The sequence below is a fragment of the Pseudophryne corroboree genome, chromosome 2 (genome assembly GCF_028390025.1).
Source record: "Pseudophryne corroboree isolate aPseCor3 chromosome 2, aPseCor3.hap2, whole genome shotgun sequence".
Lineage (NCBI taxonomy): Eukaryota > Metazoa > Chordata > Amphibia > Anura > Myobatrachidae > Pseudophryne > Pseudophryne corroboree.
The window spans coordinates 462591674-462880031 of record NC_086445.1 but is presented as its reverse complement, the minus strand read 5'-3'; the positions used below and the strand labels follow the sequence as shown (position 1 = coordinate 462880031).

Here is a 288358-nt window from a genome sequence, read left to right as displayed (position 1 = left end):
TATCTACAAACTTCAGTTCTCCATCATTCTGATGAAACCTGCTTTGACAGTTTTGGGAACGTAAGGAATATGAAGTTGTTAGAATAAAAACGTCTGCATTTAAAGAAATTAGTGGTTGGGATGGACTTTTACAATAGTCATAACTAGCCACAAGTAAGGGCCGTGGGGCAGCGATGACACCACCCACAGAGCCCCACCCTTTGTGCGGTAGCACAGCTTCACACCTCTAGTTACAGCTGTGTGTGTGTGTATATATCTAGTATGCTTGGTGTATACCTGACCTCTGCTGACATGGCGTTATATTTGCCTTGAAAAAGATTCTTAAATAGAATCAAAACATTGGCAATTAATTGAACTTACTATCCAGCATGCAACGTGAATAAAATGAAATACATTTGATAATTCAACGGCGGAGAGTGCCTTTTGTCCTACCTTGTAGGAATACACCCATATGTAAGAGACGCCATTGGCTACATCTCTAAAAGGATCACCCCAACATTATAACCAGTGGATGTGAGTGCCGGAGTATACCACTATAATATATATATATATATATATATATATATATATATATATATATATATTATACACACACACACATACAGATTTCTGATTTGAGTACGGCCACCAATGTGAATGATGAAGCGTCTGTGTACACAGGCACATTAGCGACACTGCCATAACAGGTCCATGAATCAGACCATTAATGCATGAATTAATAGCCACCTCCCAATTAACGCCCAGGAATGTCCAGCACTTTCCCAAAACCTTTCTGATACCGCGCCTCTCACATACCTCCCAACATGACCCTCTCCAGGAGGAACAGAATGCCCTGCTCCTGGACTTCCCTCTTACTGCTTATTGCTGGCACCTGTGCTAAAACACCGTTCTTATCAATTAACCTGTTCAACAGAGGTGCTGGCAATCATAAATTAAGAGAAAAGTCCAGAAGCAGAGCATTGTGTCTCTCCTGGAGAGGGTCATGTTGGGAAGTATGCTCTCAGTCACAAGTGTGTCTTTGTGTGTACACACATTGTGACAGATGCACTGTGAGTTCTTAGTGACTTTTGCACACACGCAGTAGCATAAATCCGCTAAACTCCGTGAATATGCAGTATGTATTGTGTGTGACAAAAAATCAGGATCACATTGTGCTGATGATGAACCTATTGAATGATTCAGACATTGAGGAAAGGCAAAACAATCCAATACTCCCTCACCTACATTTCCCAATGACTTGCTTTAGTTCAACTGTATTTTCCGCTCTTCCTGACCTTATCTTATATTTGATCTCTATTTCTTTACCTGTCACAATGTGGTTATAGCTTCTTTTGCTGTTTTCCCATTGTGCATTTTGTGACAAATGCATTAAAAAATAATAACACTATAAATAGTTCAGTGTAAGGCTAAAAGTACCTATTGTAAAACAACAAGCGAGGGGGACTATCAGACAGGTTAGCTACACATCTTAAGGGCTTGTTCCCATATGTGTTTCACCATAGACAAACACTAAGGGCCTAATTCAGACCTGACCGCTGCCGATCAGGTCTGAACTGCGCATGCGACCCTCAAAGCGACGAGTAGCTCCTGCCAGGGAGCTACTCCTAAAGTACAAAAGCATCGCCGCTGTGTGACGATTTTGTACTTGTGCGGGGGTGGGGGGGGTGGGTTTAGGGCCTGACATGCAGGCCGGACTAGCCCTGTGCTGGGCATTCCCCCGCATGTCTGTGTGACTGATCGTAGATGTGCTAAATTTAGCACATCTACAATGGGGTGGTCTTCAGTATGCCAAATGTCGGGATTCCGGCGCACAGTATACCGCCGCCGGGAGCCCGACACCCGGCATACAGACAGCTATTCTCCCTCGTGGGGGTCCACGACCCCCCTGGAGGGAGAATAAAATAGTGTGGCGTGCGTAGCGCGCCACCGTGCCCGCAGCGTGGCGAGCGCAGCGAGCCCGCAAGGGGCTCCTTTGCGCTCGCCACGCTGTTGGCATGCCGGCGCCGGTATGCTGGTCGCCGGGAGCCTGAGCGCCGGCATACCGTACTACACCCCTACAATCAGGTGTGAATTAGGCCCAATGTAACTTATCCAGCTGTTCTAGTCAGTGCTGGATCATCCACGAGACTCCCACCCAGGGAACAGTGGGCACCGATCTTTGTAACGTTTCTGTAACAGCAAGGGAGAAATGGGCCCAAACCAGTGTATTCCTTAGGGCCCGATGGGTTCTTGACCAGGCTTTGGTTCTTGGTGCCATTGTATATACGAACAAACCATATAAGAACACACACACACACACACACACACACACACACACACACACACACACATATGATACTATATAACAGTATATACTATAATATTACATTCTCAAATATATATATGTAGAAGTTTCAAAGAATGATAGGACTGAACAGAGTTGGTGTAAATCTAGAATAATCAATTCTGATAAGTGCCTGAAACGTCTTCATATTTATTTCTGAATATAAATTTATAGTTTTCTTTACATATGGCAACTTACCTGTTAGGGTTAGGACTGATTTAATAGGTATACACAGGAATGACCCTAAGAGACAGGTGTGCTTTTATTACATATTGCCCAATAATGGTGCATCATTACCTCACACCCAAACATTCATCACAAGATAACCATTTTAACTGATGCAACAGCACATTAGTACAATTCATCTGGAAATACACCATTGTGTATAGAATAAATACCAAAATACATTCACCAATTATACATTTCCCAACTTAGAACATAAAATAAAGCATTTGATACAAATATATTACCAGCCGATTAATGGACTACCCTATGTCACAGTGACAGGTGTCCAATGAACTAACTGGTGTTAAAGGTATGCTAAGTAACATTAACTAAATCATAAAGTCATTGCAACTAGAAAGAACTATGGGGGTTATTCAGGCTTGTTAGCAAACCAAAAAAGCACACTAATGGACAAAATAAACCATGTTGCACTGCAGGTGGGGCAGATGTAACATGTGCAGAGAGATTTAGATTTGGGTTGGTTATATTGTTTCTGTGCAGGGTAAATACTGGCTGCTTTATTTTTACACTGCATTTTCATACCTCCCAACATGACCCTCTCCAGGAGGGACACAATGCTCTGCTTCTGCACTTTCCTCTTAATGTATGACTGCCGGCACCTGTGTTGAACAGGTTAATGGATAAGAAAGGTGTTTCACCACAGGTGATGGCAATCATACATTAAGAGGGAAGTCCAGCAGCAGAGCATTCTGTCCCTCCTGGAGAGGGTCTTGTTGGGGGGTATGCATTTTAGATTTCAGTTTGAACACACCTTACCCAAATCTAACTCTCTCTGCACATGTTACATCTGCCCCACCTGCAGTGCACATGGTTTTGCCCATTAGTGTACTTTTTTGGTTTGCTAACAAATGTGAATAAAGCCCTAAATCAGTACAAGAGTCAGATGAGTATTTTAGTATGCCAGACCTGCATGCAGCATTTTGAATATGGAAGTATTTAGTGATGGCAACAGCACTCCCCATTCACTTTAATGTTATGCTGACTATGTATGACCTGACTTTAGAATGCAGCATACTTACCTACCTGACCCTCTCCATGAGGGAGAAAATGCTCTGTTCCTGGACTTTCCTGGTAATGTATGATTGCCATCACCTGTGGTGAGCTAGTTAATTGATAAGAAAGGTGTTTCACCACAGGTGATGGCAATCATACATTACCAGGAAAGTCCAGGAACAGAGCATTTTCTCCCTCATGGAGAGGGTTAGGTAGGCAAGTATGGAATGCAGTGCTTTCCTTATAAGAAGATGCAGGCATTCTAAAAATCTCACACTGCACTATAATAAAACCGTGAAGCTGCCAGGTGGGTAGGTATGAATCAGTCATTAGTGACTAGTGTATTAAGAAAACAAAAAACGTCAACTACACTATTGATAGCTCCCTGCAATTATCATGTACAAGGCCATCTGTGGGATCACACACTATGGAAAGAATTCAATTAGCCGCAGTAATTGATCCCTCAGGGCGATTCAATTAACCCCAACTGCAGTTAACAGGGATTTCTGTTCGGGTCTGAGCAGACCCGAAAGAAATCCCTGATAGTCTGTTATTGGGTATTGCACACCTGTTAGCACATAGGTCTGGAAACTTATCCCGGATTCTATGTGTTAATGCCCGATAACAGGGTCATTTACATACCCTCCAACATGACCCGCCCCACTAGGTACAAAATGCTCTGGTTCTGGACTTCCCTCTTAATATATTATTGCCATCACCTGTGAAGAAACAGCTTTCTTATCATTTAACTAGTTCAACACAGGTGATGGAAATCATAAATTAAGAGGGAAGTTCAGAAACTGAGCAATTTGTACCTAGTGGGGCGGGTCCATACTTGCCTACCTGACCCTCTCCATGAGGGAGAAAATGCTCTGTTCCTGGACTTTCCTGGTAATGTATGATTGCCATTACCTGTGGTGAAACACCTTTCTTATCAATTAACTAGCTCACCACAGGTGATGGCAATCATACATTACCAGGAAAGTCCAGGAACAGAGCATTTTCTCCCTCATGGAGAGGGTCAGGTAGGCAAGTATGGGCGGGTCATGTTGGAGGGTCTGCATTTATCGGGCAAGAAAAAAGGGAGTTAAAGCCCAAGGCTTCCACTTTTATCACGCCCAGTAAATTACCGGATCTAATTGAATTCGTCACATATTAAGAAATCCCCTGAATTATTACCCACATTGTATATTTTTTCAACTGTATGTTGAGCTTTTACTATTTAGTGCTTAGTAAAGATTCAATGGATAAACAATAACCTGCAGAGTTTGTAATAAATCTGTGCACAAATACCACAGGTGTGCACACGTGCTTTCTACAGTGATGTGCTAAAGTGTTTTTCATCACCCCCCAATTACCTAATCTTGAGGATTGAAGTTGTATGTACCTACTTTAACATATCGCATACCTCCCAACATGACCCTCTCCAGGAGGGACACAATGCTCTGCTTCTGGCTTTCCTCTTAATCTATGATTGCCATCACCTGTGTTGAACAGGTTAGTGTAGGGGTGGGCAACAGGCGGCCCGCGGGCCGGATGCGGCCCGCGGATCGATCCTGCCTGGCCCGCTGTGCCCCACCAGAGTGCAATGACAAGTGGCCCGACATGCCGCTTGTCATTGCACTGCTCTCAGATGCGGCGCCGCTGAGGAAATCCCGGTCACGTCACAGGGTCAGCTGACCGGGTTTTCCTCTGTTATCATGCGCTAGGCGGCACTGGGGGCGGGCACTGCAGTGAGCAGGAGCGCGGCTGAGAAGCGGCGGCCAGTGAGGAGAGGAAGCGGCGGGCAGCGAGCGGGAGCAGGAGAGGCCACATCAGCAGTGACTCCAGCCGGCGGCAGCGCAGATCATCGGTCAGCGGGGATCGTCTGCCACTGTGACAAACAGGTAAACCCCCTGTCCAGCCAGCCCCTGGATCACTGCTTAAGCTGCCATATAGGTTTTGGGGTGGGGAGGGAGGGGAGTTAAAAACTGCAATATGGGTTTAGGGGAGGGGGGGAAAGGGGGGTAGGGACTGTCTGCCATAATGTGTAAAAACGGGGGCGCTGTCTGCCGTAATGTGTAAAAACGGGGGGCGCTGTCTGCCGTTATGTGTAAAAACGGGGGCGCTGTCTGCCGTAATGTGTAAAAACGGGGGCGCTGTCTGCCGTAATGTACAAAAATGGGGGCGCTGTCTGCCGTAATGTGTAAAAAGGGGACGCTGTCTGCCGTAATGTGTAAAAAGGGGACGCTGTCTGCCGTAATGTGTAATAACGGGGGCGTTGTCTGCCATAATGTACAAAAACGGGGGCGCTGTCTGCCGTAATGTGTAAAAAGGGAACGCTGTCTGCCGTAATGTGTAAAAACGGGGGCGCTGTCTGCCGTAATGTGTAAAACTGGGGGCGCTGTCTGCCGTAATGTGTAAAAACGGGGGCTCTGTCTGCCGTAATGTGTAAAAACGGGGGCGCTGTCTGCCGTAATGTGTAAAAACGGGGGCGCTGTCTGCCGTAATGTGTAAAAACGGGGGCGCTGTCTGTCGTAATGTGTAAAAATGGGGGCGCTGTCTGCTGTAATGTGTAAAAAGGTGACGCTGTCTGTCGTAATGCGTAGAAAGGGCACGCTGTCTGCCATAATGTGTAAAAAGGGGGACGCTGTCTGCCGTAATGTGTAAAAAGGGCACGCTGTCTGCCGTAATGTGTAAAAAGGATCTCTTTTTGAGTATTTTGTGTGTGGCCCTCGAATATTCGCTGGAAGTGTTAAGCGGCCCCCCAGCTGAAATAATTGCCCACCCCTGGGTTAGTGGATAAGAAAGATGTTTCAGCACAGGTGATGGCAATCATAAATTAAGAGGGAAGTCCAGGAGCAGAGCATTCTGTCCCTCCTGGAGAGGGTCATGTTGGGAGGTATGATATTGGGTTTCAGTCATCTCTACAATGTGAAATGCTGTTCACAGGATATGTAAAGTACAGTGAGCTGTGAAGACTATTTTCCTACTTGCCTGTTCATTAAAACACATGTATATTTTAATGAAACCTATTTCTAATACAATTAATCTTAAAGGCACGTTGTATGCCTTAAGATAGGTATACACCATTGATGTAGTGATGCAATGTAACAATACATTGTATCCATCGTACACACTGCACAATCTGCTGTGTTGCTACATGCTGCACGTAACTCCACCGTGGCAGTGAAATTGTCCCATTGAAAGTGAAGTTCAATGGGACGGCTCAATGAACGACTGCAATCCAATGTGACCATTCAATGAATGATGGCTGGGTACGTCAGATGTACACGCTATACAATGTGTACAATATTAATTTCTGATCCGCTTCGGAATGATATATCGGACGATACATCTTAAATTGTGTACCCAACTTTAGTTAAGTTTAAGAAATAATGCAGAAACACGTAACAAATATTGTGCAATACTGATGTAGATAATCATGTACCTTAAAAAAAACACTCGTTTCGTACCTTATAGACGCTTATAATAAGACGCTATAATCTTTTGGTTTCAATACATATTAAATACTCATATGATAACAATGTCCATTACCTAGAACACAACTCTTCTAATAGACCTGATATGAACTACTAGTGAGAAAAGTGCTGCCTGTCCCTAGTGCTTACTAGGGACTTCTTCAGATGATAACATAGCTATAATCATACCAAATCATTATCTGTCTTTGTTGGAGGTGGAATTGGTATAAAGTCTTAAGGCTTTTTTGCAAATGAGCCAAAACCAATATATCTGTGGGGCTATAAGGGAGGCGTTTGCAATGTTGCAGTGCAGAGGAATGTGGAAAGGCACTTTGTATAGTGGGATCCCGTACTGCTTCCCGTAGGCGCTGTACATAAAAGGAAAAAGCAGGATGCGGCAGACAAAAAATGTTACGATCACAAATGCACCGTTCACTTTGTGCAAGATAGAGTTTTGCAAATTCATCTGTAGGAAAAAAAGAAAATGGAAAAGAAAATCACCATTTTTATTGCTTTCACTTGAAATAAATTATGACTACCAATCAAACGGATGTCATATGCAGTCTTATAGTGACATTTTCAGATATTTCAGTAGTAAACAAAGGCAGACTTTCTGTAGGACTTTGTCAGTGTCTCACATTATATGTAATATTTTTTGGCCATGCCAACAACACTGTTTAATTGAACTGATATTTGAAGGAAGGTGTTGCGCATACTCTCTCTACAGCAGCTCAGTGATGAGTCCGGACTACAATTTGGTCATTTCAAAACCTTGATTAATATCTTTTTCAGCCATTAAGTTATATATTTGCTAGTAGTGCTTAGGATCATAGTCCTGTCACATGATACAATTTCAGTTGGACATCATCTCTAAAATACTCTAGTATAAAGAATTCATGATGGACCTCTACTATCTAGAATTAAACTACTACTAAAAAAATAGAATTTACACAGAAGTTGATAGAAATATCCCTCTATATTGTACAAAGTAGGCACAGGAGCCACTGATAAAAGATTTGTACATGTACGTTACTGAGACTTTTGCCCTGCATCAGCTGTTGGCGCCTTGTCACTATTTGTGTCTCCACTGTCAGAGTGTCCTCTTTGTCAACCTCTTCAGTCTGTTTTCTTTTAGAGATCATCCATCCCTTTGCTAAAACTTTCTTCTAATCAGATATTTCCATTAATACAGGCATCTAGCTCATTTGGTCAAAAACATGAACTCTTTTGTGTTTTTCTGTCCAGAGAACATTGTTCTAGAACACAGGTTCTCAAACTCGGTCCTCAGGACCCCACACAGTGCAGTTGCAGGTCTCCTGACAGAACCACAAGTGAAATAATTACCTCCACCTGTGGACCTTTTAAAATGTGTCAGTGAGTAATGAATTCACCTGTGCACCTGCTGGGTTACCTGCAAAACATGCACTGTGTGGGGTCCTGAGGACCGAGTTTGAGAACCTACCGGTATGTTCTAGAAGACTATCGGGACGATGTATTAAACCTTGCAAAGAGATCAAGAGGGGACCAACCAATCAGCTTCTACCTATCATTTGTCTATTCGTGTATAAAATGATAGGCAGAATTTGAATGGTTGCTATGGCAACTGCTTTGCTTGTCCTCTTTGGAAGACGATAGATCTCCCTCTATGTTTTACTTAGATACAAGGGGACAGATGTATTAACCTGGAGAAGGCATGAGGAAGTGGTAAACCAGTGATATGTATATGGCTGGAAATGTACTACGTATGCTTTGGAACAATGATTTTAGGCACATTAGTTTAAACATAAACATTCCTGCTTTAATGGTAAATCAATATAAGAAAATTTTAAATGTAAATAACTGAAAACGGACAAATACCTGCATTAAAACTTTGCCAAGTGATACAAACGGGGTGCTCATTTCTGCCACAAAGAGACAGCCGACAAAGAAATCTCCAATCTCTCCTCTAACATACTGCAAAATAGAAACAATCCCTTTAGAGCAGCATACTTACTCTAGAAGAATCCGAAGAGAGAAATGGTTGGTATGTTATGGCACATCAGGTTGGTACAGGTACTAGAATTAAATACAGGGGCAGATACAATTTGCCACTGGCTGTACGTCAGGTGCGAGCATAAATTATCACTAAGTGCTTTCTCAGTACTGCTCACAGGTTCCTAACTGCATAGCTCTGGGCACTTGAGCAGGGAGAAGTAATCGCCTGACTCAACCCATGAATAATTAAATCTTCCCACAGAGTAACTTTAACATGGGGACTACAATTCCAGCGTGCGTTCAGGTCGGAATGACCCCCATTGTCTCATCTGGATAAACGACAGTCTGCTCAGGAATTCATTTTCATATTAATCAAGAGATCATTACACGTCATGTACTTATGTTGTAAGTTTTCTTAATTCAATGTTACTCTTGGTGAAAATATTAATATTTTTTTTTATTGTTAATGCTTAATTGACTATTTAACACCATGATTGTGCTTCTATTCTTGATAAAAAATGTATTAACTGTTCTTTTATGTATAATCAAAGCAAACTAAAAATTGCATATTATTTGTTCTGATTTAGTCATTTACATTATGTTGTTAAATATATGATAAAAACAGTCAATCAAAAAATCTGTTGTAGTATGTTATTGCAAACAAACAATTGTATTTACTTAAGCAAGTCAGGGATATAGAACGGACTAAATTACAGAAGTGCTAAACATATGGGCCTCCAGATGTTGTGGAACTAACATCCCAGCATGCCGTGTCACAGTTTTAGCATTCCCTAATTGCTGGGATGTGTGGTTCCACAACAACTGAAGCTCCTCATATTGAGCAAATGATGTATTATTTTTAGAGTGAATTCCTGTCTTCGTATTTTGGAAAATGTAAAGCGCCATAGTTCATTATGTACACAGGAAAACATTTTTAGGTGTAATCCACTCTAATCGGGTTAGAAGACTCTCTTACCAGTGAAATCGGCACGAGGATGGTCAGGATGACTATGTGGTGAACTAGCATAAGAAAGTCTTTTTGCAGCAAGCGGTTCATTGCAGCAGAAAAATGATCTTTCCCATTAACGATTCTTTTTTCTTGACACTTGTACCAGTGACGAATATACATAGCATACGTGTCATACACCATATACGGGATTAAGAACCAAACATATGACGTAGCCAACCAATGCCTGGGGAGAGATATACAGTATTACTATCTCCTCATTCTAAGATGTACAATACAATGAGATATGAAGTCCAATTATTAATATATAATGAAATTCTGACCAACCTTTAGGTAAACCAATAATATGCAAGCTAACAGAGATCCATAACCGCTACATGAAGATAGGAGCATTGCTGTCTCTGAAAGTAATGTTTAATTTAGCTGGCCATACACTAGGACGATATTGTGTACAAATGTACGATTTTGACACATCGTTCGATGCATCATGTGCACATCGTACATGTTTAGGGTACGATCCCGATGCAATGTGCGTTCCAGTGGGTCGAATGTCCATCCTCTGATACGTGCAGCCCAAATTATCTGTCGTAATCATATGCATATAGGGCCTAATTCAGATCTGATCGGAAATGTGCTAAATTTAGCACATCTATGATCATTTTCTCCCAGCACAGGGCTAGTCCGCCCCGCATGTTACCCTGCCGCACTGGTGCAAAAGCATTGCACGGCGCTGATGCTTTTGCACCCTGCGAGTAGCTCCCTGTCTGCGCAGCTCCTGCGGGACGTCACGCAGCCGCCGCAGCCTGCCTCCCCAGTGGTCCAGACACGCCTGCGTTGTCTGGACCGCGCCCTTGGCATGCCCCTTCCCACCCCGCAACTGCCTCTGCCTGTCATTCAGCATCTCACTGGGTTCCCGGGGTGCGTGTGCACTCCACAAAAAAATTCAGACCGAGATCGCTACCACTGCAGCGATGCAGTCTGAATTACCCCCATTGTACCATGTTTAATGCGGGTGGTATTCATGTGACCGACGGTCACATGACCTCCTCCAGCATCCCGAACCCCACTATCCCGATGGTCGGCATGCCGACCAACAGGGACTATTTCCACTCGTCAACAGGGACTATTTCCACTCGTGGGTGTCCACGACACCCATAGAGTGGGAATAGAACCCGTGGCGACCGTAGGTCGCCACCGAGCCCGCAGCGTGGCGAGCCCGCAAGGGGCTTGCTGCACTCGCCCCTCCCCGCCGGGATCCTGGCGTCGGTATGCTGCCGGGATCCCGGCGTCGGTAAGCTGACCGGCGGTCAGGAGACCGCCGGTCAGCCATACTACACCCGTTTAATGCACATACGATGCATCGTTCAATGGAACATTCGATCAGCGTCATTTTGAGTGGCATTTTTTTCAAGGTGATCACGTGCTTTTTGAGAGGCATACGATCGCTCGCTAGATCGTATGCACATAGTGTGTCCAAAAACCCCAAATCGTGTGTCCATAGCTTCCAGGGGGATTGAAGGGAAATCGTGACAGGAATTGTAGGATGCTAGTGCATGGCCAGCATTAGAGTTGGACGTACACTAATTTTGTGTACCAAAAATGCATCAATATGTATTTTTCTGTGCAGATTTAGTGCACAAGGTGATGCAAGTAGTGTGAGGACATGATTACAAGTGGCTTACGAGTTGAGGGTATCATGGGGCACTCATGACATATGTGTATGTGTGTGTGTGTGTGTGTGTGTGTGTGTGTGTGTGTGTGTGTGTGTGTGTGTAGAGATTGCAGGGTGGGGGTGCATGCAAGAGGGGTGAATTCCATAGAGGTTTCGAGAAGGGGGCTCCCGTGAGGGTGACAGCATTCAGCACCAGGGACGTGCGGTGAGCTAAATGGGTCAGGAGGCACTGACTAACCCCAGAGCCAGATTTACATGCAATATATGAGCCAAAGGGTACATCTGGGCATTATACACAGGTGCAGCAGTATAAACTCCTGGAAATCTGGTGAGTTTTGATTAGAGATGTGTGGAAAGAATACACAGGGGAGGCACTGCCTCACCTGCCATAGACTTTTTACTCCAGAGTTTGGGCTATAAAAATTATTAGAATAATGCAAAGAAGATATTTCAAACAAATTATCATTATTTTTCATATATTTTATTCAGTCAAAACTCTGGTTTAAACGTAAGTATGACAGGAAAGGCTCTGCCTCACCCCACCGCACGTCACTGTTCAGCACTGGCTAATGGTAAAATGAGGCTTTGTCTAGAAATCAGCCAGTGAGAGCTGTGAGGGTAAGTAGGGGATAGGGCCTCTCTGCAGCTTTTTACTAAGCCTGCACTAGATGGAGAAGCGTTATTTAACAGATGTTTTGTTGGCTTAGCAAAGGGGATTTGATAGGGAATAAGTTGGTGTAAGAAGGCTTTTAGGGTATGAAAGTGCACTGAAGGGTTAAGGAAAAAGTGTTATGGTATGGAGTGGAGCCAGGGGGAGTTGAGTGTAGTATTGGCATTTGTAATTTATTTTTACTTTTATATTAACAAGGTACCTGGTATCAGTGTGAACTGGGATATCTATCCGGCAATCAAGGGAGATTTCTCTTATTAAATTGTTATCTATATCCATCCAGAACTTGATGTTTTTCAGGAATGCCAGCACACAATTGATGTAAACAGGTAAGGGGGGTACACACCTAGAGACGTGTGCTGAGCGATCTATCACAGACCGCTCAACACACATCTCTCCGCTCGCTCAGCACACAGCGCGATGTGTGCTAAGCAAGGGGGGGGCGCTCACTTTACACAGCGCTGAAGTGGGCGACCTGCTAGATTGAACCTGCATGCACGCTCAGTCTAGCACCGGCGATAGACCCGCGCATCACTATCACTGGGGGGCATACGCAGATTGCTTAGATTTTAAGCACAGATCTCTCTGTGTGTACCCCCCTGTAGTTTCATATTATCTGTGGAGCAGTGGGAGTCCTTATCCCCTTGTCACGTATCCTGATCAGGATATTTTTTTTATGTTCTTTTTGTATTTTATTGCAGACTTTCATTTTTAAGGCGTGAATAATGTTACTTGGTACTCTAATTGGCAGGACCTGGAATATAAATAGAACTCTTGGTAAAGTATCAGTTTATATTACATTGATTTTATTTTAAATTTTGGTTGACTTGGGATTTTTTGTGTATTGGATTTTGCAATTTGGATATTTAATTAAGGCAAAATCAAATGTAAGATTGAAACCTGTTCAAAATCGAATATCGCTAAAACATCAATACTTTTACATAAAACGAATATAGAATCCCCTGTTCAATAGAACAGGAAATGAGGTGAGGGGTTTGATTACACTAAGGGGGAATTCAATTAGCAATAACAACACGGCTTATAGCAGATTTGCGCGCTCCCACGATTTGATCATTCTTGCCATCAAACAAAAAAGAAGTATAGGAGAAAATGGGGAAATCTACCTGTACCCCCCAAAAACGCCAAACTAAGATAGGAGAACAGTACAGAAGTCTATTAGTGGTTATAAGAGAAAAAGGTTTGTGGTACTTAAATTGGGTCAAATGGCTGTTATATGCATTTTTTTTTAAAGTAAACAAAAATGATAGAAAGCAAGCATTTCCAGCAAAATAAGTGCTCAAATTAAATTGTTGTTATATAAAAATGGGTATAAGTAAATATTTGGTGCCTTTTAAGCCACTTTCAAAAATCTTCCAAAAAAACCCATATTACTTGCAAGCCTGAAAACACTTGTCCCACTGATAAAGCACCCCAATATACTGGTCCTATACCTTGTACCCCAATTTTCAGAATTTTGCATTTTTTGACCCCAAAAATGACATGTAATTATTAGACAATTAAAAATAATTCTAAGTCCCTTATTAGTCATTCAGGGGGGTATCCCAGGGGTTCTGAACAAATCCTGATATTTTTACCTTAAAATAAGGATTTTCCCCAAGCTTATCTCCTACTCAGAGGTTGTGACTTGAAATTCATGGTAAATCCTATGAAGAATTATCACCTTTAATTTACTGAGGACAACTGAATAGGGGTTTTATCGCGGGTCACGATAAAATCTCAGTTTTTACGGCGAAAACTGCATTTCGTGGCTAACTGAATTCCCCCTTGATAGCTAGAGCTATTTTATATTGTGCACTTATAGTTATTACCGCTGGTCCTGATCATGTTAGCCAACAAAGTATAGTTTCTATTGACATGTAGGTATTGGTTGAAAGCCGTTTAAAACGATCTACAGTACCAAACAATGGATTCCTCTTTCCTTTGATGAAACTGCGGTTTTGCACAGCGGAGAAATGAAAAGGGGATTTAGCATGACAATGGATTTTTTTCACTGCCACCATCACAAACAAAAAACACAGCACATGAAGGGCCGCTGACAGGGTCGGCTCCAGGCACGTACCTTAGGAGCGGCCACACTGGGCGCAGACTCCTATGGGCGGCCGGTAGCCGGCCGCAATTTTAAATCAGGCGCTGGCCCGTCAGCCAATCAGAGCTCGCGGTCCACGGCAGCTGCTGCCGGACTGCGAACTTTGACTGGCTGAAGGACCGGCGGCTGATTTCAGACAGGGGGCTTCCAGAGACGGGACTGAGGGGCAGGAGAGGCACACGCTGCGCTCTCTTCCCCTCAAACAGAAGCAGTGGCGAAGGAAAGCAGTGTGAGCAGCAGGAGAGGCCCGTGGCGGTGAGCAGCACTACAGGGGACATGTGTATCTGGCACTGGGGGGGGGGCACGTGTATCTGGCACTGTAGGGTCACATGTAGCTGGCACTGTGGGGGGCACGTGTAGCTGGCACTGTGGGGGTCACGTGTAGCTGGCACTGTAGGGGGTACGTGTAGCTGGCACTGTGGGGGGGGGGCACGTGTAGCTGGCACTGTGAGGGGCACGTGTAGCTGGCACTGTGAGGGGCACGTGTAGCTGGCACTGTGAGGGGCACGTGTAGCTGGCACTGTGGGGGTCACGTGTAGCTGGCACTGTGGGGGTCACGTGTAGCTGGCACTGTAGGGGGTACGTGTAGCTGGCACTGTGGGGGGCACGTGTAGCTGGCACTGTGGGGGGGCACGTGTAGCTGGCACTGTGAGGGGCACGTGTAGCTGGCACTGTGGGGGCATACTATGTGTATCTGACAATGTGGGGGCATATTATGTGTATCTGACACTGCTGGGGGCATATCATGTGTATCTGGCACTGTGGGGGCATATCATGGGTATCTGGCACTGTGGGGGCATATCATGGGTATCTGGCACTGTGGGGGCATATCATGGGTATCTGGCACTGTTGGGGCATATCATGTTTATCTGGCACTGGCTCTGCTGAGGCATATGTGTATCTGGCACTGCTGGGGGCATATGTGTTTCTAGCACCGCACTACTGGGGGTGTATGTGTATTTGGCACTGCACTACTGGGGTCATTATGTATATCTCACACTATACTGGAGACATTGGTGGTCATTCAGAGTTGATCGCTTGCTAGTAGTTTTTAGCAGCCGTGCAAACGCTATGCCGCCGCCCACTAGGAGTGTATTTTACCTTAGCAGAAGTGTGAACAAAAGGATCGCAGAGCGGCTACAAAGTTTTTTTGTGCAGTTTCTGAGTAGCTGTAAACCTACTCAGCACTTGCGATCACTTCATACTAATCAGATTTGACGTCACAAACACGCCCTGTGTTCGCCCAGCCACGCCTGCGTTTTTCTTGGCACGCCTGCGTTTTTCCGAACACTCCCTGAAAGCGGTCAGTTGACACCTAGAAACTCCCACTTCCTGTCAATCACTCTGCGCTCAGCAGTGTGACTGAAAAGCTTCGCTAGACCCTGTGTGAAACTACATAGTTTGTTGTAATAGAACGCAGTGCGTGCGCATTGCGCCGCATGCGCAGAAGTGCCATTTTTTTTGCCTCATCGCTGCACATCGAACGAATGGAGCTAGCGATCAACTTGGAATGACCACCCTTATGTGTAAGGAACACTACTGTGGGCGTTATGTAAAAGGCTGCTAATTGTGTGTGTAGAGGGGGTGTGAAAATATATTTATTTATAGTTTGACAATATAAAGTTGCGAGACCACGCCCACTTTTCCAGGAGCGGGGAAGGGGGGCTTCAAAATGTTCTTGCTCAAGGTGCTAGAAGGCTTGGACCCAGCCCTGGCTGCTGAGATTCAATACTATTAAATGATCACTGTTAGCAATTACCAGAGCAAACATCAGAGGGGAGATTAGGTGATGAACAAATTTTTTTAAAACAAATTTTCTACATAATGAAATTCACAACGACATGTGTAGTGAAAGTAGGGTGCCAGGCTTCAACAAATTGGCATGCCGTCTAGCTAATACTTATTTTGGTTGTATATATGCAGACTTTGGCTTCATATAATAGCCTACGTAATACAGGCACGGGCGCAGTTCTAGTGAGTAAGGCCGGGTTTGTAAAGCAACAATAATTTATAAAGTGAAACCAGGTTGGATATTTGCGGCTTTGCCTTTTAAATTATTGCCGCTTTAAACATATTGACTAACTCAAAGGAATTGCGCCCGTGCCTGTATCTTGAAGGATTACATAAGGCCCTTTGTCTCTCGTATGCATGCAAATGCAGGTGACATGGAGCTTAGTCCCTGCCTTACCGGCAGGAGAGTGGAAGCATCAAGACTTAGCAGCAGGATCAGTGCTCTTAGGAGAGGGCAATTACAGCTGCCCTGGTTTGGCGGGATAAACCCCCCAGTACTTGTTCCTTGAGAGTCTAATTACTTACAGTGTGGTGCATTTCAAAATAAAAAATAAGAATTTACTCACCGGTAATTCTATTTCTCGTAGTCCGTAGTGGATGCTGGGTACTCCGTAAGGACCATGGGGAATAGACGGGCTCCGCAGGAGACTGGGCACTCTTAAAAGAAAGATTAGGTACTATATCTGGTGTGCACTGGCTCCTCCCTCTATGCCCCTCCTCCAGACCTCAGTTAGGGAAACTGTGCCCGGAAGAGCTGACATTACTAGGAAAGGATTTGGAATCCAGGGTAAGACTCATACCAGCCACACCAATCACACCGTACAACTTGTGATAACTATACCCAGTTAACAGTATGAACAACAACTGAGCCTCATTCAACAGATGGCTCATAACAACAACCCTATAGTTAAGCAATAACTATATACATGTATTGCAGAAAGTCCGCACTTGGGACGGGCTCCCAGCATCCACTACGGACTATGAGAAATAGAATTACCGGTGAGTAAATTCTTATTTTCTCTGACGTCCTAGTGGATGCTGGGTACTCCGTAAGGACCATGGGGATTATACCAAAGCTCCCAAACGGGCGGGAGAGTGCGGATGACTCTGCAGCACCGAATGAGCAAACTCAAGGTCCTCCTCAGCCAGGGTATCAAACTTGTAGAATTTTGCAAACGTGTTTGATCCCGACCAAGTAGCAGCTCGGCAAAGTTGTAAAGCCGAGACCCCTCGGGCAGCCGCCCAAGAAGAGCCCACCTTCCTCGTGAAATGGGCTTTTACAGATTTAGGATGCGGCAGTCCAGCAGCAGAATGTGCAAGTTGAATCGTGCTACAGATCCAGCGAGCAATAGTCTGCTTTGAAGCAGGAGCACCCAGCTTGTTGGGTGCATGCAGGATAAACAGCGAGTCAGTTTTCCTAACTCTAGCCGTCCTGGAAACATAGATTTTCAGGGCCCGGACTACGTCCAGCAACTTGGAATCCTCCAAGTCCCGAGTAGCCGCAGGCACCACAATAGGTTGGTTCAAATGAAACGCTGATACCACCTTAGGGAGAAATTGGGGACGAGTCCTCAATTCTGCCCTGTCCATATGGAAAATCAGATATGGGCTTTTACAGGACAAAGCCGCCAATTCTGACACACGCCTAGCTGAGGCCAAGGCCAACAGCATGACTACCTTCCACGTGAGATACTTCAACTCCACGGTCTGAAGTGGCTCAAACCAATGTGATTTTAGGAAATCCAACACAACGTTGAGATCCCAAGGTGCCACTGGAGGCACAAAAGGGGGCTGAATACGCAGCACTCCCTTAACAAACCTCTGAACTTCAGGCAGTGACGCCAGTTCTTTTTGAAAGAAAATAGACAGGGCCGAAATCTGGACTTTAATGGATCCCAATTTTAGGCCCATAGTTACTCCGGACTGTAGGAAGTGCAGAAATCGACCCAGCTGAAATTCCTCTGTTGAGCCCTTCCTGGCCTCACACCAAGCAACATATTTTCGCCATATGCGGTGATAATGTTTTGCTGTCACATCTTTCCTAGCTTTAATCAGCGTAGGAATGACTTCATCCGGAATGCCCTTTTCCATTAGGATCCGGCGTTCAACCGCCATGCCGTCAAACGCAGCCGCGGTAAGTCTTGGAACAGACAGTGCCCCTGCTGTAGCAGGTCCTGTCGGAGTGGCAGAGGCCAAGGGTCCTCTGAGATCATTTCTTGTAGTTCCGGGTACCAAGTTCTTCTTGGCCAATCCGGAACGATGAGTATAGTTCTTACTCCTCTCTTTCTTATTATCCTCAGTACCTTTGGTATGAGAGGAAGAGGAGGGAACACATAAACCGACTGGTACACCCGCGGTGTCACTAGAGCGTCCACAGCTATCGCCTGAGGGTCCTTTGACCTGGCGCAATATCTTTTTAGATTTTTGTTGAGGCGGGACGCCATCATGTCCACCTGTGGCCTTTCCCAATGATTTACAATCCCCTTGAAGACTTCTGGATGAAGTCCCCACTCTCCCGGGTGTAGGTCGTGCCTGCTGAGGAAGTCTGCTTCCCAGTTGTCCACTCCCGGAATGAACACTGCTGACAGTGCTAGCACGTGATTCTCCGCCCATCGAAGAATACTTGTGGCTTCTGCCATCGCCATCCTGCTTCTTGTGCCGCACTGTCGGTTTACATGGGCGACCGCCGTGATGTTGTCTGACTGAATCAGCACCGGCTGGTTTTGAAGCAGGGTTACTGCTTGACTCGGGGCATTGTAAATGGCCCTTAGTTCCAGAATATTTATGTGTAGGGAAGTCTCCTGACTCGACCACTGTCCTTGGAAGTTTCTTCCCTGAGTGACTGCCCCCCAACCTCGGAGGCTTGCATCCGTGGTCACCAGGACCCAGTCCTGAATGCCGAATCTGCGGCCCTCGAGAAGATGAGCACTCTGCAGCCACCACAGCAGAGACACCCTGGCCCTCGGGGACAGGGTGATCAACCGATGCATCTGAAGATGCGATCCGGACCACTTGTCTAACAGATCCCACTGAAAGATCCTTGCATGGAACCTGCCGAAGGGAATTGCTTCGTAAGAAGCTACCATCTTTCCCAGGACTCGCGTGCAGTGATGCACCGACACCTGTTTTGGTTTCAGGAGGTCCCTGACCAGAGATGACAATTCCTGGGCCTTCTCCTCGGGGAGAAACACCTTCTTCTGTTCTGTGTCCAGAATCATGCCCAAGAACAGCAGACGCGTCGTAGGAATCAGCTGCGACTTTGGGATATTCAGAATCCAGCCGTGCTGTTGTAGCACTTCCCGAGAAAGTGCTACTCCGACTAACAACTGCTCCTTGGACCTCGCCTTTATAAGGAGATCGTCCAAGTATGGGATAATTATAACTCCCTTCTTTCGAAGGAGTATCATAATTTCGGCCATTACCTTGGTAAATACCCTCGGTGCCGTGGATAGACCAAACGGCAACGTCTGGAATTGGTAATGACAGTCCTGTACCACAAACCTGAGGTACTCCTGGTGAGGGGGGTAAATGGGGACATGTAGGTAAGCATCCTTGATGTCCAGTGACACCATAAAATCCCCCTCTTCCAGGCTTGCAATAACCGCCCTGAGCGATTCCATTTTGAACTTTAACTTCCTTATATAAGTGTTCAAGGATTTCAAATTTAGAATGGGTCTCACCGAACCGTCTGGTTTCGGTACCACAAACATTGTGGAATAGTAACCCCGTCCCTGTTGAAGGAGGGGAACTTTGATTATCACCTGCTGAAGGTACAGCTTGTGAATTGCCGCCAGTACTACCTCCCTTTCCTTGGGAGCAGCTGGCAAGGCTGATTTGAGGTAACGGCGAGGGGGAGACGCCTCGAACTCCAGCTTGTATCCCTGAGATACCACTTGTAGAACCCAGAGATCCACCTGTGAGCGAACCCACTGGTCGCTGAAGTTCCGGAGACGCGCCCCCACCGCACCTGGCTCCACCTGTGGAGCCCCAGCGTCATGCGGTGGACTTAGTGGAAGCAGGGGAGGATTTTTGTTCCTGGGAACTGGCTGTCTGGTGCAGCTTTTTCCCTCTACCCTTGCCTCTGGGCAGAAAGGACGCGCCTCTGACCCGCTTGCCTTTCTGAGGCCGAAAGGACTGTACTTGATAATACGGTGCTTTCTTAGGCTGTGAGGGAACCTGAGGTAAAAAAGTCGACTTCCCAGCTGTTGCTGTGGATACGAGGTCCGAGAGACCGTCCCCAAACAATTCCTCACCCTTATAAGGCAAAACCTCCATGTGCCTTTTAGAATCAGCATCACCTGTCCATTGCCGAGTCCATAATACTCTCCTGGCAGAAATGGACATTGCATTAATTCTAGATGCCAGCCGGCAAATGTCCCTCTGTGCATCCCTCATATATAAGACGACGTCTTTAATTTGCTCTATGGTTAGCAAAATAGTATCCCTGTCAAGGGAATCAATGTTATCTGACAGGGAATCAGACCAAGCAGCTGCAGCACTACACATCCATGCCGAAGCAATTGCAGGTCTCAGTATAGTACCTGAGTGTGTATATACAGATTTCAGGATAGCCTCCTGCTTTCTATCTGCAGGCTCCTTTAAGGCGGCCGTATCCTGAGACGGCAGTGCCACCTTTTTTGATAAGCGTGTGAGCGTCTTGTCCACCCTAGGGGATGTTTCCCAACATAGCCTGTCCGTTGGCGGGAAAGGGTACGCCATCAGTAACCTCTTAGAAATCACTAATTTCTTATCTGGGGAACACCACGCTTCTTCACACAATTCATTTAACGTATCAGATGGGGGAAAAGTCACAGGCTGCTTTTTCTCCCCAAACATAATACCCTTTTTAGTGGTAACCGGGTTAATGTCAGAAATGTGCAACACATTTTTCATTGCCGTAATCATGCATCGGATGGCCCTTGTGGACTGTACATTTGTCTCATCCTCGTCTACACTGGAGTCAGACTCCGTGTCGACATCTGTGTCTGCCATCTGAGGTAGCGGGCGTTTTTGAGCCCCTGATGGCCTCTGAGATGCCTGGGCAGGCACGGGCTGAGATGCCGGCTGTCCCAAAGCTGCGTCATCGAACCTTTTATGCAAGGAGTTGACACTGTCGGTTAATACCTTCCACATATCCATCCACTCTGGTGTCGGCCCCGCAGGGGGCGACATCACACTTATCGGCACCTGCTCCGCCTCCACGTAAGCGTCCTCCTCAAACATGTCGACACAGCCGTACCGACACACCGCACACACACACAGGGAATGCTCTGACTGAGGACAGGACCCCACAAAGTCCTTTGGGGAGACAGAGAGGGAGTATGCCAGCACACACCAGAGCGCTATATAACAGAGGGATTTACACTAACAGAAAGTGAATTTTCCCCCAATAGCTGCTTATATCACCTTTTGCGCCTAAATTTATGTGCCCCCCCTCTCTTTTTTACCCTTCTCATAGTGTATACTGCAGGGGAGAGCCTGGGGAGCGTCCTTCCAGCGGAGCTGTGAAGAGAAAATGGCGCTGGCTGTGCTGAGGAAGATAGCCCCGCCCCTTCAGCGGCGGGCTTCTCCCGCTTTTTTAATAATATTTATGGCGGGGGATTAGGCACATATACAGTTTACAACTGTATTATGTGCATTTTGCCAAAAAGGTATACATATTGCAGTCTTCAATAAGGTATACACAGCTGCAGTGCTGTGCGCTACCTTATTGAAGACCGGAGTCTTCAGCCGCCGATTTTCTCCTGGTTCTTCCGTCTTCTGGCTCTGCAAGGGGGACGGCGGCGCGGCTCCGGGAACGGACGATCGAGGTCGGGCCCTGTGTTCGATCCCTCTGGAGCTAATGGTGTCCAGTAGCCTTAGAAGCACAAGCTAGCTGCAAGCAGGTAGGTTTGCTTCTCTCCCCTCAGTCCCTCGTAGCAGTGAGTCTGTTGCCAGCAGATCTCACTGAAAATAAAAAACTTAACAAATACTTTCTTTTCTAGTAAGCTCAGGAGAGCCCACTAGGTGCATTCAGCTCTGGCCGGGCACAGATTCTAAAGGAGGTCTGGAGGAGGGGCATAGAGGGAGGAGCCAGTGCACACCAGATATTGTACCTAATCTTTCTTTTAAGAGTGGCCAGTCTCCTGCGGAGCCCGTCTATTCCCCATGGTCCTTACAGAGTACCCAGCATCCACTAGGACGTCAGAGAAAAGCATTTTGGTTCATCTAGTCTAGGTGACTGTGCTCACCAAGGGTAATGGGTGTAACTGATTGGTGGAGGCTATAAACTTCTTACCAAATGGCATGGTAAGAGAGAGAGACATAACTCTGGTGGACTACCATAGTGACAGAGATGTAAGGGAGGCTTATTATATGTGGAATAACACAAACTCAGCTACCTACACTTATCCAGTTCAGTTTTCTTTATTTTTTTAACTTAAATATGTCAAAATGACGTATAGGTAAAGTATTTTTACCATTATTCAGACAAAAACATGGTTTTAATTATTTATTTTAATTGCACAGTGAGCTGTGTGAGGGAAACGTTTTGTCTCAATAAAATATACAGTAAAATGTAGCAGGATCTTCTCCATTCCTGAGTGAGAGCAGAAATCTCCCTCCAGAAGCGGAGTGGTCATGTGTCTGGATATCCTTCCTGTCCGTCCATTTATTTTATTATAGAATCTTGACCTGCAAAATGACGTCTCCCTTCTGCACCGCTCTACTGAACAAGATGTATTTGTGGTACGTAGCAGCTCTAGATAAATAATGTCCCTTGTTGGCTCCTACCCTTGAATCCTTCCCCTACATCACAAAACTGAATAAACACACGATTCAATTTCATATTTTTACAATATTTTAATAAAATGTCTCTGGAATTGCTGGATCACACAATATGACCAAGCATGAACTTGAACCTGCCCCTGCACGCTGGAACCTGTACTTTTTGAGGTAAGAACGTGTTAGCAAGCAGGATGATGTGGATAATCACGTCACCACACCCTTTAGGGACGCAGTTTGACTGCTTGGATATGTAACAGGAGAGAGTTGTTAATGAGCATCATATAATATAAAGGCAGAGGAAGTATTGAGTAGGGAATTGAAACACACACTAGCTAATTATTTCCATTGTACATACTGCTATGTATATCTTACTACCATAATCCCTCTAAACCTAGAAAGTCATTATGTAATCATAATCATTTCTAAGACAATTTATATTCCATTTTACACATCCTACATTATTAGGCTTGGTGCAGGAAATCATTTGGAGCAGGAGTTGAAATGCATTGCCTATATATGGCAGTATGTGGGTAATTCAGATCTGATCGCTGGGTCGTCGCCTGCAGGGGGAGTGTATTTTTGCTGTGCAAGTGTCCGATCACATGTGTAGCAGAGCTGTACAAACAAATCTTGTGCAGTCTCTGCGCAGCCCAGGACTTACTCTTCCTGTGCGATGGAAACCTGCTGATCGGGGCCGGAGCCGATGTCAGACACCCTCCCTGAAAACGCTTGAGCCCGCCTGCGTTTTTTCGTACACTCCCTGAAAACGGTCAGTTGCCACCCACAAACGGCCTCTTCCTGTCAATTTCTTTGTGAACGTCCTTGCGAATGGATAATTTGCACCATCCTGTCGTTGAGCGGCGAAGCCCGTTGTAGCTGTCTGACGCGTCTGCACATAGCGGTGCATACGCATGTGCAGTTTGGACCTGATCGCCCGCTGTGCGAAAACGCACAGCAGCGATCAGATCTGAATCAGGCCCCATAACACAGCACATGAAGCATGATGGAGTTTGCCTCAGATGTTGATTTGTGGTTGGGTATGAGTATGAATTCCCCCCAAAATAATTTCTGGCGAAGGAAGTAAATTGCTGTTGCTACAGCGTTTAAGCACCGGCAACGCCAGCCCGGCCAGCTGAATGCGGATTCACGCAAAAGTACTCACTGTCCTAAGCAATGCGACTGCCATGCTAATTCGACAGGGCGAATGCTTTTTCCACAACTGATTTTCCTCATAATCTCCTGAAGTGAATATCCTTATTACTGCACATACTGAAGGGATGAATGGTGGTTTTTCGAGAATGCTAATCAGAAAAAGCCTAGACATAAGCATTATATGACTGAGGATGGAATCTCTTTGGACAGGTGCCATATAGTAAGGTGCGGTCTTTTAATAACAATGCTGCATCATAATGTCTTTATCTCTCTGCTGCACTGAGTTTTCAGTAAGCCATATGAAGGTAGCAGTCCACTGTGGATGGAGTGACCATACTAGAGTATTAAAAATACTATTTTTTGCTAATGCAATGTATCATGTACGGTATGGGATCCTGGCTGTCGGGATGCTAGCGGTCACATGACAGACACTGGCATCCCGACACTGAGAATGCTAAAAGGGGTCAGGGTAATTTTTTTGCTCCTCCCCGGTCCCCTACCTGAACCCATCTGGGGTGGCGGCTATGGCTAAGACTCTGGGGGTGGCGGCTAGGGCTTAGACTCCGGGGTTGGTAGCTACAGCTAACAGCCCTCCCCCTCCCTTCAGTGCCTAACTTTAACACCCCCCCCCCTCCCCCCCGTGTCCCTAAACTCTAACAGCGACCCTGATACTTACCTTTGGTATGTAGGCAGTTAGTGTTCCGGCGCTGGGATTCTGAGTGGTGCCGGGATGCTAAACTCATCCCATGTTCAGTTATATTTCATCTTTGCATATGTTTATATTTTAATGTTTCATTATTTTTCCTTTAGCCATTGTTGGCAATCTATGATGCATTTTTCCTATAAGGACAAGGCAGTAAGACCTCACCAATAATAAACGCCTATCCGCAAGTCTCAAAAGCTATATGCTATGCATGAAAGGGTCTTTCTGGACATTTTGTCATAATTACGCATGAGTCTATATGTTGGGAAGTTTACAGACGAGAGTAGTCCCATTTACTTTTATTTTTACTTTTATTTTGATCTTATAGGGGTTGATACCTTTTATATCAATAAGCGAAAAGTGTGGAACCCACGGGAACCAGGGAGCTTCTGTCATTTTATAGAATGTACTTGATAAATGCTATCTCAAACCTGATTGGTTGCTATAGACAACTTCACCACTGGTACACTTTTCCATTCTTTTTACTGATTGATATATCAACCCCATAATTTCATACAAGATAATATGATGTGAATTCATTAAGAGTATGATTTCCAACTATTGTATATCCGGTATACAGGATGCAATGAATTAATATGCAAGTTTCAGGTCTACATTTTTTACAACAAGGCAAGGAATGTAGATTGCCAGATGACCACTGATCCCTATAACTTTTCATTATCCATTTAAGTGTCATTATCCTTTGATTATCCAAGTGTCAGTCATTATCATTTCATTATCCATTTAAGTGTCAGTCAAAGGTTTAGTGGGGAGGTGTGAGAGATGATGGATTGGTAAAAATAAACTACGTATCTTGGATGACTACCAAAATCGCCTACAAATTGACAGGGCCAAATTAGATTAGACTGTGATTTACTTGCACACAGGAAACATAAACACACACTCCATTATTGTATTTTATCCTATGACGTGCAGGCACACCTACACCTCTCTTGGGGAGTGAACAATTATATTTTCTTGTGCTATTTTTAGTTAGTCATGGCAATACGGGTTAAAGAGATAGACCAGAAATGCCTCATGATACTTTTTGGTACATTATTTTTTCAGAAATTAACGTATTAAATGTACATTAATGTACAGGTTTCCAAAGCCTCAATTTTATCTTGAATATATTTATCATTTCCATATAGTACTTTTTATTTTATTATTTCTGTGCTTTGTTTCTGGTTGAATTCTACAATAAATACAATTTTACTGTAGCCTTTACCTTCTTCTAAAAAGAAGGTAAAAATTACAGAAAGTACAACTTTTATACGGGTTCACTACGGCTGGCCGGCGGTCGGGCTCCCGGCGACCAGCATACCGGCGCCCGACCGCCGGCTTACCGACAGTGTGGCGAGCGCAAATGAGCCCCTTGCGGGCTCGCTGCGCTCGCCACGCTACGGGCACGGTGGCGCGCTACGCGCGCCACACTATTTTATTCTCCCTCTATGGGGGTCGTGGACCCCCACGAGGGAAAATAAGTGTCAGTATGCCGGCTGTCGGGCTCCCGGGGACGGTATACTGAGCGCCGGGAGCCCGACCGCCGGCATACAGAAGACCACCCCTTTTATACACATAGTAGGCTGATTGTACACCAAAGGCCTAATTCAACCCTGATCGTAGATGTGCTAAATGTAGCACATCTACGATCAGCTTCCCTGACATGCGGGGTTACGCCCAGCACAGGGCTAGTCCGCCCTGCATATCAGGCCCTACCCCGCTGCACAAGTACAAAAGCAAAAAGCATCGCACAGCGGCGATGCTTTTGTACTTGAAGAGTAGCTCCCAGCCAGCGCAGCTCCTGCGCGCTGTCAGGGAGCTACTCGTCGCTGTCCGACATCACCCAGCTGCCGCAGCCCACCCCCCACACGGTCCGGTCAGACGTGTTGGCCAGATCGTGCCCCTAAAACGGTGGCCAAACGCCGCCGGCCCTTCCCCTCCCGCATAGTGACCGCTTCTGTTTGTCAATCAGGCAGAGGCGATCGCAGGGCTGAGGCGGCCGTCGGCTGTCTGGCATGCGCTGACGCATTGCGGCGCCGGCGCAGTTCAGACCTGATCGGCTGCTGTGCGAAAACGCACAGCAGTGATCAGTTCTGAATTAGGCCCATAGTTATCCAGTAGAATTCTTTGTGATTTTTACCCCTTTTCCACTGCTGCAATAACCCAGGTTATTGCCAGGTTAACCCGGGTCACAGCACATTGGAAAAGGGTCCAGTGACCCTGGAACCCAACTCAGGTAGTGTACGAGGTTGAAATCTGAATAACAATGCAGGGTAAACAATTGACCTGAGTCATCTGAACCAGATCCCGTTACAAGCATAGGGCGAGTCAAGAGCTGGCTCACCGGCGCCAGGATATGATACCATCTCCAAGCACTGTCAGAATAGAAACACAATGCACGCGGAAGCAGATCGAAAAGAGGCGAACCCAAAAATTACCCGGGTTGAGGCGATGGTGTAAATGGGGTCTGTCCAGCGCCTGACCTTAGGATTTCAGCGGAAAAGGGGTATTACTCTAAATGAAAGTGACCCCAGCAATGGTGGAACATACGGGTTTGGAACAGAAGATAGACATTATAAAGGTAGTCAGTCATTAGGTCGACACAATAGGGTTGACAATCAAAAAGTCGGCAGGGTCAAAAAGGATGTCAAGGTAAACATTGACTTTTTTGTTTTATATTGTGTTTTTAAACATACTTTACCCAAATTTGCTGAAATGCATCCCCTCGCAGGCTCACTTCTCTCGACACACTTCAGGTGTGGTGGCTCGCCCCAACCTGCTTGCCACAAGGTTACTAAGGTAATACTGTGACATGGATAGTAAATGCAGCAAAAGTTGTAAAAACATGAAAAAACAAAACATGTTTCGACCGTTGGACCCTGTCGACCCTACTGTGTCAACCTATTAACTATCAAACACCTCCCGCACACACAAGCACCGGCCTTAATTAATGAAATTGGTGAACATAAGTTTGGCATAACCACGTTCTCACGACAGGAGAAGGGACCAGTGGCTAATGCCATACAAACCCAAAGAAGCTAGGTGCGTCAGGGTGGACGCCCTGTGGAACCCAGTGTACCTCGCAGAAAGAGAGTTAACATTGGGTTGTCTACCATAACTCGCCTTTTCTGCAGCGGGGTACACTGTGTTCAAAAGGAAAACATTGGGGATGTCCTAAAGCAGTTCCTCAAGGGAGGGGACGCGCCTTAGTGGGTATGAGAACTCAGCGTCCAAAGGAAGCATCCTGGGAGGCGGAAGTATCAAAGGCATAGAACCTAATGAACGTGTTCACTGAGGACCACGTAGCCACCTTGCCCAATTATTCTGTGGATGCGCCACTGCGGGCCGCTTAAGAAGGTCCAACAGACCAGAGTAGAATGGGCTTTAATAGCAGCAGGGGCTGGGAGTCCAGCCTGCACATAAGCTTGTGCAATCACCATTCTAATCCATCTGGCCAAAGTTTGTTTATTCGCAGGCCAGCCACGTTTGTGGAAACCAAACAGTCCAAAAAGGGTATCTGACCTCCTGATAGAGGCAGTCCTCTCCACATATATACAGAGAGCCCTTACAACATCCAAAGACCGCTCTTTGGGGGACAAATCTGAAGAAATAAAGGGGGCCATTCCAAGTTGATCGTAGCTGTGCGGCTGAACGGGAGTTACTCATTGCTGCCCCGGGTCGCAGCGACTGCGTGTGACGTCACGGAAACCGCTGCCCCTACACGGTTTGGCCACGCCTGCGCTGGCCGGACCGCGCCCTAAAAGCGGCGTCCCCCTTCCGTCCAGCGAACACCTTTTGCCTGTCAATCAGGCAGAGGCGATCGCTAGGTAACATGCACAGTTTTGATCGCTGCCCTGAAACCACTGCAGCGTGCGATCGGGTCGGAATGACCCCCAAAGGCCGGGACCACAATCTCTTGGTTAAGGTGAAAAGATGACACCACCTTAGGTAAATAACCTGAGCAAGTTCTAAGAACTGCCCGGTCATAATGTAATATTAGAAGGGGTGGACGATAGGACAAAGCGCCTAGGTCCGACACACTTCTAGCAGAGGCAATAGCCAACAGAAACAGGACCTTAGCTGTGAGCCATTTAAGGTCCACTAACTCAAGAGGTTCAAATGGAGAGTTGATCGCACGTAGCAACTTTTTGCTGTTCGTGCGATCAACCTGACAACACCTATGGGAGAGTGTATTTTAGCATAGCAGGGCTGCAAACACTTGTGCAGCCCTGCTATGCTAAAAAAGTTTCAAGTAAAACAAGATCAGGGCTGCAGTTACTCACTCAGTGCGACGGATTCAACGATGAAGGTCCCGGTCCTGACGTCAGACATCCGCCCTCCAAAAGACTTGACACGCCTGCGTTGGACTCATCATGCATTGAAAACGGTGAGTATCCGCCCCGGAACGCCTCCCGCCTGTCCGTCATCTTGTGATTGCCGCTGCGATCACATTTCTCGCTGGCACCATCGTCGCCAGGCAACGACGCATGTACGCAATGCGTCTGCCGTGCATGCGCATTTCCGACCCATTCGCACCGCAGCAAAGAACTTCTGCGTGCGAACGGGTCGGAATCACCCCCATAGGGAGGCTTAATCCTTAACACACCCTGAGTGAAAGTGTGAACGTCAGGTTAAAATGCAATTTTTCTTTGAAACCACACCGTCAAGGCAGATATGTGAACCTTGAGGGAGGCCAGACAAAGGACTAGTCCAGGCCTTGTTGCAGGAAAGCCAGGATTCTGGATGTTATGAATCTGTACACATCATAGTTATTTATCAGCACACCAGGTGAAGTAAGAGTTCCAGACCCTGTAATAGATCCGGGAAGATGCTGGTTTGTGGGCTTTCAACATAGTTTGGATGAGCGCCTCAGAGAATCCTTTGGCCCTCAGGAGTGATGCTTCAAGAGCCACGCCGTCAAAGCCAGTCTGGCCAGGTCTGGATAGAGAAAAAGGTCCTGTACGAGAAGGTCTGGTCGTTGAGGAAGTAGAAGAGGACACTCTATCGATAGACCCTGCAGGTCTGAGAACAAATGCCATCTGGGCCACGCCGGAGCGACTAGCAGTAGTATTCCTCCTTCTTGAACTTCCGTAGGATCCTAGGCAGGAGTGACACTGGAGGGAACAAGTAAGGCAGCCGAAAGTTCCATGGAAAGGCTAGTGTGTCCACGAACGCTGCTTGAGGATCCTTGATTCGCAGACCGGAACTTTGGGATTGTGTCGAGACGCCATCAGGTCTACATCTGGTAGGCCCCACGTGTCCACCAGGAGTTGAAAGACTTCCGGATGAAGACTACACTCTCCGGTGTGTACGTCCTGACGACTGAGGAAGTCCGCTTCCCAGTTTAGGACACCCGGAATGAACACTGCCGATATTGCTGGCAGATGGAATTCTGCTCATCAAAGGATTTTTTACACTCCCCACATTGCGTGTGGCTTCGAGTGCCACCTTGACGATTGATATATGCCACTGTGGTGGCGTTGTATGACTAAACAAGCCTGTTCTGTACCAGAGGCAGGGCGAGAGTTAATGCGTTGATCACCGCCCGCAGCTCCACAATGTTTATTGGGAGGAGAGACTCCTCCTTGGTCCAACGACCCTGGATAGAGTGTTACTCCAACACCGCACCCCATCCCCGCAGACTGGTATCCGTCGTCAGCAGGACCCAGTCGGGGATCCAGAAGGGACGGCCCTTGCTCAATTGCCGGTCCTGTAGCCACCAGGTCAGCCATTGACGATCCTCCGGAGTCAAAGTGATCATGTGAGATTTGAACCGATGAGGTGGGCCGTTCCACTTGGAAAGAATTATGCCGACACCATCAGGCTAAGTACTTGCATCGCCGAGTGTATCAACACTCTGGGTAAACAAAGGAAGCATCTTTTCCTGTCCTGAAGCTTCCGGACTTTCTCCGGATTCAGGAATAGACGTTGACTGTGTGTGTCCAAGAGTGCCCCCCAGGTGCACCATGCTCTGAGCTGGGACCAGTGAGGATTTCTTCCAAGTGATGAGCCACCCGTTGGCTTGTAGGAAGCTTAGTCAGTTGTAGATGACTGAGGAGGACATTGCGGGAGTTTGCCAGGATCAGCAAGTTGTCCAGATACGGCAGGATCCTGACTTCCTGGCGATGGAAGGCCATGACCTTGGTGAAGATCCAAGGAGCCGTAGCCAGTCCAAATGGCAGAGCCTGGAACTGATAGTGGAGGTTGCCAGCAACAAACCGCAGATACTGCTGATGTTACTTGGCAATAGGTATATGCAGGTAGAACTCTTGAATATCCAGGGATACCATATAGTCTCCGGGTTCCATCGCCAGTACAATTGAGTGCAGCATCTCCATACGGAACTTGGACACACTCACAAACTTGTTTAGTGATTTAAGGTTGAGTATAGGCCAGAAGGACCCATTGGGTTTCGAACTAGAAACAGGGTCAAGTAGTAACCACTGCCCCTTTGGGAAAGAGGTACCAGCACTACCACTCCTGTACCCAGGAGAGAACTCACAACCTGCTGCAGAGCTTGCGCATTTAGTGGATCCGAAGGGATGATTGTGATGCAAAACTGGCGAGGGGGACATCTCTTATCTCTTGGAAGAGACTTTGTACCCGTTAGAGACAACTTCTTGCACCCATGCATCTGAAGTGGTCTTCAACCAGACCTTGGTGAACTGCAGAAGTCAGCCTCCAAACCTGGGGTCCCCCAAGGGGAGGCCCGCCCCATGCGTCAGGCTTGTCTTGTTTAGAAGCAGGCTGACGGGCCGCCTAGAACTGCTTCGTCTTGGGCTTAGTGGTTTTGGTAGCACAAGATTGTCTCTGGTATGCCTGACCTTTTGCTTTCCCTTGAGGTTGAAAGGAATGAAAAGTGGTACCTTTTGCCTTCTGTGCAGAAAGATTAGTATTTGGAAGAAAGGCAGTCTTGGCAGCCGCCAGTTCAGACACAATTTTATTTAGGTCTTCCCCAAACAATATGTCTCCCTTAAAAGGGAGTACCTCCAAGGTCTTTATGGAGTCCAGGTCCACCTTCCATGACCTCAACCACAGAATACGGCGAGCCAGGACAGACGTAGTCGAGGCCTTGCCTGCCAACACACCCGTCTCAGAGGACGCCTCTTGAATATAATTAGAAGCAGTGGTGATGTGAGACAGGTATTGTCTGGCATTGTCAGATATATCCTTGGGCAGCTCTTCGTCTAATGCCTGAAACCATGCTTCAATACCTTTAGCAGCCTAGGAGGTGTACAGCACCTGTCAGGGACTAAATAGACCTCAGGTATCCATCCACATGCTTATCTGTCAGTGCTTTCAGTGAAGTGACAGTGGTGACAGGCAGAGTTGATGACAACACTAGTCGGGTGATATGAGAATCCACCGGCGGTGAATTTTCCCACTTGGTACATAACTCTGCAGGGAGTGGGTAGCGAGCTAAGGTCCGTTTAGAGAGAGGGAATTTCTTCCCTGGATTAGACCAGGGTTCTTGCCTGATGTCCACCAAATGGTCAGAATGGGGTAACAGATTTTTAGCCACCTCCTGTCGTTTAAACATGTCAGTTTTCTTGCTGACAGTAGTGGGTTCCTCATCATCAGTGATTTGTAGGATTTGCTTAATAGCAACCACTAAAGCAGGGACGTCAATTTGTATTGTAGAATCCTCGTCAGAAATGCCTGATTCAGTGTCTGACAGGACAGTATGCTCCCCATCCTCTTCAGATGAAACATCTGAGAGATTTTTGGATTGTGAGGTGGAAGCAGTCCGCTTGTCTGGTTCCTGTGGATTGTGAGGAGGAAGCAGACCCAGCGACACGGGAGTGACCGAAGACATATTTTTGTCTGACCAAGGAATGAGTCAACTGCTGCAACTGGTTAGTCAAGATTTCAGCCCAAGGCGGATTAACCATAGGGACTATTCGAGGCTGTAATGGTACAGGTGGTCCCATAGGGGGTGTTAGGCATTCCACTAGAGTACCAAGTAGGCTTGAGAATGCGGCCCAGGGTGGCTCCTAATTGAATACAGGAGTTGCGGACTGACTGGAGGGTGCATGACACGCTGTACGCAGACCATCATACACAGCTTCCCCCTCTGGTAAATCTTTGGCGCATACTCTGCATGATGCAGGAGCGTCCACAAATATACTGCCCTTCCTGTTAGACATTGTACACAAATGCAAAGAGAGCGGTTTAGTACAATGAAGCCAGACAGAGTATAATACCTGCGAATAAATCCGATAGTATGTGACCGAGTCCCCAGTACGTAACACCTGCGAATAAATCTGGTATTATGTGACTGAGGGGCAGATGTATTAAGCTGGAGAAGGCATTAGAAAGTGATAATCCAGAGATAAATGCAAGGTGAGAAACATACCAGCCAACCAGCTCCCATATGTAAATTAACAGTTAGGAGCTGATTGGCTGGTGCATTATCACCTTGCACTTAACACTGCTTTATCACTGGTTTATCACTTCCTTATGCCTTCTCCAGGTTAATACATCTACCCCTGAGTACACAGTATAATACACTGAATAGGTAAATACTGTGATGCACTTTATAAACGACCCGGATGCACCTAGGGGCTAATTCAGTCAGACCTGATCACTAGGCTGCGTTTTCGTACAGCCTGCGATCAGGTCTGAACTGCGCATGAGTATGCACCGCAATGCGCAGGCGCGTCGGCCCGCAGCATCGGGATGGTGCGAACAAGGCGATAGCATGGGCGATCGCAAGGTGACTGACAGGAAATGGACGTTTGTGGGTGGCAACTGACCGTTTTTAAGGAGGGGGCTGGTGAAACGCAGGAGAGACCAGGCGTTTGAAGGGAGGGTTTCTGACGTCAGCTCCGGCCCCGATCATCGCACTGTAAGAGTAAGTCCTGGGCTGTGCAGAGACTGCACAAACTTCTGTTTGTGCAGCTCCACTGCACATGCGACCGCACCCCTGCACAGCAATTTCCCCCTCCCCCTGAAGGCGGCGACTACCTGATCGCAGGGATGCAAAAACCGAACCCTAGCAATGAGGTCTGAATTAGGCCGCCACTCCCTTAGGGTACAGAATATAGTGCTAGATATCTGGGAAACACTGAAAGTGAACCCTCACAGCAGATACAGGCACACACAGTCACATTAGCAAAACAGATAATTATTAGTATGACAATAAAACTGCACTGAACTAATATATATATATATATATATATATATATATATATATATATATACACAGCGCGGCACTTCTTCTTAACTAATGCTGTCTGTATAGAGACATGTAGAATACTCAATTGTTTGTAAAGTCTCAGCGCTGTACACAGGCGGCTTTACAAGAGAGACCTTGCACTGCAGTCCCAGAGACCAGCCACAGTTATACTCCTGAGATGGCACCCAGCGTCTCAGTCAGGGAGTGCAGGAGCATGTGATGCTCCAGGGTGGGAAAATCTGCAATAGGTGGCGCCCTGGGCCAGGGAGAGGCTACAGGTCAAGCGCCGGCTCCCTATGCTGGGCCTCACCGCCAGTACTATGGAGCCTTATCAATAGGGGTGTTAGTACACCCGACCTGTACTCCTATGCCATGGCGGATATAGTGGGGTCCCTGCTCATGACAGTGTACATGCCAGCGTCGCAGTCCGTCTCCCTAGACATGCGATCGGAATGCGATTTAGTGGTGGGTCTCGCCTGGGGGACACTCTTACCTCCTCCCTAGTCGTAGCAGCCACGCGAACCAGGAGAGTGTCTGCGACCGTGTGCCTAAGCCGGAGAGTCTCCGCCGCAAGTACCTGGGAACTGAGCCGCGGGAGTATGCGACGCCGCTTGGGAGGTGATGGAGACGCAGCGCTGAATGTCACCCTGACTGCTGCCCAGTGCACCACCTGTTAGATGACCTGCTGCTACAGGCACCAACTCGAAACTGAGCTCACAGTGCCTGGAGGCGGGGTTACAGAGGAGGCCCCAATGCATCCTGGGACAGCTTAAAGCTTTAGCTTGTTGGTGCCTCTGGATCAAGATCCACTCTACAACCCAATGTTTTCCTGTGGAACACAGTGTACACCGCTGCAGAAAAAACAGCAGGCATCGTTAACATGTTTCTGCGTTATTTCTGTGGAATGTAAATCGGATTCTCCTTCTTATGTTTTCTACTAAGAGACTGATGAACAGGTCATAAAGGAAATCTACTTCTTTAATGTATGGATACATTATGCTGTTACACTGCACTGAATAGTTTATTTCCATGCCACAAATCAGCAGCAGCCCATCTCAGACTACACCTTCTGATTGCTGCTCTCATACAGAGTTCATTTGTTTTGTTTGCATTTGCAAGGTATGGGAGCTCTGCAGGGCAGTAACCGAGCAGTGTATATGCAAGCATTTTTAATGGGTATCCGGATGGTAGGTCAACAGTCAATAGGTCGACCGCTATTGGCCGACATTGAGTTGACACATGAAAAAGGTCGACACAAAGCAGGTAATTTTAAAACAAAAATATTGTCATACTTTACCATCCACTTGGACTATGATTGGGAATAGTAACCTTGCCCGCAGCATAATGAACGAAGCGAGCCATGCAAGGGGACTCGGTTCAATAAATGGGGTTCCTAGTCATGTTATGCAAACCCCCCCCCCCAAAAAAAAGTACATAAAAGACATGTCAACCTTTCTGTGTGTCGACCATTAAGTCAGGGCGACCCATTAATCCATAACCCTCCGACATGCCCACGTCACAAATCGGTCTACTAGATGTGGTACTGGGTAATACCGGTGCATCTATGAAAGTGTCAAAGTCAGGGGGGTCTGGCCTTGCGGCACGCCCCATCTATCTGTATACCAGCCGCGAATGTGTGGGAGGGCAGGTGGCCGAACAGAGAGCTAGGATGATGCGCAGCTCGGCCAGCCCTGCTTTCTTTGAGGCTGGATTGGCACTTCCAGCCATCTGCCAGAGATACCAGATGACCAGTTCAGCCCTGGTTATCGCGCAAGAAAAATATAGAATAGTAGCTTTAAACTTGACATTAAACCTGTAGCTTTCCCCAGGTGGAAAACACTGCGGGTAACTTTATATATGCTCCATAGAGATCTAACACTACTCTACTGGGGAGCAGTATGAATTACCGGCGCATGGGATCCCGACGCTCGAAATACAGACGCCGGGATCCCGATGTGTAAGAAGCCAACAGTGGTGAGTAAGGGGTGTTCTCCCCAACCCCTTCCTCCCCGCAGCCTAACCCTAACCTCTCGCCTTGGTGCCTAACCCTAATCTGCCCCCAGTATGTGTCTCAACCTAACCCCCTATCCCCGCTGCCTAAACCTAACCCCCACAGCCTAACCCTAAGCCTCCAGGGAGGTGCCTGACCCTAACCCCCCTCCCCGCAGCCTAACCCTAACCACCTGGGACGCAGCGTAACCCTAACCCTCCCCCCTGCACGCTAACCTCCCCTGGTAGGTGGTTAAACCTAACCCATTGTCCCCGCTGCTTAAACGTAACCCTCTCCGCATGCTGCCTAACCCTAAGCCCCCTCCCCGCAGCCTACCCCTAACCCCCGGGATGCAGTGTAACCCTACCCCCCCCCCCCCCCCCTCCAGCGGCATACCTGCCCTGCGGCGCGGTCTCTGCTCGTTTGGGATTCCGGCTGTCGGTATTCTGCCGCTGGTATGTTTATAATCATTCTGGATGCCGGTGTTGGCATTCAGAATAGGGTCGGTATTCTGACTGGTGGGATACCGACACCCGAGATCCTTACTGCTTCCCCTCTGCTGTTAGCAAGCTGTTTTGAATCTGTGACATGGCATTCATCGTAAGGTTTTCATGCTATAAATAAAGTGATTCTCAAATGTTAAAATTATATACTGTATTCATCTGTTCAAACTCTATTATTAACAAGCGATGATCACCTTACCGGTCAGATTTCACATCTTTGCAGGAAGTTATAACAATTAGGCCAGACACGGTAGCAAGAACTCCCTGAACAGACGAGACTATCCTGAAATTGAGAAAAACCGTCATTAAAGAAAAATTAGCTTTCATTTTATGTTTATTTTCCACATCTACATTATGACTGACGGTAATGCTTACGTGAAGTATGGAATAATGTACCCCTACTATAAATTACAAGCATATCAGAAGGGGATATCGGGATTCTGCACTTGGGATGCCAGCAGTCAGAATACTGACACCTATTTGGTAAGTCATCTACCCCTAAACCTTCTTTTCCACATCCTGACCCTAACCCTCCCCCCTACCACCCGCAGCCTAACCCTCCTCAGTGGTGCCTAACCCTATTGCCTTCTCCCCGCAGCTGAAACCTAACCCTCTTCAGGGGTGCCTAACCTTTCCTCCCGCCACCTCTCCAAGCTTAAACACTCCCACCCCTCCTCCCCCCGCGCCACTTACGAGTGTTGAGCCCCAGCAGCCCTCAATCGAGATTCCGACGTTCGGGAACCCGGAAAAATCATTTTGATCCATGTCGGGATGCTGGCATTGGCATTCCGACTAAAGAGCTCATATAAAAGGTCATGGCTGTCTAAGATGATTTCTAATATCTGTAATAACCCAATAAATGTACAGGACACAGATCTTGAAGGTGACTTCTAATATTAAGAAAAATTTACAGTAAGAGACATGTTATTCCATAAAATATTCAAGACTTTACAGACAATAGTTATACAGATGGGATGTAGGTATGTGACCGACTGTCAGGAGACTTGCCGGTCACAATACCGATCCAGACATCCCGCTGGCTCTCAATCCCAAGAGTCGGCATGCCGACTACCAGGGACTATTCCTACTCGTGGGAGTCCACGACACCAATAGAGTGGGAATAATACAACCTGTGGCGAGCGCCCTCTCCCACCGGCATTCTGCGGCCCGGGATCCCGGCGTCGGGATGCTGGCCCCTAGGATCCCGGCTGCTGGTAACCCATACCCAACCCATACAGACAATATTTACAGGATATCATGATTATAATGATTCTCTTCTGTAAAATGCAAAGATGTTAGAAATGAAGGAGCAATGGCATGACCACATAAAGGCACACTACAGTATATCTGCTAATACCAACCAGTTTTTGTTAAAACAAGCTGATCTGCATATGTTTGCCTTCAATGTTATGCATTCCTTTATAGACCACTTTAAAAATGAGCTAGTTGAATGGTATCAATGGTCTTTTTTGGGGTATTTCTTTTGTTGTGGAACTACAGGTATCAGCGGGCCCTTTAATTCCCCGCATGCTGGTACTTGTGGTTCTCCAAGTACCAGTATGCGGGGAGGCTTGCTGGGACTTGTAGTTCCACAGCAAAAGACAATATTATTTTTAACACTTTCACGGCTATCAGCCCTCCATCCACAGCCCATGGATGGAGGAAGCAGCCTTGGTTTCATCCCTGGCCCTTGGGTGTCTGGAGGGGAAGGGGGGAGACTTTATTCAAGGTGCCCCCACTCCCCCAGGGAACCCCGGCCAGGGGTGACTAGTTGGGGATTTGTGATGCATTGGCCGCAGAGACCTATATCAAAGAGTCCCCCGGCTGTGGTATCACCTTCCTGGCTAGTGGAGCCCGGTGCTGGTTTAAAAAATACGGGGGACCCCTACTTCTTTTGTCCCTCGTATTTTTGGAACCAGGACCGGTCCAAGAGTCCGGTGCTGGTTGTTTAAATATGGGGAACCCCAGTCAATTTCCCCCCCGTATTTTTGCAACCAGGACCGGCTCAAAGAGCTCGAGGCTGGTTATGCTTTTGGGGGGGACCTGCACGTAATTTAAATTTTTTTTATTTTGAACACTTTCTTTACTGTTCCATACAGAAGCATGCACGGATCTCACTGATCTGTGCATGCTTCTGACTAATAAATAAAAACATGACCAAAAACCACATGTTTTTATTACTAAAAATCGCATGTTTCCTTTACTAAAAATCACCAAAAATCACATGCGAATTCCGTTTTAACCTTAAAATTTGCACCCTATTACATTTGCGATTTTTAGTAAAAAATCACAAGTTACAAACTTGTGATTTGGTGTGATTTTTTTAGACACCTCAAAAAAAAAAATCGCACCCTATTACATCTAGCCCCATATGTGCAATGCAATCACTGTATGTTTTTGGAGTGCGGGAGTAAAATCATGCAAACACGGGGAGATTATGCAAACTGTACAAACTCATGACCTCAGGGCTGTGAAGCAGTAATGCTAACAACTACTGTATGTTAACCATGCTGCCTAAGACATGGCCAAAAACAATGCATAGATGCTATTTGAAACACTGAGAGCTACAATGCTGTTACTTTTGGTTTACACAATATGTTTTAAGAGTAAAGAAGTCCTATAAAAATAATCTATTGAACAATTCACATTATTATTATTATTATTATTATTATATAACCATTTGGTAATAAGCAGCAAAGCAAGTGCAGGGGGAATGGTCAAGTGTTTTGCATCAACCTCCCCTGTTGCCCAATTCCACAAATCCCACAGTGTGTGCATGAGGACCAAATCCACAGTCATCTCTTTTCTACTTTCTTGTACACATTCACTGGCCAGCCTCTTCTCCTATCCGCTGCTCTCTCCAGTCTTCTATACAGTGTGTGTAACCAAGGCACACTGCTTTGGTGTGTTTTTTGCTACTGAATTTATTTTCTTTCCCAAGAGCCCCTTTCATCAGCACTTCCATTCAAATAACTGACAACTGGAGAAATACTACTAGGTACAAATTCAATTTATGTGAATAAAAATGAGCGCTATATGTGTGAGAGTATTTTAATGTGTGTGAACATATATATGTTAAAAAACATGCACCTGTAAGGATTTTTTTCATTAATAAAAGGAAATTTATGGTAAGAACTTACCGTTGTTAAATCTCTTTCTGCGAGGTACACTGGGTTCCACAGAGATAACATCGGGATGTAGAGTAGGATCTTGATCCGAGACACCAACAGGCTCAAGCTTGGACTGTTCCCAAGATGCTCAGCGCCACCTCCTCTATAACCCCGCCTCCGTGCACAGAAGCTCAGTTTCGTTAACCAGTCTAATGCAGTAGCAGGCAAAAGAGACGACAACCCTTAGTAGCCACATACACCACATTCTCACGACAGGAGAAGGTACCAGCGGCTAATGCCATACAAACCCAAAGAAGCTAAGTGCGTCAGGGTGGGCGTCCTGTGAAACCCAGTGTACCTCGCAGAAAGAGATTTAACAACGGTAAGTTCTTACCATAAATCTCCTTTTCTGCAGCGAGGTACACTGGGTTCCACAGGGATAACATCGGGGATGTCCTAAAGCAGTTCCTCATGGGAAGGGACGCACTGTAGCGGGAATAAGAACCCGGCGTCCAAAGGAAGCATCCCGCGAAGCGGAAGTATCAAAGGCATAGAACCTTATGAACGTCTTCACTGAGGACCACGTAGCCGCCTTGCACAATTGTTCAAGGGTCGCACCACGGCAGGCCACCCAAGAAGGTCCAACAGACCGCGTAAAATGGGCTTTGATGGTAGCAGGAGCTGGAAGGCCAGCCTGTACACAAGCATGTGTAATCACCATTCTAATCCATCTGGCCAAGGTCTGCTTATTTGCAAGCCAGTCACGTTTGTGAAAACCAAAAAGGACAAAGAGAGAATCAGACTTCCGAATGGAAGCTTTCCTCTTCACATAGATACAGAGAGCCTGTACCGCGTCCAAAGACCGCTCTTTGGATGACAATTCAGGAGAGATAAAGGCCGGAACCACAATCTCTTGGTTAAGGTGGAAAGAAGACACCACCTTAGGTAGATAACCAGGGCGTGTCCGAAAAACCGCCCGGTCACGGTGAAAAATCAGAAAGGGAGACAGACAGGATAAGGCACCCAAATCTGAAACCCGTCTAGCAGAGGCAATAGCCAGCAGAAATAAAACCTTAAGAGTAAGCCACTTAAGGTCCGCAGACTCAAGAGGTTCAAACGGAGACTCTTGCTAGGCCTCCAGAACCACCAACAAATCCCAAGGAGCCACAGGCGGGACATAGCTAGGTTGAATCCGCAACACACCCTGAGTAAACGTATGAACATCAGGCAGAGTCGTAATTTTTCTCTGAAACCAAACCGACAAGGCAGAAATATGAACCTTGAGGGAGGCCAGACGAAGGCCCAAGTCCAGGCCCTGTTGCAGGAAAGCCAAAAGTTTGGCCGTACTAAACTTGTAAGCGTCACGATTGTTAGCTGCGCAACAAGCAAAATAAGAATTCCAGACCCTATGATAAATCCAAGCAGAAGCCGGTTTCCGGGCCATCAACATGGTTTGAATGACCGCCTCAGAAAATCCTTTGGCCCTCAGAACTGAAGCTTCAAGAGCCACGCCGTCAAAGCCAGCCCTGAACGAGGAGGTCTGGGCATTGCGGAAGTAGAAGGGGACGCTCTATCAAGAGACCCTGGAGGTCGGAGAACCAATGCCGTCTGGGCCACGCTGGAGCGATCAGAAGCAGGATTCCTCCTTCTTGCTTGAATTTCCGTATCACCCTGGGCAGAAGAGACATAGGAGGGAACACGTACAGCAGCCAAAAGCTCCATGGAGTTGCCAGTGCGTCCACGAACGCTGCTTGAGGATACTTTGTCCTTGATATGAAGACCGGAACCTTGTGATTGTGTCGAGACACCATTAGGTCTACGTCTGGTAGGCCCCACTTGTCCACTAGTAGTTGAGATACTTCTGGATGGAGGCTCCACTCTCCGGCGTGTATGTCCTGATGACTAAGGAAGTCCGCTTCCCAGTTTAGGACCCGCGGAATGAACACTGCCGATATGGCTGACAGATGGCGTTCCGTCCACTGAAGAATCTTTGACACTTCCCTCATTGCTATGCGGCTTCGAGTGCCGCCTTGATGATTTATGTACGCCACCGTGGTGGCGTTGTCTGACTGTCCTTGAACAGGCCTGTTCCGTATCAGATGCTGGGCCAGGTTCAGAGCATTGAACACCGCCTGCAATTCCAGAATGTTTATCGGGAGGAGAGACTCCGCCTTGGCCCACCGACTCTGAAGGGAGTGTTGCTCCAACACCGCGCCCCAACCCCTCAGACTGGCATCCGTCGTCAGAAGGACCCAGTTGGAGATCCAAAATGGACGACCCCTGCTCAATCGTTGGTCCTGGAGCCACCAGCTCAGTGACCGACGAACCTCCGGAGACATCAATAGCATGTGAGACCTGATCTGGTGAGGCAGGCCGTCCCACTTCGCAAGAATCAATCTCTGCAGAGGGCGGGAATGAAATAGAGCGTACTCCACCATGTCGAAAGCCGACACCATGAGGCCTAGTACTTGCATCGCCGAGTGAATCGATACTCGTGGGCGACAGAGGAAGTACCAAATTCTGTCCTGAAGGTTCAGGACCTTCTCCTGAGACAAGAACAACCGCTGGTTGTGAGTGTCCAACAATGCCACCAGGTTCGCCATGCTCTGAGCAGGGACCAGGGAAGATTTCTTCCAGTTGATGAGCCACCCGTGGGCTTTCAGAAACTGGACCGTATGTGTCCAGGAGGGATTGTACCACCAAATGAAGAGTTTTTGCCTTCACCTGATCCGAAGGGATGTCTGTCAGGCAAAATCGATGAGGGGGACGATTCTTGAAGGATATGGCGTATCCGTGAGTGACGACTTCCTGTACCCAGGCGTCGGAAGTGGTCTTCAACCACTCCTGGGCAAACCTTAGAAGTCGGCCTCCCACCCTGGGATCCCCCAGGGGGAGGCCGTCCCGTCATGCAGTAGGCTTATCTGATTTGGAAGCAGTCCAGGCACGTTTAGGTTTGGGTTTAGTGGTTTTGGAAGTGCGAGCCTGTTTCAGGTACGCCTGACCCTTTGCTTTACCTGGAGGATGAAAGGATCGAAAGGAAGTACTCTTAACCTTTGGGACCGAAGGAGCAGTACTAGGAAGACACGCCGTCTCCGCAGAAGCTAAGTCAGCCACAATCTTGTTGAGATCCTCACCAAAAAGAATGTCTCCCTTAAAAGGGAGCACCTCCAGGGTTTTCTTAGAGTCCAGATCCACAGACCAGGACCGTAACCAGAGAATCTGACGAGCCAAAATGGACGTAGTAGAAGCCTTGGCCGCCAGAATACCGGCATCAGAAGCCACCTCCTTAATGTAATGAGATACTGTGATGATATACGAGAAACATTGTCTAGCATTATCAGAAAAATTGGACGGCAGCTCTGCTTCCACCTCCTGAGCCCACACTTCAATAGCTTCTGCAGCCCAAGTAGCTGCAATAGTGGGTCGATGCACAGCTCCTGCAAGGGTGTAAATAGCTTTTAAGCAACCCTCCACATGCTTATCCTTCGGTTCTTTCTGAGAGGTGACGGTAGTTACAGGCAGAGCAGAGGACATCACCAGGCTTGCCACTTGCGAATCCACCGGTGGTGGCGTTTCCCAATTCTTACTTAGCTCAGCTGCGAGGGGATAGCGAGCCAGCATCTTCTTGTGAGGTGTGAATTTCTTTCCTGGATTTTCCCAGGATTCCTGACGTATGTCAACTAAGTGGTCAGAATGAGGTAAAACTTGTTTAATAACCTTCTGACGTTTAAATATATCTGGTTTCTTAGAGGTAACAACAGGTTTTGGGTCATCATCAATTTGAAGAATCTGCCTGATCGCCTCCAATAGGTCAGGAACATCCACCTGTGAAACAGATTCCCCATCAGAAGCATCTGGATCAGTGTCTGAGAGGTCAGTATATACGTCATCTTCATCAGACGAAGTGTCTGGAATATGGGTGGATTTTGACGAAGTAACGGCCGGCTTAGAGGAACCCTTGGTCTTAGGCGGCGAGGGTTAGGTTTCTGTTTGTTCAATGAGTGATTCAATTGCTGTAACTGAGTGGACAGAAGATCTGCCCATGGCGGATTAACCGCAGGGACAATATGTGGCTGTACTGGCACCTGAGGTCCCATAGGGGGCGTAAGTCTAGTTACCAGCGTATTTTGTAGAATAGAGAAAGTAGCCCAAGGTGGGTCATTATGGACCCCCGTTGCTACGGCCCTACTGGGGGGTAGTTAACCCCGAGAACTTGAACCCTCCGCTGCTATGTTTTCCTCGAATGTGTCTGCAGCGTCACCACAACGCATTGTGGGATCAGCCACAGCACCGTCGCCTCTTGAAGCTGACATATCTGAAAGCGTAAACACGGGCAAGACAGTACAATGGGGTAATTCCAAGTTGATCGCAGCAGGAATTTTTTTTAGCAGTTGGGCAAAGCCATGTGCACTGCAGGGGAGGCAGATATAACATGTGCAGAGAGAGTTAGATTTGGGTGTGGTGTGTTCAATCTGCAATCTAATTTGCAGTGTCAAAATAAAGCAGCCAGCATTACCCTGCACAGAAATAAAATAACCCACCCAAATCTAACTCTTTCTGCACATGTTATATCTGCCTCCCCTGCAGTGCACATGGTTTTGCCCAACTGCTAAAAAATCTCCTGCTGCGATCAACTTGGAATTACCCCCAATATCAGCAGTATAATACCTTACCAAGAACCCCCTGTACAGTGTGAAATCACAAACAGAGGATTCAAGAGGCATACAGTGACTGAAAATCACAGAGAAAAATACACAATAAGTATAACCTGTGAAACACCTATAGCAAATAATGACCCTGACGCACTTAGCCCGCCTCAGGGTACAGAATATAGGGATAGCAATCTGAGTGAGATACACAGAGAAGAAATCACGCAGCAGCTATATGCACACACACACACACAGTCACATGTACCATGCAGAAATTATGACAAGCAATATAACTGCACTGGACTAGTAATACTAAGTAAAGTTATACAGAGTAATAGATATAACAATGCACAGTAAAGACTGAATGTATATCACAGGGTACTTGTACTACATAACCCTGAAGTAATGCACCGTTTCTTAACTAACACTGTCAACATACATGTAGAATACTTAAGTGTCCTGTACAATGAACAGCGCTGATGAGGCAGGCGGCTTTACAGGGGAGGCTTTGCCCAAACAGTCCCATGATCAGCTCAGCATGTGAAGATGGCGCCCAAATACTGACAGGGAGTGGGGGACAGAGAGAGAGATGCAGCTCCAGGGCGGGAACATTTACTCTAAATGGCGCCCTGGGGCTTGGGGGGGGGGGGCTACAGGTCAAAGCCTCATCCCCTTACTGGACTTCACCACCGGGTACTGTGGGCCATATGAAAACGTTTTTTAGTAAAACTGACCTGTGCCCCTGCCCTGGTGGTCTAGTGGGGTCCCTGTACTGACACAGTGTCCACGCCTCCTAATGGCCGCGCCGGATCGCGATTTCCAGCGGGACCCGCTTACCTCCTCCCTGAATGCGGCCACGCGATCCCGGAGAGCTGCGGCTAGTGTGTGTGCCTGAAGTAGAGAACCGGAGCCTCCACTGTAAGTACCCGGCAACCAGGGACACGGGAGTATACTGCGCCGCTGGGGGAGGTGAGGGAGCTGCAGCAGGAGATGTCAGAATGACATCTAGAACGGACAGTGCCTCTGCTGCAGCCCTTGAAGTCTTCAATCTTCACTTTTAAAAGCTCTTTTCAGGGCTGCTGGAGCAGCCCTGCCTGTTAGCTGCTCGCACTGCAGGCACCAACTTACAAACTGAGCTCCTGTGCACGGAGGCGGGGTTATAGAGGAGGCGGCGCTGAGCATCTTGGAAACAGTCAAAGCTTTAGCCTGTTGGTGCCTCGGATCAAGATCCTACTCTACACCCCGATGTTATCCCTGTGGAACCCAGTGTACCCCGCTGCAGAAAAAATGTTTGCAGCACCTTTTGGAGAATGTGGTAGGTATAGATGTTGTCCCGCACAGCTCAACTCACATATCCCCCAACTTTCCCTACCTTAGACTTTCAGGAGGGATGTGGATCATTGGGTCGACCACTATTGGTCGATATGCACTAGGTCGACACAGGAAAAAGGTTGACATGGCCTAAAGGTCGATATGAAAAAGGTTGGCACAGAAATAGACGAATATGAGTTTTTTTTCCTTTTTTTTGGTGTTGTCTACTCTGTAAAATCAGCGGGAACCCCCATTTATGCACCGCTTTGCTCGCCATGCTTCAGCCAAGGTGCCTAGCTCCGCTACAGCTGCGCTCCGCACAGGTTACTGGGGCAGATGTATTAACCTGGAGACGGCATAAAGAAGTGATAAACCAGTGATATGTGCAAGGTAATAAAGGCACCAGCCAATCAGCTCTCATATGTAAATTAACAGTTAGGATCTGATTGGCTGCTGCCTTTATCACCTTGCACATATCACTGGTTTATCACTTTCTTATGCCTTCTCCAGGTTAATACATCTGCCCCACTATTCCCAAATATAGTCCACGTGGGTCGTAAAGTATGAAAAAGTTCAACAAATAAAAAAAAAAATGTGTAAAGCTCATGTCGACCTTTTCCTGTGCAACCTTTGCCATGTCAACCTATTGTCAATGTCGACCTTTGAACCATGTCGACCTATTGACTGTCGACCTAAGTGTGGTCGACCTAACAACTGCATACTTTTCAGGGGGTATATTTACTAAGATTTAATTTAGGAATATTCTTTATGAATCTGCTCCCTGTTTATTGCATGATTTGGGGGAGTAGTGTATTTAATGTGCGATTATGCAAAAGACAGCAGCAGAGCACAATCTTGAACACATTTGCCAACTGATATAAATTTGTCTTCTGAATATTTATTTTTAAATAAACCAAAGGTGCATTCTGTCATGGGTTGTATGGCTATGTATGCTCAGCAGGAGTTTGTGGATTTGACAATGAAGTCGGAAGCCAGGAGCAACAGCCATAGTCTAAATAACCTTTTTTGGTGGAAGGGAAACAAATTAGAATATAGTAATAATTACTATTAGCTGCTTTATTAGCACATACTGATATCTTACTTAACAACCATACCTCTGGCATATGTCCCACAAGAATTTTTGCATACAGTAATGTAGGCATCATGGGATGAAACAGGATAGCCAGTTACAACACCCATGATTTTAAAATTCATTATATCATCCAGCCAAATTGCCTAATATTGTGCTCTGGTGCTATCTATAGCACATTCATGGAATAAGTATGATGTCTATAATTATAAATATGTGCACTAATCAACTCATGAAGCTGCTTATGGTGCTCTAATTGATCCTCCAGGGTTATCTCAGTCAGGTGGTGATTTGCATTGTGCAGGTAGGAGCACAGCATACTATAAACTTGGGCATCCATTATTACTACTTTCACACTGCCCTACATGCTTTTAGGTACTTAAAAAGTAATCGCCATACATTTTCTACCATTAGAATGGTGTTTAGAAGCCAAAATCGAAATCATTCTAAACATTTGGGGATTTGAGGTTTGATTCCGAGTTCGATTTCAAATCGATTTGCAAATCAAATTTTAGTAAATGGAGGGGATTTTATGTTGGGCTATGGGAAAACATCAATGTTTTTCAGAAATTCGATTTCTATTGGATGAGAGTTGAATTTGGTGATAAAATCGATTTGGCATTTGATTTGGTCTTTAGTAATCTGTTCAATCCAAATCGAATGGAAGCATAATGCTGAAATCTCTTCTAAATCAAAATCGAACGATAGGGAAATTTTTCCCTAGGAGTCCCGTGGAAAGAGTCTAGTGTGTAATCCAGTATCCTTGATAAAGTGAGCTAGCCGCACGAAATGCGTTGGAGGCTATTGCAGGTGAAGACGGAGCACCCGGCACATAGTCGCACTAGTTACCACCGCACATGAGATGTCAGCAGCCGAGGATCACTGCTGCTGGACGCGACGGCAGCAACTCGTGTAGCAATAGCCTGACATACTAGTCAGGCCTGAACTATACACCGGACTCTTCCAACAGGACTCCTGGAAGTCTAAGGTAGGGAAAGTTAGGGGAAATGGGACTTGTGCTGTACGGGACAACATCTATACCTACCACATTCTTCAAAAGAAGCTGCAAAACAGGTTTTTATTAATTACAAAAAAAAATCCTTACAGGTGCCGTAGAATTTATATGTTCACACAATTAGATTTTTGTGTTACCTTATTTGCTGCTATTTATACAATATCTATAAGATGGCTATATCACACCTGAACAAATCCAACGTATGTTTAATGTAAGCGCTTATGTAAATAGTGCAGATAACATACTGCTGAACACCTACATGATCTTGCTCTATTTATTTTACTATTTACAGTGGAAAGCAGCACTTTGCATAAAATGTTTCAGGCCTAGTCAAGCTTACAATCTATTTCCTGTTGCCCGGGACACAACAAGGTCATCTGTCCAAGTGTAAGAGCCAACATTTGATCCTCTATTGTTGTCATTGTTATACAGCCAGTGTACTTAATCACTGAGCAAGTCCTTCTCCTTTATTACAAAGTCATGTTCTGAAAAGGTTAGAGCCAGATATTATAGCATTACTTTTTAATCATTACTTTTTAATCATAATCATTACTTTTTAATCCAAGTCGCATTTCATTTAGATTAAGAAGCATTTTTGGCAAAAACGACGCTCAATGCTAGAAGATTCTCACTTATCACAGGGACTGCTGCCCAGACCAACAACTAATTTAAACAATGCATATAAATATATGTTGCAGTTAGCTGATTTTGTGCAAAAAAGGAAGTGTATTCACATATGTACTATAGGTACAACACTGATTATCCGGCACCTGATGGTCCAGCCAGTAGCGGATCTTGCCACGGGCAAGCAGGACTTTTGCCCGGGGGAAACCGTCTTCCGGAGGGCGCCGGCGCCGTTCGGAGGGCGCGTACCATGGCAAGATCTGCTACTGTGCCCCCCGCTGTGAAGGGAACTAGATGCTACGCGTCTAGTTTCCCTTCGTGGAGAGGACCTTTGCTGTGAGGTGCGCGATGACTTCATCGAGCACCGCACAGCATTGTGGGACTGACACAGACGCTAGGGGTCATATGTGACCTCTAGTGTCTGTCTATGCTGTGCTATGGGAGAGACCCGAGGAGAGGAGCGGCGCCGGCGGAGGTCTGCAGCGGTTGGGAATCAGGAGCGGGGATTGTAAGTATTTTTTTTTGTGTGTAAGCGGCGCTACTCTACAGGGGGCACTAATGGGGGCACAAATCTACAGGGGGCGTAACTGACATGCCCATTCATATGGGATAGGCATATGAATATCCTTACAAAGAATTAAGGTTCAAAAAGGGTTAAGATCACCTAAAGGATAAAAAAAAAGGGGCAGACTACATGGGCCAAGTGGTTCTTATCTGCCGTCAAATTCTATGTTTCTATGCCCCTTGTATGAAGCCACGCCCCTATTTTCCACCCGATGCGCCAAAAGGGCTAGAACCGGCCCTGGGTCCAGCACCTCTTGATCCAGACACATCAGGCGCCGGGGGGAGGGGGATAATTAGGCTGCAGAAGGGTTGTCAGGCTGTGGGCGGGCTCAATTACACTGTGGGGTAAAGTTAGGCTGCGGGGAGAGGGTGGAGTCAGGCTGCAGGAGGTTTGAGTACTGCCGGGGGGAATTAGGCTGTGGGAGGGCTCAGTTAGGCTGTAGGCGGTATCAATTATACTGTGGGGTAGATTTAGCCTGTGTGTGTGTGTGGGGGGGGGGGGGGAGTAAGGCTGCAGGGGGTTTGGGTGCTGCAGGGGGGAGATAGGCTGTGGGAGCAGTGCCATCAGAAGGCGGGTGCGGAGGGTGCTGCCAAAGTGCCAGCTCTTCTGAAGTGACAGGAGCAGAGTGCTGCAGTGAGATAATCTCCTGCAGCACTTGGCTCCTGTCACAGATAAGAGCCGGCACACACAGAGTCCAGTCTCCGGGGGCAGCCAGCATCTTCGGGGGAAGCTGAACATGCCCCCGGGGCAAAGGAGAAAAGACCACGCCCCTTTTAAATTAGGCCACACACCCTTTTCGGACGTCCGCGGGTGGGGGGGGGGGGATAGTACAGAGTGAGCTCCAGGTGTCACCACACATGGTGACGCCTCTGTGTGGGAGGGCTTGATTAGGCGATGGGGATTTGGGAGGGAGAGACGTTAAGATGCCGCTGTATGTACCACCGATAATCCAGCAAAATGTATAATCCGGCACAGTGCTGGAACCAAGGATGCAGGATTATCGGTGGTGTACTTGTATTAATGTTCTATTTTGTTATTATGTTCAATGGGATCCAGTCTGAAGATCGACACTGTCTAGGTCGACAATGTTTAGGTCGACCACTATAGGTCGACAGTCCCTAGGCCGACATGTGCTAGGTCGACAGGTCAAAAGGTCGACATGAGTTTTTTTTTTTTTTTTTACTTTTTCGATTTAACGATCCACGTGGATTACGACTGGAATGGTAATCTGTGCCGAAAGAAGCGAGGCACCTTGCCTGAAGCATGGCGAGTGAAGCGAGCCATGCGAGGGGACACGGAGCACTAATTTGGCTTCCCAGTCACTGTACGCAGAAAAGGACACAAACCCCCCCACAAAAACCCCTCATGTCGACCTTTTGACCTGTCGACCTAGAAAACATGTCGACCTTTCAACCCTGTCGACCTAGTGACTGTCGTCCTATAGTGGTTGACCTAAACATTGTCGACCTAGGCACTGTCTATCTAATGATCCACACCCATGTTCAATTACTGCCTTGGTTTCTATGCTTACTTCACATTGCTTTCCATGGGGGTCATTCCGAGTTGTTCGCTCTTTGCCGATTTTCGCTATGCTGCGCTTTGTTGCAAATTGCGCATGCTCAAGGCACGCAGGGCGCATGCGCTAAGTTATTTAACAAAAAAATTAGCAGTTTTGCTGTGGCTTCTGCTGCGCTCTTCAGTCGCACTGCTGTTTGGTAAATGATAGACAGGAAAGGGGCGTTTCTGGGTGGCAACTCAGCGTTTTCCCGGCGTTTGCAAAAAAACGCAGGCGTGTCAGGGAAAAACGCGGGAGTTTCTGGAGAAACGGGGGAGTGGCTGGCCGAACGCAGGGCGTTTGTGACGTCAAACCAGGAACTAAACGGACTGAACTGATCGCAATCTGTGAGTAGGTCTGGAGCTACTCAGAAACTGCTAAGAATTATTTAGTAGCAGTATTGCTCATTTTTCGTTCGCTATTCTGCTAAACTAAGATACACTCCCAGAGGGCGGCGACCTAGCGTGTGCAATGCTGCTAAAAGCAGCTAGCGAGCGAACAATTCGGAATGAGGGCCCATATACAGACTTTCAACTAGACTGAATTGGAAGACATTAGAAGCGACGTGGTAAATAAAATGGAGACTGTGGACTTTTATAAAACATGTGCAGCATGTGGGAGAGTGGATCTTATAAAAAAAAACAACAACCCCCCCCCCCAAAAAAAAAAAAAAAAAGTACTCCGCACAATTATTTCCACTCAGGCTGTTTATAGAGATCTTTGAAAATAATTCATTGCTACCATGTCCTGGCATGGGATAAACATGATTATTACTTCTGTATATCAGTTCAATACGCCTTAGTGTGGGCCATTCAGGACATAGTTTACTTGCAGGGACTGCACTCCTGAATTCACTAACTGTAGCAAAGTTAACAATGCTGGCTCCCTTGTATTTCCACTCCGTTTTTACTATATACCCTAGTACATCTTCTAAAAAGCTATTGACTGTAGAAACTCTGTAAGCAGCCTTTTCTCTCACTTGTTCCTGCCTCCAAGCCTGGTATCTGTAGGAAAGGAAGTACACTATCATAAGCAGCACATGGTAAAGTGTGAGCCTGTTAGATAAACTGTACCAGTCTCTGGCTCTATACTTGTGCTTGATTTATCTGTGTATCTGGTTTGTGTATTCCTCTGTACATGTCTGCCCTAGTCTATTTTTATTTGCTTATCTGTTTTATTTAACTGCCTTTCTGCATAACTGTTTTATTTCCCCATTTATTTGCCTACAAGTATCTGTATGTTGTCTATGCTATTACTTTATCAAAGCAGGTTTGTGCAATATATTTATCTCATTGTAGGCAAGATTTTATAAATATCTAGGCATTTGTGTGTCTGTTAGAATTCTAATTACGTACAGTATACAGTATTTCAGTATGTAGATGACTGGCCTGTTTCTCTGCTTTATTACCAGAATTGTGTGACAAATGTCCCTGGCAATCCTGGATCTCCCTATGGGGGTAATTCAGATCTGATCGCTAGGGTGCGTTTTTTGCAGCCCTGTGATCAGGAAGTCGCTGCCTACAGTGGGAGGGGAAATGTTCTGGGCAGGTGTGCAATCGCATTTGTAGCAGAGCTGCACAAACATCAGTTTGTGCAGTCTTTGCTCAGCCCAGAACTTACTCTGCCGCTGTGATGGTTTGCTGGTGATCGGGGCTGGAGCTGACGTCAGACACCCTCCCTCCAAACGCCTGAGTGCACCTGCGTTTTTCCGGACACTCCGAAAACGGTCAGTTGCCACCCACAAACGGCCTCTTCCTGTCATTTCGCACCATCCGGTCGTTATGTACCAATGCCCAGTGCAGTCGTCTGAGGTGCCGGCGCATACACATGCGCAGTTCAGTCCTGATCGCCCGCTGTGCAAAAACGCAAAGCAGCGACCAAGTCTGAATTACCCCCTGTATCTGTTCTGTTCGAGCCACAGGCTTCCCTATAGATTGTAAACTTGCGAGCAGCTTCCTCTATGACTGTTTATTACCCAGTTTTGTTTCATCATTGTTTTCAATTGTAAAGCGCAACTGACTTTGCAGCGCTATATAAGAAACTGTTAATAAATAAATAAATTCTGCAAGGCTCTGTCTCTCACTGTGCAGATGGAGGCGCTGGTGGTGAGGCAGATAACATGGCAGCTATTCAGAATTAATCAGTCCAGGGCTGTTACTTCATACTGGGGTCCAAGAGCATTAGATATGGCTTTGTAACCCTTTCCAGACTGACATATTTCAAAAAAATTCTGTCATCTCTTCCGGAATTTCTTTTGATTTTGGCAAACTGTGCTGTTTGTTGAGACCTTTTATCCAAATTCACATTACTGGAAAGGTTCTAATTAGTACCCATGTTCCACCTAAATGCCAGGTTCAACCCAGGTTTTTAAACACGGTTCCGCCCCGTGTCACAGCCAGGGCAGACCGCATTCACACCACAGGCTGAACCAGACAGCCGTGTGCAGACTGCCTCTTCTGCCACCGTTTGGACATGACATCATCTAAAAGCAACGGTTACCCGCCTCTCTGTATATAGTGTGACCTGGGTCGGATGACCATGGTCACACCGTTTACACTTCACCGTTACCTGGGCCGGTGCCTGGTTCGACCCTGGTGGCAACCAGGGTCAGATTCTTGGGTAATTTTTATCTGACCCTTTCCCACCAATCCTTGACCTGGGATGCCCCGGCAATTACCCAGCACCTGATGATCTGGCACCTTTTTTAATCCAGATAAATCAGGTAGGCTGCGAGGGAGGGGGGGAGTCGGGCTGCGAGTGGTTTAGGTTCTGCGGGGGAAGATAGGCACCGAATGGGCTGCAGGGTAGAATCAGGCTGCCACAGATATCACAGCCGCTGATACCAACGATAATCCGGCAAAACAGGTATCTGGCACAGTGTCGGAACTAAGTGTGCCGGATTATCTGTGTTGTACCTGTATTAGTGTTGTTTAGATTCAACAAGGATAGCAGTAATCAAGCCTGATCCTGTCTAGTTTAATTAAATGCAAGGGCCAGTTGCTGTTGGTTAATTTCTTTCTTTCAATAAATGAAATGCTCATTTAAAAACTATTTTGAGATTAATCAGATTGTCTGTTTTATATTCGGTTTTGTTTGATGGTCTGAAACAGTGAAGTGTGACAATTACATAAAATAGAAGAAATAAGGAAGGAGCAAAACCTTTTTCACAATATTGTATGTTTGTGACAGCGCTGCACTTTTGTGAATATGTTGTGCAGAAGCTAATTGAATACCCCCTTAATGCATAAGTTAGGAGGCATGTAGGTGAGGAAACTACAGGTATTTGGATTCAGTTTGATATGCCAACTGTCAGGATCACAGCGGGCAGGAGACTGACGCCGGAATACCATCGGTGAATGCAGTGTATCCCCTTGCGGGCTCGCTGCGCTTGCCGCACATTCTGTCACTGGGTCATATTCTCCCTCGGTTGCCACTGGGTCATATTCTCACCTTTGGTCGCCCCTGGGTCATATTCTTCCTCGGGTGCTGGAGTGGGCCACCTAACAGCGTCTGTATCCTGACAGCCGGAAAATTGACTGCCTCACAGGTATTTGAGACCATACAACTTCATATGAAACCAGTGAACAGTATCCTTTTGTCTGTCAGGGAAGGGTATTTTATCATGTCCACAGAGCTTCATGCTTCCTACCATATTCCTGTAGCCGTTCAAGACAGAAAGGGCACTGGATCCTGGGGCACATTCACTTGTCTGCATTTTGGCTTGGTAAAAACATCTCCAGGAACCTTCACAAATGCACTGTGAAATAGTGAAACTAAGGAACTTGTGTGTCAAGCTGGAGCCACATCCGGACCGCATCTCTAAATTGTGACAGTCGAAACAAACAGTAGTACTCCTATGGCTGTTTTAGCAGGGCACTGTGTCTTGTCTATTTTGTAGATAGAAATATGCGCCCCACCCTTTTACAGAGCGCCACACTGATTGTATAATCAGTGCTGATCTGGACACTCCCCCGATGCTGACCACTTCCTTTGTGCAGGCCTGGACTCCAAAGCAGTAACATCACGCGACATAAGGGACTTGACTGACAGCACCGAGGTCTGTGTGTAGGGGGCCCTGGTCATCCCCTTAGATTCACCACTGGATGTGAGCATGCCAGGTAGTGAAGTCCTTCACTGGATGGACCTTGTGACATCAGGCGCTGGGCAGACACCAGAGGCAGGGTCACATTCAGCTGCAGGACAGGTAAACGGGAGAGGAGATGGAGAATGGAATTAAAAGAATTCTATGTCCTCCTGCACATTCTTTCTGTGAGACTGCCATGACCCAGGAGAAATACGGTCAGCACCTGGAGGCTCTCTGGCTGGCAAGACTGCATTAATGTGGGCAGAGGAAAGGCACAATGGTAAGTGTCTGTAAGGGGCACCTGATCATCTGTACCCAGTGGGTGCATGTGGGGATGGGGGTGTATCTCTAGTAGCCATTGTTTTTATCTCCCTTTCTGCTAGAGGGCTGCACACAGGTCTGTCCAGAAACTTTGTGAGGCACAAAAGGGGCATGTTTTGTGGTCTGATGGACATTGGAGGGGCAGGAGTTGTGGTCTGATGGCATGAGGGCGGGACTGTGGGTCCTGAAGAGGCATGTGGGGAGGACTGAAGGCTATTTGGGGTGTTGAGTGGGAAAGATTTAAATATTACATCAATTAGTATGACATACTTTAGAGCCCACAATTCATAATGTGCCACACACCTGCAGCACACAAATGAAATGTTGCCATTCACAATTAAAATGTGCCTTCCTTAGTGATCAGCACCCTTCCCAAAAAAATCATAGTGTGAACACTAAGGGGCTGAGAGATGGATGCAGCTGTGCGTCTGTACACAGCGGCCACGTCAGACTGGTCAGCGCACGCGCACTGGCCGCAGTGCACGTGCGTGACCCTTCTCATTGTGCAAGATGATAGACAGCAGCGGGCATTCAGGGGGTGGCGACGTGGTGTTTTGCAGGTGTGGTGGGACGAACGGGGGCGTGATGGGAGCGTTTTCAGGATGGCTGTGTGACGTCACATGCAGTAGCTCCGATTAAGAAAATAGTGACGGGCCGCCTGACAGCACAGCATGTGAGGATATGGATGCAGATCTTGCTTCGTATGCAGTGATCTGCGTCCATCTCTGATTAACCCCCTAAGACAGTAAAAGCAGAAAACTTCACAAGTGATACCATGGCTGAATCAGGAATTAATGAAAAACTCAACTACAGGTTGAGTTTCCCACATACGCTATTCTGTTATCCAAAATATTACAAAAAACTGGATATTTTGGGGTGGCCATGATGTCATTAGTATCACTAAGCAATGACTGGCGGCGTGTGAGTGGCTTTGCAGTCATTCCATCACTGTGAACCATAATTAAAGCTCCTCCACCTCACTGGACTCCCCATACCACACGCCAGACCCTAGCAGCACACCTGCCAGACCCCAGCAGTACACCTGCCAGACCCCAGCAGTACATTTGCCGGACCACCTGCACATCTGCTGGACCACCTGCAAAAGGTACTGCAAAAATTGAAAAAAATCCAATATCCGAAATGCTTCTGGTCCCAAGGATTTCAGATATGGGACACTCTACCTGTATTTCCTCCACAAAAAAACAAAAACAAAACAAATTTATAACTTAGTAATAAATACAATAGTAAAAAGAAAGAAAAAAAAGTAACTGACAACTGAAAATGTCTCAACATAGTGTTTGGCACATCAAATACATATTCATCAATGTATGACTGTAAGGAATGGCCACCACCGGAGAGTAGTTCCCTGGGCAAGATGGCACATGCACAATCTTCAGCTAGAACTTCTAATGCTGTGAGATCACAAGCCGAATTCTCTCTATTACACTAGGTTATCCAGTGTCCGTATACAGAGTACTAGAGTCGGATCTCACACCCCTTGGGGTCACAAATCACACAGGTAACGACAATAGAAGATACTACAGGGCATATGTAATAGGGTCTGAGTTTACGGGATGTGCAGGATGCCAGCCAATCTCTGACATTTTTTTAAAGCTGCAATTATTTACAACGCATGGTTTTGCTTTGTAAATGATTGCCACTTTCAAAAAAGTTAAAGATTGTCCGGAATCCTGCATCTCCAACAAACTCGGACCATATAACATATGGCCGAATATGCAATAATAATACAGCAAGCAGTGTAATGCAGTGATGACAACTATGTGTATAAACAGTAAATAATAGCTAGCTGTGTTACTAATCTCCCAAGGACACCACTCAACCACACAACAGTACTTCTATCTCCTTAGCAATGCCAGCAGATGTCCGGTATCATGTCCTAGGCAAGCTTGCTTTACAGGCTGCAGTTGCAGTACCTCTGCGGTTGACTTTGAGAGGAGGGTAGAATCTTGAGAATCCCAGCCACTTGCCCAATATACTCTCTAACAGTGTGGTAGGGAATGGATACCAATAACACAACTCTCCACTAGGCACAACGGAATCTCCAAGGTTTGTTTTTTTTGCACTAATATTTTAATGAAGAAAAAAAAAAACGTTGAATCCAGCTTATGATATTAATACTGTGAAACATTGCTATGAAGTAACCTTCATCAACCATGTTTTAATGCTTTCTAACATTAACAATCCCAAGTTACTGTATTAGTCTTTAATATCATTTATTTTACATCTTTCAATTTTTTTTACTGCTTATTATTCCTATTACATCCGAATATACAGTATGTAGATAGACTAAATATATTAAAACATACAAAGTAGATGAAATAGTAAATAAAAATAACACGTTAATGTTAAGCATCAGTCCTATTTGTTAATCGGATACTAAAGGTCCAAATTTCGGCGTTATTCATTTTCTTCCAGAAACGATTGGCTGCCCTCCCTGAGGTTCAGACCTTTTTGAAAGGGGTTCTGCACATCCAGCCTCCCTTTGTGGAGCCGACGGCTCCCTGGGACCTTGACGTGGTGTTGCATTTCCTGCAATCGGATTGGTTTCTCACGTGGAAGGCTGTCACTTTGTTGGCCTTGGCTTCTGCACGACGTATGTCGGAATTGTGGGCTTTGTCCTGTAAAAGTCCCTATTTGGTATTCCATGAAGATAGGGCGGAACTGAGGACACGTCAACAATTCTTTCCAAAGGTTGTGTCGGCTCTTCATATCAACCAACCTATTGTGGTGCCAGTGGCTACTGACTCCTCAATTGCTTCAAAGGCCATGGATGTTGTGAGGGCTTTGAAGATCTATGTGAAGAGGACTGCTCATCACAGAAAATCGGACTTTGTTTGTCCTGTATGAACCCAAGTAAATTGGTTGTCCTGCTTCTAAGCAGACGATTTCTTGCTGGATCAGGTTCACTATCCAGCATGCTTATTCTATGGCAGGATTGCCGTGGCCGAAATCTGTTAAGGCACACTCTACTCGTAAGGTGGGTTCTTCCTGGGCGACTGCCCGGGTGTCTTGGCTTTACAGCTTTGCCGAGCGGCTACTTAGTCTGAGTCGAACACGTTCGCTAAGTTCTACAAGTTCGATACTTTGGCCTCTGGGAACCCCAAATTTGGTCAATCAGTTCTGCAGGAGCCTCCGCGTTCTCCCTCCCGTTCTGGGAGCTTTGGTACATCCCCATGGTACTAATATGGAACCCAGCATCCTCTAGGATGTAAGAGAAAATAGGATTTTAATTACCTACCGGTAAATCCTTTTCTCGTAGTCCGTAGAGGATGCTGGGCGCCCGCTCAGCGCTTCGTTTTCCTGCTGTGGTTACTTGGTCAGTACTGCTTTGTTCTTAGCTAAGTACTGAGTGTTTACTTGGTTCAGTAATGTTATTCAGCTGTTGCTGAGTTTTCCAGCTTGGTTGCCGGGTTTGCCTTGTTTGTGTGAGCTGGTATGAATCTCGCCACTATCTGTGTAATTCCTTCTCTTGAAGTATGTCGTCTCCTCTGGCACAGTTTCGTCTAGTAGGAGGGGCATAGAGGGAGGAGCCAGCCCACACTTTTAAACACTTAAAGTGCCAATGGCTCCTGGTGGACCCATCTATACCCCATGGTACTAATATGGACCCCAGCATCCTCTGCGGACTACGAGAAAAGGATTTACCAGTAGGTAATTCAAATCCTATTTTCACTTGATAAAGACAAAACTGAAGGGAAAATGCCCCAAGAACAAGCAGGAACTGAAGACATTTGCAGTAGAGGCCTGGCAGAGCATCACCAGGGATGAAACCCAGCGGCTGGTGATGTCTATGCGTTCCAGACTTCAGGCTATAATTGACTGCAAAGGATTTGCAACAAAGTATTAAAAAGTGAAAGTTTGATTTAGGATTGTTTAGTTTGTCCCATTACTTTTGGTCCCTTAAAAAGTGGGAGGCACATATAGAAACCGTTGTAATTCCTACACCGTTCACCTGATAATACCCTCAAATTAAAGTGGAAAGTCTGCACCGTTCACCTGATAATACCCTCAAATTAAAGTGGAAAGTCTGCAGTTAAAGCACATTTTGTTTGTTTAATTTCAAATCCATTGTGGTGGTGTATAGAGGCCAAAATATGAGAATTGTGTTGATGTCCCAATATTTATGGACCTGACTGTATATAATCATTCAGCTCTGTTGAGACATCTACGAGACTGGTTACAGAACACATCCACTTACACTGACGTTTCTTTGGAACAGGAGTTCTTGAGAGACACTGCTTTAATAAGTTTATTACAACAGCATGATCAGGAAGTGGAGGAATGTATTAAATTTAATCCGCTACTTTGGGCGACGTGAAGGCTTTGGCACATTTTGCGTCACAAAGCCAGGCCCAGCTGTTTTTATTCATTACATCTACCCCTGATACGAATCCCTAATTTTCTAGACGGCATGGCTGGTCATCCCTTCACCTTCTGGAGACTCGCAGGTGTGGATAATGTTGAGTCTCTAGTATCAGAAGAGAAACACCCCCTAACCTTTGTAGAACTAATTACTAAGCATACTATGATTAGGCCGTATCCCCTGGGCTTCTTGCAAGCACGTTTCTATGTAAACCATGTCCTACAAAATTTTTCTGATAAAGACTGGGTCAATCCTAAAAAATAAGGTTCCCCAACGTAAAGCTATTTCATTCCATTATGCCTTTCTTAGAGATGTTATAGAATCATACCAAAGTGTCGGGAGGGGTGTCGGGGTGGCTGACTCATTTCCCCGCACTGACAATTCCGGATTTGGAAAGAGCCTTTCTGTACTCTCGTAGGACGCTTCTATCCAGTATGTACACTGAGTTGTTTTTAAACATCTTTCATAATGCCTACCTCTCCCTGCTTCAGAGATTTCATATGGGTACCTCCGAAAATCACAATTGTCCGAGATGTCATCACGAGGAGGCAGATAATTACCACTGCCTGTGGTCATGCCCTATTGTTAAATATTTTTGGCATTTTTTACGTAGATATGCAGAACTGAAGCTGATAAACTTTGTCCCATTCAGCCCAGAATGGGCAATTTTTGGAATAATTAATCCTGAACAGAGAATGACCTCGGGGAGTAACAAATTATTACTGGCCATAAGCGCAGCAGGTAGGAAGACGATATTACAAAGTTGGTTAGATAACTCGCCACCTCAATTGTCATTATTTTTTAATAAGCTATATTTTCTGTTTAAAATGGACTGATGGAGGTGCTTTTACATAAAGAAAAGGAAGTGGAGCGTTTTTTCTTACTCTGGGAATCATACATAGACACACTTCCTCTCACAACTAGAAACCAAATACTTTATAGTCTTAAAGATGCTACCTGGTATCTTACCAGAATGGTATTACAAGATCCACCAATTGCCTTGACGTAAGGGGAAGGAGAGGGGTTCTTATTATTTACATCTCTACTTCCACCAGGATTTAAGACTCGCAGCCTTATTCATAAAAGTTTGTACAGGTTGAGTATCCCATATCCAAATATTCCGAAATACGGAATATTCCGAAATACGGACTTTTTTGACTGAGAGTGAGATAGTGAAACCTTTGTTTTTTGATGGCTCAATGCACACAAACTTTGTTTAATACACAAAGTTATTAAAAATATTGTATTAAATGACCTTCAGTCTGTATGTATAAGGTGTATATGAAACATAAATGAATTGTGTGAATGCAGACACACTTTGTTTAATGCACAAAGTTATAAAAAATATTGGCTAAAATTGCCTTCAGGCTGTGTGTGTAAGGTGTATATGTAACATAAATGCATTCTGTGCTTAGACTTGGGTCCCATCACCATGATATCTCATTATGGTATGCAATTATTCCAAAATACGGAAAAATCAGATATCCAAAATACCTCTGGTCCCAAGCATTTTGGATAAGGGATACTCAACCTGTATATATACTTTTGAGATTTTCTGGTTGAAAGCTATTGATTCTTTTATGATATATAACAAAATACGATCAGACTCCAGAGATGTATTAGTAGTTTTTTTTATTTTTTATTTTATTGTTTCATTACATGTTATATAACTGTATCTGTTTCACCCTTCAGCTTCAAGGGTTTTGATTAACACATGACATCTGCATTGTTACCCCCTTTGTATTAGTCTGTCAAACTTACATTGTAACCAATGTTGTTTATTTGTATCAAGCCCATGTTGCCTTAATAAAAATATATAAAATAAATAAATAAATTAAATAAAAAAAATAAAAATTGGGATTTTGCACTATTTATAATCTGCTCAGAGATGGTGAAGAGAAATTTGCAATAAACCCTATGGAGACTTTTGCAGCTAACTGGATACAGAGTTATCGCAAATGCGATAAAATATTGTGAAACCGCGTTATCGCAGCTAATTGGATATCTATGGGGCAGATATACTAAATACATTGGAGAGAGATAAAGTGAAGAGAGAGAGATTAAGTACTATCTCCTGTCATTTTTCAGACACAGCCTGTAACACGGCAGTTAGTAGCTGATTAAGTGGTACTTTATCTCTCTATCCACTTTCTCTCACCAAGGCTTAGTAGTCTCCCCTTATGCAACATCATGGCCATGATGGCAGTTACACCAGGAAGACACCCTATTATGTACATCATTACAAGTTTTCATACATCTCCTGGTTGCTACTTGCACATGAAACTCCATTTTATGAGAGAAGAGGTTAATGACTAAACAAATGACAGTACTCCTTTTAACATACCTCCCTCACTTTATAGTTCTCTTTCCGCAGGGACTCAGTTTAACTAAATGCGAGGTACTTGGGTGTCAGAGCTGGAGCTCACTGTGTAAATCAGGTTACCTTTAGGGTGTAACTTCACACAGACAAGTGGTGTTGTTCACCACAGTAAAAAGATACAGTCAATAGCTTGACCCCAAATCGTCAACATGCATACAGTCGACAGGGTTAAACGGTAGACAGTAGAAAAGGCTGACATGTACAAAACGTCAACATGAAAATGGTCGACACAAAAATGGTTGACACTTTTTTGGGTGTAATTTTATGTTCTACCATATCTGAGCCAAATTAGTGGAAATGTATACCATCGCTGTCTTGCTTTGGGCAAGGTGCCTTGCTCTGCTACCGCTGCTCCCAGCACAGGTTACCATTCCCACATGGATGTTAAAAATAAGAATTTACTTACCGATAATTCTATTTCTCGTAGTCCGTAGTGGATGCTGGGGACTCCGTCAGGACCATGGGGTTTAGCGGCTCCGCAGGAGACAGGGCACAATAATAAAAGCTTTAGGATCAGGTGGTGTGCACTGGCTCCTCCCCCTATGACCCTCCTCCAAGCCTCAGTTAGGATACTGTGCCCGGACGAGCGTGCATAATAAGGAAGGATATTGAATCCCGGGTAAGACTCATACCAGCCACACCAATCACACCGTACAACCTGTGATCTGAACCCAGTTAACAGTATGATAACAACGAAGGAGCCTCTGAAAAGATGGCTCACAACAAGAATAACCCGATTTTTGTAACAATAACTATGTACAAGTATTGCAGACAATCCGCACTTGGGATGGGCGCCCAGCATCCACTACGGACTACGAGAAATAGAATTATCGGTAAGTAAATTCTTATTTTCTCTAACGTCCTAAGTGGATGCTGGGGACTCCGTCAGGACCATGGGGATTATACCAAAGCTCCCAAACGGGCGGGAGAGTGCGGATGACTCTGCAGCACCGAATGAGAGAACTCCAGGTCCTCCTCAGTCAGGGTGTGCCCCTGACCAAGTAGCAGCTCGGCAAAGTTGTAAAGCCGAGACCCCTCGGGCAGCCGCCCAAGATGAGCCCACTTCCTTGTGGAATGGGCTTTTACTGATTTTGGCTGTGGCAAGCCTGCCACAGAATGTGCAAGCTGAATTGTACTACAAATCCAGCGAGCAATCGTCTGCTTAGAAGCAGGAACACCCATCTTGTTGGGTGCATACAGGCTAAACAGCGAGTCAGATTTTCTGACTCCAGTCGTCCTGGAAACATATATTTTCAGGGCCCTGACAACGTCAAGTAACTTGGAGTCCTCCAAGTCCCTAGTAGCCGCAGGTACCACAATAGGTTGGTTCATGTGAAAAACAGAAAACACCTTAAGGAGAAATTGAGGACGAGTCCTCAATTCTGCCCTGTCAGAATGAAAAATTAAGTAAGGGCTTTTATATGATAAAGCCGCCCATTCTGACACACGCCTGGCTGAAGCCAGGGCTAATAGAATCTTCACCTTCCATGTGAAATATTTTAATTCCACAGTGGTGAGTGGATCAAACCAATGTGACTTTTAGGAAACTCAAAACAACATTGAGATCCCAAGGTGCCACTGGGGGCACAAAAGGAGGCTGTATATGCAGTACCCCTTTTACAAACGTCTGAACTTCAGGCACTGAAGCCAGTTCTTTCTGGAAGAAATTTTACAGGGTCGAAATTTGAACCTTAATGGACCCTAATTTTAGGCCCATAGACAGTCCTGTTTTCAGGAAATGTAGGAAACGACCCAGTTGGAATTCCTCTGTAGGGACCTTCTTGGCCTCACACCACGCAACATATTTTCGCCAAATGCGGTGAAAATGTTTTGCGGTTACATCCTTCCTGGCTTCGACCAGGGTAGGGATGACTTCATCTGGAATGCCCTTTCAGGATCCGGCGTTCAACTGCCATGCCGTCAAACGCAGTCGCGGTAAGTCTTGGAACAGACAAGGCCCCTGCTGGAGCAGGTCCTTTCTTAAAGGTAGAGGCCACGGTTCTTCCGTGAGCATCTCTTGAAGTTCCGGGTACCAAGTCCTTCTTGACCCATCCGGAACCACGAGTATCGTTCTTACTCATCTCCTTCTTATGATTCTCAGTACTTTTGGTATGAGATGCATAGGAGGGAACACATACCCTGACTGGTACACCCACAGTGTTACCAGAGCGTCCACCGCTATTGCCTGAGGGTCCCTTGACCTGGCGCAATATTTGTCTAGTTTTTTGTTCAGGCGGGACGCCATCATGTCCACCTTTGGTTTTTCCCAACGGTTTACAATCATGTGGAAGACTTCCCGCTGAAGTCCCCACTCTCCCGGGTGGAGGTTATGCCTGCTGAGGAAGTTTGCTTCCCAGTTTTCCACTCCCGGAATTAACACTGCTGAGAGTGTTATCACATGATTTTTCGCCCAGCGAAGAATCCTTGCAGTTTCTGCCATTTCCCTCCTGCTTCATGTGCCGCCCTGTCTGTTTACGTGGGCGACTGCCGTGATGTTGTCCCACTGGATCAATACCGGCTGACCTTGAAGCAGAGGTCTTGCTAAGCTTAGAGCCTTGTAAATTGCCCTTAGCTCCAGTATATTTATGTGGAGAGAAGTCTCCAGACTTGATCACACTCCCTGGAAATTTTTTCCTTGTGTGACTGCTCCCCAGCCACTCAGGCTGGCATCCGTGGTCACCAGGACCCAGTCCTGATGTCGAATCTGCGGCCCTTTCATAGATGAGCACTCTGCAGCCACCGCAGAAGAAAAACACCCTTGTCCTTGGAGACAGGGTTATCCGCTGATGCATCTGAAGATGCGATCCGGACCATTTTCCCAGCAGATTCCACTGAAAGGTTCTTGCGTGAAATCTACCGAATGGGATCGCTTTGTAAGAAACCACCATTTTTCACAGGACCCTTGTGCAATGATGCACTGATACTTTTCCTGGTTTTAGGAGGTTCCTGACTAGCTCGGATAACTCCCTGGTCTTCTTCTCCGGGAGAAAACATCCTTTTCTGGACTGTGTCCAGAATCATTCCTAGGAACATTAGACGTGTCGTCGGAAAAAGCTGCGATTTTGGAATATTTAGAATCCACTCGTGCTGTCGTAGAACTACTTGAGATAGTGCTACTCCGACCGCCAACTGTTCTCTGGACCTTGCCCTTATCAGGAAAGCGTCCATATTTCTTTTAGGAAGAATCATCATTTCGGCCATTACCATGGTAAAGACCCGGGGTGCCGTGGACAATCCAAACGGCAGCGTCTGAACTGATAGTGACAGTTCTGTACCACGAACCTGAGATACCCTTGGTGAGAAGGGCAAAATTTGGACATGTAGGTAAGCGTCCCTGATATCCAGTGACACCATATCGTCCTGGTTCGCTATCACTGCTCTGAGTGACTCCATCTTGATTTGAACCCTTGTATGTAATTGTTCAAATCTTTTAGATCTCACCGAGCCGTTTGGCTTCAGTACCACAATATAGTGTGGAATAATACCCCTTCCCTTGTTGTAGGAGGGGTACTTTGATTATCACCTGCTGGGAATACAGCCTGTGAATTTTTTTCCAATACTGCCTCCCTGTCGGAGGGAGACGTTGGTAAAGCAGACTTCAGGAACTTGTGAGGGGAAGACGTCTCGAATTTCCAATGTACACCTGGGATACTACGTGTAGGATCCAGGAGTCCACTTGCGAGTGAGCCCACTGCGTGCTGAAACTCTTGAGATGACCCCCCACCGCACCTGAGTCCGCTTGTATGGCCCCAGCGTCATGCTGCGGACTTGGCAGAAGCTGTGGAGGACTTCTGTTCCTGGGAATGGGCTGCCTGCTGCAGTCTTCTTCCCTTTCCTCTAATCCTGGGCAGATATGACTGGCCTTTTGCCCGCCTGCCTTTATGGGTACGAAAGGACTGAGACTGAAAAGACTGTGTCCTTTTCTGCTGAGATGTGACTTGGGGTAACAAAAGTGGATTTTCCAGCTGTTGCCATGGCCACCAGGTCCGATGGACCGCCCCTTTATACGGCAATACTTCCATGTGCCGTCTGGAATCTGCATCACCTGACCACTGTCGTGTCTATAAACATCGTCTGGCAGATATGGACATCACATCTACTCTTGATGCCAGAATGCAAATATCCCTCTGCGTATCTCGCATATATAGAAATGCATCCTTAAAATGCTCTATAGTCAATAAAATATTGTTCCTGTCAAGGGTATCAATATTTTCAGTCAGGAAATCCGACCAAGCCCCCCCAGCGCTGCACATCCAGGCTGAGGCGATTGCTGGTCGTAGTATAACACCAGTATGTGTGTATATACTTTTTAGGATATTTTTCAGCTTCCTATCAGCTGGCTCTTTGAGGGCGGCCGTATCTGGAGACGGTAACGCCACTTGTTTTTATAAGCGTGTGAGCGCCTTATCCACCCTAAGGTGTGTTTCCCAACTTGCCCTCACTTCTGGCGGGAAAGGGTATACCTCCAATAATTTTCTATCGGAGGAAACCCACGTATCATCACACACTTTAATTTATCTGATTCAGGAAAAACTACAAGTAGATTATTCCCACCCTACATAATACCCTTATTTGTGGTACTTGTAGTATCAGAAATATGTAACACCTCCTTCATTGCCCTTAACATGTAACGTGTGGCCCTAAAGGAAAATACGTGTGTTTCTTCACCGTCGACACTGAAGTCAGTGTCCGTGTCTTTGTCTGTGTCGACCAACTGAGGTAAATGGGCGTTTTTACAAGCCCCCGACGGTGTCTGAGACGCCTGGACAGGTACTAATTTGTTTGCCGGCCGTCTCATGTCGTCAACCGACCTTGCATCGTGTTGACATTATCACGTAATTCCTAAATAAGCCATCCATTCCGGTGTCGACTCCCTAGAGAGTGACATCACCAATACAGGCAATTTTCTCCGCCTCCTCACCAACATCGTCCTCCTACATGTCGACACACACGTACCGACACACAGCACACACACAGGGAATGCTCTGATAGAGGACAGGACCCCACTAGCCCTTTGGGGAGACAGAGGGAGAGTTTGCCAGCACACACCAAAAACGCTATAATTATACAGGGACAACCCCTTATACAAGTGTTTTCCCTTATAGCATTTTCACATATGTAATCATATCGCCAAATAAGTGCCCCCCCTCTCTGTTTTAACCCTGTTTCTGTAGTGCAGTGCAGGGGAGAGCCTGGGAGCCTTCCTCACAGCAGAGCTGAGCAGGAAAATGGCGCCGTGTGCTGAGGAGAATAGGCCCCGCCCCCTAAAACGGCGGGCTCTTCTCCCGGAGTTTGTGAGATCTGGCAGGGGTTAAATACATCCATATAGCCTCAAGGGCTATATGTGATGTATTTTAGCCATAAAAAAGGTATAATACATTGCTGCCCAGGGCGCCCCCCCCAGCGCCCTGCACCCTCAGTGACCGCTGGTATGAAGTGTGCTGACAACAATGGCGCACAGCTGCAGTGCTGTGCGCTACCTTATGAAGACTGAAAGTCTTCTGCCGCCTGTTTCTGGACCTCTGGACCTCTTCAACTTCGGCATCTGCAAGGGGGGTCGGCGGCACGGCTCCGGGACGAACCCCAGGGTGAGACCTGTGTTCCGACTCCCTCTGGAGCTAATGGTGTCCAGTAGCCTAAGAAGCAAATCCATCCTGCACGCAGGTGAGTTTACTTCTCTCCCCTAAGTCCCTCGTAGCAGTGAGCCTGTTGCCAGCAGGACTCACTGAAAATAAAAAACCTAACTTAAACTTTTATTCTAAGCAGCTCAGGAGAGCCACCTAGATTGCACCCTTCTCGGCCGGGCACAAAAATCTAACTGAGGCTTGGAGGAGGGTCATAGGGGGAGGAGCCAGTGCACACCACCTGATCCTAAAGCTTTTATTATTGTGCCCTGTCTCCTGCGGAGCCGCTAAACCCCATGGTCCTGACGGAGTTCCCAGCATCCACTTAGGACGTTAGAGAAAAATGAAAAAGTTTAAAGAAAAAACAAAACAACTTATGTCAACTATTGTCATTTCAACCTCTTGAACCTGTCAAATTTTTTAACCTGTCTACCTTTTACTTGTAGACATTCTGACCCTGTCGACCTTTTGCCTGTCAACCATTTGGGGTTGGCCTACTGTCTATTATATTAGTGTAAATCTATCAACCGGATACACAGACAAGACCACAGGGAGAATACTATGGTTTCTTTATCATATTTAAATTAGGAATACAATACACCAATATTACAATATTTGGTAGCTTAATCAATTTCCAGGTTTATCATCAAACCCCCTATAATAATAATAATAATCATTATCATAATAATGTTATTTATATAGCAGTTTTTTCCTAATAGGACTCACAAAATAATTTGCAGCACAAATTACAAAATCAACTTAACAGCAGATATTAATGAAATGTTTGAGTAAATAGGTAAGTCTTGAGTCTGTTTTGAAGAATTCTAGAGTAAAGACTTCTCAAACTGTTCGAGGAAGAGAGTTCCACAGAGTCGGAGCAGAATTTATCTCAACCCCCAGATGAATTCAGGGAGATTCTAGGTACTCTTAGTAGTCCTTCATCTACACATCGCAGTAATCGAGTGGGACAGTAAGGAATCAGAAGCTGCTTCAAGTACCTTGGGCCCTGGTCATGTAGGACTTTGAAACTGAGTAAGCCAACCTTGTAAATGTTTCGTCCTCTTACAGGTAGCCATTGAACGGAGGAGAAAGAGGGTGTTATGTGGCTGAAACTGTTGGTTTAATAGCCTGGCAGCTGCATTCCATGGGCCTAATTCTGAGTTGATCGTAGCAGCAAATATTTTAGCAGTTGGGCAAAACCATGTGCACTGCAGGGGGGACAGATATAACATGTGCAGAGAGAGTTAGATTTGGGTGTGGTGTGTTCAAACTGAAATCTAAATTGCAGTGTAAAAATAAAGCAGCCAGTATTTACCCTGCACAGAAACAATATAACCCACCCAAATCTAACTCTCTCTGCAAATGTTTTATCTGCCCCCCCTACAGTGCACATGGGGGGTCATTCCGAGTTGTTCGCTCGGTATTTTTTTCTCGCAACGGAGCGATTAGTCTCTAATGCGCATGCGCAATGCCCGCAGTGCGACTGCGCCAAGTAAATTTGCTATGCAGTTAGGAATTTTACTCACGGCATTACGAGGTTTTTTTCTTCGTTCTGGTGATCGTAATGTGATTGACAGGAAGTGGGTGTTTCTGAGCGGAAACTGGCCGTTATATGGGTGTGTGCGAAAAAACGCTACCGTTTCTGGGAAAAACGCGGGAGTGGCTGGAGAAACGGAGGAGTGTCTGGGCGAACGCTGGGTGTGTTTGTGACGTCAAACCAGGAACGACAAGCACTGAACTGATCGCAGATGCCGAGTAAGTCTGGAGCTACTCAGAAACTGCTAAGAAGTGTCTATTCGCAATTCTGCTAATCTTTCGTTCGCAATTTTAATAAGCTAAGATTCACTCCCAGTAGGCGGCGGCTTAGCGTGTGCAAAGCTGCTAAAAGCAGCTTGCGAGCGAACAACTCGGAATGACCCCCATGGTTTTGCCCAATTGCTAACAAACTTGCTGCTGCGATCAACTCAGAATTACCCCCCATGTGCAATCGGTGCAACTCCTTTGCTGGGAGACCAAGATAGAGGGCATTGCAGTAGTCTAGGCGTGATGAAACAAATGCATGTATGACTTTAGGCAGATCTTCAGAGAGAATTAAGTGCTTGATTCTGGCTATGTTCCTCAGACAAAATAATGACAGATCTTACCCAAACAGTGGTTACTGGAGGAGACAGCAACACATGCACCAAGTTCTGAACAATGTCAATCACACCAACCTAATTTCTCTCATGGATATGTCTCTTCATTCCCATTAAGATAACTACCCTGTACTGGCCATCCCCGTGAGAAGGCAACCTAGTACCATAGATCCTGTGAGTGTCACAGTCCCCATGAGAGCTGTATGGATGTAGTCCCCTCCCCTTATTCTAGGTACCCCCTGTTGTAGTCTACCTTCTCTATTGGTGGAATAGGAACTGATGAAAACGAATGTACAGTATTGGTACTGATTCCCCACTTTAACCCTTTCCAAGCTTATTACCTGCAAAGCTGATTGGAACTTACGGTGTCCGAGAGAAGAGGTAAGGGGAATTTACACACTTCCATACAGTTATCTTATACAAACCACTGATAAATCACCTTTCAACAATTCAGAGAACAAACATGAAAACGGCAGCATGGAAAGAAAAATGTTTAATTAAAATATGACTAGTGTTCATTCTAGCACCCTGCATCTGTCTCAACCCATAAATTTCATCTTTACTGTCTGGGTGCCACTCTCTACTCTGGTGCTTCTAGAACACCCTGGTCTGTATCTCAGGGCCTAATTCAGACCTGATCGCTAGGCTGCATTTTCGTACAGCCTGCGATCAGGTCTGAGCTGCGCATGCAGCACAATGCGCAGGCACGTCGGTCCGCAGCAACGGGGAGCGTCGGGCAGCGACGGGATGGTGCGAGAAAAGGGATCGCACGAGCGATCGCAAGGTGACTGACAGGAAGAGGCCGTTTGTGGGTGGCAACTGACCGTTTTAGAGGAGTGTCTGGAAAAACGCAGTAGGGACCAGGCGTTTGAAGGAAGGGTTTCTGACGTCAGCTCCGGCACCCGATCATCACTGGAAGAGTAAGTCCTGGGATTGGAAAGAGACTGCACAAACTTCTGTTTATGCAGCTCTCCTGCACATGCAATTGCACCCCGGCACAGCGATTTCCCCCTCCCCCTGTAGGCGGCAACTACCTGATCCCAGAGATGCAAAAAACACACCCTAGCGATCAGGTCTGAATTAGGCCCTCAGTATTGATTAAGATTTTATTTCAGAATAAATATGGCAATTTTACACTTGTTTTAAAATTTGAACAGTGTAGGCCAAGCCAGGGGTTAGCTTTAAACAGTAGGTAAATGTGCTAACAGCAAGAGGTCACGTCAGGAAATATATTATTCACAAATCAAAAAGTGCCCAAAACAGAATTTTAGATGAAAAGAAATTCCAAAGTTTATAATGCCTCTTTGTTTTCCACTTTGGGGCAGAAAAATTCTACTGGTTTTATGATATTCTTAACTTGAGGAAAAACTATAATCATACAGTAAATTGTATTGAACACACCATGAGAAGAAGTTGGTCAGGCATGGGGTATAAATATTAGGCACTGTAGTGTTAAGCTGGAGGAACATGGAGAATAAGGATCCCCAGTACTCGAGAAGGCATATCCCTCATGATCACTGACTCTCTCTCTCTCTTTATAAAATATGCAGTGTTCTCAGTAAAATGCGGGCAGGGTGCTGAGGTGCAGAAACAGGATCCATGCAAGTGTGCGTACAAAAGGGGGTGGGGGCGTGGCCCTATCTGCATCACTCTTGGGAGCGTGCCCAGCACTTACGGACATGCTGTGCTGCCCCCAAGCTCTTCCCTCACTGTGAATAGATGTCGTGTACATGTTAATAATGCCCCTTACACACCGATTATTGCCTAACCATCTCCCTGCTGCCTAAACCTATCCCCACTTTACCTTTACGCGGCTTACCTCTCCGGCAGCCTGGTGGCTTGTTGTTCGGCATCTTAGGTGTCTGGATTCCAATGCCAGGATGTTGAACCTATAGTGTTGGGATTTCAGCGTCGGGATTCTGACTGCTGGGCTCCCGACAGCCAGAATCCTTACCGGATCCCTATTTATATAGTGTATCTCCCTGAGATATGTGGTCACAATACCCTCTAACAGGCTTGGATTCCAGATTACTAGGAGTACAGTGGACTGCTGAAAATTCTTCTTCTTACAAGGAGTGGTTCAGTATTATATGTTCTAAACTTTCTGTTTCATGTCAGAGTTTTTAAACTTTTCTTACCAAGCTATTACATTAATTTACTTCACTATGAGGACTTTTTTGGTGCACTTGGTGTTGAGCTGTAATTACAGAAGACCTTTAATACAGAACAAAAATATCCAATTCTTCTGTAAGGGAGGAAAAACTCACCAAAGAATATCAGATAAGCCTAAAAGACCTTTTCTGATGTACACATATTTTATTAGGAACTGACCATTTGCAATTAACATATTACTGTACACTATTAGCACCTCCTTGAACCACAACATAATTTACACAATGTTGCAACACAACATATAACTTTACACAATATTATTATATAATCCCTCATAAGATGCCCATATCCATTACCCACAATGCATGCTGATAATAACAATATACATCTCAATCATCACAGAAATGACATATGTGCGAACCCAATACACACAAATAACCAGCATTACCTCAAAAGGAAACACCATAACACCTTGTCAAAGAATGATCCACATAATAGTACTCAACTGTTCCTTCCACAGGCACAATATAAATACATATAGGAATATTAATTAAAAGGTAACCCCAACACTAGACATATAATTCCCCATCCCAATTGTTTGTGAATTTCTATGATTTCTGATGTATGATAATACAAGGGGACCGAGATATTCCCAATTTATCACCTAAAGTTGAATATGGCTCAACAATACAGTATATTGAAAATGATGTCCATAGCATAAGGTAAGATACTAACATCGGGGGATGGGGGGGCACTTGCAAATGTAGATACGATACCATTAAAACAAACGGGCAAGGGAGATGCTAAGCTAAAATGTATGCTTGCGAACGTAAGAAGCAGGTAAAATGGGGGAATTGGAATGGCTTGTATTAGAATCTCAGTATGATATTATAGGTATTACGGAAACATGGTGGGACGACTCTCACTACTGGGTTGCAAATTTGGAGGGATATTCTCTTTTCAGGAGCGATAAGGCTACCAAAGGGGAGGAGGGGTATGTCTCTTTGTTAAACCATCTCTAAAACCAAACTTAATAGATGGTATTTACGAAGGGACTGGAGATAACGTGGAGTCACTATGGGTTGAGATCACAAGAGGGGGCACAGAAGCAAAGAAACTAGTCATTGGCATGTGCTACAAGCAACTGGATATTAGCATACATGATGAGGAACAACTCTTACTGCAAATTGAGAAAGCTGCGGGAATGGGGGACATCCTAGTGTTAGGGGATTTTAACTATCTGGATATAAATTGGAGTAACGATTCATGTGTAAAAATTATGAGCAGCAGGTTCTTAAATACATTAAAGGATCAATACTTTACTCAATTAGTCAAGGACCCAACTAGAGGTAAAACTATTCTTGACCTAATTATTACCAATAATGTGGGCATTATATCAAACAATAAAGTTGGGGAGACCTTGGGAAACAGTGACCACTATATGATCACATTCAACATCAGTTTCAAGAAACATAGCTAGAAAGGAAACAACATTTAACTTTAGAAAAGCTAACTTCAATATGCTGAGACAGACAATAAACGACATTGACTGGGAAGTTTTGTTTCATGGTAAAGACACAGCGGAAATGTGGGTAGCTTTAAAAGGGTTGCTTGATAGCAATATTCACAAATTCATTCCCATGAGCAGTAAACGCAGGAGTACTAAACATAAGCATGGCTTAATAACATAAACATGGCTTAATAAGGAGGTCAAAGAAGCAATAGCTAAAAAGAGGCGTGCTTTCAAAACATTTAAATCTAATGAAGGGGAGGAGTCATTCCAGCATTGTAAGGATTGCAATTAAAAAAATGCAAAAAAGTAATAAGGGCAGCTAAAATTGTAAACGAAAAGCGAATCGCTATGGAGAGTAAAACCAATCCTAAAATTAGGATTTTAATTACCTACCAGAAAATCCTTTTTGCGTAGTCCGTAGAGGATGCCGGGGTCCACATTAGTACCATGGGGTATAGACGGGTCCACTAGGAGCCTTGGGCACTTTAAGAAATCAATAGTGTGCACTGGCTCCTCCCTCTATGCCCCTCTTACCAAACTCAGTCTAGAAACTGTACCCGAGAAGACGGACATGACTTGCGAGACGGATAGGTAAGGATAATGGTGAGATTCCGAACCAGCACACAGAACAATAGGAAAGCCATGCTAACCAAACATGAAACAGGAACAGCAACGGCTGAACCAACATTACTTAACCAAGTAACAGTGCAGAAACGATGCTCCGGGCGGGCGCCCAGTATCCTCTACGGACTACGAGAAAAGGATTTACCGGTAGGTAATTAAAATCCTATTTTCTCTTACAACCTAGAGGATACTGGGGTCCACATTAGTACCATGGGGATGTACCAAATCTCCCAAACCGGGTGGGAGAGTGCTGAGGATCCTGCAGAACTGATTGGCCTCTGAGGACCTTCAGTTTGGTCAAAGTATCGAACTTGTAGAACTTGACAAACGTGATGGAACCAGACCAAGAAGCTGCTCAGCAAAGCTGTAAGGCCGAGACACCCTGGGCAGCCGCCCCAGGAAGAAGCCACCGACCTAGTACAGTGGGCATGTACAGATCTAGGAACCGGCACCTGCCGTAGAGTGAGAATGCTGGATAGTAAGCTTGATCCAGCGAGCAATAGACTGCTTGGAAGCAGGACACCCAATTTTATTGGGATCATTGTGTACAAACAGCGAGTCCGATTTTCTGTGACGAGTTGTCCGTTTGACATAGATTTTCAAATCCCGCACAACATCCAGGGACTTTAAAGTAGAAGAGGTGTCAGTAAGCACCGGAACCACAATAGGCTGATTGATATGAAACGCAGCCACCACATTTGGAAGAAATTGCTGACGAGTTCTGAGTTCAGCTCTATCTTCATGAAAAATCAAATTGGGGCTCTTGTGAGACAACACCCCCGATTACGACACACGTCTTGCCGAAGCCAAGGCCAGCAATGTGACATTCTTCCACGTAAGAAACTTTACATCAACCTCCTGTAAAGGCTCAAACCATTCAGATTGTAGAAACTGCAACACCACGTTGAGATCCCAAGGTGCTGTGGAAGGCACAAAAAGCGGCTGGATGTGCAGAACCCCTTTCAAGAACGTCTGAACCTCAGGAAGGGACACCAACTATCTTTGGAAGAAAACAGACAAGGCCGAGATCTGGACCTTTAAGGAACCCAGGCATAGGCCCACATCCACTCCTGACTGCAGAAAAAGAAGAAAACGACACAGTTGAAATTCCACCATAGGAAATTTCCTGTTTTCACACCAAGACACATACGTCCTCTAAATCCGGTGGTAATGTTTAGACGTTACCCCTTTTCTGGCTTGGATCAGGGTAGGAATTACCCGGGCTAAAATTTGACGCTCAACCGCCATGCCGTCAAACGTAGCCGCGGTAAGTCTTGATAGACGAACGGCCCCTGTTGCAGGAGATGCTCTCGAAGAGGTAGAGGCCACGGATCCCTCAGCAGCATGTCCAGGAGATCTGCGAACCAAGCCCTTTTTGGCCAATACGGAGCAATGAGAATTGCTTGAACCTTTTCCCTTTTTATTCTTTTCAGAGTTCTTGGGATCAGTGGAAGTGGTGGAAACACAAACACCATCTGGTAGACCCATGGAATCACCAGAGCATCCACTGCCATTGCCTGAGGGTCTCTCGACCTGGAACAATACCACCTGAGTTTCTTGTTGAGACGAGAGGCCATCATGTCAATTCGTGGAATTCCCCACCGACGTGTCACGCATCCGAACACCTCCGGGTGAAGGCCCCACTCTCCTGGGTGGAGGTCGTGTCTGCTGAGGAAGTCTGCTTCACAGTTGTCTACTACCGGAATGAAGACCGCTGACAACGCCACAGCGTGTTTTTCTGTCCAGAGGAGAATCCATGTTGCCTTTGACATTGCTGCTCTGCTCTTCGTTCTGCCCTGTCGGTTTATGTACGTTACTGCCGTCACATTGTCCAACTGAACCTGGATTGCCTGATCTTTAAGAAGATGGGCTGCTTGCAGAAGGGCGTTGTTAGTTCCAGAATATTGATTGGAAGAATGGTTTCCTGATTTGACCATTTTCCTTGGAAGTGTGCCCGCTGGGTGACTGCTCCCCAACCTCTGAGGCTTGAGTCTGTGGTTAGCAGAATCCAATTTTGAATACCGAACCTTCGGCCCTCGGTCAGGTGAGAAGTCTGGAGCCACCACAGAAGAGAAATCCTGGCTTTTGCCGACAGGCGAATCCTCTGGTGCATGTGTAAATGCGATCCGGACCATTTGTCCAACAGGTCCAGCTGGAAGGGTCTTGCGTGAAACCTTCTGTACTGCAGTGCCTCATAAGCAGCTACCATCATTCCCAGAAGGCAAATGCAGAGATGCACCGATATCCGGGTTTGTTTTAGAACATCCCGCACCATTGACTGGATCACCACTGCCTTTTCCAATGGAAGGAACACTTTCTGTACCTCCGTGTCTAGTATCATCCCCAGGAACGGAAGCCTCAGAGTTGGTTCCAGGTGAGATTTTGGAAGGTTCAGAATCTACCCATGATCCCGGAGTAGTCGTGTTGAGAGGGCAATGTTGTCCAATAACTGCTCCCTGGATGGTGCTTTACCAGCAGATCGTCCAGGTACGGAATTGTGTTCACTCCCCATTTGCGGAGGAGAAACATCATCTCCGCCATTACCTTGGTGAACACCCTCGAAACCGTGGAGAGGCCAAAGGGCAGAGCCTGGAACTGGTAGTGACAGTCGTATAAGGCAAACCTGAGATAAGCCTGATGAGGACCGGGATATAAAGGTATGCATCCTTGATATCCAGAGACACCAAGAATTCCCCTTCCTCCAGACTCGAGATCACCGCTCTCAGAGACTCCATCTTGAATTTGAACACCCGTAAATACAGGTTCAACGACTTGAGGTTTAATATGGGTCTCACAGAAACGTCCGGTTTCGGTACCACATACAGGTTGGAATAATAACCCCTGGTCCGTAGCTGAGGTTGAACTGGAACAATGACCTGAGTCTGTACCAGTTTTTGAATTGCAACCTGTAAATTTATACTTGCTTCCTGAGAAGCTGATAAGCCTGACTTGAAGAATTTGTGAGGTGGGAGTTCCTGAAACTCCAGTCTATACCCCTGGGCGATGACCTCTTTGACACAGGGATCCTGGCATGATGTAGCCCATATGTGACTGAAAGCTCTTAATCGGGCTCCCACCTGCCTGTCTCCCAGGCAGAGAGGTCCACCGTCATACTGAATGCTTTGAGGAAGCATAACTGGAGTTCTGTTCCTGTGAACTTGCAGTTGCTTGTTTTCTGGGTTTACCTCTATTTCCTTTGAAAGCTGTAGAAGAACCCTTGGCTTTATGTTTACATTTTGCTGTCCGAAAGGACTGCAGAGTCAGAGCAGAGTAGGACTTCCTAGATGGTGGGGCTGCGGAAGGAAGAGATGTAGACTTACCCGCCGTAGCCTTGGATATCCACGTATCCAGTTCGTCACCAAACAGGGCATCGCCTGTGAAAGGTAGGCTTTCCACACCCTTTCTGGAATCCACACCCGCCGTCCACTGACGTAGCCATAGGCCCCTGCGTGCTGACACTGCCATGGCCATGGAGCGTGCATTGAGCAATCCAATTTCTTTTATGGCTTCCACCATAAAATTTGCAGAGTCCTGTATACTGTATATTGCAGGAGTAAAATAATCTCACTTCCTTGTAAGGAATTTAACCCCTGCATTAGGTTATCTGACCATTTTGCAATGGCCCTAGTGATCCAAGCACAAGCAATAGTGGGTCTCTGAGCCACCCCTGCAGCTGTATACAGAGTTTTGAGAGTGGTCTCAATCTTGCGGTCTGCTGCATCTTTTAAGGAGGCTGCCCCAGGGACAGGTAAGACTATCTTACGTGATAATCTAGATACCGATGCGTCAACAATCAGTGGGTTTTCCCATTTTTTTTCTATCATCCTGAGGAAAAGGGAAAGATGTGAGTGACCTTTTAGGGATCTGAAACGTCTTGTCGGGATTAGACCAAGTGTCTTCAAATAAGGAATTTAATTCCTTAGATGCAGGGAAAGTAGCAGAGGATTTCTGTTTTACATTAAAATAAGATTCCTCATCGTCCTCTGTCGCTTTGTCAGGAATGTGCAGGACATCTCTAATAATCTTTATCAGGGCTTGTATTCCCTGTGACAAAGCTGCATCCACCCTACCGAGTCCACCTCACCCTCCTCAACGTCTGATACATCATCATCATCATCATCAGTATCAGTCTGCATAATTTGGGCCAGTGTACGCTTTTCTGGACAAATGGCAGGGGTCTGAAATGATGGAATGGCCACTGAATCTATATTCGTCAGGTCATCCACAGATTGTCTTAAGTATTGTGTCTCCTTTTCATTTTGGGATAATTTATGTGAAATATTTGAGATCATCCCTTTTAATGAATCCAACCATACTGGTTCGGACCCACTAGCCTGAGAATGTGTACTATCCTGAGTACACTGTAGGAATCCCCCTGAGTGAGAAAAACACTCTGCTGTACATAAAATATACTCCTTTGATATAGTAAAGTGTAAAAGGACACATACAGGATGAATAGGTTAAAAGTACAGTTAACCCACACAGGGCACCCTAGGGAGACACAGAGTATGATGGAGCCAGCCACACAGCGCCCCTATAGCTAATTATAAGGTTAGCTGGGTCGCAAACTAAGCCCTCTTAATAAAGACTCAGTATTCTAATACTGCTCCCCCCTTTGCTATGACCCACTGGTACCGCTGAGGCAAGCTGGAGTCCTTGTGGAGGGGCTGCACTTCCCTGCCAGTCTGTCTGTGTAGAGCTGCAGAGGGAAAATGGCGCTGGTGAGCTGCTGGATCCGCTCATAGTGAAGCACCGCCCCCATACTGGCGCACAGTCTTCCCGTTATTTTTTATACTGGCTGAGGTATGCATGGTGCTTAATAGTGGGTTAGAACCCCTGTAAGCTAGTTTGCCAGTGTGGTAATGTAAGTAGTGGCTCAGCGCACACCTCACAGCGGAACACACGCACACAGCATGTAACCCTTATGCCGCCATTTCAGCCGGTGACCCGCTAGCCGGGACACCGTCCACCTACTCACCACTCTTCTTTCTTCTGGCTCTGTTACGGGTGGCGGCGTGCTGCGGGACCGTACGCTCTCCGTGGTGGGGCTTGCGAATAGGACCCTCAGGAGCTCAGCGTCCTGTCAGCGGGGAACGGGACCATTAACCCTGGAGGAGGTTGGGCTGTTCCTCCCCTAAGTCCCACAAAGCAGATAGGCTGTTGCCAAACAGCGCTGTCTGAAAATAACAAACAGAAAAATAAATGTAGAAAACGCTTCAGGAGATTCTCTAAGCGTGGCCGGCTCCTCCGGGCACATTTTCTAAACTGAGTCTGGTAGGAGGGGCATAGAGGGAGGAACCAGTGCACACTATTGATTTCTTAAAGTGCCCAAGGCTCCCAGTGGACCCGTCTATACCCCATGATACTAATGTGGACCCCAGTATTCTCTAGGACATAAGAGAAAAGTTTTATAAATACATAAACAGTAAAACGTTAAAGAAGGAGAACGTAAGCCCATTGGTAAGCTTTGATAAACGGTGATAAAATAAAAGCTGAAAAACTGAACAATTTTTTTCCCTCAGTATTCACCAGGGAGGATCAGACGGTGAGAGTAGTGCATAACGATAGTGAAGGTAATGACTCTTGGCTTGATGCATGTTTAAGTGAGGAAGTAGTCCTGGAGAGACAAGGGGTATATGCAATTGCGGTCGAATTCCCGAAATTGTCGAAAAACTGGACTTTTTCGCCAAAAAAAATAAAAAAAATCGACAATGCAATTCAGTACTTTCCATCCAAAAAACGGACTTTCAAAATTCGACTTTTTGAAATTCGACATTTGTCAAATTCGACATTTCTGCAATGGTACAAATGCAGCAATTCGCCAAAAGTATATTCAATTGAAGTTTGGAAATTCGACAACAGTGCTTTTAGACAGTAAATTCGTCATTTTCAATCCGCCACACTTTGGTGGGTGAATCTAATAAAAAAAATGTCAAAACATGTTTTTTTTGGTGTTTTTTTTTATTGGTAATAGCATATCTATTTATATTAGAAGGGATTAGGTACTTGGTTTGTCTTTTTGGGAGGCACAAGTATTATTTATATATTTTTAAAAATATATTATTATTATTATTATTATTATTATTATTATTATTATTATTATTTTTTAGATGGAATGGTAAAATCCCGGAAAAAAATGGCGTGGCGTCCCCCCTCCAAAGCATAACCAGCCTCGGGCTCTTCGAGCCGGTCCTGGTTTTAAAAATCCGGGGGAAAAATGGACAGGGGATCCCCCGTATTTTTAAAACCAGCACCGGGCTCTGCGCCTGGTGCTGGCGCAAAAAATACGGGGGACAAAAAGAGTAGGGGTCCCCCGTATTTTTTACACCAGCATCGGGCTCCACTAGCTGGACAGATAATGCCACAGCCGGGGGTCACTTTTATACAGCGCCCTGCGGCCGTGGCATTAAATATCCAACTAGTCACCCCTGGCCGGGGTACCCTGGGGGAGTGGGGACCCCTTCAATCAAGGGGTCCCCCCCCCAGCCACCCAAGGGCCAGGGGTGAAGCCCGAGGCTGTCCCCCCCCATCCAAGGGCTGCGGATGGGGGGCTGATAGCCTTGAGAAAATGTAAAGAATATTGTTTTTTCCTGTAGTACTACAAGTCCCAGCAAGCCTCCCCCGCAAGCTGGTACTTGGAGAACCACAAGTACCAGCATGCGGGAGAAAAACGGGCCCACTGGTACCTGTAGTACTACTGGAAAAAAAATACCCAAATAAAAACAGGAGACACACACCTTGAGAGTAAAACTTTATGCACACCTGCCGACACACATATACTTATGTATGTTGACCCGCCGACTGATCCGACGATCCGGGGTACCTGTGAATAAAATTATACTCACCTCAATCCAGTGTCCAGATATAAATCCTCGTACTTGGCAAAAAAAATAAACGAACACCCGGACCAGCGAACTGAAAGGGGTCCCATGTTTACACATGGAACCCCTTTCCCCGAATGCAGAGACACCCCCCCCCCCCCGTGACTGCTGTCACAGAAAGGTCTCTTAAGCCAATCAGCGAGCGCAACGTCCTGGCACTCTGCTGATTGGCTGCATGTCTGAGCTGTCAGACAGCGCATCGCAAAGCCTCTCCATTATACTCAATGGTGGAAACTTTGCGGGTAGCGGTGAGGTCACCGCTGACGGCAAAGTTCCCACCATTGAAAGTAATGGAGGGAGCTGTGGGATGCGCTGTCGGAGCTCACACGCGCATACAGCCAATCAGGTGAGTGCAACAAAGTAGCGCTTCCTGATTGGCTGAAGTGACCTCTGCGACAGGAGTCACGTGGGGTCCCGGCATTCGGGGAAAGGGGTTCCATGTGTAAACATGGGACCCCTTTCAGTCCGCTGGTCCGGGTGTTCGTTTATTTTTTTTTGCCAAGTACGAGGATTTATATCTGGACACTGGATTGAGGTGAGTATAATTTGATTCACAGGTACCCCGGATCGTCGGATCAGGAGACGTGGCAGTCGGCGGGTCAACATAGGTAAGTATGTGTGTGTCGGCAGGTGTGCAATAAAGTTTTACTCTCAAGGTGTGTGTCTCCTGTTTTTATTTGGGTATTTTTTTTTCAGTAGTACTACAGGTACCAGCGGGCCCGTTTTTCTCCCGCATGCTGGTACTTGTGGTTTTCCAAGTACCAGCTTGCGGGGGAGGCTTGTTGGGACTTGTAGTACTACAGGAAAAAACAATATTCTTGTCATTTTCTCAAGGCTATCAGCCCCCCATCCGCAGCCCTTGGATGGGGGGGGGACAGCCTCGGGCTTCACCCCTGGCCCTTGGGTGGCTGGGGGGGGGACCCATTGATTGAAGGGATCCCCACTCCCCCAGGGTACCCCGGCCAGGGGTGACTAGTTGGATATTTTAATGCCACGGCCGCAGGGCGCTGTATAAAAGTGACCCCCGGCTGTGGCATTATCTGTCCAGCTAGTGGAGCCCGATGCTGGTGTAAAAAATACGGGGGACCCCTACTCTTTTTGTCCCCCGTATTTTTTGCACCAGCACCAGGCGCAGAGCCCGGTGCTGGTTTTAAAAATACGGGGGATCCCCTGTCCATTTTCCCCCCGGATTTTTAGAACCAGGACCAGCTCGAAGAGCCCGAGGCTGGTTATGCTTTGGAGGGGGGACCCCACGCCATTTTTTTTCGTGTTTTTTCCCGTTTTTTAAAAATCGGAACAAAATCCGTCAAATCGGCCGTTTTTCGGCAGCGGGACTGTCGAATCCGTTTTTTATTGAATATGGTCAATTTCGGCACCCACTTGCCGAAATTAGACGGTCGAATTGTGTCGAATTAAAAAACAGCCGAAAAATTGCCGCGATTCGCCGCTAATTGCATATACCCCTAAGCAACATAAAGATTAATAAATCACCAGGCCTAGATGGTTTTCATCCGAGGGTTATTATGGACCTTAGGTCGCAGCTAGCAAAACCCCTATACTTGATTTTCCATAGTTCAATTACATCAGGCATGGTACCAAAGGATTGGCGCATAGCTGAAGTAGTGCCTTTATTTAAAAAGGGAACTAAAAATAATCCTGGTAACTATAGACCAGTTAGTTTAACCTCTATAGTGGGTAAAATATTGGAAGGTATTTTGAGGGATAGCATAGATAGAGGATTATCTGCAGGTTAATAAGATTATTAGCAAAAGTCAGCATGGGTTTTTAAGAGACAGATCATGACTTAATTAGCTTCTACGAGGAAGTGAGCGAGAATCTTGACGAGGGAAAAGCAGTGGACGTGGTGTATTTAGATTTTGCAAAAGCCTTCGATACAGTGCCTCACAGGAGACTGATCATCAAATTAAGGGAACTTGGCCTAGGATATACTATTTGTACATGCATAGGTAATTGGCTGGATAACAGAGTACAACGAGTAGTGGTCAATAGGATGTTCTCCAGCTAGTCAGCAGAATACCACAAAGGTCCGTACTTGGCCCGCTACTGTTTAAATAAGAATTTACTTACCGATAATTCTATTTCTCATAGTCCGTAGTGGATGCTGGGGACTCCGAAAGGACCATGGGGAACAGCGGCTCCGCAGGAGACTGGGCACAAAGTAAAAGCTTTAGGACTAGCTGGTGTGCACTGGCTCCTCCCCCTATGACCCTCCTCCAAGCCTCAGTTAGGATACTGTGCCCGGACGAGCGTACACAATAAGGAAGGATTTTGAATCCCGGGTAAGACTCATTACCAGCCACACCAATCACACCGTACAACTTGTGATCTGAACCCAGTTAACAGCATGATAACAGAAGGAGCCTCTGAAAAGATGGCTCACAACAACAATAACCCGATTTTTGTTATAATAACTATATAACAATAACTATGTACAAGTAATGCAGACAATCCGCACTTGGGATGGGCGCCCAGCATCCACTACGGACTATGAGAAATAGAATTATCGGTAAGTAAATTCTTATTTTCTCTAACGTCCTAGTGGATGCTGGGGACTCCGAAAGGACCATGGGGATTATACCAAAGCTCCCAAACGGGCGGGAGAGTGCGGATGACTCTGCAGCACCGAATGAGAGAACTCCAGGTCCTCCTCAGCCAGGGTATCAAATTTGTAGAATTTAGCAAACGTGTTTGCCCCTGACCAAGTAGCTGCTCGGCAAAGTTGTAAAGCCGAGACCCCTCGGGCAGCCGCCCAAGATGAGCCCACTTTCCGTGTGGAATGGGCTTTTATAGATTTTGGCTGTGGCAGGCCTGCCACAGAATGTGCAAGCTGAATTGTACTACAAATCCAACGAGCAATCATCTGCTTAGAAGCAGGAGCACCCAGCTTGTTGGGTGCATACAGGATAAACAGCGAGTCAGATTTTCTGACTCCAGCCGTCCTGGAAACATATATTTTCAGGGCCCTGACTACGTCCAGCAACTTGGAATCCTTCAAGTCCCTAGTAGCCGCAGGCACCACGATAGGTTGGTTTAAGTGAAATGCTGAAACCACCTTAGGGAGAAATTGAGGACGAGTCCTCAATTCTGCCCTGTCCGTATGAAAAATTAGGTAAGGGCTTTTATAGGATAAAGCCGCCAATTCTGATACACGCCTGGCTGAAGCCAGGGCTAACAGCATTACCACTTTCCAAGTGAGATACTTCAAGTCCACAGTGGTGAGTGGTTCAAACCAATGTGATTTTAGGAATCCCAACACTACATTGAGATCCCAAGGTGCCACTGGAGGCACAAAAGGAGGCTGTATATGCAGTACTCCCTTGACAAACGTCTGAACTTCAGGTACAGAAGCTAGTTCTTTTTGGAAGAATATCGACAGGGCCGAAATTTGAACCTTAATGGACCCTAATTTGAGGCCCATAGACAGTCCTGTTTGCAGGAAATGCAGGAATCGACCCAGTTGAAATTCCTCCGTAGGGGCCTTCCTGGCCTCGCACCACGCAACATATTTACGCCAAATACGGTGATAATGTTGTACGGTTACATCCTTCCTGGCTTTGATCAGGGTAGGGATGACTTCATCCGGAATGCCTTTCTCCTTCAGGATCCGGCGTTCAACCGCCATGCCGTCAAACGCAGCCGCGGTAAGTCTTGGAACAGACATGGTCCCTGCTGGAGCAGGTCCTGTCTTAGAGGTAGAGGCCACGGGTCTTACGTGAGCATCTCTTGAATTTCCGGGTACCAAGTCCTTCTTGGCCAATCCGGAGCCACGAGTATAGTCTTTACTCCTCTCCTTCTTATGATTCTCAGTACTTTTGGTATGAGAGGAAGAGGAGGGAACACATACACTGACCGATACACCCACGGTGTTACCAGAGCGTCCACAGCTATTGCCTGAGGGTCCCTTGACCTGGAACAATATCTGTCCAGTTTTTTGTTGAGGCGAGACGCCATCATGTCCACCTTTGGTTTTTCCCAACGGTTTACAATCATGTGGAAGACTTCCGGGTGAAGTCCCCACTCCCCCGGGTGAAGATCGTGTCTGCTGAGGAAGTCTGCTTCCCAGTTGTCCACTCCCGGAATGAACACTGCTGACAGTGCTATCACATGATTTTCCGCCCAGCGAAGAATCCTTGCCACTTCCGTCATTGCCCTCCTGCTTCTTGTGCCGCCCTGTCTGTTTACGTGGGCGACTGCCGTGATGTTGTCCGACTGGATCAATACTGGCTGACCCTGAAGCAGAGGCCTTGCCTGACTTAGGGCATTGTAAATGGCCCTTAGTTCCAGGATATTTATGTGAAGTGACGTTTCCATGCTTGACCACAAGCCCTGGAAATTTTTTCCCTGTGTGACTGCTCCCCAGCCTCTCAGGCTGGCATCCGTGGTCACCAGGACCCAATCCTGAATGCCGAATCTGCGGCCCTCTAGGAGATGAGCACTCTGTAACCACCACAGGAGAGACACCCTTGTCCTTGGAGACAGGGTTATCCGCTGATGCATTTGAAGATGCGATCCGGACCATTTGTCTAGCAGATCCAACTGAAAAGTTCTTGCGTGGAATCTGCCGAATGGAATCGCTTCGTAAGAAGCCACCATCTTTCCCAGGACCCTTGTGCACTGATGCACTGACACCTGGCCTGGTCTTAGGAGTTTCCTGACTAGGTCGGATAACTCCCTGGCTTTCTCTTCCGGGAGAAACACCTTTTTCTGTACTGTGTCCAGAATCATCCCTAGGAACAGCAGACGTGTCGTCGGAATCAGCTGCGATTTTGGAATATTTAGAATCCATCCGTGCTGTCGTAGTACTATTTGCGATAGTGCTACTCCGACCTCTAACTGTTCTCTGGACCGTGCCCTTATCAGGAGATCGTCCAAGTAAGGGATAATTAAGACGCCTTTTCTTCGAAGAAGAATCATCATTTCGGCCATTACCTTGGTAAAGAACCGGGGTGCCGTGGACAATCCAAACGGCAGCGTCTGAAACTGATAGTGACAGTTCTGTACCACAAACCTGAGGTACCCTTGGTGAGAAGGGCAAATTGGGACATGGAGGTAAGCATCCTTGATGTCCAGAGACACCATGTAGTCCCCTTCTTCCAGGTTCGCTATCACTGCTCTGAGTGACTCCATCTTGAACTTGAACCTTTTTATGTAAGTGTTCAAGGTTTTCAGATTTAAAATGGGTCTCACCGAGCCGTCCGGCTTCGGTACAACAAACAGCGTGGAGTAATACCCCTTTCCCTGTTGTAGGAGGGGTACCTTGATTATCACTTGCTGGGAATACAGCTTGTGAATGGCTTCCAATACCGCCTCCCTGTCGGGGGTAGACGTTGGTAAAGCAGACTTCAAGAACCGGCGAGGGGGAGACGTCTCGAATTCCAATTTGTACCCCTGAGATACTACCTGCAGGATCCAGGGGTCCACTTGCGAGTGAGCCCACTGCGCGCTGAAATTCTTGAGACGGGCCCCCACCGTGCCTGAGTCCGCTTGTAAGGCCCCAGCGTCATGCTGAGGACTTGGCAGAAGCGGGGGAGGGCTTCTGGTCGTGGGAAGAAGCTGTCTGTTGTAGTCTTTTTCCCCTTCCTCTGCCCCAGGGCAGATATGAGTGGCCTTTTGCCCGCTTGCCCTTATGGGGACGAAAGGACTGAGCCTGAAAAGGCGGTATCTTTTTCTGCTGCGAGGTGACTTGGGGTAAAAAGGTGGATTTCCCAGCCGTTGCCGTGGCCACCAGGTCCGATAGACCGCCCCCAAATAACTCCTCCCCTTTATACGGCAATACTTCCATATGCCGTTTGGAATCCGCATCCCCTGACCACTGTCGCGTCCATAATCCTCTTCTGGCAGAAATGGACATCGCACTTACTCTTGATGCCAGAGTTCAAATGTCTCTCTGTGCATCTCGCATATATAGGAATGCATCCTTTAAATGCTCTATAGTCAATAATATATTGTCCCTGTCCAGGGTATCAATATTTTCAGTCAGGGAATCCGACCAAGCCACCCCAGCACTGCACATCCAGGCTGAGGCGATTGCTGGTCGCAGTATAACACCAGTATGTGTGTATATACTTTTAAGGATATTTTCCAGCCTCCTATCTGCTGGCTCCTTAAGGGCGGCCGTTTCTGGAGACGGTAACGCCACTTGTTTTGATAAGCGTGTGAGCGCCTTATCCACCCTAGGGGGTGTTTCCCAACGAGCCCTAACCTCTGGTGGGAAGGGATATAGTGCCAATAATTTTTTAGAAATTAGCAGTTTTCTGTCGGGGGTAACCCACGCTTCATCACACACTTCATTCAATTCATCTGATTCAGGAAAAACTACGGGTAGTTTTTTCACACCCCACATAATACCCCTTTTTGTGGTACTTGCAGTATCAGAGATGTGCAAAACCTCCTTCATTGCCGTGATCATGTAACGTGTGGCCCTACTGGAAAATACGTTTGTTTCTTCACCGTCGACACTGGAGTCAGTGTCTGTGTCTGGGTCCGTGTCGACCCACTGAGGTAACGGGCGTTTAATAGCCCCTGACGGTGTTTGAGACGCCTGGACAGGCACTAACTGAGCTGCCGGCTGTCTCATGTCGTCAACAGTTTTCTGTAACGTGCCGACACTGTCACGTAATTCCTTAATTACGGCCATCCATTCAGGTGTCGACTCCCTAGGGGGTGACATCACCATTATAGGCAATTGCTCCGCCTCCACATCATTTTCCTCCTCATACATGTCGACACACATGTACCGACACCCAGCACACACACAGGGAATGCTCTGATAGAGGACAGGACCCACTTAGCCCTTTGGGGAGACAGAGGGAGAGTTTGCCAGCACACACCAGAGCGCTATATATGTATAGGGACAACCTTACAATAAGTGTCTATCCCTTATAGCTGCTTATATCTGTTATTTTGCCAAATAAGTGCCCCCCTCTCTTTTTTACCCTGTTTCTGTAGTTGCAGGATGCAGGGGAGATTCTGGGAGCCTTCCTACCAGCGGAGCTGTGTGGGAAAAATGGTGCTGTGTGCTGAGGAGATAGGCCCCGCCCCCTTCACGGCGGGCTCTTCTCCCGCTTTTTTCTGGAAAACTGGCAGGGGTTAAATACATCCATATAGCCCAGGAGCTATATGTGATGTATTTTTCGCCAACTAAAGTAAATTCATTGCTTCCCAGGACGCCCCCCCCCAGCGTCCTGCACCCTCAGTGACCGGAGTGTGAAGTGTGCTGAGAGCAATGGCGCACAGCTGCAGTGCTGTGCGCTACCTTATGAAGACAGGAAAGTCTTCTGCCGCCGATTTATGGACCTCTTCTTGCTTCAGCATCTGTAAGGGGGCCGGCGGCGCGGCTCCGGGACCCATCCATGGCTGGGCCTGTGATCGTCCCTCTGGAGCTAATGTCCAGTAGCCTAAGAAACCCAATCCACTCTGCACGCAGGTGAGTTCGTTTCTCTCCCCTAAGTCCCTCGATGCAGTGAGCCTGTTGCCAGCAGGTCTCACTGAAAATAAAAAACCTATTTAAACTTTTACTCTAAGCAGCTCAGGAGAGCCACCTAGATTGCACCCTTCTCGTTCGGGCACAAAATCTAACTGAGGCTTGGAGGAGGGTCATAGGGGGAGGAGCCAGTGCACACCAGCTAGTCCTAAAGCTTTTACTTTGTGCCCAGTCTCCTGCGGAGCCGCTGTTCCCCATGGTCCTTTCGGAGTCCCCAGCATCCACTAGGACGTTAGAGAAATATATTTATCAATGATCTAGGAATAGGCCTGGAAAGCACAGTGTCAATCTTTGCAGATGATACTAAACTGTGTACGGTAATTAAGTCAGAAAGCAATGTGGAGTCTCTACAGAATGACTTATATAAACTTGAAACCTGGGTGTCTAAATGGGGAATGAGGTTCAATATAGAAAATGCAAAGTTATGCATTTTGGGACAAAAAACACACATGCATCCTACACTCTAAATGGGGAAAATATAGGGGTAACTGTGGGGGGAAAAGATTTGGGCGTGCTCATAGATAATAGGCTTAATAACAGTGTGCAAAGTCAAAATGCAGCAAAAAAAAGGCAAGTGCTTGCGTGTATAAAACGGGGCATTGAGACAAGGGACGAGGATGTAATCATGCCACTGTACAAATCTTTGGTACGTCCACATCTTGAATATTGTGTTCAGATTTGGGCACCATATTATAAAAACAGATATCGGGGAACTAGAAAGAGTTCAAAGGCAAGCTACTAAATTGATTAAAGGGTTAGAGACACTGGAGTACGAGGAAAGGCTTACTAGGTTAAATATGTATACACTAGAAAAGAGGCATCTAAGAGGAGACATTATTAATATCTTCAAATATGTAAAGGGTCATTACAAGGAGTTAGCAGGGGATTTGTTTATTAAAAGAACTCTGTATAGGACACGTGGGCACTCGCTGAGGCTAGAGGAGAGAAAATTCCGTACACAGCTTAGGAAAGGGTTCTTCACGGTAAGGGCAATAAAGATTTGGAACTCCTTGCCGAAGAAGGTAATAATGGCGGTCTCTGTAAATGTATTTAAAAACGGATTGGACAAATGTTTAACTGGAAAAAGTATCCAGGGTTATAGCATTTAACATAGTGACATTAATATCTGGGAGTGGTAAGAATTATAGTTGTCAATTGGTACTAAACTATTACTTCAGCAGGTGCATTATAATATGAACAGATTAACACAGAATACAGGTTGAACCCGATGGGCATTTTGCCTCTTTCCAACCTCACTATGTGACTATATACAGTTTAAACACAATGCCCCAGTCCTGCATGGGGGGAAAAGACACAGCGCCCATTATGAGCACATGCAATGTGATATATAGCCATAATATAGCACGCTATTTCTCTTTGCGTCAGCCAACATAATAATAAAAACATCCACCCACCTTCCCAGAAGATAAACTCCCCCAGTGTACCTCATGGAATTAATCGATATATATCTATTCTATAAAACTGAAGACTGATTTTAAAAAAAGTAATCATGATGGCAAGCACATCGGGTCTAATGTACCTGGCGTGTGCCAGCTTACAGACATAGGGTGCTATTCTGGTCGCAATGCATTGTGACCGAAAATTCCCCTTTGCCAGCACCAATACACACGCGCAGGTCCCGCCCTGCGTGTGCACGCCCGCTAATGTGGCTGCAAACGCCTCTGCCTGATTGACAGGCAGAGGCGTTTGCGGCCGGCGTTGCGGGGGCAGGTTGCTTCGAACGGGGGCAAGGTGAAGCCGTTTTTAGGGCTGGTGCGTGACGTCACACCCTGCCGCTCCAATGGAAAAAATGCCGACAAGCCGCCAGCCTTCGCAGCTAGGCTATAAGGGCAGGGGATTGTCCACAGTTGCTGCAACTGCAATTAAATTGTGGTCACAGACGCTGGGTGGCACAATCAGTATGCTGGGTGGTCTTGCCCTGCGCTAGCTGGCCCCCAGCATGCGAAAGAAAGGATTGCTGACTCTGCTTTTTAGCAGAATATGCAATCCAACCTGAATAACCCCCATAATACATATCACGTTCCCCATGCCTTGTGCAGCACCCGGTCACACATGTGCGCGGTGCCCATTAGATAACACGTGCATCCACATACAATTCACTGCAATGTAAGAAAGGTAGAGAGTAAGACACTTGCAACCCATCGAATGATGGGTCACTAATAATAGTAAATACATATACAGTATGCATCAGATATACATTACATCTCCACATAGTACCATACTGAAGTTATAGAGTACCCTGCCGTGGCATTAAACACAGTACATGAGAATGCATTTTTTGATGGTTCACGTGCATCACCCTATTGGGACTGTCACAAAACATCGATGTAACGGCACATATTAGAACCAGAGCTAACTTAGGGGCCCATTTATCATTAATCACTTTTTCATTGCAATCTTTGCGCGATATTAGCGCACAGAATCATACTGTAACACGCGATAACGTCAGGTTGCATCAACGGGCAACCGCAGGGACAGGGGCTCTGAAAGGAGCCCCTCCCGGCAATGTGCTCAGTGAGCTGACATTGCTCCTGTGTACGCGCGGCCCTGCTGACAGCACCCATTTCTGTGACGAGGGAACCCTCTGGACACACATTTGTGGTGTGTGCCCCATAGGCTGCAGCGAGCTACCTCTATCTTCAGAAGCTGCTTCTGAAGACACAGCATCAGATCAGAGAATCCGGCTTCAGGCGTCTATTTGCACAAAACGACTCCTGTGGCATTAGCCTATCATCACACAGCCACTGCATCTTGTGATTAGTGTACATCTCTGTATGAGGCCCTAGAAGCAAATACTTCACCTTGTGCTTTCTTTACAAATATAGACATATGAAGGAATTTAGTTATGTCTACACATGTAACTGTGCAAATGAATACAAGTTGTAGATTTAAACACATACAAACAGTTATGGTAAATGCAGCATTATATAGAGGCTTATATAGAGTTGGACAGAATGTGGGTGTACAGGCACAAAAAGTACATTCTATAAGACAGCGCTGGAGTGGACTAGGATGTACAGCAGGGGTGGCAAACCAGTCAGAGACAAAGAGCCAAAATATCTTGTTGGGTACGTCAAAGAGCCGACATCAAGCCGAAGGCACGTGTGCAAAAATGGGGTGTGACCTGGTGCCTGCTAGGCCACACCCCATGGTATAAAATACAATGAAAATGCCAGTTCCACATAAAATACATTTTAAAGCCAGAATCAACATAAAATACTTTGAAAAAGACACTTCCACATAAATTAATTTAAAAATCCAGATCCACATAAAATATATTGAAAAAGCCATATTCACATAATACACTTCAGCTCCTCCATGTGTCACTCCAGCCAGCACCCTCCTGTGTCACTCCAGTCAGCTCCCCATTGTGTCTCTCCTGCCAGGATTCTCCTTTGTCACTCCAGCCATCTCCCCACTGTGTCACTCCTGCCAGCACCCTTCAGTCAGCTACCCCATTATGTCTCTCCTGCCAGGATCCTTCTGTGTCACTCCAGCCAGCTCCCCCTTGTGTCACTCCAGCCCACCCTCATATGTCACTACAGCCCAGTATCTGGCTCCCCAGTTTTCAGTCGCCGTAGTGCTGCTGTGTGTCTGGTTGGAGTGCACCAGTTTCCAGGATCTGTTGTGCTCAGGTGACTGTGTCAGGAGCCACATTTGAATAAAGAGAGAGCCTCATGCGGCTCAAGAGCCACAGGTTGGCCACGGCTGATGTACAGTATTAAGGAGCCAGTATCCTGTAGCTGTGAATTCACTGACCACAACACAAATGTAACAGGCCAGCAGTACTTTTAGTGTATTGATTACCAGGTTCTTGTGATTAGCTCAGCTATGAGGAGAGAGAACGTGTATTCTGAACATTACACAATATTGAAGATCATGCATGACAATCTTAAAGGCAATTTAAAGTAACAATGATCATCCCTCCTATTTAATAGAATATTTACTATATATTATTCATGGGGTGGAGGTTATACAGGTAGTATTGACATTAAATAGAGTACATGAGGTGTAGTAAGTATAAAGGCTGCCTATCAGGTATGGGTCAGTATGTCGGCAGTTACTGTGACTATGTCGACATGAGAATGCTGTCCCCGCAAACAACTAAGTAATGTTACTTTGAGCATCTACACTGTGTGTCTTATAACTTTAAATATATCACTTACTGGCATGTTTAAAGTTACAAGAACTGCATGCTTATAATGCCCTAAGTAGCATTAAATCTGTTCGCACAGTTACTATTGACCAAACGTAGCCACCCCTGCCTATGATACGTGTATGCCAAGCAGGAGATTGAGACAGATAGATGGGCGGCAGTCTGTATGTACATGAAATACAGTAAGTGAGCTGCAGAGGGAGAAGGTGTGTACAGGAGCCAGTGTACAGCAGCTGTACGCGTGCCCCGCAGGCAGAAGGCTGCTGTCAGGCATAAGCAGGATACAGATGTTTGGAGTGACGACCGAGAAAGGAAAGGGGGGGGGGGGCAGCGTGTGTGCCAGGCCTCCCATCCCGCGCTCTATGCAGGGCACTCTCCGCCAGATGTTAGTGAGGAAGCAGATGTCCCGGGACAGCCAGTTACCTGACGCTGATGAGCGAGCAGTCCGCCTCTGACCACCCTGGCAGCGCTTTCCGGGCACAACGGCTGCACAGCAAATAAAGCATAGGAAACAGGAGCGATCCGGCGGCAAGGACGTGCCACATCGTGCCCGCTAACACCTAGCCCTGCCGCCCGCTGCTGGAGCCCAAGAGCAGCCTGCCAGCACCGCGGCCCGCCCACTCTAAACGTCACCGTAATAACCCCGCCCACAGCTGGCTATGTACTCTGATTGGCCACGCCCACTAAGGTGTAATCGTCTTGTTCGTCCGCCTCTCACAGAGGCCGAGACCACGCCCAGCCGCTTATCCTCACCAGTGTGTGTGCACTAGCTGCCGTTCGGGCGGTGGAGGGAGGTCTGTGGCTGCAGCAGTGGTCTCTTTGTTCTATTCTTAATCTTACTGCTGCTCCAGCTCCATAGTTTTGACTAATCATATTTTAGTTATAGTATAGTCAGTGGTGCAAGTAGAAAATAAATGTTAGTGGTACTGTGAGTGCGTGTGACAAAAATGGGTGTGGCCACATGGGGCGTGGCCAATTAAAATGGGGGCGTGATACACATGACCCCAATAGTGCAGTGCTAGATACACCTGTGCCCCCCACGGTGCCAGATACACATATGCCCTCATGGTGCCAAATACACATGCCCCCACAGTGCCAGATATGCCCCCACATTGCCAAATACACATGTCGCCACAGTGCCAGGTTTGCCCCCACAGTGCCAAATACACCTGCCCTCACAGTGCCAGATACACCTATGCCTCCATGGTGCCAGATATGCCCCCACAGTGCCAGATATGTCCCCACAGTGTCAGATATGCCCCTACAGTGCCAAATACACATTGCTCCACAGTGCCAGATATGCCCCCACATTGCCAAATACACATGCCCCCACAGTGCCAGATATGCCCCCACATTGCCAGATATTCCCCCACTCAGGGCTGGTTCTAGCCCTTGTGGCGCCCCGGCGTAAAATAGGGGCATGGCTTCATACAGGGGCATGGTCAGTTACGCCCCCTGTAGAGTTGTGCCCCTATTTGTGCCCCCTGTACTGTAGCGCCGCTTACAAAAAAAAAAAGAATACTTACTATCCCCGCTCCTGATTCCCGACCACTGCAGACCTCCGCCGGCGCCACTCCTCTCCTCGGATCAGAATAGATAGACACTAGAGGTCAATTATGACCCCTACCGTCTGTGCCAGTCCCACAATGCTATGCGGTGCGCAATGAAGTCATCGCGCACCGCACAGTAAAGGTCCTTTCCACGAAGGGAAACTAGACGGGTAGCGTCTAGTTCCCTTCACAGTGGGGGACACAGCGGGGGGGGGGGGGCACTGCCAAACAGTAGCGGATCTTGCCATAATGCGTCGCCCTCCGGATGGCGGCACCCCGGGCAAAAGTCCTGCTTGCCCGTGGCAAGATCCACTACTGCCCGCACTGTGCCAGATATGCCCCCACGTTGCCAAATACACATGCCCCCAGCAGTGCCAGATATGCCCCCAGCAGTGCAACTCACCAGTGTTGCTGCTGCTGTCTGGGGCCGGCTGTGCAGTGTGACTGCACAGCCGGCCCCAGACCAGACCTACAACCAACCCACTCACACACAGCACTCACACAGGCGCTAACACTATGAGCTCTGCCTCTGCTTGGATACAGATGTGTCCTCATAAATCTTGCCTCAATGGGGGTAATTCAGACCTGATCGTAGCAGCAAATTTGTTAGCAGTTGGGCAAAACCATGTGCACTGCAGGGGGGCAGATATAACATTTGCAGAGAGAGTTAGATTTGGTTGGGTTATTTTGTTTCTGTGCAGAGTAAATACGCCTGCTTTAATTTTACACTGCAATTTAGATTTCAGATTGAACACACCCCACCCAAATCTAACTCTCTCTGCACATGTTATATCTGCCCCCCTGCAGTACATATGGTTTTGCCCAACTACTAACAAATTCACTGCTACGATCAGGTCTGAATTACCCCCTGTGAGCCATGCAGCACGAGATAATTGGCATGAGTCAGCTGGCAGCTCTGCTAACATGGGGAGCCTATTTTTGATGAAAATGCATCTTATTTGCATTGCTGTGTCTAGGATGCACAAGCAGCTTTTGCTGATTAAATGATATGCAGCATGCCTATATACTGTGTGCGACTGTGGCTGTATCTGCATATGAAATGCTACACACAGAATATAGGCATGTCACATATCATTTTAATCAACAGAAGTTGCTTGTGCCCCTAGGCATTTGCCTAGTTTGCCTATGCCTAGGACCGGCTCTGACCCCCACAGAGGTGAGTCCATTACATGACCTCCACTTTTATTTCGCTCGGTGCTGCTATGTGTTATTATCATTATGTGTCAGGTGGCAAAGCGTCTACACAAGTCAGTTTTAGGCTCGATACACATTAGATAATATATCATCCGATATATCGTTCTGACGCAAATCGGAACAATATATCTGCCATGTCGTCTAGTGCATATGCTCAATCGCACGCTCCTGCGGGTCGTTGCACACCCAGTGGGATGACCTAGGGAATGACAGCGTGCTCTAGAATGCGGCCATGAACTATATATTGTGCAGTCGTGTGATGTATTGTTCAGTGTGTACGGCCGACAGATATATCGTTTTATCAGTAGTGTATCAAATCAGGACAAGGCTGAAGTTCGCTTTTTTTGGGCCAGCTGCTACAGGCTCGTATATACCTCTCTCTGGGGCCCATTTGTCATTTAATATTCGTGGCTTAATCCTTGAAAACATCCTTTTTCGGGGATTAAGTACAAAAATTAGTGTCACCTTAATGTATCATTGAGGGACCGATGCAGATATCACTGATACGTGCTGCGATCCCTCCACTCCTGCTGGCAGCCGCAGCCCCCGTAGGTTTCTATGGGGGATGGGTTTCTGCTAGATTTACTAATGCATTCTGGAGTTGTGTCACCTCAGCCAAAGGCGTCAAAAGGGGGGTGCGGGCTGCACCTGGGTGTCACCCTTCCAAGGGGTGACACTAAAATGCCTACTCCTCCACAGTCATGTATAGGGGGTATACCGCACAGAAGTATAATGAGATATAAGGTAGATAGTACAATTACCAAAATACAATAATGAAAGAAAGAAAATTATATTTTCTAATCAATCTTAGATTTGGTGGTGCACCCTGAGTCAGTAATGAGACATGCAACAAAGAAGGAGAAAAGAAGACTCTTTTGTGGGTGCACTCTTATATAATTTGAAAGTATCAGAAAGATAATTGTTAAAGTTTAATTTTTATTAGTAACACAAATTAAACACATAGTAGTTGAATATACAGATAAAGAAATAAAAGAAAATAAACAACGGAACCGATAATACTGATATTGATGTCCAATAGTGGTTCCAAGCTGTCTGGGTAAAGTCAAAATTTCAAATATACGGTAGATCCATAGATTTGTCTCAACTAACTGCCTGAAATGTATGTTCTAGGACTGATACAAATTTGTGGGTACTTTGAGCCTCAGTGATGGTTATGATTGTGAATTAAATGTGGACAACTGTAATTACCCTGCTGCTGGTGTTGAAATAGAGATAGAATGAAGACTGAATAAAGAAGAGATGAATCTGCTTTCAGTGTTAGACACTGAGCCTGACCGTCCAAAATCTTCTACTAAACCGAGTATTCCTCAAGAGTCTCCCACTCGAGTACTGACTCGGCCCAACACTGCTTAGCTTCCAAGATCGGAAGGATTCGGGCGTTTCCAGTGTGGTATGATAGTAGAAAAAGTAACCAATAATTTTGCTCTGGAATCACTGATGAGAGTTCATGAATATCATTAAAAGTAGTAAGAATAGTGCTAGGTCAGAGAGAAAAAATGGGGGATCTGCTGCCAATGTTAGACAGGCGTAATTACCACTGAATCAATGGTGAGAGTCCCGAAAATATAGTAATAGTTGGAAAAAGAAGAGAAAGTGTAGGCAAAATAGCTTTATCAGGAAGAAGCTCCCAATTAAACAATTATGACCAAAAAAGGAGAATAATGGCTGCTTAACCTGAGAAAAGCTCCCAAAGATGTTATTCCTGAAATATAAGTTGATATATATAATACAAGATATCAGATATAAATATAAAATAATAAATGTGGCCACAAATAAATCATTGGAAAGTAGCCATTTATGAATCAACAAAGAAAAGGACAACACTGTAGCTAGAATCAGTATACAGATGCTGTTGAAAAATGAATAACAACAATGGCAACAATGGCAACGTTTTTATACTATTAAGAGGCTGCGGCTATATTGGAGCAACCCTAAAGCTGGAATGAGTATGGTATCCTAAATCCAAAAAATGCTGTAAAGATAGACTTATTTCCTATTGGCAGTTCATCTATCTAGATTTAGGAGACTACAGCCATGATGTGCCAGGTATGGGTTAAGTATTACCAGCAGTGAAAAAACTGTATATAGCAGTTAGGAGCATTAAGAACGGGTAACTCTGGAAACAGATATTACCCGTGTCAGAGTCCCAAACGTTGGTCGGATGCCGCGCCACAGAAGTGCGCTGGGGATCCGGGATACTGTGAGATCGCTGGGCTGGCGTGAGATGAGGCGCAGGTTGGCAGAAGGAGACGTCTGTGGTCCCGGACAGCAGAGGATCGGAAGACGCGTTTCGCCCGTCCGCTGGGCTTGGTCACTTCCTGTAGCATAGTGGGCTCCTGCGGGCTTTATCTTAGTGAATGCCGGCGGGTGTCCAATCCATGGAGAGGTGTGTCCCTCCTGTTTGGATTGCTGCACAGATGTAATCACTTAGTTGAATCACTTGTGTTCGAGCCGGGTTAAGCTTCAGTCAGGGGCCCATTACATAGAAATGAACATAAAACAAAAAACAAACAAGTGTCTGTTAAAATAGTAAAATAAGATCGGATGACAACATAAACTAATGGGCCCTACACACTGGCCGATCCGCCGCCGAGCTGCCCGACGGCTGATACGGCCGACGAGCGACCCGGCGGCGGGGGGGGCAGTGACGGGGGGAGTGAAGTTTCTTCACTCCCCCCGTCACGCGGCTCCATTGAAGTGCAGGCAAATATGGACGAGATCGTCCATATTGGCCTGCATGTACAGCCGACGGGGGACCAGCGATGAACGAGCGCGGGGCCGCGCATCGTTCATCGCTGGAGCCTCCACACTGAAAGATATGAACGAGTTCTCGTTCATTTATTAACGAGATCGTTCATATCTTTCAAACAAATCGGCCAGTGTGTAGGGCCTAAAAGAGATAATGAATACACAGTTATATATATATATATAAGGATCCTCTGTTGCTAAACAAGCAAGCTGCACGTCACTCCATGAAAAATAAACTTTTAATCAATGTTAGTTACATAGGAAAAGTCAGCCATTCCGTCATATCAACGGCTCGTTTCGGGACTTTGCATTGTCCCTTCGTCAGGATAACATTGGCTGCTGTGTGCTGTGACAAAAAAACGTGCTGAAAAGGAAAGTGTGCTTGGTTCTTACCTTATATCCCTGTGGTTCATGTGTGCGTGCGCTCTGCTGCTACCGGAGGTAAGGGAGGCGTGCCTGAGGTCCCGGTGACGTCGTCCCGGAAGTGGCTGTAATTGGCTGTCGCTTGTTGCCCTGGCAACCCGGCTGGCGTCCCCGATCTCCGGAGCTGCAGCTGAAAAAAGAAAATAATGAAGAACATTACACCGCCTAGTGTGAAGTATAGAGCTGTAATGGAATAAATGGTTTTAATGTGATGCATTTGAACAAAGATAACGTGATACTGAAATGCAGGTGGTGAAGTGTTCAAAAGTGAAATAACTCAGAATTATAGGGAAGGCATGCTGAAGAAGTGATGTGTTATTTTATGATGGATGCTGCTGTGGGAACATGAGCAGAATGCATTGAGATGAACTATATAAATGGACGATGTATATATTATATGGCTGGGAGGTCTGTTAAAGAATATTCCAGTTGATTTTCTCGTTAAGTCCATTAGGGTGAATGGTGTCCAATTTAAAAATCCAGCGTGATTCTAATTTTTGTAGGGCTGTTGATTTATCTCCTCCTCTGATCATTGGGGGAAGCTGGTCAATTATTTGGTAGCGGAGTTGACCCAGATTATGTTGGCATGTTTTGAAATGTCGTGCCACTGGTTGATCATTTTGTTCTCCTTGGAGTGATTTTGCAATCGCGGAGCGATGCAGTGCCATCCTCTCTTTGAACGTACGGCTAGTCATGCCAATGTAATATTTATTACATGGGCATGTGATGTAATAAATTACGAACCGTGAAGTGCAGGTAAGAATCTGTTGGATTTCGTATTTTTTGTTTTTGTGTGGGTGCTGGAAGGAACTTCCTGAAATGAGGTATTTGCACGTGGTGCAAGAGGCGCACTTATAGCAACCCGTTTTTTTGCTAAAGCCAAAAATACCTGGAGATGGTGTGAGATTAGTAATGTCCGCCTTTACAAGATGATCGCGTAAATTTCTTCCTCTCCTAAAGCTAGTCATTGGTGTTTTTTTAGTAAAGCACGGTAGACTGGGGTCAGTTTTCACTATTGGCCAGAGTGCCTTTGTTGCCCTCGTTATCATGGGGCTTGTGGTGGAAAAGGTGGTTGACCAGATAAATTTATCTTTAGTGTCCGCAGGGGTTTGCTGTATCAACAGGCTTTGTCTTGGAATTTGCAATACTTTTGCTTTAGTCTTAGCCAGTTCTATGGGATCGTAACCTCTCCGGATGAATTTGTTCATGGTGATGTCCAACGCTGCTGGTAAATCATCTGTGTTGCTGGTTATTCTAGCTATTCTGAGCATTTGAGAATGAGGAAGTCCCTGTTTAAGTGCCTTGGGGTGGTGGCTACTTGCTTCCAGGAGAGTATTACGGTCTGTAGGTTTGTAATAGACTGATGTTTCCAAGTGGCTCTGTTGATTGGTCACTATTACGTCTAGAAAATTGACTCTGGTAGTGCTAATTTTGAAGGTAAACTTGATATTGGAGGGGAGATGATTGATGTTAGTCATCATTTGTAAAAAATCTTCTTCGCTGCTGTTCCAAAGCATGAAACAGTCATCTATGTAGCGTGTGTACCAACAGATATGTTTCTTATAATTGGCGTTATTTAGGAAGAATTCTTGTTCTAATTTAAACATATATATGTTGGCATATGCCGGGGCTACTGCACTTCCCATGGCACAGCCCTGGGCTTGCAGATAATATCTGCCATCATATAGAAAGTAATTCCGTGTTAGCACCAAACGTAGTAACTGTAAGAAGAGAGGAATGTGGAATCCGAAAGATTCTTGGATCTTATTAACAAATTCCTGCACTGCCTCCAGACCTTCGTTATGAGGAATGGAAGTATACAGAGAGTTGACGTCCATGGTACATAGGTGTTGAAACTCTGTTGTAGTGGAAAAGGTAGCTAGAGCTTTAAGAAAGGATGTTGTGTCTTTGAGATACGTGTATTCCTTGGTGATATGTGGCTGTAACAAAGAGTCAAGCAATTCTGCTACCGGTTGATATATAGACCCTCGCGCTGACACAATGGGGCGGCCCGGTGGTTCAACACTATTTTTGTGTACTTTGGGGACCGTGTACAGTACTGGTGTTATGGGAAATTTAACCAGTAATGATGTTTTAATTTTAGTAGTTATCCAGCCTTCTTGTTCTGCTTGTTCTAAGATGTCAGACAATTCCTGCTTATATTCTTCCGTTGGGTCTCTGTTGAGACGCTGATATGTAACAGTGTCCGATAGTTGTCTCTGTATTTCTTGTTTGTATTTATGCAGGTCCTGTATAACTACGCTGCCGCCTTTGTCTGCTGGGCGTATTATGATAGAGGTGTCGGCTTTGAGTGATTTCAATGCTTTAAATTCTTCCGTGGTCAGGTTGGGATAAATTTTGGGTCGTGCATCTTTAAATTTATGGACAACTTCATCCAGCAGTCGACTGTAGGTTTTGATTGAAGCATTAGTAGATATAGGGTCAAATTTGGATTTGTGGTGTTTTCTTAATTTGACTTCCATTGCCGTTGGTGGTTCGGATTCCGGTTGTTTTTGAAAGAATTCTTTCAATCTTAGTTTTCGTTCCATTTTATGTAGATCATTCTGCCATTCGAAGTCGTCGTGGAAGTTTGTGGGGACGAAAGACAAACCTTTGTTCAGTAGGGAGGTTTCTGCCGGTGAGAGATCCCGGGATGATAAATTGAAGATCAAGTTGTTTTCTTGTTTTTTGGCTGAGACTTTGCTGAGCCTTTTGTTTTGACCGCTCCTTCTGGTAGTTCTCCTCCAGTGTCTAATTTCGCACGGGTGCGAACCCCTAAAGGGGGGCGTTGTGGATTTGTGGCATCGTCTGAGTCAGCTATTTTGAAATCACTATCGCTATTGGAATGTTGGCGGTCCTTGGACCTCTGATCTCGACGTTGGCGCCAATTAGATCTGTAGTTGGTACGATTTTGCCTGGTGGAGTCTGTGCCCGTCAGCCAACGGTACACATGGTGCTCTTCGTAGTCAGATTTAACTACCTGGAGTTTAGTGTTTTTAAATTTCAGTAATTCTTCCTTGTGATTTTCTACTTGCTGATTTAATTTAATCCACCATGTGTTATGGTTGGGATCTTGTAGTATTTGTTGTTGCGTTTGGTGGTATTCTTCTATACGTAATCTAGTTGCTTTAAGTTCTTTCCCAGCCTCCTCTATTACTAATAACATTAAATCAAAGCTACACTTGTTCAGGACTGCTATCCATCGCCTGCAGAAGTCGGCATTCATGCGTCCTATTGTTGGAACATTAAGGATTCTGAACCCTCGTGGTATAAGTTTTTGGCGATAGTAGTCGGATAGAGTCGATCCGTGTAGCAAATAGTCCACTTCCCGATTTCTTAACTTCAGCAGTTGTTGATAAACATCGTTTGGTGTAAATTCCAGCGTGTCTGGAACTGCATCTTCATCAAAGAGTATTTGTTCGGCTTGTTGTTGTGTAAAGCTTAATGTGTCTCCTGCTTGTAGGGTTAAACCTACAAAATTGATGTCGCCTGTAGTAGCAGGGTTGTGGCTTGCTTCAGACATGCTTGCTGTGTGGTAAAGTGTTTGGCACACTTGGGAACAAATGAAGAAAAAATATCAAAATCTGCTGTGGGTGCCTTGATACTGCAGCTGTGTTTTGCTAACAGCTGCTTTGCATATGTATCTTGGATAATCCGGCACTCCTTTGCTGGTGCTTGTAATGTCGGGTGCTCGTGCTATATTGAATAAGGATCCCCTGTTGCTAAACAAGCAAGCTGCACGTCACTCCATGAAAAAGAAACTTTTAATCAATGTTAGTTACATAGGAAAAGTCAGCCATTCCGTCATATCAACGGCTCGTTTCGGGACTTTGCATTGTCCCTTCGTCAGGATAACATTGGCTGCTGTGTGCTGTGACAAAAAAACGTGCTGAAAAGGAAAGAGAAAAGTAAAGGAAAGTGTGCTTGGTTCTTACCTTATTCAATATAGCACGAGCACCCGACATTACAAGCACCAGCAAAGGAGTGCCGGATTATCCAAGATACATATATATATATATATATATATATATATATATATATATATATATATATATAAAACCAATGTTAACCTCAGAAAAGATATGTGAGCAGTAAACAATTGAACGAGGTGTCATGTCAGTAATCATACGTAATTTAAACGTAATTTAAAGGGGCACATCGTCAAGCAGAGATAGATAAGTGTAGATTTAGTTTACTCTGAATATAAGCTGTGCACATGTTGCAATAGTTATAATTAATTAGTAAAGAGATACTTGTACAAGACTAAGGGGGTAATTCCAAGTTGATCGCAGCAGGATTTTTGTTAGCAATTGGGCAAAACCATGTGCACTGCAGGGGAGGCAGATATAACATTTGCAGAGAGAGATAGATTTGGGTGGGTTATTTTGTTTCTGTGCAGGGTAAATACTGGCTGCTTTATTTTTACACTGCAATTTAGATTTCAGTTTGAATACACCCCACCCAAATCTAATTCTCTCTGCACGTTATATCTGCCCCTCCTGCAGTGCACATGGTTTTGCCCAATTGCTATCAAAAATCCTGCTGCATCAACTTGGAATTACCCCCTAAGAGTAGTTGTTTGTGACACAAACTGTGAATTAATAAATTATCTCATTAACAGTATCTGCACTAAATGTGCATGGCATAATTTCAATGGCAGATGTTCAAAAGAAGGAGTGGGTAGAATATATAAATTGTCCATATGAATATATAATAAAAACAAGAATATTGATATACAAGAAGAGTAATGGGCAACAAGGTATAACGATGATAAAAGAGTGTTACAGGTCTATGAATATATTTTGCTTGCTATAGCTTTGCCTATCATTTGGATGAGTTCATGGTAACTGGCATCGGGATGTGTAATACTCAAATGCATATCAAGTCAGTACCTCCATATTCAGACGTGTGAATGGTGACACCATGTTCTTGAAATACGTTATTGATATAAAGAATAAGAAGACATTTGTTATGAAGATATAGCAAATGAATAAATAAAATTATAAATGATTTGCTGCCAATTCCTCTTAAGAGATGAGTATAAATCTCAATAGTGGTCAAATGATAACTGAATATAAATTCATGTGGCAACCCATAAATATGATGAAAATAGGCACAAATAAAAGTCAAGAAAAAATTGAAGATACACACAGTGACAGGAGTCAGCTGCTGTAGTCTGACATTCCCCTGCACCACCTGGCTCATATTACTAAGAAGAAGCTGGTAGTGCTGGAAGAGTGACCCGCAGAGTGAGGTAATCAGGGACTTCCCCTGCAAGACCCCGCCCCCACTAGTGATGCCAGTGGGGCTCCCACAAAGCCATGCACCCTGCACACAAAGATATGCCCCCTTTTCAGACACACACAGGAGGTTTCTTGGCCCCAGTGCCGCCACTATTTGCAGCTACTCACACATCTCAGGAATGGGCTTATTTTGGAGCCTCTGTCTCTGTAGTTTCTCTATAATGCTTCAGGCCATCAGAATAAAATATTGCAATGCTAATATCACACCAAGATCGCATTATATATTCACTTTGTCACACTCTGGACTACCAAGCCCAGTTATTTACCATTACACTGCCTTTCCCGGCAGGCACTTAATGTCTTCTGCTGTCACCACATGTTGCCTTTCACAAAGTGTCCAGCTGCCTCCCTGCACGCCTGAGTTCCCTCCGGTTCCCCACCATGGGCTCTGCCCTGTTTAGTGTGTCAGCTGACCCAGTCTCCTCCACTCATGGCGTATCTCGACAGCACCTAATTCCATCAGCCTATCCGTTTCACGCAGGGGGTATTTTAGGACTTCATGTACATAGGCTCTCTGTCAGTACGTCACTCTTCCAGATGCCTACCTGTAAACTATAAGCTTAGTTGCTGTGGTCACAGGTTTACCTCTCCGGTTCCAGTCCAGTTGCCTCTATCTAAAGTCTCATCTATCTGCATTGCAGGCCAATACTCTGGAGCCAGCGCAAGTTATATACTAGCACTTTCCAATACAACAAAGTTTTATTCTAATTGCCCACACCTTCGGGCAGATCCTGCAAAGTCCAATCCAGTATCAATTTATACATACAAACCAGCTCCTGTTATCTTCGTGAACTCTAATGTATCTCATGTTATCTGGTTCATGAGTAGGAACTGGATAAAGCCATCTAGTTTTTAAAACGCCACCTACTTCCATTTTCCAGCCTCTCCCAATCAAGTCCAACCCTCAGGTGTGACAACTTGTACTGACTCAATGGATCCAGCAAAGAAACAATTACAGTTTGTAGAAGCTGTGCAATTTTTTTGCAAAGACAAATAATACAGCTCCTGCAAGAGTTGTCCTCAAGTCTGGATAATATTCAAAACTCTCTTACTGGTTGTGGAACTTCAGCTGGGAATCTGCCAAATACGTTACCGGCTGTTACTGCTGCAGCGACTTGTTTACATTTGCCAACTCCAGTAAAATTTGATGGAGATTTGAAATTATGCCATGGTGTTCTTAACCTATGTGAGATCCACTTTGAACTTCAGCCAATTAATTTCCCTGCAGACAAGACCACAGCTGCCTACATAATTTTCCTTCTATTTGGATCTGCACTTTCCTAGGCATCTCCTCTATAGGACAGATTGGATTCCATGCTGACAAATTACTCTCTCAACTTTACGTCAGCTCTTCGACGAAGCCGGCAAACCAACCTCTGCTTCTGCTGATATCCTTTGTCTGTGGCAATGCCAATCATTTAGTGGGGCAATACAAATAAAGTGGGAGACAGAGGGTTCCCCTAAATGGCGTAAAGCTGCCCGTACACCACAGGTATCAAGACATTAATGTCACTACATTCAAACAAATACACAGATGTGACACCTATATGTGTCCAAGGCACTATAAGTAACAATACACAGAATGAATTCAGACCAGAGGTATTCTTAATGCAATTTGTTCCTTTGTAAAGGATAGCAGGTGATCCACTTGTTGATCAATATGCTTAAAGGATTCATTTTCTCCTGGAGATTTCTAAGTGGTGTTTAAGGAGACTTCATGAACTTATGGAATACATGAAAAATAAATGGAAAAAAACAATGGGGGTCATTCTGACCCATTCGCACGCAGCGGTTCTTCGCTGCGGTGTGAATGGGTCGGAACTGCGGCTGCGCGGTGCTCGCATTGCGCATGCGCGTCATTGCCCAGCGACGGTTGTCGCCAGGCAACGATGCCAGGACCGTTGAAAGCGATCGCAAGAAGATTGACAGCGGGAAGGAGGATCGGGGCGTCTACTCACTGGCGTCTACTCACCATTTCCCGGGCGTGGTAAGTCCAACCCAGGCGTTTGGAGGGCGGATGTCTGATGTCACAGCCGGTACGTTCATCGCTGGATCCGTTGCACTGGTAAGTAGCTGCAGGGCTAGTCTTGTTTTGCTTTAAACTTTTTCATCATAACAGGGCTGCACAAGCGATCGCAGCCCTGATATGCTAAAATACACTCCCCCATAGGCAATGTCAGGTTGTTCGCACGAGCAGCAAAAAGTTGCTAAATGCAATCAACTCGGAATGACCCCCAATGTGTAGTAAAGTCTTGAAAAAAAAAAAAACTAAGTAGATAATGCTATACAACTTCACCTTACCGGTAGTACTTTGGTTTTGAATAATGTTTTCATGTAGGGATCAGCGAAAGAGAACATACAAATCTTTTAGATCAGGGGTGGGGAACCTTTTTTCTATCAAGGGTCATTTGGATATTTATAAAATCGTTCGGGGGCCATACCAAAGTTGTCAACTTAAAACTTAGCTTGCCCCCAGTAGATAGGCGCCCAGTAGTTATGCCCCAGTAGATATGCCTCAAGTCAGTAGTTATGCCCTAGCAGATATACCCCCAGGTCAGTTGCTATGCCCCAGTAGATATGCCGCCGGTACATATGCCCCCAGTCACTTGTTATGCCCCATTAGATATGCCCCCAGTCATTTGTTATGCCCTATTAGATATGCGCCCAGTCAGTTGTTATGCCCCATTAAATATGTTCCATTAGATATGCCCAGTGCCGTAACTAGACATTTTAGCGCTGTGTCCAAGAAACGTCATCGCCCCCCCCCCCCCCTTAACGTAAACCGGCGGCAGTGCGCGCGCAAAAAATATAGGGGCGTGGCTTCACGGGAAAGGGGTGTGGCCACAAAATAATACCAATTCATACAATGGTGCACAGTAGTCTCCATTACTCAAAATACGCCGCACAGTAGCGCCACTACACCAGGTAGTGCCCCTTTTTCACATTACGGCAGACAGATTCCACTTTTTACACATTACGGCAGACAGCGTCCCCTTTTTACACATTTCGGCAGACAGCGTCCCCTATTTTACACATTACGGCAGACAGCGTCCCCTATTATACACATTACGGCAGACAGCGTCCCCTTTTTACACATTACGGCAGACAGCGTCCACCTTTTACACATTACGGCAGGCAGAGTCCCCCTTTTACACGTTACGGCAAGCAGAGTCCCCCTTTTACACGTTACGGCAGGATAGTCCCCCTTTTACACATTATGGAAGGCCGAGTCCCCCTTTAACACAGTACGGCAGGCAGATTCCCCCTTACACCCCCCTCCCTACCCTTAGAGTGTAGTGTAGTGTAGTGTAGTGAAGTGTAGTGTAATATACTGTAGTGTAGTGTAGTGTACTGTAGTGAAGTGTAGTGTAATATAGTGAAGTGTAGTGTAGTGTAGTGTCTGTGTAGGCACTTACGTGAAGTGTACGTTCTTCCAGCACTGTTGCCTGCTCCTAACTCCTCCTGACAGAGTCCACTTCACAGGGAGAACTCAGCCGCAGCGCTGCCAGGACCTCAGCAGCAGCGGCGGCTTCAGCGGGACACAGGTGCGCGGGCGGCGGCTTCAGCGGGCGGCAGCGGCTCGGCTGGGAGAGGAGGCGGGTGGGTGGAGGACGGACATTGCATCTTCACGTGCTGCAGCAATGTAAGCTCTGGCTTGGCTGGGGGAGGAGGCGGAGATCATCGCGGAGGCGGGGGGTGGGCATTACTCGCGACTTCATGAGCTCTACTGCTAGCTCCGGCTTTGGGGCGGGGGGAGGCGGAGCTGACAGTTCCTTATCACCTGAGAGTAGTTTGTGAGGCCGGCTGATTGCGCCCCAGGTCATCCTGCGCTGTGTGCAAGGCACACAGCGCACATACCTAGTTACGGCACTGGATATGCCCACTAGTAGCGCCGCTTACACACACACATTAAAAGAAAATAAAAACCTACAATACTCACCAGCCCTGCTCCTTCTTCCGGTCAGTTGCCCTCTGCCTGGCCGACCGCTCCTCAGAACTATGGGAGAGACGACATGACATCTCTCCCATAGCACTGCACAGCCGCACACTGCCAGAGCCAGAAGCCGGAGCTCAGGAGTGAGCTCCTGCCTCCGGCTGCTGCTGAGGGGAAGAAGCCAGGCGCCCACTAGTAACAAAATCTCAGCGGGCACTTGGCATCTCCCTTGATTAGGGGAGCCTGGCCGGATCAAGTGGCTGTGCGGGCCTTATAAGGCCCGCGGGCCTGAGGTTCCCCACCCCTGTTTTAGACAATGATCTGGATGGCATGAGTAAATTAGAAATGATACTCCTCAAGGAAATTATGATCTGGTGGGAAGTAGTCACACCATAGACATACAGTAGCTATCACACAAACTAATCCCCCGTGGGTTAAAGATTACCAAGACCTCAACTTTCAAAACAGCTAGTAGGATTTTAAGAATGAATGGAAAGGGATTATAAACAACTGTTCCTTCTCGCTCATGAAACTAATAATTAAGAAAGGAAAAGGGAACTAAATGTTATTCAGAGAGAATCCATTCATTTAAACAACCAATTTTCCACACTAGAGGATTAAAAAAGATCAATTCATTTTTTAGACGAAAAATACAATATCCCACCAAATTCAGATAAATTAATTTCAGGCCTCAAGGGACAAAAGAGGGGGCAAATTATACCACACAAGGGAAAATGCAAACAGAAATGCAAAAGGAAAATACTGTAGGTAAACAGATTACAACCTCCCAGACCATAAGCTAAATAGCAGCAAAAGAGAGTTTTGACTAGTAGCAACATAGGCAATTTTCTACTCAGGCATAGAAATGTTCCATTCATAATAATGCAATGGGTAGCTGTATACTTGCATCCAATAAATACACTGAATAGGATAGGAAGTTTTACAAAGGAAAGAACAATATTTGCATCCCTATGTGTGATACCCTGAAACTGCAGCCCAAATCAACTGTGGCACTACAGGTGCCAGCATGACTTTAATAAAAGTAAAATGTTTGCTGGAGTTGCATAGCACTGTGCCAGCAGCCTACGGCTTGCAGCACAGAAGGAGTTAACAGCACAGCTCATAGCTATACAGATTTGTCTGCAAAATGCAAAGGGCATGACTCACTCATTTGCAGACTCAGAGCGGGAAACTGAGAGCGGGAAACACAGAGCGGGAAATCCCAGATAGAATGTGTACCTGGGAATGCAGGGTTATAAAAAGGTTGTCCTGCAGCAGCCTGGGGAGAGGACAGTCAGTGAGGAGAGTGAGCAGACAGTGAGGTGGATTAGCCAGAAAGATGTAGCCCCAGTGAGGGCTCCCCACATGTTTAGGTGGGGAGTGATGCCAGCCACAGCAAAGCACTTGATGACAGAGGGAGACATCGCAGTGTAAGAGCAGCAGTATGCAGAATCCAGTGAAAGGGTGATGCCAGGAGAAAAGTGTGCTAATGGTGTGAGTCTCAAGAGGTATCTGGGTGAAGTGGTCGGAAGCCACGCGGCATGAGTAAGCGCCCCCATGGAAAAGTATCTCGAGAGGTATCTGGGTGAAGTGGTCGGAAAGCCACGCGGCGTGAGTAAGCGCCCCCAAGGAAAAGAATCCTCGCTAAGTAAGAGAGAGAGAGAGAGACGGTCACCTGATGTGTAGCACTACTGGTCACAGAATGCCCTGGTACGTAATGCTGTTTGCCATGTATATGCCGCTGCGACTAAGCGATGCACTGGAGGAGGTGCCCTGATGTGTGATCCACTGTAACTTATGCTTTGTGCTGGAGGAGTGTTCACAAGTTATCCCTGCAATCTCCCTGTTTGATGTTTGAATAAACTTTATGCTGTTTATCTGAGATGGGCTGGCGCCCAATTCTTTATGCGCTGCACCGCCACCTGTAGTCCACACCCACAATGTACTTGTAGTTAAAAGACCTGATTCTTCAGGGGACCCTCTGGTAACTGTGCCTGAACCCATGACCAGCCGGGGCAAGGTAAGGGTGATGTACTATACACAGTGACTGCAGATCTTGCATACCTAATACTAGTGGGTTATCACATTTGGCGTCACGAACAGGATACGAGCAACCATGGTTACCAACGTGGGGCTCTAAGGGCAATATTTGTGGAGGTGGAACTCATGTAACAGGACATCGGGACTATGCAGTGCACCCGGTCGGAACAACACCCTTGGGGGCACTGTGTTTGGCCATTTCTGAGTGTCCGAAAGAGCCAAGGATCGCAAGGGGAATGTAGTCCCCTATATCTATTTTCCTAAAGTTGGAGAAACTTGTTTAATGGGAGGGGCCCACGAGAGCCACCTGTCTCTTTTGACCCAGACGTGGGGGGAGACAAGGGCAGGCGAGGGCAGGTTCTCTGTGTTTGGCGCAATTGCCACAAGATGTCTGGAACATTTTACTATCACATGTGACTCTGGACTGTAATTCATTTCAAAACCGCAACAGAATATGTGATTTGTATGTAATGTGATGTTTGACATGCCATTTTTTCCTGAATATGTGATTGTTGTTTTTTTGTCACATGTACTGTCATTATATGTTATGTTGAAAACTGCTGTTGCGTGAGGACACGCAAGATTTCAGCAGGGGTGCATGTGATACCCTGAAACTGCAGCCCAAATCAACTGTGGCACTACAGGTGCCAGCATGACTTTAATAAAAGTAAAATGTTTGCTGGAGTTGCATAGCACTGTGCCAGCAGCCTACGGCTTGCAGCACAGAAGGAGTTAACAGCACAGCTCATAGCTATACAGATTTGTCTGCAAAATGCAAAGGGCATGACTCACTCATTTGCAGACTCAGAGCGGGAAACTGAGAGCGGGAAACACAGAGCGGGAAATCCCAGATAGAATGTGTACCTGGGAATGCAGGGTTATAAAAAGGTTGTCCTGCAGCAGCCTGGGGAGAGGACAGTCAGTGAGGAGAGTGAGCAGACAGTGAGGTGGATTAGCCAGAAAGATGTAGCCCCAGTGAGGGCTCCCCACATGTTTAGGTGGGGAGTGATGCCAGCCACAGCAAAGCACTTGATGACAGAGGGAGACATCGCAGTGTAAGAGCAGCAGTATGCAGAATCCAGTGAAAGGGTGATGCCAGGAGAAAAGTGTGCTAATGGTGTGAGTCTCAAGAGGTATCTGGGTGAAGTGGTCGGAAGCCACGCGGCGTGAGTAAGCGCCCCCATGGAAAAGTATCTCGAGAGGTATCTGGGTGAAGTGGTCGGAAAGCCACGCGGCGTGAGTAAGCGCCCCCAAGGAAAAGAATCCTCGCTAAGTAAGAGAGAGAGAGAGACGGTCACCTGATGTGTAGCACTACTGGTCACAGAATGCCCTGGTACGTAATGCTGTTTGCCATGTATATGCCGCTGCGACTAAGCGATGCGCTGGAGGAGGTGCCCTGATGTGTGATCCACTGTAACTTATGCTTTGTGCTGGAGGAGTGTTCACAAGTTATCCCTGCAATCTCCCTGTTTGATGTTTGAATAAACTTTATGCTGTTTATCTGAGATGGGCTGGCGCCCAATTCTTTATGCGCTGCACCGACACCTGTAGTCCACACCCACAATGTACTTGTAGTTAAAGACCTGATTCTTCAGGGGACCCTCTGGTAACTGTGCCTGAACCCATGACCAGCCGGGGCAAGGTAAGGGTGATGTACTATACACAGTGACTGCAGATCTTGCATACCTAATACTAGTGGGTTATCACATATGCATACGACATAGGAGGTAATTCAGACCTGATCGCTGTGCAGTGATTTTTGCAGCCCTGGGATTGGATAGTCACCGCCTACAGGGGGAGGATATTTTAGCTGTGCAGCAAGTGTGCAATTGTATGTGTAGCAGAGCTGCAAAAACAGATTGTGTGCAGTCTCTGCGCAGCCCAGGACTTACTTCAGCCTGTTCAGGACCGAATTTGATGTCAGACTCCCTTCCTGCAGACTCATGGACATGCCTGAAGTTTTTCCAAACACTCCCTGAAAACGGTCAGTTGACACCCACAAACGCCCTCTTCCTCTCAATCTCCTAGCGATCGACCGTGCGAATGGATCATTTGCACAAACCCATTCACTGAGCGGCGATCCGCTTTGTAGCCGTGCGATGTGCCTGCACATTGCGGTGCATACGCAGTTTGTGTCTGATTGCTCGCTGTGCGAAAATACACAGCAGCGATCAAGTCTGAATCGGCCCCATAGTCTATTTACTCATGGCCATGGTTTTTAATGTTGGTTATAAATATCAGTTTTCCTTCTGAGCTTGCAATTCAGAGTTGATAGCAGCAGCAAGTTTGTTAGCTAATGGGCAAAACCATGTACTCTGCACGTGGGGTAGATATGACATGTGCAGAGAGAGTTAGATTTGGGTGGGATGTGTTAAAACTGAAATGTAAATTGCAGTGTAAAAATAAAGCAGCCAGTATTTATTCTGCACAGAAACAAAATAACCCACCCAAATCTAACTCTCTCTGCACGTTACATCTGCCCCCCCTGCAGTGCACATAGGAGGTCATTCAGAGTTGATCATAGACGTGCTAAATTTAGCACATATACGATCATTTACTCTGACATGCTGGGGGACGCACAGCACATGGCTAGTCCGCCTGCATGTCGGACCCCCCTCCCCCACCCCGCACAGATACAAAAGTATTGCAGCGGCTGCGTGTGATACCACGCAGCCGCAGCCCCCCCCAACGGTCCTGACATGCCTCCGTTGTCCGGACCGCGCCCCGCCAACGGTGTTCTAAGTCCATTGGCATGTCCCCTCCCGCCCCGCCTCTGCCTGTCAATCAGGCAAAGGCAATCGCAGGTGAGATGCTGATAGCATCTCACCTGACTCCCCAGGGTGTGCTGCGTGTACGCACTCCACAAAGTAATTCAGACACGATCGCTGCTGCTGCAGCGATGCAGTCTGAATTACCCCCATGGTTTTGCCAATTAGCTAACAAATTTGCTGCTGTTATCAGATCTGAATTAGGCCCTTTGTCTGCTTCTGGCTTACTGGAAAGATCCCGCAGCCATATCTGGAGAACCTGATTCAAAGTGTATTAAAGGCTCCACGGAGGTTACCAAGGGTCCCAGCTGGCTCTGTGTGGCTGATACGCATTTCCCCACCTGTGCCAGGTTGTCAGCGGCTTCCTCAGTCTTAGATTCCAATCTCACAGTGTCTGATTTTTAGAGCTGGACTCGGTGCGCCTTGCACATGCGTGGTCTGATTGCTATCCAGACCTCATTCTCGATTTCATCTCATTGTACATGTGCGGCGGTCATCTTATGCATTCCAGCATTCAAATGCGTTCCACCTGCCGACAATTGTACACCGCACTTCCTGGTTAGTATTTCATAATGACGTTTCAATCTACGCTCCTTCCATTTATATTCCAATAACCAAATGGACATTTTTTTGTATGTCATCTGGCTAGTTTTACCCTTATTAGATTAAATAGTGTAAAAACAACATTCTAAACTGGGTATTTTATCTTATAGACAGACATTCATATTTATAGTTATGTGAAGCTATTCACACAATATGAAAATACTTTTATCACATAATATGGGGCCAACTGTATGATTGTAAAACTATATTTCATGTTTGCCCAAAGGCATATTGTATCAAATTATGGATGTTCTAAGAATACACACCATATATTTGTGCCTATAACTTCCTTTTTATCACATAATATAAAGCCAATTATATAATTTCAACCACAAATTTAATTTTAGCTCAAAAACAAATTGGGGTTAATTCAGACCTGATCGCTCACATTTTATGCAGCGCTGGCATCAGGTCAGAACTGCACATGAGTATGCACCGCAATGTGCAGGGGCGTCGCACAGGTACAAAGTGGATCGCCGCTTAGCGATGGGTTTGTGCAAAGAATCCATTCGCACAGCCAATCGCAAGGAGATTGACAGGAAGAAGCCGTTTGTGGGTGGCAACTGACCGTTTTCTGGGTGTGTTTGTAAAAACGTAGGCGTGTCCAAGCGTTTGCAGGGAGGGTTTCTGATGTCAGTTCCGGTCCCGGACAGGCTGAAGTGTTCGCAGCAGCTGAGTAAGTCCTGGGCTACTCAGAGACTGCACAAAATCTGTTTCTACAGCTCTGCTACACATGCGTTCACACACTTGCAAAGCGAAAATACACTCCCCTGTGGGAGCAAATATCTGTTCACAGCAGTGCAAAAAACCCCTAGCGAGTGATCAGGGCTGAATTAGGCCCATTGTGCGAGATCAAATCACCACAGGGAGTGTATAATAATAACTCACAACTTTAATACACATTACAAATGGAAATGATAAGAAAGCCTACAGGGAGTATATAATGATTACACATAGCTTTAATACTCCTTAACAGTAGTCAAACTTTTAATAGGGATTAGAACTCCACTTATACATAATGGTGAGGCCAACCCATTTTATTCTATAAAACTATTTGCTTCTAATCAAATTTTCTTAAATTAGTCTTACATTAAATTATTAGATAAGTACAAAAAAATGTATAAGGTGGCAAATCCCTCATCTAGCTGATACAGTGGCCATCAATTCCAACCTATCTATCTCTGTATGAATGAAGATTGAACAAATAATCCTATATATATATATATATATATATATAGACATAGGAGGTCATTCCGACCCGATCGCACGCTGCAGTTTTTTGCAGCGGTGCGATCGGGTCAGAGCTGCGCATGCGCCGGTGCCGCAGTGCGCATGCCAGACATCTGCCGGCCCTCATTGCCTAACGATCGCTGGGTGGGAGGGGGTGGCACGCAGCGTTTGGCTGCCATTTTCGGGGCGCGGTCCGGCCAATGCAGGCGTGGTCGGACCGTGCGGGGGGGGGGGGGGGGGGCGGGCCACAGTGGCTGCGTGACGTCACACCCAGCCGCTGCGACCCTGGTAGCGACAAGTAAGTCACGGCCAGCCGCTGTGCGGTGGGGCTGGGCCAGACATGCTCTGTGCTGGACGTCCCACTGCATGTCTGTGTCAGTGATCGTAGCTATGCTAAATTTAGCACAGCTACAATCAGGTCGGAATGACCCCCATAGACCAATCAATAAAGAAACATGTATTGACATCCAGGTAAGTATTATATTCATCTCCACTAGTCCAATGTGTTGCATCAATACCCAGTAGCCACTCAGAGGGACCTCATGTAGTGGTCCTGGAGTTCTGTGGTACATCAGAATATAATCAGACATTATTTAAGATTATTCTACTGCTCATTCCATTTATAAAAGCATGAATCTAGTCTTCTGCATTGTACAAAATCTGAAAAGATCTTGGGGGTCATTCCGACCCGTTCACACGCATCGGTTTTTCGCTGCGGTGCGAACGGGTCTGAAATGCGCGGTGGCCGCAATGCGCGTGCATGACGTTGCCTGGCGACAGGGGTCGCCGGGTTACGTTGCGTCCTACGAAGGAAGTGGTCGCAGAGCCGACCGCAAAGAAGATTGACAGATAGATCCGGACCAGGGCGGATCCGGACCGTTGAAGACCGTTTTCGGGGAGTGGAGGAGAAAACGCAGGCGTGTCCAGAAGAACCAGCAAAAACCAATGTGTCTGGCGCTAGATTAATATGTACTAATCTCTATGAAAGAGAGAGGACAGTCTATAATCGGCTGCCTTCCCAAAGTGGACCTGGAAATCCACCCAGTATACTAATGCAAACAAGGAAAAAATAGGTGAAGGCGCACAAATATATAGTCTTACTGTCTTAAATGGGCGGACAGCCCCCCCCCCCCCCCCCCCCTGACCTTTCATCCCCCCCCCCCCCCACACCCCTAACTGTATTTCCATATTCTCATACTGCATATTGTCGTTTGACTTGATATTCTTGTAATATTCCATTTTTTCAAGCGATCCTTTTGTTCTAGGGATTGTCACATTATGCTTAAGATGTTGATGTTTTATTGTCAAACGACTGTTTCATATAATTGGAAAACCTCAATAAAAATCAGTTTGATAAAAAAAAAAAAGAAAGTCAACAATATGTCATATTTTGCGTTAGCACTGGATGAAAGTTGTGATGTCAAAGACACAGCCCAGTTGATGATTTTCATTCGAGGTATCAATGAAAATTTTGATATTACAGAAGAACTGGCATCAATGCAGTCCATGAAAGATACAACAACTGGAAAGGATTTATTGGAGGCTGTAAATCAGTGTGTATCCAAACTTGGAGTGGAGTGGGAAAAATTGGCTGGTGTGACAACTGACGGAAGCCCCAATCTAACAGGAAAAAATATTGGATTGCTAAAAAGAATTCAAGACCAAGTCAGTGAAAAGAATCCAGAACTCAAAATTGTCTTTCTACATTGCATCATACATCAAGAGGTCCTTTGTAAAAGTTTTTTAAAATTAAGCAACGTTGTGGACACAGTTACAAAAGTGGTCAACTACATTCGCGCAAGAGGATTAAATCACAGACAATTTGTAGCTCTGCTAGAGGAGACTGAAGCTGAGCACACAGATATCCTGTATCATACCAATGTGAGATGGCTTAGCTTGGGGAATGTTTTGAAAAGAGTGTGGGAGCTGAGAGAGCAGATTGGGGTGTTTCTAAACATGAAAGGAAAAGAACCCGATTTTCCCCAGCTGAAAAATAAGGATTGGCTATCTGATTTCGCATTTGCTGTTGATGTTATGGGCCACATGAATGAATTAAATCTAAGATTGCAAGGGAAGGGGCTTTTTGCTCATGATCTGCATTTCAGCGTGAAGTCATTTATGACCAAATTGCTGCTTTTCTCCCGTCATTTAAGGAACAAGCAGTTCACTCATTTCTGCACTTTGCATCAAGTTGCTGTTTCAGATGAAAATCTGGAAAAATATGCATCATCAGTACTCGATTTACATGGGGAGTTTTCACGGAGATTCAATGATTTCAAAACAATAGAAAAAGATTTATCTTTGGTCTCCTCACCTTTCACATTTGATGTCGACAATGCTCCTTGTGATCTTCAACTTGAGCTTATTGACCTGCAGTGTGATGCTTTGCTTAAAGAGCAATTCAAATCAGAACCTCTTCCACGGTTTTATGCCTCTCTCAATGGTCAAAACTTTCCAAAGATTAAGGCTCATGCGCGGAAGATGCTTGTGCTATTTGGTTCAACCTACATATGCGAGCAGGCATTTTCTGTGATGAAATTTAACAAGTCAAAACACAGATCTTCCATGAATGATGAGCACCTTGCATCTGTGCTTCGGATTGCGACAACAGAGATGATGCCTGACTTCGCTTCTCTGGTTAATGCGCATCAGAGGTTTCAATCATCTCACTGACTCTTTTATGTAATTGTTAATTCCACCTTTGATTGTTAGTTTTTTTTTTTTTTAAACGAACACTCCACTTGCTTGTACGAAGGCTTGAGTGTTTGTTATTTTTTCTCTCTCTTGTTTTCTGTCTTCTTTCTGTCTTCTCCTCCTCTTCCTCCATTTCTGTTCCTTTTACTCCTACCTAGACATTTACTGTGTTCTATATTGTATCAGTGTTCATTTTCTTATTCTGTTTACTTCGTATAATAAAATATTTTTTAATCAAAATCTAACAGCATTTTTGTGATAGATATTGTATATACAAGATATTTTGTATGTGGCCCTCGAATATTCGCTGGAAGTGTTAAGCGGCCCCCCAGCTGAAATAATTGCCCACCCCTGCTCTAACGCATTCTTCAGGATATAAGAGGGATAACCTTGATCCTCAAAAGCTTCATATACCAGTTTGACCTGTTCTTGATAGGTATCTTGTCTGGAACAATTTTTTTTAATCCTATAAAATTGTCTCTTGGGGACATTGTCCCTCCAAGCACGCAAATGACTACTGTCATATCTCAGAAAGTTATTTGTATATACCGGCTTGAAGAAGGTTTTAGTTTCTATAATATCATCCGCCCTGGACAGGAGCGCAATGTCCAAAAAGGTGATAAAGTGGGGGGGTGTCAAATGTGTGAATTTTAAACCAAAATCATTACGATTAAGGTGATCAACAAATAAAGTGATAGAAGTTTAATCCCCATCCCAAATAAAAAATAAATCATCAATGTACCACTTATAGAGGACCAGGTTCACCCCAAAGCCAGCACCCCAAATGAGCGCATCCTCAAGTGCACCCATATAGAGGTTGGCATAACTCGGGGCGAACCTGGTCCCCATAGCGGTACCCCGTGTCTGTAAATAAAATTGTTTGTTAAATGTGAAATAGTTATGCTCCAATATGTATTTTATTGATGCCACTATAAACATCCTCAGCTTTTCTTCTAAGGATGGATCTTTATCTAACACCTCCAGTCCCTTCTCATGGGGTATATTGAAGTAAAGCGATTCTACATCGCATGTGAGGAAATGATATGTTTTTTCCCCATCTTATTTCTTTAATAATATTTAAAAATTGTGTTGTATCTCTAGTATAAGATTCTAATTTAGTGACATACTTTTGTAAATGTGCATCAACAAAATGTGACAAATTAGAAGTGATAGACCCAATACCATAAATAATAGGACGACCCGGGGGTGAAATAAGTGTTTTGTGAATTTTAGGTAAATGATAATAAATGGGAGTGATAGGATAAGGAGTGTAAATAAACTGCCAAGTATCCTTGGAAATTGCGCCCCTGTCCAGGGCATCATCCAACAGAACCTTCAATTTTTTCTGGAAAGTCAATGTAGGATTTGAGGATAAGGTTTGATAGAACAATTTGTTACCCAGTTGAGATGAGGCTTCTTTCAAGTAGTCACATGTATCTTGAATTACGAGGCCTCCGCCTTTATCAGCTTTCTTTATGGTGAGGTTTTCATTCATCATCAGACTGGTGAGGGCTCTTCGTTCATCATTAGTCAAATTATCTTTAAATGGAGTCCTCTCTGCTCTATCACACATTTTCCTAAAGTCTTCCATGGTGGTGTTATAAAAACTATCCACCAGGGGGCCCCTAAACTGAAGTGGATAGAACTCTGATTTTTTCTTAAAGACTCTATCATCTTTTTTCTCAATATTATAAACTTTAGTTGTGGTGTCTATATCTGAAGTACTCTCATGCCTCAATTCTTCCAAATCTATCAAAGCACCTCTGTCTGATTCATCCAATAAGATAGGTATGTGCATTTCTCCATCCTTCTTCTTATTTAATTTTTTCATCGCGAAATATCGCTTACGACTTAGATTCCTAGTAAACCTGTTAAGGTCAACAAACAGGGTAAACAGATTTGGTTTTTTGGCAGGGGCGTACTTCAGACCCTTACTTAACAATTGTTTTTCTGGGGTACTAAGTATTTTAGTGGACAAATTAAATATTCCCTTACAGTTCATATTTTTCTTTGATTCTTTTCCCTTCTTTCTCCTTCCTCCTCTACATCCTCTATATCTCTGTCTCGACATCTTTTTGTATAATTTATATGGGTCCTGTTGGAATATTTTGGCCTTTGGGGACTTCTGTCTAAAAAATGGGTCTGTTCCTCAATTGATTGTTCATCATAATGATGATTGATTTTCTTTGGTCTAGCACCTCCCTGTATAATGGTGTCAGGGGAGAAATTTTCCCTAGAGAGGGCCTCATATCTGTTTTTATGTACGATACCTCTTAATTCCCTAACAGGTGTGGTTTTAGGGTTAATTTCTCTCGTTGAGATACCCTTTCTTTCTTCCCCTCGGTTCCTGTATCTGTTTCTGGACCGACTATTGATTCTGGAATGAAACCCTCTGTTAGAGCTTCTGTTGAGAGATCTAGACATGTCCCTCCTATTTCTATTATACGTCCTGACTGTATCTGTCTCATAGTCCTCTCTGTCCCTGTCCAATTTTTTATCTTTCATCTGTATGATGGATTGTTCAAAATCTTCTATACGTTTATTTGCCTTAAGGTCTCTTTTCTGAAAATCTGCACTCTTTTCAAAGGGTCTCAGTTGCTCCTGTATCTTTTCGATTTCAGTTTGTATTTGAGTAAATTTATTTTTCCGATATTCAATCAGTAACTCCATCAGTTTAATTGAGCAGTTATCTAATAATGAATTCCAATTATCCAGGAATTCTGGATCATCCCGAAAAGAGGCAGATTTAAAGATCCGTAGACCTCTCGGAATAAACCCCTCATCTATATATTTTTGTAGAGTCAATTGATCCCACCAATGTCTTGTCTCTGCCATACAAAGAGTCTCTAATTTATTAAATAATTTATTAATCGCATCTGATTCATTTTGCTCAGTATTCACATGTTTAATAGTTGGATTTTTTTTATACCTATTTCTTCTTTCTAGCCTTTCTGACAGGCACCTCAAAGTCGACATTGTTTCAAAAAAGCAGCCGCACAACCAGTACAAAAAAGAGACAGCAAAAACCAATGTGTCTGGCGCTAGATTAATATGTACTAATCTCTATGAAAGAGAGAGGACAGTCTATAATCGGCTGCCTTCCCAAAGTGGACCTGGAAATCCACCCAGTATACTAATGCAAACAAGGAAAAAATAGGTGAAGGCGCACAAATATATAGTAACCGACTGCTGTTTTGATACAAATTGGTAATTTATTTCTAATGAAATTTAAAATCTTTAAAAAAACACACAATAAAACAAAGGTAATTACCACAAGACCAACAACATTCATGGGGTTAATACCACATATATTTAAATTCGCTCCACACAGACTGATGGCTTTGGTTAGTAAATGGCTCCTTTTGAAAATGGCTTAATGCATGCACCCTTCTAAACTAGGCCAAATGTGCATAACACTCCTTCAGCTGATATGCTCAAAGTCCATGCACATATGTGAACAATTATGATTAGTTTTAGTCCCAAGCATAAACTGTTAATCGTGCAGGAAATAGATCACAAAGGAACCCTAATTGCATGCACTGATGATTAATGGAAATTACAAGATAAGTCTCTTTCAGCTGATGAGTTAATTTTATGTGCACATGAGAGAACAGTATATCTCCAAACCGGCTGAATACTGATTAATGTGATGATCACAACAATTCATGCCACTTAGAAAGTGGGTGCTAGCTGTTGTAATGGTGTGGTTTATACTTCACCCATTAGTGATCTCAGGAGCGCTCCCGTGTTGCGTAACACCCATGTGTCCTCCTTTTGATTCCTCCTGCCTGGTCCCCACTCACCGGGGTCCTGGTATCGATTGCAGGGGATGGAGGGCTTTGTAGCTGTATCCACGGGTTAGCATGACCGCAGCGGCTGTGGAAGAGTGGAAACGCTGGTGTATGTCGCGTGCCGCGACTTCCGGTTTCGGGCTTCCGGTTTTTTGCGTTCCACTTGCGGTTCACCAAGGATGAGTCACCTGACGCGTTTCTCCGCCCACAAAGATGGCGGTTTCATCAGAGGATGATAGGCTCATCACCATGGTCTCCTTTTATCCCCTCAAAGGGCTCCCAATTGGATAATTAGTATTAACTCTTGATCTCCCTAATTGGGATACATTCCTATTCAGTTCTATCAGTGTTGTTTTCTAACCACAGCATATAGTTAATAAGTAGATCATTAGCTTATCAATATGTCCCGATTAACATTTATACAGTACATAATACTTATATTATATTATTGAGGTGCATGTCTAATATTTAATTTGAAGAAAAAAGTAGGAATATTAAAAGAAATATATATTTTATACTTCAACATCATTAAATACTAGATGGTCAGATGCAAATATGTGCAAGTATATGTACAGACTCACATACATACATACATATACATGTACATATAAATAATATAACTCCGAGAAGAATCATATCCTCTCGAATTGCAATTTATTTACCATATGTATATATATATAATATTGTTACAACTACATGTTTGCTTGGCAGATTTTTTATGCATATATATATAGAGATATATGCATCGCACAATCTCATCAAAATTAACAATAGATAAATAATAAGATCAGATAAATAAATCGGACAGATCTGGTTATATAGAGAAATAATTATATAGAAAAAATTATATAGAAAAAATTATTAAACAGAGAGAGAGGAAGGACAAACATATATCCAGTTATCCTAGAGGAAGAGACAGAAATCATATGTAGAAATAAATATTAAAATTTACTATCCAGTATTTATTATTCTACATTCAACATTCAATATTTCGGAGGAAGGGACAGGGGAAAGCGGACAGATAAGTGTCGTCCCTTTAATTTTCCTTTTTCATATAGAAACAGTAAGGATGAATATATTACTTAATCATTATAAATGCTCATAATTTTTAGATTTCAGAAGAGATATCATAATTCCTATATATTATTTAATTCAATATTTTCATTAAGCCCTAGAGGTTCCAGTGTCTTTAGTTGGAATATCCAGTAGGCTTCCCTTCTGCATAGCAGATTAAACCTATCACCCCCTCTTTCCGTCATTCTGACTTGTTCAATCACACATATGTTGATATTCTTTAATTCTCCTAGTTGACAGTAATTAGTATGTCTTGATACACTATGTAATAAGCTTTTCTTCAAGATGTTACGTCTATGTTCCAGAAGGCGTATTTTGATTTTTCTAATGGTGCGACCGACATATTGTCGGCCGCATCCACAGGTAAGTAAATATACAACATAGGAAGACTCACAATTAGTGAAACTTTCTATAGGGTATATCTCTCCCGTGATATAAGACTTAATATTGGTTACTTTCCTAGAGCTAACAAAATTGCAGGTAAGACATTTATTTTTGGCACATTTAAAGAAGCCCTTTGGTTTTTCTAAGCTCCAATCATAGATACCCATATTCCTGTCTGTCGTGATTTTCTCTTGTTTGGGTTTCCTTTTCCCAAACATACTGGGGGCTAATTTTGATGGCAAAGTATCCGACTTCCTATAAACCACTTTAAGATTTGTGTTAGACCCTACATTTAAAAGGGTATCTACTTTTAATATGGTTGCATTCTGGTTTATAATTCTCCTTATATCTGCAGCATGAGTGTTATACTGTGTCACAAAAACTAGAGTATCCTTATTTTGATCTTCTTCTTCCCCCTCGTCTACATTTTTGAGTCTAATCTTATTTTTATTTATATTTTTATTTATGTTTTTATCTTTGTTCTTAATATCATTACTATATTTATTTTTTATAAGTAATGCACATCTATCTTTCTTATTAGTATCCTCTAACGTAGGGGTGGGCAACATGCGGCCCGCGGGCCGGATGCGGCCCGCGGACCGATCCTGCCTGGCCCGCTGTGCCCCACCAGAGTGCAATGACAAGCGGCCCGACAGGCCACTTGTCATTGCACTGCTCGCAGACGCGGCGCCGCTGAGGAAATCCCGGTCACGTCACATGGTCAGCTGACCGGGATTTCCTCTATCTCATGCGCTGGGCGTCACGGGGGGCGACGCTGGGCAAGCACTGCAGAGCTGAACGAAGCGGCCAGTGGGGAGAAGAAACGGCGGCGGCGGCCAGCGGGGAAGTACGATCAGCAGCGCGGATCATCACTGACAGTCACTGACAAATAGGTAAACCCCCTGGATAAAGCTGCCCTATAAGTTATGGGGAGGGGAGTTAAAAATGGTTGTATGGGTTTAGGGGAGTGGGGGGGGGAGGGTAAGTACTGCTATATAGGTTTAGGGGAGGGTGGGGAAAGGGGGGTAGGGACTGCCATATAGGTTTAGGAGAGAGGGGAAGATAGACTGCTATATGGGTCCAGGGGGGGGGGGTTTGAGGCTGCAGCATTACACAGGGTGCTGTTTGTTTTCAGCCCCGTGCTTTGTTTTTTTTTTATTACTGGATTACGGTGTTTATTGGACTTATTGTGCCTGTAAAAAAAAACGATGTATTCTACTATGTATGTATGTACTATGTATGTATTGTATATTGTATTGTGGTGTGTGTGTTTTTATAGTTATGTGTACTATGTTTTTATAGTTATATACATAACTATGGGCCTTATTCAGACCTGATCGCTAGCAGGCGATTTTTGCACTGCTGCGATCAGGTAGTCGCCGCCTACAGGGGGAGGGGGTAATCGCTGTGCCGGGGTTGCGATCGCATGTGCAAGAGAGCTGCACAAACAGAAATTTGTGCAGTCTCTGTGCAGCCCAGGACTTACTCAGCCGCTGCGATGATCGGGGCTGGAGCTGACGTCAGAAACCCTCCCTCCAAACGCCTTCGTTTTTCCGGACACTCCTCTAAAACAGTCAATTGCCATCCACAAACGTCCTCTTCCTGTCAATCGGTTTGCGATCGCCTGTGCGATCGCTTTGTTCGCACCATCTCGGCGCTGCAGACTGACGTGCCTGCACATTGCAGTGTATGCACAGTTCAAAGCCGATCATCTGCTGTGCAAAAATGCACAGCAGTGATTGTGTCTGACTTGGGCCCTATAACGGGTCTTATTTTGAGTTGGTTGCATATGTATTTTGCTGCAACTGCTGACTAAGGGGCTGATTCAGACCTGATCACTGTGCTGCTAATTTTGCTGTCCTGCGTTCGGGTAGTCGCCGCCCCCAGGGGGAGTGTAAATTCGCCTATGTAAGTGTGCGATCGTATGTGTACGAAGAGCTACAAAAATCTACTTTGTGCGGTCTCTGCGCAGCCCAGGACTTACTCAGCCGCTGCGATGATCGGGGCCGGAGCTGACGTCAGAAACCCTCCCTCCAAACGCCTTCGTTTTTCCGGACACTCCTCTAAAACAGTCAATTGCCATCCACAAACGTCCTCTTCCTGTCAATCGGTTTGCGATCGCCTGTGCGATCGCTTTGTTCGCACCATCTCGGCGCTGCAGACTGACGTGCCTGCACATTGCAGTGTATGCACAGTTCAAAGCCGATCATCTGCTGTGCAAAAATGCACAGCAGTGATTGTGTCTGACTTGGGCCCTATAACGGGTCTTATTTTGAGTTGGTTGCATATGTATTTTGCTGCAACTGCTGACTAAGGGGCTGATTCAGACCTGATCACTGTGCTGCTAATTTTGCTGTCCTGCGTTCGTGTAGTCGCCGCCCCCAGGGGGAGTGTAAATTCGCCTATGTAAGTGTGCGATCGTATGTGTACGAAGAGCTACAAAAATCTACTTTGTGCAGTCTCTGCGCAGCCCAGGACTTACTCCTACAAATATTTGTCATTCATATCAGTCCCCTCCCTTTTGACGCTTACAGTATGAATTCCGCAACACCTCCCAGTATATTTTTGTGGTGTGGGAGGAAAGCCATACAAACATCGGAGAACATAAAAACATCATACAGATGTCAGTAATGCGCACCACTGTGTGAGTCTTGTTTATATTTATTGCCTAAATTTTGATTTTGATTTAAAATCAACAGACTAAGAAATGAGTTTCACAAAGAAAAGAAAGATAGACGGTGAATGCAGAAAATTCAACAAAGAATGGACTCCTAAATATTTTTTTTTCCTTGTTGGTGAAAAAGCAGTGTGCTTAGTTTGTAAGGAATCCGTGGCAGTATTCAAAGAATATAATTTAAATCGCCATTTCGAGACAAAGCATGCTTTGAAGTATAAAAATTTATCTGCTGAAGACAAATTGGAGAAAGCCAATGAGATGGTTGCTCGAATCCAAAAAGAGCAAACATTTTTCACAAAATTGTCATCTGCACAGGATGGAATTACAAAGGTGAGCTATTTAATAGCACACAAAATCGCCAAGAACAGTAAGCCGTTCACCGAAGGAGAATTTATAAAGGAATGTATGGTTGACTCTGCTGCAATATTGTGCCCAGACAAGAAAAAAATGTTTGAAAATATTAGCTTGTCACGGCGAACTGTTGTGAGGCGCATCGAGGACATATCCAAGAATATGGAACTGCAATTAAAAAAGAAAGTCAGACTTCCGGTTCCGGCTTCATGGAGACCTGAGCTCCGTTTTGAGCTCCGTCCCCCGCTCCTCAAAAAATACATTTTACTAGGCTTTCCAAGCCTCGTTTGGCGCCCGGAGTCCTCCCACAGTGACCCTACACCTCTGCAGTCAATATGGACCGCTTCCTAACCTCGCCGACGCCGCAACCCCAAACGGACCAGCAGCAGCCGCAGCCTCCACGCCAGGAGAAGCGGCGGGCCGCAGGGACCATGCAGGCAGATTCGGCAGCAGAGAGTGCACCTCCCCTGCACAAGAAAACCGCGGCCGAAGGACCTGGGGGACACGTAAGTGCGGGCTGCGATGCCCCTGTGACCTACTCAGAGGTGGTGGCAGCCATTACAGCTACTATGACCCCACTCCTAACCAAAGCAGTGGCTGATATTACTAGCCAGCTACAACACTTAACCCACAGGGTTTCCAGCGCAGAGCAACAAATCAGCGTGGCCTCCCATGATATAGGAGACTTGCAGCACACCGTGAAACGTCTCACTAATGACTCTTACCAGCTGTGGAACAAGATAGACGATATTGAAAACAGATCGCGTCGGAATAATATTAGGCTGGTCGGCCTCCCTGAATCAATCAAGGGGCCCGCTTTGGCCCATTTTGTCCGCAACACTCTACCCTCGCTTTTAGGCATAGAGGCGGTTTGCCAAGACATGGTAATAGAGAGGGTTCATAGGGTGGGCCCGACTCCGACCCCTAACAGGCCGAGACCCCGAGTTACCCTGTTTCGCTGCTTAAATTATCTACACAAAATGGAGATTTGGTCAGCCTCGCGCAAAGCTAAATCCCTAGCATGGGAAGGTCATAAGCTTCATATCTTTCAAGACTACTCCGCTGAACTATCACGGGCCAGGAAATCCTTTTCACCTGTTTGCTCCCAATTAGTCGCTGAAGGGCGCAAATTTGGCCTGTTATATCCTGCCAGGCTTCGCATCTATGATGGGTCTTCTTTCAAGGACTTCTCCACCCCGCCTGACGCTTTGGCTTACCTCCAGGAGCTGTCCCAGGCCAAGGATGCAGACATCTCTGATCCAGCTAAATGAAGAACTATGCTACTTGTTCAAAATTGCCTCATTTTAGTTCTTTCTGCTTTACATGACTTCATGTCTGTACACTGAGCTCAGAATTTATACCATTATGTCTTTTTTCTCCATACTTAGTGGCTCATATTCTCATATTCTCTATATAACATGTTATCTCAATGTTCTTAGGTGTAACTCGCTGTCGGGACCTACGGGCCCCAGTTAAACAGTTTCACGTTAGTATCTTGTAGCACTTTGAGGTGCGGGGACGGACACGCCCCCCTCCGTGCTGGATGAGTGTTCTTTTTGACATATTACTCTATGTGCTATTGATTGGAAGTCTGGCAACAAATGCTAGCGTTTGTTTGCCTCTTTTCATTCATATTCCCTATCTCCCCTCCCGTACCCCCCTCCCCTCCCTCACTGTCTGGTACCCCACCTCATCTCATGAGGGCGCTGTCCTACCCTATACAAACTGGCCAGAATGTATGACACCCTCTGACATTGTTATACTAAAAGTTCCCCCTTTTGTCTTCTCAGGGTTTAAGATGTTGTTTCTTTTTCTCCCGGTTTCCTGCAGGGATGCCTAGTCTACGCTACGCAACCTGGAACGTTGGGGGAATTAACTCTCCAGCGAAACGCAGGAAAATTCTGATTTTCTTACAGAAATCTGGCGTGGACGTGGCATTCCTCCAGGAAACTCACCTGACTCCCTCTGAATCTGCGAAACTAGGAATGCTGGGTTGGTCTGTATTGGCGTCTTCTTCCTACGGATCCAAGGCAAGAGGAGTGGTCATCCTGGTAAAACGCAATCTGGCTCATGAGGTACACCGCATTGTTACTGATGATACAGGTAGATATGTGGTGGTCACGGTAGATATCCTGGGCAAGAGGCTCACGCTGGCTAATGTATATATTCCCCCTCCCTACTCTAAGTCATACTTCCAGAGTTTGATTGCCCTCCTGACCCCCTTTATGGGAGACAATTTGATTATTGGTGGAGATTTTAATCTAATCTCTTCCTCCCTATTAGACAGATCAAACACCCGAGGGACCCCCCCTCCACTCCCAAAGGTAGGCATCCCCCTTCTGACCTCCACCCTACAGGTTATTGACCTATGGAGAGCCCTATACCCAACAGAAAGGGAGTACACTTGTCTCTCAGCGGCGCACGGCTCTCTCTCTCGCATCGACTACTTCTTCATCTCTCACGCTCTTTTTCCTCAGGTCACAGACTGCTCTATTGCCCCCATCTCACTGTCAGACCATGCTATGATATCATTGACTATCCACTTCCCAGACGATAAAGACACGACTAGGCTATGGAAATTCCCAACTAGACTCTGCCATTCTGATACTTTCAAGTCCTTCTTGGAGGCTGCTTGGGACGACTATTACACTACCAATTCTGAACACCTCCAGACGAATCCCTTTCTGTTCTGGATGGCAGCGAAAGCAGTACTCAGAGGGGCGATTATGTCCTTTACCGCAGCCTCCAATAAGAATTTCTCAAAGCAGTATTTGGAACTCCAGAACGCTCTCACCTCAGCATATCAGACATACAAACGAGCTCCTTCACCAGCTACTAAACAAGCATATCTACTTACTAAAACCCACTTTGATGAACACATTTCCGAAATGGGAAATAAATACCTTTTTTCTGTCCACTACAAGTTCCACAAATTTGGGAACAAGTCTGGCCGCTTACTCTCTAACCTACTACGTGGCTCATTTTCACCTGCAGTGGTTCACCCTCTCCGCACGCAGCAAGGCACACTGACTTCCACAAATAAGCAGATTGCACACATTATGCAGTCTTACTTTTCCCAACTATATTCATCCACCCTCACAAACACCCCACAACCACCTTCGCCTGCTTCACACCCCCTGACAGCTTGCTCTCAACCGTCACATCCTCCCCCCACTCCCATAGCTAACTCGCTCAACCCCCCATCCTTTTGGGAAGCATTACCTTACCCTGCTATTACAGATGATATGACAGCTCAACTTCTATCCCCGATCACCATCACTGAAGTCCGATCAGCGATCAAACAATTAAAACCCAATAAGGCCCCTGGTCCTGACGGCTACAGTGGAGAGTTCTACAAACTCCTCTCACTCAAAGTCGACTTCATTCTGGTAGACATTTTCAACTCATTATTATCAGCTAAGACTCCCCCACCGCACTTTAATTCGGCACTCCTCAAATTGCTCCCTAAACCAGGCAGAGATCTATCCCATCCAGGCTCATATCGACCAATATCTTTGCTAAACCTAGATTACAAGCTGTTCGCCAAGATATTGGCCGACCGTCTGAAACCTATACTCCCCCACATCGTTCACCCCGATCAGACAGGCTTTATCGCAGGCAGACACTCAGTGGTCAATGTGAGAAGGGTAATAGCAGCCCTACATGCCTGTCATGGTGACGTGACCACAGCAGGACACGCCATCATATCCTTGGACGCAGAAAAGGCCTTCGACCTTGTCGAATGGCCACACCTCTACGCAACCCTAGCACGATTTAAGATCCCAGATGCGTTCATTGAAGCTATTCGTACACTGTATACATCCCCGGCCACTCAAATTTCCTGCAACGGTTTCCTTTCCAACCCCTTTTATATAGAAAAAGGCACTAGGCAAGGATGTCCTCTCTCCCCACTCCTCTTTGCCATTGCTCTTGAACCTCTAGCATTAGCTCTTAGGCTCTCCCCTTCCTTTAATGGCATCTCTGTCGGCAATAACGAGCTTAAAGTCGCCTTGTTCGCCGACGACATGTTATTATTTGTCTCGAACCCTCTCACATCAGTCCCGGAAATCCTGCGTTTGATTTCAGACTTTGGTGAAACGGCGGGCTATAAAATCAATGTCACAAAATCAGAATTACTTCCTATACACGTTTCCCCTGCCATACTAGCCTCTCTCACCGAAGCATCGCCCTTCACGATCACCCAGTCACATTTCAAATATCTAGGGGTAAATATCACACGAGATATCTCACGGATCTACGAGATAAACTACACACCGGCCATTAAAGCCGTGCTTTCTAAACTAGAAGGCTGGGCTACCTTACCGCTCTCATTGCTAGGGAGGATTGCAGTCCTTAAATCTGTAATATTTCCAAAAATTTTGTATATTATGCAATCTCTCCCATTTAGCCTTAGAGAAACGGATGGCGAAATATTACGCAAAGCTATGACCCGATTTATATGGAATGGGAAGAAACCAAAAGTGGCCTTTGCAAAACTAATAATGGACAAATCAATGGGTGGACTGGGGGTCCCAGACTTTCTTTCTTACTCTCTTACAATTTTTCTCAGATATGCAGCTGACTGGCTGTTGGGAAAAAGCACGTATACTGACTTGGCCCTAGATACTGACGCCTTCCAACCGTACTCGCCATGCGCCCTCCTACACACCAAAAAAGCCGACATACCCTCATCAATCCTGCAACACCCTCTATTCCGAGACACGTATTTAAGCTGGGTGAAAATACATAAGAAACTCAAAGCTGATCACACTGTCTCCTCTTATATATCCCTTTGGGGAAATCCTTCCTTTCCTCCTTCCCTTAACAATGCTCTTTTTGTTCGATGGCGGGAGAGGGGGCTGTGCTCCGCTTCACAGGTCTTTGACCCGGGTGGTCATATTGCTCAATTTGCAACACTGAGAGACAGGTACTCTATTCCGTCCTCCCATTTCTATATGTACCTACAAGTGAGACATTATCTGCATTCACTACGCCTAGACTCTACCCTCTCATCTCCCCCTTCCCCACTAGCAAAGATTCTAAAGCACTGGGAATCCCATCCCTATAAACTAAAGCAAATTTACTCAATCATTGTTAATATCCCTTCCATGTCATATATTCCCAGACTGGTTACCTCCTGGCAAACAGACATTCCAAGTATGACCTCCTATGACCTCCTTGTAGACCACCACCAACGGACCATGTCAATTCTTAGCTCTGCGTACTTACAAGAGGTTCACATAAAATCCATCCACAAAGCATACCTACCTCCTTATGAACAGATACCCACCGACCCTGCAATCCCCAATAGATGCCCTAAATGCAAAGGAGCTAGAGCCTCTTTCTACCACTGCCTCTGGAGCTGTACTAGGATCCAACGCTTCTGGAATAAAATATTTATGTTCATAAACACTAATTTCCACACGACCTTAAGACCCGATCCGCTGGCTTGTCTCTGCATAAATTTCTCTATATGGAGATCGAGGAAAGAGATTAGCCTACTTTTCCCTATGCTGACCATGCTATTCACCATAGCCAAAAAAGCAATTCTAAAGCACTGGGTTGTCAGATCGACCCCCTCCTTAGCCGAAGTTCTGAAAACTATGTTACAATATCTGTATTTCGACCGAAGGTCCACTCTCCTTACAGGCCCCTCAGGCCTTGCCGGGTTTAACAAAAAATGGGGCCCTTATATGGATACTTTAGACCAGACCACCCAGTCCACAATAAATGCAGCTTTTGAAAACTCTCAGTGGAAAATGTCCAGATAACCTGGCCTTCTTCTTCTCCTTTTCCTATTTCCCTCTTTATTTTCTCACCAATCTGATAGATTTCTGTCTCTCTCTGTATACTATACATTCCCAACCTATCACCTTAATTAACAATATAATATTATACCAGCTCAGCTACAATAACTTGATTAAGATCTAGGCTAAATGATGTATGGTTATTTATGCATGACCCTACCCTAATATGGTGTTACTGTCTTAAATGGGCGGACAGCCCCCCCCCCCCCCCCCCTGACCTTTCATCCCCCCCCCCCCCCACACCCCTAACTGTATTTCCATATTCTCATACTGCATATTGTCGTTTGACTTGATATTCTTGTAATATTCCATTTTTTCAAGCGATCCTTTTGTTCTAGGGATTGTCACATTATGCTTAAGATGTTGATGTTTTATTGTCAAACGACTGTTTCATATAATTGGAAAACCTCAATAAAAATCAGTTTGATAAAAAAAAAAAAGAAAGTCAACAATATGTCATATTTTGCGTTAGCACTGGATGAAAGTTGTGATGTCAAAGACACAGCCCAGTTGATGATTTTCATTCGAGGTATCAATGAAAATTTTGATATTACAGAAGAACTGGCATCAATGCAGTCCATGAAAGATACAACAACTGGAAAGGATTTATTGGAGGCTGTAAATCAGTGTGTATCCAAACTTGGAGTGGAGTGGGAAAAATTGGCTGGTGTGACAACTGACGGAAGCCCCAATCTAACAGGAAAAAATATTGGATTGCTAAAAAGAATTCAAGACCAAGTCAGTGAAAAGAATCCAGAACTCAAAATTGTCTTTCTACATTGCATCATACATCAAGAGGTCCTTTGTAAAAGTTTTTTAAAATTAAGCAACGTTGTGGACACAGTTACAAAAGTGGTCAACTACATTCGCGCAAGAGGATTAAATCACAGACAATTTGTAGCTCTGCTAGAGGAGACTGAAGCTGAGCACACAGATATCCTGTATCATACCAATGTGAGATGGCTTAGCTTGGGGAATGTTTTGAAAAGAGTGTGGGAGCTGAGAGAGCAGATTGGGGTGTTTCTAAACATGAAAGGAAAAGAACCCGATTTTCCCCAGCTGAAAAATAAGGATTGGCTATCTGATTTCGCATTTGCTGTTGATGTTATGGGCCACATGAATGAATTAAATCTAAGATTGCAAGGGAAGGGGCTTTTTGCTCATGATCTGCATTTCAGCGTGAAGTCATTTATGACCAAATTGCTGCTTTTCTCCCGTCATTTAAGGAACAAGCAGTTCACTCATTTCTGCACTTTGCATCAAGTTGCTGTTTCAGATGAAAATCTGGAAAAATATGCATCATCAGTACTCGATTTACATGGGGAGTTTTCACGGAGATTCAATGATTTCAAAACAATAGAAAAAGATTTATCTTTGGTCTCCTCACCTTTCACATTTGATGTCGACAATGCTCCTTGTGATCTTCAACTTGAGCTTATTGACCTGCAGTGTGATGCTTTGCTTAAAGAGCAATTCAAATCAGAACCTCTTCCACGGTTTTATGCCTCTCTCAATGGTCAAAACTTTCCAAAGATTAAGGCTCATGCGCGGAAGATGCTTGTGCTATTTGGTTCAACCTACATATGCGAGCAGGCATTTTCTGTGATGAAATTTAACAAGTCAAAACACAGATCTTCCATGAATGATGAGCACCTTGCATCTGTGCTTCGGATTGCGACAACAGAGATGATGCCTGACTTCGCTTCTCTGGTTAATGCGCATCAGAGGTTTCAATCATCTCACTGACTCTTTTATGTAATTGTTAATTCCACCTTTGATTGTTAGTTTTTTTTTTTTTTAAACGAACACTCCACTTGCTTGTACGAAGGCTTGAGTGTTTGTTATTTTTTCTCTCTCTTGTTTTCTGTCTTCTTTCTGTCTTCTCCTCCTCTTCCTCCATTTCTGTTCCTTTTACTCCTACCTAGACATTTACTGTGTTCTATATTGTATCAGTGTTCATTTTCTTATTCTGTTTACTTCGTATAATAAAATATTTTTTAATCAAAATCTAACAGCATTTTTGTGATAGATATTGTATATACAAGATATTTTGTATGTGGCCCTCGAATATTCGCTGGAAGTGTTAAGCGGCCCCCCAGCTGAAATAATTGCCCACCCCTGCTCTAACGCATTCTTCAGGATATAAGAGGGATAACCTTGATCCTCAAAAGCTTCATATACCAGTTTGACCTGTTCTTGATAGGTATCTTGTCTGGAACAATTTTTTTTAATCCTATAAAATTGTCTCTTGGGGACATTGTCCCTCCAAGCACGCAAATGACTACTGTCATATCTCAGAAAGTTATTTGTATATACCGGCTTGAAGAAGGTTTTAGTTTCTATAATATCATCCGCCCTGGACAGGAGCGCAATGTCCAAAAAGGTGATAAAGTGGGGGGGTGTCAAATGTGTGAATTTTAAACCAAAATCATTACGATTAAGGTGATCAACAAATAAAGTGATAGAAGTTTAATCCCCATCCCAAATAAAAAATAAATCATCAATGTACCACTTATAGAGGACCAGGTTCACCCCAAAGCCAGCACCCCAAATGAGCGCATCCTCAAGTGCACCCATATAGAGGTTGGCATAACTCGGGGCGAACCTGGTCCCCATAGCGGTACCCCGTGTCTGTAAATAAAATTGTTTGTTAAATGTGAAATAGTTATGCTCCAATATGTATTTTATTGATGCCACTATAAACATCCTCAGCTTTTCTTCTAAGGATGGATCTTTATCTAACACCTCCAGTCCCTTCTCATGGGGTATATTGAAGTAAAGCGATTCTACATCGCATGTGAGGAAATGATATGTTTTTTCCCCATCTTATTTCTTTAATAATATTTAAAAATTGTGTTGTATCTCTAGTATAAGATTCTAATTTAGTGACATACTTTTGTAAATGTGCATCAACAAAATGTGACAAATTAGAAGTGATAGACCCAATACCATAAATAATAGGACGACCCGGGGGTGAAATAAGTGTTTTGTGAATTTTAGGTAAATGATAATAAATGGGAGTGATAGGATAAGGAGTGTAAATAAACTGCCAAGTATCCTTGGAAATTGCGCCCCTGTCCAGGGCATCATCCAACAGAACCTTCAATTTTTTCTGGAAAGTCAATGTAGGATTTGAGGATAAGGTTTGATAGAACAATTTGTTACCCAGTTGAGATGAGGCTTCTTTCAAGTAGTCACATGTATCTTGAATTACGAGGCCTCCGCCTTTATCAGCTTTCTTTATGGTGAGGTTTTCATTCATCATCAGACTGGTGAGGGCTCTTCGTTCATCATTAGTCAAATTATCTTTAAATGGAGTCCTCTCTGCTCTATCACACATTTTCCTAAAGTCTTCCATGGTGGTGTTATAAAAACTATCCACCAGGGGGCCCCTAAACTGAAGTGGATAGAACTCTGATTTTTTCTTAAAGACTCTATCATCTTTTTTCTCAATATTATAAACTTTAGTTGTGGTGTCTATATCTGAAGTACTCTCATGCCTCAATTCTTCCAAATCTATCAAAGCACCTCTGTCTGATTCATCCAATAAGATAGGTATGTGCATTTCTCCATCCTTCTTCTTATTTAATTTTTTCATCGCGAAATATCGCTTACGACTTAGATTCCTAGTAAACCTGTTAAGGTCAACAAACAGGGTAAACAGATTTGGTTTTTTGGCAGGGGCGTACTTCAGACCCTTACTTAACAATTGTTTTTCTGGGGTACTAAGTATTTTAGTGGACAAATTAAATATTCCCTTACAGTTCATATTTTTCTTTGATTCTTTTCCCTTCTTTCTCCTTCCTCCTCTACATCCTCTATATCTCTGTCTCGACATCTTTTTGTATAATTTATATGGGTCCTGTTGGAATATTTTGGCCTTTGGGGACTTCTGTCTAAAAAATGGGTCTGTTCCTCAATTGATTGTTCATCATAATGATGATTGATTTTCTTTGGTCTAGCACCTCCCTGTATAATGGTGTCAGGGGAGAAATTTTCCCTAGAGAGGGCCTCATATCTGTTTTTATGTACGATACCTCTTAATTCCCTAACAGGTGTGGTTTTAGGGTTAATTTCTCTCGTTGAGATACCCTTTCTTTCTTCCCCTCGGTTCCTGTATCTGTTTCTGGACCGACTATTGATTCTGGAATGAAACCCTCTGTTAGAGCTTCTGTTGAGAGATCTAGACATGTCCCTCCTATTTCTATTATACGTCCTGACTGTATCTGTCTCATAGTCCTCTCTGTCCCTGTCCAATTTTTTATCTTTCATCTGTATGATGGATTGTTCAAAATCTTCTATACGTTTATTTGCCTTAAGGTCTCTTTTCTGAAAATCTGCACTCTTTTCAAAGGGTCTCAGTTGCTCCTGTATCTTTTCGATTTCAGTTTGTATTTGAGTAAATTTATTTTTCCGATATTCAATCAGTAACTCCATCAGTTTAATTGAGCAGTTATCTAATAATGAATTCCAATTATCCAGGAATTCTGGATCATCCCGAAAAGAGGCAGATTTAAAGATCCGTAGACCTCTCGGAATAAACCCCTCATCTATATATTTTTGTAGAGTCAATTGATCCCACCAATGTCTTGTCTCTGCCATACAAAGAGTCTCTAATTTATTAAATAATTTATTAATCGCATCTGATTCATTTTGCTCAGTATTCACATGTTTAATAGTTGGATTTTTTTTATACCTATTTCTTCTTTCTAGCCTTTCTGACAGGCACCTCAAAGTCGACATTGTTTCAAAAAAGCAGCCGCACAACCAGTACAAAAAAGAGACAGCAAAAACCAATGTGTCTGGCGCTAGATTAATATGTACTAATCTCTATGAAAGAGAGAGGACAGTCTATAATCGGCTGCCTTCCCAAAGTGGACCTGGAAATCCACCCAGTATACTAATGCAAACAAGGAAAAAATAGGTGAAGGCGCACAAATATATAGTAACCGACTGCTGTTTTGATACAAATTGGTAATTTATTTCTAATGAAATTTAAAATCTTTAAAAAAACACACAATAAAACAAAGGTAATTACCACAAGACCAACAACATTCATGGGGTTAATACCACATATATTTAAATTCGCTCCACACAGACTGATGCTTTGGTTAGTAAATGGCTCCTTTTGAAAATGGCTTAATGCATGCACCCTTCTAAACTAGGCCAAATGTGCATAACACTCCTTCAGCTGATATGCTCAAAGTCCATGCACATATGTGAACAATTATGATTAGTTTTAGTCCCAAGCATAAACTGTTAATCGTGCAGGAAATAGATCACAAAGGAACCCTAAAGAAGTTAATCGTGCAGGAAATAGATCACAAAGGAACCCTAAAGAAGTTAATCGTGCAGGAAATAGATCACAAAGGAACCCTAAAGAACCCAGAAGAAGGGAGGGCAGAAGTCTGACGTCAAAGCCGGCCCCAGCATCGCAGAGATCGTCGCACAGGGTAAGTATATCCAGGGATAGTCTACTTTTGCTTGAATTTTTTTTAGCTTAGCAGGACTGCACAAGCGATCGCAGCCCTGCAAAGCTAAAATACACTCCCCCATAGGCGTGTACTAGTTGATTGCAGCAGCAGCTAAAAGTTGCTGGCTGCGATCAACTCGGAATGACCACCCTTGTTCTTTAAGTGAGAGTATTTGTACGACCATTACTAAAAAAATCTGTTTGTTGATTCCGTTCCTAGAAGTGTATAAAAAAAAGTGTTTAACTCTTCACCAGCCGATTAAACCTTCTTGCTTTAGCTTAGCTGTATCTCAAATGATATTTATTACAACTGTGTATATAGACTCTGTCTTTGTATATTGATATCATTCTGCAGATGATGTGAGTTAGATCTGGGAGCGGGGTTGGACTGTGCTGACTGGCAGGCGAGCTCAAGTTGCTCAGCCAGAGTTGAGGCTAGACCCCATTCTGACAATGTAGCCTCTGACATCATGAAACCACGTGACCCATGGGACATGCCATGTCAATCACAACGGCATGAGGAAGAGCAACGTTGGGGGGCTATCAGTAATACTGGGGGTCATTCCGATCCGTTCGCACACGTTTTTTCGCTGCGGTGCGAACGAGTACGGAATGCGCATGCACGGCGGGCGCAGTGCGCGACGTTGCCCGACGACAGGGGTCACCGGGTTACGTCGCGGCTAACGACGGAAGCGGTCGCAGTGGCGATCGCTAAGAAGACTGACAGGAAGGAGGCGTGGATGGGCGGATCCGGACCGTTGGAGACCGTTTTCAGGGAGTGGTGAGTAAAACGCAGGCATGTCCAGGAGAACGAAGGGCGGAGGAGTGACGTCAAAGCCTGGACCATCATCGCTGGATCCATCGCACAGGGTAAGTATGTCCAGGGCTAGTCTTCTTTTGCTTGAAATTTTTTTAGCTTAGCAGGGCTGCACAAGCGATCGCAGCCCTGCTAAGCTAAAATACACTCCCCAATAGGCGTGGACTATTGATCGCAGCAGCAGCTAAAAGTTTCTGGCTGCGATCAACTCGGAATGACCACCACTTTCCACGTTAATATCTATTCCCTTTGGTAACTTGTGTCGAGCGGAGCGATCCACCTAGCCCGCTGGGGTACACTTTGGGTAACCATGTTCTACACTTTCCCCTCGCCCTGCCTTCATGCTTCACATGGTATGTCCCATGGTTCACGTGGTCTCATTCCATCTCAGGCAGCATTCAATGAAGGGGAGATAGACATAACTGGTGTTCAACCAGTCAGTGAGGCTGGACATCCCATGCTCCACAAGTCCTGGCACCAGAGCCGGCGGACCCCTGCAGCAGTGTGTGCAAAGCAGGGAGGCACCGGTCTGGAGAGGTGCTCTACTTGCTCTTTTACTGGCCAGGGTAATCCAGGACGCAGCCTCACCATTTTTATTTCTTGTGGGCTCCATGTCTGGCTGCCTCTGCCCTCATAGCTCCTTACAGCGCCGAGTCCAGGGAAGCTGCTACGGTACATAGAACATCCTAGCAGATCCCTAAAGCCTGGCTGAAGGTGCACTCTTCTCCTCATAGCCGGGTGACATGAGAAGAAGTAAGAGATCGGGCCATTTCTAGGACAGAGAGCTGTGCAATCACACATGGAGCAGTGGCCAGAGTCTGCAGCAATATTTCATGCAGCCTAGATGACCGCATGTAATATTGCGGAAAATGTCCCACCCAAAATGGCTGCCACAATAGAGGAGACCAGTAGGACCTCTAAAGGACAGATGTTAGAGGACTACAGGGAAAGGCACAAACTGCAGTTCCCAGAAGTGCCGGGACTGCTGAGTGCTGCTGACACACCAAGGGAGATGCTGTAGCGATTCAAGTGACTATGGGCGCCAAATGGGAGGCGGGTTGTGGCCTGAGGAAACCCCTGACAATGAGCAGGAATTTTAAAAGTAGGTAGCTGGGCATTAATATGTGGGCATAATCTGGTGTCCTGGACATTACTATATGGTGGCATAATCAGGATGTCTTGGGCTGGGCATTACTGTGGGGCATAATCTGGTGTCCTGGGCTCGGCAATACTGTGTGGGGCATAATCTGGTGTCCTAGGCTGGGCATTACTGTTTTGGACATTGCTGTGAGGGGCATAATATGGTGCAAGGGGCATTACTGAGTATACCATAATATGGTGTCAGGAGCATTACCGTTTGTGGCATAATAAGGTGTAAGGGGCACTTAATGTTCTAGTGTGTGTTTCTCTCTCTCTCTCTCTCTACATACATACATATAGAAATAGCAGTAGAATCGCACTTATTTATCCAGTATATCGAGTGCTTGATCATTTAAATCACAAACATATTTATCTTCAGCAGCATCAAAGACCACAGGAGACAAAAGATCTGCACATCTAATTCCATATGAAAGTTAAACATTTACTCCATAAAGTCCTTATATAAGAAAGTGCTCAGGTTGCAGTGTAGCAGTATACACTGCATGCAAATGGTTTATCATCTGATGCAACATGGGACACATTCCTCCATAATGACCCTGACAGCCTATTTTGGTGCTCTCGCACCTTTATCAAAGGGAGAATATATATATGTACAAAAGTATTCGGACGCCTGACCATTACACCGTAATGACATTGTATTCAAATGCATACACTTTATTATTAAGTTGGTCCCCATTTTGCAGCTATAGCAGCTTGCACTCTTCTTGGAAGGCTTTCCACAAAACTTTGGAGTGTTTCTGTGGGAATTTGTGCCCATTCATTCTGTAGAGCATTTATGAGGTCAGGCACTGATGTTGGATGAGAAGCCCTGGCTTGCAGTCTCCATAACAGTTCATACCAAAAGTGCTTGATGGGGTGAAGGTCAGCGCTTTGTATGGGCCAGTCAAGTTCTTCCACACCAAACTCATCAAACCATGTCTTTATAGTCTTTGCTTTGTGCACTGGGGCACAGTCCTGTTAGAATAGTAAAAGGCCTTCCCCAAACTATTGCCACAAAGTTGGAGGCATAGCATTGTCCAAAATGTCTTGATATGCTGAAGCATTAAGATTGACCTTCACTGGCGATAAGGGGATTAGCCCAAACCCTGAAAAACAGCCCTATTCCATTATCCCTCCTCCACCAAACTTCACAGTTGGCATAATGCAGTCAGGCAGGTAGTTTTCTCCCAGCAGCCACCAAACCCAGTCTCAACCATTTGACTGTCAAACAGAGAAGCATGAATCATCACTCCACAGAACATGCGGTTCTTCAGTCTGCAATTCATCCGGAGCTGATCTCCAGAGTCAGGTTTCTCCCGGCCCCTCTCTGCTGCCACTGTATGACAGGCAGTCAGAAGCGGAAGGCACATCAGTCTTCATCGCCAACACCACCTTCCTTCCTGTGGGCATTATGTATAAGGGGCACTACTACTGTGGGCTTTATGTGCAATCAGCACTACTACTGTGAGCATTATGTGCAAGTGGCACTACTACTGTGAGCATTATGTGTATAAGGGGCACCACTGTGGGCATTGTGTATAAGGGGCACTACTGTGGGCATTATGTGTAAGCGGCACTACTACTGTGAGCATTGTGTTATAAGGGGCTCCACTATAGGCACTGTATATAAGGGGCACTATTGTGGGCATTGTGTATAAGGGGCACTCCTGTGTAGTGTAGTGTGTCTGAAAGGTACTACGGTGAACAGGAACAAGTATGTAAGCTGCAGCCTGCCAGCCAGCAGCTCACGGCAACTGACTGACAGCCAGTCTTAAAAATGAAACCATTGGTACCACTGCTACCACTGATGATGAGAAACTATCTGGGTCTCCACCATCGATGGTAAAAGTATTTGGCATAAAAAATAAGCCATCGATGTTGAATCATTGATGGTCGTCCCTGGACAGTAACACATACAGATCCAGTTCCTGGATATTGCCGGGCAGGGTTCCAGAGAAACCCTCTCCCTGTGCTTTCTGTGAAGTGTAGCCATAGGCTACAACAGGCTAACACCATCTTTTGCTTGGTAGATTTGATACATTGCATCTGCCATAGAAACCTATGGGGGTTTGCAGCTGCAGTCAGAAACAGAGGGACCGCAGAAGGTTTCTGAGATATCTGCTGCGATCCTTCCTTCATACATGTGAGCAATACTAAATATCTGCAGTTACCCCGTGCCTCACACAGCCACTAGGGGCACAGCACCAGTAAAAATAGGATTTGATATACTTACCGGTAAATCCTTTTCTCATAGTCTGTAGAGGATACTGTGGTTTCATTTAATACCATGGGATATAGACGGGTTCACTAGGAGCCACTGGCACTTTAAGAGTTTAATAGTGTGGGCTGGCTCCTCCCTCTATGCCCCTTCTACCAGATTCAGTTTAGAAACTGTGCCCGTGGAGACGGACATACTTCGAGAGAAGAAGATAATAAGATCGTGGTGAGATTCACACCAGCACACACAGAACAAAAGGAAAGCCAAGTTAACAAACTTGAAACGATTCAGCAATGACTGAACCAACATTACTCAACCAAGTAACAATGCAGGAATACGAAGCACTGGGCGGGCACCCAGCATCCTCTACGGACTACGAGAAAAGGATTTACCGTTAGGTATATAAAATCCTATTTTCTCTTACATCCTAGAGCAGTGATTTTCAACCACTGTGCCGTGGCGCACTAGTGTGCCCTGAGCAGTCTCCAGGTGTGCCGCCATAGAAGCAGAGCCAGGCCCGTCAGTGATTTGCTGCTACTGAGGCCCTGGAATGATCATACTGGCGGGTTTAGTGGTTGCAGAGTCAGTTCTAATTTTGGGCCTGGGCAGTGTTGGGCTCTTCTGGCTTTCTCAGATGTGGCTCAGGCATTACCTATGGAGAAGCTGCAACATGACATCTCAGGACACGCAGCTGACCCATGCATGACCATTATATTTGAGTGTTTTGGCAATATTTAAATCTTGTCCAGTGTGCCGCAAGTTGTAAAAGGTTGAAAATCTCTGTCCTAAAGGATGCTGGGGTTCCATTTAGTACCATGGGGATGTACCAAAGCTCCCAGTACGGGAGGGAGAGTGCTGAGGTCCCTGCAGAACAGATTGACCAAACTTTAGGTCCTCAGAGGCCAAAGTATGGAACTCGTAGAATTTAGCAAATGTGTTCGACCCTGACCAAGTAGCTGCTCGGCAAAGCTGAATAGCCGAGACACCCCGGGCGGCCGCCCAGGAAGAACCCACTTTACGGGTAGAGTGGGCCTGAACAGATCTTGGAACTGGCAATCCTGCCGTAGAATTAGCATGCTGGATAGTAAGCCTGATTCAGCGAGAGTTCGTCTGCTTAGAAGCAGGACACCCAATCTTGTTGGGATCATAAAGGCCAAATAGTGCGTCCGACTTCCTGTGACGAGAAGTTCTCTTAAAATAAATTTTTAAAGTTCTCACAACATCCAAGAATTTGAGGTAATCGAGGTGTCAGTAGCCACCGGCACCACAATAGGTTGGTTGATATCCTCTATCCTCATGGAAAATCAAGTAGGGGCTCTTGTGTGACAATGCCCCCAATTCTGACACACGTCTTGCAGATGCCAAAGCCAACAGTGTGACAGCCTTCCAAGTAAGAGACTTTACATCCACCTCCTGTAAAGGTTCGAACCAATCCAATTGCAGGAACTGCAGCACCACATTAAGATTCCAAGGTGCCGTAGGAGGCACAAAGGGTGGTTGGATGTGCAGAACCCCTTTCAAGAATGTCTGAACCTCAGGGAGAGTAGCCAATTGTTTCTGGAAGAAAATGGACAAGGCCAGAATCTGGACCTTTATGGAGCCCAATCGTAAGCCCACATCCACACCTGCTTGCAGAAAGAGGAGAAACCGTCAAAGTTGAAACTCCACCGTAGGAAATTTCTTGGATTCACACCAAGACAGATACTTTTTCCAAATCCGATGGTAATGCTTAGATGTTACACCCTTCCCAGCTTGTATCAGAGTAGGAATTACTTTGTTTGGAATGCCCTTCCGAGCTAAGATCTGGCGTTCAACCTCCATGCCGCACAAACGTAGCCGTGGTAAGTCTTGATAAGCGAACGGCCCCTGATGTAGAAGGTCCTCGCGAAGAGGAAAAGGCCTCGGATCCTCCAGCAGTAATTCCAGAAGATCCGCGTACCAAGCCCGCAATGAGGATCACCTGAACTCTTGTTCTTTTTATGAGTTTGAGAATCCGTGGGATGAGTGAAAGTGGAGGGAACACATACACTGACTGGAACACCCACGGAGTTACTAGGGCGTCCACCACCACTGCTTGTGGGTCTCTTGACCTAGAACAGTACCTCCAAAGCTTCTTGCAGAGGCGGGAGGCCATCATGTCTATCAGAGGTACACCCCATCGGCCTGTTACCTCTGCGAACACCTCCGGGTGGAGACCCCACTCTCCTGGATGGAGATCGTGTCTGCTGAGGAAGTCCGCTTCCCAGTTGTCCATTCCCGGAATGAAGATCACCGACAGCGCCACCGCGTGCCTTTCTGCCCAGAAGAGGATTCTTGTTACCTCTGACATTGCTGCTCTGCTCTTCGTTGCTGCTCTGCTCTGTCGGTTTATGTAGGACACTGCCGTTACATTGTCCGACTGAACCTGAATGGCTTGATCTTGTAGATGATGTGCCGCTTGTAGAAGGCCGTTGTATATGGCCCTTAGTTCCAGAATGTTTATCGGAAGGTTGGATTCCAGACTTGACCACTTTCCTTGGAAGTTTTCCCCCTGGGTGACTGCTCCCCAACCTCTGAGACTTGCATCCATGGTTGAAAGGATCCAATTCTGAATCCCAAACCTGCGGCCTTCGAGTAGGTGAGCAGTTTGCAGCCACCAGAGAAGGGAAATTCTGGCTTTCGGCGACAGGCGTATCCGTTGGTGCATGTGAAGATGTGATCCTGACCACTTGTCCAGGAGATCCAGCTGGAAGAACCTTGCATGGAATCTTCCGTACTGCAGAGCCTCGTAGGAGGCTACCATCTTTCCTAGAAGGCGAATGCACTGATGAACCGATACCCGTGCCAGTTTCAAGGCATCTGCACTTCCTTGTCGAGAATCATCCCCAGGAAGGGCAGTCTCCTTGTCAGCTCCAAATGTGACTTTGGAAGATTCAGGATCCACCCATGATCCCAGAATATTTGAGTTGAGAGAGCAATACTCTGCAACAGCCTCTCCCTGGAAGCTGCCTTTATCAGGAGATCTTCCAGATATGGAAGAATGTTCACTCCCTGTTTGCGAATGAGGAGCATCATCTCTGCCATGACCTTCGGTGCTATGGAAAGGCCAAATGGCAATGCCTGGAACTGATAGTGACAGTCCTGTAGTGCAAACCTTAGACAGGCCTGGTGAGGCGGCCAGATCGGAATGTGAAGGTACGCATCCTTGATATCCAGGGATACTAGGAATTCCCCCTCCTCCAGACCTGAGATCTCCGCTCTCAGAGACTCTATCTTGAATTTGAACACCTTCAAGTAGGGGTTCAATGACTTTAGGTTCAATATTGGTCTTACCGAACCGTCCGGTTTCGGTACCACAAACAGGTTTGAGTAGTAACCCCTGTTTTAAGGTGAGATGGCACTGGAACAATGACATTTGTTTGTATCAATTTTTGAATGGCCTCCTGCAGAATTGTACATTCTGTCAGCGAAACTGGTAAGCCCGATTTGAAGAATCTGTGAGGCGGGAGTTCCTGAAACTCCAGTCTGTACCCCTGGGCAACAGTATCTTTTACCCAGGGGGTCTAGGCAGGATGATGCCCAGACGTGACTGAAATCTTTCAGTCTTGCTCCCACCTGCCTGATCTCCAGGCTGGGAGGTCCACCGTCATGCTGAAGATTTTGAGGAAGCAGAACCTGGTTTCTGTCCCTGGGAACCTATTGGTGCAGGTTTTCTGAATTTTCCCCGACCTCCTCTAAAGAAGGTCGGGGAACCTTTGGATCTTTTAAATCTTGTGGTCTGAAAGGACTGCAGTGTAGTTGTAGGATATGATTTCTTAGCTGGTGCAGCTGCAGAAGGAAGAAAAGTCGACTTACCCGCAGTTGCCGTGGATATCCACGCATCCACTGCGTCCCCAAACAGGGCCTGACCTGTGAAGGGTAGGTTCTCCACACTTTTCTTGGATTCTGCATCTGCAGACCATTGGCGTAGCCAGAGTCCTCTGCGTGCCGAGACTGCCATAGATGTAGCCCTTGCATTAAGCTAGCCAATGTCCTTCATGGCCTCTACCATGAAACCTGCAGAATTCTGTATATGACGTAAAAACAAGTCAATGTCACCCCGATCCATAGAATCTAATTCCTCAAGTATGGCACCTGACCACTTCACTATGGCTCTAGCAATCCATGCACAAGCAATAGTGGGTCTCAGAGCCACTCCTGTAGCAGTGTATAGTGATTTGACCATGGTCTCAATCTTGCGGTCAGCTGGCTCCTTTAAGCAGGTTGAGCCAGGGACAGGTAAAACAACCTTTTAGACAACCTAGACACAGAAGCGTCCACTAGAGGTGGGTTTTCCCACTTCTTCCTATCCTCGTCAGGGAAAGGAAAAGCAATGAGAATTCTTTTAGGGATCTGGAATTTTTTCTCTGGGTTTTCCCAGGACTTTTTTCAAACAAGTAGTTTAACTCCTTAGAAGCAGGGAAGGTCAGCTAGGATTTCTTGTTTAGGGTAAAATAAGACTCCTCTGCATGCTCAGGTACCTAATATGCAAAACATCCCTAATGGCTTCAATCATTAGTTGCACCCCTTTAGCAAGGGTTGCATCCCCACCCTGCATATCCCCATCACCGTTCCCTGTATCAGAGTCGGTATCAGTGTCAACTTGCATTATCTTGGCAAGTATACGTTTTTGCGGCTATGTAGGTGGGTTTTTAGACAAAGTAGTGGGGGCTGAATACATCATATCCTCCACAGATTTTCTCAAAAACTGCATCTCTTTTTAAGTATGTGACATCTTTGTTGAAATCTTGGACATCATCCCCCTTAAAGAATCCACCCATGGGGGTTCGGATTCAGAAGGCTGAGAAACCATATTGCAGTCTTGAGTACATGGAATGGACTCCTCAGGAGAAGATAAACATTCTGCAGCACAGGATACAGAGCCCTTAGACATGGTAATGTGGGATATGCACACTTACACACTTACACACACACACACACACACACACACACACACACACACACACACACACACACACACACACACACACAGGAAAATGTCAGATACAGTGTCCCCCCAGAGTACCTTTAGAGAGTCACAGAGTATAAGGAGCCAGCCACACTGCGCCCCTGTAGGCAGTTATTATTATAAAAGCCCAGCGCTTACTAGGGTAGCTAGTACAGTTAACACACTCCCCCCTCTTTATAACACCCTGGTACCGCAGAGGTATTGTTGGAGTTATGTGGAGGGCAGCGCTCCCTGTCAGCGTCTTTGTCTTATGATCTGCTGGGAGAAAATGGCGCTGGTGAGTGCTGGATCCACACTGAGAGGAAGCCCCACCCCCTGTTATGGCACGTGGCTTCCCGCACTTATTCTTTATACTGGCCTGAGGTTTTTATGTGTTAACAGTGGGATTAGCCCCTGTTAACTATGTGACCAGTGTAGGGTGAATGCGCTGGCTCAGGACGTCCCTCAAGCGCCGACATGTGTATGTTGCTGAGCCTTCCAGGAGCGCAGCCTGTCAGAGATGTGCTCCAACCCTCGTGCCGCCATACCCGCTGGCGACCTGCTGATCGGGACGCCGGCGCTGTACTCGCCACTCTTCTATCTTCTGGCTCTGTTAGGGGGTGGCGGCCATGCTGCGGGAGTGGGCGGTCGCCTCGTGGGCTTGCGATCATTTCCCTCAGGAGCTCAGTGTCCTGTCAGCGGAGTAGAGAACCATTAACTCTTTATTAAGTTGGTTCCTACTCCTTCCCTAAGTCCCATGAAGCAGGGAGACTGTTACCAGAAGCCTTCCTGTAAAATAACAAACTCTAGAAATAAAAAAAACTCCTAGAAGCTCCCCTAGCTGTGACCGACTCCTCCGGGCACATTTTCTAAACTGAGTCTGGTAGGAGGGGCATAGAGGGAGGAGCCAGCCCACACCATTAAACTCTTAAAGTGCCAGTGGCTCCTAGTGGACCCGTCTATACCCCATGGAACTAAATGGAACCCCAGCATCCTCTAGGACATAAGAGAAATAAGTTTTACACTACTCAACTTATTACACCACAAGTAAAACTGTGGGGGAGACCTGGGAAGAACCGCGCAGCGGGTGAGGACTGGGTGCACACCATGGCTGTGGGGCAGCTGGAGGTGTCATATGTAAATGTGTTTACGTCCAACTCTGAATCATGCTTATTGTGTATTATAAGCTACATAACATAAATATGTATAGGGGTTTTGTGTATAATGACCAAAAGTAAACGGTTCAGCAGTTGTTTCTGTGCAAATTGGCACAATCTGTGGTTTGCTTCTGCTGAGCTCAAGGGGCCTGATACAGGTTTATAAGCAAAGCAAAAAAGCACACAACTGGGCAAAACCATGCTGCACTGCAGGTGGGCTGATGTAACATGTGCAGAGACATTAGATTTGGGTGGGTTATATTGTTTCTGTGCAGGGTAAACAATGGCTGCTTTTGCATGTACTGTAGACCGCAAATGTTAGCTTTATTTTTACACTGCAATTTAGATTTCAGTTTGAACACACCCCACCCAAATTTAATCTCTCTGCACATACTACATCTGCCCCACCTGCAGTGCAATATGGTTTTGCCCAGTTGTGTGCTAATTTGCTTTACTTACAAACCCGAATCAGGCCCAATATTGTTTTCTGTAAACATAGAGATGTGCTTTACCCAAAAAGCTCTAAGTTGGGCTTAATGTCCACAAAGCATTATGACAGAAGGATTTGGGCTGGTTTAGATGTGTTTTAGCAAACTGCAGTCATTAAACTTCTTGATAACATTATATGAATGAAAACAGGAAGATCAAGGTCTCTGGAGACCACTTAAGAGTGTCCAAGCTTCGATACAATTTTCTGCCTGACCACCACAGACTATTCTCTGCTTTCTTTTCTCCATGCTCACTGTTCTAGACACAGTGGACCGGACTCAGATGTGGTTGGAGTGAGCATTGTGTAGCAGCAATGCACAAATATGGTAATGCAGCAGGAGGCATCTGGTATAAGTAGAAGCCTCTTGTATGCATTTGTGATCCAGTTCTGCATCCTAGGACGCAGCACTGAATCACTTGCAACACCATCAGCTAGCTGTGTGAGCAATCGAGGCATGCAGGCTGGCCGCCATAGCTTCTACAAAGAGGCTAGGAAATCTCCATCGGAAGACAGAGATCCTGGCCACGGCACTCCTCCAAGGAAATGGAGGCCTTTGCCACTGCCAAACGACTGCAGACCGTCAATCAAGTGATGTCGGCAGCCTTTCTGCTTCAAACGACGCAGGACCTGTACTGCACATGCACAGTACTGGTGCTGCATATGTACAAAGTACCGAACATGGACAACACTTACAATGAGATCTGAATTAGGCCGAGTGAACAAGACAGAAGAAAGTGTGTGGATTAAGAAGGGGTGTGGATTATTAGATCTACACTAAAAAGGTCTACAGTAAATGGAGGTCATTCCGAGTTGATCGCTCGCTGCCGATTTTCGCAGCGCAGCGATCAGGTGAATAAATGGCATTTCTGCGCATGCGTATGGACCGCAATAAGCACGCGCGACATACGGGTACACAGCTCTTTGTGGTTGTGCTCAGGTTCTAGCAAAGTTTTCCTTTGCACTGGCGGCCGCAAGAAGATTGACAGGAATGGGGCGTTATTGGGTGTCAACTGACCGTTTTCAGGGAGTGTTTGCAAAAACGCAGATGTGTCTGAAAAAACGCAGGCGTGGCTGGGCGTTCGCTGGGCAGGTGTATGACGTCAAATCCGGACAGGAATAGGCTGAAGTGATCACAAGCACTGAGTAAGTTCAGAGCTACTCTGAAACTGCACAAACTGTTTTTGCAGAGCTCGGCTGCACATGCTTTCGCACTTCTGCTAAGCTAAAATACACTCCCCAGTGGGCGGCGGCATAGCGTTTTCACGGCTGCTAAAACTAGCTAGCGAGCGATCAACTCGGAATGGCCCCCAATAGGTCTACCACTAATGGTAGACATGCATTAGGTCGACAGGGTCAAATGTTGACATAGAATAGGTAGACAGTAGAAAAGGTAGACAGGGTCAAAAATCGACAGACAAAAATCTAGACACAATATGTTTTGTTTTTGTGGGTGTTTTGTCACTTTTCTGCCACAAACAAGCACCAGTAGTGTACCACATCCCCTCGCATGGCCAGCTTCGCTCGCCAAGCTTCGGTCAAGTTACTATTCCCAGTCGTAGTCCACGTGAATGGTAAAGTATGAAAAAGTTGTAAAAAATTAATAACCCCACCCAAAATTCGTGTCGATCATATGTGTGTCAACCATTGTCATATCAACCTTTTGACCCTGTCGACCTTTTGAACTGACTACCTTTTACATGTCGACCTAATGCATGTCTACCATTACTGGTCGAACTGTTGACTGTAGACCTTTTTAGTTTAGATCTATAGACCGGATACCATTTCTCTGTTCAAGTAACAAATTCTCTGCGGTTTTGGTGACAAAATATACAATGGGAATAATTAATACAAAACTAGGCATGTTTTATATTTAATATTATTGCGGTTTTACATTTTGTGGGTAAAAGTGTGAGAATTGATTGCTTGCAGATTCCACCACTTAGTAAATCTAGCCCTCTGAGTGGGAGCAATTGTATGAATTGTACTGCAATAGTAAGAGGGTTAACCTTGAAACCAAAATGACAGATTCTTCAGGTTCGCTTGTTAATTTATAAAACTTTATTAAAGTTAGGATAAAAAAACAAAATGGTTTTCAGAAAGAAAATACACTACAGATCAGAAACTTGTTATGTAGAAGACCAAACACTATGGTATCTCCACATGTATTTTTCATGCAGAGCTGTCCTTGCTGATGTCATTAGGTACGGTTAAAGGTTTATTACTTCATTTTTGTCAAAGTGATATGATGAACAGATGAATATAAATTAACTGAAAATCATAATAAATTACCTGACCGAACTTAGCACAGTCAACAATTCATTCCACAACTGTGGGCCATAGAGCTTACAAAATGCTGTACCTGTGGGAGTCCCTGTAACTACACATTCAGTTCATATTGATAACCAAATCAAGGGGCGCAACTCAAGACAAGAGGATTTGGATTTTAATATAGAAAGCTATGAAATAGAAAATGTGTTACTTCAAGTAACAAGACTGCTTTCCTTTTGTATCCAGTTTGTCTCCTCGCGCAATACATAAATTACACTTACACTGTATCAATATAACCCGCAGTAATCTTTGTTTAAGAGTATTAGTCATTTCCTCAGAGGTCCTCTTTTCTGTGTACCGCTGGTCGGGAAAAGTCTTTGGCACAGCGAAAGCTCAGGTTATCCGAAGCAGAATCTGGGGTGTTGCCCATCCTGATGAACAGAAGCAAAGCAAAAAGTTAAATTATAATTTTACATTGTCAGGCAATGACTCACTAGCAAACATCTGACATACTGTATACTTACTGCACATTTCTACTTACTGTATGTCATTTTACAGTAAATGCCATTTATATATATATATATATATATATATATATGATTCCAATATTGGATACCTATGCAGGCAGACCTATAGGACAACTGCTGGAAAATTAAAGGGATATTTTTATCCTAAGTTTACAAGTGGATCCCTTCTGTTGGACTTCACTGATACTTTGAAAAACTGAGGAAATGCCAACCCAATGAGCCAAGAAAAATGAATGAAATATATATCTACATGCTGGAGAAGAATATAATTCATTAGGTGGCCTATAATAAGGAATCCCAATAAACGCTATCATATTCTGGGAATAATTTTCTTCAAGTTTTTTCAACTTGGTAATAAATATTTTTCAGTACAACTTTGGTTCAATTAGAACTTCATACCTTTTGAATACTACAGTTATTCCAATATAAACAGAGAGCTGTTATTTAGAAAACACCCCTGAAGAAGTCGATATAGACGAAACACGTTGGGTGAAAGCTCATTATATTGTTGTTTTTTTCCTTATACAAATAATGTTGAAATATACAACTGTATCTCCAATGTTAAAGAAAAGGAAAAGTTTTATGATAAGTTTTAAATCAAAATCTTTTAATAAAGAGATATATGTGATTCTAATATGGGTGTATAAATGTGTAAGGTCATCCTCTCTTTATATAACATCCACCAACAGTCATCCAATTATATCAGATTATAGAATAAGAGCGCTCCATAGAGATATTTCTTTATATATATATATATATATATATATATACACATACACACACATACAGTATATATCTAAAATCGTACAGCAAACATCCTGTACTTATAAATAATAGCATTTATAGTATGTCCGTATCAGGTTATGGGGGAGATTTATCAAATCTTGGAGAAAGATAAAGTACCAACCTATCAAATTCTAATTTTGCTTCCAATCTGAAAAATGATAGCTATCTCTACGAGTAACTTCTCTACTGTATCTCTCTCCAGGTTTTGATAACTCTCCCCCTATAACTGCTATGTGTATAAACAGATGGTAAAGCGGGGTAATTCGGTTAAGACAAAGATCGACTTAAGATAGAATATTTGTAATTAAACAACCAAACTATTTATTTTAGTATATTAAAAGCTGATAGAAAAATTCTTTAAGCTAAATCTTAAAATTTACAGTGTCACCAATAATAAACACCAATTAAGGCAACAAGTATATCTGCTTTTTTTTTTAATTGATTGCCCACAATTTCCTCATTCCAGGACTGCAAGTGAGCAGAGGGTGCAGAAACATCTAAACTACAAATGGATACTTAACTTACCTGGTAGACACTCGCGCTATATGATTGGCTGAGCCATCCTGGGTATCAATCCAAGAAGCACCACGCAGCACATACATCTTCTGTCTATGCTGTGTGGCCTCTCCAGGTGAGCTATATCCTGTGGATGTCCATTCCCAGGTGTTTCCCAGCATATCATACAGACCTGATATAAAACATAAAAAGCATAACTAACTCATTTTGCATTTATGTGCAAGCTTTGTGCAAACTACTCCAACAAATCAGAAACTTCCTTTTGTTGTCTAATTTGCAAGAGACAGAAAAAAGTATTTTGTGGATTGGTTGCTATAATTCTGTGCACATTTTGGAGTCAATTTATCATAAAATATTTGCAGGATACTTCTCTTAAAGAGCCTTTTTTTGGAGGAGCTCAACAAATAGTTTGTATCCTCAAGATGTACTATGAAGGGATTGCAGTAGACATCTCTGATATCTGCTGTGGTCCCTCCATTTCTGCCAGCATCTGCACAAGTTTCTATGGAAGCTGCAAAACTGCTGGATTTACCAAGCTCCAGATGGCGTTTTCCTTTATGAGTTACTAAATTGCAATTTTATAATCCGGAGAGACGGAGGCTCCCTATCCCTCATCCCCAGTGAACCATGTGCATTTGCTGCTGGGGACCCGAACCCAGAAGAAAAGTGATAGCTTTATGCTATAACTCTGCTTCCAGTTCTTCCCGAGGACGGGCACTTATCAGAGCCTGTCTCCTGGCAAGAGCATTTTATACATATGCATGAAAATATTCATTATCTCATTGTGATGTGGGCAAAAAACATTTAACAAATCCACAGTAAAAATGCACACTGTGATAAATATGCACCTCAATTTTAGTGCATTACAGGTTGAGTATCCCTTATCCAAAATCCTTGGGACCAGAGGTATTTTGGATATCGGATTTTTCCGTATTTTGGAATAATTGCATACTATAATGAGATATCATGGTGATGGGACCTAATTATAAGCACAGAATGCATTTATGTTACATATGCACCTTATACACACAGCCTGAAGGTTATTTTAGACAATATTTTTTATAACTTTGTGCATTAAACAAAGTTTGTTTACATTGAGCCATCAAAAAAGAAAGGTTTCACTATTTCACTCTCACTCAAAAAAGTCCGTAATTCGGAATATTACGTATTTCGGAATATTTGGATATGGGATACTCAACCTGTATAAGGTTTCCACAATTTTAGTGCATTATAAGTTATAAACCTCAATGCCTTGGAAGTCAGAAATTACATCGACAAATGTCACAACAGCTTTGTCATACTCTGCACAGCTGAAATTCAGGAAGCAGTCATTTATACTGTAGTTCACACCATAAATTAGCAATTGTCACATAAAAAGAAATTAAATAGGATTTTAATTCCTACTGGTAAATCCTTTTCTCATAGTCCATAAGGGATATTGGGGAAACTAGTACGATGGGGTATAGACGGGGTCCAATGGAGCCAGTGCACTTTAAATTTTCTTCCCTGGGTGTGCTGGCTTCTCCCCTCTATGACCCCTCCCGCAGGCAGTTATAGGTAAAAAACGTGCCCGAAGGAGAAAGGACATATACGAGAGATGGAATATGAGAACAAAGGGTGGTGAGATTTATACACCAGCACACCACAACCAGCAACGGCTGTTAACAATAACAGCAACAGCTGAACAGGTAACTAGAGAGCAAGAACCTGCAGAAAAGTCCACGCACAGTGGCGGGCGCCCAATATCCCTTATGGACTACGAGAAAAGGATTTACTGGTAGGTATTAAAATCCTATTTTCTCTAGCATCTATAAGGGATATTGGGGGAAACTAGTACGATGGGGACGTCCCAAAGCTTCCAGAATGGGCGGGAACATGCGGAGACTGCTGCAGCACCGCCTGCCCAAACTGGGTATCCTCTTTGGCCAGGGTATCAAATTTGTAGAACTTCACAAAAGTGTTCTTCCCCGACCAGGTAGCCGCTTGGCATAGTTGCAAGGCAGAGACTCCACGGGCAGCCTCCCAGGAAGATCCCACTGACCTTGTAGGGTGGGCCTTCAGAGACTTAGGAACATGTAAGGCTGCCGACACATAGGCATGTTGGATAGTAAACCTAATCCAACGAGCAATGGACTGCTTTGAAGCAGGACAACCTTTTTTTCTGCGCATCATAGAGCACAAACAAGGAATCCGTCTTCTTGACCCGAACTGTGCACTTGATGTCAAAGTCGAAAATATTACAGAACACACATCACGTACAAACTGCACACACATGCCCACTGCACGTGCACTTGTTCTGCAGTGCGTGCACATGTACGCACTTTGCGTATGGTCGCTCCCGCGGTCCTGCGCATCGTCGCGTGGTATGGGTATTTACAGCAGAGTTTGTGTACGCATGGAGGGCCATCAGAACACATTACATATTTAATCCAAATAGTGCACAATGTACACAGTCTCCTTGCACCACATCAGAAAGTTATAGCTGTTTAAATGGTTGCAGAACAAAGGGATTCACCTTTACAGGATAAGAGGGGACAGACTAAGGTTATAAGGTGGTATTTGGTATCCAGCTGTAGGGTATTTTAAGGGTAACATTCCGGTGTTGGTCTTCTGAAGATCGCATGTTCCTGCAGATAGTTATGTGCAGAAGCAAAATATAGATATAAACTGTATTTACTCTATATTATGTATGCGGCGGGAATCCAGAGGAGACCACCCACAAGAGCAGTTGAGAAAGACATTGCCTACCTTTTCAAATCAACCTATGACCTCTCCTGTACTGTAAAAGTGCATTCCTGTGTCCAATGGACAAAGAGATTACAGTATCCATTGTATTGCTTTTGGAAGAATTGTATAAATAAAGCCTGCTGCAGCCTGGCCACACACAAGACTCACAAAGTTATCTATCAGATGACCGGGGACCGGCCGGGTTGCGCAAGCGAATCCACTCACGTATGTACATTGACTGTAGCCATTATTATGTTATATTGTTTTGTATTGTAGTGTATAATTTGTATTGTAAACCCCCTTTCAGAAATAATCCACTGTGGTGTCGGAACTCAGCGGTAAAATCACAATTGGTGTTGTGTCCTAATTGCCCTGCTAAGGTTTAAAGTGTACTATTATTGCATAGCATTGCTGTAGAAGGTTTAAAAGTGTATCTCTGGGTGTGTATGCGCTGTGAGTACTTTGTACCGTCAGCGCGGCGTGTGTACGCAAAGTCCGTACACTACGGAACCCTTTTACACTAATAGCGTAAAAGGTGCGTAGTGTGAATTAAGTATATCGGCCGCAGCGGCTAAAGGTTTAAAGTGTATTTAAAGTGTGTTTAAGGTATAGCTTTCATTCCTGTAAAGATAATCAGCATTATCATTGACATAGATCTTCAAAGCACGCACAACATCCAAAGACTCCACAGGAGCTGAAGCGTCAGAACTGGACAGAAGCACAATAGGTTGATTCAGGTGGAACGCTGAGACAACCTTCGGCAGGAATAGCGGTCTAGTCCGGAGCTCTGCTCTGTCCTCGTAAAAGACCAAGTAGGGACTTTTACATGCTGAGGCCCCCAATTCTGAGACACGTCGAGCAGAAACCAGGGCCAGTAACATCACTGTCTTCCACGTGAGGTACTTATTATTTATTTATTAACAGTTTCTTATATAGCGCAGCAAATTCTGTTGCGCTTTACAATTGGAAATAACAATGATATAACAAACTGGGTAATAAACAGTCATAGACGTAGGAAGGCCACAGAGTGGAGGACAGCCCGATGAAAGTCCTGCAATCGTGAGTGGGAGCGAGTAATGAGTGTGGATGAGAGACGCAGGTCTTGTGAAGAGCAAAGAGGTCGGGCTGGGAGATATTTTGAGATAAGCGAAGTGATGTACGTTGGTGTAGAGTGGTTAATGGCCTTGTGTGTGAGTAAAAGTATTTTATACTGAATGCGATAGAATACAGGTAACCAATGGAGGGACTGTGGATCTGCAGATGATGAACGTCTAGCGAGGAAGATTAGCCTCGCTGCTGCATTCAGAATGGATTGTAGTGTGGAGAGACTCGTTTAGGGAAGACCAGTTAAGAGACTATTGCAATTATCAATGTGGGAGATAATGAGAGCGTGGATTAGAGTTTTAGCAGTGTCTTGTGTAAGGTATGGTCGTATTTTGGATGTTTTTTAGATGCATGTCTTCTACCGTCAAACCAGGAAGACTGTAGAAATGTCAACACTACATCCAAATCCCAGGGTGCCGTAGGCGGCACAAAAGGAGGTTGTATGTAGAGTACCCCTTGCAAGAAGGTCTGAACTTCTGGCAACACTGCCAATTTCTTCTGAAAGAAAATGGAGAAAGCTGAAATCTGGACCTTAATGGAACCCACACGTAAGCCCTTATCCACACCAGCCTGCAGGAAACGTCCTAAGTGAAACACTGCAGGTGGAAACGTGCGTTCCTCGCACCAAGAGACATATCTCGTCCAAATACAGTTGTGCTCATAAGTTTACATACCCTAGCAGAATTTGTGATTTTCTGGCCATTTGTCAGAGAATATGAATGATAACTCACAAACTTTTCTTTCACTCATGGTTAGTGGTTGGGTGAAGCCATTTATTGTCAAACTGTGTTTACTCTTTTTAAATCATAATGACAACAGAAACTACCCACTGTATGATAGTGTTTTGACGTCACAGGTTTCCTGGCCTGGACCATGGTTGCAATAACCTTTTTGGAAAGGCCCTTGTGAGCTAGGATGTTTCGCTCAACCTCCATGCCGTCAAATGAGGTCGCCATAAGTCCGAGTAGATGAACGGTCCTTGTTGAAGAAGATCGCTTCTTAGTGGTAGCAGCCACTTAGTGGTAGAGGCCAGAGGAGAGTACTGTCGAACTCCAGCTTGTAGCCCTGAAAAATGAGCTCCCTGTCCCAGGCATCCTGGCAGGAGGACTCCCAGACGTGGCTGAAGTGATGCAGTGGAACTCCCACCTTGAGATCCCCTTGGGGTGGGTTGGCACTGTCATGCTGAGGCTTTAGTGGAAGCAGAACTGGTTGATTGTTCCTGAGGACTGGTACTTCCATGTTTCCTGGACTTACCTCTGGTACCTCTAGCCGCATTGGAGGTACCTCTGGCATTTGACTGAAATGTGCGAGACCAAAAGGACTGGACTGATGGTCCTGGATAGGAACGTCTCGCCGGGGGGCCCCAGAGGGTAGAAATGTGGATTTCCCAGCAATAACCTTGGAAATCCAGGCATCCAGCTCAACCCCAAAAATCCATTCCCCAGAAAAAGGGGAGGGACTCCACATTACGTTTTGATTCTGAGTCCGCAATCCACTGATGCAAACACAAGGCCCTGCGCACCGCCACCGCCATGGCCGACGTCCGAGGATTGATGTTCCCCATCTCCTTGAGGAAATCATAGAGGACACGAGTAGTGTCCTGAATGTGTTTCAGGAGGGTAACCATGGTAACTAAGGGCATATCCCCTGAGAGACCCCCCCTGAATTTGCATGGCACAAGAATGAATGGCATGGGTCATCCAGCAACCCGCGATGACCGGTCTTTGTGCAGTGTATATAGATTTTAGGGTAGTCTCTATCTTTCTATCCCCAGGATCCTTAATAGAAAAGGAGCCAGGGGCAGGCAGCACCACCTTCTTATACAGGCGAGAGACTGAGACATCCACCCCAGGGGGTTCTCCCAAACTTTTTTACCTTGAGGAGCAAATGGAAAAGTGCGCAAAAACTTTTTGGACACTTGGAATTTTTTGTCTGGATTCTTCCAGGCCTGTTTAAATAAGTCATCTAACTCTGGAGATTCAGGGAAAGTAACATTGGGCGTTCAATACCCTGAGTAGAATCGGGATGCCCACTAACGGGATCCGGGTCATCCCCATCATCCTGGACATCATCTGTATCAGAGAGCAGAGCAAGTAAACCACGCTTCTGGGGACCTGCATGAGAGAGGGGGGATGTGCAACAGCCCTAGCAGCTAAATCTGCAACAGCTTGTTACAGTAGCTGAGTTTTCTGCACATTAGCAGTGAGCTGGGAAGACATATCTGACATCATAGTTTTAAGAGATCCTAACCAGTGGGGCTCTGTACCCTCTCCCCCAACCTCTTCACTAATTTGTGAAGATTGACTGCATTGCTCACAGGAAACACAGTCATTAGATAATGGAGAGAATCTGGTGTGACAGATCCTGCACAGCTTGTGTTCACCCATATTCACAGTAAGGACAAACACATACACTTACACACAGACAGTTATAATGCAAGCCTGCTTTTCCTACTGTATCTGAGAGGGGATACACAGAGAGGGAGAAATACCAGCACAGCCCCAGTGAGACTGTCAGCTCTGTATCACAATAACACTAATAAATGCAGTCCTGAATAGGCTCAGAATAGTGTACAACAGCGGCTCTCCCCCTTTAGCTACACCCTGTACCAGTTTCCAGCGTGTCTGTGAGGCAGGAAGCGCCGAGTGTGTGCTGCTGATGGCTTCTGTAAGCAGAGGAAGGCACCAAACGCTGCTGGTCCCGCTCTGAGGCGGGCGCCGGAGCTATACACAAATATTTATACTGGCAAAGTCTCCCCTAAGCTTAAAACCTCACACAAGTGCTTGGTTAAGCGTGTATGTGCCAGTGTAGTCACGGGGAATCCTAGCGGGACCCCCGAGGGATGGTCCCGTACATCGCGTCCGTGATCTGCCGCACTTTGAACCGGGGAACCGCCTAGTGGGGCACCCAGTACTCCCCACCGATGTCACCTTCAGGCAGCGTTAGGGGTGTGTGGCGTGCTGCGGCTGTGACAGCCAAGGCGCAGTGCCCAGCTGAACAAACAGCACCTCAGCGGGTAACTGGTTCTGCACCTCGCAAGGCCGGTGACCGTCCTACCCCTAACTCCCGCGGTGCAGGTATGTTGTTGCTCAGACAGTATATCGAAAAAAATAAAAGACTGAAATTGAAGAAAACTCTCTGGAGCTGCATCCTCTCCTAAGGGCACTTTTTTTCTAAACTGCCTGTGGGAGGGGGCATAGAGGGGAGGAGCTAGCACACTCAGTGAAGAAAATTTAAAGTGCACTGGCTCCTTTGGACCCCGTCTATACCCCATTGTACTAGTTTCCCCCAATATCCCTTATGGATGCTAAAGAAATTATTTTTAAAATGACTATTTTTGGGAGATCATTTTACATCAGTTCTACTTCTTTTCACATGTGGCAGATTATGTGACATAGCATGAGTGTCGTTCTTACATTTCTGTGTTTTCTATTTTTTAGGACATTTTACGACACTGTTTTGTAGCCATAGTCTGTCAGTAAATTTCTTATAACTGTTTTGTTCCATTAGTGTTATTTTTGTCACATTAAATCCAGCCTAATAACATTCTGATTTAGTGTTCTTAGAGAATGCATGTCAGACTTGTATTTTACATCACTATATTTATGCAGTAAATTGTTGAATTACAGTATCTCCTATTAAAATTAAATTGTGATTGCATTTAGGGATAAATCAGGGAACAATTGAAGACTTCATTACAGTATCAGCTCTTGAATTTGACAGATTATTATGGGGAAATAGTCCCTTTTAGATTTTTTTTTTTATTGGGGGGGGGGGGGGGGGGGGCGGGGGGGGGGGTGTTAATAAAATACCCTCATACTCACAACACATATGTCCAGGATACATATAGAGCAACAAGGGAAGAGTGTATATTGATGGAGCCAATGAAAAAGTAGATGATCACCTACCATAAGCATTCTGTGGGGGAAATGCAGCTACAGGAGACACACCGTGATAACCATCCTCAGCAGAGTCCATTGTAGGGAACTTCCCCTGCAATGTTGAAGCATTTTGTCAGAAAATAAATTGAATAGATAATTCATATACTGTATATGTTCCAATAAATAATTAGGGTGCAAATATACACAAAAATAAGAATTTACTCACCGGTAATTCTATTTCTCGTAGTCCGCAGTGGATGCTGGGGACTCCGTAAGGACCATGGGGAATAGACGGGCTCCGCAGGAGACTGGGCACTCTAAAGAAAGATTAGGTACTATCTGGTGTGCACTGGCTCCTCCCTCTATGCCCCTCCTCCAGACCTCAGTTAGGGAAACTGTGCCCGGAAGAGCTGACATTACAAGGAAAGGATTTTGGAATCCAGGGTAAGACTCATACCAGCCACACCAATCACACCGTACAACTCGTGATAACCTTACCCAGTTAACAGTATGAACAACAACTGAGCATCACTCAACGGATGGCTCATAACAATAACCCTTTATTAAGCAATAACTATATTCACGTATTGCAGAAAGTCCGCACTTGGGACGGGCGCCCAGCATCCACTACGGACTACGAGAAATAGAATTACCGGTGAGTAAATTCTTATTTTCTCTAACGTCCTAGTGGATGCTGGGGACCATGGGGATTATACCAAAGCTCCCAAACGGGCGGGAGAGTGCGGATGACTCTGCAGCACCGAATGAGCAAACACAAGGTCCTCCTCAGCCAGGGTATCAAACTTGTAGAACTTTGCAAAAGTGTTTGAACCCGACCAAGTAGCCGCTCGGCAAAGCTGTAAAGCCGAGACCCCTCGGGCAGCCGCCCAAGAAGAGCCCACCTTCCTTGTGGAATGGGCTTTCACTGATTTTGGATGCGGCAATCCAGCCGCAGAATGAGCCAGCTGAATCGTGCTACAGATCCAGCGAGCAATAGTTTGCTTTGAAGCAGGAGCACCCAGCTTATTGGGTGCATACAGAATAAACAGCGAGTCAGTCTTCCTGACTCCAGCCGTTCTGGAAACATATATTTTCAAAGCCCGGACTACGTCCAGCAACTTGGAGTCCTCCAAGTCCCGAGTAGCCGCAGGGACCACAATAGGTTGGTTCAAATGAAACGATGATACCACCTTTGGGAGAAATTGGGGACGAGTCCGCAATTCTGCCCTGTCCATATGGAAGATCAAATAAGGGCTTTTACATGACAAAGCCGCCAATTCTGATACACGCCTCGCCGATGCTAAGGCCAACAGCATGACCACTTTCCACGTGAGATACTTTAGTTCCACGGTCTTAAGTGGTTCAAACCAGTGGGATTTCAGGAAATCCAACACAACGTTAAGATCCCAAGGTGCCACTGGTGGCACAAAAGGGGGCTGAATATGCAGCACTCCCTTTACAAACGTCTGAACCTCAGGCAGTGAAGCCAGTTCTTTTTGAAAGAAAATGGATAGGGCCGAAATCTGGACCTTTATGGACCCTAATTTCAGGCCCATAGTCACACCTGACTGTAGGAAGTGCAGAAATCGACCCAGCTGGAATTCCTCTGTAGGGGCCATCCTGGCCTCACACCAAGCAACATATCTTCGCCATATGCGGTGATAATGCTTAGCTGTTACATCCTTCCTAGCCTTTATCAGCGTAGGAATCACTTCATCCGGGATGCCCTTTTCCGTTAGGATCCGGCGTTCAACCGCCATGCCGTCAAACGCAGCCGCGGTAAGTCTTGGAACAGACAGGGCCCCTGTTGCAACAGGTCCTGTCTGAGAGGCAGAGACAATGGGTCCTCTGTGATCATCTCTTGTAGTTCTGGGTACCAAGTCCTTCTTGGCCAATCCGGAACGATGAGTATTGTTCTCACTCCTCTTTTTCTTACTATTCTCAGTACCTTGGGTATGAGAGGAAGAGGAGGGAACACATATACCGACTGGAACACCCAGGGTGTCACTAGCGCGTCCACAGCTATCGCCTGAAGGTCCCTTGACCTGGCGCAATATCTTTTTAGCTTTTTTAGTTGAGGCGGGACGCCATCATGTCCACCTGTGGCAGTTCCCATCGATTTGCAATCTGTGTGAAGACTTCTTGGTGAAGTCCCCACTCTCCCGGGTGGAGGTCGTGTCTGCTGAGGAAGTCTGCTTCCAGTTGTCCACTCCCGGAATGAACACTACTGACAGTGCTTGTACGTGAATCTCCGCCCAACGAAGAATCTTTGTGGCTCTGCCATCGCCACCCTGCTTCATGTGCCGCCCTGGCGGTTTACATGGGCGACCGCCGTGATGTTGTCTGACTGAATCAGCACTGGTTGGTCTCAAAGCAGGGGCTCCGCTTGACTCAGGGCGTTGTATATGGCCCTTAGTTCCAGTATATTTACGTGCAGACAAGTCTCCTGACTTGACCACAGCCCTTGGAAGTTTCTTCCCTGAGTGACTGCCCCCCATCCGCGGAGGCTTGCATCCGTGGTCACCAGAACCCAGTCCTGTATGCCGAACCTGCAGCCCTCGAGGAGATGAGCACTCTGCAGCCACCACAAAAGAGACACCCTGGCCCTCGGGGACAGGGTGATCAGCCGATGCATCTGAAGATGCGATCCGGACCACTTGTCCAACAGATCCCACTGAAAGATCCTCGCATGGAACCTGCCGAAGGGAATGGCTTCGTATGAGGCCACCATCTTTCCCAGGACTCGCGTGCAGTGATGCACCGACACCTGTTTTGGTTTTAGGAGGTCTATGACCAGAGTCACTAACTCCTGGGCCTTCTCCTCCGGGAGAAACACCTTCTTCTGTTCTGTGTCCAGAATCATACCCAGGAAGGGCAGACGCGTCGTAGGAATCAGCTGCGACGTTGGAATATTCAGAATCCAGCCGTGCTGTTGCAACACTTCCTGAGAGTGTGCTACGCTGATCAACAACTGCTCCCTGGACCTCGCCCTAATGAGGAGATCGTCCAAGTACGGGATAACCGTGACTCCTTGCTTCCGAAGGAGTACCATCATTTCGGCCATTACCTTGGTAAATACTCTTGGTGCCGTGGACAGACCAAACGGCAACGTCTGGAATTTGTAATGACAGTCCTGTACCACAAACCTGAGGTACTCCTGGTGAGGTGGATAAATGGGGACATGCAAGTAAGCATCCTTGATGTCCAGAGATACCATAAAATCCCCCTCTTCCAGGCTTGCAATGACCGCTCTGAGCGATTCCATTTTGAACTTGAATTTTTTCATATAAATGTTCAAGGATTTTAAATTCAGAATGGGTCTTACCGAACCGTCCGGTTTCGGTACCACAAACAGTGTGGAATAGTAACCCCTTCCGTGTTGAAGGAGGGGGACCATTATTATCACTTGCTGGAGGTACAGCTTGTGAATTGCCGCCAGGACTACCTCCCTTTCCGTGGGGGAAGCTGGCAAGGCTGATTTTAGGTAACGGTGAGGGGGAGTCACTTCGAACTCCAGCTTGTATCCCTGAGATACAATTTGTATAGCCCAAGGATCCACCTGTGAGCGAACCCACTGGTTGCTGAATTTTCGGAGACGCGCCCCCACCGCTCCTGGCTCCGCCTGTGGAGCCCCAGCGTCATGCGGTGGACTTAGTGGAAGCCGGGGAGGACTTTTGTTCCTGGGAACTAGCTGCATGGTGCAGCTTCTTTCCTCTACCCCTGCCTCTGGCAAGAAAGGATGCACCACTGACCTTCTTGCTTCTCTGAGAACGAAAGGACTGCATTTGATAATACGGTGCTTTCTTAGGCTGTGAGGATGTCAGAATTCGTTTGGATCTCCCAGTGTGAAAACATATTAGTAGGGACTGAGGTTCACGGAATAATAACTAGTTTATTAAAGCAACGTACAACTGTAAACAATAAATATAAAGCAGGAATAACTAGAGAACACAAAGGGAAAACTGAGGGGACATGGGATGCCAGGAAACTGTGAGTACATGAGAATGATATAGACTGTGGTAGAGTATGCATGTACCAGGGTTGCAGGATTGCACTGTAGCTGGACTGCAGGACTGCACTGTAACTGGAACACAGGATGGCACTGATGATTTGTAAACTTGTGAACGGTGACTAAAGGTGCTGATGAGTTAAGGAGCTTGTGAATGATGATTTAAGACACTGGTGATTTGCAGACTTGTAAATGATGACTGAAGATGCTGATGAGTTAAGGAACTTGTGAATGATGACTGAAAACACTGGTGATTTGCAGACTTGTAAATGGTGACTGAAGATGCTGATGAGTTAAGGAACTTGTGAATGATGATTGAAAACACAGATGATTTGCAAAGTTGTAAGCGATGACTGAAGACGCTGATGATTCAAGGAACCTGAGAATAATGGTTAAAGACACTGGTGGTTTACAGAGTAGTAAATGGTGACTGGAGACGCTGACGATTCCAGGAACTTGAGAATGAAAATTAAAGACACTGGTGGTTTGCAGAGTAGTAAACGGTGACTGAAGACGCTGATGATTCCAGGAACTTGAGAATAATAATTAAAGACACTGGTGATTTGCAAAGTAGTAAACGGTGACTGAAGACGCTGATGATTCCAGGAACTCGAGAAGAACAATTAAAGACACTGGTGGTTTGCAAAGTAGTACACGGTGACTGGAGACACTGGTGATTCTAGGAACTCGAGAATAACAATTAAAGACACTGGTGGTTTGCAGAGTAGTACACGGTGACTGGAGACACTGATGATTCTAGGAACTTGAAAATGATAATTAAAGACACTGGTGGTTTGCAGAGTAGTAAACGGTGACTGAAGACGCTGATGATTCCAGGAACTTGAGAATAATAATTAAAGACACTGGTGGTTTGCAAAGTAGTACACGGTGACTGGAGACACTGATGATTCTAGGAACTTGAAAATAATACTTAAAGACTCTGATGCAGACACTGACTCCCAGCACGCTGATGACCGAGACACATTAAAGTCCAGAAGCTGCTTGAGAACGCTGGAAGCTGTGCAGCAGTTAATGCTGGAAGCACCGGAGACACTGGGGTAGACTGCGGAGAAACCCGCCGGGAACAAGAGCACTGGCAGTTCTTTGGTCGATTTAGCAGCAGAGATCAGCATGACCAGGACCAGGAGCTGTAACAATCTTGACTCGATGAACTGGCAACAGGGAGCCTGTGTGGCTGGCCTAAGTAGTGAGTACAGGTGCTGCTCACAGCTGTGGTAGCAGCTACTAATCAAGCTGCAGATACAGAGCAGAACTCTGAACACCAGAGCAGAGAGCGCCACCCCAGGCATGGAAGAGAAACTACATGGGATTGTGACAGAGGAAACCTGAGGCAAGAAAGTCGACTTTCCAGCTGTCGCTGTGGACACAAGGTCCGAGAGGCCGTCCCCAAACAATTCCTCACCCTTATAAGGCAAAACCTCCATGTGTTTTTTAGAATCGGCATCCCCTGTCCATTGCCGAGTCCATAAGACCCTCCTGGCAGAAATGGACATTGCATTAATTCTAGAGCCCAGCAGGCAAATGTCCCTCTGGGCATCCCGCATATATAAGACGGCGTCTTTTATATGGCCCAGGGTTAGCAAGACAGTATCCCTGTCCAGGGCATCTATGTCCTCTGACAGAGTATCTGTCCATGCTGCTACAGCGCTACACATCCAGGCTGAAGCAATAACTGGTCTCAGTAGAGTACCAGAGTGTGTATACACTGACTTCAAGATAGCTTCCTGCTTCCTATCCGCAGGATCCTTTAGGGCGGCCGTATCCTGAGACGGCAGGGCCACCTTCTTAGATAAGCGTGTCAGCGCCTTGTCTACCCTAGGGAGGATTCCCAACGTAACCTGTCCGTTGGCGGGAAAGGGTACGCCAGCAGTAATTTTTTGGAAATCACCACTTTCTTATCAGGGGAACTCCACGCTTCTTCACATAACTCATTTAATTCATGTGACGGGGGAAAAGTCACTGCCTGCTTTTTCTCCCCAAACATATACACCCTCTTGTCAGGGACAGGGTTAACCTCTGAAATGTGCAATACATCTTTCATTGCAATAATCATGTAGCGGATGGCCTTGGTCATCTTAGGCTGTAATTGTGCCTCATCATCGTCGACACTGGAGTCGGACTCCGTGTCGGCATCTGTGTCAACCATCTGAGATAGTGGGCGTTTATGAGACCCTGACGGCCTCTGAGTCGCCTGGGCAGGCCCGGGTTGAGACCCTGGCTGTCCCAAGGCTGCAGCGTCATCAAACCTTGTATGCAAGGAGCTTACATTATCATTTAAGACCTTCCACATATCCATCCAATCAGGTGTCGGCCCCGACGGCGGCGACACCACATTTATCCGCACTTGCTCCGCCTCCACGTAACCCTCCTCATCAAACATGTCGACACAGCCGTACCGACACACAGCAGACACACAGGGAATGCTCTGACTGAGGACAGGACCCCACAAAGGCCTTTGGGGAGACAGAGAGAGAGTATGCCAGCACACACCACAGCGCTATATAACCCAGGGATATTCACTATAATAAGTGATTACCCAATAGCTGCCGATTTTATGTCTTTTGCGCCTAAATTTATGTGCCCCCCCTCTCTTTTTTACCCTTCTTGTACCTGGATACTGCAGGGGAGAGCCTGGGGAGCGTCCTTCCAGCGGAGCTGTGAAGAGAAAATGGCGCTGGTGTGCTGAGGAAGAAGGCCCCGCCCCCTCAGCGGCGGGCTTCTGTCCCGCTTCTGTGTGAAAAAAATGGCTGAGTTTTTTACATATATACGGTGCCTGACTGTATATATGTATGTTATGCCAAAAAGGTACTTCAATTGCTGCCCAGGGCGCCCCCCCCAGCGCCCTGCACCCTACAGTGACCGGAGTGTGAAAGTGTGCTGGGAGCAATGGCGCACAGCTGCGGTGCTGTGCGTTACCTTAAATGAAGACAGGAGTCTTCAGCCGCCGTTTTCGCCGTCTTCAAGCTTCTGTTCTTCTGGCTCTGCGAGGGGGACGGCGGCGCGGCTCCGGGAACGGACGATCGAGGACAGATGCCTGTGTTCGAACCCTCTGAAGCTAATGGTGTCCAGTAGCCTAAGAAGCGCAACCTAGCTGTAGACAGGTAGGTTTGCTTCTCTCCCCTAAGTCCCTCGTAGCAGTGAGTCTGTTGCCAGCAGAAGCTCACTGAAAATAAAAAACCTAACAAATACTTTCTTTTACTAGCAGGCTCAGGAGAGCCCACTAGGAGCACCCAGCTCTGGCCGGGCACAGATTCTAACTGAGGTCTGGAGGAGGGGCATAGAGGGAGGAGCCAGTGCACACCAGATAGTACCTAATCTTTCTTTAGAGTGCCCAGTCTCCTGCGGAGCCCGTCTATTCCCCATGGTCCTTACGGAGTCCCCAGCATCCACTAGGACGTTAGAGAAATTATATATATGTGGTTACAAAATCAGCTAGGGAACTGCTAAAGAACCCTCACTTAACTACTCTTTGAAATTGATTAACTTGCTCCTTCCATCTTCAAATTTAGTGTGGGACTTTTTGTTTGCCTCCTTTTCCTTCTCTCATATTACTACTGTCAAAATAACAGCAAGCCCTGATCTTGCGGTAGCTTACTGCTTCCCACAAGATCAGTACAGGTGCCTCCTAAAATACCCTTGACTGCCTTACAATTATGTGAGTGGCTACAGGTTGTTCTGCCTCCATCCAAATAAAGACAGGGAACATCCAGATGTCAGGAGATGTACACTAAAAAACAATAAAGTATCCCACCACACACATAGGAATATGTAATTCCATTGTTTATTTAACACTATAATAAGAATTAGGGTTATTTTTATTCTAACTATTTCAATGGGAGTATAATACTTGGGGATACAGAACAAGGTCCTCTAAGGGGGAGAATGCATGATTTATCAGGCATAAATCCTGTCTGGTCTGGGAGGATAATGATCTAAATCACATGGTTAAGCTTGGTGGCTAACAATTTCACCATAATTTTGATGTCTGATGGAAGGAGGTATGGGGTGATAAGACTTGGGGAGTCTTGGGTCCTTCCCTGTCTTGGGCAAGACCACAACAAGGGCCTCGGACATATATCATGGGAGGACAGTTCCTTCAAAAAAGCTGATTAAATAAGTCAAGGAGGCGGGGAACATAGAATTGATTATGCTTTTTGTATAGCTCCCCATCTAGACCAGGAGTATTACCACCAGGGAAGGAGCGGACTGCCTCATCCACCTCTTCCAAGGTTACTTTTATTCTATATGAAAAGGGCCCTGAAGTACATACAGATTTCATGTATTATCAGTTGAAAAGCAGTTTTATTGCTACTAGTAAAAATGCCCATGGCATCACAGAGTTTACTCACAACACATTACTCAGTCAAGAGAAAGAATCGACCCCCATTCTACCTGCAGAGCTAATTTGAGTTGACTGTTCAAATTTGTCATTTGTCACACAGGAGGTGGCTGATAGACAGTTAGAAGGTCGACAGTCAATAGGTTAACACCATAGGGTTGACAGTCAAAAGGTCAATGCATGTTTTGTTTTTTTTATGTTTTTTCATGCTTTTACAACTTTTGCCTCATTTACTATCCATGTCACAAACTATTACTTGTAGTAACCTTGTGGCGAGCGAAGCGATCCACAGAGTCCGAAGTGTGGCGAGTGAAGCAAGCCGCAACGGGACGCATTTCAACAAATTTGAGTAAAAAATGTTTGAAGACATACAAAAAATATATTCTGTGTCGACCTTTTGACCCTATGGTATAGACCTAATGACTGTCTATCTTTATATTATCTAACTTTTGCACCACACCCCACATCACACATGCAGTATAGGGAGACTAGTTGTTGCACTGGAAGAGCAGCTGTCAGAGCAAAGAGACAGATAAATGTTGTATCTCAATTAATGGTCACTTGTAAATAAAGTCACATGGCTAATTTGCCCATTGCATAACTAAACCTAATAGGCTATGATAAGGTCGATGAAGTACCTTAGTCATCTGATGGACTTGGGGACTGTGGCAGAGGTACACATAAGCCCATTTTGCAGATGGATCTTAAGATTTTTAGCACAAGTTTAGTTTAGGGAAGGTGTGACAAGGGCATGTACTCCAAATTGCAGGCTATGCTGGAGTTGTGAGCACACATAGCACCAGCAATAGGGCTGAACTGATAATGATGACCGCTATTTAAACAAGCGTATGGGTAGAGATGGTGTTGTGGCATAGTTGTGTACTACTTGGTACATGGCTCTTTGCATGCAGTGTAAGTTTAATTGTTGCTGACTTTAGTGCAACTCTCTAGGGTAAATTTACCTGATCCGTGTCTGGCCAGATTTGCAATCTTGGGAGTGTTTGGCCATTTTTACAAACACGGAGAAAGTCAAAACAAACACACCCGTGAATATCGCAAACTTGGACCAAAATACAGTACACGTTAGAAATAAAGGTCCCCTGAGCAGTATGTTCAGAGACAATGCACAGATCAGTGTTCTCTGTGTTAAAGAAAAGAAAGTGAATATTTAAAAAAATAAAATAAAATGGTGTCCCCCGACATGACATAGGGGTCCCCCATATTTTTAGAACCAAAACCGGGCTCCACTAGCAGGGAGGTAATGTCACAGCCAGGGAACACACTTGATGGGGTCTCGTTGCTGAAGCATTAACCCATGGGGGTGGCTTGGGAGGGTTCATTTACTCTCCCCAGCGGCTGCCATTGTTTGCAGCCGCTGGAGGGGGGGGGGGATCCTACCGTGCTGACTGATCAGCAGTGATCGGCAGCACGGCAGACACAGGGGAAGAGTGCAGGGAGGCAGCAGCAGCGGAGGGAAGTTTATCTTCCCTGCCGCTGCTAACACTCTCTGACTGGTCGCATCCTGTGCAACCAGGTCATATAGAGCACTTGCAGGCATGGTCGCATCTAATGCGACCATGCCAGGCAAGTGGTTAAAAACAATACCAGATGGGAGCAAAGGAGGCACCTTTTGTGAATAACTAACACACAAAAACAAAACTTAAAATATGATATCAGAAACAAGCAAAGAAGTAAATCGTATAGTTAATATCTCCATTGTCAATTGCAGCGATTTTTCAGGTACACAATTAATATGTTCCCTGTAAATGCACAGCTTTTATTACAATGACAATACCTACAAATACAGATGTTGATACAGGTCAATATTGCTCTCCATTGGACAAGAGGGTGGACCTATCACAAGACAGTAATAACTATGGGGGTCATTCCGAGTTGATCGTAGCTGTGCTAAATTTAGCACAGCTACGATCAGGCACTCAGACATGCGGGGGGACGCCCAGCACAGCACTAGTCCGCCCTACATGTCAGTGCCGCCCCCCCCCCCCCCCCCTGCAGAAATGCAAAAGCATTGCACAGCGGCAATGCTTTCGCATCTCAGGAGTAACTCCGGGAGAAACTCTTCGTTGCCCCGAGACGCAGCGGGATGAATGATAAGATCAAACGGTCATTGGTCCTGTCACAGGTTAATAAATACCAGGCCGATATAGGGGGTCATTCCAAGTTGATCGTAGCTGTGCAAAATTTTGCACAGCTACTATCAACTTTCCAGACATGCGGGGGGACGCCCGGCACGGGGCTATCCCGCCCCGCATGTCAGTCCGGCCCCCCTCGCAGAAGTGCAAATATTTTTCCTATTTCCAGCTCCTTTCCCGAAGATATGCATGTGGCTCACCCTCTGCAGTGGACGCTACGGTTCAGATACCTTGGTATTTGGGTCACGCCCCATGCTGCAGAGTATGTAGTTCAAAATACTGACCCCATTTTTCAGAATTTTAAAGAAAAAGCTCATGCCTGGAGAAAACTGCCCTTATCTGTACTTGGTCATATTAATTTGTTTAAAATGGCCACTCAGCCTAAATTTTTGTATGTCTTACAGAATTCCACGGTCTATATCCCGAAAAAGGTGTTTAGTGGGATTGAGAGTGTATTGTCGTTGTTTATTTGGGGTAATAAATCGGTTAGAGTTTCCATTAAAACCTTATATAAATCCCAGCTCTCAGGGGGATTGGGCCTTCCTAATCTTAGGTTCTATTATATGGCTGCACAGCTGTCACATCTGTCTAGCTGGACTATAGGCTCAGTAGACCTCACTATGGTAGGTTTTCTGGCTGAGCGGGTGGAGTGCTCCTCTACTTTCTCTTTTCTCCTCTTCAGTTTCTACTTTCAAGTCTATCAGTTGCTGGATTGCCTCATCTGCTTCGTCAGGGTCTGCAGGTATGGCGTTTTGTTCATACTCTCTATGATTGGTCGGATCAGGATAGCTGTACTCCACTATGGTTTAACTCTGCATATTCTGAGATGTACACATTGTCTATAGATAACATTTGGATTACCCAGGGAGTGTTATCTGTGGATCAGCTATATTATGATGGGTGTTTGAGTCCTTCCAACAGTTGAAGGAGGACTTTGATATCCCTAATACCGCCATAGTTTGTTATTTCCAATTACTTCATGCTGTTATGGCCCAATTTCCTCATGGCTCCCCAGTAATATCTGACTCTCCTGTCAAAATGTTATTTCTCTTACGTCCTAGAGGATGCTGGGGACTCCGTAAGGACCATGGGGGTATAGACGGGCTCCGCAGGAGATAGAGCACCTAAAAAGAACTTTTACTATGGGTGTGCACTGGCTCCTCCCTCTATGCCCCTCCTCCAGACCTCAGTTAGATCTTGTGCCCAGAGGAGAATGGGTGCACTGCAGAGAGCTCTGCAGAGTTTTCTGTTGAAAAATAATTTTGTTAGGTTTTTTATTTTCAGGGAGTCCTGTTGGCAACAGGCTCCCTGCATCGTGGGACTGAGGAGAGAGAAGCAGAGCTGGCTTGTCAAGTTGGGCACTGCTTCTAAGGCTACTGGACACCATTAGCTCCAGAGGGAGTCGGAACACAGGTCTCACCTGGGGTTCGTCCCGGAGCCGCGCCGCCGTCCTCCTCACAGATGCCGAAGATAGAAGCCGGGTGAGTATGAGAAGGCAGAAGACATCTTAGGCGGCAGAAGACATCAGATCTTCATGAGGTAAGCACGCAGCGGTAAGCTGCGCGCCATTGCTCCCAGTCACACACAGAGCAGCACTGAAGGGTGCAGGGCGCAGGGGGGGGGGGGGGCGCCCTGGGCAGCAATATTCCTCACTTTTGGGCAAATTCAGATAGATTAGGCTGCGGAGGCAGTAAATCTAAGATCCCCCGTCATTTTAATAGAAAAGTCACTGGGACCGAAGCTTGCCGTCGGGTGGGCGGGGCTTGATCCTCGGCACTAACCAGCGCCATTTTCTCCACAGAAGCTGCATGCATGAACGCTGGCTCCCTGGTCTCTCCCCTGCTGAAATTCACAGGCTGCAAAAAAAGAGGAGGGGGGCACATTAGCGACGCAGTGAGTGGGAATTGGTATATTATATATAAAAAAGCGCTATCTGGTTATATTTTTTCCAGTGTTTTTAAGCGCTGGTGTGTGCTGGCATACTCTATCTCTGTCTCTCCTAAGGGCCTGGTTGGGGTTTTGTCCCCATATAGGTTAATCCCTGTGTGTGTGGGGTGTCGGTACGTGTGTGTCGACATGTCTGAGGCGGAAGGCTTCTCCAAGGAGGAGGTGGAGCAAATGAGTGGTGTGTACCCGTCGGTTGTGCCGACTCCGGATTGGATGGACATGTGGCATATGTTGAATGCAAGTGTGGCATCTTTACATAAAAGGCTTGATAAGGCTGAATTAGGGGGGACATCAGGGTGTCAATCCTCGGATTGGACCGACTCACAGGGCCCGTCGGGGTCTCAAAAGCATCCCTTAACACAAGACACTACTACCGACACGGATTCTGATTCCAGTGTCGACTACGACGAAGTAAAATTGCACCCTAGGGTGACTAAAACCATTCAGTGTATGATTGTGACAATAAGGGATGTCTTGCATATTGAGGATGAACCCTCGGTCCCCGACACAAGGGTACACATGTTTAAGGGAAAGAAACAGATTATTAATTTTCCCGCATCTCATGAATTAAATGATTTCTTTGGAAAAGCTTGGGAGACTCTGCAAAAGAGACCGCAGATCCCCAAAAGAATTTATATGGCATACCCCTTCCCTAAACAGGACAGGGAGATTTGGGAAATCATCCCCCACTGTGGACAAGGCCCTGACGCGCTTGTCCAAGAAAGTGGCGCTACCGTCTCCTGACACAGCGGCCCTTAAGGACCCTGCAGATCGCAGGCAGGAAACTACCTTAAAGTGTATTTATTCTCATACGGGTGCTGTGCTAAGACCGACAATTGCGTCGGCATGGGTGTGTAGCGCAATTGCAGCTTGGACAGATGAGCTGACAGATCAATTTGATAAAATGGATAAGGATACTATATTCTTAACTCTAACCCATATAAAAGACGCAGTCTTATTTATGAGGGATGCTCAAAGGGACATTGGATTGCTAACTTCTAGGGCCAATGCCATGTCTATCTCAGCGAGAAGATCCTTATGGACTCGCCAATGGTCGGGTGATGCGGATTCAAAAAAACATATGGAAGTACTACCCTATAAGGGTGATGTATTGTTTGGGGATGGGCTGACGGACCTGGTTTCCACAGCTACAGCAGGTAAATCAAATTTTTTACCATATATTCCCCAACAGCAAAAGAAAGTAACACCCTATCAGATGCAGTCCTTTCGGTCGCACAAGTCCAGAAGAGGTCGAGGATCCTCTTTCCTCGCCAGAGGTAAGGGCAGAGGCAAAAGAGCACCTGCTTCGGCAGGTGCCCAGGAACAAAAGTCCTCCCCGGCTGCTCCAAAACCCACAGCATGACGCTGAGGCTCCCCTGAGGGAGTCCGCACCGGTGGGGGCACGTCTTCGACTTTTCAGTCAGGCCTGGGTCAGTTCAGACCTGAATCCCTGGGTGTTGGAAATAGTTTCCCAGGGTTACAAATTGGAATTCGAGGAGGTGCCCCCGCGCCAATTTTTCAAATCGGCCCTACCAGCTTACACATCGGAAAGGGATATAGTGTTAGCTGCAATTCAAACGCTGTGTATACAGCAAGTGATAATCAAGGTTCCCCTGCACCAGCAGGGTAGAGGTTACTACTCAACCCTATTTGTGGTCCCGAAACCGGACGGTTCGGTCAGACCTATTTTGAATCTGAAATCCCTAAACCTGTACATAAAAAGATTCAAATTCAAAATGGAATCACTCAGAGCGATAATAGCCAACATGGAGGAGGGGGAGTTTATGGTGTCTCTGGACATAAAGGATGCGTACCTTCATGTCCCCATATAGGCCCCCCATCAAGAATACCTGAGATTCGCTGTACAGGATTGTCATTACCAATTTCAGACGTTGCCGTTTGGACTTTCCACGGCCCCGAGGATTTTCACCAAGATAATGGCGGAAATGATGGTGGTCCTGCGCAAGCATGGAGTCACAATTATCCCATACTTGGACGATCTCCTGATAAAAGCGAGATCAAGGGAGAAATTGCTGAGCAGTGTGGCGCTTTCTCTGAGAGTGCTCCAGCAACACGGTTGGATTCTAAATCTACCGAAGTCACAGTTGATTCCGACAACTCGACTACCGTTCCTAGGTATGATACTGGATACGGAACAAATAAAGGTCTTCCTCCCAATAGAGAAAGCCCAGGACATCCAGAACATGGTCAGAGACCTGCTAAAACCGAAAAGGGTGTCAGTTCACCAATGCACTAGAGTTCTGGGAAAAATGGTGGCGGCCTACGAGGCCATTCCCTTCGGAAGGTTCCATGCAAGGACTTTTCAATGGGACCTTCTGGACAAGTGGTCCGGGTCCCATCTGCACTTACATCGGAAAATAACTCTGTCCCCAGGGGCCAGAGTGTCTCTCCTGTGGTGGTTGCAAAGTGCTCACCTGCTGGAGGGTCGCAGGTTCGGAATTCAGGATTGGATCCTGGTTAGCACGGACGCGAGCCTCCGAGGATGAGGAGCGGTCACACAAGGAAAAAAATTTCAGGGTCTTTGGTCAGACCAGGAGGCCTGTCTACACATCAATGTGTTGGAACTCAGGGCCATTTACAACGGCCTTCGACAAGCGGAGAGTCTTCTTCGAAACCTACCGGTTCTGATTCAATCAGACAATGTCACAGCAGTGGCTCATGTGAACCGCCAAGGCGGGACAAGAAGCAGAGTCGCGATGGTGGAAGCCACAAGGATTCTTCGCTGGGCGGAAAATCATGTAAGCGCTCTGTCGGCTGTCTTCATTCCGGGAGTGGACAACTGGGAAGCAGACTTCCTCAGCAGACACGATCTCCATCCAGGAGAGTGGGGACTTCATCAAGAAGTCTTTGCAGACATAACACGTCTTTGGGGAACTCCTCAAATAGACATGATGGCGTCACGCCTCAACAAAAAGCTTCGGAGGTATTGTGCCAGGTCTCGGGACCCTCAGGCAGTGGCAGTAGATGCTCTGATAACACCGTGGCTGTTCAAATCGGTCTACGTGTTTCCTCCTCTTCCTCTCATCACAAAAGTGTTGAGGATCATAAGGCAAAGAAACGTACAGACAATACTCGTTGTCCCAGACTGGCCTCGAAGGGCCTGGTACTCAGATCTACAAGAGATGCTCACAGGAGATCCCTGGCCTCTTCCTCTGAGGGAAGACCTGTTGCAACAGGGGCCCTGTGTATTTCAAGACTTACCATGGTTACGTTTGACGGCATGGCGGTTGAACGCCGAATCCTAGCGAAAAAGGGGATTCCGGAAGAGGTCATCCCTACTTTAATAAAGGCTAGGAAGGAGGTGACGGTTAAACATTATCACCGTATCTGGCAAAAGTATGTGTCTTGGTGTGAGACCAAGAATGCACCTACGGAAGATTTTCATCTGGGTCGTTTTCTCCACTTCCTACAGACAGGAGTGGATATGGGCCTGAAATTAGGCTCTGTTAAGGTACAGATTTCGGCCCTCTCGATTTTCTTTCAGAAGGAATTGGCTTCTCTTCCAGAAGTCCAGACGTTTGTAAAGGGAGTGCTGCATATCCAGCCCCCTTTTGTGCCTCCAGTGGCACCATGGGACCTGAATGTGGTGTTGCAGTTCCTAAAATCACACTGGTTTGAACCGCTTAACAAGGTTGAGTTGAAATTTCTTACCTGGAAGGTGGTCATGCTGTTGGCCTTGGCATCAGCAAGGCGAGTGTCTGAATTGGCGGCTTTGTCACACAAGAGCCCCTACTTGATTTTTCATGTGGATCGAGCTGAATTGAGGACACGTCCGCAATTTTTGCCTAAAGTGGTTTCTTCATTCCATATGAATCAACCTATTGTGGTGCCTGTGGCTACAAGTGACCTGGAGGATTCCAGATCCCTGGATGTAGTCAGGGCCTTAAAAATTTATGTAGCCAGAACGGCTAAAATTAGGAAATCAGAGGCTCTGTTTGTCCTGTATGCTGCTAATAAGATTGGGGCACCTGCTTCGAAGCAGACTATTGCTCGCTTGATCTGTAATACGATTCAGCAGGCTCATTCTACGGCTGGATTGCCGGTACCAAATTCGGTTAATCAAATCCCAGTCCATTAGGAAGGTGGGCTCTTCTTGGGAGGCTGCCCAAGGCGTCTCGGCATTACAGCTTTGCCGAGCGGCGACTTGGTCGGGGTCAAACACTTTTGCTAAATTCTACAAGTTTGATACCCTGGCTGATGATGACCTAGTGTTTGCTCAGTCGGTGCTGCAGAGTCATACGCACTCTCCCGCCCGATTGGATGCTTTGGTATAAACCCCATGGTCCTTACGGAGTCCCCAGCATCCTCTAGGACGTAAGAGAAAATAAGATTTTAAACCTACCGGTAAATCTATTTCTCCTAGTCCGTAGAGGATGCTGGGCGCCCGTCCCAGTGCGGAAACTCTGCAAGACTTGTATATAGTTGTTGCTTACATAAGGGTTATGTTACAGTTGGAACAGGTCTTGGACCGTTACTGTTGTTTGTTCATACTGTTAACTGGTTATGTATGTTCCAGGTTACATGGTATGATTGGTGTGGGCTGGTATGAATCTTGCCCTTGGATTGTTAAATCCTGCCTTGGATTGTCCATCTCCTCTGGGCACAGTTCTCTAACTGAGGTCTGGAGGAGGGGCATAGAGGGAGGAGCCAGTGCACACCCATAGTAAAAGTTATTTTTAGGTGCCCAATCTCCCGTCTATACCCCCATGGTCCTTACGGAGTCCCCAGCATCCTCTACGGACTAGGAGAAATAGATTTACCGGTAGGTTTAAAATCTTACTTTAATTTGGGCCAAAAAGGGATGATTTCCACTATATATGCAGATATCAATGACAGATCACTTACATAGTCTCTGGTTAAAATGGGAATCAGATTTGGGATCCCTGTCCGATGAGCATTGGATACGGATTCTGGGGTCTCTTAAATATCCCACCCCTTGGGGGGCGTGGCCAGGACGGGCATGGAGTAGCACTCACACTGTGCAGCTCTCCAGCCACTCTATCCTGCAATCATATCCTGAATCCCCCTCTGGGTCCCACTTTGCAGCCACAGATCCATGAAGCTTCCCTGCTCCCCCCTGGAGTGAACTTACATCCTCTGCTGTTGTCTCTGGAGGCCCAGGAGCTCCGGACTCCGGCGGGCCCTGATCCGTGCCGGGTGCCGCTGCCTCGTGTGGGGACCGGAAGTTCGGCTCTGTGACTATCCCGTCAGCCGCTCGCTGCAGCCGTCCGAGGCGCCGGGGAGGAGAGGGAACCGTGCGCTCAGCTGCCGCCCTGCTGATCCCGTGAGGTCCGGGGGGAGCTGCGGGTGAAACTCCCTGACACGTCTCTTCTGCTGCGGGGACGCGCTACCCGCGAAACCGGAAGTGCGGCTCCGCTGTCTGCCGCCGCCTGCACCATCCTGGCGGGACACATTTGAGCGGTCAGTGTCTGGATGTGGGGCACCCCTGGCACCTGTGGTGGAAATCTAGGAAAGAGTGGGGTCTCCTGAATCCCTGCGGGGTAATTGCTTTGGCGGCCATTTTATGGACTCCATCTGCTACACTGGGATTAAGGTGCTGGGGAAGATATTATAAATCCTGCAACTCTGGTTGGGAGTGATAATCCCTACACCCTTGCTGAAGTGGTTGGTCACGCTGCACTATATCCGGAGATTGTGACCCTGCTGGCTATTTATACATATCTATAGTTTGCCTGACGCCCGTTTGCCGGCTGGGGCGGGCACCCCCCCCCCCCCTTTTTTTCTTTGCCTATATTTGCTTTGATACGCCCGGCAGACCGGGAGAACCAACACCGTGCTGTCTAAAATGGTGAAAGGTCGCCAGACCGGCGCGGCGGCGGGAGCGATGGATAAGTTTGTTCGCAACCAAGGCCCCCAACAGCGGAGAGGGGAGACCACAAGATCCGAGACATCGCCCCCATCTCCTGCTTATAGCTCCGTCTCCTCTGACCCTCCGGATGCTGCACTGCAGAGAGTACTAGACGCGGTAAATGCCAGTGAAGTGCGCCTGGCTGACAAAATCGGGCAGGTGCAGTCAGACCTCTCCATTATTCATCAGGACCTCCGGCGGGTGAGAGAGAGAGTGGGAGAAGCGGAGACCCGTATTTCTAATATTGAAGATACCGTTGGCCCGCTGGGTCGTCGCACTGATGCTTTGGAGTCCCAGATGAATGATGTGCGCAAAAAGCTCACGGATGTGGAGGGGCGTCTGCGGCGCAATAACGTCCGCTTCATTGGCCTGCCTGAAAAAGAAGAGGGCTCCGCTCCCGAGGAATTTCTTGTAAAATGGCTCCGTGATTCTTTCGGATCTGTGGAATTCTCGCCTTATTTCACTGTTGAACGGGCCCATAGAGTTCCAATGCGCCCACTGCCGCCGGGGGCTCCACCCCGTACCTTTATTGCTAAGTTCCTTCATTACCGGGATCGGGACACAATTCTGAGGCTGGCTCGTACTAAGGGCCCTCTGAAATGGAATGGATCGCCAATATCGGTATTCCCGGACTTTGCGGTGGATGTACAAAAAGATAGGGCTCAGTTTATACCTGTCAAGAGGAGACTTCGTGAACTTGACCTGCCGTATGCCATGCTATTTCCATCCAGACTGCGGGTAGTGGCGGATGGGGAAACAAAGTTTTTCACGACCCCTCGTGAGGCCATGGTGTGGCTGGACAGACGATTCCCGACGAGACGTGCCCTTGCGGATTAGTAACTATCCGGCTGATATTGGAAGCTGATCTTCTTCTGTTCTCCCTTTATGGCTAATTATTTTGTCTGTCTTAGATACATGTGTTAGATATTGCGAAGCGATAGGATGCGGGCCTGTTTGAGTGCTGTCAATGCTTCCTTTAGCTCCCGTTACATTGTTACCGCAGTTCAGACAGGACATATGTATACTCTTTAAGTCAACCACGATATACTTGATATGTTCTTGTGTATGATTATACCTTGGGGTTTTTTGCTCTCTTTTCTTCCTGTTATATTACCGGTCTCTGTGCGGGGGGATGGGGGGGGGGGGGGGGAATTGCTGAATGCTTGTCCTGACATAGGTGGTTTTCTGATATCCGAGTATGTTTTTATTTTGGGTATTAGAGCGACCTAGGGGGCGGATCTTTATGATCCCCCCTCATTTGTTTTTTGTTTTCGAGGGGGGAGAGGTTAGTGGCTGGGAGCAACCTTCTAATTTTGCTGTTCTCTAGCTGTTCTCTATTCCCGAGAGTCATTACATTCTTGGCCCCGATTAAGGAGTGTTTGCACTGGCCGATGGTGCAATTAAGTTTGGTTTATTTTAATTTTTAGGTATGTACACTCAGTTTTGGGATCCATGTATGCTGCATGTTGGGGGTGGTATACAGGGAGGGGGGAAGGGGAGGGTGTTGGGTTATATTTATTTTTTGAGCGGAAATGTATGTAGTGAAAGTACATGGTTTACTACTGTGCAATATAAGCAATGGTGTCTGGTTACTGAATCTGTATGTGGCGGGGCTGACCGGCCGCGGGGCGATGCACTGATTATATCTTTGTTGTACTATGACGGGGATTAAGGTGTTGTCGTGGAATGTGAGAGGGCTCAATGATAAAGTTAAGAGGTCTCTTGTACTCCGACAGCTCAAACACTATGCCGCTGATATTGTCTGTCTTATGGAAACACACTTGGTGGGTAGTAAGATTCTCTCACTGAAGAGACCCTGGGTGGGTTGGGCATACCACTCTATGCACACGTCCGCCTCACGCGGGGTTTCAGTCCTTATTAAACGAACCGTCCCTTTTGTAATGGAATCTATACAAACGGATCCTTGGGGGAGATATGTGTTTTTGAAATGTAGGTTATTTTATGTTCCTGTCCTCCTGCTAGCAGTCTATGTGCCCCCTCCATACTCTCCCGATGTACTTAAGAGGGTTGCTGGGTTCATGGCCTTATCCCCCGTGGTGTCTGTTATTTGCTTGGGGGACTTCAATAATGTGCTAGACGTGGTAATGGATAGGCTCTCCATGTCTCCGTCTGCTGCAGGTCCTGGGAGATCTGGGTTTGCAAATGTGGTGTCGGGATTGGGCCTGGTCGATCCGTGGAGACTGAGACACCCTTCTCTTAAACAATACTCGTGTTTCTCACACTCCCATTCTTCGTTCTCTAGGATTGACCTGGCCCTCCTCTCGAGTGACATGGTTCCCCGCGTCGGTAACATTAGATATGAGACTAGAGGTATATCAGACCACTCCCCCTTGACCTTTAATTTGGACTTTAATTGCGATAGAGGCCAAGCTGTGTGGAAATTTAATCCATTCTGGCTCGTTCACATGGGAGACGGATCTGAAATGGTAGCCGCATGGCGGGAGTTCTTCGAGCTGAATAGTACCGACCAGTCTATCTCTAACTTATGGGACACATTTAAGGCCTTTTTACGGGGGAGTTTGATTAAACGGGTGTCTGAGTTAAAATCCTTCTATAGGAGAAGGGAGGCTGAGTTGGAGGCCCGGAGTGTCGCTGCAGAACTACAATACTTGCAGGATTCTTTGATCAGTTCCAGGTCAGCCTGGTTGTCGGCTCAGAGGGAATGGAGAGACTACCTAATGGAAAAGACTCAGCATAGACTCCTTTTCTCATCCCATACCTTTTACGCTACGGGGGACAGGCCGGGGACATACCTGGCCTCTCTGGCTCGGGGAGACAGACCTACTAGTGTGGTGGTAGAGATTGTGAGCGCTGAAGGTGTTCACCTGACCCAGACTCCACAGATGACGGCTGAATTTGTATCCTTCTATAGTCGCTTATATGAATCTAAATTGGACTGTACCTCATCACAATTAAATGATTATTTGGACGATGTCTGCTTCCCCACCTTGTCCAGGGAGGCTTGTGACCTTTTGGAGACGCCTATTTCCCCCGATGAAGTTAGAGCAGCGATTGAGGCCTCCCCTAGTGGTAAAGCCCCGGGCTCGGATGGAATACCCTCCGAGGTCTATAAGCATAACTTGGATTTTTATGTCCCCCGCCTACTTGAGTTATATGGCCAGATTTTTACACAGGATTCTCTTCCCCCGTCTATGGCGGAGGCAGTGATTGTGGTTCTCCCTAAACCTGACAAGGATCCTAAGAAAGTGGAGTCCTACCGTCATATATCCCTCCTACCCACTGACATTAAAATTTTGGCTAAGATATTGGCTGGTAGATTAAATACAGTTATTTCCCACATTATACACCCAGATCAGACGGGATTTATGCCTAATAAATCGACCTCCATTAATCTCAGACGTCTGTTTACCCACCTACAAATCCCCCGGGCGGACCCTTCCTCCTCCATTGTCGTTTCGCTGGATGCCGCTAAGGCTTTTGACTCTGTGGAGTGGGAATATTTATGGGAAGTTATGCGTAGATTTGGTATCGGCCCGAAATTTATTAAATATGTTCGACTGATGTACTCCTCTCCCTCGGCAAGGGTGGCGGTCAATGGTTTCGTATCTCACTCCTTTCCCTTATCTAGAGGCACGCGACAGGGTTGCCCCTTGTCCCCTACCCTGTTTGCTATGGCCATTGAACCCCTTGCATGTCTTCTGAGAACAGATGCGGGTATTTATGGACTTAAAGTGGGTGCTCGGGAAGACAGAGTGGCCCTATATGCTGATGACATCCTGATGTTTGTGGATCGCTATGCTGAGTCTATGCCTAGGATCTTGGAAATTATTGATGGGTTCGGGCGATACTCTGGTTTACTGATAAACTGGGAGAAATCCTCTATTATCCCGCTTAAGGGCAAAGTCCCTGCCTCCCCGTTGGTGGTTCTTCCATTGAAGTGGGTGGAATCATTCAAATATTTGGGTATTTGGGTGTCTAATAACTCTCAAAAATTCTCTTCTCTTAATATTACTCCTCAAATAGTGTATCTCCGCGGCCGGGTGCAGACGTGGGGTAAGTTGCCCTTAACAGTCACGGGGAGGGTTAATATGGTTAAAATGGTCTTCCAGCCCAAGCTTCTCTATGTCCTGCAGCAATCACCTGTCTATATTCCACAGAAGATTTTTAAACAAATAGACGGGTTGCTTTCCTCCCTGGTGTGGGCCAGTAAACGAGCACACTTAAAACTAGATACCATGACCAGAACACGTGAAATGGGGGGCCTGGCCTTCCCCAATTTCCATTTCTACTACTACGCGGCGCAACTGATACATGTCTGGGAGTGGGTTAATGATCTCGATCCCCTGGCTCTGCATTCACTGATGCTGCATCACGACTACCCGGGGGGCTCCCCATTACAGCTACTTCTATGTGGCAGCGTTAAAATGTCCACAATACCGCTTATTAAGCAAGCCCTCCTGGTGTGGAAAATGGTGCACTCGGTGATGCGCGGCCATGGCGTTGACCCTGACACCCCTCTGGATAACATATATGGGTTACCGGAACTGTGTCATCTTCAGGTCCGAGAGGTTTGGGGAAGATGGGGAGTATCATCTTTGGGCCATGTATATAGTGATGGGATTCTTAACTCTTTCCAACAACTTCAACACGCAAACAACATTCCCTCAAGGTTCTTTTTTCAATTCCTACGGTTGAGACATGCACTGGCAGCCCAGTTCCCAAATGGCCCTCCAGTCTTAGCTGACTCCCCGGTTAAAACAATGTTGCAAACGCTAGACTCGGGACACTTAGTCTCTAGGATATATGGTCGTATCCTGCAAATGCACCACGGTGACCCTCTCACGGCTCTTCGGGGTAAATGGGAATCAGATGTGGGTATGCTATCGGATGATGCATGGAATACTGCTATAGGAGCCCATCGGATCTCCACTTCCTCTGTTAGATACCAGCAAATACAACTATACATTCTACACAGGGTGTATATGACCCCGGTGAGATTAGCACATATCGGGGGTGCTCACAACTCGCAATGCCCTAGATGTGGAGTCGTGGATGCAGACTTCTGGCACTTACTGTGGTTGTGTCCTGGCGTGTCTGTGTTTTGGACGGCGGTTATACGGATCTTGTGTGACACAGGTATTCCCTCCTTCGTATGTACTCCTGCGCTTTGTACACTGCTGATTGTGGACGAGGAAGCCTTAGACCCACCTAGTAGGCGATATGTTATCAACTTATGCGCTTTAGCTAGGGTCTGTATTGCCCGGCTATGGCTGGCCAGTGAGGCCCAGACATCTAGGGCGTGGATATCCCTGGTCAACGAAACAATTGCGCATGAAAAATGTGTGTTTCTGGCTAGGAAGGTGGAGAGGAAATGGTCCACAATATGGGGTAGATGGATGGACTCTAAATATTACAAAGAGAGATATAGCTAAACCCGTATTCCTCCTCGTGTGTCAGTATGGGATGTTGTGCGAGGGGGGCGCCCCCGCGGCCGGTCTTGCCTTGCTATGATATATGTAACATAATGTGTCATTTCTGCTATGCTTAAGAGTTTAAGGGAAATGTTGTGCTTGGGATGTGTTGAACTAAGACACCGTTGCTTTGTGACTATATGTTCTATGAGTAATAATATTTACTAAATGTATTATGGACTACATACATGTACTGCTGTCTCCACACATGTTGGGTGTGGATAATGTTTATGTGTTGTATGTGTGAAATGTTAAAGCAAAATTGAAAACCTCAATAAAAAATATTGAATTTAAAAAAAAATATCCCACCCCTTGCATTAGATTTTGTCAGGTGTTTTTTTACGTTCTTCATAGGGTCTATCGTACACCTATGTCCTTGCAGAGGGCCGGCCTTAGGGATAACTCTTTCTGCCCTAAATGTCAAACTGATAGTACTAGGTTTTGGCACATGATATGGGAATGCCCTATGATCTCTGTGTTTTGGGAAGACATACGGACAGATCTTTTGCTTACTACTCCCTCACTCCCTGCTATTAATCCGAAAATATGTTTATTCGGTTTGGACCTCGAGGAGACACACTCTGTTACAATATATAGATATTGTCACACGCCAGAGGCGGCGTTCGCCGCGCTTACCCCTGCGTGCCTGCTGGTCTGTGTTGCGGCCTCCGCCTTCGGTGGTCCACGGGCTCCAGCGTCTGGCTGGCGAGGCTCCCGGCGGTTCCCCGAGGCAGGGGCGCCGCCATGACACCCGGCATCACGTGGGTGGGGAGCAGGTGACGTCATCAAACTGTTCCGCCAATCCAGCAGAGGCAGGAGATTCAAAGTCAGACGCCGGGCAGAGCCTCGGCGCCTGAGTATCGTCTTTTCCCCTGAAGTGGATGCCAGTGCTCTTGTTCCCGGCGAGTCTCTGCACTGTACTCCAGTATCTCCGGCATTTCCAGGTGCCAGTTGCTGCATAGTTTCCAGTGTTCCCAGCGGCTGGTGTGTTCCTCTGCGGTCCAGTCACCAGTGCTTCTTGGAGTCAGCGTGGGCTGCGGGCTAAACACCGCTCTCAAGTTCTACAAGTCATCAGTGTCTTTAAACACCGCTCTCAAGTTCTACAAGTCATCAGTGTCTTTAAACACCACTCTCAAGTTCTACAAATCATCAGTGTCTTTAAAAACATCGCTCACAAGTTCTTCAGTCACCAGTATCTTTTAACATCGCTCACAATCTCTTCAATCATCAGCATCTTTAAAACATCGTTCTCAGTGTCTTTCACCATCACTCACAAGTACTTCATTTATTAGCATCTTTAACATTGCTTACAAGTTCTTCTATAGGCCTGGACATTCCCCCATAAGTTCCCTTTCTGCTATGTGACATTGTGTTGCTCCCTTCCTGCAATAAAGTTCTTCAATATTTTCACCAAGCCTTACTGTCAGAGTCCTGTATGAGGAAAACCTATATCAGGCCATCCCTGTTCCGACCCAACTGTGGTTCCTCTTCCCAACCATCGGAAGAACCCCCGAGTTCACAACACCCCCAACCTAGGTCAGTGACAGTATACTCAGGCCTCATGGACCCGGGGGATCGGAACCCAGAGGCAAGTACCATCCAGGACCTGGTTTCCCGAGTTCAAAGTCAGGAAGCAGCACAGAGCCAGGTGATGCATTATCTCCAGGAATTATCTGGCCGGCTGGATCAAATTCAGGCTTCTCTTGCTTCAGTAGTTCCGGCCCCAGTTCCAGTACCCGCTCCAGTGGTTGTCTCTAGTAATGTTCCATCCTTGTCTGGAACCAGGTCACGCCTTCAGCTCCCTACTCCTTCTCGCTATAACGGGAATCCAAAGAATTGCTGTGGTTTTCTCAATCAGTGCGAGGTACATTTTGAACTCCTTTCACATAACTTCCCTACTGATCGGTCCAAGGTGGCATACATTATTTCTTTGCTAGAGGGTTCAGCATTGGATTGGGTGTCTCCGTTATGGGAGCTAACAGATCCGTTGGTTTCTAGTTACACCAACTTCATTACGTCATTCCGGAGGATCTTTGATGAGCCCGGCAGGACGACCGCTGCCTCTGCAGACTTGCTCCGTGTCCGACAAGGCTCTTGTTCAGTGGGACAGTATGTGATTCATTTTCAGACCATAGCCTCAGAACTGCGCTGGAATAATGATGCCCTCCGGGCTGCCTTTTGGAACGGGCTCTCCGATCATCTAAAGGACAAGTTGATCACTAGAGATCTGCCAGATTCCTTAGAACAGTTGATCTCACTCTGCGTAAAGGTGGATCTTCGCATGCAGGAACGAGGTGGCGAACGTAGTCGGTCAGATCGATCAAGGTTCCGATTTCTTCCGTCTAAGCAAACGGTTATTCCGAGTCCAGACGAACCCATGCAGATTAATCGATCTCGGCTGTCCCCAGAAGAACGTCAGCGTTGTCGTGAGGGTAGACTCTGCCTCTACTGTGGAGCCGCGGATCATTTTCTCAAGTTTTGCAAGTCTCGCCCGGGAAACGGGCAGTCCTAGCTTGTTCCGGAGGAGCCGAGCTAGGGGTTTCTTCTAAACCTTCTCCGACAGTGGACTGTTTACTCTCCGTGTCTCTGTTTTCTGAGTCAATAGCCAAACCCGTTAAGGCTCTGCTGGACACAGGGGCTGCGGGGAATTTTATTTCCCTTTCCTGTGCCCAGAATCTGGGTTTTCAGTTACGGTCGGTCGAACGACCTAATACGTTGACTGCTATTAATGGTACCCAAATTTCTAACGGTCTGATTTCAAGTTGTACAGTGCCAATCAAGCTGCAAGTGGGAGCTCTGCATCAAGAACACCTGGAGTTCCTAGTTATTCGGGAGATGACCCACGATCTGGTTCTTGGCCTTCCTTGGCTTAAACTTCACAACCCTCACGTCGACTGGAGGTCGACACAAATAATATCTTGGAGTCCATTTTGTCATTCAAATTGTCTCACTCCTGTCTACCCGCTCCATGTATCTTCCAAGTCAGATGAAGGGCTCATTCCGGAGGCCTATCGGGAGTTTTCAGATGTGTTCTCGGAACAGGCGGCCGATCAGTTACCACCGCATAGACCCTGGGACTGCCCCATTGAGCTTATTCCGGGGAAAATGCCACCTCGGGGTCGCACTTATCCCTTATCATTACCAGAGACCCAAGCTATGTCGGACTATATCAAGTCTAATCTGCAGAAAGGATTCATCCGCCCCTCTACCTCCCTGGCGGGGGCAGGTTTCTTTTTTGTGAAGGAGGACAAAGGGCTGAGACCATGTATTGACTATCGTGGTCTAAACGATGTCACCATTAAGAATTAGTATGCTTTGCCGCTCATCACGGAGCTTTTTGATAGAGTTCGCGGAGCCCAAGTCTTCACCAAGCTCGATTTAAGGGGAGCTTATAATTTGATACGTATCCGACAGGACGAAGAATGGAAGACGCCCTTCAATACCAGGGACGGGCATTACGAGTATCTGGTAATGCCGTTTGGCCTCAGCAATGCCCCTGCCGTCTACCAGGGATTCATTAATGAAATCTTTCGGGATATGCTATACCTAAGTGTAGTGGTATATTTGGATGACATTCTGATATTTTCTAAGAATCTCACAGAGCACAGAATACAGGTCAAAGAGGTACTTCTTCGATTGCGAAAGAATCATCTTTATGGCAAGATTTCCAAATGTACCTTTGAGGTCCCTTCTATTCCATTTCTTGGTTACATCATTTCGGGCACGGAGCTTCGTATGGATCCGGAGAAACTCACTGCCATTCGGGACTGGACTCAGCCTCTTTCCTTGAAAGCGGTACAACGATTTCTGGGTTTTGCAAATTACTACCGGAAATTCATAAAGGGATTCTCTACCATTGTGGCACCTATCACTGCCCTAACCAAGAAGGGTTCTGACCCAAGTCATTGGTCCTCTGAAGCTGTAGCAGCGTTCGCTCAGTTGAAGGCAGCCTTTATGTCTGCTCCGGTACTTCAACAACCAAATTTTTCAAAACCATTCTTTTTGGAGGTTGATGCTTCCACGGTAGGCATAGGTGCCGTGCTTTCGCAGTACGCTCCAGACGGGAAGTTACATCCATGTGGTTTCCATTCTCGCAAGTTCTCTCCTGCTGAACGGAATTACACCATTGGAGACAAAGAGCTATTGGCAATAAAATCTGCCTTGGAGGAATGGAGATAACTTTTGGAAGGTGCTAAACACCTAATTACAATTTTCACTGATCACAAGAATTTGCTGTACCTCAAGACGGCCCAGTGCTTGAATCCCTGTCAAGCTAGACGGGCGCTCTTCTTTACTCGATTCTCGTTTGTTATTAAGTACCGGGCTGGGACTTTTAACACCAAGGCTGATGCTTTATCCCGTTCCTTAACGGCTTCGGATGAGGAGAATTCCGTTGAAAAGGCTTTGATTCTCAGTCCAGTTTCTATGTCAGCGGCTCCCACCGCTCTGGGTCCTCCTCCTGGGAGAATGTCTGTGCCAGCTAAATTCCGACCAAGGTTGTTGCAGTGGGCTCATATTTCCAAGTTTTCCGGTCATCCTGGAGTTCAAAAGATGTGGGCGTTTCTACGAAGATCTTACTGGTGGGACACTATGAAAAAGGATATTCAAGGTTATGTCAACTCATGTCCTCAGTGTGCTCAGCACAAAATTCTTCATCTGCCTCCTGCGGGGTTGCTGCATCCACTGTCCATTCCTAAGAGGCCTTGGACCCATATCTCTATGGACTTTGTCACCGAATTGCCCTTCTCCAAGGGTCACAATACTGTCTGGGTAATTATTGACCGTTTCTCTAAGATGGCACATTTTGTTCCTTTGACCGGGTTACCATCAGCTCCCAAGTTGGCTTTGTTATTTATCCGGGAACATTTCCGCCTGCACGGGTTACCTCAGGAAATAGTCTCTGATCGGGGGGTACAGTTCACTGCAAGATTCTGGAGAGCCCTCTGTACGGCCTTACAAATAAAACTCAAGTTTTCATCCGCTTACCATCCACAAACCAAAGGGCAAACTGAATGCGTCAATCAAGATTTAGAGACTTTTCTCCGTGTTTATCTCTCTCCCTCACAAGATGATTGGGTGGAACTGTTGCCTTGGGCCGAGTTTGCCCATAATCATCTGTACCACTCTTCGACTGGTGAGTCCCCATTTTTCATTAATTATGGATTTCATCCCCAAGTTCCAGAATTACCCATTTGTCCTCCGGAGGATGTTCCTGCTGCAGCCTCTACTCTCCGGCACTTCAGTCAAATTTGGAGTCGAGTTCATGCTAACCTCAAGAGAGTCTCCGGCCGCTATAAGTTCTTTGCGGATAGGAAGCGACGAGCAGCTCCCCAATACAAGGTTGGTGACAGGGTATGGCTCTCTACCCGCAATCTTCGTTTAAGGGTGCCCACTATGAAGTTCGCTCCGAGGTTTATTGGTCCTTACCCCGTGTCACAAGTCCTGAACCCGGTTGTCTGCAAATTGGGATTGCCTTCCCACCTCCGGATACCAAATTCCTTCCATGTCTCTCTCCTTCGCCCCCTTATTTTAAACCGGTTCCATTCAAAGTCCCAGAGGCCAACCTCTGCAGAGACTTAAGCTGGAATGGACTTTGAAATCAAAGCTATTGTTGACTCTCGTTATCTTCAGAAGAATCTACAGTATTTGGTGGAATGGAAAGGTTTTGGCCCCGAGGAGAGGAGCTGGGTCAAGGCTACTGAAGTTATGGCTCCCCGACTGGTGCGGATCTTCCATTCCAGACATCCAACAAAACCTGGAAAGTGTCCGGGGGCCACTCCTGGAGGAGGGGGTACTGTCACACGCCAGAGGCGGCGTTCGCCGCGCTTACCCCTGCGTGCCTGCTGGTCTGTGTTGCAGCCTCCGCCTTCGGTGGTCCACGGGCTCCAGCGTCTGGCTGGCGCGGCTCCCGGCGGTTCCCCGGGGCAGGGGCGCCGCCATGACACCCGGCATCACGTGGGCGGGGAGCAGGTGACGTCATCAAACTGTTCCGCCAATCCAGCGGAGGCGGGAGATTCAAAGTCAGACGCCGGGCAGAGCCTCGGCGCCTGAGTATCGTCTTTTCCCCTGAAGTGGATGCCAGTGCTCTTGTTCCCAGCGAGTCTCTCTGCAGTTGTACTCCAGTGTCTCTAGCATTTTCAGGTGCCAGTTGCTGCATAGTTTCCAGCGTTCCCAGCGGCTGGTGTGTTCCTCTGCGGTCCAGTCACCAGTGCTTCTTGGAGTCAGCGTGGGCTGCGGGCTAAACACCGCTCTCAAGTTCTACAAGTCATCAGTGTCTTTAAACACTGCTCTCAAGTTCTACAAATCATCAGTGTCTTTAACCACCGCTCTCAAGTTCTACAAATCATCAGTGTCTTTAAACACCGTTCACAAGTTCTTCAAATCATCAGTGTCTTTAAAAACATCGCTCACAAGTTCTTCAGTCACCAGTATCTTTTAACATCGCTCACAAGCTCTTCAATCATCAGCATCTTTAAAACATCATTCTCAGTGTCTTTCACCATCACTCACAAGTACTTAATTTATTAGCATCTTTAACATTGCTTACAAGTTCTTCTATAGGCTTGGACATTCCCCCATAAGTTCCCTTTCTGCTATGTGACATTGTGTTGCTCCCTTCCTGCAATAAAGTTCTTCAATATTTTCACCAAGCCTTACTGTCAGAGTCCTGTATGAGGAAAACCTATATCAGGCCATCCCTGTTCCGACCCAACTGTGGTTCCTCTTCCCAACCATCGGAAGAACCCCCGAGTTCACAACACCCCCAACCTAGGTCAGTGACAGATATGTCCTCTGTCTTACTACTTTGGCTAAGGTAGTTATAGTCAGAGTTTGGTTTTCAGCTGAACCCCCAAGTATATAGAAATGGAGGGCGCTGGTTAATGAAGTGGCCTGTCATGAGCGACACATATGTTTAAGTTACGCGGCTCTATCTCCCAATTATCTGAAATTTGGGAAGGTTGGTGTAGCTCCAGGTGTGGCAGGAATAAGGGGTTTCTACCTGACTCCACGTTTGATCTTCTGATGTGCGATTTTTGAGATAGTGTACTACTGTTGTTTCTGACATTAACGTGTTACTATTTCCTATTATGGACACTGTATGAATACTGGTATAAGCTTTATGTGGACTTGTTTTACTTTGTTACTCAAGAAAGACACTCAGACACATGTTATTTTATTGATACCCTTTTTTATTGATGGCAATTCAATTTTATTGTTTTTTCTTTGTTATTATTATGGTTGCCTTAGGTGATGCTGTTTTTGTTTTTTTGTTTTGTGATGTAATTTGAAAAATGTAAAAATAAAATACATGATTTAAAAAAAGGAGATTTATGGTAAGAACTTACCTTTGTTAAATCTCTTTCTGCGAGGTACATTGGATTCCACAGGGAATAACATTGGGGTGTACAGTTGGATCTTGATCCGAGGCACCAACAGGCTAAAGCTTTGACTGTTCCCAGGATGCTCTGCACTGCCTCCTCTAGAACCCTGCCTCCAGGCACTGGATCTCAGTTTTGTTAACCAGTCCAATGCAGTAGCAGGTAAAAGAGACGATAACAGTTAGTAGCCACAGTAAACCACATTCTCATGACAGGAGAAGGTACAAGCGGCTAATGCCATACAAACCCAAAGAAGCTAAGTGCGTCAGGGTAGGCGCCCTGTGGAATCCAGTGTACCTCGCAGAGATTTAACAAAGGTAAGTTCTTACCATAAATCTCCTTTTCTGCAGTGGGGAGCACTGGTATTCCACAGGGAATAACATCGGAGATGTCCTAAAGCAGTTCCTCATGGGAGGGGACGCACTATAGCGGGTACAAGAACCCGGCGTCCAAAGGAAGCATCCTGGGAGGCGGAAGTATCAAAGGCATAGAACCTAATGAACGTGTTCACTGATGACCACTTAGCCGCCTTGCACAATAGTTTGAGGGACGCGCCATGGCGGGCCACCCAAGAAGGTCCAACAGGCCGAGTAGAATGGGGTTTGATAGTAGCAGGAGCTGGAAGTCCAGCCTGTGCATAAGCTTGTGCATTTACCATTCTAATCCATCTGGCCAAAGTCTGCTCATTAGCAGGCCAGCCACGTTTGTGAAAACCAAAAAGGACAAAGAGAGAATCAGATCTCCTAAGGAAGGCGGATCTCTTCACATAGATATGGAGAGCCCGTAACACATCCAAAGATCGTTTTTGGAGGACAAATCAGGAGAGATAAAGACAGGAACCGCAATCTCTTGGTTAAGGTGGAAAGAAGACACCACCTTAGGTAGATAACCAGGGCGAGTTCTAAGAAGCGCACGGTCACGGTGAAAAATCAGAAAGGGAGACCTACAGGATAAGGCACCCAGATCTGAAACCAGTCTAGAAGAGGCAATAGCCAGCAAAAATAAGACCTTAAGCGAAGGCCCTTTAAGGTCCACAGACTCAAGAGGTTCAAACAGAGACTCTTGTAGGGCATCCAGAACAGCCAACAAATCCCAAGGAGCCACAGGAGGAACATAGGGAGGTTCAATCTGTAAAACACCCTGAGTGAAGGTATGAACGACAGGCAGAGTCGCAAATTTTCTCTGAAACCACACCGACAAGGCTGAAACATGAACCTTGAGGGAGGCCAGACGAAGGCCCGAGTCCAGGTCCTGTTGCAGAAATGCCAGTAGTTTGGCAGAACTGAACCTGCATGCATCAAAATTCTTACCGCACACCAAGTGAAGTAAGAATTCCAGACCCTATAATAAATCCGAGCCGAAGCCGGTTTATGGGCTTTCAACAACGTTTGAATGACCCCCTCAGAAAAACCTTTGGCCCTCAGAACTGAAGCTTTAAGAGCCACACTGTCAAAGCCAGTCGGGCCAAATCCTGGTAAACAAAGGGACCCTGAACGAGGAGGTCTGGGCGTTAAGGAAGTAGAAGAGGACACTCTATCAAGAGACCCTGTAGGTCTGAGAACCAATGCCGTCTGGGCCACGCTAGAACGATCCGAAGTAGAATACCTCCTTCGTGTTTGAACTTCCGGATTACCCTGGGCAGGAATGACACGTATGGCAGCTGAAAGTTCCATGGAATTGCCATTGCGTCCACGAACGCTGCTTGAGGATCCCTTGACCTTGCTCCGAAGACCGTAACCTTGTGATTGTGTCGAGATGCCATCAGGTCTACAACTGCTAGGCCCCACTTGTCCAGCGTGTACGTCCTGATGACTGAGGAAGTCCACTTCCCAGTTGAGGCCCCTGGAATGAGCACTGCCGATATGGCTGGCAGATGGCGTTCCGCCCATTGAAGAATCTGTGACACTTCCAACATCGCCATGCGGCTTGGAATGCCGCCTTCATGATTTATGTATGCCACCGTGGTGGCGTTGTCCGACTGTACTTTAACAGGCCTGTTCTGTACCAGAGGCAGGGCCAGTTTCAAAGCATTGAACACTGCCCGCAATTCCAGAATATTTATCGGGAGGAGAGATTCTTCCCTGGTCCACCGACCCTGAAGAGGGTGTTGCTCCAACACCGCGCCCCAACCCCGCAGACTGACATCCATCATTAGGAGGACCCAGCTGGAGATCGAGAAGGGACGACCCCTGCTCAATTGTTGGTCCTGTAGCCACCAGCTCAGTGACAGATGAACTTCCGGAGTCAAGGAAATCATGTGAGACCTGATCCGGTGAGGCAGGCCATCCCACTTGGCAAGGATTAGCTTCTGCAGAGGGCGAGAGTGAAAATTAGCATACTGTACCATGTCGAAAGCCAACACCATGAAGCCTAGTACTTGCATCGCCGAGTGTATCGACACTCGTGGACGAGAAAGGAAGCATCTTATCCTGTCCTGAAGCTTCAGGACCTTCTCTCGGGACAAGAACAACCGTTGGTTGTGTGTGTCCAACAATGCCCACAGGACCAGTGAAGATTTCTTCCAGTTGATGAGCCACCCGTAGGCCTGCAGGAATTAGACCGTCAGTTCCAGATGACAGAGGAGAAGCTCTGGGGAGTTCGCTAGGATCAGTAAGTCATCCAGATAAGGCAGGATCCGGATACCCTGACGGCGGAGCAGAGCCGTCATAAATTTGTGGTCAGTCCAAAAGACCAGGCCTCGAATTGATAGTGTAGGTTGCCAATAGCAAACCGCAGGTATTGCTGATGCGATATGGCAATAGGTATATGTAGGTAAGCATCCTGTATGTCCAGGGATACCTTATAGTCCATGGGCTCCAAGGACAGAACTATAGAGCGAAGAGTCTCGATACGAAACTTGGAAACCTTCACAAACTTGTTCAGAGACTTGAGGTTGAGAATGGGCCGGAAGGAACCATTCGGGTTCGGAACAAGGAACAGCGTTGAATAGTACTCTCTGAGCCAGAGGCACCGGCACTACCACCCCTGTGTCCAGGAGGGATTGTACTACCAAATGGAGAGTTTTTGCTTTTACCGAATCCAAAGGGATATTAGTCAAGCAAAACTGGCAAGAGGGACGCTTCTTGAAAGAGACGGCATATCCGTGAGTGACGACTTCCCTTACCCAGGCGTCTGAAGTGGTCTGTAACCATACCTGAGCAAACCGTAGAAGTCGGCCTCCCACCCTGGGATCCTCTAGAGGGAGGCCCGCCCCGTCATGCAGCAGGCTTGTCTGGTTTGGAAACAGGCTGACTGGCAGACCAGAAACGTTTATATTTGGGCTTAGAGGTTTTGGAACTGCAAGCCTGTATCGGGTACGCATGACCCTCTGCTTTACTTGGAGGTCGAAAGGAATGAAAGGTGGTACTCTTTGCCTTCTGAACCGAAGGATTAGTACTCGGCAAGCATGCAGTTTTAGCAGACGCTAAGTCAGAAACAATCTTGTTCAGATCTTCCCTAAACAGGGTGTCTCCCTTAAAGGGGATAACCTCCAAGGTCTTCTTAGAGTCCAGATCCACAGACCAGGACCGTAACCACAAAATCCGGCGGGCCAAAATTGACGTATTATGGCCGCCAGGACACCGGCATCAGAGGCTGTCTCCTGTATACAATGAGAGGCTGTTATAATATATGAAAGACACTGTCTGGCATTATCAGAAAAAATAGGATTTTAATCACCTACCGGTAAATCCTTTTCTCGCAGTCCGTAGAGGATGCTGGGGTTACATTTAGTACCATGGAGTATAGACGGGTCCTTTGGGAGCCACTGGCACTTTAAGAGTTTAACAGTGTTGGCTGGCTCCTCCCTCTATGCCCCTCCTACCAGACTCAGTCTAGAAACCGTGCCCGAGGAGACGGACATACTTCAAGAGAAGGAAATACAGATAGAGGTGAAATTCACACCAGCTTACACCGAATCGAAAAAAAACATGCTGATCAGCACGCAAAACCATGCTAACCAGCATGCACCATGAAGAAATCATGCAAAACCGCATGAAACATGAAGAAACCATGTCAACCAGCAGGTAACATGAAGAAATCATGCCAACCAGCAGGCAACATGAAGAAAACATGTTTTCTAGCATGAAACAGGAAGCAACCATGCCAATCCGCATGTAACCTGAAAAAAAACCATGCGAACCATGAATGAAAGAGGAACACCAACAGCTGAACCAATACTTATCCAATTAGCAATGCAGGAAAACGCACTGGGCGGCGTCCAGCTTCCTCTACGGACTACGAGAAAAGGATTTACCGGTAGGTAATGAAAATCTTATTTCTCTTACGTCCTAGAGGATGCTGGGGTTCCATTTAGTACCATGGGGATGTACCAAAGTTCCCAGTACGGGAAGGAGAGTTCTGAGGATCCTGCAGAATGGAGTGACCAAATTTTAGGTCCTCAGATGCCAAAGTATCGAACTTGTAGAAGTTCAGCAAACGTGTTCGACCCCAACCAAGCAGCTGGTCGGCAAAGCTGCAAAGCCGAGACACCCCGGGCAGCTGCCCAGGAACAACCCACTGTATGAGTACAGTGGGCCTTAACAGATCTAGGACACGGCAGGCCTGCCGTAGAATAATATACAACAAGAGAGAACCAAAAAGTAGTTGCCTAGTTGGGCGCACTAATGAAATTTTTTATTAATTTGATACTTTAAAACTTAGCTTTTATTGCTTATACCTTCTAAAACTCCCCCTTATCTGTGTAATCCCCAGATAAGGGGGAGTTTTAGAAGATATAAGCAATAAAAGCTAAGTTTTAAAGTGTCACATTAATAAAAAATTTAATTAGTGCGCCCAACTAGGCAACTACTTTTTGGTTCTCTCTTGTTGTATATTAGATTAGAGTTGCAATCGGGCCGCACCCCCGCAAAGTTATTCCTACTATTAGAGTGAGAAATTTCAATGGGGTTTAACTGCTTGATCAAACTTTAGTAGTTCATTGACTCTAGAAGTGTGCAGATAAATCTTCTTTTTCTTTTTCTATCCAAAATCTGCCGTAGAATAAGCATGCTGGATTGTAAACCCGATCCAGCGAGGAAATGTCTGCTTAGAAGCAGGACACCCAACCGTGTTGGGACCATAAAGACAAACAGAGCATCCGAATACCTGTGATGAAAAGTCCTCTTCACAGAAACTTTCAAAGCCCTCACAACATCCAAGGACTGTGAGGTAATTGAGGAGTCAGTAGCCTCTGGCACCACAACAGGTTGGTGATATGAAAAACCGACACAACCCTCGAAAGAAATTGCTGACGCGTTCTGAGCTCAGCTCCATCTTCATGGAAAAACAAGTAGGGGCTCTTGCATGACAATGCCCCCAATTTCGACACCCGTCGAGCAGATGCCAATGCCAACAGTGTGACTACCTTCCAAGTTAGAAACTTGACGTCCACCTCCTGTAAAGGCTTGAACCAATCCGACTGCAGGAACTGCAGCACCACCACATTAAGATCCCAAGGTGCCGTACAAGGCACAAAGGGTGGCTGGATGTGCAGAATCCCTATCAATAAAGTCTGAATCTCAGGGAGAGCAGCCAATTGTTCCTGGAAGAAAATGGACAAGGCCAAAATCTGGACCTTTATGGAGCCCAAGCATAGGCCCACCACCACACCTGCATGCAGAAAGAGGAGAAACCATCCTAGTTGAGACTCCACCGTAGGAAACTTCTTGGATTCACACCAAGACATGTACGTTTACCAAATGCGATGGTAATGTTTAGACATTACCCCCTTCCTAGGCTGTATCAGGGTAGGAATGACTTTGTTCGGAATGCCCTTCCGAGCTAAGATCTGGCGTTCAACCTCCAGGCCGCACAAACGTAGCCGTGTGTAAGTCTTGATAAGCGAACGGCCCCTGTTGCAGAAGGTCCTCGCGAAGAGGAAGATGCCTCGGATCTTCCAGCAGTAACTCCAGAAGATCTGCATACCAAGCACTTCTTGGCCAGTATGGAGCAATGAGGATCACCTGAACTCTTGTTCTTTTTATTAGCTTGAGAATCCATGGGATGAGTGGAAGTGGAGGGAACACATTCACTGACTGTGACACTCACGGAGTTACCAGGGCGTCCACTGCCACTGCTTGTGGGTCTCGTGACCTGGAACAGTATCTCCGAAGCTTCTCGTTGAGGCGAGAGTCCATCATGTCTATCTGAGGCACACCCCATTGGCCTGTTACCTCTGCAAATACCTCCAGATGGAGGACCCATTCTCCTGGATGGAGATTGTGTCTGCTGAGGAAGTCTGCTTCCCAGTTGTCCACTCCCGGAATGAAGACTGCTGAAAGCGCCCGCGCATGCTTTTCTGCCCAGAGAGGATTATTGTCACCTCTGACATTGCAGCCCTGCTATTCGTTCCGCCCTGCATGTTTGTGTAGGACACCGCTGTGACGTCCAACTGAACCTGAACGGCTTGATCTTGCAGAAGATGTGCCGCTTGTAGAAGGTCATTGTACACGGCCTTCAGATCGAGAATGTTTATTGGAATGAGATATGCCTGAACTGACTGCTTTCCTTGGAAGTTTTCCCCCAGAGCGACTGCTTCCCAACCCCTGAGACTTGCATCTGTGGTTAGATGAATCCAATTCTGAATCCCGAACCTGCGGCCCTCGAGTAGGTGAGAAGTTTGCAGCTACCAGAGGAGTGAAATTCTGGCTGTCAGCAACAGGCGTATCCGCTGGTGCATGTGAAGATGAGATCCTGACCATAAGATCTAGTGGGAAAGATTGTGCAAGGAATCTTCCGTACTGTTGAGCCTCTTAGTAGGCAACCATCTTCCCCAGAAGGCGAATGCACTGATGAACCGATATCCGGGCTGGCATCAGGACACCCCGGACCATTGATTGGATCACCAACACTTTCTTCACCGGTAGAAACACCCTCTGCACTTCCGTGTTGAGAATCATCCCCAGGAAGAAACGCCCTCCTTATCGGCTTCAAATGCGAAAATTGGAAACTTCAGGATCCACCCGAGATCCCGGGACAGTTGATTTGAGAGAGCAACACTCCGTAACAACATCTCCCAGATATGGAATTATGTCCACTCCTGGTTTGTGGAGCCGGAGTATAAAGGCTGCCATGGCCCTGATGAAAACCCCCGGTGTTGCGTAGAAGCCAAGCTCAGTGTTTGGAACTGGAAGTGACATAGTTGTAGTACAACCCTAGATAGGCCTAGAGAGGCAGCCAGATTGGAATGTGAAGTAAGCACCCCTTATATCCTGGGATACCAGGAATTCCTCAACATATCGAGCAGAGGTCACCACTCCCAGACTCCATCCTGAATTGAACACCTACCAGTAGAGAATCAATGACCCCAGGTTTGAATAGTAACCCCTGTTACGTAAATGAGGTGGAACTGGAATAATTACATTAGTTCGACAAATGATAAGGTAGCTACCAGTAATAGTGCACTTTCTGCCTGAGAAGCTAGTAAGCCTGATTTGAATAATCTGTGAGGCGGGAATACTAGAAATTCTAGTCTGCACCCCTGGGCAACCCAACTGTTTCCAGGGGTCTAGGCAGTATATCGCCCAGATGTGTTATTGAATCTCTTTAGTCTCGTTCCCACCTGCCTGATCCCCAGACAGAGAGGTCCACCGACAAACTGAAAGGTTTGAAAAAGGCCGAATTTGAAATCCGTCCCTGGCAACCTGGTGGTGCAGGTTTTCTGGATTTCCCCAACGTCCTCTAAAGGAAGTGGAGGAATATGTGGAATCATGTGCGAAGGAATTGTAGGTGTAGGATATAATTTCCTGGTCTGTGCAGCTGCGGAAGGAAGACATACCGACTTACCCGCAGTGACATGGATAATCACGTATCGCGTGCGTCCCAACAGGGTCTTACCTGTGAAGGGCGGACCTGTCATACCTTACTCGGATTCTGTATCTGCAGTCCATTGGTGTAGCAACTGTCCCCTGCATGTCGAAACTGCCAGAGCAGTGGTCCCTGCGTTATGCAGGTCAATCTCTTTCATGGCGTCTCGCCGTGAAGCTTGTAGAATCCTGTATGTGACATAGAAACAAGTACAAGTCACTTCTACACATAGAATCTAATTCATCAAGTAAGGAGCCTGACCACGTTACAATAGCCCCAGAGATGTACTCAAAAGTGGGTCTCAGAGTCACACCTGCAGCAGTGTACAGTATTAGAGGTTACTCTCAATAGGTGATCAGCCTTTATGGAGGTTGTACCAGGGACAGGTAAGACAACCATATTTGACAATTTAGACACTCTATAGCTGTGTTTTTCAACCACTGTGCCATGGCACACTAGTGTGCCCTGAGCAGTCTCCAGGTGTGCCGCCATAGAAGCACAGCCAGGCCCGTCAGTGTTTTGCCGCTACTGAGGCCCTGGAACAATCAATACTGGTGGGTTTAGTGGCTGTAGAGCCAGTTCTAATTTTGGGCCCGGGCAGTGTTGGGCTCTTCTGGCTTTCTCAGATGTGGCTCAGGCGTTACCTATGGAGAAGCTGCGACATGACATCCTAGGACATGCAACTGCACCATGCAGCACCAGAGTGAGTGTTCCTTGGCAGTATTTAAATCTTGTTCAGTGTGCCGCGAGTTGTAAAAGGTTGAAAATCTCTGCTCTATATGGATGTGGATAATAACTCTGGGTGTACTCAGGTTTTGCCAAATAAGGAGTTCAACACCCTACAGTGGGAAGGCATTCATTATATACATATAATGACATTCCTCATCCCTAATAGCCTCAAACATATGTTGGACCCCTCATATATATGCATTATATGGGCAAGTGTACGCTTTCTAGGGTACGGAGTTGGGGTGAGAGGCACAGCAGTGGGATTTTAAACCCCACTTTTCTCAAAACTGCTGCTTTTACCCAGTATGGGATATATTGGAAGCAATATACTCTTAAAGTACACCTTATGGAGGCCACCCCAGGGAGATCTGCCACCGATGCCTGAGATGTGTACAGTTTTGAGCATGGTATAGACTCCCCAGGAAAATATATACATTCTGCAGTACAGGACAAAGTCCCTTAAATATGGTAAAGTGGATTACACATACACAGGAAAAGGTCAACACAGTCCCCCCCCCCCCTAGAATATCTTCAGAGTCACAGAGCACAAGAAGCAAGCCACAGCCCGCCCTTATATGCTTTTATAAAGATAAAAACCCCGCTGACTAGCGTAACCTCAACAGGGTAGTTAGTACATAATATCACTGCCCCCCCCCCATTTATAACACCATTTACCTCAGTTTAGTTATGTGGAGGACAGCGTTCCCTGTCAGCATGTGTCTGTAGGGAGAAAATGGCGCTGGTTAGTGCTGGATCCGCTCTGAGGAGAAGCTCCGTCCCCTGTAATGGCGCATCTTCCCGCACTTAGAGATTATACTGGCCTGAGGTAATTTTTGCAGCAAACAGTGGGTAAGACCTTGAAGCTTGGTTTGACCAGTGTAGGGTATCGCGCTGGCCCAGGACGCCCCTCAAAGCGCCGTACACAGTATGCCGCTGAGCCTTCCAGAGCGCAGCATTCCCGCCGGGGACCCGTTTACCAGGACTCCAGCGTCAGATTCCCCACTCTTTTTTCTTCTGGCTCTGTTAGGGGGTGGCGGCATGCTGCGGGAGCGAGCGGTCGCCTCGGGCGGATAACTATCATCACCCTCAGGCGCTCAGTGTCCTGTCAGCAGAGATTGGGGCCATTAACCGCAAGGGTTAGATCCTACTCCCCCCCCCCCCCCAAGTCCCACAAAGCAGGGAGGCTGTTGCCAGCAGCCTGCCTGTAAAATAACAAACTCTAGAAAACAATAAAACTAAGAAAACTCCTAGGAGTTCCCCTAGCTGTGACTGGCTCCTCCGGGCACATTTTCTAAACTGAGTCTGGTAGGAGGGGCATAGAGGGAACACCGTTAAACTCTTAAAGTGCCAGTGGCTCCCAAAGGACCCATCTATACCCCATGGTACTAAATGGAACCCCAGCATCCTCTAGGACGTAAGAGAAATTAGAAGGTAGCACCGCTTCAACTTCTTAAACCCAGGCTTCAATAGCCTTCGCAGCCCAAGAGGCTGCTATAGTGTGTCTATGCACAGCACCTGCAAGGGTATAAACAGACTACAAGCAACCCTCCACACGCTTATCCGTCTGTCCCTTCAGAGAAGTGACGGTAGTGACAGACAGAGTAGAGTACACCACCAGACGTGCGACATGTGAGTCCATCGGCGGCGGTGTTACCCAATTTTTACTTAACTCTGCAGCGAGGGGATAACAAGCTAACATCTTCTTAGACAGGGAGAATTTCCTTCCTGGATACTCCCAGGATTCCTGACATATGTCAACTAAATGGTCAGAATTGGGCAAAACTAATTTAGTGACCTTCTGACGTTTGAACTTATCGGGTTTCTTAGACGTATCTGGAGGTTTAGATTCATTATCAATCTGAAGAATCAGATTGATAGCATCCAAGAGGTCAGGAACATCCACCTGTGAAATAGATTCCCCATTATATATATATATCTATATATATATCTATATATAGGACCCTGATGCATTAGCCTCCCTCAGGGTATAGTATATAGGGATAACAATATGTGTGAGATACACGGAATAGGAACCACACAGTAGCTGTTGGCACACACAGTCACATGTACAATGCAGACATTGTTACAACAACAATAAAACTGCACTGGACTAGCAATACTAAGTAAAGCTATATATGTATACAGATATAACAATGCACGGTAAATACTGGATGTATATCACAGGGTCCTTGTAATGAAATATCCCTGTAGTAATGCACTTTTTCTTAACTAACACTGTCTAAACGACATGTAGAATACTGAAGTGTCCTGTAAATGCACAGCACTGATGAGACAGGCGGCTTTACAGAGGAGACAATGCCCAGCAGTCCCAGATCAGCGCAACTCTGTGTAATGGCGCCCAAACGCTGACAGGCAGTGAAGGAGAGAGATGCAGCTCCAGAGTGGGAACATTTGCAGTAAATGGCGCCTGGGGGAGGGGCTACAGGTCAGAGCCTTATCCCCTCTGCTGGACTTCACCACTGGGTACTGCGGGGCCTATACCAAACAGACTTTAGTAAATCCGACCTGTGCCCCTTGCCCTGGTGGGGGTGTGGTATTGAAAGTAGACAGTAACTAGGTCGACCACTATTGGTCGACAGTAACTAGGTCGACAGGGTCTTTAGGGCGACATGTTCTAGGTCTACAGGTCAAAAAGGTCGACATGAGTTTTTAATGTTAGTTTGGTCTCGTTTTCTTCGTAGAGTGACCGGGAACCCCAATTAGTGCACCGCGTCCCCTCGCATGGCTCGCTTCGCTCGCCATGCTTCGGGCATGGTGCCTTCGCTCCGCTACCGCTTCGCTCGGCACAGATTACCGTTCCAATCGTAGTCCACGTGGATCATTAAGTATGAAAAGGTTCAAAAAAAAGAAAAAAATTGTGAAAAACTCATGTCGACCTTTTGACCTGTCGACCTAGAACATGTCGACCTAAAGACCCTGTCGACCTAGACACCCTGTCGACCTAGTTACTGTCGACCAATAGTGGTCGACCTAGACATTGTCGACCTAGTTACTGTCGACTTTCAATCCGGATCCCCCCTGGTGGATATAGTGGGGTCTCTGCACAGCCACAGTGTCCACGCCAGTGGCGTGGTCCGTCTCCAGAGACCGCGCCGGATTGCGAGTTCGGCGGATCCCGTCTGGGGGACCCTCTTACCTCCTTCCTGAACTTGCGGCCACGCGATCCCGGAGAGCAGCGTCCGCAGTAAGTACCCGGCAACCAGGGTGCGGGAGTATACAGCGCCGCTGAGGGAGGTGAGGGAGCCCCAGACTGATATATAGCACTTTTAAGTGCCTGTGCTGTGGCCCTTGAAGTCTTCATTCTTCAGAAAAGCTCTTTCCAGGGCTGCCCAGCGCAGCCCTCAATTAGCTGCCTGCACCAACTTACAAACTGAGCTCCAGTGCCTGGAGGCGGGATTATAGAGGAGGCAGTGCAAGGCATTCTGGTAACAGTCAACGCTTTAGCCTGTTGGTGCCTCGGATCAAGATCCAACTCTACACCCGTTGTTATTCCCTGTGGAATACCAGTGTACCCTGCTGCAGAAAAGAAAACGTAATAGCCTGCGAGGTGCGGGACTCTGGGCGAGAATGCCCATATTTTTAAGGGTGTGGATTATTGCATAGACAGTAACTAGGTCAACCACTATTGGTCAACAGTGACTAGGTCAACACATGAAATAGGTCAACCTAGTATTTGTCGACATGGTCACTAGGTCAACATGCGTTTTTTACATTTTTCTTTTTTTTTTTAGCTTTTTCATACTTTGTGATCCACATGGACTACAATTGGGAACGGTAACCTTGCCCGAAGCATGGCGAGCTAACACGGTGCACTTATTGGGGTTCCCGTTCACTTTACGAAGAAAACGACACCAATAAAACTTAAAAAAAACTCATGTCGACCTTGTCCATGTTGACCTAGTGACCATGTCGACCAACAGTGGTCGACCTAATGAATGTCGACATCCGGACCGGATACCTATTTTTAAAGCAGATATCATTTACAAGGCAAAACCAACTTGGCTTTAAAAATAAGGGCAGACTCACACAAAGTCCTGCACGTCTGACAGGTCGCAGGCTATTCCATTTATCCCCCCTATATTTTCAGAAAGAGACAAGAATTTTATTCAAGTGATACTGATTGTTAATTGATTGTAAATTACATTATATGTAGAGAGACAGGTTTTTGTTTATTCACACCTGGAGCAACTATTCCTACCTTTATTTTAATATAAACATATTAAAGCTGAAATGTATTTATAAATAACTTTACATATATCTAATAATATAAGCGTGCAATAAAAATCTTTTTGGTTTTGCACACTTGCAAAGCAAAAAACAATAACAGCCTTTACTAGAATATAACTATAGAATGCACATTCATACATAAAAAACAACGATTTACACCAAGCAATATTTTTGGTTCTAAACGGGGCTTACGGTCATTAGGTCGACAGTCATTAGGTCGACCACTATTGGTCGACATGCGCTGGGTCGACATGGTCATTGTGTCAACACGAATAAGGTTTGCCCTTTTTTTCAAATTTTTTAAAACTTTTTCATACTTTACGATCCACGTGGACTACAATTGGGAACGGTAACCTGTGCCGATCGCAGCGGTAGCGGAGCGAGGCACCTTGCCCGAACCATGGCGAGCGAAGCGAGGGGACACGGTGCACTAATTGGGGTTCCCCGTCACTTTACGAAGGAAACGACCTCAAAAAAGTAAAAAAACTCATGTCATCCTTTTTCCATGTCGCCCTAGTTCACATCGACTTAATGACCAAGTCAACCTAGACAGGGCTCTCAGTGATTAATATGACTGTTTACTCACATGGTAAGAAAATGACAACAAAGAGTGTAATGTGAATATTACCTGCCATAGATTGCATCTAGTTTCCTGAAATGTGTTTCCCCATGGGTAGGTGTTCCCTGTGAGTATAATATAATGTTATCACGGTTTACTTTTGTCATCACAGTGTAAACTATGTGGAATTATGTTCCATCAAGATATTGTAAAATAACGTAATATAGTTTGGGATGTAGCCGGAATCCCGACCTCCAGAATGCCGACACCGGCGCCACAGTTATTCCCACTCCCGAGTGTCCACGACATACATGGAGTGGGAATAGAACCTGGGGCGAACGCAGCGAGCACGCAGAGTGGCGAGCGCAATGAGCCCGCAAGGAGCTTCATTGCGCTCGCCCCCCTGTTGGCATTCTGGCAGTCAGGATACTGGCGTCGGCATTCTGACCACCGGGATTTTGACCGTCTGGATCCCGTACCTAACCCTATAGTTTTATGTTACTACATTTACAGTCTAGTATGAAAAACATGGACAACAACAGGATTTTAAACACATTTTATTCTTTATACCATTAGATTATTTCTGGCTTACCTGTCAGCCCGCCTCTGGCAGCAAACTCCCACTCCTCCTCTGTAGGCAATCTCTTCCCCTGCCACTTACAGAAGGCCTGGGCATCATTCCAGCTCACCTGCAGCACTGGGATATCCAACTTGTCCTTGATTCCAGAGCCTGGCCCCGATGGCTGGAAATGCCAGTAAACAGTTAATAATCCAAATTCCTACTTTTTAGCTATGTGTTTTACACACAAAAAAACAAGTTTTATGGTAAGAACTTACCTTTGTTAAAACTCTCTCTGCGAGGTACACTGGGATCCACAAGGAATGGACAATGGGGGTGTAGAGTAGGATCTTGATCCGAGGCAACAACAGGCTAAAAGCTTTGACCTTCTTCCCAGAATGCATAGCGCCGCCTCCTATATCACCCCGCCTCCCTGCACAGGAACTCAGTTTTTAGTTAACCAGTCCAATGCAGTAGCAGGAAAAGAGACGACAACGGTTAGTAGCCACAACACCGCATTCTCACGAGAGGAGACGTGTCCGCGGCTAATGCCATACCAACCCAAAGAAGCTAAGTGCGTCAGGGTGGGCGCCTTGTGGAGCCCAGTGTACCTCGCAGAAAGAGTTTTAACAAAGTTAAGTTTTCTGCTGCGGGGTATACTGGGCTCCACAAGGAATGGACAATGGGGATGTCCTAAAGCAGTTCCTTATGGGAGGGGGACGCACTGTAGCGGGCACAAGAACCCGGCGTCCAAAGGAGGCATCCTGGGAAGCGGCAGTATCGAAGGCATAGAACCTTATGAACGTGTTCACAGAGGACCACGTAGCCGCCTTGCACAATTGTTCAAGGGTCCCACCACGTTGGGCCGCCCAAGAAGGTCCAACAGACCGAGTAGAATGGGCCTTAATGTGATCAGGAGCAGAGAGACCAGCCTTCACATAAGCATGTGCAATCACCCTTCTAATCCATCTGGCCAGAGTTTGCTTGTAAGCAGGCCAGCCCCGTTTGTGAAACCCAAACACAACAAAAAGAGAATCAGATTTCCTAATAGGAGCAGTTCTCTTCACATAGATACGGAGAGCCCATACCACATCCAAAGACCGCTCTTTGGGAGACAGATCAGGAGAAGTGCAGGAACTACAATCTCCTGGTTAAGGTGGAACGAAGAAACCACCTTAGTTAAATATCCGGGACGAGTCCTAAGAACCGCCCGGTCACAGGGAAATATCAGATATGGGGAACTACAGGACAAGGCACCCAAATCCGACACTCTTCTAGCTGAAGCAATAGCCAGCAGAAACACCACCTTAAGGGAAAGCCACTTAAGGTCAGCTGAACCAAGAGGTTCAAACGGAGACTCTTGTAACGCCTCCAAAACCACCGACAAGTCCCAAGGAGCCACAGGCGGGACATAGGGAGGTTGGATACGCAACACGCCCTGAGTAAAGGTATGCACATCAGGTAAGGTCGCAATTTTTCTCCAAAACCACACCGACAAGGCAGATATTTGAACCTTGAGGGAGGCCAGACGCAGGCCTAAGTCCAGGCCCTGCTGAAGAAAAGCCAACAACTTGGCTATACTAGACTTGGAAGCGTCATAATCGTTAGATGCGCACCAAACAAAGTAAGAATGCCAGACCCTATAGTAAATCCGAGCCGAAGCCGGTTTCCGGGCCCGCAACATAGTTTGAATGACAGCCTCAGAAAACCCTTTAGCCCTTAAGACGGAAGCTTCAAGAGCCACGCCGTCAAAGACAGCCGGGCTAGATCCTGGTAGACACAGGGGCCCTGAATGAGGAGGTCTGGGCGTTGTGGAAGTAGAATCGGACGCTCTGACGATAGGCCTTGGAGGTCTGAGAACCAGTGCCGTCTGGGCCACGCTGGAGCTATGAGAAGCAGAATTCCTTTTTCTTGCTTGAACTTCCGAATTACCCTGGGCAGGAGTGACACCGGAGGGAACACGTACGGCAGCCGAAACCTCCACGGTACCGCCAGCGCATCCACGAATGCTGCTTGAGGATCCCTTGTCCTTGCTTTGAAGACCAGAACCTTGTGATTGTGTCGAGACGCCATCAGATCTACGTCTGGAAGGCCCCACCTTTCCACTAGGAGTTAAAACACTTCTGGATGGAGGCCCCACTCGCCGGCATGCACGTCCTGACGAATGAGAAAGTCCGCTTCCCAATTCAGAACTCCCGGAATGAATATTGCCGATATGGCCGGTAGATGGCGTTCTGCCCACTGTAGAATCCGTGAGACTTCCTTCTTTACTAGGCGGCTTTGAGTGCCGCCTTGATGATTTATGTAAGCCACTGTGGTGGCGTTGTCTGACTGTACTTGAACAGGACGGTTTTGAATTAAATGCTGGGCTAGGTACAAGGCATTGAAGACCGCCCACAACTCCAGAATATTGATCGAGAGGAGGTACTCCTCCTTGGTCCACGCCCCTGAAGGGAGTGTTGCTCCAGCACCGCGCCCCAACCTCTTAGACTGGCATCTGTCGTCAACAGGACCCAGTCGGATATCCAGAACGGATGGCCCCTGCACAGTTGTTGGTCCCGGAGCCACCAGAGCAGCGACAGACGGACCTCCGAAATAAATGAGATCATTTGAGACCTGATCCGGTGAGGCAGGCCGTCCCATTTGGGTAGAATCAGCCTCTGGAGAGGGTGAGAGTGAAATTGAGCGGACTCCACCATGTCGAATGCCGACACCATGAGGCCCAGCACCTGCATCGCCGAATGTATCGACACTTGCGGACGAGATAGGAAGCAACGAATCCTGTCCTGAAGTTTCAGGACTTTCTCCTGAGACAGGAACAACCGCTGGTTGTGAGAGTGTCCAATAGTGCTCCCAGATGCACCATGCTCTGAGCAGGGAACAGGGATGACTTCTTCCAGTTGATGAGCCCCCCATGGGCTTGCAGAAACCGGACCGTCACATCTAGATGACGCAGGTGAAGTTCTGGGGAATTTGCCAGGAATAACAAGTCGGCCAAATACGGCAGTATCCTGACCCCTTGACGGCGGAGTACCACCGTCATGACTTTTGTAAAGACTCGCGGAGCAGTTGTTAAACCAAAAGGTAACGCCCGAAACTGGTAATGGAGGTTGCCAATCGCAAATCTCAGGTATTGCTGATGAGACACTGCTATAGGAATATGCAGGTAAGCATCCTGTATATCCAGGGAGACCATGAAGTCCCCAGGTTCCAAGGCCAGAACTATACAGCGAAGGGTTTTCATCCGGAATTTGGAAACCTTCACAAACCTGTTCAATGCCTTGAGGTTGAGAATGGGCCGGGAGCACCCATTCGGTTTCGGGACTAGAAACAGCGGAGAATAGTACCCCCGGCCCCTCTGCGCAAGAGGCACCTGTACTACGACTCCTGTATCCAGGAGGGTCTGTACCACCGAATGTAGAGTGTTTGCCTTTGTCTTGTCCAGCGGGACATCTGTCTGGCAAAATCGATGAGGGGGTCGGTTTTTGAAGGCTATGGCGTAATCTCGAGTGACGACTTCCCGTACCCAGGCATCTAAAGTGGTCTTCAACCATTCCTGGGTATACCCTAGAAGCCGGCCCCCCACCCTGGGATCCCCCAGAGGGAGGCCCGCCCCATCATGCGGCAGGCTTATCTGTCTTGGAAGCTGGCTGACGGGCCGTCCAGGCTCTTTTGGGCTTAGGCTTACCAGGTTTGGAAGTGCGGGCCTGCTTGTTGTACGCCTGACCTTTTGCTGTACCTGAAGGACGAAAGGGGCGAAAGGAAGTACCTTTAGCCTTCGACACAGAAGGAGCGGTACTTGGCAGACAGGCAGTTTTGGCAGTAGCCAAGTCAGCCACTATCTTATTTAAGTCCTCCCCAAACAGAATATCTCCCTTGAAAGGGTTTTTATAGAGTCCAGATCCACAGACCAGGATCCCAGCCACAATATCCGGCGAGCCAGGACTGACGTAATAGAGGCCTTGGCTGCTAGGATACCGGCATCAGAAGCCGTCTCTTTAATATAGCGAGAAGCTGTAACAATATATGACAAGCATTGTCTAGCATGGTCAGAAGAGATTTCAGCTTCTAACTCCAAGGCCCATGCTTCAACAGCCTCTGCAGCCCATGTTGCTGCAATAGTGGGCCTTTGTGCAGCACCCATGAGGGTGTAAATCGCTTTCAGACAACCCTCCACACGTTTATCCGTAGGCTCTTTTAGAGACGTGACGGTGGTGACTGGTAGAGCTGAGGAAACCACCATCCTTGCCACATGCGAGTCCACTGGAGGAGGCGTTTCCCAATTCTTAGACGGCTCCAGCGCGAGGGGATAGCGAGCCAGCATCTTCTTTTGAGGCACAAACTTCATACCCGGGTTTTCCCAGGGTTCCTGATGTATATCAATTAGGTGGTCAGAGTGAGGTAAAACTTGTTTAATCACCTTCTGACGCTTGAACCTATCTGGTTTCTTAGGAGGAACGGATGGCTTGGGATCATCCGTAATCTGTAAAATTAACTTAATAGCCTCCAAAAGATCAGGAACATCCACATGTGAACCACCCTCCCCATCAGCTGTATCCGAATCAGAACCTGTGGGGTCAGTGTAAGTGCCGTCTACATCCGACGAGGTGTCAGTGACAGCAGTGGATTGTGAGGAGACAATCGCTCGCTTAGAGGACCCCTTGGACGTAGGCGAGCGACGGTCAGACTTTTTAGTAGTCAGGGACTGGTTCAACTTCTTTATTTGAGCAGATAATTCGTCCGCCCACGGCGGGTTAGCTGCAGGCACCACAAACGGTTGCACCGGCATTGGGGGTCCCATAGGGGGTGTTAGTTTATGAACTAGCGTATTCAGAAGCGTGGAAAAAGCGGCCCACGGCGGGTCATTATTTGCCCCCGCTGCCACCGTCCCACTGGGGAGCAAGGAGCCCCCAGAACCAGAGCCCAAAGCTGCTATATTCTCCTCATAGGTATCTGCGGCTTCAGCAACACCGGCAGTGTGTTCAGCCCCAGAACCGTTACCCTCAGAAGCAGACATGATATAACTTGCAGTATCAGGTAACACAGTACAATTTGTCAGCAGCACAATACCTCTAGCCCAAACCCCTGCGCAGTGTAGTCAGCACCAGCAGAGATAAAGGAGAGATATGGTGACTAAATCACAGAGAAAAATACGTAATACAGTATATCTTTGTGAAAATCCTATATTAGATAAAACCTGACGCACCAAGCCCCCTCAGGTTATAGAATATAGGGATAGCAGGTTGAGTGAAAGATACGAAATGGACACCACTCAGCTATCAAATGCACACACAAATAGTCACAGTCTGTACAATGCAGAGGTTATTACTAACAATAATACCGCACTGGACTAGCTTACACAGCTATATAACAATAGATATACATCCAGTTCTTACTGTGTACTGTTATATCACAGGGTAATTGTACTAGGAAACCCTGACTAAATGCACTCTTTCTTAACTAACACTGACTAAAAAAGGCAGGTAGAATACTTAAGTGTCTTGTAAAGTCACAGCACTGACAACCAGGCGGCTTTACATAGGAGGATTTGCTCAAGCATTCCCAGGAACAGTAAGCTGAGGGATAATGGCGCCGCAGACACTGCCAGGGAGTGAGGGAGAGACAGATATGCAGCTCCAGGGCGGGAATATTTGCAGAAAATGGCTCCCTGGGGCTGGGGGGGGGGGGCTTCAGGTCCAAGCTCTATCCCCCTGCTGGCAAAACCACCGGGTACTGCGGGCTCTAATAAAACGGTTTATAGAGAAAACCTGACCTGTCCCATTTCTTGGTGATCTAGTGGGATCGCCTGTACTGCCACAGTGTCCACCGCCAGCGCGCGCGGCCCGCCTCCCACTGACCGCGCCGGATCGCGATAAAGACCGGGTCCCGCAAGCGAGACCCACTTACCACCTTCCGAAGCGCGGCCACGCGATCCCGGAGAGCCCCCGTCGTGTGTGCCTGACAAGAAGAAAACCGGAGCCTCCTGCTGTAGTTATCCGGCTACCAGGGCTCGGGAGTGTACAGCGCCGCTGGGGAAAGCCAGGGCTGCAGCCGTGAAATTCCACTGACATGTAACACTGCTGCTGCCCCAAAAGACTTCACTTTTTTCCTCAGAAAAAAAGCTCTTCTTAGGGCTGCCTGGAGCAGCCCCTCTGTTAAGTGCCTGCTACTGCAGCACCAACTACAAAACTGAGATCCTGTGCAGGGAGGCGGGGTGCTATAGGAGGCGGCACTATGCATTCTGGGAAGAAGGTCAAAGCTTTTAGCCTGTTGGTGCCTCGGATCAAGATCCTACTCTACACCCCCATTGTCCATTCCTTGTGGAGTCCAGTGTACCCCGCAGCAGAAAATGGGGTATAACAGATTCTCATAAATTATTTTATTTTTACTTTCTCAAACTGAAACCATTCTTTAGTATTATATGATGTCAGCATATGAGGCAGTTTATTATAGGTTGAGCCTCAAATATCCATTATTCAAAAAAAAAAAAAATTAAATAAAAAAAAAAAAAAAAACAGTAGGCTTTTGGGAGCCATGACACATAGCCAGATATCCTTTTACCAGATACCCTTTTCAGGCCCCCTTTCCCTGGTTCAGTGGTTGCTCTGTGGGGTGCTATTTTTGTCTGCTCTCCCTCCAATCACATCATCCCATGGCACTCGGCCTACAATACTACCTCATTCAGCCTCCCGGCGAATACTACTCACCACTAGCTCTGTGGTCCCCAGGTCCCTCTCCTGCTGTCACCAACTCATTTCCTGGTGGAACTACCAACTACCATCATTGGCTTTCAGCATCCTCCGGAAGCCAGGGTAGATGCTAGATCAAAGTAGGCTAAAGGACCTCTGACATCAGGGGGGAGGAGCAAGGCTGGTAGGATAGCACTTTACCTATACAAGTAAATAACTACTCACTTTAGAGCCCGAAGCATTGTGAGCAAAGCGAACCTACGAGGTTACATATCAGACTTTGCTTCCCCCCCTCTCGTGGCGGGTCAAGTGGTGGTGACGTCACGGGTCCTTCTGCCAACTTGGATTTAGTGATAACTGGAACCCAGCGCTTACCCTGCAGCCATTTTAAATCCTGGGTTGCCTGCCTCCTGGATGCTCCGTACTTCTCTGAAGTGCCTATGCCCTGCACCAGCTTGCCTGTCCAGATTGGCGCTGCCGTAGACTCCAAGGGACTCTACTCAACCCTGACACAGTGCCCAGTAGTGCTGTAAGTGACAGATCCGGTACCTGCAAGCATTTCCTCAGTGTCTTTGCAACTTCACCTCTATTATGATCTGAGTCTGCATTCCAAAATACGGAAATACCTGAAATGCTTCTGATCCCAAGCATTTTGGAGATTGCAGACTGTGGGGGTAATTCCAAGTTGATCGCAGCAGGAATTTAGTTAGCAACTGGGCAAAACCATGTGCACTGCAGGGGAGGCAGATATAACATTTGCAGAGAGAGTTAGATTTGGGTGTGGTGTGTTCAATCTGCAATCTAATTTGCAGTGTAAAAATAAAGCAGCCAGTATTTACCCTGCACAGAAATAAAATAACCCACCCAAATCTAACTCTCTCTGCACATGTTATATCTGCCCCCCCTGCAGTGCACATGGTTTTGCCCAGTTGCTAACTAAATTCCTGCTGCGATCAACTTGGAATTACCCCCTGTGATAAGTTCAAGTTGATAAACACACCAGCCACTCAGCTCCAATATGTAAATTAACAGGTAGGAGCCGATTGGCTGGTGCGTTTATCACCTTGCACTTATTACTGGTTTATCACTTCCTTATGCCTTCTGAAGGTTAATACATCTGCTCCCAAGTAACTCAAAAAGAAATCTACAGTATGTACGCTCCTAACAATAAAATTCACTGTGACAGATAAGCAACTGGAAAATGATACCCACTTCAACAATATTAAATCTGAGGTGAAAAATCAGTGGAGACCTCATCTCCCACCATAAGAATTACTTGATAGATAAATAAATAAATAAATAAATAAATAAATCCTGTTAATATGTATATTTTTGTCAGTACAAGCAAGATGGTACTCACTTTTACATCACATTGAGTTCTAGTTTGTAGATTTCATCCAAATTTTATCACATATGAAAACTTCTTGATATATCTACATCTATGTATCTCTATCTATATTTATTTAGACTTTTTCCCCCTAAATTTTATAAGATGCTATATTGCAGATTACATTTTTTCCAGTGTGTGGCCTAAAAGAAACAACATATTGCCATTTTTAAAAGCTCATCACGTATAACACGGTTTATTTCCCCTAAGGAATACACAAGCTAACACGACTCCACACTCACTTTAATATTGAGCCAACACAATACTAATAAGAATGACAATCCTCCATGTGCTAAGAATCCTTGCAGAGAAATAGAACATATGATAAACTATCAAAATTGTTACCTGACGCCAAAATGCTCTTTCTATAGGAAGCCACCATGGTGCCGACTGTTTAGGGAAAAAAACAAACAAACAAATGTGAGATAATTTGATTACAAAGCGTAAGGCCCCCATACATCTGTGATCCTCCCATGCCGGTATCAGGAAAATGCAACATGAATTTCCCTGATTTGCAGATCCTGACCAAAAAATGATCGGGATTGGTAAATTTGGTAACTTTAACATGCAAAATTTCCCATATTCCGTGAAGGCTCGCCAGTCATCGATGACTGCACATAGGTAAAACAGATCAGATCAGATCCGGGAAAGCCTTTGCAGCTGTATGGGGCCCTTTAGTTTGTCAATTACAGTGCTTGATAAAAAAATTGTATTCAAAACAATATATTTTAAATCTAACAGTGTTCTGGCCTCATTGAATAGAATGCAAGCAGAGGTTAAAAAATAGCAGCGCTCATGGGGTCAAATCCCACACAATGGAGAAGAAATTTATCCAAAAGCTGATGATTTAAATTGGTTAATCATTTAATTAAAAAGAGAAATACATAAATAAAACATACAATAATACATACACTAGTATCAATATGGGATTTCTTACACCTTATAAAACACTGTACAAGCATAATTCTTCTCATCTATTTAAAGTTTTATTTTTAGACATGATCAAATGGGTATTACTAGCCAGGGCTTCCATTAGGCAGCTGACTATCGGTGGCAGTACTTGAGGAAGTGCCACGCTGAGGTAACCAGGGAGAAAAATGAAGGATGTCTCCTTCTAGATCAGAGTCTGGCGGGGGTTATCCTTGCTGCTGTACTGAGCACATGTGTGATCCCTGAGTTCCAGCAGCAGGCCGCTTATATTTTTTTTACTAAAGGGCTTCTACTGCCCACCATCTTCTAATTAACTCCTGTTCAGCTCCAGACACCCACAGGTCCTCTCCAGTACAGCCGCCTCTGCTGTTACTTGCAGTAGAAGCTGTGGACTTGATTTTGGTCCTGATCGTGCCGCAGTGCTGCGCATCTCCGCTGTTGCCCAGCTCCCTTTGCCGGAGCCACATCTATTTCACCAGCCGCTGGCCCAGGTGCCTGCCTCTACTCACCCTGTGCTGTTGTTATAAATGGGTCTTTGCGGCCATTCCCACAGAACCTGGAACCTTCACCTCCTCACCCTGGGAGACATGTGCTGTTCTCCTGGCTCCTGAGGACTGGGGACCTGCTCCCTCAATCTGCTGGCCATCTGGAAGTGCTGCGGAGCCTGTAGTAGCATTCTGACTCCATCTTGCTGGGGGTCCCCATGTCTGCTTTCTCCAGGGTGAGTGCTGGCTGAGCCGCCCGCCCCCAGTTCTCTCTCTCTCTCTCTTTCCCACAGCTCATATATATATATACACACACACACACACACACACACACACACACACACACACACACACACACATATACATATACTCCCAACTCTTTAAATACATATACGTGTGTGCATATATACAGGGTGAACCAAAAGTAGGTGGACAGTACATGGAATAGGGTTTGTGAAAGGTAGACTTCAAAGCTGTGTAAATTGTGATGGATAGCAGTTTGAGCACCTGCGTTGATAACATTTTTAGTGCTTTTGTATTGTATTAGTAAATATAATTGTATATGTAATCTCACAGTAAATGTTATCATTTACTGTCCACCTACTTTTGGATCACCCTGTATTGAGTGTGTGTGCCTAATAGTAATAGAAGATGTGTATATCTTTTTTGAAATATCGGTTTATTTTTTATACTCCACTAACATTAAAAATCCAATTATACCATTAACAACTGGAAACTGTATTTGTTCCCCACCCCCCTCACAAAACTGGTGACTCTCCTCTTGATTTCCATATTTTTATAAGGAATCAGTCTGCAATGAAGTCTTTTACCACATCCACATTTGTGTGGACAAATAATCATACTGGACAATAGCCGCCCAAGTATATGAACATGGATGTTCAGTCTCTACCCATTAATAAGAAATAAGAATATTAAAAGTTGTCCTATTCTCAAACAGACAATTAAAAATATTTCTCTGTGATGCCGATTGTGTTTATAGGATTATAATATTAAAAATAAAAATGCATATGTAATGTTTTATTTAAATACTGTGAATGTTTCTTTCTATATGCTGAATAGTTGTCACCTTTTCACTTTGTATATACTTTTTACTCTGTATATCTATTAAGATTGATGATAATATGCACAGGTGATTGCTACTCAACACAGGTGTGTTATCCTAAGCTAAGCTTGTGATTGGTCCCCTTGAATATAAATACCTAAAGGCTTGAGATACTAACATCCATCTCCGAAGGAAACAGCTGGCTCTTAAATTAGCGGAGAAACGCGTTGAGTGAATGAGCAGACTGAGCTAAAGCTGTTATTCATCTTTAGCAGCTGAACCAAGCGTCTACTGGACCCAGGTACGCCCTCCCCCTTCGGTAAAAGAACATGGGGATCACACTGGGACACCGCGCCATGGCAAATTTATGCATATGTGGAGGTGATTAACCACGGGAGCTCCAAAACGGCATTACCGGCAGCCTGCACTTGCTGCTAGAGACAGAGTCTTACCAACGCCGGTGACGGAACCAAGTGACCGCTTCACTACATACTCCCGTGGGTGAGATCATTTTCCGTGGCTATGGGTAGTAGCTTAGCGTACCCGACTGGTGGCTTCATAATACAATTTCGGACCCTATTTAAAATATTGACTTTGTCCCCGGAACACTTATTAGACGCATTGTCTCTAAACTTGCATATCTAAATAACGGATAAAGGAACAGCTACATAAATATCAAACTGCCTGGACATAGCCATTGCTTTTGGTCAGAGATAGACCCCTCAGCTTTCAATCCTTCAAAATAGTATCTCATATAATAGGGGAGAGGGAGAGTAGGTACAATGGTGTAGTAAAATTTAACACAATTTAATGACAATAAAAAATATACAACATGTTTCGTCCACTGGTAATAACCACCTGAGGAAGTCCAGTGGATATTACCAGTGGATGAAACACATTGAGTGACAAGGGGGCATATTAATCATGTTAATTATTAATTAACATTCCAACTCACGGCGAGCAAGCGTGCCCAGGTGAAAGTCAGCTGTCTCCATGAATTCTTTCACTGCTACCTTTCGTAGCTGTGAAAAAATTAGTCAGTATAAATTTAGTAATAATGAATATGCCCAAAGGACTGAGGGGTCTATTTACTAAGCCTTAGATGGAGATAAAGTCGCTGGAGATAAAGTACCAGCCAATCGGCTCCTAACTGCCATGTCACAGGCTGTGTTTGAAAAATGACAGGTACCGATTCGCTGGAGATTACGTACCAGCCACTTTATCTCCATCCAAGGCTTAGTAAATAGACCCCTTAATCTCTACCATACCCTGGCTGGAACTAGGAGAATTCACAGATAAGCTTTTTCAAATTGTATGGACATTTGTGTGCTTTATATTGCCATTAAATTGTGTTAAACGTTACTACACCATTGTACCTATTCTCTCTCTCCCCTATTATATGAGATACTATTTTGATGGATTGAAAGTTGAGGGGTCTTTCTCTGAACAAAAAGCATTCAGACTGATCCAGCTACTCCTGGAGAACATTACCTTGGTATAAAACCTGTGTTAAGAACAGTGTCTATGTCCACCTGAAATGGTTCTCCCCCACTTTGAGGGTGCTTTGAGCTGATGATGGGAGTTTATTTTCATCTAATATTACACTAGGAGGTGCTGTTCTCACTTCTATTACAGATAATTGTGGAGGCCGTGGAACACAAAGTGTACATTGACTTGTGTGGACAATCATGTAACACTGGGACTTGTTCACATTATTTCTATTTTTTGGAAATTGGGTAAAGCATCCTATACCACCATTGTTTCCTGTCTAGGCTCTGAAAAATGGGTACTGGTGATGGTGTGGTGGTTGGATGGGGAAAGGGGGGGGGATTCAGAAGGCAGGTGTTTTGCCTAGGGTGCCGAGAAATCTTGCACCGGCCCTGTCACTGGCAATTGCCTGAGTTGGAAGCATACGTTGCATTAAAAATGGTCACACTCCCTCAACTTTTAAATTATATACTGTATACCGTAACTATCACTAAATCTGGGCATACACTATACAATTATCTGGCTGATCATATGCCAGATCTGGCTGGTTGAAATGAAAATCTGGTAATGGATAAGAGCAAATGACAATCAACCATTTTCTCCCAAACAATGGAAAAAAGACAAAACCTGTGGGAGTTATTCAGAGCTGTCAGTACACCAAACAACAGGTGGGGCAGATGTAACATGTGCTGAGATTTATAATTGGGTGGGTTATTTTGTTTCTGTGCAGGGTAAGCTGCCTGCTTTATTTTCACACTGCAATTTAGATTTTATCTTGCACACCCCACCCAAATCTAACTCTCTCTCTCTGCACATATTATATCTGCCCCCCCCCCCCCCCCCCCTCTGAATAAACCCGTGTTCATACAAATTGCTTAAATCCACGATTTAACCAATTTGTCTAAATGCCAGGTTTATCTATTTTCCAGTGTTTGGGTACAAATGAACAGTTGTCATTTGCTCTTTTCCATTACCAGATTTAAATTCCAACCAGCCAGATCTGGCATATGATCTGCAAGATAATTGTATAGTGTATGCCCAGCTTTAGTGAAACAACACAATAGGGTAAATTTTTGTAGCGAATGTAGGCAGAGATCAACGTTGGCTGCATTTAATAGGACATCACATGTGGCTTTCAATTGGCTGGAAAGAATATAACCCTTATTTAAATCTCACAAAAGGAAATCAATTTTATTTCCCCAAAATCCTAAAATGATAATTTGCAAATTCATTGCTGTAACAGTTTCCTCCTGGTGAAAATTAAGTATATATTTAAAATGCTACCAACCAATCTACTTGTGAGCTGGATATTTTAGGGGACATGTCCTAAGTTTCAAAATAAAGTTTAAATTCACTACAACACTTACAGGCAGCAATCAAACCTGCTATTTTATTTTGCTGGAAAACTAAGCTGCAGTCCTCTGCCAAGCAGTTATCAGGAAGTGAATATAGCTACTGTATGTGCTCTGTTTTAACCATAAAGCAGTACATGATCATCATATTAAAATATATAGAGCACGGGAAATACTTACCTCCAGCTTCTGAGATACTTTCTTTTTCAGCTCCTCTGGTACAAAGTCCTCAAATACAAAACTCCAGCCAAATGTCTCTGCTTCTGATTTATATTTTTTTGCCCGTACAAATTCTCTGGATTTTTAAATGTGAAAGAGAGAGATTAGATATCTGTCCTACTAAAATATATTGTTAATAACTGGCGATTCTACAACAGCAACCATGACTTGTGCTCATCCTGCTGTTAGAAAAATCTTACAATATTCATTTTCCTAACAATCACATTAATGATGACTTGATCGTAAAGTACTAGTTAAAGAAAAAGGAGATTTATGGTAAGAACTTACCTTTGTTAAATCTCTTTCTGCGAGGTACACTGGGTTCCACAGGGAATAACATCGGGGTGTAAAGTTGCATCTTGATCCGAGGCACCAACAGGCTAAAAGCTTTGACTGGTCCCAAGATGCACAGCGCTGCTTCCTCTATAACCCCGCCTCCGTGCACAGGAGCTCAGTTTTGTTAACCAGTCCAATGCCGTAGCAGGTAAAAGAGATGAAAATCGTTACCACATTCTCGTGAGATGAGAAGGTACCAGCGGCTAATGCCATACAAACCCAAAAGAAGCTAAGTGCGTCAAGGGTGGGCGCCCTGTGGAACCCAGTGTACCTCGCAGAAAGAGATTTAACAAGGGAAAGTTCTTACCATAAATCTCCTTTTCTGCAGCGGGGTACACTGGGGTTCCTCAGGGGATAACATTGGGAATGTACTAAAGCAGTTCCTCATGGGAGGAGACGCACTGTAGCAGGCACAAAAACCTGGCATCCAAAGGAATCATCCTGGGAGGCAGAAGTATCGAAGGCATAGAACCTTATGAACGTGTTCACTGAGGACCATGTAGCCGCCTTGCAGAATTGTTCAAGGGTCGCACCATGTCGGGCCGCCCAAGAAGGTCCAACAGACCGAGTAGAATGGGCTTTGATAGTAGCAGGAGCTGGAAGACAGCCTGTACATAAGCGTGTGGAATCACCATTCTAATCCATCTGGCCAAGGTCTGCTTATTAGCAGGCCGGCCACGTTTGTGAAAACCAAAAAGCACAAAGAGGGAATCAGATCTCCGAAGAGAAGCTGTTCTCTTCACATAAATACAGAGAGCACGTACCACATCCAAAGGCCGCTCTTTGGAGGATAAACCTGGGGAGAGGTAAATGCCGGAACCACAATTTCCTGGTTAAGGTGAAAAGACGACATCACCTTAGGCAAATAACCAGGACAAGTTATAAGAACTGCCCATCAGGGTGAAAAATCAGAAAGGGAGACCTACAAGTCTGAAAGCTGTCTAGCAGAGGCAATAGCCAGCAAGAACAAGACCTTAAGAGTAAGCCATTTAAGGTCCACAAACTCAAGAGGTTCGAATGGAGACTCTTGTAAGGCATCCAGAACAACCAACAAATCCCAAGGAGACACAGGCGGGACATAGGGAGGTTGAATCCATAAAACACGCTGAGTGAATGTATGAACATCAGGCAGAGTCGCAATTTTTCTCTGAAACCATATCGACAAGGCAGAAATATGAACCTTGAGGGAGGCCTGACGAAGGCCTAAGTCCAGGCCCTGTTGCAGGAAAGCCAAAAGCTTGGCCATACTGAACTTATATGCGTCATAATGGTTAGTCGCACACCAGATGAGGTAAGAATTCCAGACCCTATAATAAATCCGAGCAGACGCCAATTTATGGGCCTTCAACATAGTTTGAACGACCGCCTCAGAAAATCCTTTGGGCCTCAGTACGGAAGCTTCAAGAGCCACGCCGTCAAAGCCAGCCGGGCCAAATCCTGGTAGACACAAAGGCCCTAAACGAGGAGGTCTTGGCGCTGTGGAAGTAGAAGAGGATGCTCTATCGAGAGACCTTGTAGGTCTGAGAACCAATGCCGTCTTAGCCACGCTGGAGCGATTAAAAGTAGTATTCCTCCTTCTTTCTTGAACTTCCTTATCACCCTGGGCAAAAGTGACACCGGAGGGAATACGTACGGCAGCCGAAAGTTCCATGAAATTGCCTGTGCGTCCACGAACGCTGCTTGAGGATCCCATGTCTTTGCTCCAAAGACCGGAACCTTGTGATTGTGTTGAGATGCCATCAGGTCTACATCTGGTAGGCCCCACTTGTCCACTAGGAGTTAAAGACTTCTGGATGAATGCTCGACTCTCCGGCGTGTATGTCCTGACGACTGAGGAAGTCCGCTTCCCAGTTGAGGACTCCCGGAATGAACACTGCCAATCAAAGGATTTTTTACACTTCCATCATTGCCATGCGGCTTCGGGGTGCCGCCTTGATGATTTATGTACGCCACCGTTGTGGCATTGTCCGACTGTACTTGAACAGGCCTGTTCTGTACTAGAGGCAGGGCTAGTGTCAACGCATTGAACACTGCCCGCAATTCCAGAATGTTTATCGGGAGGAGAGATTCCTCCCAGGTCCACCGACCCTGAAGAAAGTGTTGCTCCAACACCGCTCCCCAGCCCTGCAGACTGGCATCCGTCGTCAGAAGGACCCAGTTGGAGATCCAGAAGGGACGATCCCTGCTCAGTTGCTGGTCCTGTAGCCATCAGCTCAGTGACAAGCGGACCTCCGGAGTCAAGGAGATCATGTGAGTCCTGGTCCGGTGAGGCAGGCTGTCCCACTTGGAAAGTATCAACCGCTGCAGAGGGCGGGAATGAAATTGAGCGTACTCTACCATGTCGAAAGCCAACACCATGAGGCCTAGTACTTGCATCGCCGAGTATACAGACACACGTGGGCGATAGAGGAAGCATCTTATCTTGTCCTTAAGTTTCAGGACCTTCTCCGGAGACAAAAACAACCGGGGAAGATTTCTTCCAGTTGATGAGCCACCTGTGGGCTTGCAGGAATTGGACAGTCAGTTCCAGATGACAGAGGAGAACCTCTGGGGAGTTCGCCAAGATCAGCAAGTCATCCAGATACGGCAGGATCCAGATACCCTGACGGCAGAGCAGAGCTGTCATGACCGCCATGACCTTGGTGAAAATTCTTGGAGCCGTGGTCAGACCGAAAGGTAAGGCCTGGGATTGAAAATGTAGGTTTCCAATAGCAAACCGTAGGTATTGCTGATGCGACACTGCAATAGGTATATGCAGGTAAGCATCCTGTATGTCCAGGGATACCATATAGTCCTTGGGCTCCAAAGCCAGAACAATAGAGCGAAGCGTTTCCATACTGAATTTGGAAACTTTCGCAAATTTGTTCAAAGACTTGAGATTGAGAATGGGCCGAGAGGACCCATTCAGTTTCGGGACTAGAAACAGCATGGAACAGTACCCCCTGCCCCCCTGAGCCATTGGCGCCGGCACTATCACTCCTGTACCCAGGAGAGATTGTACCACCAAATGTAGAGTTTTTGCTTTTACTTGATCCGAAGGGATGTTTGTTGAGCAAAATTGGCGAGGGGGGCGTTTCTTGAAAGAGATGGCATATCTGTGAGTGACGACTTCCCTTACCCAGGCGTTCAAAGTGGTCTGTAACCATGCCTGAGCAAACTGTAGAAGTCGGCCTCCCACCTTGGGATCCCCCAGGGGGAGTCCAGCCCCGTCATGCAGCAGGCTTGTCTGTTTTGGAAGCAGGCTGACGGGCAGCCCAGGCACGTTTGGGTTTGGGCTTAGAGGTTTTGGAAGTGCGAGCCTGTTTCAGGTACGCCTGACTCTTTGCTTTACTTGGGGGTTGAAAGGAACGAAAGGAAGTACTCTTAGCCTTCGGAGCCGAAGGAGAAGTACTAGGCAGACATGTAGTCTTAGCTGATACCAAGTCAGCAACAATCTTGTTGAGATCTTCCCCAAAAAGAATGTTTCCCTTAAAAGGGATCACCTCCAAGGTCTTTTTAGAGTCCAGATCTACAGACCAGGACCGCAACCAGAGAATCCGGCGAGCCAGAATGGATGTACTGTAGTAGACGCCTTGGCCGCTAGGACACCTGCATCAGATGCCACCTCCTGAATAGAACGAGAGGCTGTAATAATATATGAAAGACACTGTCTAGCATTATCAGGAAAATCCGACGGTAGTTCCGCTTCAACTTCTTGAACCCAGGCTTCGATAGCTTTTGCAGCCCAAGAAGCCACAATAGTGGGCCTATGCACAGCTCCTGCAAGAGTGTAAATAGACTTCAAGCAACCCTCCACACGCTTATCTGTCGGTTTCTTTAGTGAGGTGACGGTAGTGACAGGCAGAACAGATGACACCATTAGACACGCGACTTGTGAGTCCACCGGCGGTAGTGTTTCCCAATTTTTACTTAACTCTGCAGCGAGGGGATAACGTGCTAGCATCTTCTTAGACAGAGAGAATTTCTTTCCTGGATACTCCCAGGATTACTGACGTATGTCAACCAAATGGTCAGAATGGGGTAAAACCAATTTAGTAACCTTCTGAAGCTTGAATTTATCAGGTTTCTTAGAGGTATCAGTAGGCTCTACTTCATCATCAATTTGAAGGATAAGCCTGATAGCCTCCAAGAGGTCAGGAACATCACTTGTGTAATAGATTCCCCATCAGAAGCGTCTGCATCAGTGTCTGAGGAGTCAGTATATGCGCCATCTTCATCGGATGAAGTATCCGAAACATGTGTGGATTGTGAGGAAGTAGTGGCCCGCTTAGAGGACCCCTTGGTCTTAGGCGGGCTAGGGTTAGGTTTTTGTTTTGCCAAAGACTGATTTAATTGCTGTAATTGAGAGGACAGATTATCTGCAGGGACAATATGTGGCTGTAATTACACAGGAGGTCCCACAGGGGGCGCAAGTCTAGTTACTAGCCTAGTCAGTAAATTAGAAAAGGCAGCCCAAGGTGGGTCTTGGTGTGCCCCCGGTGCTGCAGACTGACTGAGGGGTATAGAACCCCCGGTACCTGAACCCTCAGCTGCAATGTTTTCCTCTGAGCAATCCGTGGCATCAGCACTGCACGGTGCAGGTTCACCCATGGATCTGTTTAGCAGACATTATTTGTAAGCGTAACCTTAGGGTGTAATAGTACAATAAAAGCAGACAGAATACATGACAAAAAACCCCTATACAGTGTGACTGCAAAGCAGAGAACAAACAGAGAATCTAAGAGGTATATGGTGACTGAAACACACAGAGAAAAATACCAAAGCAGTATGGGGGTAATTCCAAGTTGATCGCAGCAGGAATTTTGTTAGCAGTTGGGCAAAACCATGTGCACTGCAGGGGAGGCAGATATAACATGTGCAGAAAGAGTTAGATTTGGGTGGGTTATTTTGTTTCTGTGCAGGGTAAATACTGGCTGCTTTATTTTTACACTGCAAATTAGATTGCAGATTGAACACACCACACCCAAATCTAACTCTCTCTGCACATGTTAAATCTGCCTCCCCTGCAGTGCACATGGTTTTGCCCAACTGCTAACAAAATTCCTGCTGCGATCAACTTGGAATTACCCCCTATATCCTGTGAGAAACTATATCACATGAGAACCCTGACACACTTAGCCCCCTTCAGGGTACAGAATATAGGGATAGCAATGTGTGTGAGATACATGGAATATAGGGGGTCATTCCGAGTTGATCGCTCGCTAGCTAGTTTTAGCAGCCGTGCAAACGCTATGCCGCCGCCCACTGGGGAGTGTATTTTAGCTTAGCAAAAGTGCGAACGCATGTGCAGCCGAGCTCTACAAAAACAGCTTGTGCAGTTTCAGAGTAGCTCTGAACCTACTCAGCGCTTGCGATCACTTCAGCCTATTCGTGTCCGGATTTGACGTCATACACCCGCCCAGCGAACGCCCAGCCACGCCTGCTTTTTTTCAGACACGTCTGCGTTTTTGCAAACACTCCTTGAAAATGGTCAGTTGACACCCAGTAACGCCCCCTTCCTGTCAATCTTCTTGCGGCCGCCAGTGCGAAGGAAAACTTAGCTAGAACCTGAGCACAACCACAAAGAGCTTTGTACCCATACGTCGCTCGTGCGCATTGCGGGGCATACGCATGCGCAGAAATGAAGCTTTTCACCTGATCGCTGTGCTGCGAAAATCGGCAGCGGGCGATCAACTCGGAATGACCCCCATAGACCACACAGCAGCTATTGGCACACACAGTCACATGTACAATGCAGAAATTATTACCAACAATAAAACTGCACTGGACTAGCAATACTAAGTAACTGGACTACTAAGTAAAGCTTTGCATACATATACAGATATAAGAATGCACAGTAAAGACTGGGTGTATATCACAGGGTACTTGTACTAAATAACCCTAAAGTTATGCACTTTTTCTTAACTAACACTGTCTAAATGACATGTAGAATACTTAAGTGTCCTGTAAATGCACAGCGCTGGATGCAGGCGGCTTTACAGAGGAGACATTGCCCAGCAGTCCCAGAATCAGCTCAGCATGTGTGTAATGGCGCCCAAATGCTGACAGGGAGTGAGGGAGACTGAGAGAAGCAGCTACAGGGCGGGAACATTTCCAGTAAATGGCGCCTGGGGCTGGGGGACGGGCCTTTTCCCCTTGCTGGATTTCACCACCGGGTACTGCGGGGCCTATTTGAAACAGATTTTAATAAATCCGACATGTGGTCTAGTGGGGTCCCTGTACGGCCACAGTGCCCACTCCAGTGCGCGTGGTCCGTCTCCTAAAGGCCACGTCTGATCTCGATTTTCCTGGGGGACCCTCTTACCTCCTCCCTGTAGATTCGGCCACGCGATCCAGGAGAGCAGCGGTGAGTGTGTGCCTGATGAGACCGGAGCCCTCCGCTGTAAGTACTGGAAACAGGGCGCGGGAGTATACAGCGCCGCTGGGGGAGGTGAGGGAGCCATAGCACGATATGTCAGAATGACATATAGCACTTCTAAGTGCCTGTGCTGCAGCCCTTGAAGTCTTCTTTCTTCAAAAAGCTATTTTCAGGGCGGCTTAGTGCAGCCCTCCCTGTTAGCTGCCTGCACTCCAGGCACCAACTAACAAACTGAGCTCCAGTGTCTGGAGGCGGGGATATAGAGGAGGCGGCACTATGCATCCTGGGAACAGTCAAAGCTTTTAGCCTGTTGGTGCCTCGGATCAAGATCCAACTCTACATCCCAATGTTATTCCTTGTGGAATACCACTGTACCCCGCTGCAGAAAATAGGATTTTAAATACCTACCGGTAATACCTTTTCTCGTAGTCATAAGGGATATTTGGTGCCTGCCTCTGTGCGGTGACTTTCTGCAGGTTCTCTGTTATGTGTTACCTGTTCAGCTGTTGCTGTTTTCTGTTGCCAGCCGTTGCTGGCTCGGTTTTGCTACGGTGTGCTGGTGTAGAAATCTCACCACACTTATTGTTGTTATGTTCCTTCTCCCATGTATGTTCTTTTTCCTTCAGGCACTGTTTACCTATAACTGCCTGTGGGAGGGGGCATAGAGGGGAGAAGCCAGCACACCCAGTTGAAGAAATTTAAAGTGCACTGGCTCCTTTGGACCCGTCTATACCCCATCGTACTAATCTGTCCCCAATATCCCCTATGGACTACGACAAAAGGATTTACTGGTAGGTATTTAAAATCCTATTTTCTCTAGCATCCATAATGGATATTGGGGACAGATTAGTATGATGGTGACGTCCCAAAGCTTCCAGAACGTGTGGGAATGTGCGGAGACTGTTGCAGCACCGCCTGCCCAAACTGGGTATCCTCTTTGGCCAGGGTATCAAATTTGTAGAATTTTACAAAAGTGTTCTTCCCCGACCAGGTAGCCGCTCGGCATAGTTGCAAGGCCTAGACTCCACGTGCAGCCGCCCAGGAAGAGCCCACTGACCTTGTTGAGTGGGCCTTCAGAGACTGAGGAACAGGTAAGGCTGCCGACACATAGGCCTGTTGGAACGAAAGAATAATCCAACAAGCAATGGACTGCTTTGAAGCAGGACAACCTTTTTTTCTGCGCATCATAGAGCACGAACAAGGACGCGAGCTGTGCGCTTGACATAGATCTTCAAAGCATGCACAACATCCAAAGACTCTGGAGGAGCCGAAGCGTCAGAACAGGATGGAGCCACAATAGGTTGATTCAGGTGGAACTCGGAGACAACCTTCGGCAGGAACTGCTGTCTAGTCCGGAGCTCCGCTCTGTCCTCGTTAAAGATCAAGTAGGGACTTTTACACGATAAGGCCCCCAATTCTGAGATGCGTCTAGCAGAAGCCAGGGCCAATAACATCACTGTCTTCCACGTGAGGTACTTGTCTTCTTCCGTCAACAGAGGCTCAAACCAGGAGGACTGTAGAAATTTCAACACTACATCCAAAACCCAGGGTGCCGTAGGCGGCACAAAGGGAGGTTGTATGTGGAGTACCCCTTGGAAGAAGGTCTGAACTTCTGGCAACACAGCCAAATTCTTCTGAAAGAAAATTGAGAGAGCTGAAATCTGGATCTTAACGGAACCCAGACGTAAGCACTTATCCACACCAGCCTGCAGGAAACGTAGGAAACATCCCAAGTGAAACTCTGCAGGAGGATATATGCGTTCCTCGTACCAAGAGACATATCTCCTCCAGATACAGATGTAGCCACCTTTATCTTGACTGGCTGAGGCGTTTGTCCCGATCGAGCATACGCAGCGTACCGGGGCGTAGGGAGGCGCGCCTAGTCACAGAGAGGCGTACCTAATCGCACGGAGGCAGACAGAGCGTTTGGCGTTACCTTTACATGTAATACCTGCGATCATCCACCAGATGTCGCCTTTTACAATCACCACTGCGCATGCGTGTGGTCTCCCGTAAAATACAATACTAAAATATATAATAAGGACTACTTTACTAAGCGTCTCACTACGCTGCATACAGTAAATACTCATTACTCTGCATTATTTAATACAGTAAATACTCATTATGCTGCATTATTTAATACAGTATATACGGTACAGACGCAAACAGTACAGCATACAGCATATGATCCATCTACAGTACTTTATGAATATGTGAGCGTCCAAGTCTCTGTACAGTATGCTCTACTAGTGTACTAATTAGCACGAACAGCTTTTAACTGGATGCCAAATCACCGTACTTAGTATCTCTGTTCAGTATGTTCTATTAGGGTACTAATTAGCACGAACAGCTTGTAACGTACAGTGGCAAGTTTAATCTTTCTATGTATAATATAGAGAGATAAAAGCTCCTCCCTAAGTTCCTGGTTGCCAAATCACCGTCGTTATTATCTCTGTATAGTATTTTCTATTAGGGTACTAATTAGCATGAACAGCTAATTAGTACCCTAATAGAACATACTGTACAGAGATACTAAGTACGGTGATTTGGCATCCGGGAACTTACTGAGGAGCTTTTATCTCTCTCCATTATACATAGAAAGATTAAACTTGCCACTGTACATTACAAGCTGTTCGTGCTAATTAGTACCCTCATAGAACATACTGAACAGAGATACTAAGTACAGTGATTTGGCATCCAGTTAAAATCTGTTCGTGCTAATTAGTACACTAGTAGAGCATACTGTACAGAGATACTAAGGATGGTGATTTGGCATCTAGGAACTTAGGGAGGAGCTTTTATCTCTCCATTATACATAGAAAGATTAAACTTGCCACTGTACGTTACAAGCTGTTCGTGCTAATTAGTACACTAGAAGAACATACTGGGGACTCGGACTCATACAGTACTTGCATTTCAAAAGCACAGTATTTTCCACTGCCTACCGCTAGCCCATCGCCCTTCCCTCCTGGGAGCCTGCACAGGTCATGCAGTAGACAGGGAGGGAGTTATTCACATAAACCAGGGGAAAGCTGCAGGAGCGGTTGTACGGTTAAGGTTCTATGCACCATACTGTACACATACAATTCTGTAGCAGGGCAGACTCAATTGAAATGGCTACCGCCTGTGACTCCTTGCCCCTTGGAGGCCCTCGGCTATGGAGCAAGTAACAGCACAGATTTTGTAGGTCACTGGGCAATGCTGAAGGAGCGTCAGAATCACCTAGCTAAAATACACAGGGTCGATAGGGATAAGCGAGGTCTATGCACTTCATGATACACCGCAAAGTTCCCCATGGTTTTGATTATGCCTTTTCTTTGAACACGGTATTTTCCACTGCCTCGCCCTACCCCAATCCCACTTTCCTCTTCCCCCCTGGGAGCCTGCAAAGTACATGCAGTAGACAGGGAGGGAGTTCCGATCAGGTTACAAGACATGTGCAACAGTATACTACTGTATGTAGGAAAATCCCCCGCCCACTCTGATTTATGTGAAACCTGTGTGCACCCTTCCATTGAATGTATAACAAAGAAAAAAAATAATAATAAAGTGAATGTTACAGGAACACATTAAAAAAAGGTTTGCACTTCCTTCCCATTGGTGTTGGTTTATGCCTTAGGGCACTCGGACGCAAATACTTGTATTTCAAAAGCACGGTATTTTCCACCGCCTCTCCCTACCCCCATTGCCCTTCCCCCCTGGGAGCCTGCACAGGTCATGCAGTGGACAGGGAGGTAGTTCAGGTCAGGTACAATACACAAATGCCGACGATCTACAGTACTGTGTTGCTCAGTTAGTTGCGTCGGAATACACTAATTTATACTCATTACCGCTGTGTATTTGTATATAGCGGAATGAATCGCTGCTGCAGATTTACTTTGATTTATGTGAAACCTGTGTGCACCCTTCATTGAATGTATAACAAAGAAAAAAAATAATAAAGTGAATGTCACGGGAACATATAAAAAAAAAAAAAGAAGGTTGGCACTTTGGGACTCAAACCTGGGACTCTCAACGTGGGAGGTGGGAGCCTTCATCGCTAGGTTGGTGTGGAAGAGGAGACAATTAGCTACCGGAGGGTACCAACCCCAAGTTTCTGTGACCCCCACAAGGCTCATGGCAAGCGTCGGAACCCATGGTGTGTCTGAATTAACGGGCCCATTATAGTCTATGGGAAAATGGGGCCAATTTGCGTACTGATATCTCTGGTTCTGGGTGTCCCAGAGACTCGGGACTGGTACCCTTTAAAAGAGGAGACTCTTGGCTTTCGGGGCAGACCAACCACTAGTTTATGTGACACTGGAAAGGGAAACGGGAAGCAACCGTGTATCGGGACCCCTCCAGTTGTCCGCCTAGCTTGCACAGGATGCAGGGTTTCTGGCTAGATAGGAAATACTGTACAGAAATGCTAAGCATGGTAATTTGACATCCAGGAACATAGGGAGGAGTTACGTTACAAGCTGTTCGTGCTAATTAGTACACTAGTAGAACATACTGTACAGAGACACTAAGTACAGTGATTTGGCATCCACGAACTTAGGGAGGAGCTTTAATCTCTCTCCATTGTAATCTTTCTAAGTATAATGGAGAGAGATAAAAGCTCCTCCCTAAATTCCTGGGTTCCAAATCACCGTCCTTTGTATCTCTGTACAGTATGTTCTACTAGTGTACTAATTAGCACGAACAGCTTTTAACTGGATGCCAAAGCAACGTACTTAGTATCTCTGTACAGTATGTTCTATTAGGGTACTAATTAGCACGAACAGCTTGTAACATACAGCGGCAAGTTTAATCTTTCTATGTATAATGGAGAGAGATAAATGCTCCTCAGTAAGTTCCTGGATGCCAAATCACTGTACTTCGTATCTCTGTACAGTATGTTCTATTAGGGTACTAATTAGCTGTTTGAGCTAATTAGTACCCTAATAGAAAATACTATACAGAGATACTAAGGATGGTGATTTGGCAACCAGGAACTTAGGTAGGAGCTTTTATCTTTCTACATTATACATAGAAAGATCAAACCTGCCACTGTATGTTACAAGCTGCTCGTGCTAATTAGTACACTAGTAGAACATACTGTACAGAGATACTACGGACAGTGTTTGGCATCCAGGAACTTAGGGAGGAGCTTTTATCTCTCTCCATTATACTTAGAAAGATTACAATGGAGAGAGATAAAAGCTCCTCCCTAAGTTCCTGGATGCCAAATCACTCTACTTAGTATCTCTGTACAGTATTTTCTACTAGTGTACTAATTAGCACGAACAGCTTGTAACGTACAGTGGCAAGTTTAATCTTTCTATGTATAATATAGAGAGATAAAAGCTCCTCCCTAAATTCCTGGTTGCCAAATCACCGTCCTTATTATCTCTGTATAGTATTTTCTATTAGGGTACTAATTAGCACAAACAGCTAATTAGTACCCTAATAGAACATACTGTACAGAGATACTAAGTACGGTGATTTGGCACCCAGGAACTTACTGAGGAGCTTTTATCTCTCTCCATTATACATAGAAAGATTAAACTTGCCGCTGTACGTTACAAGCTGTTTGTGCTAATTAGTACCCTAATAGAACATACTGTACAGAGATACCAAGTACGGTGATTTGGCATCCAGTTAAAAGCTGTTCGTGCTAATTAGTACACTAGTAGAACATACTGTACAGAGATACTAAGGACGGTGATTTGGCATCTAGGAACTTAGGGAGGAGCTTTTATCTCTTCATTATACATAGAAAGATTAAACTTGCCACTGTACGTTACAAGCTGTTTGTGCTAATTAGTACACTAGAAGAACATACGGGGGCTCGGACTCGTACAGTACTTGCATTTCAAAAGCACGGTATTTTCCACCGCCTACCGCTAGCCCATCGCCCTTCCCCCCTGGGAGCCTGCACAGGTCATGCAGTAGACAGGGAGGGAGTTATTCACATAAACCAGGGCAAAGCTACAGGAGCGGTTGTACGGTTAAGGTTCTATGCACCATACGGTACACATACAATTCTGTAGCAGGGCAGACTCAATTGAAATGGCTACCGCCTGTGACTCCTTGCCCCATGGAGGCCCTCGGCTATGGAGCAATAACAGCACAGATTTTGTAGGTCACTGGGCAATGCTGAAGGAGCATCAGAATCCCCTAGCTAAAATACACAGGTTCGATAGGGATAAGTGAGGTCTATGCACTTAACGATACCCCAGACCCCATCGCATCACAAAGTGACAAAATGTCCAAGGCACATGAACATCCACCTTGTGTCAGCACTCAGCTATGGAGCGAGTGATGGCATAGGTTTTGCAGGCTTCGGGGCAGTGCTGAAGGAGCGTCGGAATCCCCTAGCTAAAATACACAGGGGCGATAGGGTTAAGCGAGGTCTATGCACATAATTCTACAAAACGGGGGTTCATGTGCCTCGGACATTTTGTCACTTTGTGATGCGATGGGGTCTGGTGTATCGTTATGTGCATAGACCTCGCTTATGCCTATCGACCCTGTGTAATTTAGCTAGGGGATTCTGACGCTCCTTCAGCATTGGCCCGTTCTTTGAACACAGTATTTTCCACTGCCTCGCCCTACCCCCATCCCACTTTCCTCTTCCCCCCTGGGAGCCTGCACAGTTCATGCAGTAGACAGGTAGGGAGTTCCGATCAGGTTACAAGACAAGATTTATGTGAAACCTGTGTGCACCCTTCCAATGAATGTATAACAAAGAAAAAAAATTATAATAAAGTGAATGTCACGGGAACTCAGACGCTCATACTGTACATGTATTTCAAAAGCACGGTGTTTATGCATTGTACATACTTCCTTTTACACAATTACTTGCGTCTCCATACACAATCTTGCGTCTGCATACACAGGTATTTTAACATGTTCGTTTGTGTCTGTATAAACTATTTATTTATATTGAGAACTCTCACCGTCTAACCATTGGTCACCATCTATTAACATTACAGTCGTCACTGACCATTTGCCAGAGCTGTAGATCAATCCGCCGCTATACGATCGAAAGTACTGGATTAGTGGAGCATTAGCCACCCAGTGGTGGAGATGTGTAATGCATGCTGAGTATCTAGAATCGCCTCAACGCGCCTGCCTGTGATTAAACTCAGCAAGCTAAGCTATCGCCTTAGCGTGACTAAACGTCCCTCTAGGCGGAGAATCGGTCAAGATAAAGGTGGCTACATTTGTATGATAGTGTTTAGACATCACAGGTTTTCTGGCTTGCACCATAGTGGCAATGACCTTTTTGGAAAGCCCTTTGTGAGCTTGGATGTTCTGCTCAACATCCATGCCATCAAACAAAGCTGCGTAAGTCCGGGTAGACGAACGGTCCATGCGGAAGATCCTTTCTTAGCGGCAGAGGCCAAGGATCTTCTATGGACATGTCCAGAAGAGCTGCGTACCATGCCCTTTGGGGCCAATCCAGTGCAATCAGGATTGCTTGTACTCTGATCCGCTGGAGCACCCTTGGGATCAACGGAATCGGAGGAAATAGATAGACCAGCCGGTAAGGCCAAGGCGACGTCAGTGCATCCACTGCACTCGCCTGAGGCTCTCTGGTTCTTGAGCAGTAGCAGAGAAGCTTCTTGTTGAGGCAAGACGCCATCATGTCGATCTGTGGGCATCCCCACCTGTCGACAATCTGTTAAAACACCTGAAGGTGTAATCCCCACTCCCCCGGGTGGAGGTCATGTTGACTCAGGAAGTCTGCTTCCCAGTTGTCCACTCCTGGAATGAAAATTGCGGACAGCGCTCTTGCATTTCTTTCCGCCCAGAGAAGTATTTTTGACACTTCTCGCATGCAGGCCTTGCTTTTTGTACCTCCCTGTCGATTGATGTACGCCACTGCCGTTGTGTTGTCCGACTGAACCTGGATCACCTGATCCCTGATTAGAGGGGAGGCCTGAATCAGAGCATTGTATATGGGGGGTAATTCCAAGTTGATCGCAGCAGGAAATTTTTTAGCAGTTGGGCAAAACCATGTGCACTGCAGGGGGCAGATATAACATGTGCAGAGAGAGTTAGATTTGGGTATGGGGAGTTAAATCTGCAATCTAAATTGCAGTGTAAAAGTAAAGCAGCCAGTATTCACCCTGCACAGAAACAAAATAACCCACCCAAATCTAACTCTCTCTGCAAATGTTATATCTGCCCCACCTTCAGTGCACATGGTTTTGCACAACTGCTAAAAAAATTTCCTGCTGCAATCAACTTGGAATTACCCCCCATAGTCTGAAGTTCCAGAATGTTGATCGGAACGAGGGCTTCTTGGGCAAACCACCTGCCATAGAACTGCGCCCCCTGGGTGACAGCTCCCCATCCTCTCAGGCTCGCATCCGTTGTGAGGAGGATCCAATCCTGAATACCGAAATGTCGACCTTCCAGCAGGTTGGAAGACTAACCACCACAGGAGTGAAATTCTGGCCTGGCGTGACAGCTGAATCATCTGATGCATTTGAAGATGTGAACTGGATCACTTGTTCAGGATGTCCAATTGGAAGGGTCTGGCATGGAACCTTCCGAACTGTATCGCCTCATACGAGGCCACCATTTTTTCCCAACAATTTTATGCAAAGATGAATGGAAACTCAAGCAGGTCGGAGAACCGTTCAAACCATCTCTTGAAGTGTTCTCACCTTGTCCTCTGGGAGGAACACTCACTGAGCTACAGTATCCAGTATCATACCCAGAAACAGGAGCCTTTGAGAGGGTTCCAGTTGAGACTTCCGGAGATTGAGGATCCATCCGTGGTGAGACAGAAGTTGGATAGTATGATCTATATGGAGCAGCAGAAGCTCCCTGGACCTTACTTTTATCAGGAGATTGTCCAGGTAAGGGACAATGTTGACCCCCTGGACTCTGAGCTGAAACATCATTTCCGCCATCACCTTCGTGAACACCCTCGGAGCTGTAGGCAGGCCGAAGGGCAACGCCTGAAACTGGTAATGATCGTTCAGTAGGGAGAACAGCAAATAGGCCTGATGAGGAGGCCAAATTGGGATATGGAGGTAGGTGTCCTTGATATCCAGGGACATGAGGAATTCCTGTTGTTCCAGGCCTGCGATCACCACTCTCAAAGATTCCATCTTGAATTTGAAAACCTTCAGGTAAGGAATCAAGGACTTCAGATTCAAAATGGGTCTCACAGACTCGTCTGGTTTTGGCACTACGAACAGACTGGAGTAGTAACCTTGTCTTTGCTGTAGTAGGAGTACTGGAACAATGACCTGGGACTGGACCAATTTGTCGATGGCCAGGAGCAGTGTAATACGCAGATTTTCCAAAGCTGGCAAGCCGGATTTCAAAAATTGTTGGGGAGGAGCACCGTCAAACTCCAGCTTGTAACCCTGAGAGATAAGGTCCCTTACCCAGGCATCCTGGCAGGGACGGTCCCAAATGTGGCTGTAGTGATTTAACTGAGCTCCCACCACGAAATCACCTCGGGGTGGGTGGCCACCGTCATGCCGAAGTCTTTGTGGAAGCTGAACTGGTGCTCTGTTCCTGAGAGCCAGCAACGGCTGGTTTCTTAGGCTTACCTCTGGAGCCTCTAGCTGCATTTGAGGCACCCCGGGACCTAGATCGAAATCTGAAGGGCCGAAAGGACTGAGTAAACGGTCCCGGGTAGGTACGCCTAGCAGGCGGAGCCCCTAAATGGAGAAACGTGGATTTCCCAGCAGTAGCTTTGGAGATCTTTGCGTCCAGTTCACCTCCGAAGATCCATTCACCTGTAAAGGGAAGAGATTTCACATTATGCTTGGAGTCAGCGTCTGCAATCCACTGACACAACCATATGGCTCTGCGTGCAGACACAGCCATAGCAGTGGTTCTAGCATTAATATTGCCAATCTCTTTAAGGGAGTCACAGAGGACTCTTGCCATGTCCTGAATGTGTTTTAGGAAAGTTACAGTAGTAACCAAGGTCATATCACCCGAAAAACCCTCTTGAATTTGAGCAGCCAACATATGAATGGCATGTGTCATCCAGCAACCAGTAATGACTGGTCCCTGAGCTACACCTGCAGCAGTGTAGATAGATTTTAGAGTGGTCTCAATTTTCCTATCCCCCAGGTCCTTTACCATAAAAGAGCAGAGAGCAGGGAGCACCGCCTTTTTAGAAAGGTGAGAGACTGGGACGTCTACTGCCGGAGATTCTTCACAGAATTTCCTGCCTTCAGGGGCAGAGGGGAAGGTATTTAAAAACCTTTTGGACCCCTGATATTTTTTATCTGGATTTTTCCAGGCTAATCTAAATAAATCATCCAATTCCTTGGAATCAGGAAAAGTGACTGTCAGTTTGCCTTGTGGGAGGAAAAATGACTGCTGATTAGTAGCGTCCTCCAGAGGGAGCTTTAATACATCTGGTATAGCCAATATGAGGGGTTCTATACCCTGTGTTCATCATCAGAATCTGTTAGGATTGCAGGTAAAGCACGTTTTTGTGCACCTGTAGTAGACCACGGGGGATGGGAAGCATCAGCCTTGGCAGTTAGACTAGCCACAGCTTGTTGCAGGTCTTGTGTTTTATTGGCATTATCAGGGAGCTGAGATGACATATCCGACATCCAGTGGTGCAAGTAGAAATACATTGCTCAAAAAAATAAAGGGAACACTAAAATAACACATCCTAGATCTGAATGAATGAAATATTCTTATTAAATACTTTGTTCTTTACACAGTTGAATGTGCTGACAACAAAATCACACAAAAATTATCAATGGAAATCAAATTTATTAACCCATGGAGGTCTGGATTTGGAGTCACACTCAAAATGAAAGTGGAAAAACACACTACAGGCTGATCCAATTTTGATGTAATGTCCTTAAAACAAGTCAAAATGAGGCTCAGTTGTGTGTGTGGCCTCCACGTGCCTGTATGACCTCCCTACAACGCCTGGGCATGCTCCTGATGAGGTGGTGGATGGTCTCCTGAGGGATCTCCTCCCAGACCTGGACGAAAGCATCCGCCAACTCCTGGACAGTCTGTGGTGCAACGTGGACTGGTGGATGGAGCGAGACATGATGTCCCAGATGTGCTCAATTAAATTTAGGTCTGGGGAACCGGCGGGCCAGTCCATAGCATCAATGCCTTCGTCTTGCAGGAACTGCTGACACACTCCAGCCACATGAGGTCTAGCATTGTCTTGCATTAGGAGGAACCCAGGGCCAACCACACCAGCATATGGTCTCACAAGGGGTCTGAGGATCTCATCTTGGTACCTAACGGCAGTCAGGCTACCTCTGGCGAGTACATGGAGGGCTGTGCGGCCCCCAAAGAAATGCCACCCCACACCATTACTGACCCACTGCCAAACCGGTCATGTTGGAGGATGTTGCAGGCAGCAGAACGTTCTCCTTGGCGTCTCCAGACTCTGTCACATGTGCTCAGTGAGAACCTGCTTTCATCTGTGAAGAGCACAGGGCGCCAGTGGCGAATTTACCAATCTTGGTGTTCCCTGGCAAATGCCAAACGTCCTGCACGGTGTTGGGCTGTAAGCACAACCCCCACCTGTGGATGTCGGGCCCTCATACCACCCTCATGGAGTCTGTTTCAAATCGTTTGAGTAGACACATGCACATTTGTTGCTTGCTGGAGGTCATTTTGCAGGGCTCTGGCAGTGCTCCTCCTGTTCCTCCTTGCACAAAGGCGGAGGTAGCGGTCCTGCTGCTGGGTTGTTGCCCTCCTACGGCCTCCTCCACATCTCCTGATGTACTGACCTGTCTCCTGGTAGCGCCTCTATGCTCTGGACACTACGCTGACAGACACAGCAAACCTTCTTGCCACAGCTCGCATTGATGTGCCATCCTGGATGAGCTGCACTACCTGAGCCACTTGTGTGGGTTGTAGACTCCGTCTCATGCTACCACTAGAGTGAAAGCACTGCCAGCTTTCAAAAGTGACCAAAACATCAGCCAGAAAGCATAGGAGCTGAGAAGTGGTCTGTGATCACCACCTGCAGAACAACTCCTTTATTGGGGGTGTCTTGCTAATTGCCTATAATTTCCACCTGTTGTCTATTCCATTTGCACAACAGCATGTGAAATTGATTGTCAATCAGTGTTGCTTCCTTAGTGGACAGTTTGATTTCACAGAAGTATGATGGACTTGGGAGTTACATTGTGTTGTTTAAGCGTTCCCTTTATTTTTTTGAGCAGTGTATTTTCTTAGTGGTACTGAGTGTCGAAAAATGGGCGTGGTCATGTTATGAGAGGGCGCAGCCACATGCTGCTAGTGGGAGTGGCTACATGACACTAGCGGTGTGGCCACACGACACTGCCCCTTTTTTTTTTTTTTATCTGAAGGCAAGGCTAAAAATATATAGTAATGCCTCCAGTATATTAGAAATATATAGTGATACCTCCAGTATAATAGAAATATAAAGTAATGCCCCCAATTTAATAACAATATATAGTAATGCCTCCATTATAACAGGAAAATACAGCCACTGTCGCACTCCCAGTAACCCTGACGTGGTCTTGTTGCTTTGTGGCACATTATAATTGTAGTAATGGCAAAGTATGTTGTAGTGGGTTCTGCGTACCTGCTGCCAAATTCTTAAGAGTACTCCGTATCCGAGCGTACCCGCATACTTGCACCACTGCCGACATCATCGTTTTTTATAGCCCCCAGCCAGGAAAGCTCTGGACCCCCATGTTGTTATCAGCATTTTGTGATGACTGACTACACTGGTTACATGATATGGAGCCAGTCGAAATAGGGGAGAATCTGGCATTACATACATTGCATGACTTCTGTTTCACCATAATGAAATACAGAAACAATACACATACAACACAGACTGAACACAATACAAGCCTGCCCTATTGCATGTGAGAGTAGAAACAGAAGAGAGGACACCAGCGCACCCAACGCTGAACAGCCCCAGTGAGACTGTCTGCGTTTTATGTAGTAATATATAACAGTGATATTGCTGTACAGAGAATTCCCCAGAGGAATGTAAACTGTGCACTATTAGCGGCTCTCCCCCTCTACACCTGGTACCAGTGATCCTGTGACAGTTTGGAGGAGCTGTATGAGGCTGCTGCTTATGCAGAGGAAGGCGCCAAAATTCAGCTGAGCCCGCTCTGATGTAGCTCCGCCCCCCGCCATGGCGCCGGAGCAACTAATAAGTTTTATACTGGCCATGTCTCCAACAGGCAGCAGCAGCTGCAGCTCTTCTTCTCAGCCCAGCACACGCTGCTGTATGCTGGGCTGCAGTGTGGCCAGGGAAGTGCTTAAAATACAATTTTTTTCTGTATTTTTTTCTAAGGGTGCATTGCCATGCCTCCTGTAATTAGGCCATGCCCCCTGAAAAGGACCTGGGCCCAGCCAGGCTCTCTACTGCCCTGGCTGGGTGGCAAGCCATGCTCCTGATGAGTGGGTGCTTCTCGTGCTAGACACGACCTTAAAGAAGGTACAAACAAACCTCCAGCCAGTCTCACGCAGGGGCAACCACGGGTCCCACCCAGGAGGGACCCGTATGCCTCACCCGCGCTTCTGCCGCACAATGAACCGGGGGCCACCCCCTTCCCCCCCCGGTTTGTACTCACCATGACGATCACCTTCAGGCTCTGTTAGGGGTGTGCGGCTAGCTGCGGCTGCGACAGCTAAGGCGCAGTGCCTCGTGAACATACAGCCCCTCAGGACAGTGGTCCTGTAGCGGAGATGCGGCTCTGCACCACATGAGGCCGGTGACCGTCTCCCCCCCAAACTCCCATGGCGCAGGCATGCTGTTAGCCAAACAGCATACTGAAATAAGCAAAAGTTTAAATGAAATTGAAGAAAAACTCAGAGTGTGCATCCTCTCCTGAGGGCACTTTTTTCTTTTTAAATATTCTGTTTTTATTGAGAACAATGAAAAGATACACACCGTTTCAACATCGGTAAACATATATAACGGACCAGAGGGAAGAAAAAATAAGAATTTACTCACCGGTAATTCTATTTCTCGTAGTCCGTAGTGGATGCTGGGGACTCCGTCAGGACCATGGGGAATAGCGGCTCCGCAGGAGACAGGGCACAAAATGTAAAAGTTTGACCACTAGGTGGTGTGCACTGGCTCCTCCCCCTATGACCCTCCTCCAAGCCTCAGTTAGGATACTGTGCCCGGACGAGCGTACACAATAAGGAAGGATTTTGAATCCCGGGTAAGACTCATACCAGCCACACCAATCACACCGTACAACTTGTGATCTGAACCCAGTTAACAGTATGATAAACGTAGGAGCCTCTGAAAAGATGGCTCATAACAATAAACAACCCGATTTTTTTGCAACAATAACTATGTACAAGTATTGCAGACAATCCGCACTTGGGATGGGCGCCCAGCATCCACTACGGACTACGAGAAATAGAATTACCGGTGAGTAAATTCTTATTTTCTCTGACGTCCTAGTGGATGCTGGGGACTCCGTCAGGACCATGGGGATTATACCAAAGCTCCCAAACGGGCGGGAGAGTGCGGATGACTCTGCAGCATCGAATGAGAGAACTCCAGGTCCTCCTTAGCCAGGGTATCAAATTTGTAGAATTTTACAAACGTGTTCTCCCCTGACCACGTAGCTGCTCGGCAGAGTTGTAATGCCGAGACCCCTCGGGCAGCCGCCCAAGATGAGCCCACCTTCCTTGTGGAGTGGGCATTGACAGATTTAGGCTGTGGCAGGCCTGCCACAGAATGTGCCAGTTGAATTGTGCTACAAATCCAACGAGCAATCGTCTGCTTAGAAGCAGCAGCACCCAGCTTGTTGGGTGCATACAGTATAAACAGCGAGTCAGATTTTCTGACTCCAGCCGTCCTTGAAATATATATTTTCAATGCTCTGACAACGTCCAGTAACTTGGAATCCTCCAAATCGCTAGTAGCCGCAGGCACCACAATAGGCTGGTTCAGGTGAAACGCTGATACCACCTTAGGCAGAAAATGAGGACGCGTCCTCAATTCTGCCCTGTCCGAATGGAAAATCAAATATGGGCTTTTATACGATAAAGCCGCCAATTCTGACACTCTCCTGGCTGAAGCCAGGGCCAGTAGCATGGTTACTTTCCATGTAAGATATTTCAAATCCACCGATTTGAGTGGCTCAAACCAATGGGATTTGAGAAAATCCAAAACTACATTGAGATCCCACGGTGCCACTGGGGGCACAACCGGGGGCTGTATATGCAGTACTCCTTTTACAAAAGTCTGGACTTCAGGAACTGAAGCCAATTCTTTTTGGAAGAAAATCGACAGGGCCGAAATTTGAACCTTAATGGACCCTAATTTGAGGCCCATAGATAATCCTGTTTGCAGGAAATGTAGGAATCGACCCAGTTGAAATTCCTCCGTCGGGGCCTTCCTGGCCTCACACCACGCAACATATTTTCTCCAAATGCGGTGATAATGTTGTGCAGTCACCTCCTTCCTGGCTTTGACCAGGGTAGGGATGACCTCTTCCGGAATGCCTTTTTCCCTTAGGATCCGGCGTTCAACCGCCATGCCGTCAAACGCAGCCGCGGTAAGTCTTGGAATAGACACGGTCCCTGCTGAAGCAGATCCCTTCTTAGAGGTAGAGGCCACGGATCTTCCGTGAGCATCTCCTGAAGTTCCGGGTACCAAGTCCTTCTTGGCCAGTCCGGAGCCACTAGTATCATTCTTACTCCCCTTTGCCGTATAATTCTCAGTACCTTGGGTATGAGAGGCAGAGGAGGGAACACATACACTGACTGGTACACCCATGGTGTTACCAGAGCGTCCACAGCTATTGCCTGAGGGTCTCTTGACCTGGCGCAATACCTGTCCAGTTTTTTGTTGAGGCGGGACGCCATCATGTCCACCATTGGTCTTTCCCAATGGACCACAATCATGTGGAAGACTTCTGGATGAAGTCCCCACTCTCCCGGGTGAAGATCGTGTCTGCTGAGGAAGTCTGCTTCCCAGTTGTCCACTCCGGGGATGAACACTGCTGACAGTGCTATCACATGATTTTCCGCCCAGCGAAGAATCCTTGCAGCTTCTGCCATTGCCCTCCTGCTTCTTATGCCGCCCTGTCTGTTTACGTGGGCGACTGCCGTGATGTTGTCCGACTGGATCAACACCGGCTGACCCTGAAGCAGAGGTTTTGCCAGGCTTAGAGCATTGTAGATTGCTCTTAGTTCCAGTATATTTATGTGAAGAGACGTTTCCAGGCTTGACCACACGCCCTGGAAGTTTCTTCCCTGTGTGACCGCTCCCCAGCCTCTCAGGCTGGCATCCGTGGTCACTAGGACCCAGTTCTGTATGCCGAATCTGCGGCCCTCTAACAGATGAGCACTCTGCAACCACCATAGCAGAGACACCCTTGTCCTTGTCGACAATTTTATCCGCTGATGCATCTGCAGATGCGATCCGGACCATTTGTCCAGCAGATCCCACTGAAAAATTCGTGCATGGAATCTGCCGAATGGAATCGCTTCGTAAGAAGCCACCATTTTTCCCAGGACTCTTGTGCATTGATGCACAGACACTTTCCCTGGTTTTAGGAGGTTCCTGACGAGTTCGGATAACTCCCTGGCTTTCTCCTCCGGAAGAAATACCTTTTTCTGAACAGTGTCCAGAATCATCCCTCGGAACAGCGGACGTGTCGTCGGGATCAGTTGGGATTTTGGAAAATTCAGAATCCACCCATGCTGTTGGAGCACTACTTGGGTTAGTGCTACTCCGACCTCCAGCTGTTCTCTGGATCTTGCCCTTATCAGGAGATCGTCCAAGTAAGGGATAATTAATACGCCTTTTCTTCGAAGAAGTATCATCATTTCGGCCATTACCTTGGTAAAGACCCGGGGTGCCGTGGACAATCCAAACGGCAGCGTCTGAAACTGATAATGACAGTTTTGTACCACGAACCTGAGGTACCCTTGGTGTGAAGGGCAAATTGGGACATGAAGGTAAGCATCCTTGATGTCCAAGGACACCATAAAATCCCCTTCTTCCAGATTCGCTATCACTGCTCTGAGTGACTCCATCTTGAACTTGAATTTTTGTATGTACAGGTTCAGAGATTTCAGATTTAGAATAGGTCTTACCGAGCCGTCCGGCTTCGGTACCACAAATAGCGTGGAGTAATACCCCTTTCCCTGTTGTAGAAGGGGTACTTTGACTATCACCTGCTGAGAATACAGCTTGTGAATGGCTTCCAATACCGTCGCCCTGTCGGAGGGAGACGTTGGCAAAGCAGACTTTAGGAACCGGCGAGGGGGAGACTTCTCGAATTCCAACCTGTAACCCTGAGATACTACCTGCAGGATCCAGGGGTCCACCTGCGAGTGAGCCCACTGTGCGCTGAAATTCTTGAGGCGACCCCCCACCGCCCCTGAGTCCGCTTGTAAGGTCCCAGCGTCATGCTGAGGCCTTTGCAGAAGCCGGGGAAGACTTCTGCTCCTGGGAAGGGGCTGCTTGCTGCAGTCTCTTACCCTTTCCTTTGCCTCGGGGCAAATATGAATGTCCTTTTGCTCGCTTGTTCTTATAGGAACGAAAGGACTGCGGCTGAAAAGACTGCGTCTTTTTCTGCTGGGAGGGGACTTGAGGTAAAAAGGTGGACTTCCCGGCTGTTGCCGTGGCTACCAAATCCGATAGACCGACCCCAAATAATTCCTCCCCTTTTTACGGCAATACTTCCATATGCCGTTTGGAATCCGCATCGCCTGACCACTGTCGCGTCCATAGACTTCTTCTGGCAGATATGGACATCGCACTTACTCTTGATGCCAGAGTGCAGATATCCCTCTGTGCATCTCGCATATAAAGGAATGCATCCTTTAATTGCTCTATAGTCAATAAAATACTGTCCCTATCCAGGGTATCAATATTTTCAGTCAGGGAATCCGACCAAGCCACCCCAGCACTGCACATCCAGGCTGAGGCGATTGCTGGTCGCAGTATAACACCAGTATGCGTGTATATACTTTTTAGAGTATTTTCCAGCCTCCTATCAGCTGGATCCTTGAGGGCGGCCGTATCAGGAGACGGTAACGCCACTTGTTTGGATAAACGTGTGAGCGCCTTGTCCACCCTAGGGGGTGTTTTTCCAGCGCGCCCTAACCTCTGGCGGGAAAGGGTATAACGCCAATAACTTCTTTGAAACTAGCAGTTTTTTATCAGGGGTAACCCACGCTTCATCACACACGTCATTCAATTCCTCTGATTCAGGAAAAACTACAGGTAGTTTTTTTACACCCCACATAATACCCCTTTTTGTGGTACTTGCAGTATCAGAGATATGCAAAGCCTCCTTCATTGCCGTGATCATATAACGTGTGGCCCTACTGGAAAATACGTTCGTTTCTTCACCGTCGACACTAGATTCGGTGTCCGTGTCTGGGTCTGTGTCGACCGACTGAGGCAAAGGGCGTTTTACAGCCCCTGACGGTGTTTGAGACGCCTGTACAGGTACTAACTGGTTTGCCGGCCGTCTCATTTCGTCAACCGACTTTTGCAGCGTGCTGACATTATCACGTAATTCCATAAACAAAGCCATCCATTCCGGTGTCGACTCCCTAGGGGGTGACATCACCATTACCGGCAATTGCTCCGCCTCCACACCAACATCGTCCTCATACATGTCGACACACACGTACCGACACACAGCAGACACACAGGGAATGCTCTGATAGAAGACAGGACCCCACTAGCCCTTTGGGGAGACAGAGGGAGAGTTTGCCAGCACACACCAAAGCGCTATAATTATATAGGAACAACCTTATATAAGTGTTGTTTCCTTATAGCTGCTTAAATATATATAATATCGCCAAAAAATGCCCCCCCTCTCTGTTTTTTACCCTGTTTCTGTAGTGCAGTGCAGGGGAGAGCCTGGGAGCCTTCCTAGCAGCGGAGCTGTGTAGGAAAATGGCGCTGTGTGCTGAGGAGATAGGCCCCGCCCCCAATTCCGGCGGGCTCTTCTCCCGGTTTTTCTGAGACCTGGCAGGGGTGAAATACATCCATATAGCCTCAGGGACTATATGTGATGTATTCTTTTTAGCCAGAAAGGTATTAACATTGCTGCCCAGGGCGCCCCCCCCCCAGCGCCCTGCACCCTCAGTGACCGCTGGTGTGAAGTGTGCCTGAGCGCAATGGCGCACAGCTGCAGTGCTGTGCGCTACCTCATGAAGACTGAAAAGCCTTCAGCCGCCGGTTTCTGGACCTCTTCTTACTTCGGCATCTGCAAGGGGGTCGGCGGCGCGGCTCCGGTGACCCATCCAGGCTGTACCTGTGATCGTCCCTCTGGAGCTAGTGTCCAGTAGCCTAAGAAGCAAATCCATCCTGCACGCAGGTGAGTTCACTTCTTCTCCCCTAAGTCCCTCGTTGCAGTGAGCCTGTTGCCAGCAGGACTCACTGAAAATAAGAAAACTATCAAAACTTTTACTCTAAGCAGCTCTTTATGAGAGCCACCTAGATTGCACCCTGCTCGGACGGGCACAAAAACCTAACTGAGGCTTGGAGGAGGGTCATAGGGGGAGGAGCCAGTGCACACCACCTAGTGGTCAAACTTTTAAATTTTGTGCCCTGTCTCCTGCGGAGCCGCTATTCCCCATGGTCCTGACGGAGTCCCCAGCATCCACTAGGACGTCAGAGAAAAGAGACATTGCATACATAGTCTTTGTAAGCTATTACAATAGAGCTGACAGATTACTACATCTTGTAAAAGTCCATTATGAAAGAAAAAATAAATGTTAGTATCAAGTCCGGGTGAAACGATACACATTCCAAAAATAAAATACATCAAAATTTAGAGATAAAGAGGGGAGGACAAGCGGAGGTGGGGGAGGGGAAAATAAGAATTTACTTACCGATAATTCTATTTCTCATAGTCCGTAGTGGATGCTGGGACTCCGTAAGGACCATGGGGAATAGCGGCTCCGCAGGAGACTGGGCACAAAAGTAAAAGCTTGAACTAGCTGGTGTGCACTGGCTCCTCCCCCTATGACCCTCCTCCAAGCCTCAGTTAGGATACTGTGCCCGGACGAGCGTACATAATAAGGAAGGATATTGAATCCCGGGTAAGACTCATACCAGCCACACCAATCACACCGTACAACCTGTGATCTGAACCCAGTTAACAGTATGATAAACGAAGGAGCCTCTGAAAAGATGGCTCACAACAATAATAACCCGACTTTTGTAACAATAACTATATACAAGTATTGCAGACAATCCGCACTTGGGATGGGCGCCCAGCATCCACTACGGACTATGAGAAATAGAATTATCGGTAAGTAAATTCTTATTTTCTCTAACGTCCTAAGTGGATGCTGGGACTCCGTAAGGACCATGGGGATTATACCAAAGCTCCCAAACGGGCGGGAGAGTGCAGATGACTCTGCAGCACCGAATGAGAGAACTCCAGGTCCTCCTCAGCCAGGGTATCAAATTTGTAGAATTTAGCAAACGTGTTTGCCCCTGACCAAGTAGCTGCTCGGCAAAGTTGTAAAGCCGAGACCCCTCGGGCAGCCGCCCAAGATGAGCCCACCTTCCTTGTGGAATGGGCTTTTACAGATTTTGGCTGTGGCAGGCCTGCCACAGAATGTGCAAGCTGAATTGTACTACAAATCCAACGAGCAATCGTCTGCTTAGAAGCAGGAGCACCCAGCTTGTTGGGTGCATACAGGATAAACAGCTAGTCAGATTTCCTGACTCCAGCCGTCCTGGAAATATATATTTTCAGGGCCCTGACTACGTCCAGTAACTTGGAGTCCTCCAAGTCCCTAGTAGCCGCAGGCACCACAATAGGCTGGTTCACGTGAAACGCTGAAACCACCTTTGGGAGAAATTGAGGACGAGTCCTCAATTCTGCCCTATCCGTGTGAAAAATCAGGTAAGGGCTTTTATAAGATAAAGCCGCCAATTCTGAGACACGCCTGGCTGAAGCCAGGGCTAACAGCATTACCACCTTCCATGTGAGATATTTTAATTCCACAGTGGTGAGTGGTTCAAACCAATGTGATTTTAGGAACCCCAAAACCACATTGAGATCCCAAGGTGCCACCGGGGGCACAAAAGGAGGCTGTATATGCAGTACCCCTTTGACAAACGTCTGGACTTCAGGCACAGAAGCCAGTTCTTTTTGGAAGAAAATCGACAGGGCCGAAATTTGAACCTTAATGAACCCTAATTTTAGGCCCATAGACAGTCCTGTTTGCAGGAAATGTAGGAAGCGACCCAGTTGAAATTCCTCTGTAGGGGCCTCTTTGGCCTCACACCACGCAACATATTTTCGCCAAATGCGGTGATAATGTTTCGCGGTTACATCCTTCCTGGCCTTTATCAGGGTAGGGATGACTTCTTCTGGAATGCCTTTTTCCTTCAGGATCCGGCATTCAACCGCCATGCCGTCAAACGCAGCCGCGGTAAGTCTTGGAACAGACAAGGTCCCTGCTGGAGCAGGTCCTTTCTTAGAGGTAGAGGCCACGGGTCCTCCGTGAGCATCTCTTGAAGTTCCGGGTACCAAGTCCTTCTTGGCCAATCCGGAACCACGAGTATAGTTCTTACTCCTCTCCTTTTTATGATTCTCAGTACTTTTGGTATGAGAGGCAGAGGAGGGAACACATACACTGACTGGTACACCCATGGTGTTACCAGAGCTTCCACCGCTATTGCCTGAGGGTCCCTTGACCTGGCGCAATATCTGTCTAGTTTTTTGTTGAGACGGGACGCCATCATGTCCACCTTTGGTTTTTCCCAACGGTTTACCATCTCTTGGAAGACTTCTGGATGAAGTCCCCACTCCCCCGGGTGAAGGTCGTGTCTGCTGAGGAAGTCCGCTTCCCAGTTGTCCACTCCCGGAATGAACACTGCTGTCAGTGCTATCACATGATTCTCCGCCCAGCGAAGAATCCTTGCAGCTTCTGCCATCGGCCTCCTGCTTCTCGTGCCGCCCTGTCTGTTTACGTGGGCGACTGACGTGATGTTGTCCGATTGGATCAATACCGCCTGACCCTGAAGCAGGGGTTTTGCTTGAGTTAGGGCATTGTAAATGGCCCTTAGTTCCAGAATGTTTATATGAAGAGATGTTTCCATGCTTGACCACAAGCCCTGGAAATTTTGTCCCTGTGTGACTGCTCCCCAGCCTCTCAGGCTGGCATCTGTGGTCACCAGGATCCAATCCTGAATGCCGAATCTGCGGACCTCTAGTAGATGAGCACTCTGCAGCCACCACAGAAGAGACACCCTTGTCCTTGGCGACAGGGTTATCCGCTGATGCATCTGAAGATGCGATCCGGACCATTTGTCCAGAAGATCCCACTGAAACGTTCTTGCATGGAATCTTCCGAATGGAACCGCTTCGTAAGAAGCCACCATTTTTCCCAGGACCCTCGTGCACTGATGCACTGACACCTGGCCAGGTTTTAGGAGATTCCTGACTAGCTCGGATAACTCCCTGGCCTTCTCCTCTGGGAGAAACACCTTTTTCTGGACTGTGTCCAGAATCATTCCTAGGAACAGGAGACGTGTCGTTGGAATCAGCTGCGATTTTGGAATATTTAGAATCCACCCGTGCTGACGTAACACTAACTGAGATAGTGCTACTCCGACTTCTAACTGTTCCCTGGACCTTGCCCTTATCAGGAGATCGTCCAAGTAAGGGATAATTAAAACGCCTTTTCTTCGAAGAAGAATCATCATTTCGGCCATTACCTTGGTAAAGACCCGAGGTGCCGTGGACAATCCATACGGCAGCGTCTGAAACTGATAATGACAGTTTTGTACTACAAACCTGAGGTACCCTTGGTGAGAAGGGTAGATTGGGACGTGGAGATAAGCATCTTTGATGTCCAGAGACACCATATAGTCCCCTTCTTCCAGGTTTGCTATCACTGCTCTGAGTGACTCCATCTTGAATTTGAACCTCTTTATGTAAGTGTTCAAGGATTTTAGATTTAAAATTGGTCTCACCGAGCCGTCCGGCTTCGGTACCACAAACAGCGTGGAATAATACCCCTTTCCCTGTTGTAGGAGAGGTACCTTGATTATCACCTGCTGGGAATACAGCTTGTGAATGGCTTCCAAAACTGCCTCCCTGTCGGAGGGAGACTTTGGTAGAGCAGACTTCAGGAACCGGCGAGGGAGAGACGTCTCGAATTCCAGTTTGTACCCCTGTGATCCTACCTGCAGAATCCAGGGGTCCACTTGCGAGTGAGCCCACTGCGCGTTGAAATTTTTGAGACGGGCCCCCACCGTGTCCGAGTCCGCTTGTAAAGCCCCAGCGTCATGCTGAAGACTTGGCAGAAGCAGAGGAGGGCTTCTGCTCCTGTGAAGAGGCTGCCTGGTGCAGTCTTTTTCCTCTTCCTCTGCCCCGGGGCAGAAATGAGTGGCCTTTTGCCCGCCTGTACTTATGGGGACGAAAGGACTGAGTTTGAAAAGACGGTGTCTTTTTCTGCTGAGAGGTGACCTGGGGTAAAAAGGTGGACTTTCCGGCCGTTGCCGTGGCCACCAGGTCCGATAGACCGGCCCCAAATAACTCCTCCCCTTTAAACGGCAATACTTCCATATGTCGTTTGGAATCCGCATCCCCTGACCACTGTCGCGTCCATAACGCTCTTCTGGCAGAAATGGACATAGCACTCACTCTTGATGCCAGGGTGCAAATATCCCTCTGTGCATCACGCATATATAGTAATGCATCCTTCAAATGCTCTATAGTTAGTAATATACTGTCCCTATCCAGGGTATCAATATTTTCAGTCAGGGAATCCGACCACGCAACTCCAGCACTGCACATCCAGGCTGATGCGATTGCTGGTCGCAGTATAACACCAGTATGTGTGTATATACCCTTCAGGATATTTTCCAGCCTTCTATCCGCTGGTTCTTTGAGGGCGGCCGTATCAGGAGACGGTAACGCTACTTGTTTAGATAAACGTGCGAGCGCTTTATCTACTCTAGGGGGTGTTTCCCAACGCGCCCTAACCTCTGGCGGGAAGGGGTATAGTGCCAATAATTTATTAGAAATTAGCACTTTTTTATCGGGGGAAACCCACGCTTTATCACACACCTCATTTAATTCATCTGACTCAGGAAAAGCTACTGGTAGTTTTTTCACTCCCCACATAATACCCTTCTTTGTGGTACTTGTAGTGTCAGAAATGTTCAATGCCTCCTTCATTGCCGTGATCATGTAACGTGTGGGCCTACTGGACATTACGTTTGTCTCCTCACCGTCGACACTGAACTCAGTATCCGTGTCTGGGTCTGTGTCGACCCACTGAGGTAACGGGCGTTTTATCGCCCCTGACGGTGTCTGAGACGCCTGGACAGGCACTAATTGATTTGTCGGCTGTCTTCTTTAAATACAACCATCCAGTCAGGTGTCGACTCCCTAGGGGGTGACATCACTAATACAGGCAATTGCTCTGCTTCCACATCATTTTCCTCCTCATACATGTCGACACAATCGTACCGACACCCAGCACACACACAGGGAATGCTCTGATAGAGGACAGGACCCCACTAGCCCTTTGGGGAGACAGAGGGAGAGTTTGCCAGCACACACCAGAGCGCTATATATATCAATAGGGATAACCTTATATAAGTGTTACTCCCTTTTATAGCTGCTGTTTATAATTTAGCTGCCAATAGTGCCCCCCCTCTCTCGTTTTTACCCTGATTCTGTAGGGACTGCAGGGGAGAGTCAGGGAGCCGTCCTTCCAGCGGAACTGTGAGGGAAAATGGCGCTTGTGTGCTGAGGAGATAGGCTCCGCCCCTTCACGACGGCCTTATCTCCCGCTTTTTTCTGGAAAACTGGCAGGGGTTAAATACATCCATATAGCCCAGGAGCTATATGTGATGTATTTCTTTTGCCATCCTAAGGTATTTCTGTTTTTATTGCGTCTCAGGGCGCTCCCCCCCAGCGCCCTGCACCCTCAGTGACCGGAGTGTGAAGTGTGCTGAGAGCAATGGCGCACAGCTGCAGTGCTGTGCGCTACCTTAGTTGAAGACAGGAACGTCTTCTGCCGCCGATTTCACCGGACCTCTTCGTTCTTCTGGCTCTGTAAGGGGGCCGGCGGCGCGGCTCCGGGACCCATCCAGGCTGAACCTGTGATCGTCCCTCTGGAGCTAATGTCCAGTAGCCTAAGAAACCCAATCCACTCTGCACGCAGGTGAGTTCGTTTCTTCTCCCCTTTGTCCCACGATGCAGTGAGCCTGTTGCCAGCAGGACTCACTGAAAATAAAAAACCTAAAATAAACTTTTACTCTAAGCAGCTCAGGAGAGCCACCTAGCATGCACCCTTCTCGTTCGGGCACAAAAATCTAACTGGGGCTTGGAGGAGGGTCATAGGGGGAGGAGCCAGTGCACACCAGTTAGTTCAAGCTTTTACTTTTGTGCCCAGTCTCCTGCGGAGCCGCTATTCCCCATGGTCCTTACGGAGTCCCAGCATCCACTTAGGACGTTAGAGAAAAGGTGTTAAAAAGAGTGAAGAGAAGTGTGGGAAATGGAAGGACAGGAGAATTTGGTCTACATCGAGGTATCTCATATAGAGCAGAGCAAAACTTTCACTGTAGGAGGAAAGAGGGAGATGGAGGTACGCAGCCTCCTTTACTGCATTAAGAATATATAATCTTGGGGGCGTGGCTTGACGATAGTTCCAGGCAGACGTGCAGCAACTCGGCTCCTGCTTTGGGCTGTTGCATTAAGTCTCTCCGTTGCCCCTTGGAGTCCCTGGGGTCTCACAAAAGCCTGCCAAAGTCCCCCTGCATCGGGTGAGGAGGTCCGCGGAGCCGGCGGATACCCCCTGTGTCCGTGCGGGTTGCGGCCTACCACCTTAGGAGAAGCCGGGACCTCGATTTGACGGTGGAGCCCGAGGACGTGCCCCCCTCCCCCCCCCCTGTGGCGGCGGCCCCCCCTCCCGTCCCTTGGATACCCTCACCTGCATCTTTGGTTGCTGTGGAGGCGAAAAGGTGAGTGGCGCCCGCCGTGCAAGCTGAGCGTGGACTCCTGCCGGTCACCGCGGGTCCCGCTGTGGAGAGCCGAAGACGGGCCGCCTCGGCCGTAACCCCTCTCTGCCGCTGCTTCCCGCTGTACAGAGCCGGGACCGGAGATCGCGGCCCGCGCCTGCCACCCGCCGCTGTGCTCGCCCCTGCTAGACCTGCATACGGTCTCAGGAAACCTATAAAGCCCACTCCACAGCCTGGCGGCGCCATCTTGGATGCTGGCGGCTTGCCCACAAGCAGTTGTTGCAGGGCTGTAGTGGGAGCTGGATCCCTGCTGCCGCTTCTACTACAAACCCTTACTCTCTTTTGTTTTTTTTTCTATTTTTGTCCTGTGTATATCTATATATGTATGCACACATGGGTTCACTACGGCTGGCCGGCGGTCGGGCTCCCGGCGACCAGCATACCGGCGCCGGGAGGCCGACCGCCGGCTTACCGACAGTGTGGCGAGCGCAAATGAGCCCCTTGCGGGCTCGCTGCGCTCGCCACGCTACGGGAACGGTGGCGCGCTACGCGCGCCACACTATTTTATTCTCCCTCTATGGGGGTCGTGGACCCCCACGAGGGAAAATAAGTGTCGGTATGCCGGCTGTCGGGCTCCCGGCGCCGGTATACTGAGCGCCGGAAGCCCGACCGCCGGCATACAGAAGACCACCCGCACACATATGTATGTGTGTATATATATCTATATATTGAAAAAAAAAAAGAGGAAAGAATTTTTTTTTTATTTTTTTTCCCCCTCTCTCCAACTTGGCCCCCAAAGTTACCACAACTCTTATTGCGAGCAGCAACACTTATGTGAGGGGCCCCACATCCACGCCTGTCGCAAATACTCCGACCAGATCACAGACGTTAGCAAGGCAATTTATCCGGAGGCCAAGGTTACTCCTCATATACCACCGCTGAAAGCCCTCATGTCTCACTGATCACGCCTCACCCCTGCCCTCCAGTGTTTCTTTCTCTGGCCATATTACCTGATCACTTATATATATTTCTTCGGTATCTTGTGTAACCCATTCTATTTTGATCTACTTATTGAGGCGCTACCATGTCCAAATCCTCCGCATCCGCTGCGAAGCGCGGTGGTGCTGACATCGCTCATCATTTCACCAGAGCTGGCAAGAATGACAAACCACCCCCCCTCTCGGGTCCCCCCTCACCTAACCTCTCATCATCAGACAGAGAAGACCCATCTTCCTCACCGGCACTATCAACCAAGGAGGATATTCTGGCCTTGCAATCGCTCATTATGGATTTTAAAGAATCGCTGGAATCCTAACTGGATAAAGCGGTCACCTCAATTAGGTCCGAGGTATCGTCCTTGTCCTCTAGAACCTCCAAATTAGAGTCCAGACAGGACACTCTACAAAAAAAACACCATGAGACCACCAGAGATATTGACCACCTCATCCAAGATGTGTCGGAATTGTGCGCCAAAAACGAAGATCTGGAAAATCGTGAAAGGAAAAATAATCTCCGAATACGCAATATCCCAGAATCTGTCTCCCCCGCGGCTCTAGAAGCCTACCTACACAAGTTATTCTCTACCATTGTACTGAATTTTGGCTCCCGGGAATTACCCTTGGAAAGAGCCCACAGGGCCCTTAGACCTAGACCACGAGATGGTGACCCCCCCCTAGAGATGTCATCATGCGCTTCCTCAATTTTAAAGATAAAGAACTGGTTCGTAACCCGACCCGGGGCAAGCCACACATATTGTATGATAACGCCAAACTGCAGTTCTTCCAGGACTTAGCTCCCTCCACGATAACCAAAAGAAGAGAACTCAAGGAACTGACCTCCGCTCTCCGCACGCGCGGAATCCGATATCGCTGGGGATTCCCCTTTAAGCTGCTGGTTGATTTCAATGGCAAAACGGTCGTTATTAAAGACCCAAGAGAAGGTGGAGACTTTCTATTACACTTGGAGGACTCCGACCCGCCACCCACCACAGCGCCTAGCTCCCAGACAATTTAACCGTTACCAATCTCAAAGTTAACTGCACTTTTTCTCCTTAAATTGTTATTTTCTAAATGTTTTGTAATCTGCCTAGATTGTTCTAAATTGTTACGCCGGTTGCTTTTGAAAGTCCTACCGTACATTTATCTTTTCCTCCTATTTCTTGGGGGGTTCTCCTTGGTTTTTATATTATATTCCTATGAACGTGTCCACCCACTTAGTTCTAACTACATATATCGTTGCAACATACTAGCCCTTAGTTCTCAATGAGCAGTGTACTATTTTCCTTGATTGTATTATTTATTTATTTTTTCTCTTTCTCTTCCCTCTCACTTCTCTTCTATACCCGAGATGCCTGATGTGTAATCAATATTGTTATTGTACTGCTCTTTCATATGATATATTTTCTTGCGCTATTTGAGACCTCTCTACGAAACCTACGATGACTCTCCTACCAATATTCTCGAGATGCTCTTTTAATTGTTGCCGGTGTTTGGCTCCTTGATCTATAGATACCTAGTTATTACTGTTGTAACTGTTTGTTTATTGTTACGATTTTCTGTTTTCTTTATGTTGTGATCTTTACCTCTTGGCCGTTATTGCGGACAGTTTCACTTGCCTCGCCACTGGAGGGTCACAATCCCCGACCAATACCTTTTACTTCATACATTCATATTTTTGTACTACTATAGTTAAGCCCGCCCCTCTCCCGCTTCACCCCCTTGGAGAGAGTGCGGCAGATACCCGACACTCCCCCACATTAGGACCTGCCAATCCTAATTTCTGTGTCTGTTCCTTTTCGCTGGTCGCGAGGAACCACCACACAGATCCCCTCCCTTCCTAACACTCCTTTTCGTTATCTGTTCCTTTCTTCCTTCCCTCTTCAAATTTTTTATTTTTTTTTCTTCATTCTCCCCGACGAGTCAGGGACCTCTCTGTACTTCTTCCCCTCTTTTGTAACAAATCCTCACAATGCCCCTTGTGCTGGCGTCCCTGAACGCCAAGGGTCTCAACAACCCTCAAAAACGCTCTTCCCTGTTTCGTTCTCTGCAATCTCTAAAGGCAGGAATAGTGTTTATTCAAGAAACACTTCAAAGCCCATTCACACCCAACCCTGACAACCAAACGATACCCAACTGTTTTTTACTCCTCAAGTCAATCTAAACACAACGGGGTGGCCATTTTGATAAATTCCAAAACCCCATTTACTTTACAATCTACTCACACTGACCTGGAAGGACGCTATATTATTCTAACATGCAAAATCGGACACCTAGAATGCACAATAGCGACTGTTTACGCCCCTAATTATGGACAACCCTCTTTCTTCAATTCTTTCTTTTCCGAACTAACTAAAGTGAGGAAAGGCTATTTAATATTAGGAGGAGATTTTAATACCGTCCCGGATACCCATCTAGACAAATCCTCTCGCCCAACTCGTCCGCACATTGATTCCTCTTCCCGCTCCTTAACTAAGCACATCCGGGAAGCCGGCCGTTTTGATGTCTGGCGAGCCCTCAACCCTACGGGCAGGGACTACACTTTTTTCTCAATCCCGCACCAATCATACTCACGAATTGATCTTTTTTTCTGCGGCACTCGGACTTCTAAACATATTTTAGACTCCTCTATCATTACCAATCCTTGGTCTGACCACTCCATCATCACCGCCACTTTTGATATTCTAGATACCCCGACAACCCGCCCCAGTTGGCGGTTAAATGAAACACTCCTAATGATCCCCCAATTCCAAGACAAAATTAAACTAGCCATCGCAGACTATTTCTCTTTAAATATCATTGACTCTTTCTGTACTCCATTGATATGGGAGGCGCATAAAGCTGTCATAAGAGGTCATATCATTAGCTACGCTTCCCATAGAAATAAGGAACATAAACACAAACTAACATCCCTTACAGAAGAAGTCCACACCCTGGAAACCCAACATAAAAAGCAACCTTCGCGCTCTCTCTACACACAACTCACAACTGCTAGAGCGGCCTTGAACGCCCTATTAGCTGAAAAGACCGAGCATTCTCTTCGTTGGTTAAAACAAAGATTTTACGAAAAGGGTAACAAAGCCGACACATTATTGGCCAACAGACTGAAAGCTCGGAGGGCGCACACAGCTATCCAGGCTATAAAAGAAGAAAACGGTTCTCTCCAATACAATCATCCTACCACTGTTAATTCAATCTTTAAGACTTACTACGAACAACTTTATAATTTGCCTGAGGCCCCACCCACTTCAAATTCAAACCACCCAACAACATCTGATTATCTAAGGTCCTCTGTTCTACCTCGCATAGACTCAACAACTACATCAAATCTAGACAAACCCATCACCGACGAAGAAGTGAGTTTTGCCATCAAAAGTCAGAAGCCGTCTAAAGCCCCCGGCCCAGATGGCCTCCCGATGTCATACTACAAAACTTTTCAACCTTCTCTACTTTCCCACCTTACAAATGTATTTAATCTTATTCTAGAAGGCTCCTCCTTTCACCCCCAAACAACTAAAGCCACTATCACCGTAATTCCGAAACCTAACAAAGACTCTCAAAATACTTCTAACTACCGACCTATATCACTGCTGAATACTGACCTGAAAATTTTCGCTAAAATACTAGCTAACAGACTCAACCCTATCCTTCCTTCCCTAATACATCCTGACCAGGTAGGATTTGTCCCGTCCTGACAAGCACTTGACAATACTAGACGTATAGTTGATATTATTCACTATATCAATCTCAACAAAACCCCGTCTCTGGTGCTTGCTCTGGACGCGGAGAAGGCCTTTGACAGGGTATCCTGGCCCTTCATGCTGCAAACCCTACAGGAATTCGGTTTTCAAGGTAAATTCCTCCAGGCCATACAGGCCCTATATCATAACCCCTCAGCATCGGTACATACCAATGGCTTATTGTCAGATCCATTCCTAATATCTAATGGAACCCGTCAGGGATGCCCACTATCCCCTCTTATTTTCGCGCTTATAATTGAGCCCCTCGCAAGTCGTATTCGGGCTAATCCAGACATATCTGGGATCTCAATTAACCGTAGCGAATACACCATTTCCCTATTCGCTGACTATATCCTTCTCACACTGACGAACCCGAACATCTCCCTCCCGAACCTCTTCCGCGAATTATTCATATACGGTAATCTTTCGGGATATAAAATCAATCAAACAAAATCCGAGGCCCTTTCTCTACACATTCCCAAGCGTGCCGGGTCCCAATTGCAAACAAACTTTGATTTCTCTTGGCGTAGGCAATCACTTAAATACCTGGGGGTCTCCATCACTAAATCCTACAACTCCCTCTATCGAGCTAACTACCCCCCCGATTATTAATTCTATTCTCAAAGATGTCCAGAGATGGGAAGCTTACTTTCTCTCTTGGGTTGGACGTATTAATGCAATAAAAATGAATGCACTTCCCAAACTCCTTTATTTATTTCAGACACTCCCAATTCAGGTCCCTCCGCAAACCCTCAATAACCTTCAATCTCTACTGTGTACATTTATATGGAACCACAAAAAACCTAGACTCCGACGAAACATCCTAGCTAAACACTCCCAGAATGGAGGCCTGGGCCTTCCCATCCTCCAGCGTTATTTCGACGCAACCAAGCTGAGTCAAATGGTCGCTTGGCATGCCCCGAGGCACACTAAACGGTGGGTGGACCTAGAAAGTGACCTACTCGGTGTCCCGTCAGTCTCTTATCTACCCTGGCTACCTCACAAACAGTTTCCTCAATCCCATCACTCTTCACCCACAGTAGATTTAACACTTAGAAGTTGGGAGTCTCTAAATAAAAAGCTGAAACTAACCAACTACCTGTCCCCCCTAACTCCTATCTGGAACAACTCCGCTTTCTCTCCGGGACTCTCTCAGGGGATGGCTCAACCTTGGATCTCTGCAGGTGTCACCAGACTCCACCATTTCACAGGGAACCATGCTATTAACTACAAGACACATATGATCTCCCCAATTCTATGTATTATCAATACTTACAAATCCGTCACTTTATTTTCTCCCTACACTTAACATACCCACTACCAGTCCCTTCTCTTATCGAAAGACTTTGTATACATAGACCTATTGACAAGGGTACCATCTCTCTCATATATAATTCTGTCCTGAATCCCGTACCTCCCACCCTCGAACCACACGAACTGGCTTGGGCTACAGACCTAGGTCTCCATCTCGAAGAAGAGGAGTGGAATACTATCCGTGACACGATTTCACGATGCTCCATCAGTGTGGCCATCCGTGAAAATTCTTACAAAATATATACGAGATGGTACTTGGTGCCAGAGTGACTGCATAGAATCTATCCCAATACTACAAATCTCTGTTGGAGGAATTGCGGACAGGTTGGCACGTTTTATCACGTTTGGTGGTCCTGCCCAAAGGTTGCTTGCTTTTGGGAGATGGTCCGTGCTATCCTCACGCAATTACTTAATCGAACAATGTCTCTCTCACCTATCAATCTACTCCTCTGTGCCCCAATTGACCACATCCCCGATGATTCTAATAAATTGATTCTCCATGTCTCTTGTGCAGCCAAATACCAAATAGCGCGCAACTGGAAAGCTCCAGAAGCTCCCAGCCGACAAGCACCAATGAACAGGATTTGGTTCATCGCAAACATGGAATACATCACTAGTCTCCAACACAACACGATACAAAAATTCCACTCCACTTGGCTCTCATGGTACACCTTCCATAATTCCCCTCTCCCTGGTCTTTACTAAGCCCAAAACACAACCATAGTATAGTATAGTATTGCTCCACCCACCAACTCCCCCCCCCCCCCTTTTTTTCTTTCTTCTTTTTTCTCTCCTCTCTCCCTCTCTCTAACTACCCAATCCCTGGCTCGTCGGAAACCCCCCCCCCTTTTTTTCTTCTTCTCTTTCTTCCTTCCCCTTGTCTCTCCTACTTTCTCTCCCCCTCTATACTTACTGCGCATATCTATCTCTTATTATTCTCGGATATATCTTTGATATTGGAATCAATAGATGTATGTATACTTGACATTCTTTCTCTCCCTTTTTCTTTTTTACTTTTCTGATTACTGAAAATATAATTCTTACTGCGCTTTAAATTTCTAATCTTGTCAAAACAACATCATATAGTTTTATTTATTTTTTATTTCTTTACCTTTCTTCACCTTCTACATAGTAACCAGATGTAATTCCACTGCTGTTGTTGGCTCTCTTGTCTATGCTTTCTTATGTTGGAATATTGCACATGCAGTTTCGTATTATAATGTACGCTTATTTTTCTCAATAAAAATTTTATGATCGAAAAAAAAAAGAATATATAATCTTTATAGGAAGCTGAAATTTTATATGTTAACCAGGGAAGCCATGTGGCGGTAAAGTCGACTATCTTGTCCCTGGAAGCTAAGAGTGTATCCTCCATTGCCATATAATAATCTATCCTAGAAAACCATGTTTTACGTGTAGGAGGGCTAGTGGATCTCCACAGAGCAGGTATCGTGGCTCTAGCTGCATTACACAAATGTCGCATCAATGAGGCACTTTTTTCTAAACTGACTGAGGGAGGGGGCATTGAGGGGAGGAGCTAGCACACCCAGCTGAACAAATTTAAACTGCACTGGCTCCTTTGGACTCGTCTATACCCCATCATACTGATCTGTCCCAAATATCCCTTATGGATGCTAGAGAAATAGTGAGAAAACAGTAAGGGAGAGAGTAGGAGAAAGAATGGAGAGAAGGAGAGCTTGGAAAACAAGCATCACTGTCAATGCTAACCTGAAATTCTTGTTGGTGACCGGATATCTGTCAATAGCAAATGGCTTCACTGTCACCTGCTTGGCTGGAAATTCTCCATCTTTACCATTAGGTGCATTTGTTCCCATGATGAACTTTCCCCCATCAAGTTGCACCATGACATCATTATGTTCATGTCCTGTGACAATAACATGACTATAGCTTAGATCCTTGCAGACAGATGCTTAGAACATTATATGGTACACATTTAATCTCATGCCAACCACAGCAATCACCTCGCAGACCAATCAGTGAACAGGGCCAAGCATGAGAGATGCGGAGGCTAACTAGCTAAGTTAGAATACCAAGCATGGCTCAACATCCTACATAATAAATGGCTAAAGCTGCTCCTCACCTCTATGTGTTTTGTTCACTGGAGGCCACTAGATTGCCCCGATGAAGTAATTCAAGTGTTGCGCTGTTCAGCCATGCACAGCCGCCGGCGCTGACATTACTTTTATGTTGTTTCATCACTTAGATGATTATATATGAACTAGTTACCAGTCCATCAATCAGTTAAAATTAAAGTACTACAATTATTTAAACTATTTATTATTTTTAAAAATAATGTAGAAGGTGGACCCATGTAAGATATTGTTGCTCCACTTAATGGTTGCAACCCCAGAACAAGTGCCATTTTAGCTCTGCCCAAAAAGAAGTCATCAGTTATTGAGTCTTTCTGACAAACCTATAGGGGGCAGACTCAATTGTTTTACACCGCAGCTACCACTAGGGGGCGCAAAATAGAGCAATTTAATTGTTGCTCCGTTTAGACGGCCAGTAGCTGTGGGGCTGACACTTCTCCCAGCCTCCTGAGGTGCGAGAGGAAATGTGCGCTAAGGGCATAATTCAAGTATCTGCAGTTCTCAGCAATGCAAATGCAGGAGGATGTGCATACTACCTCCTCCCTGCATTTGCAATGCGATTGCATCTCCTCAGATGAACATCTGCGACGGCAGGCTGAGTTTGCTTCAGCAGGGTGGCCTGCAATGCCAAGAAAACTGCATCTCGCAACACAGTCTTTGGCCTCGCCACTCCTGGAAATCGAGGGCGAGGTGCCCCATTTTCCCCCAACGCCGGCCACCCCTCCCCGTGAAAGTCTCTGCACATGTGTAGAACGGGTCCAGTGTGTGCGCAGGACTCAAAGATCAGGGAAATGCAGTAAGGATCGCATTAGCGATCCTTACTGAATTAACCCTAAGTCGGCACTTTGGGCATCTGCATGGGAGTTTGGATGCCCAAAACAGGACTTTAGACGGGTTTAGTCTTTGTACGTGGATAAACCCTTGTTTTGGCACCATGTACATGGCGCCCGAACATCAACTGAATTGTGACAACTGTTTGGGTGTCTAAACAGTCCTGTTTAGATGGGATTTTTAGACTCCCAAAAAAAGTGAATCAGCCCCTAGATCTCCTTCTTACTCTGGCTTCCGTTGTGCCAAATAACCTCTCTCGGCGCACCAGGTCCAATGCTACTTGGCCAAAACTAAGCATCGTTTTTGCTCGGAATGTGAGTAAATAAAACTTGAAGTGATAGCATTGTGTAATTCCATGGTAACAAACGTTACATTTTGAAATATATTTCATGTGAAATATATTTTTTTAGCATGTGTTTTGAATATTTTGTGCAAAGTAAATGTTTGTGTGGTACATGATATGATTTAATTTTGATGCAAAGCTTGTCATGAAAACTGGTAACAAACGTTACATAAAAAGACCATTTTCATGGAATGACCCCATTGCATTGTTACTGTACACTGACCACTGGGGTGTGTGACGGAGTCTGAATCAGTGTGAAAAGAGCTACAATGCGAGCAGCCAAGTTAATCTTCAACCTTGCACGTGTGCAAAAACTAATTACTGTGCGGTTAAAGTCGCAGTAGCATCTCTAGTACATGTGAGCAGCTTTTCACTGTGTCTGCAACTAAGACGCACAGTTTAAAGAAAACTATGGCATGCTACTCCTCTCGGAACGTCTCAGTCGCAACGGGCGTCTTGCACCTTAATGCGGAAAGATGCCCAGTATACGAGGACACTTTTGTAACCTGGGTTTGTGTGAAAACAGACAATTTATTAAACATAATTAGGTGACCCCCATATGGAAACCTCTTGCATTCAATTCCCTATCTGTGCCTGAGGTGCCATTTTATGCTGTTATTCAAAAAAATAAGAATTTACTTACCGATAATTCTATTTCTCATAGTCCGTAGTGGATGCTGGGGACTCTGTAAGGACCATGGGGAATAGCGGCTCCGCAGGAGACTGGGCACATCTAAAGAAAGCTTTAGGACTAACTGGTGTGCACTGGCTCCTCCCCCTATGACCCTCCTCCAAGCCTCAGTTAGGATACTGTGCCCGGACGAGCGTACACAATAAGGAAGGATTTTGAATCCCGGGTAAGACTCATACCAGCCACACCAATCACACCGTATAACTTGTGATCTGAACCCAGTTAACAGTATGATAACAGAGGAGCCTCTGAAAAGATGGCTCCCAACAATAATAACGATTTTTGTAACAATAACTATGTACAAGTACTGCAGACAATCCGCACTTGGGATGGGCGCCCAGCATCCACTACGGACTATGAGAAATAGAATTATCGGTAAGTAAATTCTTATTTTCTCTAACGTCCTAAGTGGATGCTGGGGACTCCGTAAGGACCATGGGGATTATACCAAAGCTCCCAAACGGGCGGGAGAGTGCGGATGACTCTGCAGCACCGAATGAGAGAACTCCAGGTCCTCCTCAGCCAGGGTATCAAGTTTGTAGAATTTAGCAAACGTGTTTGCCCCTGACCAAGTAGCTGCTCGGCAAAGTTGTAAAGCCGAGACCCCTCGGGCAGCCGCCCAAGATGAGCCCACTTTCCTTGTGGAACGGGCTTTTACAGATTTTAGCTGTGGCAGGCCTGCCACAGAATGTGCAAGCTGAATTGTACTACAAATCCAACGAGCAATAGTCTGCTTAGAAGCAGGAGCACCCAGCTTGTTGGGTGCATACAGGATAAACAGCGAGTCAGATTTCCTGACTCCAGCCGTCCTGGAAATATTTTCAGGGCCCTGACAACATCCAGCAACTTGGATTCCTCCAAGTCCCTAGTAGCCGCAGGCACCACAATAGGTTGGTTCAGGTGAAAACGCTGGAACCACCTTAGGGAGAAACTGAGGACGAGTCCTCAATTCCGCCCTGTCCGAATGGAAAATCAGATAAGGGCTTTTACAGGATAAAGCCGCCAATTCTGACACGCGCCTGGCCCAGGCCAGGGCCAACAGCATGACCACTTTCCATGTGAGATATTTTAACTCCACAGATTTAAGTGGTTCAAACCAATGTGACTTTTGGAACCCAAACTACATTGAGATCCCAAATTGCCACTGGAGGCACAAAAGGAGGCTGTATATGCAGTACCCCTTTTACAAACGTCTAAACTTCAGGGACTGAAGCTAGTTCTTTTTTTTTTTTTTTTTGGAAGAAAATTGACAGGGCCGAAATCTGAACCTTAATGGACCCCAATGTCAGGCCCATAGACACTCCTGTTTGCAGGAAATGTAGGAATCGACCCAGTTGAATTTCCTCCGTCGGGCCTTACTGGCCTCGCACTACGCAACATATTTTCGCCAATTGCGGTGATAATGTTTTTGCGGTTACATCCTTCCTGGCTTTAGATCAGGATATGGATGACTTCATCCGGAATGCCTTTTTTCCTTCAGGATCCGGTGTTCAACCGGCATGCCGTCAAACGCAGCCGCGGTAAGTCTTGGAACAGACAGGGTCCTTGCTGGAGCAGGTCCCTTCTTAGAGGTAGAGGCCACGGATCCTCCGTGAGCATCTCTTGAAGTTCCGGTTACCAAGTCCTTCTTGGCCAATCCGGAGCCACGAATATAGTGCTTTCTCCTCTCCATCTTATCAATCTCAGTACCTTGGGTATGAGAGGCAGAGGAGGGAACACATACACTGACTGGTACACCCACGGTGTTACCAGAGCGTCTACAACTATTGCCTGAGGGTCTCTTGACCTGGCGCAATACCTGTCGAGTTTTTTAATCATGTGGACGACTTCTGGGTGAAGTCCCCACTCTCCCGGGTGGAGGTCGTGCTGAGGAAGTCTGCTTCCCAGTTGTCCACTCCCGGAATGAATACTGTTGACAGTGCTATCACATGATTTTCCGCCCAGCGAAGAATCCCTGCAGCTTCTGCCATTGCCCTCCTGCTTCTTGTGCCACCCTGTCTGTTTACGTGGGTGACTGCCATGATGTTGTCCGACTGGATCAACACCGGCTGACCTTGAAGCAGAGGTCTTGCTAAGCTTAGAGCATTGTAAATGGCCCTTAGCTTCAGGATATTTATGTGAAGTGATGTATCCAGGCTTGACCCTAAGCCCTGGATATTCCTTCCCTGTGTGACTGCTCCCCAGCCTCGCAGGCTGGCATCCGTGGTCACCAGGACTCAGTCCTGAATGCCGAATCTGCGGCCCTCTAGAAGATGAGCACTCTGCAACCACCACAGGATGGATACCCTTGTCCTTGGTGACAGGGTTATCCGCTGATGCATCTGAAAATGCGACCCGGACCATTTGTCCAGTAGTTTCCACTGGAAAGTTCTTGCGTGGAATCTAACGAATGGGATTGCTTCGTAGGAAGCCACCATTTTTACCCAGAACCCTTGTGCATTGATGCACTGAGACTTGGTTCGGTTTTAGGAGGTTCCTGACTAGCTCGGATAACTCCCTGGCTTTCTCTTCCGGGAGAAACACCTTTTTTCTGGACTGTGTCCAGGAACATCCCTAGGAAACAGAAGACAAGTCGTCGGAACCAGCTGCGATTTTGGAATATTGAGAATCCAATCGTGCTGCCGCAACACTACCTGAGATAGTGCTACACCGACTTCCAACTGTTCCCTGGATCTTACCCTTATCAGGGAATCGTCCAAGTAAGGGATAACTAAAATTCCCTTCCTTCGAAGGGATATCATTTCGGCCATTACCTTGGTAAAGACCCGGGGTGCCGTGGACCATCCCTACGGCAGCGTCTGAACTGATAGTGACAGTTATGTACCATAACCTGAGGTACCCTTGGTGAGAAGGGTAAATTTTGACATGAAGGTAAGCATCCTTGATGTCCCGAGACATCATGTAGTCCCCTTCTTCCAGGTTCGCAATCACTGCTCTGAGTGACTCAATCTTGAATTTGAACCTCTGTATGTAAGTGTTCAAAGATTTTAGATTTTAGATTTAGATTTAGAATCGGTCTCACCGAGCCGTCTGGCTTCGGTACCACAATAGTGTGGAATAATACCCCGTTCCCTGTTGCAGGAGGGGTACCTTGATTATCACCTGCTGGGAATACAGCTTGTGAATGGCTTCCAAAACTGCCTCCCTGTCAGAGGGAGACGTCGGTAAAGCCGACCTTTGGAAACGGCGAGGGGGAGACGTCTCGAATTCCAATATGTACCCTTGAGATATTACCTGAAGGATCCAGGGGTCTACTTGCGAGTGAGCCCACTGCGCACTGAAATTCATTGAGAACGGGCCCCCACCGTGCCTGAGCTTGTAAGGCCCTAGCGTCATACTGAGGGCTTGGCAGAGGCGGGAAAGGGTTTCTGTTCCTGGGAACTGGCTAATCTCTTCAGCCTTTTTCCTCTCCCTCTGTCACGAGCAGAAAAGAGGAACCTTTTGTCCGCTTGCCAACAAAGGACTGCGCCTGATAATACGGCGTCTTATTTTGAGAGGCGACCTGGGGTACAAACGTGGATTTCCCAGTTGTTGCCGTGGCCACCAGGTCTAAAAGACCGACCCCAAATGTCCCTTTTCAAAGGCAATACTTCCAAATGCCGTTTGGAATCCGCATCACCTGACCATTTTACTGGTAGAATTGGACAACGCACTTATACTTGATGCCAGTCGGCAAATATTCCGCTGTGCATCATGCATATATAGAAATGCATCTTTTAAATGCTCTATAGGCAATAATATACTATCCTTATCTAGGATATCAATATTTCCAGTCAGGGAATCCGACCATGCCAACCCAGCACTGCACCTCCAGGCTGAGGCGATTGCTGGTCGCAGTATAACACCAGTATGTGTGTGAATACATTTTTGGATACCCTCCTGCTTTCTATCAGCAGGATCCTTAAGGGCGGCCATCTCATGAGAGGGTAGAGCCCTTGTTCTTACAAGCGTGTGAGCGCCTTATCCCCCCTAGGGGGTGTTTCCCAACGCACCCTAACCTCTGGCGGGAAAGGGTATACACCAATACTTTTTAAGAAATTATCAATTGTTATCGGGGGGAAACCCACGCATCATCACACACCTCATTTTATTTCTCAGATTCAGGAAAACTACAGGTAGTTTTTCCCTCACCGAACATAATACCCCTTTTTGGTGGTACTCGTATTATCAGAAATGTATAAAACATTTTCCATTGTCTCAATCATGTAACGTGTGGCCCTACTGGAAATCACGGTTGTCTCTTCACCGTCGACACAGGAGTCAGTATCCGTGTCGGCGTCTGTATCTGCCATCTGAGGTAACCTGACGGCCTATGAGACGTCTGGACAGGCACAAGCTGAGTAGCCGGCTGTCTCATGTCAACCACTGTTTTTTTATACAGAGCTGACACTGTCACGTAATTTTCAACAGTACATCCACTCAGGTGTCGACCCCCTAGGTGGTGACATCACTGTTACAGACACTCTGCTCCGTCTCCACATCATTTTTCTCCTCATACATGTCGACACAAACGTACCTACACACAGCACACACACACGGAATGCTCTGATAGAGGACAGGACCCCACTAGCCCTTTGGGGAGACAGAGGGAGAGTATGCCAGCACACACCAGAGCGCTATATATATATATATATACAGGGATAACCTTATATAAGTGTTTTTCCCCTTATAGCTGCTGTATGTTTTAATACTGCGCCTAATTAGTGCCCCCCTCTCTTTTTTTAACCCTTTCTGTAGTGTAGTGACTGCAGGGAAGAGCCAGGGAGCTTCCCTCCAACTGAGCTGTGAGGGAAAATGGCGCCAGTGTGCTGAGGAGATAGGCTCCGCCCCCTTTTCGGCGGCCTTATCTCCCGTTTTTCTGTATATTCTGGCAGGGGTTAAATGCATCCATATAGCCCAGGAGCTATATGTGATGTATTTTTTTGCCATGTAAGGTATTTTTATCATGTTTTATTGCGTCTCAGGGCGCCCCCCCCAGCGCCCTGCACCCTCAGTGACCGGAGTATGAAGTGTGCTGAGAGCAATGGCGCACAGCTGCAGTGCTGTGCGCTACCTTATTGAAGACAGTAACGTCTTCTGCCGCCGATTTTTCCGGACCTCTTCGCTCTTCTGGCTCTGTAAGGGGGCCGGCGGCGCGGCTCCGGGACCCATCCAGGCTGGGCCTGTGATCGTCCCTCTGGAGCTAATGTCCAGTAGCCAAGAAGCCCAATCCACTCTGCACGCAGGTGAGTTCGCTTCTTCTCCCCTTAGTCCCTCGATGCAGTGAGCCTGTTGCCAGCAGGTCTCACTGAAAATAACAAACCTAAACTAAAACTTTCACTAAGAAGCTCAGGAGAGCCCCTAGTGTGCACCCTTCTCGTCGGGCACAGAAATCTAACTGAGGCTTGGAGGAGGGTCATAGGGGGAGGAGCCAGTGCACACCAGTTAGTCCTAAAGCTTTCTTTAGATGTGCCCAGTCTCCTGCGGAGCCGCTATTCCCCATGGTCCTTACGGAGTCTCCAGCATCCACTTAGGACGTTAGAGAAAATAAGAATTTACTTACCGATAATTCTATTTCTCGGAGTCCGTAGTGGATGCTGGGGTTCCTGAAAGGACCATGGGGAATAGCGGCTCCGCAGGAGACAGGGCACAAAAAGTAAAGCTTTCCGATCAGGTGGTGTGCACTGGCTCCTCCCCCTATGACCCTCCTCCAAGCCTCAGTTAGGTACTGTGCCCGGACGAGCGTACACAATAAGGGAGGAATTTTGAATCCCGGGTAAGACTCATACCAGCCACACCAATCACACCGTACAACTTGTGATCAAAACCCAGTTAACAGTATGATAACAGAGGAGCCTCTGAAAGATGGCTTCCTAAACAATAACCCGAATTAGTTAACAATAACTATGTACAATTATTGCAGATAATCCGCACTTGGGATGGGCGCCCAGCATCCACTACGGACTCCGAGAAATAGAATTATCGGTAAGTAAATTCTTATTTTCTCTATCGTCCTAGTGGATGCTGGGGTTCCTGAAAGGACCATGGGGATTATACCAAAGCTCCCAAACGGGCGGGAGAGTGCGGATGACTCTGCAGCACCGAATGAGAGAACTCCAGGTCCTCCTTAGCCAGAGTATCAAATTTTTAAAATTTTACAAACGTGTTCTCCCCTGACCACGTAGCTGCTCGGCAAAGTTGTAATGCCGAGACCCCTCGGGCAGCCGCCCAAGATGAGCCCACCTTCCTTGTGGAGTGGGCCTTAACAGATTTAGGCTGTGGCAGGCCTGCCACAGAATGTGCAAGTTGGATTGTGCTACAGATCCAACGAGCAATCGTCTGCTTAGACGCAGGAGCACCCATCTTGTTGGGTGCATACAATATAAACAACGAGTCAGATTTTCTGACTCCAGCTGTCCTTGCAATATATATTTTTAATGCTCTGACAACGTCCAGTAACTTGGAGTCCTCCAAGTCACTTGTAGCCGCAGGCACTACAATAGGCTGGTTCAGATGAAATGCTGACACCACCTTAGGGAGAAAATGCGGACGAGTCCGCAGTTCTGCCCTGTCCGAATGGAAAATCAGATATGGGCTTTTGTAAGATAAAGCTGCCAGTTCTGACACTCTCCTGGCCGAAGCCAGGGCTAGTAACATGGTCACTTTCCATGTGAGATATTTTAAATCCACCTTTTTTAGTGGTTCAAACCAATGAGATTTTAGAAATTCCAAAACCACATTGAGATCCCACGGTGCCACTGGAGGCACCACAGGAGGCTGTATATGCAGCACTCCCTTAACAAAAGTCTGGACTTCAGGAACTGAAGCCAATTCTTTTTGAAAGAAAATTGACAGGGCCGAAATTTGAACCTTAATAGATCCCAATTTGAGACCCATAGACAATCCTGATTGCAGGAAATGTAGGAATCGACCCAGTTGAAATTCCTCCGTCGGAGCACTCCGATCCTCGCACCACGCAACATATCTTCGCCAAATGCGGTGATAGTGTTGCACGGTTACTTCCTTCCTTGCTTTAATCAAAGTAGGAATGACTTCTTCCGGCATGCCTTTTTCCTTTAGGATCCGGCGTTCAACCGCCATGCCGTCAAACGCAGCCGCGGTAAGTCTTGAAACAGACAGGGACCCTGCTGAAGCAAGTCCCTCCTTAGAGGTAGAGGCCACGGATCTTCCGTGATCATCTCTTGAAGTTCCGGGTACCAAGTCCTTCTTGGCCAATCCGGAACCACTAGTATCGTTCTTACGCCTCTTTGCCGTATAATTCTCAATACTTTTGGTATGAGAGGCAGAGGAGGAAACACATACACCGACTGGTACACCCAAGGCGTTACCAGCGCGTCCACAGCTATTGCCTGCGGATCTCTTGACCTGGCGCAATACCTGTCCAGTTTTTTGTTGAGGCGAGACGCCATCATGTCCACCATTGGTCTTTCCCAACGGGTTACCAGCATGTGGAAGACTTCTGGATGAAGTCCCCACTCTCCCGGGTGAAGGTCGTGTCTGCTGAGGAAGTCTGCTTCCCAGTTGTCCACTCCCGGGATGAACACTGCTGACAGTGCTATCACATGATTCTCTGCCCAGCGAAGAATCCGTGCAGCTTCTGCCATTGCACTCCTGCTTCTTGTGCCGCCCTGTCTGTTTACATGGGCGACTGCCGTGATGTTGTCCGACTGGATCAACACCGGTTTTCCTTGAAGCAGAGGTTCTGCCTGGCTTAGAGCATTGTAGATTGCTCTTAGTTCCAGAATGTTTATGTGAAGAGACGTTTCCAGGCTCGTCCACACTCCCTGGAAGTTTCTTCCTTGTGTGACTGCTCCCCAGCCTCTCAGGCTGGCGTCCGTGGTCACCAGGATCCAATCCTGTATGCCGAATCTGCGGCCCTCCAATAGATGAGCACTCTGCAACCACCACAGAAGAGATACCCTTGTCCTTGGAGACAGGGTTATCCGCTGGTGCATCTGAAGATGCGACCCTGACCATTTGTCCAACAGATCCCTCTGAAAAATTCGTGCATGGAATCTGCCGAATGGAATTGCTTCGTAAGAAGCCACCATTTTTCCCAGGACTCTTGTGCATTGATGTACAGACACCTTTCCTGGTTTTAGGAGGTTCCTGACAAGCTCGGATAACTCCTTGGCTTTTTCCTCCGGGAGAAAAACCTTTTTCTGAACCGTGTCCAGAATCATCCCTAGGAACAGCAGACGAGTTGTCGGCATTAACTGGGATTTTGGAATATTCAGAATCCAGCCGTGCTGTTTTAGCACTTCTTGAGACAGTGCTAATCCCATCTCTAGCTGTTCTCTGGATCTTGCCCTTATTAGGAGATCGTCCAAGTATGGGATAATTAATACGCCTTTTCTTCGAAGAAGAATCATCATCTCGGCCATTACCTTTGTAAAGACCCGAGGTGCCGTGGACAATCCGAACGGCAGCGTCTGAAACTGATAGTGACAGTTTTGTACAACGAACCTGAGGTACCCCTGGTGTGAGGGGTAAATTGGAACGTGGAGGTACGCATCCTTGATGTCCAAGGACACCATAAAGTCCCCTTCTTCCAGGTTCGCTATCACTGCTCTGAGTGACTCCATTTTGAACTTGAACTTCTTTATGTACAGGTTCAAGGACTTCAGATTTAGAATAGGTCTTACCGAGCCGTCCGGCTTCGGTACCACAAATAGAGTGGAATAATACCCCTTTCCCTGTTGTAGAAGAGGTACCTTGACTATCACCTGCTGAGAGTACAGCTTGTGAATGGCTTCCAAAACCGTCTCCCTTTCGGAGGGGGACGTTGGTAAAGCAGACTTCAGGAAACGGCGAGGCGGATCTGTCTCTAGTTCCAACCTGTACCCCTGAGATATTATCTGCAGGATCCAGGGATCTACCTGCGAGTGAGCCCACTGCGCGCTGAAATTCTTGAGACGACCGCCCACCGCCCCCGAGTCCGCTTGAGAAGCCCCAGCGTCATGCTGAGGCTTTTGTAGAAGCGGGGGAGGGCTTCTGTTCCTGGGAAGGAGCTGCCTGTTGGTGTCTCTTCCCCCTTCCTCTGCCTCGTGGCAGATATGAATATCCCTTTGCTCTCTTGTTTTTAAAGGATCGAAAGGGCTGCGGTTGAAAAGTCGGTGTCTTTTTCTGTTGGGGAGTAGCTTGAGGTAAAAAGGTGGATTTCCCGGCTGTAGCCGTGGCCACCAAATCTGCTAGACCGACTCCAAATAACTCCTCCCCTTTATACGGCAAAACTTCCATATGCCGTTTTGAGTCCGCATCGCCTGACCACTGTCGCGTCCATAAACTTCTTCTGGCCGAAATGGACATAGCACTTACCCGTGATGCCAGTGTGCAGATATCCCTCTGTGCATCACGCATATAAAGAAATGCATCCTTTATTTGCTCTAAAGACAGTAAAACATTGTCCCTATCCAGGGTATCAATATTTTCAATCAGGGACTCTGACCAAGCTACTCCAGCACTGCACATCCAGGCTGTCGCTATAGCTGGTCGTAGTATAACACCTGTATGTGTGTATATACTTTTTTGGATATTTTCCATCCTCCTATCTGCTGGATCTTTAAGTGCGGTCGTCTCAGGAGAGGGTAACGCCACTTGTTTAGATAAGCGTGTGAGCGCCTTGTCCACCCTAGGAGGTGTTTCCCAGCGCGCCCTAACCTCTGGCGGGAAAGGGTATAAAGCCAATAACTTCTTTGAAATTAGCATCTTTTTATCGGGGGCAACCCACGCTTCATCACATACATCATTTAGTTCTTCTGATTCAGGAAAAACTATAGGTAGTTTTTTCACACCCCACATAATACCCTGTTTAGTGGTACCTGTAGTATCAGCTAAATGTAACGCCTCCTTCATTGCCAAAATCATATAACGTGTGGCCCTACTGGAAAATACGGTTGATTCGTCACCGTCGCCACTGGAATCAGTGCCTGTGTCTGGGTCTGTGTCGACCGACTGAGGCAAAGGGCGTTTTACAGCCCCTGACGGTGTTTGAGGCGCCTGGACAGGCACTAACTGATTGTCCGGCCGTCTCATGTCGTCAAACGACTGCTTTAGCGTGTTGACACTATCCCGTAATTCCATAAATAAAGGCATCCATTCTGGTGTCGACCCCCTAGGAGGTGACATCCCCATATTTGGCAATTGCTCCGCCTCCACACCAATATCAACCTCATACATGTCGACACACACGTACCGACACACAGCAGACACACAGGGAATGCTCTTAACGAAGACAGGACCCCACTAGCCCTTTGGGGAGACAGAGGGAGAGTTTGCCAGCACACACCAAAAGCGCTATATATGACAGGGATAGCCTTATAATAAGTGCTCCCTGTATAGCTGCTTTTATAATATAATTTTTGCCACTATTTTGCCCCCCCTCTCTAGTTTTACCCTGTTTCTGTAGTGCAGTGCAGGGGAGAGACCTGGGAGCCGTCCTGACCAGCGGAGCTGTGTAAGGAAAATGGCGCTGTGTGCTGAGGAGATAGGCCCCGCCCCTTTTCCGGCGGGCTCGTCTCCCGCTCTTTAGTGTATTCTGGCAGGGGTTAAATATCTCCATATAGCCCCCGGAGGCTATATGTGAGGTATTTTTTAGCCAAATAGGTTTTCATTTGCCTCCCAGGGCGCTCCCCTCCCAGCGCCCTGCACCCTCAGTGACTGCCGTGTGAAGTGTGCTGAGAGGAAAACGGCGCACAGCTGCAGTGCTGTGCGCTACCTTTAGAAGACTGAGGAGTCTTCTGCCGCCGATTCTGGACCTCTTCATGTTTCAGCATCTGCAAGGGGGCCGGCGGCGAGGCTCCGGTGACCATCCAGGCTGTACCTGTGATCGTCCCTCTGGAGCTGATGTCCAGTAGCCAAGAAGCCAATCCATCCTGCACGCAGGTGAGTTCACTTCTTCTCCCCTAAGTCCCTCGTTGCAGTGATCCTGTTGCCAGCAGGACTCACTGTAAAATAAAAAACCTAAGCTAAACTTTCTCTAAGCAGCTCTTTAGGAGAGCCACCTAGATTGCACCCTTCTCGGCCGGGCACAAAAATCTAACTGAGGCTTGGAGGAGGGTCATAGGGGGAGGAGCCAGTGCACACCACCTGATCGGAAAGCTTTACTTTTTGTGCCCTGTCTCCTGCGGAGCCGCTATTCCCCATGGTCCTTTCAGGAACCCCAGCATCCACTAGGACGATAGAGAAACACTTGTGAAAGTTACATGCTTGATGAGATATTGTAATGGGATTAAGTTAGGATCCCGCCAGTCAGAATCCCAACACCGGAATCCTGACATTCATAACTATCACCGGGATCCCGAATGAGGATAGTGAAGCAACATAAAACTGACTCCGAATCTAGCCTTTTAATTGGACAGAACAATACCCATGACAGACATCAGCAGAATTAGGGGGGAGATGTACTAAGCCTTGGTGAGAGATAAAGTACCAGTCAATTAGCTCCTGTCATGTTACCAGCTGTGTTTCAGAATTGACCGATGGGAGCTGATTGGTTGGTACTTTATCTCTCCAAGCCCTGATCTCTGCATCTGCAGGCAGGAGCATCCAGCTGTTGCTAGGGATGGACATCGGAAGCCTACAATCAAATGATGGCTGGGTTTCCACCATTGAAACTTTCGATGCAATGGTAACTAACCATTGCAGCAAAAGTATTCAATAGTGAAAACTAGTGATGAGCGAGGTTCGGTTTTACTCGGTTCTCAAAACGGCATCTTATTGGCTATCCAAAACACGTGACATCCGTGAGCCAATAAGATGCCGTTTTGAGAACCGAGTAAAACCGAGTAAAACCGAGTAAAACCGAACCCGCTCATCACTAGTGAAAACTATTCATATGACTAGCGCATGGGCAAAAACCCTGCTGCACCATTGGCAGGGTGGGAATTGGGATCGGGGGCAGTCTTGAGGAAAGGGATATGGTCCTCACAGCATCACACAATTAAATATACCCTGCACAGGGTTTCTTCCCACCATCTAAATCTCTGAGTGCTGCCATTATTAATATATATATATATATATATATATATATATATATATATATATATATATACATACACACACACTACTTTGACATCACCGTACACACTACTTTGTCATGACTACTTTTTTAAAGGCGCGCATTATTGTATTTGGAATCAGCACCTGAATTTGTGGATGTGGCTCTGGCTGCTGTGCATATTGTGTTGATGGTACTACTTCTGGCTGGGAATTTTTTTTTTTATGTGTCTGTGATATTTAAAAAAATCTACTGTAAACCGTGACTGTATATATTTGGATTATTCCCAATGCGGAGATTCTCAGTAATACAGTCTTTGAAAAGTTAGCCCCGTATAGTCTATTTCATTCATAAACCATACAAACTCTCCACTGCGGGAGCGCTTACGTATTTAATCCACGAGGTAGTTCAGCCGAAGGAGGAGAGGAATCCTCAAACTGAGGGAGGTTATTTCCAGCTGTGGGACTCGGCACACAACAGGAGCCTGTAGCTAAATGAGCTCCCGTCTTACGAGCACAGTAAAAGGGCCCCATACACTAGTACAATTTTACACAATTTCATACAATTCCGATATATACGTCTGATATATTGTATGAAATTGTGTACAATCATATGTGTTTTAGATCGTATACAATCTGATGCGCGTCCCCGTGGCTGTCGGATAGGATCCCCTAGGTCAGTGATGGCTAACCTTGACACGCCAGCTGTTGTTGAACTACACATCCCAGAATCAGTTTTAGCAAGGCCAAATAGCAAAACTGTAGCAGGGCATGCTGGGATGTGTAGTTCAACAACAGCTGTAGTGTCAAGGTTAGCCATCACTGCCCTAGGTCGTTGGTGCTGCACTAATGATATATCGGAATCGGATGGAAAAAGTGTGTTTTTTGTGCATGTGATATATCGCTTGCGATGTATCACAGGGAAGTTAGACTGCCATTCTCAGGACACTCCCAGCCCACGTAGCCCTCTATCCAGCCCACCAGATATATCTCATGGTACAATTGTATGCCGTACGATATATTGCATGCGATGTATAGCGGCTTCATCAATCGCATGAGATATATCTTATGTAAAAATAACACAAAAGTACCAAATCGTATGGAATCACTCCCGGGAAGGTCTTGGGGGAGTTCTAGGGAAATTATATCCGACTTCAGCCTCAGACATATCGTAGTGTATGGGGCCCTTAACCACTTGCCTGGCATGGTCGCAAAGTTTCGATGTTTGAAAAAATATATTTTTTTCTTTTTTTTACTAAAATGATTTGGGATAGGTTTAAAGCAGAGGTTCTCAAACTCGGTCCTCGGGGGCACACACAGTGCATGTTTTGCAGGTAACCCAGCAGGTGCACAGGTGTATTAATTACTCACTGACACATTTTAAAAGGTCCACAGGTGGAGCTAATTATTACACTTGCGATTCTGTGAGGAGACCTGCAAAACATGCACTGTGTGTGCCCCCGAGGACCGAGTTTGAGAACCTCTGGTTTAAAGTAATGTTCTTCACTTAATTCACTCATTAAAAAAAACCTGACAATTTCGGAGCGGTTTTCAGCTAAATAAATCGTCAGTTAAGTGGTTAAGTTTCGTCCTTCACATGTACTGCTCCTGCAGTGGAGAGTTTGTATTGTGATTGCAAAACGTGGTTTATGAATGAAATAGACCAGTGGTTCTCAAACTCGGTCCTCAGGACCCCACACGGTGCATGTTTTGCAGGTAACCCAGCAAGTGCACAGGTGTATTAATTACTCGCTGACACATTTTAAAAGGTCCACAGGTGGAGCTAATTATTTCACTTGTGATTCTGTGAGACTTGCAAAACATGCACTGTGTGGGGTCCTGAGGACCGAGTTTGAGAACCTGTGAAATAGACTATACAGGGCTAACTTTTAAAAGACTGTATTGGGAATAATCCAAATAAATACAGTCGCGGTTTACAGTAGATTTTTTAAAATATCATGGACAGATAAAAAATAAGATTTTACTCACCGGTAAATCTATTTCTCGTAGTCCGTAGTGGATGCTGGGAACTCCGAAAGGACCATGGGGAATAGCGGCTCCGCAGGAGACTGGGCACAACTAAAAGAAAGCTTTTAGACTACCTGGTGTGCACTGGCTCCTCCCACTATGACCCTCCTCCAAGCCTCAGTTAGGATACTGTGCCCGGAAGAGCTGACACAATAAGGAAGGATTTTGAATCCCAGGTAAGACTCATACCAGCCACACCAATCACACCGTATAACTCGTGATACTATATCCAGTTATCAGCATGAAACATAACTGAGCCTCTCAACAGATGGCTCATAACAATAACCCTTTAGTTAACAATAACTATATACAAGTATTGCAGACAATCCGCACTTGGGATGGGCGCCCAGCATCCATTACGGACTACGAGAAATAGATTTACCGGTGAGTAAAATCTTATTTTCTCTAACGTCCTAGTGGATGCTGGGAACTCCGAAAGGACCATGGGGATTATACCAAAGCTCCCAAACGGGCGGGAGAGTGCGGATGACTCTGCAGCAGCGAATGAGAGAACTCAAGGTCCTCCTCAGCCAGGGTATCAAATTTGTAGAATTTAGCAAACGTGTTTGCCCCTGACCAAGTTGCAGCTCGGCAAAGTTGTAAAGCCGAGACCCCTCGGGCAGCCGCCCAAGATGAGCCCACTTTCCTCGTGGAATGGGCTTTTACTGATTTAGGATGCGGCAATCCAGCCGCAGAATGCTCCAGCTGAATTGTGCTACAAATTCAGCGAGCAATAGTCTGCTTAGAAGCAGGAGCACCTATTTTGTTGGGTGCCTACAGGATAAAAAGCGAGTCAGTTTTCCTGACTCCAGCCATCCTGGAAATATAATTTTTTAAGGCCCTGACTACGTCCAGTAACTTGGAATCTTCCAAGTCCCTAGTAGCCGCAGGCACTACAATAGGTTGGTTCAAGTGAAAAGCTGATACCACCTTAGGGAGAAACTGGGGACGAGTCCTCAATTCTGCCCTATCCATATGGAAAATCAGATAAGGGCTTTTACCTGACAAAGCCGCCCATTCTGACACACGCCTGGCCGAAGCCAAGGCGAATAACATGACCACTTTCCACGTGAGATATTTCAAATCCACAGTTTTAAGTGGCTCAAACCAATGTGATTTTAGGAAACTCAACACCACGTTGAGATCCCAAGGTGCCACAGGAGGCACAAAAGGGGGCTGAATATGTAGCACTCCCTTTACAAATGTCTGAACTCCAGGCAGTGAAGCCAGTTCTTTCTGGAAGAAAATCGACAGAGCCGAAATCTGGACCTTAATGGAACCCACATTTAGGCCCATAGTCACTCCTGACTGTAGGAAGTGCAGAAAACGACCCAGCTGAAATTCCTCTGTTGGGGCCTTCCTGGCCTCACACCACGCAACATATTTTTGCCAAATACGGTGATAATGGTTTGCGGTTACTTCTTTCCTGGCTTTTATCAGCGTAGGAATGACTTCCTCCGGAATGCCCTTTTCCTTTAGGATCCGGAATTCAACCGCCATGCCGTCAAACTCAGCCGCGGTAAGTCTTGGAACAGACAGGGCCCCTGCTGTAGCAGATCCTGTCTGAGCGGTAGAGGCCATGGGTCCTCTGATATCATTTCTTGAAGTTCTGGGTACCAAGCTCTTCTTGGCCCATCCGGAACCACGAGTATCGTTCTTACTCCTCGTTTTCTTATTATTCTCAGTACATTTGGTATGAGAGGCAGAGGAGGGAATACATAAACCGACTGGTATACCCACGGTGTCACTAGAGCGTCCACAGCTATTGCCTGAGGGTCCCTTGACCTTGCGCAATATCTAGTTTTTTGTTTAGGCGGGACGCCATCATGTCCACCTGTGGCCTTTCCCAACGGTTTACCAACAGTTGGCAGACTTCTGGATGAAGTCCCCACTCTCCCGGGTGTAGGTCGTGTCTGCTGAGGAAGTCTGCTTCCCAGTTGTCCACTCCCGGAATGAACACTGCTGACAGTTCTAAACGTGATTTTCCGCCCATCGGAGAATCCTTGTGGCTTCTGCCATCGCCATCCTGCTTCTTGTGCCGCCCTGTCGGTTTACATGGGCGACTGCCGTGATGTTGTCTGATTGGCTCAGTACCGGCTGGTTTTGAAGCAGAGGCCTTGCCAGACTTAGGGCATTGTAAATGGCCCTCAGTTCCAGAATATTTATGTGTAGGGACGACTCCTGACTTGACCAAAGTCCTTGAAAATTTCTTCCCTGTGTGACTGCCCCCCAGCCTCGAAGGCTGGCATCCGCGGTTACCAGGACCCAGTCCTGTATGCCGAATCTGTGGCCCTCTTGAAGATGAGCACTCTGCAGCCACCACAGCAGAGACACCCTGGTCCTTGGAGACAGGGTTATCAGCCGATGCATCTGAAGATGCGATCCCGACCACTTGTCCAAGAGGTCCCACTGAAAGGTTCTTGCATGGAACCTGCCGAATGGAATTTTGCTTCGTAAGAAGCTACCATTTTCCCCAGGACTCGTGTGCAGTGATGCACCGATACCTGTTTTGGTTTCAGGAGGTCTCTGACTAGAGATGACAGCTCCTTGGCTTTCTCCTGCGGGAGAAACACTTTTTTCTGTTCTGTGTCCAGAACCATCCCCAGGAACAGTAGGCGTGTGGTAGGAACCAGCTGTGACTTTGGAATGTATAGAATCCATCCGTGCTGTTGTAGCACTTCCCGAGATAGTGCTACTCCGACCAACAACTGCTCCTTGGACCTCGCCTTTATAAGGAGATCGTCCAAGTACGGGATAATTAAAACTCCCTTTTTTCGAAGGAGTATCATCATTTCTGCCATTACCTTGGTAAAGACCCTCGGTGCCATGGACAGTCCAAACGGCAGTGTTTGGAATTGGTAATGGCAATCCTGTACCACAAATCTGAGGTACTCCTGGTGAGGATGGTAAATGGGGACATGTAGGTAAGCATCCTTGATGTCCAGGGATACCATGTAATCCCCCTCCTCCAGGCTTGCAATAACCGCCCTGAGCGATTCCATCTTGAACTTGAATTTTTTTATGTATGTGTTCAAGGATTTCAAATTTAAAATGGGTCTCACCGAACCGTCCGGTTCCGGTACCACAAACAGTGTGGAATAGTAACCCCGTCCTTGTTGAAGTAGGGGCACCTTGACTATCACCTGCTGGGAATACAGCTTGTGAATTGCCTCTAGCACAGCCTCCCTGCCTGAGGGAGTTGTCGGCAAGGCAGATTTGAGGAAACGGCGGGGGGGGGGGGGGAAGACGCCTCGAATTCCAGCTTGTACCCCTGAGATACTACTTGAAGAATCCAGGGATCCACCTGTGAGCGAGCCCACTGATCGCTGAAATTTTTGAGGCGGCCCCCCACCGTACCTGGTTACGCCTGTGGAGCCCCCGCGTCATGCGGTGGACTCAGAGGAAGCGGGGGAAGAATTTTGATTCTGGGAACTGGCTGACTGGTGCAGCTTTTTCCCTCTTCCCTCGTCTCTGTGCAGAAAGGAAGCGCCTTTTACCTGCTTGCTTTTCTGAAGCCGAAAGGACTGTACCTGATAATACAGTGCTTTCTTAGGCTGTGAGGAAACCTGAGGTAAAAAATTTTTCTTCCCAGCTGTTGCTGTGGATACGAGGTCCCAGAGACCATCCCCAAACAATTCCTCACCCTTATAAGGCTCTATGTGCCTTTAAAAGTCAGCATCACCTGTCCAGTGTCGGGTCTCTAATACCCTCCTGACAGAATGGACATTGCATCAATTCTGGATGCCAGCCGGCAAAATATCCCTCTGTGCATCCCTCATATATAAGACGACGTCTTATGTTCGCAAAATAGTATCCCTGTTTGACAGGGTTACAGACCACGCTTCAGCAGCACTATCTGCAGGTCTCAGTCTAGTACCTGAGTGTGTAAATACAGACTTCAGGATAGCCTCCTGCTTTTTATCAGCAGGTACCTTCAAAGTGGCCGTATCCTAAGACAGCAGTGCCACCTTTTTTGACAACGTGTGAGCGCCTTATCCACCCTAGGGGATATCTCCCAGCGTAACTTATCCTCTGGTGGGAAAGGGTACGCCATCAGTAACTTTTTAGAAATTACCAGTTTCTTATCGGGGGAACCCACGCTTTTTCACACTTCATTCACTCATTTGATGGGGGAACAAAACACTGCCTGCTTTTTCTCCCCAAACATAAAACTCTTTTTTAGTGGTACTTGGGTTAATGTCAGAAATGTGTAACACATTTTTTATTGTCGGGATCATGTAACGGATGTTCCTAGTGGATTGTGTATATGTCTCAACCTCGTCGACACTGGAGTCAGACTCCGTATCGACATCTGTGTCTGCCATCTGAGGGAGCGGGCGTTTTTGAGCCCCTGATGGCCTTTGAGACGCCTGGGCAGGCGCGGGCTGAGAAGCCGGCTGTCCCATAGCTGTTACGTCATCCAGCCTTTTATGTAAAGAGTTGACACTGTCGGTTTATACCTTCCACCTATCCATCCACTCTGGTGTCGGCCCCACAGGGGGCGACATCACATTTATCGGCATCTGCTCTGCCATCACATAAGCCTCCTCATCAAACGTGTCGACACAGCCGTACAGACACACCGCACACACACAGGGAATGCTCTGACTGAGGACAGGACCCCACACAGCCCTTTGGGGAGACAGAGAGAGAGTATGCCAGCACACACCAGAGCGCTATATAATTTAGGGATTAACACTATATTGAGTGAATTTTTCCCAATAGCTGCTTGTATATACAATATTGCGCCTAAATTTAGTGCCCCCCCTCTCTTTTTAACCCTTTGAGCCTGCAAACTACAGGGGAGAGCCTGGGGAGCTGTCTTCCAGCTGCACTGTGAAGAGAAAATGGCGCCAGTGTGCTGAGGGAGATAGCTCCGCCCCTTTTTTGCGGACTTTTCTCCCGCTTTTTTATGTATTCTGGCAGGGGTAATTATCACATATATAGCCTCTGGGGCTATATATTGTGATTGTTTTGCCAGCCAAGGTGTTTTTATTGCTGCTCAGGGCGCCCCCCCCCCCCCCAGCGCCCTGCACCCTCAGTGACTGGAGTGTGAAGTGTGTATGAGGAGCAATGGCGCACAGCTGCAGTGCTGTGCGCTACCTTGGTGAAGACAGAAGTCTTCATGCCGCCGATTTTCCGGACTTCTTCTTGCTTCTGGCTCTGTAATGGGGACGGCGGCGCGGCTGCGGGACCGAACACCAAGGCCAGTTCCATGCGGTCGATCCCTCTGGAGCTAATGGTGTCCAGTAGCCTAAGAAGCCCAAGCTAGCTGCAAACAGGTAGGTTCGCTTCTTCTCCCCTTAGTCCCTCGTTGCAGTGAGCCTGTTGCCAGCAGGTCTCACTGTAAAATAAAAAACCTAAAATATACTTTCTTTCTAAGAGCTCAGGAGAGCCCCTAGTGTGCATCCAGCTCGGCCGGGCACAAAAATCTAACTGAGGCTTGGAGGAGGGTCATAGTGGGAGGAGCCAGTGCACACCAGGTAGTCTAAAAGCTTTCTTTTAGTTGTGCCCAGTCTCCTGCGGAGCCGCTATTCCCCATGGTCCTTTCGGAGTTCCCAGCATCCACTAGGACGTTAGAGAAACATTTATTGGTGTATACACAAATATACAAGATCCACCTCCCTGCGAAATTAAGTATGAAGTGTTATTGTATTAGTGTATTGCTTTTAAATTATGTGCTAACTATATAACAATTTGTCTGGTCATTATTGATTTTTTAGTAATTATTTAAATTGAATTGCTGGAGTTATTTTAATTTTTGCCATGCTGTTTCTTAAACAGCACAGGGAGAAATGAATTCTCTTATTAATGAATGTTGTTGTATGTCACATTCACAACTGTATGTGGCTATTTGTATTGTGTACTTCATATTATTATTACTTGCCTGAGCTGGTATAAACAGTGAAATCACTCTGAATCTTCCTCAGCTCACTGTGTCTGTGTAAGGGCGGAAGTTATCTACTGCCCTCTCATGCTGTCACTTCCTGGTCCTGATCACGAAGGGAACATAGACACAACCATTTGCTGTAGGAGTGACTGTGCTCTGATTGGCTCTCTGAGTCAGTGAGAGCCAATCAGAGCTAGCAGTGGGCCCTGTTGCCTAGCAGCAGCCTAGAGAGGATAGGGAGTGAGGGGACTGAGAACTGCAGGCTCGCTCATATCTCTGAAGCAGAGAAAGAGAGAGTCGACAGCCTCCAACGAACCTAGGAAGTTTCCATGTTACAAACACAACAGCCAGGGGAGGCATAGCTATTAGGAACTAGAAAAAAAGAAAACACCATTGGAACACCATCAAATTATTACCATTCAATGGTGACAAACATTGGAAGGGTACCACACCATTAAATGCTAAAAACACTACAATCAAAAGAAAAACATAATGGTCTTGAAACATCGGTCATCGATGTCCATCCCACATTGTTTGTTACTTTGTTGCACTGCAGCCCCCTCCCGCCCCACTTCTCTCAATAAACTCAATTTGAAATCACTATTTCCCTCATATAGACAGTGTTGTGGGTGACATGGTTGGCTGTGGGTCTGCAGCTATAACTGTGAGCACTGTACAGCAGCAGATGTCTACCCCATCACTCACCCGCCTGTGACACCCGCAGCACACACAGCAACAGCACCAGGACCACCGGGCAGCTCATTCGCCTAATCATCATCACATAACTGCAGCGCAGCCTCACATATACCTCCCGCCCTCTCTGCTCCCAGTACCGGAAGCTGAACTCGGGGAGAAGAGCTGTCTGACATCGGCTCATGTAGGTGGAAGAGTGTTCTGTGACGGCAGCACCATCTTGTGGAGCCGCGCGTGTATATTTATACATATACATTATACAGCGTGTGGAAGACATGCTATTCCATTGCAGTAAATGAAGTGTATGCTTACAATAGGCAAAACAGCAGATTAATAAATTACACCCCGTGTAGAGATTAATAAATGGGATCCTTTGCAGCACTCTTTTACAATAATTTATTGTTACTATGGATTGGAGCTACTTCAGTGAAGCGTGACTTATATGGAAAATGGATAAGTTTGATTCTGGAAGTCAGAATTATGCTCTTAGGTTCTTCCCCGGGGCACTGACTGAGACAGTTGCAGCCAGGTGCAAAGTACCCAGTACTGACAAGATGGTGTGGTAATTTTCCCTGACGTGGGGTGACATAGTTTTGCAGCAGTGTAACATGTACAGCCCATACTTGCCGACTTTCTGGCTGCTCTCTCCGGGAGAGAGCAGCCAGGTCGGCTCAGCAGCGGGGCGGGCAGTGATGGGGAGTGCAGAGGGGGGCGGGCCAGAGGTGTGATGGGGCGTGACAGAGGCGGAACGGGGCGTGGCTGCGGAAATCGCATCACGTAAGCCACGCCCCCCGCTGTGTAATGCCACTATTACCGGCATTATACAGCGGACTGGCAATTTTTTCTGTGTCCCTCTGACAGATTTTGCTGTGGGTCTGTCCCCTATAAGCCCCGGAGTGTCTGTGGTGTGATTGTGCACGTGTGTGACATGTCTGAGGCAGGGAGCTCTTCCCCTGAGGGAGCCATTTTAGGGACACAGAGTTGTAAAGTGGTGGCGCTGCCGTCGCACCAAGAGCCTGAATGGGTGAAAGAATTACGTGATAGTGTGAATCATATCAGTAAGATATTGGATAAGTCTGAGTCTCATGCAGAAAACTAGAGAAAATCTGTCGAAGATGTGATTTTTAATAGTTCTGCCTTTTCATCCACAGGGGATCCCTCTGGTTCACATAAAAGGTCATTTGCACAAATAGTACAAACCGATACCGACACGGACTCTGATTCCTGTGTCGACACTAGTGATTCCAGGGGAATAGATCCAAAGTTAGCAAAAAACATTCAATACATGATTGTTACTATAAAGGAGGTGTTAGAAGTTACGGAGGCCCCTCCTTTACCACAGAAGGCTTACTTTTGTAAGGAAAAGAAAATGAATGTAACTTTTCCTCCATCTCATGAGCTGAACAGTCTCTTTGAGGGAGTTTGGACAAATCCTGAAAAGAAATTTCAGGTTCCCAAAAGAATTCAAGTAGCTTATCCTTGCCCTGCAGAGGACAGGAAAAGGTGGGAGTCACCCCCTGTTTTAGACAGTGCCCTGTCAAGGTTAACAAAAAAAGGTGATTCTCCCTGCGCCTGGGATGGCTTCACTTAAGGAGCCGGCAAACCGCAAGTTAGAGACTACGTTGAAATCTATTAATGTGGCCAATGGAACACTACTCAGGCCCACCATTGCCTGTGCGTGGGTGAGTAGTGCTATTGAAAAGTGGTCAGAAAACTTGTCATCAGACATTGACACAATAGATAGAGACGAGATACTCCTAACGTTAGGTCATATCAAAGACGCCGCTGCGTACATGCTAGAAGCCATTAAAGATAATGGTCTCTTGGGATCAAGAGCCGCTACCATGGCAATCTCAGCACGAAGGGCGTTATGGATTCGCCAATGGAATGCTGATTCCAAAAGGAATATGGAGGCTCTCCCCTACAAAGGTGAGGCCTTGTTTGGAGATGGGCTGGATGCTTTAGTTTCTGCGGCTACCGCGGGTATGTCGACATTCTTGCCTAATGCTCCTGCGCCGGCAAAAAAGACACATCACTCTCAGATGCAGTCTTTTCGGCCCAATAAATACAAAAATGGTAAAGGTTCCACTTTCTTTGCGGGTAAAGGCAAGGGAAAAGGAAAAAAGTCCACAGTGTCTCCAGGATCACAGGAGCAGAAATTAACCTCTGCTTCTGCCAAATCTTCAGCATGACGCTGGGGCTCCCATGCGGGAGTCCGCTCAGGTGGGGGCACGTCTGAAACCCTTCAGTCACTTCTGGGTTCAATCTGGCCTGGACCCGTGGGTCGTACAAATAGTGTCCCAAGGGTACAAAATGGAGTTTCAAGACATTCCCACATGCCGATTTAAAAAATTGACCTTACCAGCTTCTATCCCAGACAGGGAAGTGGTAGCAGCAGCAATACAAAAATTGGGTCAGGATCAAGTGATTGTCCTGGTTCCCTTGTTTCAACAAGGAGAAGAGTTTTATTCAAGCCTATTTGTAGTTCTGAAGACGGACGGCTCGGTCAGACCGATTCTAAATCTGAAAACTCTGAATCTCTACCTGCAAAGGTTCAAGTTCAAGATGGAATCTCTGAGGGCAGTGATTTCCAGTCTGGATGAGGGGGAATTCATGGTGTCAGTGGACATAAAAGATGCCTACTTACATGTTCCTCTTTATCCTCCACATCAAGCTTATCTGAGATTCGCAAATACAGAATTGTCATTACCGAGCTGTTCTTGCGACATAAATTCTCAAAGCCCTGACCACATCCAGAGACTTTGAAGCAGCGAAGGTGTCAGTAGCCACTGGCACCACAATAGGTTGGTTTATATGGAAAGAAGAGACCACCTTTGGAAGAAATTGCTGACGAGTTCTTAACTCAGCCCTATCGTCATTGAAAACCAAGTAAGGGCTCTTGTGAGACAAGGCCCCTAACTCAGACACCCTCCTTGCGGATGCCAAGACCAACAGCATGACCACTTTCCAAGTGAGAAACTTTAACTCTATGTCCTGGAGAGGTTCAAACCAATCCGATTGAAGGAACTGCAACACCACGTTAAGATCCCATGGTGCCACAGGAGGCACAAATGGAGGTTGGATGTGCAGAACCCCTTTCACGAATGTCTGAACTTCTGGAAGGGAGGCCAATTGTTTCTGAAAGAAAATGGACAAGGCCGAAATCTGGACCTTCGTTGAACCCAATCGTAGGCCCGCATCCACACCCGCCTGGAGAAAATAATAAGAAATATATATGTGTAATTTAGATATGGATAAGAAAACGATTCTTTGGGACTAATGAGACACCTCAATGTGGTCACTACATCATGAAATAGTTTTTATTATTATTATTATTATTATTATCCTTATTTTTATTTTTATCTTTATAATCTTATTTTGTAAAATGTTTATGTATACAAATGGATTGGCATTATTGGATTTTATTGGGAATCTAATTCCAAACAGCTGGTCCAGCCATGGCAATTAAGTGAAGGTCAGAACAGACATTACCAACAATGGTTAAAAGTTTTATCCAATCAGGAGCCCCCAAGGAGGATAGGTAGAGACTGTGCTAACTGACATCTAAACCTCTGAGGAAACCGCCATCCATAAAGGCGGAGAAACGCATTAGGTGATCAAAAAAAGTCAGGTGGAACGCACCGGAAGCTCCGAAAACCCGGAAGTCATGGTACGCGACCAAGCGCTCCCTGCCTCCTTGCACGCTGCCAGCGTGTTACAGCCCAGCTGGAGACACTGAACTGCCGCTGTGTGGTAGGGTAAGCATTGCCCATACAACTGAAATGCTGGGAAGTAAATGACTGCAAAATCCATCAGCGTTGCTGCTCATTATAAACTGTGAACACCGCTATACAGTCTACACAGCGCTGCTGTTTTTATTAAGCTGCTAACTTCACTAACCAAGCAATCTATTAGTGACTTATAACAACACAGCACTGTGATTTTTCTTGTCACTTCCAACTGAGAGTTTTGTAGCAGCTCAAAAATCAATACTATTTTTTCTAGACCAACTACTAATTGACCGGCACTGCATGCAGATTACTAACCCACAAAAAAACAACCAACTATAACTGATATATATTGATTTTATGGTATTTTATGATTGTATTGTATTGTATTTTTTTGGTAATGTCTATTTAATTTATATGTCTTTTAATACATTCATTATTAAACCAGCAGCCTATAACAAAAGATTACATTTCTTTCTGTGCGCTCACACTGAAAATATTTATTTTGGGTTTAGATTCGACTATTCACAGAGGATATCCAGATCCTCCTTGTGTGAGCAGCTGTTGTAGCACTATATGCTATATTGTTTTAATTATCATTTAATTTACTTTTTAGCACCCACTTTTTATTGTTTCCTGTCTGTCAGTAACACTGGCAAGCCTGATTTGAAGAATCGGTGAGGCTGGAGTTCTTGAAACTCCAGCCTGTACCCCTTGGACACAATATCCTGTACCCAGGGTTCCAGGCCGGACGACACCCACACATGCCTGAAACGTCTGAGCCTCGCCTCCACCGGCCCCTCCTCCAGGCTGTGCAGTCCACCGTCATGCTGAAGATTTTGACATACCAGAAGCTGGCTTCTGGTCTTGGGAGCCTGCAGTAGCAGGTTTTTTGGATTTTGCCCGCCCTCCCCTAAAGAAGGTGTTATGCGGCTTGTTCTTTCTTGTTTTAGGAGTCCGAAAGGACTGTGACGTAGCTGAAGAAAAGGGTTTCTTCGTAACAGGTGCAGCTGAAGGAAGAAAAGGTGACTTACCTGCAGCTGCTGTGAAAATCCACGTATCTAGCGCTTCCCCAAATAGAGCCTGACCTGTATAGGGTAGGTTCTCCACGCCTCTCCTGGATTCCCCCAGAAGCCCCTCTTGCTCTGCAGAAGATGAAGGGGGAGTGGAGCACACAGGGGAAGAGTTGTATACAGCAGCCAGCACTACTACTGTACTGTCGGAATGGATAGCGGGGTGCATGTGAACTCTCAGACCACATTGAAATTGCACAGCGGTAGTTACAGCCCTGGGTGTAGTAGCGGCTCGGCGGTGGATTGTAATGGGTGGTCCGGTGCACACCCGGACCACCCCATAGTTTCGCCTATGGGAATAGTCCCTGTTAGTTGGCATGCCGACTGTCGGGCTGTTGAGGGATCGGGATGCCGGCATCGGTATAGTGACCGGCAGTCTCCCGACCGCTGGTCACATAACTTCATCCCGATTCAGGCAGTGTCATAAACTGCAGCATGGAAGTTGTAGCAATGTAAGTTAAGAGGTTGGAATTCAATTGCTGGATGATTTGTGGTTAAACTAAGCCCAAGTCTGCGTTCAAGTCAGAGGGGATGTGCACAAGTCGCCAAACAGACTCCAAAGCAGGTAAAGAGAACCAGAGCGGCATAAGTAAATTTACTAAGCTCCGTGTTTGTCAGGGGTGACAAACATGGGAGTGTTTGGACATTTTTAAAAATTCGGAAATTTACCAAAGAACAAACACGGAAGTGTTTGTTTAAATAGCCGTACAAAACATGGGTGGATATGGACATACAGGTTGAGTATCCCATATCTAAATATTTCGAAATACGGAATATTCCGAAATACGTAATTTTTTGAGTGATATTGAGATAGTTAAACCTTTGTGTTCTGATGGCTCAATGTACACAAACTTTGTTTAATACACAAAGTTATTAAAAAATATTATATTAAATGACCTTCAGGCTGTGTGCATAAGGTGTATATGAAACATAAATGAATTGTGTGTATGTATACACGCTTTGTTTAATACACAAAGTTATTAAAAATATTGGCTTAAATTATCTTCAGGCTGTGTGTATAAGGTGTATATGAATCATAAATGTATTCTGAGCTTAGACTTAGGTCCCATCGCCATGATATCTCATTATGGTATACAATTAATCCAAAAAAATCCGATATCCAAAATACTTCTGGTCCCAAGCATTTTGGATAAGGGATACTCAACCTGTAAAAGCTCTGCCAGTATATATGCACAATCTCCTATATAATAGCCCTGTGACTCCGTGCCTGGACCTCTAACGCTGCGCATGGCTAGGAGCTCTCGTTGGGATAGTGGCAGGTCTATCACACCCAGTACACAGCTGATTGGGCGAGAAACGCCCTCCCGCACAGGTTACTTCCAATGGGAGGCTCTGCCCTTTGCCTGCTGTGTTTTCACAGAGCAGGATTAGCAATGGGACTGATGGAGCTGCAGCTCCAGCCCCACTCCCCAAAATAGTCCCACTGCATCTGCAGCAACATACCCTCCAACAATTTACACATAAACATTGGCCCTCATTCCGAGTTGTTCGCTCGCAAGCAGATGTTAGCAGATTTGCTCATGCTAAGCCGCCGCCTACTGGGAGTGAATCTTAGCATCTTAAAATTGCGAACGATGTATTCGCAATATTGCGATTACACACCTCGTAGCAGTTTCTGAGTAGCTCCAGACTTACTCGGCATCTGCGATCAGTTCAGTGCTTGTCGTTCCTGGTTTGACGTCACAAACACACCCAGCGTTCGCCCAGACACTCCTCCGTTTCTCCGTCCACTACTGCGTTTTCTCCGGAAACGGTAGCGTTTTTTCCCACACGCCCATAAAACGGCCTGTTTCCGCCCAGTAACACCCATTTCCTGTCAATCACATTACGATCGCCAGAACGATGAAAATGCCGTGAGTAAAATTCCTAACTGCATAGCAAATTTACTTGGCGCAGTCGCAGTGCGGACATTGCGCATGCGCATTAAGCGGAAAATCGCTGCGATGCGAAGATTTTTACCGAGCGAACAACTCGGAATGAGGGCCATTGATACACATTCAAAAAAGGGGGCGTGACCACGGGTACAGCAGCGTGGTCACGCCCCTTTTCATATACTTTTGATGGAAGCTTGGAGAGTCAAAAACGGTACAGACCATAAAGAAAAGGGACTGTACCTGGCAAAAAGGTCCAGCTGGAGGGTATGCCACTGCCTCTGCAGCAAGTCTCTGTGCTGCAGACAGGGGGGAAAAACATCCTTTTACTGCAGCATCCTATGTCCTGCTGCCAGTCCGCCTGCCCCCTCCGCCATCAACAATCCCCACTCCCTAGCCGCGGCGCAGGTGGAACAAAAGCTGCTGCAGCCACCGGCATATATGTGTATGCAAGCGGCGCAGCGGAAGGCTTTCATAGCCATCCCTGCGCCGCATACTCTCTGAACCCCGGAGCCTCATCTGCATGTGATGTCACAGAAGTGCCTCCCCACCACAGCCGCGCCGAGATTCCCAGAGGCCTTGACTCCGCAACACAGCACCTGGGCTGCCGGCCTGGAAGCACCGAGATGGCTAATGTAACGGATAGAGTGGGTGATATCGCGGAGGGTAATGTCTGGACGCTGACTCAATGTAAAAGGTGACAGTGCTGTGCAGTGCAGTGGGTGTGCAGTCAGGGCCGGTGCTACGGTGTTCGGTGCCCCCCTACAAACTATATATTTGCACCCTTGCATACTCTACAAAGACACAGTGCACATAATACCCCCTGTAGTAGAGACACTTACACATGTAATGCCCCCTGCACCAGAGACGCTTACACATGTAACG

General features: G+C 46.4%; 2 protein-coding genes and 1 pseudogene across 5 annotated transcripts; all 3 read right to left on the bottom strand.

Annotated features, from left to right (window-relative positions):
* Positions 1–4580: 4580 nt before the first annotated feature.
* TLCD3A (TLC domain containing 3A) lies at positions 4581–92771 on the bottom strand. Its single transcript, XM_063953768.1, has 5 exons — positions 92580–92771; positions 36698–36781; positions 9974–10190; positions 8881–8976; positions 4581–7489 (listed from the first exon to the last, which is right to left on the bottom strand). Exons 1-5 carry the CDS (start codon positions 92699–92701, stop codon positions 7220–7222), a joined length of 789 nt encoding a protein of 262 aa, XP_063809838.1. The 5' UTR covers positions 92702–92771; the 3' UTR covers positions 4581–7219.
* Positions 92772–96227: 3456 nt separating this feature from the next.
* LOC135051470 (5S ribosomal RNA) lies at positions 96228–96346 on the bottom strand (annotated as a pseudogene).
* A 52719-nt stretch (positions 96347–149065) lies between these two features.
* Positions 149066–280971, bottom strand: SUMF2 (sulfatase modifying factor 2). Of its 4 annotated transcripts, none has more exons than XM_063953765.1 (9): positions 280896–280971; positions 257925–258081; positions 217506–217620; positions 212353–212397; positions 203965–204115; positions 203442–203497; positions 158867–158951; positions 151137–151299; positions 149066–149729 (listed from the first exon to the last, which is right to left on the bottom strand). In XM_063953765.1, the coding sequence occupies exons 1-9, from the start codon at positions 280954–280956 to the stop codon at positions 149633–149635; spliced, it is 930 nt and encodes a 309-aa protein (XP_063809835.1). In that variant the 5' UTR covers positions 280957–280971; the 3' UTR covers positions 149066–149632. The 4 variants fall into 4 exon arrangements, with proteins under 4 accessions (XP_063809835.1, XP_063809837.1, XP_063809834.1 ...); XM_063953767.1 differs by having other exon boundaries at positions 280921–280960; XM_063953764.1 differs by having other exon boundaries at positions 280793–280914.
* Between the last annotated feature and the right edge of the window lie 7387 nt (positions 280972–288358).

Coding starts and splice junctions, on each gene's coding strand:
- TLCD3A (XM_063953768.1), bottom strand. CDS start 92,701: ATGTGGCACGTCCTTGCCGCCGGATCGCTCCTGTTTCCTATGCTTTAT. Junction 10,191..36,697: donor AAAGATGTGAAATCTGACCG/GTAAGGTGATCA, acceptor ATCTCTCCCCAG/GCATTGGTTGGCTACGTCAT. Junction 8,977..9,973: donor TCCTCGTGCCGATTTCACTG/GTAAGAGAGTCT, acceptor TCTATTTTGCAG/TATGTTAGAGGAGAGATTGG.
- SUMF2 (XM_063953764.1), bottom strand. CDS start 280,865: ATGATGATTAGGCGAATGAGCTGCCCGGTGGTCCTGGTGCTGTTGCTG. Junction 212,398..217,505: donor AAGTATCTCAGAAGCTGGAG/GTAAGTATTTCC, acceptor TTCCCTAAACAG/TCGGCACCATGGTGGCTTCC. Junction 204,116..212,352: donor AAAGAGCATTTTGGCGTCAG/GTAACAATTTTG, acceptor TGGCATTTCCAG/CCATCGGGGCCAGGCTCTGG.